Source organism: Gorilla gorilla, chromosome 10 (genome assembly GCF_029281585.2).
Source record: "Gorilla gorilla gorilla isolate KB3781 chromosome 10, NHGRI_mGorGor1-v2.1_pri, whole genome shotgun sequence".
NCBI lineage: Eukaryota > Metazoa > Chordata > Mammalia > Primates > Hominidae > Gorilla > Gorilla gorilla.
Window position 1 is genome coordinate 47,681,401 of NC_073234.2, and position 253,574 is coordinate 47,934,974.

At 44.8% G+C, this 253,574-nt stretch overlaps 6 protein-coding genes, 1 long non-coding RNA gene and 1 pseudogene across 82 annotated transcripts; 3 read left to right on the plus strand and 5 right to left on the minus strand.

The window, feature by feature from the left end:
• The first annotated feature begins 9,432 nt into the window (after nt 1-9,432).
• On the plus strand, nt 9,433-33,184 carry LOC101125399 (large ribosomal subunit protein eL31-like; annotated as a pseudogene).
• Nucleotides 33,185-39,395: 6,211 nt separating this feature from the next.
• Nucleotides 39,396-161,030, plus strand: LOC101153190 (cyclic AMP-dependent transcription factor ATF-7). 15 transcript variants are annotated; one of them, XM_055357084.2, is made up of 14 exons: nt 39,887-40,079; nt 41,090-41,177; nt 63,046-63,127; nt 63,838-63,906; nt 115,282-115,378; nt 124,438-124,556; nt 130,296-130,433; nt 133,201-133,358; nt 134,600-134,699; nt 135,233-135,346; nt 135,960-136,112; nt 142,882-143,079; nt 144,262-144,370; nt 150,325-155,637. In XM_055357084.2, exons 4-14 carry the CDS (start codon nt 63,859-63,861, stop codon nt 150,540-150,542), a joined length of 1,452 nt encoding a protein of 483 aa, XP_055213059.1. In that variant the 5' UTR covers nt 39,887-40,079; nt 41,090-41,177; nt 63,046-63,127; nt 63,838-63,858; the 3' UTR covers nt 150,543-155,637. The 15 variants fall into 15 exon arrangements, with proteins under 15 accessions (XP_055213063.1, XP_055213064.1, XP_055213065.1 ...); XM_063693953.1 differs by having other exon boundaries at nt 39,910-40,079; nt 62,856-63,127; XM_063693952.1 differs by having other exon boundaries at nt 39,916-40,079; nt 124,438-124,589.
• Nucleotides 124,655-130,728, minus strand: LOC129525693 (uncharacterized). The gene is made up of 3 exons (XR_008670122.2): nt 130,617-130,728; nt 129,509-129,643; nt 124,655-124,815 (listed from the first exon to the last, which is right to left on the minus strand). It is a non-coding gene; the product is annotated as an uncharacterized lncRNA (long non-coding RNA).
• Nucleotides 161,031-161,286: 256 nt separating the features above from the next.
• TARBP2 (TARBP2 subunit of RISC loading complex) lies at nt 161,287-167,681 on the minus strand. Of its 3 annotated transcripts, none has more exons than XM_004053236.4 (9): nt 166,231-167,681; nt 165,508-165,677; nt 164,590-164,692; nt 163,911-164,006; nt 163,249-163,321; nt 162,903-163,020; nt 162,456-162,583; nt 161,868-162,069; nt 161,287-161,727 (listed from the first exon to the last, which is right to left on the minus strand). In XM_004053236.4, exons 1-9 carry the CDS (start codon nt 166,281-166,283, stop codon nt 161,570-161,572), a joined length of 1,101 nt encoding a protein of 366 aa, XP_004053284.1. In that variant the 5' UTR covers nt 166,284-167,681; the 3' UTR covers nt 161,287-161,569. The 3 variants fall into 3 exon arrangements, with proteins under 3 accessions (XP_004053284.1, XP_063550034.1, XP_063550033.1); XM_063693964.1 differs by having other exon boundaries at nt 165,508-165,672; nt 166,231-166,322; XM_063693963.1 differs by lacking the exon at nt 166,231-167,681 and adding an exon at nt 165,984-166,096.
• A 324-nt stretch (nt 167,682-168,005) lies between these two features.
• Nucleotides 168,006-186,619, plus strand: MAP3K12 (mitogen-activated protein kinase kinase kinase 12). 5 transcript variants are annotated; one of them, XM_031000952.3, is made up of 15 exons: nt 168,006-168,266; nt 180,311-180,484; nt 180,584-180,792; nt 181,117-181,300; nt 181,492-181,683; nt 182,268-182,426; nt 182,529-182,687; nt 183,373-183,481; nt 183,718-183,827; nt 184,015-184,131; nt 184,252-184,446; nt 184,549-185,173; nt 185,368-185,438; nt 185,526-185,799; nt 186,463-186,619. In XM_031000952.3, exons 2-15 carry the CDS (start codon nt 180,348-180,350, stop codon nt 186,559-186,561), a joined length of 2,640 nt encoding a protein of 879 aa, XP_030856812.1. In that variant the 5' UTR covers nt 168,006-168,266; nt 180,311-180,347; the 3' UTR covers nt 186,562-186,619. The 5 variants fall into 5 exon arrangements, with proteins under 5 accessions (XP_030856812.1, XP_030856813.1, XP_030856810.1 ...); XM_031000953.3 differs by having other exon boundaries at nt 184,252-184,389; XM_031000950.3 differs by having other exon boundaries at nt 180,311-180,792.
• A 1,517-nt stretch (nt 186,620-188,136) lies between these two features.
• Nucleotides 188,137-215,859, minus strand: PCBP2 (poly(rC) binding protein 2). 48 transcript variants are annotated; one of them, XM_004053234.5, is made up of 15 exons: nt 215,437-215,798; nt 212,944-213,087; nt 212,438-212,461; nt 212,315-212,347; nt 211,806-211,922; nt 208,426-208,557; nt 206,683-206,811; nt 205,232-205,306; nt 202,931-203,023; nt 201,806-201,847; nt 200,491-200,563; nt 199,942-199,980; nt 198,953-199,008; nt 195,950-196,119; nt 188,137-188,355 (listed from the first exon to the last, which is right to left on the minus strand). In XM_004053234.5, exons 2-15 carry the CDS (start codon nt 213,010-213,012, stop codon nt 188,319-188,321), a joined length of 1,089 nt encoding a protein of 362 aa, XP_004053282.1. In that variant the 5' UTR covers nt 213,013-213,087; nt 215,437-215,798; the 3' UTR covers nt 188,137-188,318. The 48 variants fall into 48 exon arrangements, with proteins under 48 accessions (XP_004053282.1, XP_018894058.1, XP_018894057.1 ...); XM_019038513.4 differs by having other exon boundaries at nt 198,953-199,005; nt 215,437-215,768; XM_019038512.4 differs by having other exon boundaries at nt 198,953-199,005; nt 205,232-205,318; nt 215,437-215,768.
• A 5,601-nt stretch (nt 215,860-221,460) lies between these two features.
• On the minus strand, nt 221,461-226,220 carry PRR13 (proline rich 13). 2 transcript variants are annotated; one of them, XM_004053229.5, is made up of 4 exons: nt 226,003-226,220; nt 225,057-225,095; nt 224,025-224,407; nt 221,461-222,086 (listed from the first exon to the last, which is right to left on the minus strand). In XM_004053229.5, the coding sequence occupies exons 2-4, from the start codon at nt 225,073-225,075 to the stop codon at nt 222,042-222,044; spliced, it is 447 nt and encodes a 148-aa protein (XP_004053277.3). In that variant the 5' UTR covers nt 225,076-225,095; nt 226,003-226,220; the 3' UTR covers nt 221,461-222,041. The 2 variants fall into 2 exon arrangements, with proteins under 2 accessions (XP_004053277.3, XP_004053279.3); XM_004053231.5 differs by having other exon boundaries at nt 225,204-226,036.
• Nucleotides 226,221-237,000: 10,780 nt separating this feature from the next.
• On the minus strand, nt 237,001-244,771 carry AMHR2 (anti-Mullerian hormone receptor type 2). 8 transcript variants are annotated; one of them, XM_004053227.4, is made up of 11 exons: nt 244,559-244,771; nt 244,072-244,254; nt 243,642-243,833; nt 243,300-243,377; nt 242,969-243,087; nt 242,623-242,853; nt 239,529-239,643; nt 238,912-239,084; nt 238,559-238,706; nt 238,248-238,384; nt 237,001-237,353 (listed from the first exon to the last, which is right to left on the minus strand). In XM_004053227.4, the coding sequence occupies exons 1-11, from the start codon at nt 244,605-244,607 to the stop codon at nt 237,057-237,059; spliced, it is 1,722 nt and encodes a 573-aa protein (XP_004053275.1). In that variant the 5' UTR covers nt 244,608-244,771; the 3' UTR covers nt 237,001-237,056. The 8 variants fall into 8 exon arrangements, with proteins under 8 accessions (XP_004053275.1, XP_055213092.1, XP_055213093.1 ...); XM_055357117.1 differs by having other exon boundaries at nt 242,623-242,723; nt 242,854-243,087; nt 244,559-244,709; XM_055357118.1 differs by lacking the exon at nt 243,300-243,377 and having other exon boundaries at nt 244,559-244,751.
• Nucleotides 244,772-253,574: the final 8,803 nt, after the last annotated feature.

The window sequence follows — 253,574 nt, forward strand, 5'->3', positions numbered from 1 at the left end:
TGCACTCCAGCCTGGGCAACAGAGCAAGACTGTCTCAAAAAATTTTTTCCAAATCCTTCATTGGATTATTTATTTATTTATTTATTTATTTTTGAGATAGGCTCACTCTGCTGTGGTGCAATCTCAGATCACTGCAACCTCTGCCTCCCAGGTTCAAGCGATTCTCCTGCTGTAGCCTCCTAAGTAGCTGGGATTACAGGCGAGCACCACCATGCCCAGCTAGTTATTTTTTGTATTTTTAGTAAAGACGAGGTTTTGCCATGTTGGCCAGGCTGGTCTCGAACCCAGCCTCAAGTGATGCACCCGCCTCAGCCTCCCAAAGTGCTGGGATTGCAGGCGTGAGCTACCATGCCTGGCCTGGAATCAAAATTTTTAAAAGTCTGGGCCGGGGGCGGTGACTCAACCTGTAATCCCAACATTTTGGGAGCCTGAGGCAGGCAGATCACCTGAGGTCGGGAGTTCGAGACCAGCCTGACCAACATGGAGAAACCCCCATCTCTGCTAAAAATACAAAAGTAGCCAGATGTGGTGGCGCGTGCTTGTAATCCCAGCTACTTGGGAGGCTGAAGCAGGAGAATTGCTTGAACCCGGGAGGTGGAGGTTGTGGTGAGCCGAGATTGTGCCACTGGACTCCAGCCTGGGCAACAAGAGAGAAACTCCATCTCAAAAAAAAAAAAAAGTGGCCAGAAGGCATCTAGAGAGAAAACCCAAGGATGCTGAAGGCAGCAAGACCTGCTTCCCTCTTCTCAGTTTCTTACAAGAGTCAGTTGTGTTTCTTCAGCACCACAGGAGGAGCGTCAGTAGGTTTGTGCCATCCTAAAATTAGAAGCAAATGGTGCCCTTTGAAAATCACCTCAATGCTGAACAACGGTAATGAGGAACCATGCTCCAGCCTCCCTTTCAAGATGGATTTAATAGTTTGAGGCCTTCCAAGGGCATCAGGATGAGAAAGCTGACCAGGAACAATGGTAATTTGGCTTGAGTTTGTGTCCAGGAACCTGGGGCAGATCTGTCTCCACACAGATGAGATGAAGGAATATTCATGTATAATTCAGGAATAGAAAAAAAAGTAAGGGCAGTAGCATCACAGTAGTGAGTAGAGAATGTTGTCCTGGTCCCTCAAGTTCTAAGCAGTGAAACTTTGTCTTTTTTGGTTGTTGTTGTTGTTGTTTTGAGACAGAGTTACATTCTGTTGCCCAGGCTGGAGTGCAGTGGCACAATCTTGGCTCACTGCACCTCCTGGGTTCAAGTGATCCTCCTGCCTCAGCCTCCCGAATAGCTGGGATTACAGGCACGTGCCACCACACTCTGCTAATTTTTTGTATTTTTAGAGAGAGGGTTTCACCATGTTGGCCTGGCTAGTCTTGAACTCCTGGCCTCAGGTGATCTGCCCGCCTCAGCCTCCAAAGGTGCTGGGATTACAGGCATGAGCCACTGTGCCCAGCCAAAACTTTGTCTTTATTGGGCCGTATCTCAAAATAGCATTCATTTTCCAACATGTATTCTTAGGAGACATTCCTGGATATCTTGGCGTTCTCACCATTTGATGAGGAAAAAGTAAAACACAGGAAGATCTTTTTGTCCCCAGGCATCCTTAAAATTTATTTTTGGCTGGACGTGGTGGCTCATGCCTGTAATCTCAGCACTTTGGGAGGCCAAGGCAGGCGGATCACGAGGTCAGGAGATGGAGACCATCCTGGCCAACATGGTGAAACCCCATCTCTACTAAAATGCAAAAATTAACCAGGCATGGTGGCGCACGCCTGTAGTCCCAGCTACTCGGGAGGCTGAGGCAGGAGAATCACAAACCCCAGAGGCAGAGGTTGCAGTGGGCCGAGATCACACCACTGCACTCCATCCTGGGCAACAGAGCAAGACTGTCTCAAAAAATATATATTTTTAAGCATTTATCTCAAGGCACTGTGAATATTAGCATATTGTAATCAAAGTAGCCACTTTAGAAATGGCAGAAGACAGGGATAGAATACCAGGCATGAGGTTAGTCCTCTTCATCCCAAATGCTTGGCTTCTCTTATTAGTGTAAATGGTTAGTTAGAGATAATTTATTCCTGCTTCTTCCCCCAACCACCAAAGAGAAATTTCCTCTCATCTTTTGAATAAGTGCTAAGGTGGGCAGAATTTTTTAAGTGACCCCTTAAGAATGTCCTACCCTGGCCGGACGCGGTGGGTCACGCCTGTAATCCTAGCACTTTGGGAGGCCAAGTTGGGCGGATCACTTGACGTCAAGAGTTTGAGAGCAGCCTGGCTAACATGGCAAAAACCTGTCTCTACCAAAAGTACAAAAATGAGCTTGGTGTGGTGGTATGCACCTGTAATCCCAGCTACTTAGGAGGCTGAGGTGGGAGAATCGCCTGAACCCAGGAGGCAGAGGTTGCAGTGAGCCAAGACCATGCCACTGCACTCCAGCCTGGGCGACAGAGCGAAACTCTGTCTCAAAAAAAAAAAAAAGGCTTTTTTTTTTAAACGTATGCCATACTCTTAGTATATCTGTTTTGTTTATGTGAAATAGGTGTGTGGTTTTTTGGTTTTTGGTGTTTTGTTTTGTTGGTGTTTTAACAGATGAGAAAACTAAGACTCAGATTCAAGAATCATGATTTGGACCTGACAGGGTGACACATACCTATAATCTCAGCTACTTGGGAGGCTGAGGCGGAAGGTTCTCTCGAGCACAAGATTTCAAGACCAGCCTGGGCAACATCACAAGACCTTGTCTGTTTTTAAAAAAAAATGAATGAGGCCGGGCGTGGTAGCTCACACCTATAATCCCAGCACTTTGGGAGGCCAAGGCAGGCGGATCACGAGGTCAGGAGTTCAAGAGCAGCCTGACCAACATGGTGAAACCCCGTCTCTACTAAAAATACAAAAATTAGCTGGGCATGGTGACACACACCTGTAATCCCAGCTACTCAGGAGGCTGAGGCAGGAGAATCACTTGAACCCAGGAGGCAGAGGTTGCAGTGAGCCGAGATTGCACCACTGCATTCCAGCCTGGGCAACAGAGCAAGACTCTGCTCAGAAAAAAATAAAAGAATGAAAGAAGGCCGGGCGCGGTGTCTCGTGCCTGTAATCCCACCACTTCACGAGGCCGAGGCAGGTGGATCACCTGAGGTCAGGAGTTCAAGACCAGTCTGGCCAACACAGTGACACCCCATCTCTACTAAAAATACAAAAATTAGCTGGGTATAGTGGCATGCACCTGTAATCCCAGCTACTCAGGAGGCTGAGACAGGAGAATCGCTTGAACCTGGGAGGCAGAGGTTGCAGTGAGCCAAGATTGTGCCACACTGCACTTCATGCTGGGTAACAGAGTGGGACTCCATCTCAGAAAAAAAAAAAGAATGAAAGAGAAAAGAATCATGACTTAGTTTTCTAGGTTATCTAGGTAGGAAGTGACAGAACAGAATAAGAACCCTTGTCCAAAGCTCCTTCCATTATACTATACTGCTTCCTGGGGTCAGGATACCATTGGAGGAGAGGGAAAGACAAAATCTGGACGATTTCTGAAGTTTCTCAGTGAAGGTGATTGATCTGGTTTTTGTTTTTTGGGGTTTTTGTTGTTGTTGTTGTTGTTGTTTTTGAGATGGCGTCTCATTCTGTTACCCAGGCTAGAGTGCAGTGGTGCGAACTCGGCTCACTGCAACCTCCGCCTGCTGGGTTCAAGCGATTCTACTGTCTCAGCCTCCTGAGTACCTGGGATTATAGACACACGCCACCATGCCCAGCTAATTTTTGTATTTTTAGTAGAGACAGGGTTTCACCATATTGGTCAGGCTGGTCTCGAACTCCTGACCTCAGGTGATCCACCTGCCTCGGCCTCCCAAAGAGGTGGGATTACAGGTGTGAGCCACTGCGCCCAGCCTTAATCTGTGTTTCTTATTATTACTATCCCTGCTCTTATCTTACAGATAGGTAGCATTTTGCCTACCACTGGGTTCATTCTACCCCACTGCTTATTTTCTGAGTTTATGGGTAGGCTGTTTGGTTGGCTCGGCTCTGTCCCCAAGATAGATATTTTTAACCATAGTGGATTACAGCCTTCCAGGAACTGTGTGGCTGCTTTTACAGAAATGAACTCTGCATATCTTGCTGGGAGGTGGGTGGGGTGTGCGTGTGTGTGTGTGCACGTGCGTGTGTGTCAGGATGGTATCTGAGCCTAAACAGACTTGTAACCCCTCTGTATCCCCATGGCTTTTCCACTCCCATCTCCCAACATCTGGATTAGGGACTTCAAGTTTCCAAAACATAGCTGCAAAGGGTAACAAACAGCTAGCCCATAGCTCGCTTAGCAACAGGAGAATAGTCAGTAGGGATTTAAGATAGGGAGAAAATGTAGCTCAGGGAAAATGTGTGCAGTACAAAAGACCCATAAATTTTTCAGAAAGCAGCTTGGCCCTGTGAAGTTGACCAGATTGAAAGTCCCAGAATCCTGGGTTCCAGTCACTCATGAATGGCTTTTGGTTAATTCTTCCTGTGCTTCAATTCCTTCTCTTGTGTGAAATGGGTAACACCTTATCTGCCTCCCTGAGATGTCACGGAAATAAGCAAAATTAGGTCTTAAAACTACTTGGAAACCTAAATTGTGAAAATTATCTTTATCTCTGTTGTTTCTTAGTTACCAGTTTACCAGAAGTAACTTAACACTAGGATTCTCTGCCAGTACTAAAATTAGACTCTACCACTCTGGGCTTTCCTTTTCTCCCTCTTGCTTTTGTTTTCGGGGCGTGGAGGAGACATCTGTGCTGCTGGAGTTAATAATAAACTAAAGACTAAAGAACAACTTCTCCCACTAGAAAATACTATTTTCATCCTACCCACCTGATCAGGCTTTAAAAGAAGGAGCCCAAATCTGCCATGGATTTTGATTATTTGATTCACTTTTGGAAATGTGCCTGAGAAAGCCTAGGGAATGAGAGAGTGGAATAAATGGAATTGGAATGCAGAGAAACCAAGCTCCTGATATTTCCAGCCTCCCTTTCCTGGCCAGATAGGCTTTCTGCCACTAAAATCAAGGTTCTCTGTCACATCACAAAAGGGCCTGAAGTTACTGTTAAGTATGCTGACATCTCTGGAGGTGGGAGGTTTGGGTATTGGACACTTTTCCTGCCCAGGGACATGGGAAAAACGAATAGGCAAGGAGAGAATCAATCTTTTCCAGCTGCAACCTAGAGAAAAAAGGAACAAATTCTTCACCAGGGAAGATTGTGTAAACAGTGCCTTTGGCTGGAGCCATAGGGTTGGGGAAGCAAAGAAAGGGATCTTTGTTCTCTCCTACCCCAGCCAGAGCACAATCGTAGAGCTGGGATTGTTTGCTTTGGCAAAAGACTCCTTGCCTGAAAGAGCTAGGCGTTCCAGAGACTGGTGAGGCCTCTGTTGGGTTTCCCTTACAGAGCTGAAGAGAGGACAACTCTCAGCCTAAATCTTTTACCTAAGGAAGTGAGCTGGGGACTCAGGAGGCCTGAGGCATCTGGGTTATACTTCTCGACCCTGGTTTGCCTCCTTCTCTTCCTACATCCACCTCATTACAGTTGTTAGTTTAACTGGCCTCAGTCCTCCTGCCTTTAAGGGTGCTTTTGGTTCTTGTACCAGTGTTCTATCAAAAAAAAAAAAAAACATTTTCACAGACAGCAAGACAATGCCAGAGCTCCTGTCTAAGGAACATAACAGGAAAAGGGGATTCTGAGATCATCTTATCCAGCCTGTGACTTTAGGTGGTATTGCACACGACCCTGACAATTGCAGTCAATCTTTTCAAAAATCTCCAGAGATGTATTTCTTTTCTTGGATAACATTAGTGTCTCACAAATGCAAGATAATATTTATGTAGTGCCGCTTATGCCAGGTGCTTTACAAATGCCATTTTATTTAATCCTCAAAGCCACCCTATGAGGTAGATATAATGACCCCTGCTTTACAGATTAGGACACTAGGGATTAGCAAGATGAAATAATTTGGCCAAGGTCACATAGATGATATACTAGTTTGCAAGGACTGCTATAACAAAATACCACAAACGGAGTGCCTTTGACAACAGAAAGTTGCCAGGCGCAGTTGGTCACCCCTGTAATCCCAGCACTTTGGGTGGCCGAGACAGGCAGATCACCTGAGGTCAGGAGTTCGAGACCAGCCTGACCAACATGGTGAAATCTCGTCTCTACTAAAAATACAAAATTAGCCGGGTGTGGTGGCACATGCCTGTAATCCCAGCTGCTCAGGAGGCTGAAGCAGAATTGCTTGAACCCGGGGGATGGAGGTTGCGGTGAGCCAAGATCGCGCCATTGCACTCCATCCTGGACAAGAAAAGCAAAACTCCGTCTCAAAAAAAAATTTAAAAAAAAATAGAAAGTTACTAAAATTAGCTGGTATGCTTGTGTGCACCTGTAATCCCAGCTACTCGAGAGACTGAGACAGAAAGAGCTCCTGAGCCCAGTAGTTTTATGCTGCAGTAAGCGATGACTGTACCACTATACCCCAGCCTGGGTAGCAGAGTCAGATCTTGCCTCTGTAACTAACTAACTAACTAAATAACTAACTAAATAAATAAATAAAACAATAGAAAGTTACTATCTCACAGTTCTGGAGGCTAGAAGTTCAAGATAAAGGTGTTGGTAGGGTTGGTTTCTTCTGAGGGCTGTGAGGAAAAATATGTTCCACGTTTCTCCCATAGCTTTCTAGTGGTTTGCTGGCAATCTTTAGCATTTTTTGGCTTGTAAGTCTATGCTTTCATCTTCACATGGCATTGTCCCTGTGTGCGTATCTGTGTCCAAGTTTCCACTTTTTTTTTTTTTTTTTTTGAGAGTTTTGCTCTGTCGCCTAGGCTGGAGTGCAGTGGCGTGATCTCGGCTCACTGCAACTTCTGCCTCCTAGGTTCAAGCAATTCTCATGCCTCAGCCTCCCGAGTAGCTGGGACTACAGGCACGCACCACCACCACGCCAAGCTAATTTTTGTAATTTTTAGTAGAGATGAGGTTTCACCATGTTGGCTAGGCTGGTCTCAAATACCTGACCTCAAGTGATCCGCCCCCCTCGGCCTCCCAAAGTGCTAGGATTACAGGCATGAGCCACCGCACCAGACCTCTGTTTTTTTTTTTTCTTTCAGACCTCCGCTTTTTATAAAGACACCAGTCATATTGAATTAGGGGCCACCCCTACTGAGTATGACCTCATCTTAACTAATGACATCTGTAATGATCCTATTTCCAAATAAGGTCACATTCCAAAGTACAAGAGGTTAGGACTTCAACATATGTACTTGAGGGGGACACAATTCAACCCCTAACAGGTGGTTGAATCCATCTTGGATCCATCTGACTCCAAAGCCATTTAATGCTCTTTCCACTGCACTGTGCTGCCTCCTAAAAATCAGGAAGTTATTCAAAATGTCTTCTGGTTTCCACTATCTTCCTTCTTCAATCCAAACTCTATATTGCTGCTAGAGTTATCTTTCTAACATGTGAGTTTCATCAATCACCCTCCTTAATATCTTTTAGTGACTTCCAGTGGCTAAATAGACTTTGAATAAAATCCAGACATCTTGTGGTGGTAAACAAAGCCTTTCTTTCTTTTTTTTTTTTTTGAGACGGAGTCTCTCTCTGTCACCCAGGCTGGAGCACAATGGCACTATCTCAGCTCACCGCACCCTCCACCTCCCAGGTTCAAGCAATTTTCCTGCCTCAGCCTCCTGAGTAGCTGGGATTACAGGCATGCACCATCATGCCCAGCTAAATTTTTTTGTATTTTTAGTAGAGACAGGGTTTCACCATGTCAGCCAGGCTGGTCTTGAACTTCTGACCTCGAATGATCCACCTGCCTCAACCTCCCAAAGTGCTGGGATTACAGGCATGAGCCACCACATCCGGCCCGGGCATGGCTTTCTATAAGTACCTAGAGCATATTATCTAGCTAGAGGTATGTACTTCTTCAGAGGTTAGTCAAAAATGAAATAATACTTGGTCTTTGGTTGCTCTTGTAGACACAGCTATTCTGTTGTCTCCTAAATGTGTATAGCTAATAACCTCAAATATGGTTCCTTTTGGTGTAACTATGTAAGCTATTAGAAATACTATCATGGACGTAGATTAGCCTCACCTGGTCTAATAATGAAACCTGATTTCCTTTCTGCCACAAGTAAAGGAATAGCCAGCAATATTCCTATGAATGACAATCAGCAGTCAAAATGATTGGAGACTTTTTTTCTTAATTAAAAAATAATTTTGAGGCCAAGCATGTTGGCTCACGCCTGTAATCCCAACACTTCGGGAGGCCAAGGCAGGCAGATCAGCTGAGGTCAGGAGTTGAAGACTGGCCTAGCCAACATGGTGAAAACCCATCTCTACTAAAAATACAAAAATTAGCCAGGCATGGTGGTGGGCGCCTGTAATCCCAGCTACTCGAGAGGCTGAGGCAGGAGAATCGCTTGAACCCAGGAGGCAGAGGTTGCAGTGAACCGAGATAACGTCACCAGACTCCAGCCTGGGCGACAGAATGAGACTCCGTCTCAAAATAAAAAATAAAAATAATAATTATGAGCCTGTCTGCCAGTCCTCCTCTGTTTCTTCCTTCCTTTCTCCCTGAGAAATTCAGTCTAAAAATTATTAGGTGGGGAATACAGGAGTCCAATGAGATGAGGAGCAACAGTGGCCCATTTCAGGGTGTTAGAGCCTGAGGAGGATGAAGAAGGTTCTGATTCTATGTGGGGGCAGCTTCAGTGGGAGAGGCTCTGTGGGTAGAGCTCAAGTAGAGTAAGGAAAGGCGTCCATGACAGCGGGGAGGGGCAGGCATTTATAGCAATAGAGATTGTTTACCTGTTAGGGGGGATTGATTATGTCAATAAATATACTGAAGATAAAGGAACCCAGATTTCTTGCTGCCAGACAAGGGTCTCAACTGTAGAACAGGAAAAAATTAGAATTAACCCTGTAACATTAGGTTAGAATTGGAAATAACCAAAGTGAAATATATATGAATTATATATTATATATTTATATATGAATTATATATTATATATTTATATATAATTATATATTATATATATTATATATAATTATATATTATATATTATATATTATATATATTATATGTTTATATATTATATATTATATATTATATATATATTATATATATTATATATTATATATATATTTATATATAAATTATATATTACCCCCAGTTCTGTTCACTGAGAATCATGACACCACAATAACACTGATTTTATTTATATATATATATATATATATATATATATATACACACACACATATACATTTCCACAAATTCTGTTCACTGAAGGAATCACAGTACACCGGTAGCATTGATCACACCTGGTATTGGTTTCCAAATACCATTCTCCTTTTAAAAGAACCATTGCTCCTTGGAGAAAGGACTGATTCTAGGGCTGGGGAGGGAAAGTACAAGATGAACCTGAAATATCTGGTTGTGCCAGAAGGTATGGAAGTGCTCAAAGAATGATGGAGACATATCAAAGGCTTTAGGAGCCAGCTTGAAGGGCCTCCCATTGGCCAAATCTGGAACAATTTGAACATCAAACTAAATCATGACAGTAAAATATTAAAATCCATTGAATAAAATAGTAATCCATGAGTCACTCCAAAAGAAATAAACAATAAATGAGAAGAAAAAACTTTTCTGTCTAAAATGACAGTAAATATAGAAGGAATGATGCAATTAGAATACCTGCATATTATTTAGTAACCATCATAGTAATAACTAACCCAGCTGGGCGTGGTGGCCCATGCCTGTAATCCCAGCACTTTGGGAAGCCAAATCGGGCAGATCACCTGAGGTCGGGAGTTGGAGATCAGCCTGACCAACATGGGGAAACTCTGTCTCTACTAAAAATACAAAAAATTAGCTGGGCGTGGTGGCACATGCCTGTAATCCCAGCTACTTGGGAGGCTGAGGCAGGAGAATCGCTTGAACCTGGGAGGTGGAGGTTGTGGTGAGCCAAGATTGCACCACTGCACTCCAGCCTGGGCAACAAGAGTGAAACTCTGTCTCAAAAATAAATAAATAAATTAGTAAATAAGCCACACAACATCAACAAATCCTAAACCTAGTGGGTGATTTGATGAAGAATATGATATTTCCATAGTCTGAAGTACTTTCTCATAAAATACTCATTAATTACAAAGGGAAAAAGAATAATTTTATAGTGGAGACATGACAAGCATTGCCATAATCCAGAAATCAATGTTAACATTACCGGAAATGAGACAAATCAAAGTTATGTGTAGCCTTAGGGTATGCAACTAGAACACCATTTTTGTTGTAATTCTTGACAAAAATGCATAACCTGAAACTAAACATGAAGAAATACTGGACACACCCAATTGTGGAACATTCTACAAACGAACTGGCCTGTAATCTTTAAAAGTGTCAAGGTCATAAAAGTCAAGGAAAGATCAAGGATCTTTCAATTCAACGTGTGATTCTGGGCTGGGTCTTTTTGCTCTGAAGGATATTTTGGAGACAACTGGAAAAACTTAAATGAGGTCCAAGGATTATATGGTAGTAATGTATCAAATATTAATTTTCTGATTCTGGTGGCTCCATTGTGGCTTTCTAAGAGGATGACCTACTTGGTAAGAATCATGCATAAAAATAGGGATGATAAGGCATCATGTCATCACCTTACCAGCAAATGGTTCAGGGGAAAAGAGTTACTTGGTACTATCCTTGCATCTTTTCTTTAAGTTTGACATGAATTAAAAATAAAAGGAAATATGAATGATTTGAAACATTTAAAAAGCACTGAAACTAACGTAATAGATACCTAGGCATCTGCCCCAAGATTAAAAGATATTAACGTTTTGGCCATATTTGCCTCAGATCAACTGCCTGTGCACATTTGCCCTCTCTTTCTGTTTGCTTCAAGAAATAAAATGCGGACCAGGCTCGGTGGCTCATGCCTGTAATCCCAGCACTTTGGGAAGCCAAGGCGGGTGGATCACTTGAGCCCAAGAGTTCAAGACCAGCCTGGGCAACATGGTGAAATGCCGTCTCTGCAAAAAACACAAAAATTAACTGGGTGTGGTGGCATGAGCCTGTAGTCTCATCTACTCAGGAGGCTGAGGTGGAAGGATGGCTTGAGCCTCGGAGGCAGAGGTTGCAGTGAGTCAAGATAATGCCACTGTACTCTAGCCTGGACAATAGAGCAAGACTCTGTCTCAAATAAACAAATAAATAAAATGCTACAGAAATGTCTGCTCTTATCACTTATATTTAGCAGTATACTTGAGATTAGTTGGTGCAATAAGGAAAGAAAATGAAATAAAAAGTACAAGGCCAGGCATGGTAGCTCATGCCTATAATCCCAACATTTTGAGAGGCTGAGGTGGGAGGATCACTTGAGCACAGGAGTTTGAGACCAGCCTACACACCATAGCAAGACCCAATCTCTACCAAAAAAAAAAAAAATTTGTTTTAATTAGTCAGGTATGGTGGTGTGTGCCTGTAGTCCCAGCTACTTGGCAGCTGAGGTAGGAGGATTGCTTGAACCCAGGAGGTCAAGGCTGCACTGAGCTGTGATTATGCCACTGCACCCTAGCCTGGGTGACAGAACGAGACCCTGTCTCAAAAACAAACAAACGAAAAAACCCAGAAAAAGTATACATTTTAGGAAGAAATTAAAGTGTTTTTTCACAGATAACATGATCATTTATGTAGAAAATCCTATGGAGTCCACAAAAAAAAAAAAACCTACTAGAATTAATAAGTGAGTTTAGCAAGGTTGCAAGATACAAGATCAACATATAAAAATCAATTATAAGCTAGGCATGGTGGTGCATATCTGTGGTCTCAGCTACCCAAGAGGCTGAGGCAGGAAGAGCCCAGGAGGTCCAGGCCATGATTGCACCACTGCACTCCAGCCTGCGTGGCAGAATGAGATCCTGTCTCCAAACACAACAACAAAATCAATTATATTTTTATATACTAGCAAAAACAATCAGAAATTGAAGTTTTATAAAACAATATTTACAATAACATCAAAAGTATGAAGTACATAGGGGTGAATTTGACAAGAGATATGCAAAACCTGTACACAGAAAACTAAAGAGAGAGATTAAAGGCCTTAAATACATGGAGAGACATACCACGTTAATGGATCAGAAGACTCAATAATGTTAACAGTCGTGTCTCCCCAAATTGTTTTTGTTTTTTGTTTTGTTTTTCTTTTGAGACTCTGTTGCCCAGGCTGGAGTGCTGTGGCACAAACATGGCTTACTGCAGCCTTGACCTCCCAGGATCAAGCAATCTTCCCATCTCAACCCCCCCAAGTAGCTGGACCTACAGGCATGTGTCACCATGCCTGGCAATTTTTTCTATTTTTTTCTAGAGATGGGGTCTCACTACATTGCCTAGAATGGATTTCTTCCCAAATTGGTGTGTAGATTTAACACAATCCCAGTCAATGAGTCAAAATCCAGACAGGCTATTTTCTTTTTTTAGAATATGACAAGGCTGAAAAAAAAAAAGAAAAAGAATATGACAAGGCTGGGCACAGTGGCTCACACCTGTTATTCCAGCACTTTGGGAGGCTGAGGCTGAGGCAGGAGGATAGCTTAAGCCCTGGGGTTCAAGTCCAGCCTGGGCAACATAGCAAGACCTTATCTCTAAGAAAAAAAGAAAAGAAAAGTAAATGACAAGCTGATTATAAAATGTACATGGAAATGCAAAGAACCCAGGATAACCAGAACTTCAGCTTTGAAAAAGAACAAAATAGGCCGGGCGCAGTGGCTTATGCCTGTAATCCCAGCACTTTGGGAGGCCAAAGCGAGTGGATCACCTGAGGTCAGGAGTTCGAGACCAGCCTGGCCAATAGGGTGAAACCCCGTCTCTACTAAAAATACAAAAATTAGCCAGGCATGGTGACAGGTGCCTGTAATCCCAGCTACTCGGGAGGCTGAGGCAGGAGAATCACTTGAACCTGGGAGGCAATGGTTGCAGTGACCTGAGATTGTGCCACTACACTCTAGCTTGGGCAACAAGAGTGAAACTCCATCTTGAAAAAAAGAAAAAAGAAAAAGAACAAAGTTGGAGGACTGACTACCCGATTTGAAGACATATAAAGTTACATAAGTCGAGGCAGTGTGGTATTGAAGTAAACATAGGTAAATAGACCAATGGAAAAAAACAGAGCCAAAAAGAGATTTACATAAGGTATGGTGGCTCATGCTGATAATCCCAGCACTTTGGGAGGCTGAGACAGGAGGATCGCTTGAGGCCAGGAGTTTGAGACCAGCCTGGGCAACATAGAGCCCATTACTACAAAAATAATTTTTATTTTATTTATTTATTTATTTATTTTGAGACAGAGTTTTCACTCTGTCACTCAGGCTGGAGTGCAGTGGAGCCATCTCAGCTCACTGCAACCTCCACCTCCCAGATTCAAGTGATTCTCCTGCCTCAGCCTCCTGAGTATCTGGGATTACAGGGGCCTGCCACCACGCCCGGGTGATTGTTTTTATTTTTAGTACAGACAGGGTTTCTCCATGTTGGCCAGGCTGGTTTCAAACTCCTGATTTCAGGTGATCCACCTGCCTCAGCCTCTAAAAGTGCTGGATTTACAGGCATGAGCCACTGCGCCCGGCCAGGAAAAATTTCTTTTTAAATAAGCTGGGTGTGGTGGTATGTACCTGTAGTCCCAGCTCTTCTGGAGGCTGAGGCAGGAGGATCATCTATTGGGGATGCTGAGGCAGGAGGATCATTAAGCCCAGAGTGCAAAGCTGCAGTGAGCTATGGTGGTGCCACTACACTTCATCCTGGGTGACAGAATAAGTCTCTGCCTCAAAAAAAAAAAAACTTACGTATGTATGATCAATTGAATTTCAGCAAAGGTGCCATGGTAATTCAAATAGGGGAAAAGATAAACTTCAACAAATAGTTCTGGAGCAATATGCAAAATAAAGCCACCTTGCTGTTCATCTCTCAATATGTACAAAAATTGTCTCAAAACGTCAACATGAATTATACACATAAATGTAAGATCTGTAAAACTGCTGGAAGAAACTATAGAAAATTTTAGTAACCTTGGGTTTGGCAAAGATTTCTTAAATATTACCGTAAAAGCACAAACACAGTTTCTCTGTCTTTCTCTCTCTCTGTCTGTCTCTCTCTCTTTCTCTCTCTCTCTCTCTATAATATAATATTATATTATATTATATATTATATATAATATTATATATAATATAATATTATATTATATAATATAATATAATATTATATTATATTATATATTATATATAATATTATATATAATATAATATTATATTATATAATATCATATTATATATAATATATTATATAATATATAATATAATATTATATAATATATAATATTATATAAAATATAATATAATATATATAATATATTATATAATATATAATATAATATATATTATATATAATATTATATTATAATATTATATATAATATAATATTATATTATATATTATATATAATATAATATTATATATTATATATAATATAATATTATATTATATATAATATAATATTATATTATATATTATATATAATATTATATTATATATAATATATAATATAATATTATATTATATATAATATATAATATTATATAATATAATATAATATAATATAATATTATATTATATATAATATAATATTATATATTTAATATATTATATTAAATATATTATATTAAATATAATATATTATATATATTATATGTTATATTATATATAATATATAATATATATAAAATATAATATATATTATATATAAAATATATATAAATATATATATATTTTATATATATTTAATTATATATATAATTTATATATAAATAATATATATAATATATAATATATAATATATATTATATATTAAATTATATTAAATTATATTAAATTAAATTATATTAAATTATATTATATATTAAATTATATATATAATTTATATATATAAAAATATATATATTATATATATTATATATAATACATATTATATAATATATATAATATATATTATATATTATATTATATATAGTATATATTATATAATATATAGTATATATTATATATAATATATAATATATAGTATATATTATATATTATATATTATTATATTATATTATATTATATATATTATATAATATATTATATAATTATATTATATTATATATATTATATAATATATTATATAATTATATTATATTTTATATATTTATATTATATTATATAATTATATAATATATATTATATAATTATATAATATATATTATATAATTATATAATTATATTATATAATTATATAATTATATTATATAATTATATATATTATATAATTATATAATATAATTATATAATTATATAATATATATTATATAATTATATTATATATATTATATAATTATATTATATATATTATATAATTATATTATATATAATATAATTATATTATATATATTATATAATTATATTATATATAATATAATTATATTATATATAATATAATTATATTATATATTATATAATTATATTATATATTATATAATTATATATATTATATAATTATATATATTATATAATTATATTATATATATTATATAAAAATATATATTATATAATATATAATATAATATATATTATATATATTATATATAATATATAATATAATATATATTATATATTATATATATTATATAATATAATATATATTATATATTATATATATTATATAATATATATTATATATAATATATACTCCTTACCTCAAGCAATCCTCCCACCTTGGCCTCCAGAGTGCTGGGATTACAGGTGTGAGCCACCGTGTCTTATGTTACATAAGGGAATAAGAGGAAGACAAAGATATTTGCTTGATACATGTAATGTTTAATATTAGGTGTCAACTTGACTGGATTGAGGGATGTCTAGATGCCTGGTAAAGTGTTGTTCCTGGATGTGTATGTGTTGGCGTTGTCAAAGGAGACTGACATTTGAGTCAGTGGACTGGGAGAGAAAGACCCACCCTCAGTATGGGTGGACACCATCCAACCAGCTGCCAGTGCAGCTAGAACAAAGCAGGCAGAAGAAGGGGGAATAAGGTTGCTTGCTGAGTCTTTTTTTTTTTTTTTTTGAGAAAGAGTCTTGCCCTACTGCCCAGGCTGGAGTGCAGTGGTGCAGTCTCTGCTCACTGCAACCTCCGCCTCCTGGGTTCAACCGATTCTCCTGCCTCAGTCTCCGCAGTAGCTGAGACTACAGGTGCATGCCACCACACCCGGCTAATTTTTGTATGTTTTTAGTAGAGACAGGGTTTCACCATCTTGGCTTGGCTGGTCTCGGCCTCCTGACCTCAAATGATCCACCCACCTCAGCCTCCCAAAGTGCTGGGATTATAGGCATGAACCACCATGCCCAGCCTCTTGCTGAGTCTTCTGGCTGTCTCTCTCTTCCTATGTTGGACACTTGCTTCCTCTCCTCCTGCCCTTGGATGTCAGACTCCAGGTTATTTGGCCTTTGGACTCTGGGACTTGCACCAGCGGCCTCCCGGGGGCTCTCGGGCCTTTGGCCTCAGACTGAGGGCTGCACTGTTGGCTTCCCTAGTTTTGAGGCTTTCAGACTTGGACTGAGCCACACTACCGGCTTCTCTTTCCCCAGCTGGCAGATGGCCCATTGTGAGACTTTGCCTTGTGATCATGTGAGCCAATTCTCCCTAATAAACTTTTTTTTTTGTTTTTTTTTTTTGAGGCAGAGTCTAGCTCTGTTGCCCAGGCTGGAATGCAGAGGCACGATCTCGGCTCACTGTAACCTCCGCCTCCCAGATCTCGGCTCACTGCAACCTCCACCTCGCAGGTTCAAGCAACTCTCCTGCCTCAGCCTCCCAAGTAGCTGGGATTACAGGCGCCCGCCGCCACGCCTGTCTACTTTTTTGTATTTTTTTAGTAGAGACGGGGTTTCACCATGTTGTCCAGGCTGGTTTCAAACTCCTGACCTCAAGTGACCTGCCTGCTTTGGCCTCCCAAAGTGCTAGGATTACAGTTGTGAGCCACCGTGCCCAGCCAATAAACTTCTTTTATATATACATATGGCTTATTGGTTCTATCCCTCTGGAGAACCCTGACTAATATAATACATATACATATATATATAGAGAGAGAGAGGTGTGTGTGTGTGTGTATACATACACAAGCATATTTATAACAAAATAAAGAGGAATACACATAACATTATTACAGTCCTCATTTCTGTAACTGGTTACGTGGTTGTAGCTGTTATTGATAACTACCTTCTTCAACTACTCATTCCTTTTGACTTCAGAAAGCACTTCAGCTGGTCATGTTTCTTTACCTGATAGAGTGACCCAAACCTTCATACCTGAATGGTCTGGACCATTAGTAATCCTTCCTGGATTGGGTTGTTGTAGTTTGCCATTGACCTTAATTACAAGGCATGGTAATACTAAGAGACACTTTAAGAGATCTCCTGTATTCTAGATATACTATTCCTTAACTTCAACGTTCAGTAACAGTCCAATTTCGCCTTGGTAGTTGGGATCAATCACCCCAACCAGCACAATGATTCCCTTCTTTGGCTGTTGATTCAGAGGCATGAGGAGTCCATGTGGCAGGTGTCCTGTGAACAGCTAGCAGTCTTAACTTCTATTTCAGTAGAATCATTGTTGTGTCTCCTAGCAAAAGCATTCTTTCCTTTGGAAATAAGACCTCTAGGCCAGCAAACCATAAGGTTACAGGAATTGGAAGCAAAATTTTCTAGGGTGGCCGGGTTTGGTGGCTTACGCCTATAATCCCAGCACTTTGAGAGGCTGAGATGGGTAGATCACCTGAGGTCAGGAGTTCAAGATTAGCCTGGCCAACATGGTGAAACCCCGTCTCTACTGAAAATACAAAAATTAGTCAGACGTGGTGTTGTCCACCTGTAATCCCAGCTCCTCAGGAGACTGAGACAGGAGAATTACTTGAACCCAGGAGGCAGAGGTTTCAGTGAGCCGAGATCATGCCACTGCACTCCAGCCTGGGCGACAGAGCAAGACTCTGTCAAAAAAAAAAAAAAAATTTTTTTTTTTTTTGCCAGGGGGATACTAGGGGGTTACTAGGGGTAACAGTGAGTGGTGTCACTCCCATTTCTACCCCTTGACTCCTGGACCTGTGAATCTTGTCTATGGAGAAAATAACATCATACATTGGACACTGATTCAACTCATATCTCCTTCTGGAGAACCTTGCCCCAGCTCTTACTTATATATTACCACCTAGCTGGAGCTGTAACTGAGTTTCCAAAAGGTCATTCCACCATTCTATCAAACCAGCTGTTGCAGGATGGTGGGGAATATGTTAAAACTAGTGAATTCCATGAGCACAGATTCATTGGTGTGCTTATTTTGCTGTGAGGTGAGTTCCTTGATCAAAAGCAATGCTGTGTGAAATACCAGGATGGTGGATAAGGCATTCTATAAGTCTACTGATGGTAGTTTTGGCAGAAGCATTGCATTCAGGGAAGGCAAATCTGTATCTATAGTGTCTGTTCCAGTAAAAACAAACGCTACTCCTTCCATGATAGAAGCTGTCCAATGTAATCAATCTGCCTCTAGGGAGCTGGCTTATCACCCTAGGAAATTGGCCATAGCGGGGACTTAGTGTTGGTCTCTGCTGCTGGCAGATTGGGCACTCAGCGGCAGTGGTAGCCTGGTTGTCCCTGGTGAGTGGAAGTCTATGTTAAAGAGCCCATGCATAAGTTCCATTCCTGCCACCATGGCCATCTTGTTTATTAGCCCACTGGACAATGACAGGGGTGGCTGGGAAAGAGGGCTGACTGGCATCCATAAAATGGGTCACCATATCCACTTAACTTGTTTTTCTTTTTTTTTTTTATTATACTTTAAGTTCTAGGGTACATGTGCACAATGTTCATGTTTGGTACATAGGTATACATGTGCCATGTTGGTTTGCTGCACCAATCAACTCGTCATTTACATTAGGTATTTCTCCTAATGCTATCCCTCCCCCAGCCCCCCACCCCCCGACAGGCCCCAGTGCGTGATGTTCCCCACCCTGTGTCCAAGTGTTCTCATTGTTCAATTCCCACCTGTGAGTGAGAACATGCAGTGTTTGGTCCTCTGCCTTTGTGATAGCTTGCTGAGAATGATGGTTTCCAGCTTCTTCCATGTCCCTGCAAAGGACATGAACTCATCCTTTTATATGGCTGCATAGTATTCCATGGTGTATATGTGTCACATTTCTTAATCCAGTCTATCATTGCTGGACATTTGGTTCCAAGTCCTTGCTACTGTGAATAGTGCTGCAACAAACATACATGTGCATGTGTCTTTATAGTAGCATGATTTATAATCCTCTGGGTATATACCCAGGAATGGGACTGCTGAGTCAAATGGTATTTCTAGTTCTAGATCCTTGAGGAATCGCCACGCTGTCTTCCACAATGGTTGAACTAGTTTACATTCCCACCAACAGTGTAAAAGCATTCCTATTTCTCCACATCCTCTCCAGCATCTGTTGTTTCCTGACTTTTTAATGATCTCCATTCTAACTGGCGTGTGATGGTATCTCACTGTGGTTTCGATTTGCATTTCTCTGATGACCAGTGATGATGAGCATTTTTTCATGTGTCTGTTGGCTGCATAAATGTCTTCTTTTGAGAAGTGTCTGTTCATATCCTTTGCCCACTTTTTGATGGGGTTGTTTGTTTTTTTCTTGTAAATTTGCTTGAGTTCTTTGTAGATTCTGGATATTAGCCCTTTGTCAGATAGGTAGATTGCAAAAATTTTCTCCCATTCTGTAGGTTGCCTATTCACTCTGATGGTAGTTTCCTTCGCCGTGCAGAAGCTCCTTAGTTTAATTAGATCCCATTTGTCTATTTTGGCTTTTGTTGCCATTGCTTTTGGTGTTTCAGTCATGAAGTCCTTGCCCATGTCTATGTCCTGAATGGTATTGCCTAGGTTTTCTTCTAGGGTTTTTATGTCTCAGGTCCAACATTCAAGTCTTCAATCCATCTTGAATCAATCCTTGTATAAGGTGTAAGGAAGGGATCCAGTTTCAGCTTTCTACATTTGGCTAGCCAATCTTCCCAGCACCATTCATTAAATAGGGAATCCTTTCCCCATTTCTTGTTTTTCTCAGGTTTGTCAAAGATCAGATGATTGTAGATGTGTGGTGTTCTGAGGCCTCTGTTCTGCTCCATTGGTAGTTCTATTTTTAGTTCTTTGAGTAATCTCCATACTGTTTTCCATAAAGGTTGTACTGAAATTCCCACCAATAGTATGTAAGCATTCCCTTTTCCGCTGCATCTTTGCCAACATCTGTTGTTTTTAGACTTTTTTTTTTTTTTTTTAATGAGACAAGGTCTCTGTCATGCTGGAGCGCAGTGGAGTGATCTCAGCTCTCTGCAACCTCCACCTCCCGGGTTCAAGAAATTCTTGTGCCTCAGCCACCTAATAGCTGAGATTACAGTGTTTTTAGACTTTGTAATAGCCATTCTGACTGGTGTGAGATGGTATCTCATTGTGGGTTTGATTTGCATTTCTCTGATGGTTAGTGATGTTGAGCATTTTTTGTGTTTGTTGGCTGCTTGTATGACTTTTGGAAAATGTTTATTCCTTTGGTCACTTTTTAATGGGGTTATTTTTTTTTTCTTGTAGAGTTGTTTGAGTTCCTTGTAGATTCTGGATATTAGCCCTTTGTCAAATGCATAGTTTGCAAATATTTTTCCCATTCTATAGACTCTGTTTACTCTGTTGATTGTTCCACTTAACTATTAAAATCCTCCTCTTCTGAGGTCATGCTTTGGTGGCCATTCATAAGGGACACAAATATCTTTTCATTTTTTTGCCCAAAGAAGTCTATGCATATACCTCTTTTTCGATTTCTTTGTCACCAATTTTCTAATCGTGTTCATTCCAAGTCCATGACTATCCAGCCAAACTATTGGCTACAGCCCATGAATCAATATATAATTGCATGTTTGACCATTTCTCCTTCCAAGCAAAGTGAAAGACCTGGTGTAATGCTTGAAGTTCTGCCCCACTGGGAGGATTTCCCTTCACCACTGTCATTTGGGGTGTCCCAGAAAGGGACTTTTGTGTGCAGCTGTCCACTTTTGGGTCGTGCCTGTGTAATGTACACAACCATCTGTAAATCCGGCCTGGGTCTTCTTTTCCTCTGTCAACTGATCATAGGCAACATTCCATGAGGCCATAGGTGCCGGCTGGGAGAGTGAAGGCAGAGTAACAGGAATGGGGGCTACAGGTATTTGGATCACTTCTTCATGTAACTTACCTGTGCCTTCAGGGACTATTCAAGCCCAATCATGTACACACCACTTCCATTTGATGATGCAATGCTGCTTTGCATGCCCAATGTTGTGACTTGGTGGGGCAGATAACACTGAGTTCATGATGAGCAGCTCAGGTTTCATGGTAACTAGGTGACCCAAGGTTAAGTACTGAGTCTCTATTAAGGCCCAGTAGCAGGCCAAGAGCTACTTCTCAAAAGGAGACTACTTCTGGCTAGGTGCCGGGGCTCATGCCTATAATCCCAGCACTTTGGGAGGCCAAGGCGGGCGGATCACCTGAGGTCAGGAGTTCAAGACCACCCTGGCCAACGTGGCAAAACCCTGTCTCTACTAAAAATACAAAAATTAGCCGGGTATGGTGGCAGGCGCCTGTAATCCCAGTTACTTGGGAGGCTGAGGCAGGGAGAATCGCTTGAACCCAGGAGGCGGAGGTTGCAGTGGGCCAAGATCGTGCCATTGCACTCCAACCTGGGCGATAAGAGCAAGGCTCTGTCTCAAAAAAAAAAAAAGTACTTCTTTGCAGAGGATTGAAGACCTTTGAGAGTATCCATATCTGCCCCTGACACTTCAAGCACCACTGGATCTGCTGGATCACATGGCTCAAGCAGCAGAGCTGCTTGCACAGCACCCTGGACCTGTTACAGAGACTTCTGTTCTGGGCCCCACTCAAAACTGGAAACTTTTCAGGTCATTTGGTAAATGGGCTGGAGTAACATACCCAAATGGGGAATATATTGATCCTAGGAGTTTGAGTTTATAGTGAGCTACGATCACACCCCTGCACTCCAGCCTGGATAACAGAGTAAGATCCTGTCTCTAAAATAATAAAATAGTATCAATGTAATGGACCAGCATAATATCTCGTGGAAGAAAAAAGCAATCAAGGTCCTTGTGAACTCTCCAGTGGACTGGAAAGTTGACATAGCTCTGAGATAGCACAGTGAAAGTGTATTGCTGGCCTTGCCAGCTAAAAGCAAACTGCTTCTGGTGGTCTTTATTAGATACCCCTGTGATTTCATCTCCAGCCAATCAATTGTTTCAGTTCCCCAGGCCTCTGACTGTCAAAGTACCCTTAAAAACCCTAGCCTCTGAATTCTTGGAGAGGTGAATTTGAGAAATTTCTTCCATCCATCCTCTTGGCTGGACCTGCAATAATTAAACTCTTTATTTGCTGCAGTTCTCAGTGCATTGGTATTTTTTGCTTGTTTTTGTTTTTGTTTTCTTTTTTTAGACAGGGTCTCACTCTGTTGCCCAGGCTGGTGTACAGTGGTGCGATCATGGCAAACTGCAGCCTAGACCTCCTGGGCTCAGGTGATCCTTCCACCTTGGCCTCCTGGGTAACTGGGACTACAGGTGAGTGCCACCATACCCAGCCAATTTTTTGTATTTTTTGTAGACATGAGGTTTTGCGATGTCGCCCAGGCTGGTCTCGAACTCCTGGGCTCAAGCGATCTACACACCTTGGCCTCTCAACTGCTAGGATTACAGGTGTCAGCCACCACACCCAGCCTAGTGCATTGGTTTTTTTCAGGGCAGTGGGCAAAACGAACCAGTCGGGCTACAACTTGACCTACAGAGGAGAGGGATCACAGAGCTCTTTGAGGATGCTGGGGCCCTCTCACAAATTTATTTCTCATAGAACAGTAAGTCGTCTGGACCCTCCCAGTGTGGGTAAGTAAGTCTTAAATGACAAATGCACTCTAACATTCCAATTCCCTAAGCCTTTGAATCCCTTCCTCTGCGTTAAACCAAGACAGGTCCAGCAATTTCAATTCACGCTACTATGGGACATCTTTGGAATATGTTTTAGCCAACCACTCAAACTGTTAGAGCACTTTCTAACTCCTCAAGCTGCAACATTCAACGCAGTGAGCCCATATCAATAAACTGAGCCAGATCCAATTTTGTGTTGCTTACACTATTATCCCAACCCTTAGTATCTATTCCCATACATGTTCCCCAAATTTCAATTTGTATAAATTAGAAAACTCAAGTAGTCTTTTGGAGTGTAGCCCACCTCCTCCTGGGTCACACTTTATACCTCACCTTTAGACACCTGCTAGGATGCTTTTATTTATTTATTTTGAGGCAGAGTCTTACTCTGTTTCCCAGGCTGTAGTGCAGTGGCACCATCTCAGCTCATTGCAACCTCCACCTCCCAGGTTCAAGCAATTTTACTGCCTCAGCCTCCCAAGTAGCTGGGATTACAGGTGTGCACCCCCATGCCCGGCTAATTTTGGTATTTTTAGTAGAGATGGGGTTTCACCATGTTGGCCAGGATGGTCTCCAACTCCTGGCCTCAAGTAATCTACCCTCCTCGACCTCCTTAAGTGCTGGGATTACAGGTGTGAGCAACGACGCCCGGCCAATATATGATTTTAATTGTCCAGTTTTCAACAGAAAATTATGACACATGCAGAGAAAATCTGAATCACACAGAAAAAAAGCAGTCAATAGCGATTGTCCCTGAGAAAACCCAGATGTTGCACATACTAGAGAAAGACTTTATTTTTATTTATTTATTTTTGAAACAGGGTCGTGCTCTGTTGCTCAGGCTGAAGTGTGGTGGCACAATCATAGCTCCCAGCAGCCTCAGCCTCCGGGGCCCCTGCAATCCTCCTACCTCAGCCTCCCAAGTAGACAGGACCACAGGTGTGCACTACCATGCCTGATAATTTTTTAAATTTTTTGTAGAGCCAGCATCTCCCTATGTTGCCCAGGCTGGACTCGAACCCCTGAGCTGAAGTGATCCTCTCACCTCGGTCTCCCAAAGTGCTGGGATTACAGGCATGAGCACTGTGCCTGTTCAAACAACTAAATAAACCCTGTCTAAAGAATGAAAAAGAAGTGTTTTTGTTTTCTGTTTCTTATAACGGAATACCTGAAACTGGGTTATTTATTTATTTATTTATTTAGGAGATGGAGTCTCACTCTGTTGCCCAGGCTGGAGTGCAGTGGCGTGACCTTGGCTCACTGCAACCTCCGCCTCCCAGGTTCCAGGGATTCTCCTGCCTCAGCCTCCCCAGTAGCTGGGATTACAGGCGCATGCCAACACGCCCGGCTAATTTTTTGTATTTTAGTAGAGACAGGGTTTCACCGTGTTGCCCAGGCTGGTCTCAAACTGCTGAGCTCAGGCAATCCGCCCACCTCGGCCTCCCAAAGTGCTGGGATTACAGGCGTGAGCCACCACGCCCAGCCGGTTATTTATTTTTATTTTATTTTTATTTATTTTTAAAAAGAAATTTATTTCTTTTTATTCCTTTTTATTTAATTCAAACAGTCATTGAAGGAATTTGTTTCTTACAGTTATGGAGGCTGAAAAGTCCAAGGTCAGGGAGCTGCTTCTGGTGAGAGCCTTCTTGTTGGCAGGGACTACAGAATCCTGAGGTGATACAGCGCATCACATGGTGAGGGGGCTGAGCATGTTAACTCAGGTCTGTCTTCCTCTTGTTAACACCATGTCCACTTCCATGATAACCTATTAATCCTTTAACCCATTTATCCATGAATGGATTAATCCATCCATGAGGTCAGAACTCTCATGACCCACTCACCTCTTTAAGGCCCCACCTCTCAACACTGCCACATTAAGGGTTAAATTTCTACATGAGGCCGGGTGCAGTGGCTCACACCTCTAATCCTAGCATTTTGGGAGGCTAAGGCAGGTGGATCACTTGAGATCAGGAGTTCCAGACCAGCCTGGCCAACACTGTGAAATCCCACCTCTACTAAAATACAAAAATTAGCCAGGTGGGGTAGTGAATGCCTGTAATCCCAGCTACTGAGGAGGCTGAGGCAGGAGAATCCCTTGAACCCGGGAGGTGGAGGTTGCAGTGAGCAGAGTTCACACCACTGCATTTCAGCCTGGGCGACAGAGCAAGACTCCGTTTCCAAAAAAAAAAAATTCCACGTGAATTCTGAAGGGGATAAATATTCAAACCATAGCAGAAAGTATGAGAAATGTGTCACCAAATAGAGAATATCAATAAAGAGACAGAAATTATGGCTGGCTGTAGTGGCTCACATCTATAATCCCAACACTTTAGGAGGCCAAAGGGGGAGGATTGCTTGAGGCCAGGAATTTGAGACCAGCCTGGTCAACATACTGAGACCCCATCTCGATTAAAAGAAACAAAAAGAAAAAAGAAGAAAAGAAATTAGTTTAAAAGAACCAGGCCGGACGCGGTGGCTCACGCCTGTAATCCCAGCACTTTGGGAGGCCGAGGTGGGCGGATCACCTGAGATTAGGAGTTCGAGACCAGCCTGACCAACATGGAGAAACCCTGTCTCTACTGAAAATACAAAATTAGCTCTGCATGGTGGTGCATGCCTGTAATCCCAGCTAGTCGAGAGGCTGAGGCAGGAGAATTGCTTGAACCTGGGAGGTGGAGGTGGATGTGGAGGTGGAGGTGAGCTGAGATGGCGACATTGCACTCCAGCCTGGGCAACAAGAGCGAAACTCCATCTCAAAAAAAAAAAAAAAAGAACCAAATAGGCCGGGTGTGGTGGCTTATGCCTGTAATCCCAGCACTTTAGGAGGCCAAGGCAGGCAGATTGCTTGAGTCCAGAAGTTCAAGACTAGCCTGGGCAACATGGCGAAACCCTGTCTCTACGAAAAATACAAAAAATTAGCTGAGCGTCGTGGTGTGTGCCTGTAGTCCCAGCTACTTGGAGGGCTGAGGCAGGAGGATTGCATGAGCCCAGGAGGTCAGGGCTGCAGTGAGCCAAGATTGTGCCACTACACTATAGTTTGGGTAATACAGTGAGATCCTGTCTCAAAGGAAGGAAGGAAGGAAGGAAGGAAGGGGGGGAGGAAGGGGGGGAGGGAGGGAGGGAAGGAAGGAAAGAAGAGGAAGGAAGGAAGGAGAGAAAGAGAGAGAGAGAAAGAAATATTGGTGTGGAAGAGTACAATAACAGATGAAAAATTCACTACAAGGTCTCAACAACAGATTTGAGCAGACATAATGAGAAAGAGTGAACTGGAGTCAGGTCAACTGAGACTATCCAATCTGAGAAAAAACAATCAAAAGGAACGACAAAAAATGAACAGAGCCTCAGAGACTTGTCATATGTCATCAAATAAACCAAGGTGAGGAAAGAAGAGAAAGGGACAGAAAGAATATTTGAAGAAATGGCTGAAAACTTCCCAATTTGATGAAAAGCATTAATTTACAAATCCAAGAAGTCCAACCAACTCCAAGTAGGAAAAGTTCAAACAGATCCACAACTACACACATCATAACCACACCATCAAAAGACAAAGATTAAGAAAGAATGTTGAAAGTAGCAAGAGAAAAGTTACTCATGTGTACAAGGGATCCTCAATATGATTTATCAACAGAAACCTTGGAAGCCAGAGGCAGTGGAATGACATCAAAGAGCTAAAAGAAAAAGACTGTCAGTCAGGTGCTGTGGCTCACGCCTGTAATCCCAACACTTTGTGAGGCCGAGACAGGCAGATCACTTGAGGTCAGGAGTTCGAGACCAGCCTGGCCAACATGATGAAACCCTGTCTCTATTAAAAATAAAAAAATTAGCCTGGTGTGGTGGTGCATCCCTGTAATCCCAGCTACTCAGGTGGCTGAGGTAGGAGAATGGCTTGAACCATGGAGGCGGAGGTTACAGTGAGGCAAGATTGTGCCACTGCACTCCAGCCTCGGTGACAGAGCAAGATTCCTTCTCAAAAATAAATAAATAAATAAGAAAAAGAAAAAGACTGTCGACCAAGACGCTACATCCAGCAAAGGTATCCCTCAAAAACTAAGAAGGTGCAGTGGATCATGCCTGCAATCCCAACTAGTCAGGAGGCTGAGGCAGGACGATCGCTTGAGACCAGGAGCTTTGAGACCAGCTAGAACAACATAGCAAGACCCCATCTCTAAAACAAAAATGAAGAAGAAATTAAGAAATTAAGACATTCTCAGATGGACAAAAACTGAAAGAATTTGTCACTAACAAACCTGTCCTCTAAGAAATACTAAAGGGAGTCCTTCAGGCTTAAATGAAAGCATACTAGATAATAACTCTAATCCATACGAGGAAATAAACAGCTTTAGTAAAGATAACTATATAAGGTAAATATAAAGACAATACTGTCTTTATATTTATAATTTTATTTATATTTAAATATAATTTTATTTGTATTTAAATATAATTTATATTTAAATACAATTTTTGCTTGTAAATTTCCTTTTCTCTTGTCATATTTAAAATACAATTATATTTAAAAATTATAAATCTATATGGATGGGGCTGGGCATGGTGGCTCACACCTGTAATATCAGCCCTTTGGGAGGCAGAGGCGGGTGGATCAATTGAGGTCAGGAGTTCAAGACCAACCTGGCCAACATAGTGAAACCCTGTCTCTGCTAAAAATACAAAAATTACCCAGGTGTAGTGGCTCACACCTGTAATCTCAGCTACGCAGGAGGCTGAGGCACAAGAATCGTTTGAACCCCAGAAACAGAGGTTGTAGTGAGCCAAGATTGCCCCACTGCACTCCAGCCTGGGTGTCAGAGTGAGACTCTGTCTCAAAAAAAAAAAAAAAAAAAAAAACTATGTTGATGGGCATACAAAGTAGAAACATGTAATTTGTATGACAATAACTGCATAAAGGAGGAAGGTGAAAATAACAGCTATACAGAAGCAAAGCTTTTATTTATTTATTTATTTTGAGACAGAGTCTCGCTCTGTCGCCCAGGCTGGAGTGCAGTGGCGCAATCTCGGCTCACTGCAAGCTCCACCTCCTGGGTTCATGCCATTCTCCTGCCTCAGCCTCCCTAGTAGCTGAGACTACAGGCGCCCGCCACCACGCCCGGCTAATTTTTTTTTTTGTATTTTTAGTAGAGACGGGGTTTCACCGTGTTAGCCAGGATGGTCTCGATCTCCTGACCTCGTGATCCCCCCGCCTCGGCCTCCCAAAGTGCTGGGATTACAGGTATGAGCCACCGCGCCCTGCCTGCAAAGCTTTTATTTACTGTTAAAATTAAGTTGATATTAATTCAGATTAGATTATTATAAATAAAGATATTAATTGTAATCCCCAGGGCAACCATTAAGAAAATAACTCAAGACCGGGTGCTGTGGCTCACGCCTGTAATCCCAGCACTTTGGGAGGCCAAGGCGGGAGGATCACAAGGTCAGGGGTTCGAGACCAGCCTGACCAACATGGAGAAACTCTGTCTCTACTAAAAAATACGAAATTAGCCAGGCATAGTGGTGCATGCCTGTAATCCCAGCTACTCGGGAGGCTGAGGCAGGAGAATTGCTTGAACCCAGGAGGAGGAGGTTGCGGTGAGCAGAGGTCACGCCGTTGCACTCCAGCCTGGGCAACAAGAGCGAAATCCATCTCAAAAAAAAAAAAAAAAGAAAAGAAAATAACTCAAAAGATTATTAAAGGAAATGACAAAGGAATTAAAATGGAACACTATTTAATACAAAAGATAGTAGTAATGCTGGAATGGGAGGGGAAATACAAGACATATAGAAACAAATAGCAAAATGGCAGACATAAGTTCTATCTTATAGGAATTACATTAAATGTAAAAGGCAGAAATTTGCATAGTGAGCAAAAAAATATGATTTAACTATAAGCTATCTGCAAAAGACACATTATAGATTCAAGGACACTTATAGGCTGATACCTGATGTGGTCACTCATGCCTGAAATCCCAGCACTTTGGGAGGCTGAGGTAGGAGGATTGCTTGAGGCCAGAACGTTGAGATCAGCCTAGACAACATAGTAAGACCCTGTCTTGCTAATTAAATAATAACCTCACTTTTTTTAACAACAAAAAAAAAAGGAAAAAAAAGACATTTATAGGCTGAAAGTAAAAGGAAGAAAAAAGATACATGATGCAAACAATAACCAAGTAATCTCAATTGGCTTGTGCTAATACAAGACAAAAAAGCACTGAAAGTCAAAAATTGTTACTAGAAACAAAGAAGGACATTTAAAAATTATTAAATGGTCTCTTCTTTTGTCTTTTCTTCTTCTTCTTTTTTTTTATACAGAATCTTGCTCTGTCCCCAGGCTGAAGTGCAGTGGCACAATCTCAGCTCACGGCAACCTCCACCTCCCGGGTTCCAGCTATTCCCCTGTAGCTGGGACTACAGGCACGTGCCACCACGCCCAGCTAATTTTTTGTATTTTACTAGAGACAGGGTTTCACCATGTTGGCCAGGATCGTCTCAATCTCCTGACCTCGTGATCCACCTGCCTCAGCCTCCCAAAGTGCTGGGATTACAGGCGTGAGCCACCATGCCAGCTCTTTTTCTCTTTTTTTGAGACAGGGTCTCACTCTGTCACCCAGGCTGGAATGTAGTGATGTGATCATGGATCACTATAGCCTCAAACTCCCGGGCTCAAGCAATCCTCCCACCTCAGCCCCCCAAGTAGTTAGGACTATGGGCACACACTATCATGTCCAGCTAATTTTTAATTTTTTTTGTCAAGATAGGGTCTCACTATGTTGTCCAGGCTGGTCTCAAACTCCTGGGCTCAAGTGATCCTCCCACCTTGGCCTGCCAAAGTCCTAGGATAACAGGTGTGAGCCACTGCACCCAGGCAAAAGGTCCATTTTATCAATCAAGAAGATGGAAAATAAAAGAGAAAAGAAAAGAAAAAGATGTAGCAATTATAAACATAAATGCATCTAACAATGAAGCTTCCCAAAACATGAAGCAATAATTGACAGACTTGAAAGAAGAAATAGGCAATTCAGGCTGGGTATGGTGGCTCATGCCTGTAATCCCAGCACTTTTGGGAGGCCAAAGTGGGTGGATCACTTGAGGTCAGGAGTTCGAGACCAGCTTGGCCAACATGGTGAAACCCCATCTCTACTAAAAATATAAAAATTAGCCAGGCATGGTGGCGTGTGCCTGTAATCCCAGCTACTTGGGAGGTTAAGGCAGGAGAATTGCTTGAACCTGAGAGTCCTTGCTACTCCAGCCACTGCACTCCAGCCTGGGCAACAGAGTGAGACTCCACCTCAAAAAAAAAAAAAAAGGAATAAGCAATTCAATGATAATCACTGAGGACTTCAATACCTCCACTTTCAATAATGGATAGAACATCTAGACAAAAGATCAACAAGGAAAGGGAGGATTTGAACAATACTATTAACCAACTAGACTTAACAGATATCTATAAAACACTCCACCTAACAATAGCAGAATATATATCCTTCTAAAGTTCACATGAGGGCCAGGGGCAGTGGCTCACGCCTATAATCCCAGCACTTTGGGAAGCTGAGGTTGCTGGATCTTTTGAGGCCAGGAGTTCGAGACCAGCCTGGCCAACATGGCTAAGCCCCTTCTCTACTAAAACTATAAGAATTAGCCAGGTGTGGTGGCACATGCCTGTAATCCCAGCTACTTGGAAGGTTAAGGCAAGAGAATTGCTTGAACCTGAGAAGCAGAGGTTGCAGTGAGCTGAGATTGTGCCACTGCACTCCAGCCTGGGCAACAGAGTAAGACTCCACCTCAACGCCTGTAATCCCAGCTACTGGGGTGGCTGAGGCACGAGAATCACTTGAACCTGAGAGGCAGATGTTGCAGTGAGCTGAGATTGCACCACTGTACTCCAGCCTGAGCAACAGAGTGAGACTCTGTCTAAAAAAATAAATAAATAAAAATAAAGTGTACATGAAAAAATTTTTCAGTATAAAATATATTTTAGGCCAAAAAATAACTCATAAATTTTAAAGTATTGTAATAATGCAAAGTATGTTTTGTAACCATAATGGAATAAAATTAGAAATTAATCACAGAAGAAAATGAGAAATTCACAAATATGTGGAAAATAAAAAACATATTCCTAAATATACAATGAATCAAAGAAGAAATTACAGGGATGTTAGACAACACTTTGAAATAAATAAAAATAAAAACAAAACCTATTAAAATTTTATGCAATGCAGCTAAACCAGTGCTTAGAGAGAATTTTATAGCTATAAATGAATAAATTTAAAAAAGAAAAAAGACCTCAAATCAATAGCCTAAACCAAAGAAAAAAAGCATCTGGGAGCTGTGGCTTATGTCTATTATTACAACATTTTGGGAGGCTAAGGCGGGAAGATCACTCGAGGCCAGGAATTTGAGATCCACCTGGTCAACATAGTAAGACCCATCTCTACAAAAAAAAAAAAAAAAAATTAGCCAGGCATGGTGACACTTGCCTGTAGTCCTAGCTACTTGGAAGGCTGAGATGGGAAGATCACTTGAGGCCAGGAATTTGAGGCCAACCTGGTCAACATAAGACCCATCTCTACCCAAGAAACAAACCAAAAAAAAAAAAAAAATTAGCCAGGCATGGTGACAATTTCCTGTAGTCCCAGTTACTTGGAAGGCTGAGATGGGAGGATCACTTGAGCCCAGGAGCTTGAGGCTGCAGTGAGCTATGATCGGGGTACTGCACTCCAGCATGGGATTAGACTGGAAATAAATGAAATAAGGAATGAAAAAATAATAGATAAAATCAATGAAACCAAAAGTTTATTCTTTGAAAAGATGAACAAAATTGACAAAATTTTAGCTAGATTGACCAAGATAAAAAGAGAGAAGACTCAGCTGGGCCTGCTGGCTCATGCCTGTAATACCAACAGTTTGGGAGGCTGAGGCAGGAGGATCATTTGAAGCCAGGACTTTTTGGGGGGATTTTTTGGCTTTTCTTTGAGACAGTGTCTCACTCTGTTGCCCAGGCTGGAGTGCAGTGACACGCCATTCACTGCAACCTCGAACTGCTGGGCTTAAGCGATCCTCCCAACTCAGCCTCCCTAGTAGCTGGGACTATAGGTGTGAACCACCACGCCTGGCTAATTTTTGTATTTTTTGTAGACAGGGATTTCGCCCTGTTGCTCAGGCTGGTCTTGGACTCCTGGACTCAAGCAATCCACCTGCCTCAGCCTTCCAAAGTGCTAGGATTACAGGTGTGAGCTACCATTCCTGGTCAAAGCCAGAAGTTTGAGACCAGGCTGGGCAACAAAAGTGAGATGTGTCTACACAAAACAAAATTCAAAAAATTAGCTGAGCTGGCATGGTGGCATGTACCTGTAGTCCTAGTTACTCAGTAGGCTGAGGCAGAAGGATCGCTTGAGCCCAGGAGCTCAAGGCTGCAGTGAGCTATGCACATACTTCACTTCAGCCTGGGCAATAGAGCAAGACCCTGTCTCAAATAAATAAATAAATAATAAATAAATAAATAAATAAATAAATAAATAAATAAATAAATAAAGCTTTCCAACTTGGGCCCAGCAGAATGGCCCGCAAAGAAGGGTGGCGAGAAGAAAAAGGGCTGTTCTGTCATCAACAAGGTGGTGACCGAGAATACACCATCAACCTTCACAGGTGCATCTACGGAGTGGGCGTCAAGAAGCGTTCTCCTTGGGCACGCAAAGAGATCTGGAAATTTGCCATGAAGGAGATGGGAACTCCAGATGTGTGCATTGATACTAGACTCAACAAAGCTGTCTGGGCCAAAGGAATAAGGAATGTCCAAGACCTTATCCGTGTGCGGTTGTCCAGAAAACATAATGAGGATGAAGATTCACCAAATAAGCTCTATACTTTGGTTACCAATGTACCCGTTACCGCTTTCAAAAATCTACAGGCAATGTGGATGAGAACTAACTGCTGATAGTCAGATACATCAAATAAAGTTATAAAATTGCTTTCAAAAATAAAAATAAAATGAGAGAGAGAAGACTTAAATTGCTAAAATCAGGAATAAAACAAAGAATGTTATCATCAGACTCACAGAAATAAAAATGATTCTAAGGGAATATTATGAAAATTGCATGCCAATAATTAGATAATCTAGATGAAATGTAAGAATTCCTAAAACGACACGAGCTACTGAAACTGACTCAAGAGAAAATTTTAAAAAATTAAATAAACCCATAACAAGAAAAGAGACTGAATTACTCATTAAAAATAAAAAATTTCCACAAAGAAAATCCCAGGACCATGTTGTTTCACTGGTTAATTCAGTCAAATGTTTAAAGAACACTTAACACCCTTCCTTCCTTCCTTCCTTTCTTCCTTTCCCTCCCTCCCCCCTTCCCTTCCTCCCTTCCTCCCTCCCTCCCTCCCTCTCTCTCTCTTCCTTCCTTCTTTCTTTCTTTAGACAGGGTCTTGCCCGCCCTTCCTTCCTTCCTTCCTTCCTTCCTTCCTTCCTTCTTTCTTTCTTCAGACAGGGTCTTGCCTGCCCTTCCTTCCTTCCTTCCTTCCTTCCTTCCTTCCTTCCTTCCTTCCTTCCTTCCCTCCCTCTCTCCCTCCCTCCCTCTCTCCCTCTCTCCCTCCCTCTCTCCCTCTCTCTCTCTCTCTTTCTTTCTCTCTTTCTTTCTTTCTACACGGTCTTGCTCTGTTGCCCAGACTGGAGTGCATTAGCAAGATCATAGCTCACTGCAACTTCCAACTCTTGGGCCCAAGCAATCCTCCTGCCTCAGCCTCCTGAGGTAGCTAAGACTACAGGCATGTGCCACCATGATTCCTGGCGCTATATATATATATATATATATATATATATGTAGTATTTTCTGTTGAGATGGGATCTCACTATGTTGTCCAGGTTGAACTCCTAACCTCAAGCAATTCTCCTACCTCAGCCTCTCAAAGTGCTGGGATTACAGACATGAGCCACTGCACCTGGCCATACCACCAATTCTTCACAAACTCTTCCAAAAAAATAGAAGAGGAGGTTGGGTGCAGTGGCTCATGCTTGTAATCCCAGCACTTTGGGAGGCTGAGGTGTGGGGATCACTTGAGCCCAGGAGTTAGAGACCAGCCTGGGCAACATGGCAAGACCATGTCTCTACTAAAAATACATAACATTAGCCCGGCATGGTGGCACGCACCTGTAGTCCCAGCTATTTGGGAGGCTGAGGTGGAAGAATCGTCTGAGCCCAGGAAGTGAAGTCTGCTGCAGTAAGCTGAGATCGCACCACTGCACTCCAGCCTGAGTGATGGGAGTGAAACCCTGTCTCCAAAAAAAAAAAAAAAAAAGGAGGCAACATATCTCAATTCATTCTCAATTCATTCTATGAGATTGGTATTACCCTGATTGGTAATCAAACCAGATAAAGACATCACAAGAAGAAAATTACAGACTAACATCTCTTATAAATATAGACACAAAAATCTTCAACAAAGTACTAGAAAACTTAAATCCAGCAACATGTAAAAAGATTATGCCCTATGACCAACTGAGATTTATCCCAGAAATGCAAGATTGGTTTAACAAATGAAAATTAATCAATGTTATACACCATATTAACAGAATAGGAGACAAAAACCACATGATCATCTAAATAGACAAAACATTTGATAAAATCAAACACTCTTTCATGATAAAAACACTCAACAATCTAGGAATAGAAGGTAACTTCCTCACTTTGATTAAAGTACAGCTACCAAAAAAACAACAGCTAACAACACACTTAATAATGAAAGACTTGCCAGGTGTAATGGCTCATATGTGTAAACCCAGCACTTTGGGAGGCTGAGGTAGGAGGATCCCTTGAGGCCAGGAGTTTCAGACCAGCCTGGTCAACATAGCAAGACCCCAACTCTAACTGAAAAAAGAAAGAGGCCAGGCATGGTGGCTTATATCTGTAATCCTAGCACCTTGAGAGGCCAAGGCAGGAGAGCAAAAAAAAAAAAAAAAAAAAAAAAAAAAAAAAAAAATTAGCCAGGTATGGTGGCATGCACCTGTAGTCCTAGCTACTCAGGATGCTGAGGTGGGAGGATCATTTGAGCCTAGAAGTTGGAGGTTACAGTGAGCTATGATTGCACCACTCTAGCCTAAGTGACAAAGTGAGACCCGTCTCAAAAAAGAAAATAAAAAATATGAGTAGGTTTAACAAGAGAAACACAAGATTTGTACAATGAAAACCACAAAACACAGCTTGGCACAGTGGCTTATGCCTGTAATCCTACCACATTGGGAGGCCAAGGTGGGAGAACTGCTTGAGACCAAGAGTTTGACACAGCCTGGGCAACAAAGCGGGACCCTGTCTCTAACTTAAAAAACAAAATAAGGCCAGGCGAGGTGGCTCACACCTGTAATCCCAGCACTTTGGGAGGCCAAGGTGGGTGGATCTAACCCCATTAGAGATGGGGTTTCACCATGTTGCCCAGGAGTTTGAGACCAGCCTGAGCAACATGGTGAAATCCCATCTCTAAAAAAATTTAAAAATCAAAAAAATACAAAATAAAAAACAAAATAAACCTACAAAAAATACAGTTGAAAGACATTAAGAAGCTTTAAATAAATGTTAAGACATTCGATGTCCGTGGATTGGAATACGATATTGTTAAGATGGCAATACTCCTTGATCTACAGATTCAAGGGAATTCCTATTAAAATCCTAGATGGCTTTTTTTGCGGAAATTGACAAGCTGACCCTAAAATTCATGTGGCAATGCAAAGGACCCAGTATATCCAAAGCAATCTTGAAAAAAGAGAACGAAATTGGAGGATTCATACTTCCTAATTTCAAAACTTACTACAAAGCTAAAATTATCAAGCCGTTTGATACTGGCATAAGGACAGACATATAGAAGAATGAAATAACATTGAAAGTCCAGAAGTAAACCAATATATTTAAGGTCCAATGAGTTTTGGCAAGGGTGCCAAGAGGATTGAATGAGGGAAATAATATCTTTTCCAACAAATGGTGCTGGGACAATTGCGCATGGAAAAGAATGAAATTGGACCTCTGCCTCATGCCATATACAAAATTATCTCATAATGAATCAAAGATCTAAACGTAGGAGCTAAAAACAACAAAATTCTTAGAAGAAAGCACAGGTGTAAATCTTTATGATACTGTATTAGGCAATGGTTTATTAGATATGACACCAACAGCACAAACAAGATAAATTGGACTTTATCAAAATTTAAAACTTTTGAGCTTCAGGCCGGGCGTGGTGGCTCATGCCTGTAATCCCAGCACTTTGGGAGGCCGTGGTGGGCGGATCATGAGGTCAGGAGATCGAGACCATCCTGGTTAACACGGTGAAACCCCGTCTCTATTAAAAATACAAAAAATTAGCTGGGTGTGGTGGCGCATGCCTGTAGTCCCAGCTACTCCGGAGGCTGAGGCAGGAGAATGGCATGAACCCGGAAGGTGGAGCTTGCAGTGAGCGGAGATTGCGTTACTGCACTCCAGCCTGGGCGACTCAAAAAAAAAAAAACTTTTGAGCTTCAAAGGACACTGTCAGAAAGTGAAAAGACAACTAACCTGCAGAATGAGATAAAATATCTGCAAATCATATATCTGATAAGCATCTAGTATCTAGAATATATAAAGAATTCTTATAACTCAACAATAAAGAGGCCGGGCCTCTTTACATGCCTGTAATCCCAACACTTTGGGGGGCCAAGTTGGGAGGATCACTTGAGTCCAGGAGTTTAAGACCAGCCTGACCTAGTGTCTACAGACATTTTTTTTTTTTGAGTCACAGTCTCACTCTGTCACCCAGGCTGGAGTGCAATGGCATGATCTCAGCTCACTGCAACCTCCGCCTCCCGGGTTCAAGCAGTTCTCCTGCCTCAGCCTCCCAAGTAGCTGGGATTACAGGTGCCCACCACCATACCCAGCGAATTTTTGTATTTTTAGTAGAGACAGTTTTGCCATGTTGGCCAAGCTGGTCTTGAACTCCTGACCTCATGGTCCACCTGCCTCGGCCTCCCAAAGTGCTGGGATTACAGGTGTGAGCCACCGCACCTGGCCTGGAAAATTTTAAAAAATCATCTGGACATGGTAGCATGTACCTGTAGTCCTGGCTACTTGGGGTGCTGAGTTGGGAGGGTTGCTTGAGTCTGGGAGGTCGAGGATGCAGTGAGCAGTGATCATGCCACTGCACTCCAACCTGGGCAACAAAGGGAGACCCTGCCAAAAAAACAACAAAAGGCCGGGCGCAGTGGCTCATGCCTGTAATCCCAGCTCTTTGGGAGGCCAAGGCGGGCAGATCACAAGGTCAAGAGATTGAGACCATCCTGGCCAACATGGTGAAAACCTATCTTTACTAAAAATACAAAAATTTGCTGGGTGTGGTGGCGTCTGCCTGTAGTCCCAGCTACTCGGGAGGCTGAGGCAGGGGAATCGCTTGAACCCAGGAGGTGGAGGTTGCAGTGAGCTGAGATCGTGCCACTGCACTCCAGCCTGGTGACAGATCAAGACTCCGTCTCAAAAAACAAAAACAAACAAACAAAAAACATCAATTTAGAATAGTACCTGGAACATAGTAAAATCTATAAATATTAGCTATTGCATGTATACAGCAATAGCCAATTGTTCCAGCACGATTTGTAGAATCCTTTTCCCTCTGATTTTATTTTTATTTATTTATTTATTTATTTATTTTGACACGGAGTTTCGCCGTTGTTGCCCAGGCTGGAGTGCAATGGCGGGATCTTGGCTCACTGCAACCTCCGCTTTCCAGGTTCAAGTGATTCACTTGCCTCAGCCTCCTGAGTAGCTGGGATTTACAGGCGTGAGCCACTGCGCCCGGCCAACATACAAATTGTTCTTATACATTTAAGGTATGTTTCCATCATTGTATTCTTTTAAGTAGGAATTGTTTTAGGGGAGAGTAGTTTGGAAGCCAAGACTCCTCTCAGCTTTTCTCAATTCACTACATAAGAAAGAAAGATTTTACACCTGTTTCATTTTAGGTATCTAGGGAGAAATCACCTAGATTCTTCCTACCTCTCAGAGGGTGCTGTGAGGATAGATGAGATGCTAGACAGAAAGTTCAGAAAGCTGAGTAACATAAAGCTGCAAAAGGAGAGAACAGAGATTCCATAGATAATATTTTAAGTCAACTACAATTCGTTAAATTTTAAGAAACTTATTTATTTTATTTATTTATCGAGACAGGGTCTCACTCTGTTGTCCAGGCTGGAGTGCAGTGGCCTGATGTGGGCTCACTGCAACCTCAACCTCCTGGGCTCAAGCGATCTTCCCACTTAGCCCCCCGAATAGCTACTACAGGTGCAGGCCACCATGCCCGGCTAATTTTATATTTTTTGTAGAGCTGAGTTTTCGCCATGTTGCCCAGGCTGGTCTCAAATTCCTGGGCTCAGGCGATCCTCTTGCCTCGGCCTAGCAGTGTTGGGATTACAGGCGTGAGCCACTGCACCCAGCCTGTTTTTTGTTTTTCTTTTTTCTTTTCCTGGTTTGTCTTGAACAAGACATATAAATGTAAGACTATAGACTTTGCATTTGATATTTCCCCCGAAATCTTCCCAAGTCATAATTCAACTCCTGGTGTGTTACTTCCTCAAAGAGGTCTTCTCTCAAACACTAGGAGTAAAGCTTCTTCCCCACTCCTAGTCACTTTCTGTCTCACTATCCTGAAGCGCTTTTCACTATTTGAAATATTTGTGTTTATTGGCTTTTTAACTGTCTCCCCTTCCTCACTCAAATATAAATTCTACCTGGGTTGGTAACTCCTTAACCCCATGCTTAGAACAATGCTTTGCACGGGGGATATAGCTCAGGGATAGAGCATTTGACTGCAGAACACTGCTTTGCATGTAGTATGCCCTACGTTTTGTGAAAATATTTGCTGAATAATATAGTGATTTTAAAAAATCCCCAAGCAGTTTCATGTATCTCATTTGATCATTACAACTATTTGAATAAAATGAGATTGTTAGTCCCATTGTACAGAGACTCAGAGAAGGTTTCCACTCAAGGCAATAGGGCTAGTAAAATGGTAGTGTTAGAATTGCTGTGCAGGTGGATTGCTTTGTCCGTACATGGACTTCATTTCTAGGGCTAAGGGTATTTTAAATTACTTTGCCGTTACGGAAGCGATGCCTCTGAAAGATAGTAGTAACCACCACTACAGGCACCTGTAAAGATCCTCTCTCCTTTTTCCTTTCTTTCTCCCGCTAGATTCTGCAGCCGAACACGTATGACCTGTGTGGACAGTACTCGCTCAGTCTCCCTCCCCAGCCCTGCCCACAGTAAGCCCGGCCCCTTCTTTTCCCGGAGCCCCGCCTCTCGGCCGCTTTCCAACTCAGCCCCGACGGATCTCGCCCTTCCCCCGCGGCCCCACGACTTCTCGCGAGAGTTGAGCGCGCCTGGCCGGACGGGAGGAAAGTATCCGTTCCGCCGAGGGGGGAAAGGAGGAGCTGGAGACAGATTGTAGGACCGAGCGCGGGCAGGCGGGAGGCAACGGAGCTACCAGCCGGTAAGTCCTTTTAACATTAGCTAGTCCATGATCTGACGGGAGTCTCCCTTTCAACTCTGGCCAGTCCCAGCGTTCCGGGCTGGGGTCTCCCCTCCCAGTCTGTGTTGGACGGGGGCGCTGAGGCGGTGGCCGGGCCCTGTCTGAGGAAGAGGGTGGGGCATAGGCCAAAGCCGACCAATGGGAGAGAAGGAAGCCTCGATTGGCGGCGATGAGCGCTAATTGGAGATCGCTTTTACGTTGCCGAGCGCCGCCCTTCTCTCCCTACTCCCGCCTCCTTCCTTTGGGGGGAAGGCGGGGCCAGAGGCTTGAAGTGTGGGGAGAACTTGGGGTAAGTAGCCCCGGGGGGCACAGGGCGTGGCAAGGAGAGGGGAATTGAATCCTGAGGGAAGGGTAGTCTAGTGGAGCCTAATGGAAGGATCATGGGATGGGGTGGAATGGGAGAAAGAGGAGGGATACTAAACTAGGTTAGAAACCCAGGGCTTCCCAAAAAGTGGGATTAGGAGCTTGGAATTGGAAAAGGGTAATAGGAAGGAGGTAGGAATGAGTAGATGAGAACAAAGATCTTGATCTGGTGACACAACACCCCGTTGGGTTTGGCAGAAAAGATAGATGGGGTGGATTATTGGAAATGAGGGTCATGGCATTTTGATTGAATTAATTAAAAGAACATCAGGGACATGATATCAGAGAGAAAGTATGGATTTGGAGAAAATTAAGTGAATTAATTTAAGAGGACAGTATGGGTGAGCTGAGTCGCCATAAGGCATGGCTTCTGGAAGGATATGAGCCTTGAGAGCGATAAGAGGTGTTTGGGAAGGAGATGGCTGATATACACATGTCTTTAGCCTAGGTATCAGGTGGTTGGGATATTGATTTAGGGCTTCTGGTGGATATGGCACCCAGACTGGTGACCAGCCTCCAAGATGCTGGGATGGGGGTTGAGAAGGAGAAAAATAGAACGCTTTCATCGCTTCTCTTATTTTCCTTCTCCCTCTCTTCTATTACCCAAACTCTTCCCAGACACCGGGATGTGGTCTTGGGACTTAAGCAGTCCAAGTTGGAGCCCCATAGGGACTTATATGTTGCTCTGAATTGCTTGTTATGTTCTCTGACTGGGGTGTTTACAACCCAGGGCACCTCCTACCCAGATTCCCGCGTTGCTACTTTCCTAACTTTAAAAGTTTGTTTTCTGCTTAACAGAGGGTGTTTTAGTATCTCTGAGGGTCATGTCATATTAAGTACAGGTGTGTAGGGGGTGTGCAGAGTTTTCTCAGCAAGCTCACATGAGTCCTGTGTTTAAAAATTTTGCAGTAGTGTAATTCTTGTAGAGATATCAGTCTTTATGGGCATTCTAAGCAGAAATATACTAAAATGAAGTTTGTTTTGTTAAATGTGGCTTCCCCAGTCATTCTCGAAGAGTTGTCGAATGGGTGGTTGCAGTTTGTTTTAGTTAACTTACATAATGTGTTTTTAAATAGTGTAAATAAAATAGACATGTTATTTCAGGAAAGTGAAAAATGTTCAGTTTTTTCCTTTGTGTCCAGACGCAGAAACTAAAGCTATGTCATAATATCTTAGGCCAAGGGCTGGGGAAATCAAACACAATTTGTACTTACACATGGAAGTTGTAAGGTAAGTGGAGGCTCTTGCGAAATGTAACATGTCTGTAAGAAAAGAAGCTAAAGAAAAGTTTGGCAGCTCTACTAAGTAGTCTTACCAGCTCTTAATTCTGTACAGAAAAGGGACAGGGCTTTGCCCTTTGTTTGATAGTTGTGTATCATTTAATAACGAATTGGACTAATATAGCCAATTAATAACTTCTTTGCTCTTGCGTAGATTTTGCTTTTACATTCCTTCTCTTCTCCTTTTACTTTTGAGAAGTGAAATAATGTCTGAAATATCAGTAAAGCTATTATATGAAGAGAAATCAGAGTACGTAGTTGTATTAACCTTTGGTTTTCTGCAATCAGCTGAAGCCTTTCTCCCTGGCCAAGAAGTTGCCCCTATAGCACATTGAGACCAATTCATTGCTGACCCGTTAGCATTAACTACTGAGCTGGGTTCTAGTATTTCACAGTAAGAGCATTGCTATTGGACATTCAGAACATTTCCAGTTTGCCTGGCAGCAGTACAAAAAATTACCCAGTGAGAGAGCAGAGTCCCTTGTTTTGGTCTTCTGCCCTAGAATTGGTGATGGCTTTGACTAGGGCACTATTAAACCCAAGATTTTTTTTTTCTCACTAGTGCTACCATCTAGCAGAAAGCTAGAGTGATAACACTGCTCATCTTTCAACTTGTGGATCAAAGTTTACACCCTGTGGTAGTTTCAGTGTTGTAATTTTTAAACACGTTTGTTTACCACGGTTTTAAAATGTTAATAGCTCTACTTACAGTATCTTGTTCTCTTTCCTTTCCTCATTTCCAACCCAAAATGAAAATTGTTTTTTCAACCAACTCTTAAACTACTTCTTTGCCTGGAGTAAAGTCACTGGCTCTGTCTGAACACAGCTGCTCCGAAGTTCTCAGAAGTTATTGTTTTGTGCATGTCAAGACTGAGTTTTTCCTAGGCTACAGTGGGAGGGAGTTAGTGTTACAGCAGCCTCCTATCCACGTCTGATAAGGAGGAGCCTTCTCCTTGCAAGGAAGTTTTAGGTGGAACAGATAGAACTCCACGTAAATGTCTAATAAAGCTAGCTCTTTTCTTGAGACTAGTTAGCATACTGGTATATAATTGTCCCTTATCCCTTGATAAAAGTACTAAAGTTAAGGTACAGGTGTTTCTTTGAGAAAAACAAATGCAGCATTCATTTAAAAGGAAAAAGCATTCATTTCTTTTGTTGTTGGTTTCTCAGAAAATGGTCCTACGATTTTGGAGTTCATGAAAAAGTCTTCTGTCTCTTTAAAAATATGTCAAAGAAAATAATTTTTAAGCTTCTCTGACATTTACTCATTTTGACATGTTGCCTTCCCCTAAGGTTTTTTTAGGAGGGATCAAATAAATTCATGATGTGTGAAAACACATCAGAGTTGGTATGATGTGTTAAAAGACGGTTGGTCTTTTAACTTTTGAATACTCTAAGAAGAAAGTCTCCACTTCACAGATACCCTGTTCCATTATGGGAGCTTTACTTTTAGAACATTTTTTACATTGTGCTGAAGCTCTTTAGCTCTGTTATCTGAAGCCACAATAAATAAATCTAGTTCCTTGTTAACATAGTAGTCTTCAAGTATTTCATGACACTTATCGCTTTCATTCTTTTAGAGACAGGGTCTCGCTATGTTGCCCAGGCTGGAGTGCAAGTGACGTGATCACAGATCATTGTAACCTCGAACTCCTGGGCTAAAGTTATCTTCTAGTCCTAGCTTCCTGAGTAACTAGGACTCTTGGCCTCAAGCAGTCCTCCCAGCCTCCAAGTAGCTGGGACCACAGGTGCATGCCACCATGCCTGGCTAATTTTTAAATTTTTTGTAGAGATGGGGTCTCCCTGCATTGCCCAGGCTCTTCTTGAATTCCTAGGTTCAAGCCATCTCCCCACCTCGGCCTCCCAAAGTGCTGGAATTACAGGCATGAGCCACTGAGCCCAGCCCGTACGATTTCTTAAGTGACATTTTTAATAAAAGATCAGGCTCTTCATCAAGTTAGTTACCTGAGTGGTTTATGGTTCCTCATCTAGGTCTGAACATCTCAGATATAATCTAATAAATACAAACTACGGGGGGAATCACAACTTCTATTTTATTGCACTCTATGCCTCTGTTTTTAAAGCCTAAGATCACATTAGTTTGTGTAGTTGATTTTTTTTTTTTTTTTTTTTTGAGACAGAGTCTTGCTCTGTCACCCAGGCTGGAATACAGTGGCTCGATCTTGTTTCACTGCAACCTCCGCCTCCCGGGTTCAAGTGATTCTCCTGCCTCAGCCACCAGAGTAGTTGGGATTACAGGCCTGCACCACCACACCCAACTAATTTTTTTTTTTTTGTATTTTTAGAAGAGACAGGGTTTCACCATGTTGGCTAGGCTGGTCCCGAACTCCTGACTTTAAGTGATCCACCCACCTTGAACTCCCAAAGTGCTGGGATTACAGGCGTGAGCCACCGGGCCAGCCATGTAGTTGATTTTTTGATAACTTTACGTTTATCCCTGTAATTATCATCTTGTTAATTTGGTTTGTTGTTTTAGCTTGATAATGTCATTTCACCTCTTGACCATTTCTCATATGTTTGTATTATTGATAAATTTGATAAACATGATACCTGTGTTTTTGTTTTAGGTCACTGGTAAACATGTATAAGGGTAGAACAATGCTATACAACATGAGTAGACTATCATTATGTTAACATTAACCTGTTAGTCAACTTTTGGATGAAATTCAGTTGTGAATCCCATCTGCCATTTTATATAATCTAACCTTTATTTTCTATGAAATAGCAAGGGGTATCTTGTTGAAATCCAAATGCAGTATATTCTGCCTCTGACATCTCTGAACTCCTAGGCTAGTGACCCTGTCAAAAAAGAAAATGAAGTTGCATATTAGTTGCTGTTTGGGTATCTTATGCTACTGTTTATAGATCACTGCATAACTTGCCAGTGGTTCATAAGTGATCTGTTTAATAATTCATTTAGAATCTTTCTGAGAAATAATATTTCACTAGTCTACGATTTCTGTACTCGACCTCCCTTGCCCCACATTTTAAAAAATTATAATTTTCCCATTTCCAAGACTTCTAGTCCTGTTTTTTTTCATTTTCAAATAATTATAGAAAATTAACCATATTTCTTCATAGTTGCAGGGATTTTTTGTGGTTATTTTGTTATTGTCTTTTGGTTGTGGTTTTTTTCTTTTTTTTTTTTTTGAGATGAAGTCTCACTGTGTTCCCCAGGCTGGAGTGCAGTGGCACGCTCACTGCAACCTCTGCCGCCCAGGTTCAAGCAATTCTCAGGCCTTAGCTTCCCAAGTAGCTGGGATTACAGGCATGTGCCACCACACCTGGCTAATTTTTGTATTTTTTTAGTAGATATGGGTTTTCATCATGTTGGCCAGGCTGGTCTTGAACTCCTGACCTCAAGTGATCCGCCTACCTCGGCCTCCCAAAGTGCTAGGATTACAGGCGTGAGCCACCGTGCTCGGCCATGGTTTTTTTTTGAGACAGGGTCTCACTCTGTTGCCCAGACTGGAGCACAGTGGCACAATCATGGCTCATACTGCAGCCTCAGTATCCCAGGCTCAAGCAATCCTCCTACCTCAGCCTCCTGAGTAGCTGAGACTAAAGGCTCATGCCACCATGCCTGGCTAATTTTGTTTATTTTTTGTAGAGGTCTCATCATGTTTCCCACGCTGGTCTCGAACTGCTGGGCTCAAACAATCCTCCTGCTTTAGCCTCCCAAAGTGCTGAGATTACACGCATGAGCTACTGTGCCTGGCCAGATTTTTTGACATTAGATGAAATTCTGTTTCGGAAACTTTTTTTTTTTTCTGAGGCAGGGTCTCCCTCTGTCTCCCAGGCTGGAGTGCAATGGCGCCATCTTGGCTCACTGCAGTCTCTGCCTCCTGGGCTCAAGCGATTATCCTGCCTCTGCCTCCTGAGTAGCTAGGACTACAGGTGTGCGCCACCATGCCCATCTAATTTTTGTATTTTTTGTAGAGACGGAGTTTCCCATGTTGCCTAGGCTGGTCTTGAATTCCTAAGTTCAGGTGATCTGCCTGCTTTGGCCTCCCAAAGTGCTGGAATTACAGGCTGGGCCCCCATGCCCAGCTTGTTTTGGAAACTCTTTTTTTTTTTTTTTGACACGGAGTCTCGCTCTGTCTCCCAGGATGCAGTGCAGTGGTGTAATCTCAGCTCACTGCAACTTCTGCCTCCCAGGTTCAAGGAGTTCTCCCCCTCAGCCTCCCAAGTAGCTGGGACTGCAGGCACATGCCACCACGCCTGGCTAATTTTTGTATTTTTAGTAGAGACGTGGTTTCACCATGTTGCAGGCTGGTCTCAAACTCCTGGCCTCAGCTGATGCGCCCGCCTGGGCCTCCCAAAGTGCTGGGCTTACAGTGTGAGCCACTGCACCTGCCCTTGGAAACTCTTTTAGGAAAAAAAACTTTATTCCCTGGACATTTCAACTTAGAAATGAAAGAATTAAACTACTCTCTGAAAACAATTTTATGTAGTTTCCCTGTAATGTTGACATCTCCAGTTTAGACCTAACTTTTCATTTTCTTTTTTTTTTTTTTTCTTTTTTTTTTTGGAGACAGAGTCTTGCTGTGTCAGCCAGGCTGGAGTGCAGTGGTGCAGTCTTGGCTCACTGCAACCTCTGCCTCCCAGGTTCAAGCAATTCTCACGCCTCAGCCTCCCAAGTAGCTGGGACTACAGGTGCCCACCACTGTGCCCGGCTAACTTTTTGTGTTTTAGTAGAGATGGGGTTTCACCATGTTGCTCAGGGTGGTCTCGAACGCCTGAGCTCAGGCAATCCACCTACCTCAGCGTCCCAAAGTGCTGGGATTACAGGCGAGAACCATCGCGTCTGACCCTAATTTTTCATTTTCTGTTTGGAATAAAAACCTATACCAACTATAAACACACACACACACACACACACACACACATAATTGCCATTTATAATTGTAGTTTATTGGCAAGGATGGTCTAAGTTTGCCAGGTCTAAGTGTTATAGGTGAAGGGTGCTACATATGAGATACGACTTCAGAAGACATCTCTAGGGACTAAAGACTTTACATTGGCAGGCAGCAACTTTTCCTGCTTGTTAATTTTAGACCTGACAGTTGAATTTATGTTTGAGCAATTTTAGCTGATAAATGCATTTTTTAAGTACCTTCCTCTTTTGGCATTTTAATTTTTACTTTCGTTTTTAAAAAATTGCAAATCGTGAATGAATGTGCATATTAAATTAGCATGCTACTAGGCAGGGAAACAATGCATTTTCTTTTGATACCTTCTCATCCGATAGTATTAGTTATGAATTCTCCTGGAAAGCAGGATGGACTCGATAACCCCTCAAGGTCCTTTTCAGGCCAGAACTTTCATAAATAGAAGTTAAGATCAAGGAACTTACTCTTGAAGAATCAGGAAGAAAAATAGACTGTAAAGAAAATAAAATTGAAATGTTTCTGTCGACCCAGTGGGAATGGATAAACACAAGTAAGGAACATAAATGACGAGAAATAATAACTCCTTTGAGCTAAAAACAAAACAAAAATCAACAACAAATATTTTGCATTGGAGTCATTTTATATCTTAAAAATATTTTATCATGACATTTTCTCTTCGACATTTCCCTTGTGGACACTTTGTGTTGAAAGAATGTTGGGTTTTGTTCCTGTTAAATCATAGTATTTTGTTTCCTTCCTTTCTCTTGTTTGTCCTTTTGTTTAAAAACTTTTTTTTTTTTTTTGGTCTTCTGTATAATGTACTGACTGCTTGTATACAATGAGGCAAGATTCAATTCAATTTTGAAAGTATTTGCTATATCACTTCCTCGGAAATGAAGGATGAGTGTTACAATTCAGGAAAGGTTGTATGAAAAGATAAACTTGTATAAAAAGATAAGCTTTTAAAATTTTGTAGGCAAACATTTAACGAAGGTTCCCAACCAAAGCAAAGCTGAGTTAGTATAGTAGTCTTTTTTTTATTATTATTTAAAAAAATTTTTTTTGAGACATAGTCTTGCTCTGTCACCCAGGCTGGAGTGCAGTGGCACAATCTTGGCTCACTGCAGCCTCCGGCTTCTGATTACAAGCAATTCTTCTGCCTCAGCCTCCCGAGTAGCTGGGATTACAGTTGCCTGCCACTATGCTTGGCTAATTTTTGTATTTTTCGTAGAGACAGGGTTTCAACCATGTTGGCCAGGCTGCTCTCGCACCCCTGACCTCAAATGATCCACCCACCTTGACCTCCCAAAGTGCTGGGATTACAGGTGTGAGCCACTGTGCCTGGCCTAGTATAGTAGTTTTAAGAAGGACATAATACATAAGCATTGGTTGGGCACAGTAGTTCACACCTATAATCCTAGCACTTTGGGAGGCTTGGGCCCAGGAGTTCGAGACCAGCCTGGGCAACATGACAAAACCCTGTCTCTATAAAAAATACAAAAATTGGCCGAGTGTGGTGACACGCATTTGTAGCGCCAGCTACTTGGGAGGCTGAAGTGGGAGGATTGCTTCAGCTCAGGAAGCAGAGTTTGCAGCCAGCCCAGGTTGCAGCACTGCACTCCAGCCTGGGCAACAAAGTGATACCCTGTCTCAAAGAAAGAAATAATACATAAGTTTACAGTAAAACTCATTACAAACCCTTGACTTCAGGTTGTTAGCTTTTTCTCACCTTTTTTTTTTTTTTTTTTTTTTGGAGACAGAGTCTTTCTCTGTTGCCTAGGCTGGAGTACAGTGGCATGGTCTCGGCTCACTGCAATCTCCGCCTCCCAGGTTCAAGCAGTTCTCCTGCCTCAGCCTCCTGAGTAGCTGGGATTACAGGCACACGCTGCTACACCTGGCTAATTTTTTAGGTATTTTAGTAGAGATGGGGTTTCACTGTGTTACCCAGGCTGGTCTCGAACTCCTGAGCTCAGGCAATCCACCCGCCTCAGGCTTCCAAAGTGCTGGGATTACAGGAATGAGCCACCGCATCCGGCCACGCCTTTTCTCATCTTTTGGCAATTTTAATCCTCAGTGTTCCCATACATTTGAAACCAGAATGTGCATAAAGTTTCTTTTTTTCTCTTCAATACTGTATCTCTTCTTAATAAATATCACGAAAGTCTATGAAAGTGTAGGTTGGGTGAGTTGGCCCACACATGTAATCCCAACACTTTGGGAGGCTGAGGTGGGCAGGTTGCTTGAGCTTGGAGTTCGAGACCAGCCTGAGCAACACAGGGAGACCCCATCTCTACAAAAAATTTTAAAATTAGCTGGGCTTGGTGGTGCACGCCTTTAGTCCTAGCTACTTGGGAGGCCAAGGCGGGAGGATTACTTGAGCCTGGGAGGCGGAGGTTTCAGTAGCTGAGATCATGCCACTGCACTCTAGCCTGGGTAACAGAGTGAGACCCTGGCTCAAAAAAACCCAAAAGTAAACTAACAGGAGCCAAGATTTAGCTTAGAAAGTCATTTCATGAGCTTGTGGCATGGACATCTGTGGTCACATGTTTTGCCACAGCCCCACCTTCTCACAAAACCCAGCTTGCTTCCTTTGAGTGGAATTGCTTACTGTTTTCTCCTGATCTGATAGATTGCTTCTTTTTGCTGTAGTAGACAAGGAATGTTTGTGTGCTAAACCGGTCAATTTTTGGGGAGGGCTTAAAATTACCATGCAGTAAGAAAAAAACATTTTGTCAGATTGAAAAATAGGGCACAACCATTCTTTCTGAAATAGGAATATGCCTGACTCATTATTATTATCATTATTTTTAGAGATGGGTCTGGGTTTGTCACCCAGGCTGGAATGCAGTGGCATGATCATAGCTCACTGGCAGCCTTGAACTCCTGAGCTCCAGTGATCCTCCAGTCCTCCTGCCTCAGCCTCCCAAGTAGCTGGGACTACAGACGCACACCCCCTCGCTTCCGATCCAGCCAATCTTTAATTATTTTGCAGAGAAAGGATTTTGCTCTCTTGCCCAGGGATCTAAAACTCCTGAGCTCAAGGGATCCTTTTGCCTCAGCTTCCCAAAATGTTGGGATTACTGGTGTGAGCCATCGCATCCAGCCCCTAACTATATTATAAAATCAGGATGATTTGTTGAATGTGACATAATTACTGTAAATGATTCATGTTGGTACCAAGTTTCTTGCCAGTAATATTTAAGTTTTATCAAACTTGAATAACACCTTGTTGGTTTTGTTTAACATCATATTTCTGGTACCAACATGACTCCTGTAGCACCATTTTCTTTTTTATTTTTCTTTTCTTTTTTATTTTACTTTTCTTTTTTTTGAGACAGAGTCTCGCTCTGTCACCCAGGCTGGAGTGCAGTGGCACGAGCTCGGCTCACTGCAAGCTTCGCCTCCTGGGTTCATGCCATTCTTCTGCCTCAGCCTTCCGAGTAGCTGGGACTACAGGCGCCCGCCACCATGCCTGGCCAATTTTTTTGTATTTTTAGTAGAGACGGGGTTTCACCATATTAGCCAGGATGGTCTCAATCTCCTGACCTTGTGATCCGCCCGCCTCGGCCTTCCAAAGTGTTGAGATTACAGGCTTGAGCCACCGCACCCAGCTCTTTTTTCTTTTTCTTTTCTTTTGAGATGGCGTCTTGCCGTGTTGCCCAGGCTAGAGTGCAGTGGCATGATTTCTGCTTACCAAAACCTCTGCCTCCTGGGTTCAAGTGATTCTCCTGCCTCAGCTTCCTGAGTAGCTGAGATTATAGGCACCTGCCACCATGCCTGGCTAATTTTGTATTTTTAGTAGAGACAGGGTTTCACCATGCTGGCCAAGCTGGTCTTGAACTCCGGACCTCAGGCGATCTGCCTGCCTTGGCCTCCCAAAGTGCTGGGATTACAGGCATGGGCCACCACGCCCAGCCAACACCATTTTCTTTAACTTATTTTTTGAAGTTTTGGTCAATAGTAGTTTGCTAATACTTTACACTTACATGTTTGGGACTGGTGAGAGTGAATTGGTGAGCATTGGAATAACCCCAAATAGATCACTGTTGAAAATATGTGGACAGACTTAGGAAATAAATATTTTTTCCTGAGAACTTCTAAGTGTCTCAGTGATTGTCATTGTGGGATAGTGCAGCTATTTCCTATCCAGAACCAATCTTATGCTTTAATATTAAAGCCTGTCAGGTTTTTTGTTCTTTGCAGCCTGTTTAAGATTTTAAATTGGTCCTTTAAATTAAAAGGTAATTTTAAAAGATCAGTGTTTTGGGGTTGATTACTTTTGGCTTATTGTTTTGAGGATCATACTTTATCTGAAAATGGCAGAACAAACCAAAATTTTTTGTTTAGTTTTTGTTCAGCATCCTATCGGTTTCCAGGAGTTTTTCAACTTCTAAAATGCACACTGAGGCCAAACATAGATAAATACAATGTTCTCCAGTTATTTCTAACTTTGCTTCCTGCTGTCACTTTAGCAAGTTGTTGCTTCTTTGTTTTTGCTTTATTAACCTTTCTGGGGATAGCTCAAAATAGTCCTGGAATCCTCTGAAAGCCTAGAGAGCCTTAAAAAAAAACTTGAAGTAGTTGCCTGTATGCAGCTGCTTCCAGGTAGGTTCTAAGCTTTGGCTATGTGTTGCCTAACTTATGATTCAGCCTAATTCTCACTCTCATCTGTTTTCAGTCATTTGCTGCAAAACTATTTGGTCTATTTAAGCTGGCTCCTTTCTTTGAAGCCAGTTTCTGCATGTCTGAGCTTGAAATCCAGAAATTAATTTCAGCCTTCTGTTTGATCAATCTGGGGCCCTCTACTGCTTGTGTATTTCTTAAAGCAGTGGATCTCAAACTTTTTGGTCTCGGAATTCACCCCATAATACTTTTAAAAATTATTGAGGGCCAGGCCTAGTGGCTCACACCTGTAATTCCAGCACTTTGGGGGGTTGAGGTGGGGGTGGGGGGATTGCTTGAGTCCAGGAGTTTGAGACTAGCCTGGGTAATATAGTGAGACCTTGTCTTTACAAAAATTTTAAAAATTATCCGAGCTTGTTGGTGCACTCCTGTAGTCCCAGCTACTCAGGAGGCTTAGGTAGGAGGATCACTTGAGCCAGGGAGACAGAGGTTGCAATGAGCTGAGATTGTGCCACTGCACTCCAGCTTGGGCAACAGAGTGAGACCGTGTCTCACAAAAAAATAAAATAAAATAAAATAAAATAATTGAGGACTCCAAAGAGCATTTGTTTATCTGGGTTATATCTGTTGATATTTAGCATATTAGCAATTATGAGATAAGTTTTTAAAATATTTATTAATTTACTTTAAAATAACAAACCCATTACATGTTAACATAAATAACTATTTTGTTTAAAAAGAATTTGGGGGAAGAACTTCAGATCTCTTTAATGTCTGGCTAACTAGAAAACAGCTGGATTCTCATATCTGCTTCTGCATTCAATCTGTTAAGATATGTCATTTTGTTTTAAGTATTTGAAGAAAATGATGTAATGGGAAAAGAAAGGATTATTTTCAGGTAATTGTATATAGTCTTCTTTGATACTACAGCAAAATCTGAAAAGTGATAGTTTCATAAAGGTTAGCTGTGGTATAGAATTTGAAACCACATCTGTGAACTTTTTAGTACTGCTATGTTAAAATGCATTGGCTCAGGATAAATAGCTATCATTGGGAAATTTTTAAAAAATGCATTGGCCTCACTTGCCTTTTTTTTTCTTGAGACAGAGTCTCGCTCTGTCGTCCAGGCTGGAGTGCAGTGCTGTGAGGTTGGCTCACTGCAACCTCTGCCTCCCAGGTTCAAGCGATTTTTGTGCCTCAGCCTCCCGAGTAGCAGGGACTACAGGCGCGCGCTACCATGCTCAACTAATTTTTGTATTTTTAGTAGAGACAGGGTTTCACAGTGATGGCCAAGCTGGTCTCGAACTCCTGGCTGCAGGTGATCTGCCCACCTCAGCCTCCCAAAGTGCTGGGATTACAGGCGAGAGCTACTGCGCCCGGCCAGCCACCTTGCCCAGCCTAACTTACTGTTTAAATAGATCTTTTACTCACAAATGATTTTAACCTTCATGAACCCCCTGAAAGATCTGTAGGGATCCCTGGAGCGCACTGTGAGAACTGTAGTCTTAGAGCACCAACCTTGAAAAATGCAGCTGTTGGGCAAGGTGGCTCACTCCTGTAATCCCAGCACTTTGGGAGGCTGAGGCGGGTGGATCACGAGGTCAGGAGATTGAGACCATTCTGGCCAATGTGGTGAAACCCCATGTCTACCAAAAATACAAAAATTAGCTGGGCGTGATGGCACATGCCTGTAGTCCCAGCTACTCAGGAGAATCGCTTGAACCCGGGAGGTGGAAGTTGCAGTGAGACGAGATTGAGCCACTGCACTCCAGCCTGAGTGACAGAGAAAGACTCCATCTTAAAAAAGAAAAGAAAAAGAAAAATGCAGCTTCCAGGCATGGTGGCTCATGCCTGTAATTCCAGCACTTTAGGAGGTCAAGGCAGGAGGATCACTTGAAGGTCAGGAGTTCGAGACCAGCCTAGCCACTATGGTGAAACCCCGTCTCTACTAAAAATACAAAAATTAGCTGTGTGTGGTGGTGCGAGCCCGTAGCCCCAGGTGCTCGGGAGGCTGAGGTGGGAGAATCGCTGGAACCCAGGAGGTGGAGGTGGCAATGAGCTGAGATGGTGCCACTGCACTCCAGCCTGGGTGACAGAGCGAGACTCCTTCTCAAAAAAAAAGAAAAAAAATGCAGCTGTTTTCCTATACTTTTCACATGTCACAACATATTCTTTCCGATTTTTTTTCAACTGTTGAAAAATGTAAAAACTGGCTGAACGTGGTGGCTCATGTCTGTAATACCAGCAGTTTAGGAGGCTGAGGTGGGCAGATCACTTGAGGCCAGGAGTTTGAGACCAGCCTGGCCAACACAGTGAAAACCTTGTCTCTACTAAAAATTGAAAAAAATTAGCTGGTCATGGTGGCACATGCCTGTAATCCCAGCTACTCAGGAGGCTGAGGAATGAGAACTGCTTGAACCCGGGAGGCAGAGGTTGCAGTGAGCCAAGATCCCGTTACTGCACTCTAACCTGGGCAACAGAGTGAGACTCTGTCTCAAAAAGAAAAGAAAATAAAAATGTAAAAACTACTCTTAGCTTGTGGGCCACATAAAAATAGGTGATAGGCTGAATTTCGCCCATGAGTTGAAGTTTGCTAACTCATATATACTATTACTGGATTAAGAATTTTTGTTTGTTTGTTTGTTTTGCGATAGAGTCTCGCTCTGTCACCAGGCTGGAGTGCAGTGGCGTGATTTCGGCTCACTGCAACCTCCAACTCCCTGGTTTGAGCGATTCTCCTGCCTCAGCCTCCAGAGCACGTGCCACCATGCCCAGCTAATTTTTGTATTTTTGGTAGAGACGGGGTTTCACCATGTTGGCCAGGAGTGTCTCGATCTCCTGACCTCGTAATCTGCCCACCTTGGCCTCCCAAAGTGCCGGGATTACAGGTGTGAGCCACCACACCCAGCCTGGATAATGAATTTTAAAATAATTACAATAAAACATGCTTAATGTTAAAAATGTGAATATTAGCTGGGTACGGTGGCTCACCCTTGTAATCCCAGAACTTTGGGAGGCCAAGGCAGGAGGATCGCTTGAGCCCAGGAATTTTGAGACCAGCCTGGGCTACATGGCAAGACCCCCTGTCTCTACAAAAAAAAAAAAAAAAAATGAGCTGGGCATGGTGGTGTGCACCTATAGTCCCAGCTACTCAAGAGGCCGAGACAGGAGGATCACTTGAACTAGGAGGTCAAGGCTGTAGTGAACTGTGATCATGCCACTGTACTCCAGCCTGGGTGACAGTGAGACCTTGTCTCAAACAAACAAGAAAACCCACCAAAAAAAACAAACTATGAGCATCACTTAATTTTCCTAAATAAAATGATACCCCAGAACATGTAGCCCCTCAAATTCATGTTTCGGGACATTTATTTATATAATAAGCATATGTAACATGTTTATATATAATAAGCATATATAACAGTACCTGTTATGCTCTGAAGTGTTGGTAAAACATGATTCAGTTGTAAGTAGACAACTTTTTAGAGGTTGTAAATAGATATGGTGTCCATTCTTGTATCTTTTTTTTTTTTTTTTTGAGACAGAGTCTCACTCTATTGCCCAGGCTGGAGGGCAGTGGTGTGATCTCAGCTCACTGCAACCTCCGCCTTCTGGGTTCAAGTGATTCTCCCACCTCACCCTCCCAAGTAGCTGGGATTACACGTTCCCGCCATGACACCCAGCTAATTTTTGTATTTTTAGTAGAGATAGGGTTTCACCATGTTAGCCAGACTGGTCTTCAACGTCTGGCCTGAAGGGATCCACCTGCCTCATCATCCCAAAGTGCTGGGATTACAGGTGTGAGCCACTGCACCTGGCCCATTTTTGTATCTCGTTTGGAATGTATGAGAACAGGTAACTAGGATCAGACTGACCTTAACCCCTTGACCTTTTTTGTCTATATATATTTTGTAACTCTCTGCCTCAGTTTTCCAGTCTGTTAGCAAGTGCTTTACAAAACACTAATATAAAACAATAAGGCTAAAATCCAGGCATGGTGGCTCACGCCTGTAATCCCAGCACTTTGGGAGGCCGAGGCGGGTGGATCACTTGAGGTCAGGAGTTCGAAACCAGCCTGGCTAACATGGTGAAACCCTGTCTCTACTAAAAATACAAAAATTAGCCGGGCGTGGTGGTGTGTGCCTATAGTCCCAGCTACTCAAGAGGCTGAGGCATGAGAATCTGTTGAACCCAGGAGGCAAAGGTTGCAGTAAGCCAAGATCACACCACTGCACTCCAGCCTGGGCGACAGAGCAAGACCCTGTCTAAAAAAAAAAAAATAAAATAAAGCATAACATTTAAAACAATAAGGCTAATTAGTTTAAGATTATAGTGGTACATATATGCTTTCAGCATATCCTTTTGGGACATTCGATTTAGTATTGAGATAATATATGCTAAACTATTAATATGCTAAATAATTCAATGGAAAATTAATCCAGAATTTATGAACTTTTTTTTTTTTTTTTAAGAGTCCCAGTCTATCACCCAGGCTGGAGTGCCGTGGTGTGATCATAGCTCACTACCACCTTGAACTCTTGGGCTCAAGGGATCCTCTCATCTCGGTCTCCCGAGCTCCCGAGTAGCTGGAACTACAGGCACACACCACTGTGCATGGCTAATTTTTTTTTTTTTTTAAGAAACAGGGTCTCGTGGCCAGGCGAAGTGGCTCATGCCTATAATCCCAGCACTTTGGGAGGCTGAGGTGGGCAGATCACCTGAGGTCGGGAGTTGGAGACCAGCCTGACCAACATGGAGAAACCCCATCTCTACTAAAAATACAAAATTAGCCGCATGTGGTGGCACATGCCTGTAATCCCAGCTACTTGGGAGGCTGAGGCAGGAGAATCGCTTGAACCTGGAAGGCAGAGGTTGTGGTGAGCTGAGAACACACCATTGGACTCCAGCCTGGGCAACAAGAGCAGAACCCTGTCTCAAAAAAAAAAAGAAAAAAGAAAAAGAAAAGAAACAGGCTCTTGCTTTGTTGGCTAGACTGGTCTTGAACTCCCGACCTCAAGCTGTCCTCTGACCTCAGCCTCCTAAAGTGTTGGGATTACAGGTGTGAGCCATGGCACCTGGCCTATGAACAGAAATTTTAATACCTAAATAATCTACTGCCTAGTAAAACTTGAGTAGTCTACTTTGTTTTCTGGGGTTCCCATAACCTGCATTATAGTCTCACAGTTCATGTGTTAACTGGAATCTTAAGTCACTTTGCTAGATGTAATGGAAATCAGAGCAGCACTGAGTATCCTATGGAGAATATAAAATGTTGAGACTGCTGTGGCGAAGATCTCGTATTTGTACTCTTTGCTTAATGGCAGCTAAATTATCTTAGAGTCTGAAACGTGGTAACTGAAGTTATGTGTTTAAAAGAGAGCTGTTTGCATATAATTTTTTTATTATCATAAAGAAATAGAGCCCATAGAGCTCTGTTTGGGTACCTTTCTAAGTTTTTCAGCTAGTTTGTACTGAGCTGAAAGGTATTCAGTACCTGCTAAACTTGGTTTCAGCTCTATATTCCCTTTGTGATGCATGGTTGGGGCAATTTCTAATTGTCTGATATAAGCATAATTGTTGTTAGGAAGCATTCAAAATGGGTCCTGGAAGGTAACAAAAGGAGGAGCTACTTTGAATTGCCTGTTTTACCTTGTGTGTTTATAAACGAGTTTCCACCATGTTTGTTTCTATATGAAACGGTTTATAACTTTAGAATTTTTTATGGTCCTTTTTGAACTTAATTTGTCACTTGGTTCTGTTTCTTTGTAGTTAGAAAATGAGCAGTTTTGTATAATTTTAAAATATACTGTTTAGTGCTTTAGAATAGGCAGATATGGACCTCTTTTTTTAAACTCAGACTTCTTTCTTTTTTTTTTTGAGACAGAGTCTTGTTTTATCACCAGGCTGGAGCGCAGTGGCGCAATCTCAGCTCACTGCAACCTCTGCCTCCTGGGTTCAGGTGATTCTTCTGCCTCAGCCTCTTGGGTAGCTGGGACTACAGGCATGCACCACCACGCCCAGCTAATTTTTTTGTATTTTTAGTAGAGACGGAGTTTCACCGTGTTGGCCAGGATGGTCTCGATCTCTCGACCTCGTGATCTGCCCGCCTCAGCCTCCCAGAGTGCTGGGATTACAGGAGTGAGCCACTGCGCCTGGCCAACTCAGACTTTTTTCAGTCATGCATATCTGCATTCTTTTTTCTTATTAGATTACATTATAATTTTTTGATTTATTAAAAGCAATCTGTGATTATTGTAGAGACTTTGAAAAATACTAAAAGTACAAAGAAGAAAATAGAATCACCTAGGATACCATTATCCAGAGATAACCATTATTAACATTTTGATGTTAATTCCCTTATCTTTTCTATGCTTATTATTTTGTTTGCTTTTTTGTAGATTTACAATTATGGTGCGTGTACAATTTTATATTCTGTTTTTTTCCCATTTAACATACAGCATTTTCTCATATTTTTAGTTTTCAAAATGTTATTCTTTTATAACTTAAAGATAGTTTATTATAAGGCAATACCTTAATTTATATTTATCCATTCTTATTTAAATTTCTGTTCTTTTTTGGTCATAAAGATGACTGTGGTTAAACGCTCAATGCAAAAATGGTCCACATGTCTGGTTTTATCCTTAGAATAGAGAGACTGAAAGAAGAATGAAATGTTCAAAGGATATAAAACATTTTAAGACATTTAATATAAATATTGCCAAATTGACTTCCAGAAAGATCGTCTAAATATGTACTCCCAAAAGTACTATATAAAAGTGCCAGGCCATCAGAGAAATGCAAATCAAAACCACAATGAGATACCATCTCACACCAGTTAGAATGGCAATCATTAAAAAGTTAGGAAACAACAGGTGCTGGAGAGGATGTGGAGAAATAGGAACACTTTTACACTGTTGGTGGGACTGTAAACTAGTTCAACCATTGTGGAAGTCAGTGTGGCGATTCCTCAGGGATCTAGAACTAGAAATACCATTTGACCCAGCCATCCCATTACTGGGTATATATCCAAAGGATTATAAATCATGCTGCTATAAAGACACATGCACACGTATGTTTATAGCGGCACTATTCACAATAGCAAAGACTTGGAACCAACCTAAATGTCCATCAACGATAGACTGGATTAAGAAAATGTGGCACATATACACCATGGAATACTATGCAGCCATAAAAATGATGAGTTCATGTCCTTTGTAGGGACATGGATGAAACTGGAAACCATCATTCTCAGCAAACTATCGCAAAGACAAAAAACCAAACACTGCATGTTCTCACTCATAGGTGGGAATTGAACAATGAGAACACATGAACACAGGAAGGGGAACATCACACACCGGGGACTGTTGTGGGGTGGGGGTAGGGGGGAGGGATAGCATTAGGAGATATACCTAATGTAAATGACAAGTTAATGGGTGCAGCACACCAACATGGCACATGTATACATATGTAACAAACCTGCACATTGTGCACATGTACCCTAAAACTTAAAGTATAATAATATTAAAGTTTAAAAAAAAAGTGCCAGGCCAGGCACAGTGGCTCATGTCTGTAATCCCAGCACTTTGGGAGACCGAGGCGGGTGGATCACCTAAGGTCTGGAGTTGGAGACCAGCCTGACCAACACGGAGAAACCCCATCTCTACTAAAAATACAAAATTAGCCAGGCGTGGTGGCACATGCCTGTAATCTCAGCTACTTGGGAGGCTGAGGTAGGAGAATCGCTTGAATCCAGGAGGCGGAGGTTGCGGTGAGCCGAGATCATGCCATTGCACTCGCTCTAACCTGGGCAACAAAAGCGAAACTCCGTCTCAAAAAAAAAAAAAGTGCCCTTTCTGCTGCGTACTCTATTGGCATTCTCTTGTACTTGAATATATATATATATATCTTAATAGCTCAGGTGAGGTTTTGTTTTCAAGGTTTGATTAGGGGTTAACTTGACAAACTACTCCCTTCTTTCCATTTTTAGCACTGTAACCAAAAACTACAGAGCTTCATGTTATTTGGGTGACAAAAGCATAGACTTGGTTGGCTGTGGTCATATAAAGTGCCTTAGGCACAACATAGTCATAAATATGGATTTAAAATATGTGTAGCCTTAAATACATAAATACCTGCAGAGCAAATATTTTGTGGATCCAGCAGCTTTCTGCAGAAACCTGAAGTTAAGTGCAAACTTAATATAGACTTTAAATATTTATTAAATATTAAATCAGTGAATATTTATTGAATATCTACTGTGTTGTGAGAAGAAAGGCTTCCTGAAGTTTTAATGTAGATCTCTATATTCTACCCCATACCCCTTTTGATTACAGATAATGCAGCCATCCCCTTTCTAGTCAGAAAACTAAAATAACCCTCACCCAGTCACTAACACATCACCATTTCATTTTCCTTTAATAGCACTTATCTGCTGTTAATCTAAAATTATTTTGCTTACTTGCTTATTACTTGTTTCTTCCTTTTAGAATGTAAATAAGCTCTATGAGGGCAGAAATCATGTCTGTCTCATTTACTCTTGAATTACTTGGGCATATGGCACTGTGCTTAGGCACTGAGTAAAATATTTGGTGAATTAATGAATTTTAAAACTCACTAAATGTGTATAATCCAAAAAGCAAATTACGGTTATTAATTTCAAACTTCTTCCTTCTTAAATCTTTTTTTTTTTTTTTTTTTTTTTGAGGCAGAGTTTCACTCTTGTTGCCCAGGCTGGATTGCAATGGCGCAATCTCGGCTCACTGCAAACTCTGCCTCCTGGGTTCAAGCAATTCTCCTGCCTCAGCCTCCCAAGTAGCTGGGATTACAGGCATGCGCCACCATGCCTGGCTAATGTTTGTATTTTTAGTAGAGACAGGGTTTCACCATGTTGGTCAGGCTGGTCTCAAACTCCTGACCTCGGGTGATCTGCCCGCCTCCGCCTCCCAAAGTGCTGGGATTACGGGCATGAACCACCGTGCCTGGCTCCTTATTAAATCTTTTACTAAGACTGTTAACTCCTCTTTTTTATAATCTGGAGTTGCTAGCAAAATAATTTGATAAATGACCATATACATAGCGTCTAAATGATATGTATACTGATCAACCTCTGACTAATTGAACTTGTAAATTAAGCCATCATTCTTAATGATGATGATTTCTTTCATGACAGATGAGTAAAATATTATTTTTGTGTAAAGGCCTATTGTCTTTTTGTTTTTATATCCACTTTGCCTAGCACTTGGTAGTTCCTTATTAGTGGTTTCTGAATGAATGAATGAATGAATGATAGCTAATCTTAACATCTTCTAGATTTTTATGACTCTTTGATACTTACAGTGCAATATCCTTCTAATTTTTTTGTACCTAGCAGTATCTGCTTTTTGTCATTAGGAACCTGATAACAGGCCCCTGGATGTGTTTGTATGTGGCTTTTATTCCTTGCTTAGAGTTGGGCCATCTTATTAACATCAGTTGGTTACTAGAGAAAAGATCACATCACACCATATCTGCATTCTTTTTTCTTATTAAATTATATTGTAATGGTAATACCACACGAGGTTTAGAGAATTTACTTTGTAGTCCTCAGTGACAGACTCCATGCTTAGTCTATTAAAATATATAGATATAGACATATATCTAGATATACATAAATAATCTGTTTTCTTACACAGTGACCATTTTAGGATCTACTTCTGTCTCTAACAAAACTAACAGATTTTATGAAATTATCTCAGTTATTAAAAATCATTCTCTAAATCTTGGGTTTTCTTCAGTTCTCTCCCAGCATTTACGTAACTTTCTCTTTTGAATAAGTATTAAGTTTTTTTAATCATTTAAAAAATTCTGGTGACTGAGTACCTGAGCCTTTTCTGTAGATGTTGGCCTCTAGGACAGCTTTTTTATGCATCTTTGTCTTCCCTGTTCTAAGATCTTTGCTGAAAGCATCCCACTTCTCCTTGTCAGTGTTTCTTAATGTGTGTATCCCTCTTCTGTCATTTATTGTTTAGTTCTATAAAATGCTTATGTTTCATCCTGAAGAATAGGTTGGGAAGGAGATGACACACTGAGTGCCATGCCCAGACACATGATCTGCTTGTCAAGCAGTATAGTTATAAATGAGCTGTGAGTTAAATTCTAGTGAGTGGCAGCATTGTTTTTCAAGATTTCACTTTATGTCTCAGTCTGTTTACACTACAGAAATGTGTTGCTTTTTGTTTTTGAGATGGCATCAGTGAGACCTCACTGATAATTAAAGATTTGTTTTAAGTGTTAGATAGAAATCAGCAAAATGACATTCTTTATATGTAGCAATTGATGCAGCATACCAGGAGTGAAGGAGAAATTTTTTTTAAAAAGATGTTAGCTGGGTTTTTTTTTTAATGGGGAGACAGATCATTCTTATTTTTGTTAAATACTTAAATTTTAAAAATCACTTTAGAGTGAAAAAAATTTTAAACAAGAATAATGGAAATGACAAGAGGCAAGAGATTGAGGGAAAGATTTAAGAATAATTGTGGGTGTTTAAGAAGAGAGGCTTCTCCCTCTCATTGTGATCTCCCTTTGGTGAAAATGGTAAAACAAAGGCCAGCAAATTTAGAAGGAAGCAGGAAATCATAGTTAGTGGCTGTCAGTTGAATATTTAAGAGCAATGAAAACACTTCTGTTAGATTTTAATGCTTTTTTCCCCCCAAATTTTTTTGTTTTTGCTTTTTTTTCTTTCAGAAAGTCATGATTTTTCATCTCTATTTTCTAGTAAGTGTGCCACTAAATAAAATTTGGAAGCCATATAGTGTGATGTGATTGTGCAAAGGCAAGTTACATTTTGAATTTTGTGGTTTGAGGGAAGCCATTCCAGAATGTATTTCACCACTTCCTATGCCAATACTGTCCCACTTCTCAGCAAGAACTCTTTCCCTCCTCTAAATAGGTAGAAAAATGAGAAAATTTAGCATCAAATAACAGAATCAAGATAAAAGTAAGGAATCCTGCCTGATCCTTGTGTTGTGTCTACTCTAGCCCTTGTAGTTTACTTCCTGGTTGAAAATATATTAGAGGACCTTGTCGAAATAAAATTTTCATTTTGTGATTATATTAGGAAAGCAGATTCTAGGACATGTAGTGAAATTATCTCTAGCACAGGAGTTAGGAATTTTTCCAGAGATGAATTGCTTTCCAGACATGCTCTAAGTTTTCAGCCTTAATGGTCCTGGTCATTGCATTTATTTACTTTTGTTTACTCGTATTTATTTTTTGTACCATGTTGTAGTTCCCGAAAGTGCTAAAAAAAATTATGTATTTAAAACAAACCAACCAACCAGAAAACCCCCCTCATCCTGGGGCTGTGTGAAGAAGAATGAAGCTCTCATTTCCCAGTACCCAATCATCAGCTTGAGCTGGCCTCTCCTAGGAACAGAATTTATTGAAGCAATTTATCCTGGCTAAATGTGATATAAATCTATGTACATGTATGTACGTATAGGCTCTGTTCCATTACAGTAGTGCTGTAGCATCATTTTCCTTCCTAGTTAGACCATGTTTCTATCACACTGAAAGATGACCAAGAAACCCCTTCTATTTTATGGGGCACCCCACAATTTTAAACACCGAGTAGTTGTGGAATTACTGATTAGATAACCAGAAATACTGGTTTCTAACCCCAGAGTGAGTCCTAAGAGAGTAGGAGAGATGTTACCTAGCTACCCTCTGAGTTTTAAGCATGGTTTTCCGATTACCAGATTCAGTCTAGCACGTTAACATTTTATTTCAACGTGAGCCTGACAGATTGTCCTGACATTTCAGTTTATTTCCAAGATAAAAATTTGAAATTTGGTTACAGTTCTGAAGTCACTTGCAGGCATATTCAAATTGTAGTTCCTCTCTCATCTTCCCTCGTTCGTATTCTTTTGTATACCTTTCTCTTTCATGGAAGGATGTTTGAAAATATCCTTTAGGAGTTTATAAGACTATTTTTACCCCCCACTCCATTTTTCTCTTCCACCTTCCAAAATACGGTTTATCTTTTAGGAATTGTTTTTTTACTATGATTTGCATTTCTAATCTTTATCCATCTCCACTTCTATTTTAATTCCTAGTTGGAATATGAGAAGTTTCTGCCACACATTCAGATTGGAATTATTGTTCTTCAACAAAGAATTTCAATAAACACTTTGAGAGTTTAGCTTCAATAATTTATAAAACAGTATAAACCCTGTTAAAGTCTTCAGAGAAATAGAAAGGATAGATGGTGATGCCTTTTAGTGCCATTTCTTTCATCCCCTGCAGCAGCACACATCTGTTGGCTGCAACAGAGCAGCCCAAGAACACTGGCCGAAAGCAGCACAAACAGCCGGAACATATTCACCCAGTAAGCCCCCAAAGAGTCGACATTTGTTTTATTGCTGCTTTTAAAAACCTAGCCGTAAATAGAATCAGAAGGGGGAAGGGCATCGATACTTCTCCATTTGCCACAGACGATTGGTGGGGGGAGGAGGAGGCTCCCGGTTTTTATTTTTATTTTTTTATTAATGAAAGCCATTTCCCATGTAGCCCAATAGGATGGGTGCTTTGTTTTCTTTGGCAATAATATGGGATAAACAGCCCTTGCCAACAGTCTCGTAGTTTATACACCAGGGAGCCAGATTATGGCCCTGTAAAATGGAGCACCCCTCCTATAATCCCTTAATTAATTAAATGACAAATTTTGGTCTTCTCTAGTTCAGAAATATGGCTTCCGCATCGAGCGTTCAGTGAATTTATTGACATAAGGAACTGCACTAGTTGTAATTCAACAGATTGGAGAAGTGTGTTATATACTGTAGTAGAGGGAAAATCTAGCAAAGGTTTGAAATTCCTTGACTATTTAGATCTCAATCTTTCTAATTAAAAGTTTCAGTTGAGACACAGTAGATCATATGCCACCTGTCTAATGGGTCTCCCCAAAGTAGCCTGTGTTTACAACTTTGATAGATGGCATTCGTGGAACACCTGTTTCTAGGGTTGATATTTTTGAAGCACTTTTTTTTTTTTGCTCCAGCATATTTAACATAACTTTTTCCCTCACCTCCCCCTCCTCAGCTCCGCTCTGCTATATGAAATATGGGAGACGACAGACCGTTTGTGTGCAATGCCCCGGGCTGTGGACAGGTACGTTTACAATATACTTTATTGTGAATGTCTCGTTGTGAATCAAAGTGGCTGTTTTATCACTAAGGCAAAGAGTTTAAAGCCGGTATTTTACGTGATCACTGGAGGTAATCAGATCAGAGGATTTGCAGTGTGTAAATCCAAGTTATGAGGAAGTGTAGGCACTCTACCGTAATGAAATCTGCCTTGCTGTCTTCCATATTGTTATTCTACTGGTGTTTGTTTCCCACCATACAGTATGGAAAAATACATGTTGCTGTCTCCTCCTTTCTAAAGCTGTCCATCTAAATACAAAGCAAGTTTAGAAATGTTTTCTTTTCATGCCGGGTGCGGTGGCTCACACCTGTGATCCCAGCACTTTGGGAGGCCGAGATGGGCAGATCACCTGAGGTCAGGAGTTGGAGACCAGCCTGGCCAAAACCCCGTCTCTACTAAAAATACAAAATTAGCTGGGTGTGGTGGCACATAACCTGTAATCCCAGCTACTCAGGAGGCTGAGGCAGGAGAATGGCTTGAGCCCGAGAGGTGGAGGTTCCAGTGAGCCGAAATTGTGCGACTGCACTCCAGCCTGGGTGACAAGAGCGAAACTCCGTCTCAAAAAAAAAAAAAGAAAGAAAGAAATGTTTTCTCTTCAACCTGCATGGATATAAAAGTCTGCTTAACATATTTGGAGAGGCAGCTGATAATGTACCCACTCATTGTGAACCTCAATTTGCCAGAATCTATTTGGTTTTTTTAAATAAGGAAAAAAAAAATTTCTTTTGACTGTTGATCCAGAAAATCATTGTTAGCAGCTACAGCAGATACCTATCTAGGAAAGACGAATCCAATAGAGAACTTGAGATCTCACAGCATTATATAAACATTTTCTCTGTCTAATGCCATAAATGCATTGTTCTGTATGTCAGCTGTCACGTAATTATATTCATATGTGTATATTGTATGTCATTTTTCATCATATGCTTTTTTAATAAAGTAATTTTGTTGAAATCGCCTTTTTTTTCATTTTGCATCTTCTTAACTCTTCTTCCTAGACCTTCCTCTATTGCCATGTTCCACAAAGGATGAAGAAAGGAATACGAAGGAAGTTTTATTTGCCTTGATTAATTTGTTTTATAGAACTCAAAGGGTTGAGTTTCTGTTCACTTAGGAATATGTCATGTGACTGTCCACTGACACTTACTGGTGGTGTGTGAGATTACACACTAGTTATATTAAACATTGTAAATATCTGGACAAAAAGAAGAGTTAAATTTCAGAGATTCCTATGAATTTGAGAGGTAGATAAAATGGGGGTGGTGACAAGGAATGAACAGAAGGAAGATTCCAAATTCCAGTAAATGCTAAAATTTTGACAAAAGACCAACAAAGGCATCATATTCTGCAGTATTTGCCATCCTAGGGTGTATTTCCTTTCATGTCAAAGTTTTAAACTTTATTATTTACTACATGTTTCCCCGTGTGATTTCATATATATATATAGAATATATATATATATCTCCATTTATGTATGGATGTATATAAATATTTGCAGTAAAAGCCAGTTGGGAAAATAGAATACATTTGTTTCACTTTTCAGACAGCTTTATTGAAATACATTTCTAAAAATGATCTCTCCTAGCCTGGTATGGCTCACGCCTGTAATCCCAGCACTTTCGGAGTCCAAGGCAGGGTGATTGCTTGAGCTCAGGAGTTTGAGACCAGCCTGGACAATATAGCGAGACCCTGTCTTTACAAAAAAAAAAAAAAAAAATTAAAAATTAGCCAGGCATGGTGGCACATGCCTGTAGTCCCAGCTACTTGGGAGGCTGATGCAGGAGGATCACTTGAGAGTCCAGGAGTTCGAGGCTACAGTGGGCCATGATCATGCCACTGCACTCTAGCCTGGGCAACAGAGCGAGACACTGTCTCAAAATAAATAAATTTAAAAATGATCTCTCCAAATTTTTACATGGAATTAGATAATACTATTTACTATGATGCTTATGACTGATACCTTATACCTTTTTCACTTCTTGCTTTTAGTTGAAAAATAGGCATTTTTGGTGAAAAGATTTATTTTTCTAATACTTACCATTATTTTTCTTCACTTATTGTTTAAACTACTCCTGAACTCTTCATATATGTTATATGCTTAAAACAACCCAGACAAGGACTTCGCAAAGAAGTAAAAATAGATGATAAAAATAAGGAATATATCAGAAAAGCATCTCTTAAGCTCTCTGAGGAAGAAAGATATAAATAACACCTTTTCAGGCTGTCTCATCAGAAAAGAGTAGTATCCACTGAAATTTGTGAAATGTCACAGATTTGTGAAATTTGTTTTTGTTTTGCTGTGTTTTGGACTGGAGGTAGGAAAATAGTAGGGACTTTGACTTTGGTTCCTTCTCTTAAGGTTGTGTTCCATTTACCATAAGCCATTTCCTTCCCCTACTTCTCTCTCCTGTTTCTGAATTATTTGTTGGTATTTTGGTTATTAGGATTCATTATAACCTCCGGCTTAGGTTCTAAAAGCTTTTTTCCCCTCAGTAGGAAGGTGAGTGTGGAACATTGCTACCTCTTTCTTTTGGATTCAAGATACTTATTTCATAGAAAAAGGATACAAAGGTACAACTTAAGGTTTTGAAGGTAGCATGATTCATCCCTTTACCCCCTTTGCATGTCAAAACTTTATGGTCAGGTGAGATTATAGTTCTTTAGTTATATTTAGTTTCTTCCAAGTTTCTCCCACTATCTGGTAACAAATAACTCTAGATTGGGATCTCTACAAGATTTACTGTGATTGCTTTATGTTGTATGAAATAGTGAAAATCTGGCAGATAAGATAAATTTGGTAAAGTGAACTACCCTTGGCCTGTCATCCAACTTCCTTAATATCCCTTGAGAATGGTTTCATTCTGGAGCCACCTTGAGCCTTTCAAACTGTTTGTAATCCATTTGTCATTGATTCAAGTTCTTTCTTCCAGAAATGGTAGAATAATAAAAAGGCTATGTAAATCCCAGGATGGGTAATAAGGACCATGATAATTTTTGTAAGACGTGGTTTAGAACCTGCTACCATAGAAGTCTCAAAAAGCAGTGGCTTCTACTGGGTAGAGAAAGTAGGAATGAAAACAATTATAACTCAGGATACTTTTTTTTTTTTTTTTTTTTTTTGAGACAGAGTTCCACTCTGTCGCCCAGGCTGGAGTGCCGTGGCGCTATATCAGCTCACTGCAAGCTCCGCCTCCTGGGTTCACGCCATTCTCCTGTCTCAGCCTCCCGAGTAGCTGGGACTACAGGCACCCGCCACCACACCCAGCTAATTTTTTGTATTTTTAGTAGAGACAGGGTTTCACCGTGTTAGCCAGGATGGTCTCAGTCTCCTGACCTCGTGGTCCTCCCGTCTGAGCCTCCCAAAGTGCTAGGATTACAGGCGTGAGCCACCGTGCCTGGCCACTATTTCTTAAAAAACAAACAAAACTATAGGAACCTTGCATTATGTCAATATCTGCTCCTTGCCCAGACTTTACCCTATGCATTCCTAAACTCAGAAATTGTCCTGTGCCTTAATATTAAGGGAAGGTGAAAGGAAAATTCACCTAAAATAGACTAGTGGATTATGCTCTCCACTATATAATCAAAACCACTAGGCTTTCAATGGATACGTAAACATGTTTTGGTTGCTAGGTCTTTAATGGCTGTTATTTTTGGATTCTGTTCATGATCCACTTCCCACCAGTAAGTCTGATGTGACACAGCTGAGTTCTAAATATGCTGCATGTGCTTTAAAAAAAACGCTGCTGAAGGTTGTGCTGTCTGCATTCTTAGTGGAAAAGACAGGTGATAGGGTTTTTTAGCCGTGTTATTCCTATTCTCCTGTTGAGATTTTTTTGTTTCTCTTGAGGCCTCATCAACCTCATGAAGAGGAACTCAGGGAAAGCAATATCCCTGCTAATACCTCTCTGTGGAATGTGGTAGCAGGAGTAGTTAATAGAGCTGCCTCCTGAGAATGGGGTTAGTGTTGTTAAGGCAACAGTGCCCCAGATACCCTCTTGGCAGAGGACTGGTTGAATTTGAGTTGTATGGGTTTTTGAAATGTTTATAAGATAGCATCTATTTAAAGACATTGTGACTATAAAACAGCTTTGTGTTGTTAAAATAATAGAAATATAGTTTGGTACTGAATCTATTAATAGGAAGTCTTATAAGTTTTTTATACTTTTGGAGGACGCTTTTACTTGAATATGGATTATAAAATTGTTCCATTGTATGTGGAAGCGGGAATAAATACTATGTCTCTGTCAGTAATCTTGAATTTTAGATGTTATTTCATATAAACGCAGTTAGATAACTTACCTTTTGGATGCTTTTTGCCCAGTTTTTTATTACTGGGATCAACAAATTCCATATTCCTATGCCTCCCTCTCAGGCACATGACACAGGTTTCCAGTATAAATTATGCAGATTTAAGTAGTCTTTCTGGTTACCATAATCAAGTGTTTGAACAGAAGCTGGTCATATCAGCTTATCAGAATGTCAATTTCCTTAAAAACAGGAACGCATTTCCTCTGAGGAGATACTACTCATGGAGAGTTAGTATCATCTTGTTCTTAGCCAGTGAGAAAGGTTTCTGTCATAACTATTTTGTATCACCTCTGTCCTTTTTTTGTTTTGTTTTGTTTTGTTTTTGTGAGATGGAGTTTCGCTCTTATCGCCCAGGCTGGAGTGCAGTGGCGCGATCTCGGCTCACTGCAACCTCTACCTCCTGGGTTCAAGTGATTCTCCTGCCTCAGCCTCCCAAGTAGCTGGGATTACAGGCGCCCACTGCCACTCCCGGCTAATTTTTTTGTATTTTTAGTAGAGACAGGTTTCGCCATGTTGATCAGGCTGGTCTCGAACTCCTGACTGGAGGTGATCTGCCCCTCTTGGTCTTCCAAAGTGCTGGGATTTCAGGCGTGAGCCACCACACCCAGCCCACCTCTGTCCTTTTAAGGAAAAAATCCTTCGATTATTTCTCTGTCCAGTGTGACCCTGAGGGGCTATTACTCTTTTTTTGCCTGAAGAGATCTACTGTCAGATCTTCTTTTCTCCCAGAGGACATTTAGGTACAGGTTGAAATTCTCTTCATATCTTTCTAACTGAGATACGAAACATATAACTAACTCATAGACCTCTGGGGCCTGCTTTTCCTTTCTAAGGCCAAGAATAGTGATGGAGCCCTAGTTGTGATGGGATTGAGGGCAGCTTCTTGTACCTCCTTATCTTGTCATATAATAGGAATAATGTTTATGGTGTTGTAGTCCTGGCTTCACTTGGCATTTAACCAACCTCCAAAGCTGTTTATTGCTTCGTATCCTCTGCCTCCATGAACATTATCCCTTAAATCTCTATTGCTCTGTAATATATGAGGCAACAAATAGCTCCTATGATTGGCTAAATTCTGGCATGCTGCAAAGGTATATGTTTTATTGCCTATATAACACAAATCTATAGAGATTATTCCTGTTATCCCAGCCCTCCCATTAAATGGGCCATACTGGTACTGTGGGACTCTGGATCTTTAATTCTGTCCCTTTGGCAAGTTGCCCTATTATCTGGCATAAGCACAAAAGAAAAGCAGGAAAGAATGAGTTGGTGGTGATTACTAATTTTTATGTTAGGGAAGCATCTTGAATTGGAGAATTACAAGGGGAAGCAATGGCTCTGGTAGGTAAATGCCATTTGTGGTAGTATATGCTATGTTTACATGTTTCGACAGGTGAAGGCAATTTCAGGCAAACAAATAAGCCTTTTTTCCCCACCCTCTGCCAAGAGTTTTTTAAAATTCTAATTTTTATTAAATAATTCATATTTCATTCAATAATTCATCTAGTTCCCATCTGGTAAGAGTGCCTGCATGCTGTCAGGCAGCTGGAAATACACGGCATTATACACAAATTAAGCCAAATGCTAACCTTATTTTTTGTATTATGTTGACTTTGCAATAACTTTCAGTTCACTCTCTGGATGGCTGCAGTAACCTGTGGTGGAAGTAGACTGCTCTTACGTATCATATAGACAAAACTGGGACTGGGATTTTTTTTTCTTTTTTTTTTTTTTTTTTGAGATGGAGTCTCGCTCTGTCACCCAAGCTGGAGTGCAGTGGTGTGATCTCGGCTCACTGCAACCTCTGCCTCCCAGGTTCAAGCGATTCTTCTGCCTCAGTCTCCCCAGTAGCTGGGACTATAAGCGCCCACCACCATACCTGGCTAATTTTTGTATTTTTTAGTAGAAATGGGGTGTCGCCATGTTGGCCAGGCTGGTCTTGAACTGCTGACCTCAGGTGATCCGCCTGCCTCAGCCTCCCAAAGTGCTGAGATTACAGGCGTAAGACACCGCACTTGGCCTGGGACTGGAATTTTTTAAATGTAGACATGCTAAGAGCAGGAATTAAACTCAAGTTTCTTAATGTCAGATCTGATACTCTTGACACTTGCCCTTAGAAACATGTAGTTGGTTATTTTTGTTTTTCATGTTATATTTAAACAAATATATGTATGTTACTAGAGCACAGTAGATTAAAAGCATCCTTGCTCCGGTCTGCCCCTCCCAAAAAAGGCTGTATGAATCTAATTGGTACTACACCCAGGAAATTAAGGTGACATTTTTCAGTTATTCCCTCTTGTTTTCCTTAGATATAACTTAATATTTGAAACGGGAGCCCAGAAACTGTTCTCAGAGCATTCCTGTTAGAAAAAAAATAAAATCCTGTCTTTGCATCTCAGCTCTTCCTAAGTTAAAAGGCCTCTTTCCTACTCCCTTCTTTTGCAAACTGCTGAGTTTACAAAGTGCCTTCTGAATCTTAGAGCCTGTCTTTCATTTATCCTTCCTTTGCCACTCTGGCAAAACTACATATAGCATATAGCTAGGTTGTTGACTTACAAGATATTGTCATTATATAGAATTCTTCATTCTTTTATCAAATAGTCTTCCAGCGAATGCAGCAGATTAAAAAGCAGCCAGCGTACTCCCTCTCTCTGGTTAGCGTATTTCTTTAATGCAGATTGACTTGCTCAGCAGTCGCATTCTGTCTGAAGCCCTTGTTAGGGCCTCTCTGTATGTGGATTCATAACACATCTGTGTGTACATCTACAGTGCTGTATAAATAATAATAAGTAATCACCAGATGGCCTATAACTGCTCCTTTGGACCCGCTGGGTCTCTTGAAGCTGTTAGTAAAGTCTTCTGGCGTTTTACTGGGGAAAACTTGTCATAGATTTATTTCTAAAAAAATTCACACTCACAACTGGATGTTTAGGACTAGATATTGCTGTCTGTGTTGTAAATATTTAACAGGCTTTGTACAATGACAAGTAAAAGCGCCATTACTAACCACATACAGTGGCTGTGGAGCTCTTCCCTCCTGGCCATTTAGAAAGGAAAAGAAATGCCAATAAATTGTACATTATGAATAAGGTACAAGAGATACTCTCTGGAAGATTTTTCTGAAGAGAAAAAGAATTTCAACATTCTGCTCAAAGAGTTGTGACTGGGCAAACTTAAGCTTTTTAACTATGTGCCAGTGACTTAAACACAGTGCCACCTTTATTTTTTTTTTTTAGAGATAGGGTCTTGTTCTGTCACCCAGGCTGGAGTACAGTGGTGCAATCATAACTCACTGAAGCCTGCAACTCCTGGGCTCAGGCAGTCCTCCTGAGTAGCTGGGACTACAGGTGCACACCACCATGCTTGGCTAATTTTATGTTTTCATTTTTAGAGACAGGGTCTTGCTGTGCTGCCCAGGCTGGTCTTGAACTCCTAGCCTAAAGCAGTCCTCTCACCCGAGGCTCCCAAGGATTACAGTCATTAGCAACTGCACCGGCACAAAGTCTTTTAAAGTGGACTTTGTAATATTTTAAGAAAAGCCCCATGCTCTGGAGTTCAGTCATACTGAGATTTTAATCCTAATAGAGTCTTTATAACCAAATGATAAACCTTTCTGAAAGAGTTACAGTGCTAGTCGACATTTGGTTAAATGTCAGGCCTTTGGTTATGTCTAAAAACTTAACACATATAGTGTTTGCCAATATTATTTATAAAGCAAAATATCTTTATTTTTGTCCTCTTTCCATTAATTTTTGTGAAAAGGTTATGTATTTAGTTTGGGGAAAAATGTTATTCTGATTTTCTGCTTATAATTTTCTGTGCTGTTTTGCTATTACTAATCACTTTGCTTCAGTACCTATTGTACTAGTGTACTTAGTACAATAATACATGTTTTTTAAAATCACAATAGAACTCATCACCCCTAAATTTGAGGGGTTTTTTTCTTTGTTTGCTAATCCGAAGATAACAACACATGTTTTAAACAGAAATTGGGTATCTTAACTGTCAAGCCTAGTTTTCTTTTGTCTGTTGGGGGTTGAATCTGTTTAACCACAGAGAGCTTGTCCTTTAAATCATAGCACGTGGATGTTACTTTTGAGGTAGAATGTGTAGAATGGTTTTCTGTTTCAAAATCTCATCTCGAAGAATTGACATACAAATTGTGAAGAAGAAATAGTTTTAATAGTTTATTGTAGGGAGATGTTGCTTTTTAAAGTTTTGTCTCAAAATTATCATGTTAAGGATAGGATTTCAAGAAGGAAAGCATCATGGAGAAAAGATAGAAGCTTTGAGGTTTATCTCTTTGTAACAGTGCCTTTGTGTTTTTACTTCGAAATTTCTTTGTGCAGTGAAATATGCTACCTTTGTATTTGTGCTTTGGTAAGAATGTGGACTGTTTGCAATTGTCATGTGAAAGTACAAAGAGAATGAGAATGAATTTTGTGAAATTAGCTCATTCCCAGTCTGGCACACCATGTGCCCTGTGTGACTGCTGATTCTGCTGGCAGATTGAAGTGCCGAACCAACTTCTGCTCTAACTGCTAAAATTGCCAGCCATCATTCCAAGCTTTTAAATCTTGTTGTTCACATCAGTGATGTCAGATTTTGAGCAAACATAGCTCTGTCTTTAAATCCCAGTGGAATTTGCAATTCCCTGGATTGAAAGGAAAGAGTTGTTCCTTTTTGCCTTTGAAAAACTTGAGTGGCTGTGCGGGGAAAGTCAGCAGAATAAATCTGCAGCCTTGCTGTGTCCTTTGAGTCATTGTAGAAAGCTGAGTGCTCTGTTCGACATTCAGCAGATTGGCTGTCAGAGTTGCACCGCTGCTTATCAAAGACATGGTCTCTCAAAGAGCCATTTATGTTATTCCAGAGAGAATCATCCTGTGGCAAAAGGAACACCTCCTTTCTCCTCCCAAGGGTCAGATCTTCTTTTGATACTGGGCAATTATCCCTTGCTTTTCCTGAAAAATAGCTCAATCCACTATAAAGATTGGCACCAGCACAGGTTGCTGATTTGGTTACAATGACAAGCTCTGATTCCTTAGCCACAGGGAGAGGCATCAGGGTGATACTCGTAAGTATGCCAGAGGCTTAATGGTGGTGATTTTTCTGCTGAGAAACTCAGTGTCCCTTTTAAGTGTCTTGGCTTCTGTTCTCTTTCTGTGAGGGAAATAAATTTGTTTTAGTTGTTTGCACACTAGTCACTATAAAATGCCACTATGAGGTTGTCTTTCCTTCCTTCACTTCCTCAAGCTTCTTTCCTGTCTTTAGTTATTGTCCTTTAGTTACTGTTTGAGATCAAGCCCTACAGTCTAATTTTTTACATTTTTATGTCCTTTTTATACAGCTTATCTTGGCTCTTATTAGCCGTGGTACCGGTGGGGATTATTCACCAGTGTTTCCTCTATTTAAAAAAATTAATAGACTTTATTTTTTAGAGCAGCGGTAAGCGTATAGAAAAATTGAGTGCAGAGTAGAGTTCCCGTATACCTCCTCACTCCACCCCTACTCACAATTTCCTTTATTGTTAACATCTTGCATCAGTGTGCTATATTTGTTACAATTGTTGAACCAAACATTAATACATTATTATTAACTAAAGGCCATAATTTTCATTAGTGTTCACTGCCTATACATTCTGTGGGGTTTCACAAATGTATAATAATATGTATCTACTATAACAATACCATATGGAATAGTCTCACTGCCATAAAAATCTCCACCTATTCATCCCACCCTCCTGAACCCCCGGTAACCACTGGTCTTTGTACTGTCTCTGTAGTTTCACTTTTTCTAGAATGTCATGTAGTAGGAATCATATAGCCCTCTGATTTTTTAAAGTTGTGAGTAGATAAACATGTGATTGGAAATTGTTGGAAAAAACGGGGAGAGGAAATTAGACGTGGGAGGCTTCACAGCTCCAAGTTCTATCTAAAACTCCAAGCGTTTATCCAGGGATATTTAGGTGGCCCAGCCTTTCTTCTTCTCTGCTGGGAGTCTCTCTGATGTTATAGGAATTAGCTTGCCTAGTGACAGTTTTATTGGTTCTAGGTGTTAGGAGCAAGGACAAGATGAACACTGAATGGGCTGTATCTGAGGAATCAAGGTATTAGGGTTGAGCAAAAGCAAGAGGAAGTAGAGCATTTGATCTCTTTCCCTTTGATTAGGTTGAGGACAATAAAGTCTCATTCTCTCCCTTCTTCCCATGGGCAGCCTTATATATGATTGAAGAACATTAGTGCAAAGATTCCTCATCCAGAAATAAACTCTTGTACTTCTATACTAATTAAAGATTCATGTAAATTACTAAGTTCTTGGAAAACTATGGAGAACTCTGTGGGGGCTGTCATTCACACTTTAGTATGAATTGGTTTAATGACGACTGTGATATTGGCTACATAAAGAAATGGACGTTTTTATTTGGGGTTAGGGGATCACAGATGTGGACTGGCTTAGGTAGAATGGTCCCTGAGCAAAGCAGATATTGAAGTTTATGAGGATGTGCCAGATAAGCAGATTTACTTTTGCATTTTATTTTGGGCTATCTCAGCTTCTTTTACTAGAAGCTCATGCCTATAATCCCAGCACCTTGGGAGGCCAAGGCAGGAGGATTGCTTGAAGCCAGGGGTTCGAGATCAGCCTGGGCAATAAAGCGAGACCCTGACTCTACCAAAAAATAAAAATAAAAATAAAAAAAGAAACTACTTGAGAAGTGTAAGTGTTAAGAATAGCCCAGATAAACACTGGAACCAACTTAATTTAGAAAGAAAGAACCATTTCTTCCTTTCCCTACTCTGGAAAATTTAGATTGATAAAATATGGGGGAAGGAGAAACACTGATTTCTGTAGTTCTAGGACTCATGGTTCCTGTCTGCTTAGAATTCTAGCTCGTTGGTACGGAGTAGGATCTTCTTTCATAGAGATATTGTCTCTTTACCCTCTCGATTTGACTAAATATGAGAATCTCCCAGTCTTGGCTCAGTACTACTTTCCTAACTTGTCAGATTGAACTGACTCTGTGGTAAAGTGAACACTAGCCTAGGGAAAGTTCTTAGCATGGTGGTCAGGGTTAACATCAATTAGTGCATATTAACAGGTCATGTATGCGTACATGCATATACAATTTAGAGGAAATGTGTTTATATAAGGTATAGGAAAATGATCTTTCCATCCAGAAAGCATACAGGGAAGGGAGAGAATAAAATACAATGAAAATTGTTTGATTTCATTGATAACACAGCAGCAACAGCAGCAATAATTATAGCTCACTGAGCTTTTATCATGTACTCTGCCAAAGTACTTTACAGGGATATTTTATTTAATCCTAGCAACCTCTGAGGGAGAATTACCAGTGAGAAAACTAAGGCTCAGAGAACTGACTTGTACAGGGTTACTCAGTATTTTGTGATGGAGTTGTAACATAAACCCAGATGGTTAGACTCCATACCAGCTCTCTTAACCACTCTGCTAAATTGCTTCCTTATTATTTTCCATACGCACATCAGTATCCACATCTAGCCTAGAAAAAAATGAGTAAGTAGTGTTTTTTTGGTAAATGGTCCAAATCAGTCAGCTAAGTCTTTTGTATAGTTTATTACTGATCTATATATCTAGCTGCCATACCAGAGAGAGCTAAATCTGTAGCTGAGCTCTGCCTGAGCAATAAACAAAGCAAACAAAAAAAAAAAAGGTGTAAATGCTTGTGAAACTGAAGAAATCTTTCTGCAACTGCCTCAGCCCTAGTCTACAATGTTTTTTATCTGCCTGGTAATGATGCTGAAATGTGTCTACTCTCTGAGGTAAACCACCATCATTTTGCAGCAAGGACATGATTCTAAAGACGAAAGAAAATTAATTTTTGGCCAACCAGAAACGTAGACAGAACAAGAAAACTGGGACCTAAAATCAAGGCTTCAGCATCCTCTACTAATAGGCCCAGAGAAGCATTGTGGGTGTCATCTTTGTGCATTCTAGGCTAGGTTACTTCCTGATCCATATTTTCTTCTTTCTCGCCTTAGTTTTATGCCCATAAGCTCCCACATACAAAGGATGCGTATCTTGCTTTGACTAGTGCCATGTAGTAATTGGGGCTTTTGTTCTGGTGGCTGCCATACTTATTGGTAAGAGGAAATATGACTAAGGTGGAATTAGGGTATGATTAGAACAACACTATAATGAGATGTATAATCTGCTCAGTGATTGCTAACTTGCTTATTCTCTGACATTTTTGGCATATGGCTACATAGAGGATCTCGCCTGTTGAATAATACAATTCTCCACTCAGGTCTCACATCCTGTCCTTCTTTGACTTCATAGCACCTCTACACATCTGCTTTTTCCTTTTCTCTTAGAAACTGTGTTGTGTTAATGCAATGGAGATTTCATTTATCATCGCAAGTGAAAATATATGGCTATGTAGATTCATGGAAATATTTACATGAAATAATTTAAGTGATAAAAATATGTAGAAGTGGCCGGGCGCAGTGGCTCATGCCTGAAATCCCAGCACTTTGGGAGGCTGAGGCCAGCGGATCACCTGAGGTCAGGAGTTCGAGATCATCCTGGCCAACATGGTGAAACCCTGTCTCTACTAAAACTACAAAAATTAGCTGGGGGTGGTGGCAGGTGCCTATAATTCCAGCTACTAAGGAGGAGGCTTAGGCAGGAGAATCACTTGAACCTGGGAGGCAGAGGTTGCAGTGAGCTTAGATCATGCCATTGCACTCCAGCCTGGGTGACAGAGCAAGACTTCGTGTCAAAAAGAAAAAAAAAATACATATATATATATATATATATATATATATATATATATGCAGAAGTATACATAGAGGATCAAAAGAGACCAGAGAATCTAATAGTTGATATTTACAGTAAAGGGATTCTTTGTATATGTTGTCTGAATGTCTGTATCTTTCACTGGAAAGTTGCTTAAAACATACATTTTCCCATTTTCCTTTTTTTCTTTTTGATCGCTCTATCACTCAGGCTGGAGTGCAGTGGAGTGCAGTGGTGCGATCTCAGCTCACTCACTGCAACCTCTGCCTCCCACGTTCAGGCGATTGTCGTGCCTCAGCCTCCCAAATAGCTGAGACTACAGGTGTGAACCAGCTAGTTTTAGTATTTTTTTGGTAGAGATGGGGTTTCACCATATTGGCCAAGCTGGTCTCGAACACCTGACCTCAAGTGATCCAAGTGATCCGCCCATCTCAGCCTCTCAAAGGGCTGGGATTACAGGCGTGCGTCACGTTTTCCTTCTTTTTTTTTTTTTTTTTTTTTTTTTTGATGCGGAGTTTCGCTCTGTTGCCCAGGCTGGACTGTAGTGGCACAAACTCGGCTAACGGCAGCCTCCACTTCCCAGGTTCAAGTGATTCTCCTGCCTCAGCCTCCCAAGTAGCTGGGACTACAGATGTGCACCACCAAGCCCAGCTAATTTTTGTATTTTCAGTAGAGATGGGGTTTCACCATGTTGGCCAGGCTGGTCTCAAACTCTTGACCTCAAGTGATCCGCCCTCCTCAGCCTCCCAAAGTGTTGGGATTAGAGGCGTGAGCCACTGCGCCCAGCACATTTTCCTTCTTGATTCTGATGATTCATTGTAAAACTGTGAACCATGTGAAATTAACTGTGCATTCAGCTGCAGGAAATGCCTGACTAGAGTCTTGTCTTTTCCACCTCTTACCACGAAGTCAAGTTCTTGGCTTCAGAACTGAGACTGCCTCACTGGGTAAGGTTGTAACTGACCAAAATGATCACTCGTGGTATCCAAAGATCTCATTTGTTTATTTTGCTGGGTGCCTCTGATAGACCAGTTAGTTGTGTGTGAGCGTGCACGTGTGTGCGTGTGTGTGTGTATTTGTGTGTGTGTGAGAGTGATGACAGGAGTTCCTATAAAAAAGTAAATGCAAAGAAAAAGTGGTTCAGGGCAGCAGCCTGTAGAACTGAGCTAAAAGCTTGGCTCCTGAGAAGTTATCAGAGAGACGGTGACAGTTTAATAGGATGGATGAAGACTACATTTTAATGCTAAGCTTTGATTACCTCCATTTTATGTCTCTGTTCTCAAGCTCACTGACAATAACAAATCTTACATTGGCATAGTTATTTGAATCAAGTGAAAAGAGGTGTTCAGATAGTTTTAAAGATCTCAGTTGTACATACCTGGAGTTTGTATAATACTAGAATGGGTAAATAGTATTATAGACATCTGTCACTTCAGTGAACATTTTTTTTTAACATGGTGGCAATCTATGCTCATTAATTTTTTAAATTATGTTCATAACTTCAGACATTTGTCATTTTACTTCAGTTTCAGGTATTTTTTAGGACTAACAGGGAGACTGTAGTCTCCTTAGGTTGTATGTATTGTGAGGGAACAATAAAAGTAGTCTAAAAATTTCAGGGGTCTAGATGTCTGTGTATATTTTATAAAATATCATATTATATTCAACACTTTAGCTTTCCCTCTTCAGTCTTTCCTGTTCTTTCATTCTAGGCTTTACCTAGATAATTGCAGTAGTGGATAGGGGAGACTTTATTTCAGCCTTCTTTCACTTTCTGTGCATTTGAAACTATAACTAGACAGGACCTTATGGAGGTTTGTACCTTCAGTTATGCATATTTGACTGTCCAGATGAGGAGATTGTATTCACATACATAGCTGCTCTTGGCAGAGTCATGGTTAAAGGTTTGAACATGTTGTACCTTGTTGGCTATTCCCATAGTCCTAAGGGAGGCATTTTGCTTCTCCATAGACAGTAATCAGCTTGTCAGAGTGGAGTGGCTTTTTGTTTTTCCTTTATCTAGTAGAATGGAGTGGGCTAAGCCTTTCTGGGAAGCAATTTCTTCCTCCACCGCATGAACAGAAGGTCATGGATACTGTCTCTGAAACAAAGGGGAGGTAGTGATAGAAAAATCAGTGGCTAGGGCATAACTGGATTGAAGCTCTGTCAAGGAGACACCAGTTCCTGCTTGGAAGCTGGACTTTCTGCTATGCTTTGGTTTTCTGTCTTAACATTAGAATAATGAGCAATGGATACTCCAAGCTTAAAATTTTAGACTCTTTTCTGAGCACTGTGTGAGAATGAATATGCAAGAAGCTAGTCACATTTACTTAGTGGTTTTCAGTCTTTTCTTTTTTCCTTTATGCTCTTCCTTTGCTTTTTTTTAAATTAAGAAACTATTTTTTTTTAGAGCAGTTTTAGATTCACAGCAAAATTGAGTGAAAAGTGCAGAGGATTCTCATATACCTCCTGTCCTCACACACACTAGCCTCCCCCACTGTCAACATACTGAACCACAGTGCTACATTTGTTACATTCAATGAACCTGCATTGACATATTATCACCCAAGTCCATAGTTTATATTAGGATTCACTCTTGGTATTACAAATTCTGTAGGTTTTAACAAATATATAATGAGGCTGGGCACAGTGGTTCATGCCTGTAATCTCAACACTTTGGGAAGCCGAGGCAGGAGGATTGCTGGAGCCCAGGAGTTCAAGACCAGCCTAGGCAACATAGTGAGACCCCATCCCTACAAAAAAAAAAATTAAAAATTAGCCAGGTGTGGTAATGTGCACCTGTAGTCCCAGCTATTCAGGAGGCTGAGGTGGGAGGACTGCTTGAGCCCGGGAGGTCAAGGCTGCAGTGAGCCATGATTGTGCCACTGCACACCAGCCTGGGCAACGGAGTGAACTCCTGTCAAATCAATATATAAAATGACACGTATCCACCATTGTAATATCATACAGAATAGTTTCACTGCCCTAAATATCCTCTGTGCTCTGCCTGTTTATCCCTCACTTCCCACTGACCGCTGGCAAGCACTGATCTTGCCAAAACTACTGTCTCCGTAGTTTTGCTGTCTACAGAATGTCGTTTAGTTGGAATCATACAATATAAGGCCGTTTCATACTAGCTTCTTTCATTTAGTAATATGCATTTAAGTTTCCTCCTTATCTTTTCATGGCTTGATACCTTATTTCTTTTTAGTGCTGAGCAATATTCCATTGTCTGAATGTACCACAATTTATCCGTTCACCTGCTGAAGGACATCTTCATTGCTTCCAAGATTTGGCAATTATGAGTAAAGAAAGCTGCTATATAAATATCCATGTGCAGGCTTTTGTGTAGATGTAAGTTTTCTGTTCATTTGGGTAAATATCAATGAGTGTGATCACTGGATCATATGGTAATACTATGTTTATGGTAAGACTATGTTTAGTTTTGTAAGAAACTGTCAAACTGTCTTCCAAAGTGGCTATATTATTTAGCATTCCCACCAAAAATAAATGAGAGTTCTTGTTGCTCCACATCCTTACCAACATTTAGTGTTGTCAGTGTTTTGGATTTTGGCCACTCTAATAGGTGTGTAATGGATTTTGTTGTTTTAATTTGCATTAAACAACAATTTAATGCCTGCCTGGCGGCTCACACCTGTAATCCCTGCATTTTGGAAGGCCAAGGAGGGTGGATCACCTGAGGTCAGGAGTTCGAGACGAGCCTGGCTAATATGATGAAACCCCCGTCTCTACTAAAAATACAAAAATTAGCTGGGCGTGGTGGCGAGTGCCTGTAGTCCCAGCTACTCAGGAGGCTGAAGCCAGGAGAATCGCTTGAACTTGGGAGGCAGAGGTTGCAGTGAGCCAAGATCGTGCCACCGTACTCCAGCCTGGGTGACAGAGTGAGAGTCTGTCTCAAAAAATAATACTAATAACAATTATTTGTATTTGTATTTCCCTGATGGCATGATGTTGAGCATGCTTATTTGCCATCTGTATTTTTCTTTGGTGAAGTGTCTGACTAAAGTCTGTTGCCCATTTTTTAATCAGGTTGTTCATTTTCTTACTGTTCAGTTTTAAGAGTTCTTTGTGTATTTTGCATGACAGTCCTTTATCAGGTGTATCTTTTACATTCTCTCCCATTCTGTAGCTTGTCTTTACATTTTCTTGACATTGTCTTTCACAGAGCAGATATTTCTAATTTTAGCAAAGTCCAGCTTATCAATTACTTAGTTCATGGATCATGACTTTGGTGTTGTATTTAAAAAGTCATTGCCATACCAAAGTCCTCTAGGTCAGTGGTCCCCCACCTTTTTGACACCAGGGACTGGTTTCCTGGAAGAATTTTTTTCATGGACTGGGGGAGGGGGGGATTCAAGCACATTACATTTATTGTGTACTTTATTTATAGTATTATTAAATTGTAATATAATGTGAAATAATTATACAACTCACCATAATGTAGAATCAGTGGGAGCCCTGAGCTTGTTTTCCTGCAACTAGATGGTCCCATCTGGGGGTGATGGGAGACAGTGACAGATCATCAGGCATTCGATTCTCATAAGGGGCGTACAACCTAGATCCCTCACATACACAGTTCACAGTAGGGTTGGGACTCCTTTGAGAATCTAATGCTGCGACTGATCTGACAGGAGGCAGAGCTCTGGCTGTAATGCAAGTGATGGGGAGTGGCTGTAAATACAGATGAAGCTTCACTCACTTGCCTGCTGCTCACCCCCTGCTGTGTGGCCCCTGGTGTAGGTGTTCCCCTATATTATCTTCTAGAAATTTTATAGTTTTGTATTTTACATTTAGGTCTGTGATCCATTTTAAGTTTTGTGAAGGCTATAAAGCATGTGTCTAGATTCATTTTTTTGCATGTGGATATCCAGTTGTTCCAGCACCATTTGTTGAAAAGATTATCTTTGCTTCACTGTATTGCCTTTGCTTCTTTGTCAAAGATCAGTGACTATATTTATGTGGGTCTATTTCTGGACCCTCTGTTTATTCACATAAATATAGTAATTGATGGCCAGGTGCGGTGGCTCACGCCTGTAATCCCAGCACTTTGGGAGGCCGAGGTGGGTGGATCACGAGGTCAGGAGATGAGACCATCCTGGCCAACATGGTGAAATCCCGTCTCTACTAATCCCGGCTAATACAAAAAATTAGCCGGGCGTGGTGGCGGGGACTTGTAGTCCCAGCTACTCCGGAGGCTGAGGCAGGAGAATGGTGTGAACCCAGGAGGCGGAGCTTGCAGTGAACCGAGATCTCGCCACTGCACTCCAGCCTGGGCGACAGAACGAGACTCCGTCTCAAAAAAAATAAATAAATAAAATATATATAGTAATTTATGTGTCTATTCTTTTTCTAGTACCACACTATGTTTGCTACTGTAGCTTTATAGTAGGTTTTTTTTCTTTTTGGGGTGGGGGGTGTTGGTAGAAACAGGGTCACGTTATGTTCCCCAGGCTGGTCTCAAACTCCTAGTCTCAAGCAATCCTCCCACTTTGGCCTCCCATAGTGCTGGGATTACAGGCATGAAGCACTATGCCAGGCCTATAGTAGGTTTTTTTTTTTTTTTTTTAGACAGAGTCTTGCTATGTCGCCAGGCTGGAGTGTAGTGGCATGATCTCGGCTCACTGCAACCTACACCTCCCAGGTTCAAGAGATTCCCCTGCCTCAGCCTCCTGAGTAGCTGGGATTACAGGTGCGTGCCACCATGCTCAGCTAATTTTTTTATTTTTTTTTGTATTTAGTAGAGATGGGGTTTCACCATGTTGGCCACTCTTTTTTTGTTCATTCATTCATTTGACAGGGTGTCACTTTGTTGCCCAGGCTAGAGTGCAGTGAGTGATGTGATCTTAGCTCACTATAGCCTCCAACTCCTCAGTTCAAATGATCTTCCTGCCTCAGTCTCCTGAGCACCACCATACCCGGCTAATTTTTTTATTTTTTATAGAGACATGGTCTTGCAGTGTTGACCAGGCTGGTCTCAAACTCCTGGCTTCAAGCAATCCTCCTGCTTTAGCCTCCCAAAGTGCCGGGATTATAGGCATGAGGCACCACCCCTGACCTACACTAATTTTTATTATTTCTTTTCTTCTGCTTGCTTTGGATTTAATTTGCTCTTTTTTCCCCCTAGTTTTCTAAGGTGGAAGCTTAGATTATTGATTTTGGATCTTTTTCTTTTCTAGTATGTTTATTCACTGCTATCAATTTCCCACTAATCACTGTTTCTGCTGCATCCCACAAATTTTTATAAGTTGCATTTTCATGTAGTTCATAATACTTCTTAATTTCTCTGGAGATTTCTTTTTTGCTTCATGTATTATTTAGAAGTATGTTATTTAATCTAAGTCCTTTCATATTTTCCAGCTATCTTTCTGTCACTGATTTCTACTTTAATTCCATTGCAGTTTGAGGGCAGACATTGTGTGATTTCTTTTAAACTTGTTAAGGTGTGTTATATGGCCCAGAATGTGGTCAGTCTTGGTAAATGTTCCATGTGAGCTAAGAAGAATGTATAATCTGTTGTTGGATGAATTAATCTATAGATGTTAATTATGTCCAGTTGATTGATGGTGCTGTTGAGTTCAACTGTGTCCTTACTGATTTTCTGCCTGCTGGATACATCCATTTCTGATAGAGGGTGTTAAAGTCTCCAACTGTTAATATAAGAGCAGGTTCATCTATCTGTCTCTTTGCAGTTCTGTCAGTTTTTCCTTCACATATTTTGATGCTCTGTTATTAGCTACATACACATTAATTATTTTTATTTTTATTTTTATTTTTTTTATTTTTTTTGAGATGGAGTCTTGCTCTGTCACCCAGGCTGGAGTGCAGTGGCACAATCTTGGCTCACTGCAAGCTCCACCTCCCAGGTTCAAATGGTTCTCCTGCCTCAGCCTCCTGAGTAGCTGGGATTACAGGTGCATGCCACCATGCCTGGCTAATTTTTGTATTTTTAGTAGAGACAGGGTTTCACCATGTTGACCAGGCTGGTCTCGAACTCCTGACCTCAAGTGATCCACCCACCTTGGCCTCCCAAAGTGCTGGGGTTACAGGTGTGAGCCACCATGCCTGGCCTACATTAAGAATTTGTATGTCATCTTGGAGTATCGACCATTTTATCTTTATGCAATGCTCGTCTTTATTCCTGATATCTTTCTTTCTAAAATTAATATAGCTATTCTCACCTTTTTTGGATTAGGGTATATCTTTATCTTTTTACCTTTTTTTTTTTTTTTTTTTTGAGATGGAGTCTCGCTCTGTCACCCAGGCTAGAGTTCAGTGGCGTGATATCCACTCACTGCAAGCTCCACCTCCCGGGTTCACACCATTCTCCTGCCTCAGCCTCCTGAGTAGCTGGGACTACAGGCACCCGCCACCACGCCCAGCTAATTTTTTGTATTTTTAGTAGAGATGGGGTTTCACTGTGTTAGCCAGGATGGTCTCGATCTCCTGACCTTGTGATCTACACGCCTTGGCCTCCCAAAGTGCTGGGATTACAGGCGTGAGCCACCGCACCCGGCCTATCTTTTTACTTTTAATCTATATGTTTATTTGTATTGAAGGGGTTTTCTCATATACAACATACAGTTAGGTCTTGTTTTTTGATTGACTCTGACATTGTCTCTTTTTTTTTTTGGCAGTAATTTTGTTTTATTAGATAAAAGGTTTGTGAGGCCGGGTGTGGTAGCTCACGCCTGTAATTCCAGCACTTTGGGAGGCCAAGGCAGGTGGATCACCTGAGGTCAGGAGTTTGAGACCAGCCTGGACAACATGGTGAAACCTCGTCTCTACTAAAAATACAAAAATTAGCCAGGTGTGGCAGTGTGCGCTTGTAGTCTCAACTACTCAAGAGGCTGAGGCAGGAGGATCGCTTGAACCTAGGAGGTGGAGGTTGCAGTGAACTGAGATCGTGCCACTCCAGCCTGGCCGACAGAGTGAGACTCAGTCTCAAAAAAAAAGATAAAGGGTTTGTGAGAGTAGAAGGAAATATTTAACGTTTCCTCCTACTGTCCAAGGCTAGTCAAGTGTAAACAGAAAAAACCCCGTTGGGCTGTGCTGAGGCATTGCGCACAATTTGTCATGTGCATCCCAGTGCTGACCAAAACACACATGCTAGCAGGCTTCACAAGCAAGAGAAGTGCCTCTGAGTGTTTCCTCAGGACAGGACCTTTCTATTGAAGATCCTGCAGAGGGAGAAAGTTCAGAGTTCATGCCAAACATGCAGACTGCTTTGTCATAATTCCCCAGGATCCAGGCACAGATAGTTCCCTAAAGACACTACCATAGAGACAGTGACCATCTCTTCCTCAAACACAATTACGCACACTCCACGCCTTTTTTTTTTTTTTTTTTTGAGACGGAGTTTCGCACTGTCTCCCAGGGTGGAGTGCAGTGGCACGATCTCAGCTCACAGCAGCCTCTGCCTCCTGGGTTCAAGCAATTCTCCTGCCTCAGCCTCCCAAGTAGCTGGGATTACAGGTGTATACCACCATGCCCGGCTAATTTTTGTATTTTTAGTAGAGATGGCTTTTCACTATTTTGGCCAGGCTGGTCTTGAACTCCTGACCTTGTGAACTGCCCGCCTTGGCCTCCCAAAGTGCTGGGATTGCAGGCGTGAGCCACTGCACCCGGCCCTTTTTTTTTAAGATGGAGTCTTGCTCTGTCTCCCAGGCTGGAGTGCAGTGGCACCATCTCGGCTCACTGTAAACTCTGCCTCCCAGGTTCAAGTGATTCTTGTGCCTCAGCCGCCCAAGTAGCAGGGACTACAGGTACCACCATGCCTGACTAATTTTTTTTGTATTTTTTTAGTAGAGACAGGGTTTCTCTGTGTTGACCAGGCTGGTCTCGAATTCCTGACCTCAGGTGATCTGCCTGCCTCAGGCTCCCAAAGTGCTGTTGTGCGTGAGGCACCACATCCAGCATCCACACTGTTTTCCTACCTAGAAACCACCAGGTGCCTTCATGAGCTCCCATGCTTGGTTGCAGATCCCAATACACAGCATGGGCAGAAGCCAACAGCAACCTCCAACGGCAAGGATCCCAGTTGCTTGGAGCTGGAGAGGGCTGATTCGAATCCCAGATTTTTTTTTTTTTTTTTTTTTTTTTGAGACAGCATCTCACTGTGTCACGTAGGCTGGGGTGCAGTGGCAAGGTTGTAGCTCACTACAGCCTCAACATCCCTGGCTCCAGCAATCCTCCCACCTCAGCCACTGGAGTAGCTGGAACAGCAGATAAGCACCACCATGCCCAGCTAATTTATTTTTATTTTTGTTAGAAATAGGGTCTGCTGATATTGCCCAGGCTGATCTCAAACTCCCGGGCTCAAGCAGTCCTCCCGCCTCAGCCTCCCAGAGTGTTGGGATTACAGGCATGAGCCACCGTGCCTAGCTCATTTTCCTTCTCTCTAAAGAACTTCTTTTAAGATTTCTGGCAAGGCAAGTCTGTGGGCAACAATTTCTCTGTATTTTGGTTTGCTTGAGAAAGTCTTTATTTTTCCTTCACTTTTTTTTTTTTTTTTTTTTTGAGAGAAGATCTCACTGTGTTGCCCAGGCTAGAGTGCAGTGGTGTGATCTCAGCTCACCTCAACCTCCTGGGCTTAAGCGATCCTCCCACCTCAGCCTCCCAAATAGCTAGGACTATAGGTACACGCCAGGACACTTGGCTAATTTTGTTTATTTTTCATTGAGATGAGATCTCACTGTGTTGCCCAGGCTAGTCTCAAACTCCTGGACACAAGCAATCCATCTGCCGTGCTGGGATTATAGACGTGAGCCACACCACATGTGGCCTTTCTTCTGAAGAATTGTGCAGGATACAGAATTCTAGGCTGATAGGGTTTTCTCTCTTTGTACTCTCTGCTTGCATGGTTTCTGAGAGGTTAGATGTAATTCTTGTTTTTGCTCCTCTGTAGGTAAGGTGATTTTCCCTCTGCCTTCTTTCAAGATGTTTCTCTTTCTCTTTGATTTTCTGAAGTTTGGATATGATATATCTAGGTGTAGTTTTTTGTTTGTTTGTTTGTTTGTTTGTCATTTAGCCTGCTTATTGTTCTTATGGTGTGGTGTCTGACATTGATTTGGGGGGACATTTTTAGTTATCGCTTTAGTTATTGTTTAGCAATACCAAATATTGTGTGTGTTTCTTTCTTTCTTTCTTTCTTTCTTTTTTTTTTTTTTTCCAGTGACGGGGTCTCGCTCTTTCTCCCAGGCCGGACTGCAGTGGCGCTATCTCGGCTCACTGCAAGCTCCGCCTCCCGGGTTCACGCCATTCTCCTGCCTCAGCCTCCCGAGTAGCTGGGATTACAGGTGCCCGCCACCTCGCCCAGCTAATGTTTTGTATTTTTAGTAGAGACGGGGTTTCACCGTGTTAGCCAAGATGGTCTCGATCTCCTGACCTCGTGATCCGCCCGCCTCGGCCTCCCAAAGTGCTGGGATTACAGGAATGAGCCACCGCGCCCGGCTGTGTGTGTTTCTTTCTTTCTCCTATTATGCACATATTATACCTTTTGTATTTGTCCCACAGTTCTTGGATATTTTGTTGTTGTTATTTTTTTTTTAGTTCTTCTTTTCTTAGCTTTCCAGTTTTGGAAGTTTCTATTGTCATATCCTCAAGTTCAGAGATTCTTTGTTTTTAGAGACAGGGTCTTACTATGTCACTATGTTGCCTAGGCTGGTCTCAAACTCCTGGGCTCAAGTCATCCTCCAATTTCAGCCTCCCAAGTAGCCGGAACTACAGACACATGCAACCATGCCCAGCTCAAGTTCAAAGATTCTTTGCTCAGCTATGTCCAGTCTACTATTGAGCCCATCATAGGCATTCTTCATTTCTTTTTTGTTTTTTGAGACAGATTCTCTCTTGGTCACCCAGACTGGATTGCAGTGGCACGATCTCAGGTCCCTGCAACCTCCACCTCCTGGGTTTAAGCAATTCTAATGCCTCAGCCTCCCGAGTAGTTGGGACTACAGGCTTGCGCAACCATGCCCGACTAACTTTTGTATTTTTAGTAGAGACGGGGGTTTCACCATGTTGGCCAGGCTGGTCTTTAACTCCTGACCTCAAGTGATTCATCCACCTCAGCCTCCCAAAATGCCAGGGTTACAGTCATGAGCCACCGTGCCTGGTCGGGATTCTTCATTTCTGTTACAGTGTTTTTTATCTGTAGCGTTTCTTATTTATTTATTTATTTATTTATTTATTTATTTTATAAAGAACAGAAATTTATTTTCTCACAGTTGTGGAAGCTAGGAAGTTCAAGATCAAGGTGCCAGCAGATTTGGTTATCTCGCAAGGGCTGCTCTCTGCTTCCAACATGGTATCTTGACATAGCATCCTCCAGAGGAGAGGAGCTCTGTGTCCTCACATGGCAGTTGGAGGAAAGGGTAAAGTGATGCCAAATCTTTTGCCAAATCCTTTTATAAGGGTACCTAATGCCATTCATGAAGGCTCCATCCTCATGACTTAACCACATCCTAAACATTCTCTTAATAATGTTACATTGGTGATTAGGTTTCAACATGAATTTTGCAAGGGACAACATTGTTCAAACCATAGCACTAAGGAAGGTTGGGAGAGCTGCCAGAGGGAAGAACAGAGGGAGGGAAGGTTTGGTGGAGGGGTCCTAGACTGCTGTGCCATCTAAGGAGGTTGGTGAGGCTCTCAGTGCCAGGCCCACAGTCACTGGCTAAGAACAGTCCTTGAGAAGTATGGCATGGCACAAATACAACACTGGGAACATCAGCTCAGTAGGAAAGAGACCACATTTCCCCAAGAGTCCAGGTAATCCCCTCCCCTTACCTGGTATCTTTGTTTCCCAAATCTTGACCTCTTTTCTCAGAATCTCTGGGAATAACTTGGGCCAAGTTCAGGTTCTCTTAGCCCTCTGGATCCCTTCTGCCTTCATAATATATCCGTAAACAAGTTGCACAGTCTTGGCTACAGCTTTTTAAAGAAGCAGAGTTACTTCCCTGGGTGCGTCCTCTGGTGTCTGGTAAGAGATGTCTTCAAGCTGAAGTCTTGCCCATACTCCCTGCACAAAAACGCCTTCTCCCCTGAGTGTGCCTTCCTGTGTTTATCGTAGGATGATTTATACCTAATCCTTTGTCCACAACTCCTGGCATCTATAAGGCTTCTCTGCCAAGTGTGTTCTCTCATGTGCAGTTGACTTTTGGGTAAAGTCTTACCTACACTCCTTGCATACAAAAGACTTCTTCCCTGAGTGGGTTTTCTGATATGCAGTGAGAATTGCCTTCTATAAGAAGTCTTACCCACACTTCTTTCACAAGAAAGCCTTCTTCCCTGAGTGTGTCCTCTGGTATGTGAAGTGTGACTTATTTCTAAAGCCCCGCCCTCACTTATTGCACACATAGGACTTCCCTCCTGCATGTATATTCTGGTGCAAGAGTAATGCTGACTCATCACTCCCTGCGTATGAAAAACTAATGCTTGGAGTGTGCTTTTTTGTGTATGAGTAGATTTTTTTTTTTTTTTTTTTTTGGAGACTGCATCTCGCTGTTGCCCAGGCTGGAGTGCAGTGGTGCCATCTTGGCTCACTGCAACCTCCACCTCACAGGTTCAAGTGATTCTTCTGCCTTGGCCTCCTGAGTAGCTGGGATTACAGGCGTGCACCACCAAACCGGCTAATTTTTTTTTTTTTTTTTTTTTTTTTTTTTGAGACAGAGTTTTGCTCTTGTTTCCCAGGCTAGAGTGCAATGGCGCAATCTCGGCTCACCGCAGCCTCCGCCTCCTGGGTTCAAGCGATTCTCCTGCCTCAGCCTTCCCAGCAGCTGGGATTACAGGCATGCACCACCACACCCTACTAATTTTGTATTTTTAGTAGAGACAGGGTTTCTCCATGTTGGTCAGGCTGGTCTCGAACTCTCAACCTCAGGTGATCCGCCTGCCTCGGCCTCCCAAAGTGCTGGGATTACAGGCATGAGCCACCACGCCCAGCCTAGTTTTTGTATTTTTAGTAGAGACGGGGTTTCACCATGTTGGCCAGGCTGGTGTTGAACTCCTGACCTCAGGTTATCCACCCGCCTCGGCCTCCCAAAGTGCTGGGATTACAGGCATGAGCCACCATGCCCAGCCAAGTAGCTTTCTTTTCTTTAATTTTTTTTTTTTGGCTTAAGCTCAATGGCAAGAAAGAGTAACTTTATTTTCTGACTAAAGTCTTGCTCACCCTCTGCACACTTGAATGCTCCCCATCTTGAATTTACTATTTCTTTTAATATATGTCTATTTCTTTAGGATTTCCCATTTGGGCCTGGCTAGGCTCTTTTTTCACCACTCTGAAGCTTACTGGTTATAAGCTTCCCCTTGAGCTTACTTATTGTCTTAGGAGACAACCCTTGAAGTCTGCCTGTCTCTTATAAACCAGGGTTTAGTGCTTTTTTCTGTCTCTTGACCTTCTGCTGTATCACTCTGGCTGCTTTGATGAGAATATTGTTGCTACTGTGATACTGGGCCACAGGGCCTTTTCTGCATATAAGCCGGGAGACCTCTGAGCAGCACGGCTATGTGGCATGTATTTGCTGAGGAAGTGTTGACTGGAAAAGACCAGTGGGCAGTAGGGACAGAGTTGGATTTCTGGCTTTGATCTTGCTCTCTCCTGGCTCTCTGGGGTCCTAGGACATTGTCCTGCTCGCCATGGATAAAGAAAGCCTGTGGAAAGCTGATGTTTACCAGTTTATTATAAAGGATATTATGAAGGATACGGATGAAAACCAGATAAGGAGATGCATTGGTGGGAAGGGGTGCAATGCTTCCATGCCCTTCCTGGGCCTGTCACACTCCTGCACCTCCATGTGTTCAGGAGCCTAAAAGTTTCTCTTTTTTATTCTTTCTTAGAATTTTCATCTCTCTTCTTATATTATCCATCTGTTCTTACGTGTTGTTGTGTTAATCGTAGTGTTTTGGAAATCCTGGACTGTTAATTCTGACAGTTCTGTCATATCTCACTGGTTCTGGTGCTTATTCAGTTTCTTCAGAGTGTATTTTTGCCTTTTAATATGACTTACAATTTTCTGTTCAAAGGTGGACATGATATACTGGGTAAAAGGAATTGGTAAATATGTCCTTAGTAAAGTTGTGATGAGGTATGACAGGGAGGGGAACTGGAAGTGTTCTACTGTCCTATGATTAGGTCTCAATATTTTGGTGAGCCTATGCCCTGGACTATAAACTTCACCAGTGCTTCTCAGTTTTGTTTTCTTTTCCCCACTTGGATGGGACAGGATGGCTAGACGGGGGTAGAATTGGGTATTACCCTTCTACCAGGTTAGTTAGTCTATGATAAAACCGCAGCAGGTTAGGCTCTGGTAAAGTATTTTCTCCTGAGGGCAGGCCTTGTAAAGAAGAACAGAATGCTCTGGGGTATTTCAAAATGGTTCCAGTAGTTCCCCCTTATTCACAAGGATACATTCCAAGATTCCCAGTGGAGGCATGAAACCAGATAGTACCAAACCCTATATACAGTCAGCCCTCTGTATCCATGGGTTTCTCATCCATGGATTAAAACAATCATAGGTAAAAAATACTCAGAAAAAAAATTCCGCAGAATTCAAAAAGACAAAACTTAAATTTGCTGCCTGCCAAGCACTACATTGAATCCACACGAATGAAGTGATATGTAGGCATTGTATTAGGTATTATAATAATCTAGAGATGATTTAAAGTATATAGGAGGATATGCACATTTTATATGCAAATACTACACCATTTTATATCAGGGACTTGAGTATCTGTGGATTTTGGTATCCTCATGGGTCTTGAAACCAGTCCCCCATGGATATGGAGGGATGACTATACTATGTTTCCCTATATGTACATATCTATGAAAAAGTTTAATTTATAAATTCAGCACAGTAAGAGATTAACAACTAAAAATAGAACAGTTATAAAAATATACTGTAATAAAAGTTATATAAATGTGTTCTCTCTCTCAAAATATCTTATTGTACTGTACTCATCTTTTTTTTTTTTTTTTTTTTTGGCCGGGTGCAGTGGCTCACGCCTGTAATCTCAACACTTTGGGAGGCCGAGGTGGGCGGATCACTTGAGGCCAAGAGTTCGAGACCAGCCTGGCCAACATGGTGAAACCCCGTCTCTACTGAAAACACAAAATTAGCTGGGTGTGGTGGTGCACACCTTTAATCCCAGCTACTCAGGAGGCTGAGGCACAAGAATTGCTTGAACTCAGGAGGCGGAGGTTGCAGTGAGCTGAGATTGTGCCACTGCACTCCAGCCTGGGTGACAGAGTGAGATTCTCTCTCAAAAAAAAAAAAAATTTAAATAGAGGCAGGGTCTCACTCTATCACCCAGGCTAGTCTCGAACTCCTGGGCTCAAGCGGTCCTCCCACCTCAGCCTCCCAAAGTGCTGGAATTATAGGTGTGAGCCACCTTACTCGACCAGTACTCATCTATTTTTGAACTGCAGTTGACTATGGGTAACTGAAACCATGGAAAGTGAAACCACGGGTAAGGGGAGACTACTGTACTTTTCCCTTTCCCCCCACCAAAAGCACAAGAAATTTCCCCTGATATTCACCGTAAGAACCTAGTAGAGCTGGGAGAACCTGGAGGTAAAACTCACAACGGTGTGGGGGCTCCTCTGTGACTGGGTCTCCCTGGCATTTTTAACTCTCAGACTTGTCCACACTTAGCCTCTAGCTTCATTAATTATAGTTCAGGTTTTCCTCCCCTGGCACTTGATTGTCATGCAGGTTTCAGCTCATGGGTTTCTGCTCCTTTAGGTTGTGATTCTCTATATCTGCCAATTTGGGGAACAGCAGTTTGCCCTGTGAACTCACTTCTCTGATAGATCTATGAAGAGTTGTTAAGATTTTTCAGTTCAGCTTTTTATTTGTTGTTAGGATAGAGTGACAACTGTTATTCTAAGCTCTTTATATGCCAAGCCAAAAACCAGAAGTCTCAGTCCTTTTGGTTTATGAATCAGAGTAAGAAATACATTTTACATTGCAACTTAAAACACTTTTTCTTTTTTTTTTTTTTGAGATGGAGTCTGGCTCTGTATCCCAGGCTGGAGTGCAGTGGCACTGTCTCGGCTCACTGCAACCTCCGTCTCTCAGGTTCAAGCGATTCTCCTGCCTCGGCCTGCTGAGTGTCTGTGATTACAGGTGTGCGCCACCACACCCAGCTAATTTTTGTGTGTTTAGTAGAGACCGGGTTTTGCCATGTTGGCCAGGCTGGTTTTTAACTCCTGACTTCAGGTGATCTGGCTGCCTCAGCCTCCCAAAGTGCTGGGATTACAGGCGTGAGCCACCGTGCCCAACCAAAACACATTTTTTATATAATAGAAATTAGAGAGCCATGTAATAGTATTCACCCTTATCTAATGTGATGTACTCTGTAGTTTCTTTTGTTGTGGTGGTGATATTTCAGTGCGGATTTGTCTCCCTGCTCCCTTTTTTTTTTTTTTTTTAAAAAAAAAGAGATGGAGTCTCACTGTGTTGCCCAGGCTGGACTCAAACTTGTGGGCTCAAATGATCCTCCCTCCTCAGTCTTCTGAGTAGCTGGGACTACAGGAGCACACCACTGTGCCTGGCTTTCCCTTTTAAAAAAATGCTGGTTACAGGGGTTTGTGGTTATGGATATAATTGCTTGGAGTTTGTCACCTATTGTCTGTTATCTGCCTGCTCCTCTGCTGCTCTTAGAATGGAGATAATTATGTTTAAATTATGAAAAGATAATATGTATATTAGTTTCCTGTAGGCGTTATAACAAATTTCCACAAACTAGGTGGCTTGAAAGAAAAGAAATTTATTATCTCACAGTTTGGGAGACCAAAAGCCCACCAAGATATTAAAGAGGACCGTATCCTCCTGAGAAGGCTCTCCAGGAGAATCCTTTCCTTGCCTCTTCCAGCTTCTAGTTGCTGCCGGCATTTCTTGGCTTGTGGTTACATCACTTCAATCTCTATGTCTTTCTTCACATTGCCCTCTCCTCTCTGTGTGTATCTAATCTCCCTTTGCTGCTGTCTTATAAGGACACTTGTGATAGCATTGAGGGCCCATCTGGATAATCCCCTCATCTCAAAGCCCTTAATTTAATCACCATATAAGGTAACATTCACAGCTTCTAAGAATTAGAACATTGATATATCTTTGTGAGCTGTTATGGATTGAATTGAATTTTTATGGTGAAGTCTTAACCCCAGGTACCTTAAAATGTGACCTTATTTGGAAACAGGGTCATTGCAGATGGCATTAGTTAATATGAAGTAATACTGAAGTAAGGTGGGCCCCTACTCCAATATGACTGGTGTCCTATAAAAAGAGGAAATTGGACATACACACACACACACACACACACGCACGCACATGGGAGAACACTGTGTGAAGGTTGGATTTATGCTGCCACAAGTCAAGGAATGCCAAAGATTGCCAGCAAGCCAGAAGCTAGGAGAGACATGAAACACATTCTTGCTGACATCCTTCAGAAGAAATCAACCCTGGTAACACCTCTGGCCTCCAGAACTGAGAGATAATAAAGTTTTGTTTAAGCCACCTGGTATGTTGTATTTTGGCAGGACAGGTCTATACTGGAGGCATTATCGGCCTACCATACTATGGTTGAAATCTCCAATTGCTATACTGTAGTGAGTTGTTACCTAGAGGTGAGGACTGGAAGTTCCAACCTCTTAGCCCCTGCCTGACACCCATCAGTATTTTTAATGGCCTTTGTATTTTCCTTTCTCTCCTCTCTTCCCCTAGGCTGTTGTAATGTGATATGAAGGTTAATAGGATCCCATTAGCACTTCCTGGTTTGTCTACATTATGATATAATGGAGTGGCAGGTTCTATATAATTGGAACAATTTGTTATCATTTTAGACCGTAATCAAAAATTGAACATGGGTTTTCCCAAATGTCTCTGGTGAGAGACTTAGTGCACACAAATCCCTTGTAAAAATAAAATCAAGGCATTTGATTTTATTCTTTACGTATCTGCCTGGTATCTCTAACCTTGAGGAAGCCTGGGGTCAGGTTTCCAGAAATCAGTCCATGAATAATTTTCTCAATTCAGTCAGACCCTCATAAGCCTTTGTGGGTTCAGTTCAATAAAAAATATTTGAGTGGCCAGGCGCAGTGGCTCACACCTGTAATCCCTGCACTTTGGGAGGCCAAGGCAGGCAGATCACAAGGTCAGGAGTTCCAGACCAGCCTGGCCAATATGGTGAAACCCCGTCTCTACCAAAAATACAAAAGTTAGCCGGGCATGGTGGCACACGCTTGTGGTCCTAGCTACTGAGGAGGCTGAGGCAGGAGAATCCCTTGAACGAGGGAGGCGGAGGTAGATTGCAGTAAGCTGAGATCGCACCACTGCACTCCAGCCTGGGCGACAGAGTGAGACTCCATCTCAAAAAAAAAATTAAAAAAAAATTTGAACATCTACAATGTGCCAAACACCATGCTAGGTACTAGTGACAGAGAGATGTATAAGACATGAAAGTATTCACTGCCTTATAGGGGAGTCAGACACATGAAAATGTAATTACATTCTAATATGATAAATATAATAATGTAAATATTTGCAAGTACTGAGAATTCTGGTAAACATCAGAGAAGGCTTCCTGGAGGAAATGATGCTTTAACAGGTTTTGAAAGGTAAATAGAAGTTTCCCAGAGAAAGTAGAGAAGAACATTCCACATATAAGAGAATAGCAGATGCAAGAGAATGAAACAGCATATGTTTAGAAAAAATGCAAGTAGTTTAGTACTGTGATGGAGAGCAGCAGGAGATGAGACAGGAACAAGACAATTTCCCCAGCTGCTGCTTTTCTTCTGTGTTGGATCACTATGACTGTCTAGAAGTATGTGGATAAGTGTTACTGATAGGCAGTGTAGATTCCTTTTTTATTTTTTTTAAGAGACATGGAGCCCTGCTCTGTCGCCCAGGCCGGAGTGCAGTGGCACAATCATAGCTTACTGCAGCTTCAAACACCTGGGCTCAAGGGAACCTCCTTTCTCTCTCTCTCTCTTTCTCAGCCTCCCAGGTAGCTGGGACTACAGGCATGTGCCACCATGCCTGGCTACTCTTTAAATTTTTTAAGAGACAGGATTTCAATATATATTGCCCAGGCTTGTCTCAAATTCCTCAGGTGATCCTCCTGCCTCAGCCTCCCAAGTAGCTGGGATTACCAGCATGAGCCCCAGTGCTTAGCTGCAATTTCATTCTTTTCCCCTGCCTGCCTACCTGCCTGCCTTCTTTTAGTGTAGACCTCTAGTCTGTGGCCAGCATTCTAAAAAATATCACTTATGGTTAGAAAGTAAACATCCAAAATTGAAGTTTTCCATTTGCCTGACTTTGTAAAAATAAAGATAGCTTATCAGAGCTTTCCTGGTTAGACACAAAGATAATCAGATGAATATGTCAACAAATTATGGTAAGAATTTTTTGCTGCATTAAATTAAGATAGCAGGGCAGAATTAGAGCACTTGACCAGTTTATGGTTTATATAGAAGACCTGCCAAACTATTTGAGCCTTTATCGTTGCCTATTTATTTACCAGGCTGCAACCTCTTCTGTGGTTTCCGAGTCCCTGGGCCCGTAAGCTTTGATAGCTTGTTTAAAACAAAAGCTTAATACTGTATTTTGGTATTATTTTAAAGTGAGGGAAGGAGAGAGAGAGAGAGAGAGTGTGTGTGTGCGTAATCTCCTTGTAAACTTGAACCAAGTTTAGAGACGGTTTTAGAGACGAGTGCATGTGAGCACGTTCATTGGTTCTCTCCCCCTCCTCACCTTCCAGTTATATATTTTCTTTTGGCTTGACTGTTACAGTACTAAACTGCATAAGGCCTTAAAGATCAGGGCAGGGTTTTTGTTATTGTGGTCTCAGTACTGACTTGTATGTGCTCTACTCTGAATGCATTGTAAGCATTCAAAATTTTAAAACTCCTGTATTATCAGGAAGTATTTACAGTATTGTTTTTCCACAGTGAAATTTTCAGCAGCTCAAGCCAAACCACAATGTAGTAGGTTCATACTTTTCACTCTGGAACTTTGTCCTTCCCACCCATTTGTGAGATCCAGGAATTGTAACACTTAATGTGTAGCAAATTAGAAGATAAAAGTATTTGATATGTTTTTCAAGGATTTTGTACCTCATAACATCCTAATAAGAATTTGGGGAGAGAGATGAGATTGAAAAATAGAAATGTATAATGTCAACAAGAACTTAATATGGCTGTGTGATAATTATTTTGATTTAAAAAATAACCTTTTCTTGCTTTGTTAAGAACTACAGTTATCCCTTTGGGGACTTTAATGGTACCCCAGCTAAGTGGCTACATCTGGACAGGAGAATACTAAAAGGTCTACCATTAGGCAAGAGCTGTGGAGAAAGCAATTAGCCATGTAACTGACACAGGACCAGGCCTGGCTGAATTGCTGCTGGGATTTCTCTGCCTCCTAGGCACTGGTCCTTTAAAGTTTGTTGAGCATTTAACCCATCCAAGTAAGTAGCTGCCATCTAAGGAAAGATAATGGATTTATCCTTGTTAATTCTTAAGCGTAGTTCCCAAGAGTGCCCTGGAGTTTGATAAAAAGCCAAACACTGGGTATTGAGGAAGAGGGGCAGCGAGAAATAAGAAAACATGCTGCTCCAGTCTAAAACTCCATTCTTTAGTGAGGAGTGATCTTTAACTGCCCCAGTTTCCAAAGCAGCATTGTAAGGTGCCACTCTCTTACCATCTTGTTCTTCCCAAAAGTCCAGTGTATAGCCATTGTTTCTAAGGAAGCTTGAGGCAATAGGTGATGATGAGATGGAATTTATTTGGTATATTATGTGAAAAAGAAAACAGAATTCTGCATTAGGATACAACTGATAAATATTCATGAAGATGTAGAATAAAATAATTTATTGTATATTCCATTTCTAAGTTCCTTAGATAGAAAATGAAGTAGAATCTATACATATTGAAAATCGTATATTGGTTAGGAATGGTTTCAGATGCAAATACCTAACAGTAGCTTAAAACTATGTGAACACAGGCTGGGCGCAATGGCTCACGCCTGTAATCCCAGCACTTAGGGAGGCAGAGGCAGGCGGATCACAAGGTCAGGAGTTCGAGACTAGCCTGACCAAGATGGTGAAACCCCATCTGTACTAAAAATACAAAAATTAGCTGGGCATGGTGGCGTGTGTCTGTAATCCCAGCTACTCAGGAGGCTGAGGCAGGAGAATTGCTTGAACCCGGGAGGCAGAGGTTGCAGTGAGCCGAGATCATGCCATTGCACTCCAGCCTGGGCAAGAGAGCGAGACTGCATCTCAAAACAAAGCAAAAACAAAAACAAAAACAAACTGTGTCAACATTTATAACACAAGGTGTCCAGAATTAGGACTGTTTCAGCAGCTAAGCAAGTTTATCAAGGACCTAGGTTCTTTCTCTCTGCTGTACCATTTTTAGCTTTTACCTTTTAATCCTCATTCCTGTTGCCTCACTATCAGAGGATGGGAAAGAAATAAGGGGCAGGTAGCATCAGGAACTCTCTTGTTCTGGCTTTCCCTTTTATAAGGAGACAAAAGCCTTACATCAGAAGAGCCATCCTCCATCCCCACCACGGTGGATTTCATTGTCCTATTGGCCTGAACTGTGTGACAGGTTTAATACCAGCTGCATAGGAAAAAGGAATATCTTGCTTTTCAGCCTTTATAGTGAGGCAAGCAAGAGAAAATGGTTGAAAAATGGGGGTTGGGTTAAGAAACCAATAATGTCTTCCTCAAACCTATTGCCCCTTCCCTTTCACTGCCTTACTCTCCCTTCTCCTAAGCAATCCAGTTATACAAGGCATTAATTGACAACAGTCTTCTCAGGACTGATAGTTTATAGTTTATAGCTGATATACTTTGGCTGTATCCCCTCCTAAATCTCACCTTGAATTGTAATAATCCCCATGTATTGTGGGAGGGACCTAATGGGAAGTAATTGAATCATGAGGGGCAGGTTTTTCCCATGCTGCTCTCGTTGATAGTGAATAAATCTCACTAGATCTGATGGTTTTATAAAGGGGAGTTCCCCTGCACATGTTCTTCTTGCCTACTGCCATGTAAGATGTGACTCTGCTTCTCCTTTGCCTCCCGCCATGATTGTGAGGCGTCCCCAGCCATGTGGAACTGTGAGTCCATTAAACCTCTTTCCTTTATAAATTACCCAGTCTTGGGTATGTCGTTATTAGCAGCAAGAGAACAGGCTGATACAATAGCCTTATTGAAAAAAGTCATAAGAGAGTACTATTAAAAAGAGAAGGGGGCCAGGCACAGGGGCTCACACCTGTAATCCCAGCACTTTGGGAAGCTGAGGCAGGTGGATCACTTGAGGTTAGGAGTTCGAGACCAGCCTGGCCAATATGGTGAAACCCCATCTCTACTAAAACTATAAAAATTATCCGGGTGTGGTAGCACACACCTGTAATCCCAGCTACTCAGGAGGCTGAAGTATGAGAATCACTTGAACCTGGGAGGCAGAGGTTGCAGTTAGCCAAGATCATGCCACTATACTCCAGTCTGGGTGATGAAGTAAGACTCTGTCCCCTGCCCCCCACCCCCAAAAAAAGAGAGTGCGAGAGAAGAAAGAGCAAAGAATTATACTTTCTGCTTGACTATGGTGTTTAGGAATCACATAGCAGAAACTAAGATGACCAGGACTTTGGCTAAGTATATCTATACCTATGATGATGTTGTATTTCTCAATCCCATCAAATAATAAGTAACATTTGAAAAAAAAAAAAAACTAATCTTTTTTAACCCAAACTGGTAAGAAATTATATTTACCACCCTCTTTCCTACATTGCCCAATCCCTGATGGAGTTGGCCTAAATGACCTTTGGAGCTCAGTTTCCTTTTTGCTGTGATTTATTGGGCACCTGCAACTTACTTGGTAGAAGACGTGACCCATGGGGCTCATGAATTTTCACATTTGTCAGGAGGAAGGAACAAGGAACCAAAATAGAAGCAAGTATTGCAGTATGGCTGAGTGCTTAAAACTTAGGTACTTAGAGAAATAGTTATACCATTGGTCTGTATAATGTAAAACAGAGGTGTACAATCTTTTGGCTTCCCTGGGCCACATTGGAAGAAGAATTGTCTTGGGCCACACATAAAAATATACTAACGCTAACAATAGCTGATGAACTAAACAAAAAAAAAATCGCCAAAAAATCTGATAATGTTTTAAGAAAGCTTACGAATTTATGTTGGGCCATGTTGAAAGCCATTCCGGGCTGCATGTGGTCTGCAGGCCAAAGGTTGGACAAGTTTGATGTAGAATAATAATGCATTGCTATTAAACCCAGATCATAACGATGAAGACCCAACAACTCAGTGTTGACTATGGGTTTAGAATTCTTTTTCTGTTCCCCTTTAACTAGCTTGTTGATTTGATTGTAACATACTTTTCCTTTTGTCAGATACTGGAGTGTACGATTTTTTAAAGGAGGAATCCAGTTCTTGACACTGTTTGACACCTATGAGATGCTCATATTCTGCCTGTAAAATTCAAATAATTGAGATCTTAAAAGAAAATGCTCAAAAGGATGTGGTTAAAATTACCACTAGTGGTTTGGGGAGTGAAGAAGGAACTTAAAAGGGAATGGCTTGTAAATTCACATTTTTTTGCACAAGGTATTTTAGTTGAGTTTAGTTTATATTTTGAAACAGAGTCTTGCTCTGTCGCCCAGGCTGGAATGCAGTTGTGTGATCTCAGCTCACTGCAGCCTCCACTTCCTGGGTTCAAGCGATTCTTGTGCCTCAGCCACCCAAGTAACTGGGATTATCAGGCATGCACCACCATGTCCAGCTAATTTTTATATTTTTAGTAGAGACAGGGTTTTGCCATGTTGGCCAGACTGGTCTCAAACTCCTAGCCTCAAGTGATCTGCCCACCTCAGCCTCCCAAAGTGCTGGATTACAGGCATGAGCCACCGTATCTGGCCTCACAGGACATTTTAATTGGTAATAAAATTCAGTGCTGGAATCAGATACCCTAAGAAAGTGAATTGACCCACAAAGACCATGGCACCAGTGTCCTTTCATACAACAGCAGTATAACTCTAGCATACTGTAATTGTCTTAGGTGCCTTTCTGTAATAAAGGGAATCTGGTATCAAAAAAAGTAGGCAAGAGGATACACTACTTCTCACTGATTTGAAAAGTGAAATTTACTTTGCAAATGGAGTTGGAAAGCCATCAGATCTTTCTGAAAGTGTGCCATGTTAAGGTCTGAGAATCCAAGAGTGATAAAGCTTTTCAACAGTTACTCTTACGTCACTATATAAAACTTTACCCAATCACTGAAGCAATAATTTATTGAGTGCCAAACTGGGCAAGCCTAGAGGTGGGGCAGGTGAAAAGGATAAAAAATAAGTGTGAGACATGTTTTTAACCCTCTAGTTGTTCACAGTCTACTTTGTTTGAGACAGCCTTGTTCTGTTGCCCAGGCTGGAGTGCGATGGCGCAATCTTGGCTCACTGCAACCTCTGCCTCCAGTTCAAGTGATCCTCCCACCTCAGCCTTCCTAGTTGGGACTACAGGCACACACCACCACACCTGGCTAATTTTTTTTTTTTTTCTTTTTGGTAGAGGTGGGGTTTCACCTTGTCGCCCAGACTGGTCTCAAACTCTTGGGGTCAAGCAATTCTCCCGCCTCAGCCTCCCAGAGTGCTGGGATTACAGGTGTGAGCCACTGTGCCTGCCCATACAGTCTACTTTAAAAAGATAAAAATTGTGAGACCATATAGACTAAAATTCTATATGTATAATTATATAAATAAATTTCCATTTGAATACTATGCAAGTTCAAGAAAGATAGATCATTGAAGATTGGAGTCATTAGAGAAGCTTTCAAAAAGCTATTGGATTTCAGCTGGGCCTAGAAAAATGGTAGTATTCCAGTAAACAATGGAGAGAGGAACACATGTCAAGGAATATGGGAATGTGTGTGGAGGCACAAAATTGAAAATAAATAGACTTTGCAGATCAGTAAGAGACTGACCTGGGTAGAAGGTGTTAGTAGAAGAATAGCAGAAAATAAAATCATAAACAAGGACAAGAGGACAGAAAGGTAATGTATTTTACATTCCTTTAAAATCTCCTTTGGGAATGATTTCAAACCCACCCCACCCCCAAGAGTCAAATCCTTCCTAATGATTTAAATCCCCATCGCTGCCATTTTGTCTTTTTCCTGTGGTTATAATTTTTGAAATTCTATTTGTTTCTTACTCTGATCTTCTTACATCCTTGCATTAGGGTATTCTTGGTCCTGACTGGGCCCAGCCTCTGGTTCCATAGGAAAAAGCTGGTGTTTAAGATAGATACCAACTCTCCTTTTGGTTATGGATGATGAAAATTGTCCCACCATTGCACACATGGGCAAAAAAAAAAATTTTTTTTTTTTTTTTGAGATGAAGTTTCACTCTTGTCCCCCAGGCTGGAGTGCAGTGGCACAATCTCGGCTCACCGGCCTTCTGGGTTCAAGTGATTCTCCTGCCTCAGCCTCCCGAGTAGCTGGGATTACAGGTGCGTACCACCACACCCAGCTAATTTTTTGTATTTTTTAAGTAGAGACGGGGTTTCACCATGTTGGCCAGGCTGGTCTTGAATTCCTGACCTCAGGTGATCTGCCCGCCTCGGCCTCTCAAAGTGCTGGGATTACAGGCATGAGCCACCGTGCCCGGCCTACATGGGCAAAAGTTTTGTAGGTTGGGGTTGCTTTGTAGCACTTTAGTGAGACGTGCTAGTTGGCATTTATTCAACAAATATTAAGCACCTACTGTGTACAGATACTGTTCTAGGTGCTTGGGATTTGTCCATGAACAAGCAAATGGAGAGATCCTTGTTCTTGAGGAGCTTACATTCTAGCAGCAGCATGGCAGCTAGACCAGCTATCAAATAATATCTCTGCTTTCAAAATTCCTTTTCTTTATACAGTGGACTTATTTGTTAAGCTGCCAGAATCTTTAAGATATTCCAACAGCCTTCCCAAAACAGAAAATTCCTCAATCCATAGACAAATGAATTTACCTTAGGTACGGTTTGGTGGGTTGTCCCCGCTCCTCTGTTTAGTTTGTCCTCCTTCATTCCCCTGACAACATTTTATCTTTGAGTATTTTGGGGGAAAGTTTTCTGTTCTTGTTTTTCCTCTATAAATTATCTCGCTCACACGTGCAGCATATGAGCTACTGTTGCTGTGGTTGTATTTTATTTGTTGAACAATCCTGTTCTTTGAAATGATTCATTTAAGAGCCATGAAACATTCAAAGCAGGATGTGTGACTCACATAGCAAACAGTAGCATCTTTTTTTTCCTTTTATTTATTTATTTATTTATTTATTTATTTATTTATTTCCCATCATTGGCTAAACATCTTGAAGTAGAGAGCAGGAGCCTAGGATTGACCAAGGTAGAAGTGAAAGTTATGTTTGGTTTGAAGTATGTGTGTATTTAATCCCTTCCTTCTTCTCCCTTTCCCTGCTTTCCCAAACTTAAATGATGTCTGACATTGGGAACAGAAGCACTGCAGTGAGGGCAAGAAGCCTTGTCAAGACTTTTACAGATCTTCCAGTTTCTTCTTTCAGAATATGTGATCACTTGAAGTGATTCATTAAATAGTGTTCAAAAAAAAGATCAGTTATTTCTTCCTTCACCTGCTCAGCACCAGCATCACTGTATTCTAGAACTTACTCCTCATAGTTTTTCTCAAGTTTTCTATGACTTTTTTTTTTTTTTTTTTTCTTAAAGAGACAGTCTTACTCTGTTGACCAGGCTGGAGTGCAGTGGTGCTGTCTTCTGTGACTTTTTCATACTATTTCCTTTCATCAAAATACGCCCCCAAGTATATGGGCGCAGATAAACCCAGCTCTTTGGAAGGCTGAAGTGGGATGATCACTTGAGGCCAAGAGTTTACAATCAGCCTGGGCAACATAGCAACACCCCATCTCTAAAGTAAACAAAACAATAACCCATGGTGGTGCGAACCTGTAGTCCCAGCTACTTGGTAGGCTGAGGTGGGAAGATTGCTTGAGTCCAAGAGTTTGAGGTTACAGTGATCTATGATCACATCACTGCACTCCAGCCTGAGCTACAGAGTGAGACCCTGTCTAAAAAAAAAAAAAAAAAAAGTAAAGAAAAAACAAAGCCCAAGTATAGATACTGAATTAAAAGAAAGCAATTCTGTCCATGAAGTACTGCCAAACCCAGAAACTTTGGAGAAAAGGGGTAGTTAGGTTTCAGCATAAATTACTTTTCAGACTATCACAAATGTAAACTCAGTTCCTTGTATTATTTCTTGATAGTTTACGTACTCAGGGCTCATTTCCTAATAACTAAAGAGTTCTGATTGTCTTCTTACCCCAGTCTACTCTTCTAAAACAAGGAAAGGGACATGAATTCATCATAGGTCAGGATATTAAGAGTGTTTTTAAATGTGAGGCAAATCCTCATGAAAACGGGTGCTGTGGTGGCCAAAAGCAACATTTCAGGAATGTATCTGGCTAGGAGTTGAGTGCATATTGCAGAGAAATTTCATTGGTCACAATGCTTTACCAAGGAGTTAGCTTGAAACTGTTAGATTCCTAATCTCCGTATGCTTGTGCCTGGCTCAGAGTCAAAAGCCAAAAATTTAGTTTTAGTTTGGCCTTACGTCTCATTTGCCCTGAGCCTTCTTTTCGGGTCTGTTCAGTGCTGCTGTTTGAAAATACGTCTAGAGAATAGGTTAAATGAGGTTAGGAAAAGAACTGTAGTATCTCTAGGCATTTACCTGTTTAGAATTATCCTGCAAAAAAAAATGTCACTTTTTTACTATAATACCTGTCTCTCTTGAAATTTAAAAAAGTAAAGAGGAGGCCAGGTGCGGTGGCTCATGCCTGTAATCCCAGCACTTTAGGAGGCCAAGGCGGGTGGATCATGAGGTCAGGAGTTCAAGACCAACCTGGCCATCATGGTGAAACCCTGTCTCTACTAAAAACACAAAAAATTAGCTGGGTGTGGTAGCAGGTGCCTGTAATTCTAGCTACTTGGGAGGCTGAGGCAGAAGAATCACTTGAACCCAGGAGGCGGAGGTTGCGGTGAGCCGAGATCACACCATTGCACTCCAGCCTGGGCAACAAGAGTGAAACTCCATCTCAATAAATAAATAAGTAAAATTTTAAAAAAGTAAAGAGGAGGGAACTAGTTGAATATGTGCTGTGTCCAAGGTACTGTACTGTTTTAAATAATTATTTCACTTAAAAGCTTAAGAAAACAGGGATATATGGGAGGCTTCTGTGATGTCTGAAATGTTTCATGCCTTGAACTGGGTAGTGATTACACAGGTATACGCAAATTTAAAAATTAAAAATTCATTGAGATGTACACTAAGGATTTTTGCTTTTTTTTTTTTTTTTTTTTGAGATGGAGTCTCACTCTGTCGCCCAGGCTGGAGTGCAGTGGCATGATCTTGGCTCACTGCAACCTCTGCCTCCCAGGTTCAAGTGATTCTCGTGCCTCAGCCTCCCGAGTAGCTGGGACTACAGGCATGCGCCTCCACACGCAGCTAATTTTCGTATTTCTTGTAGAGACGGGGTTTCACCGTGTTGGCCAGGCTGGTCTCGACCTGCTGACCTCAAGTGATCTGCCCACCTCTGCCTCCCAAAGTGCTGGGATTAAGGATGTGAGCCACTGCACCCAGCCCATTTTCTGTATTTTATACCTCAGTCTTAAAGGGCCAGGCATGGTGGCTCATGCCTATAATCCCAGCACTTTGGAAGGCTGAGGCAGGAGGACTGCTTTTGAGCCCACGAGTTCGAGACCAGCCTGGGCAACGTAATGGGACCCCCATCTCTAAAAAAAAGAAAAAAGAAAGAAAAAGAAAAAAGTGAAAAAATCTTAAGACTTTATTCATTGAGATTTATTCCTTATTTACAGTTTCCACCATCTGTGTTCTTCAGGCCATTCCTTTTTTTTTTTTTTTAAATAGAGACAAGGTCTTACGGTGTTGCCTAGGCTGGTCTTGAACTCTCGGGCTCAAGCCATCCTCCAACCTCAGCCTCCCAGAGTGTTGGGGTTACAGGTGTGAGCCACTGCGCCCAGCCCATCCTAACTCTTTACTTAGCTCTGTTCATTTAGTAAGTTTGTGAGGAGGAGGGATTCTAGATTCTCCTATTACGGAAGGATAGGTGAGAGTAAAACTTACTAGAAATGAAAAGAGTTTTTACCAAAGAAGTCTCATGGAAAGTTAATTGTTAATAGGAAATGTACTTTCCCTGTCCATTCTGGAGGTAGTATCAGTTTTCAGATTGACTTCCTCATAGTCCTGACATTCTATTTTATGCTTCTTAGTATTTCTTAAATGAAAAGAATCTCCTTTCTTGCTACTTTTTTTCTTCATAAGGGAGTAAAAATCAAAAGTAGCCAAAATTGTTTTGATTAGCTTCTTCTATATTATCTTTTTGTTACTAACAAGGCAGTGCATGAGAATTCCATTCAGTCTGTTCTCCCAAATACAGTGCCTTCTGTCTCCATCTTCCTAATTTTCCTATCCTAAGTATTTGCAGATCTGGAGTCCATCAGCCATTTTATAAAATAAGGCTGGAAGTTTTTTGCCTGTGCTTTTTTTCTTCCAAGTTTCAGGTCTAAAAACATGTGTTGGCAGTTTGGAAAAGGAAACTAAAAAGCAGCTTTTTTTCTTTTTCTCTTCCCCTGTTACTCTGTATCAGGGTTTCTCAACAAACACAACTGATATTTTGAGTTATGCAATTCTTTGTTTTGGGAGGCTGTCCTGTGCACCATACAATATTTATCAGCATCTCAGGCCTCTACCTTCTAGAGGCCAGTAGCATCCTCCCAGTTGTGACAAACAAAAATGTCTCCAAACATTGTCAAATGTCCCATGGGGGACAGAGTTACCTCTGGTTGAGGACCACTGCCACATACTCTAAACTGCATTTAAAGAAAATGGATTTAGGGAGGAAGATTTAAGATTGGTACATGATTAAAATTCCCGTGGGATCTTGGAGCATATTATGTAGATTAGAGCTGTCCAAAAGAAATACAATGAAAACCACAAACGTGAGCCACATAGGTAAGTTTTAATTTTCTAGTAGTACGTTAAAAAGTGAAAGTAAACAAGTGGAACTAATTGTAATAATATATTTTATTTAACCTGGTATATCCAAAATAGTATCATTTTGACATGTAATCAACATAAAAATTATTAACAAGATATTTTACTAAGTCTTTGAAATCCAGTGTGTGTTTTGATTTTCAGTACATTTCAATTCAGACTAGCCACATTGCAAGTACTCAATAGCTATGTGTGGCTAGTTGCTACCATATCAGATAGTGCAGATCTAGATGATCTTAGTCTTCAGATGGGGGTGCAAATTAGTCTTGGCATAAAGGAGAGGAGAGAAACTGTCCTGATTTTGTATTAAGCCTTCTGCTGCCTTGGGGATGGTTATTATATTTACCCTACAGTGAGGGCGAGTGTGTTCCCTGAGTGAGTGGCTATTTGCTAAAACCTTAGACATAGGTAATGCCAAAGAACAAAGGAAGATCCTTTAAGGGTATTAACAAATGAGGGGCTGGGCAGGGTGGCTCACACCTGTAAATCCCCACACTTTGAAAAGCCAAGGCTGGCAGATCACTTGGGCTCAGGAGTTCAAGACCAGCCTGGGCAACATGGTGAAGCCCTGTCTCTACAAAAAATACAAAAATTGCCCGAACATGGTGGTGCATGCCTGTAGTCCCAGCTACTCGGGAGGCTGGGGTGGGGGGGCTTGCGTAAGTCTGGAGGGCAGAGGTTGCAATGAGCCAAGATCATGCCACTGCACTCCAGCCTGGGCAACAGAGCAAGACCCTGTCTCAAACAAACAAGAAAACAAACACATAAGGGAACTAGATTTTTTAATGGGGAATAATTTAAAAAGGAAATATTTTGGGGAGTCCCTTCACCCATTTTAATTAAATAGAATATATTTTTACTTAGGTCACGATTTTTATCACTTAGTAACACTTTAGCTATTTTTAGCCAGGCACAATGGTGTGCACCTGTAGTTCCAGCTACTCAGGAAGCTGAGGCAGGAGACTCATTTGAGCCCAGGAGTTCAAGAACAGCCTGGGCAACATAATGAGATCCCATCTTATTAAAAAAATACTATGATAATAATTTTAGCTATTTTAATTGAGAAATTGCTTTCAGAGGGATGGTTTCCTATGCATGAAGTTTATGACTAATCTAGAGAATTTATTTTTTTCTTATGGGGGTTCATCCCACCCTTCCCTTGCCATGAGTGAGGGCGCACCAAGCACCCACAGCCCCCTGGCTTAGGCCCACTCACCCCAGCTGTGGCCAAGGATAGGACAACTGGGACTGAGTATCCTAGAGAATTTCTGAAGTGTTAACTCTTAATAAATGAGAGAAAATATAAGGACTATATAAAACATAGCCAAATTAGCAATCACTTTGGTTTTTTTCGTTGTTTTTTTGAGACGGAGTCTTGCTCTTGTTGCCCAGATTGGAGTGCATTGGCACGATCTTGGCTCACTGCAACCTCCACCTCCTGGGTTCAAGCCATTCTGCACCTGGCCTGGCGATCACTTTGACAGAAAGCTTCAGTAAACTTTTATTCTCCCCCTAGGCATATAAGATAAGAATTGTATTAGAAATAGGTTTCGCCATGTTGCCCTGGCTGGTCTCAAACTCCTGCGCTCAAGCGATCCACCTGCCTCGGCATCCCAATGTGCTAGGGTTACAGGTATGCGCCACCATGCCCAGCCTAGAGTAATATTTTTAAATTCATGAAATACATAGGATTACAAAAGAAATTAATGATATTATAATACGGTTTTCAAAAATATATGATAAAAAGGCCGGGCCACTGCACCGGCCAACATTGTAAGTACATTTTGAAAACTTACAGCCCTGCATAATCTACTACTTGTCATATCTCCTTAAAATTATATTTTTTGGCTGGGTGCAGTGGCTCACACCTGTAATTCCAGCATTTTGGGAGGTCGAGGTGGGTGGATCACCTGAGGTCGGGAGTTCAAGACCAGCTTGGCCAACATGGTGAAATCCCGTCTGTACTAAAAATACAAAAATTAGCCAAGTGTGGTAGCAGGCACCTGTAATCCCAGCTATGCAGGAGGCTGAGACAGGAGAATCGCTTGAACCTGGGAGGTGGAGGTTGCAGTGAGCCAAGATTGCGCCATTGGACTCCAGCCTGGACAACAAGAGCAAAACTCTGTCTCAAAAACAAAACAAAACAAAAAAAGATGGGGCATGATGGCTCACTGCAACCTCTGCCTCCCAGGTTCAAGTGATTCTCGTGCCTCAGCCTCCCGAGTAGCTGGGACTACAGGCATGCGCCTCCACACGCAGCTAATTTTCGTATTTCTTGTAGAGACGGGGTTTCACCGTGTTGGCCAGGCTGGTCTCGACCTGCTGACCTCAAGTGATCTGCCCACCTCTGCCTCCCAAAGTGCTGGGATTAAGGATGTGAGCCACTGCACCCAGCCCATTTTCTGTATTTTATACCTCAGTCTTAAAGGGCCAGGCATGGTGGCTCATGCCTATAATCCCAGCACTTTGGAAGGCTGAGGCAGGAGGACTGCTTTTGAGCCCACGAGTTCGAGACCAGCCTGGGCAACGTAATGGGACCCCCATCTCTAAAAAAAAGAAAAAAGAAAGAAAAAGAAAAAAGTGAAAAAATCTTAAGACTTTATTCATTGAGATTTATTCCTTATTTACAGTTTCCACCATCTGTGTTCTTCAGGCCATTCCTTTTTTTTTTTTTTTAAATAGAGACAAGGTCTTACGGTGTTGCCTAGGCTGGTCTTGAACTCTCGGGCTCAAGCCATCCTCCAACCTCAGCCTCCCAGAGTGTTGGGGTTACAGGTGTGAGCCACTGCGCCCAGCCCATCCTAACTCTTTACTTAGCTCTGTTCATTTAGTAAGTTTGTGAGGAGGAGGGATTCTAGATTCTCCTATTACGGAAGGATAGGTGAGAGTAAAACTTACTAGAAATGAAAAGAGTTTTTACCAAAGAAGTCTCATGGAAAGTTAATTGTTAATAGGAAATGTACTTTCCCTGTCCATTCTGGAGGTAGTATCAGTTTTCAGATTGACTTCCTCATAGTCCTGACATTCTATTTTATGCTTCTTAGTATTTCTTAAATGAAAAGAATCTCCTTTCTTGCTACTTTTTTTCTTCATAAGGGAGTAAAAATCAAAAGTAGCCAAAATTGTTTTGATTAGCTTCTTCTATATTATCTTTTTGTTACTAACAAGGCAGTGCATGAGAATTCCATTCAGTCTGTTCTCCCAAATACAGTGCCTTCTGTCTCCATCTTCCTAATTTTCCTATCCTAAGTATTTGCAGATCTGGAGTCCATCAGCCATTTTATAAAATAAGGCTGGAAGTTTTTTGCCTGTGCTTTTTTTCTTCCAAGTTTCAGGTCTAAAAACATGTGTTGGCAGTTTGGAAAAGGAAACTAAAAAGCAGCTTTTTTTCTTTTTCTCTTCCCCTGTTACTCTGTATCAGGGTTTCTCAACAAACACAACTGATATTTTGAGTTATGCAATTCTTTGTTTTGGGAGGCTGTCCTGTGCACCATACAATATTTATCAGCATCTCAGGCCTCTACCTTCTAGAGGCCAGTAGCATCCTCCCAGTTGTGACAAACAAAAATGTCTCCAAACATTGTCAAATGTCCCATGGGGGACAGAGTTACCTCTGGTTGAGGACCACTGCCACATACTCTAAACTGCATTTAAAGAAAATGGATTTAGGGAGGAAGATTTAAGATTGGTACATGATTAAAATTCCCGTGGGATCTTGGAGCATATTATGTAGATTAGAGCTGTCCAAAAGAAATACAATGAAAACCACAAACGTGAGCCACATAGGTAAGTTTTAATTTTCTAGTAGTACGTTAAAAAGTGAAAGTAAACAAGTGGAACTAATTGTAATAATATATTTTATTTAACCTGGTATATCCAAAATAGTATCATTTTGACATGTAATCAACATAAAAATTATTAACAAGATATTTTACTAAGTCTTTGAAATCCAGTGTGTGTTTTGATTTTCAGTACATTTCAATTCAGACTAGCCACATTGCAAGTACTCAATAGCTATGTGTGGCTAGTTGCTACCATATCAGATAGTGCAGATCTAGATGATCTTAGTCTTCAGATGGGGGTGCAAATTAGTCTTGGCATAAAGGAGAGGAGAGAAACTGTCCTGATTTTGTATTAAGCCTTCTGCTGCCTTGGGGATGGTTATTATATTTACCCTACAGTGAGGGCGAGTGTGTTCCCTGAGTGAGTGGCTATTTGCTAAAACCTTAGACATAGGTAATGCCAAAGAACAAAGGAAGATCCTTTAAGGGTATTAACAAATGAGGGGCTGGGCAGGGTGGCTCACACCTGTAAATCCCCACACTTTGAAAAGCCAAGGCTGGCAGATCACTTGGGCTCAGGAGTTCAAGACCAGCCTGGGCAACATGGTGAAGCCCTGTCTCTACAAAAAATACAAAAATTGCCCGAACATGGTGGTGCATGCCTGTAGTCCCAGCTACTCGGGAGGCTGGGGTGGGGGGGCTTGCGTAAGTCTGGAGGGCAGAGGTTGCAATGAGCCAAGATCATGCCACTGCACTCCAGCCTGGGCAACAGAGCAAGACCCTGTCTCAAACAAACAAGAAAACAAACACATAAGGGAACTAGATTTTTTAATGGGGAATAATTTAAAAAGGAAATATTTTGGGGAGTCCCTTCACCCATTTTAATTAAATAGAATATATTTTTACTTAGGTCACGATTTTTATCACTTAGTAACACTTTAGCTATTTTTAGCCAGGCACAATGGTGTGCACCTGTAGTTCCAGCTACTCAGGAAGCTGAGGCAGGAGACTCATTTGAGCCCAGGAGTTCAAGAACAGCCTGGGCAACATAATGAGATCCCATCTTATTAAAAAAATACTATGATAATAATTTTAGCTATTTTAATTGAGAAATTGCTTTCAGAGGGATGGTTTCCTATGCATGAAGTTTATGACTAATCTAGAGAATTTATTTTTTTCTTATGGGGGTTCATCCCACCCTTCCCTTGCCATGAGTGAGGGCGCACCAAGCACCCACAGCCCCCTGGCTTAGGCCCACTCACCCCAGCTGTGGCCAAGGATAGGACAACTGGGACTGAGTATCCTAGAGAATTTCTGAAGTGTTAACTCTTAATAAATGAGAGAAAATATAAGGACTATATAAAACATAGCCAAATTAGCAATCACTTTGGTTTTTTTCGTTGTTTTTTTGAGACGGAGTCTTGCTCTTGTTGCCCAGATTGGAGTGCATTGGCACGATCTTGGCTCACTGCAACCTCCACCTCCTGGGTTCAAGCCATTCTGCACCTGGCCTGGCGATCACTTTGACAGAAAGCTTCAGTAAACTTTTATTCTCCCCCTAGGCATATAAGATAAGAATTGTATTAGAAATAGGTTTCGCCATGTTGCCCTGGCTGGTCTCAAACTCCTGCGCTCAAGCGATCCACCTGCCTCGGCATCCCAATGTGCTAGGGTTACAGGTATGCGCCACCATGCCCAGCCTAGAGTAATATTTTTAAATTCATGAAATACATAGGATTACAAAAGAAATTAATGATATTATAATACGGTTTTCAAAAATATATGATAAAAAGGCCGGGCCACTGCACCGGCCAACATTGTAAGTACATTTTGAAAACTTACAGCCCTGCATAATCTACTACTTGTCATATCTCCTTAAAATTATATTTTTTGGCTGGGTGCAGTGGCTCACACCTGTAATTCCAGCATTTTGGGAGGTCGAGGTGGGTGGATCACCTGAGGTCGGGAGTTCAAGACCAGCTTGGCCAACATGGTGAAATCCCGTCTGTACTAAAAATACAAAAATTAGCCAAGTGTGGTAGCAGGCACCTGTAATCCCAGCTATGCAGGAGGCTGAGACAGGAGAATCGCTTGAACCTGGGAGGTGGAGGTTGCAGTGAGCCAAGATTGCGCCATTGGACTCCAGCCTGGACAACAAGAGCAAAACTCTGTCTCAAAAACAAAACAAAACAAAAAAAGATGGGGCATGATGGCTCACTGCAACCTCTGCCTCCCAGGTTCAAGTGATTCTCGTGCCTCAGCCTCCCGAGTAGCTGGGACTACAGGCATGCGCCTCCACACGCAGCTAATTTTCGTATTTCTTGTAGAGACGGGGTTTCACCGTGTTGGCCAGGCTGGTCTCGACCTGCTGACCTCAAGTGATCTGCCCACCTCTGCCTCCCAAAGTGCTGGGATTAAGGATGTGAGCCACTGCACCCAGCCCATTTTCTGTATTTTATACCTCAGTCTTAAAGGGCCAGGCATGGTGGCTCATGCCTATAATCCCAGCACTTTGGAAGGCTGAGGCAGGAGGACTGCTTTTGAGCCCACGAGTTCGAGACCAGCCTGGGCAACGTAATGGGACCCCCATCTCTAAAAAAAAGAAAAAAGAAAGAAAAAGAAAAAAGTGAAAAAATCTTAAGACTTTATTCATTGAGATTTATTCCTTATTTACAGTTTCCACCATCTGTGTTCTTCAGGCCATTCCTTTTTTTTAAATAGAGACAAGGTCTTACGATGTTGCCCAGGCTGGTCTTGAACTCTCGGGCTCAAGCCATCCTCACACCTCGGCGGAGATTGCGCCACTGCACTCCAGCCTGGGCGACAGAGCAAGACTCCGTCTCAAAAATAAATAAATAAATAAAAATAAAACATTTTTTATAGAAATGGGGTTTTGCCAGATTACCCAGTCTGGTCTTGAACTCCTGGCCTCAAGCAATCTGTCCACCTCAGCCTCCCAAAATGCTGCAATTACAGGCATGAGCCATCGCGACCAGCCTGGGATTTTGGATCTTAAATTGGCTTTAGTTGTAAATTCAGGTAAAATAAAGTAGTAGAAACAGTTTGGTATTGCTTTCCTGACAGGTAGGAGCTGGATGGGGCCAACTCCCGTGTATTTTGTTTGCAGTCAAGAAGAGCTTTGGAAAAGAAGGCTAAACGTATAGTATTTGGTGAGAAGTATACACGTGATGAAAAAAGTAAAAAGAGACGACTAACCAATCACCATTTTTAGAAGCAAAAAGACAAACGGAACCATGTTTCAGAGCCTCAGTGTGAAGGAGCTGTGGAAAACTGCAGCATCCGGGCTGTTACTGTGTTGCAGGCATGTTTTAATGAAGGAATACGGCCAGGAGCCTCAAAGGGACTTTTGAGAATATTATTCTTTTGAATTACTGCTGTTCATCTGTTCCCTTCACTCTCCCCCTTTTAAGAAGGGGTAGGAGCATAAATTATTGTCCAGTAACCCTATTTTACTTAATCATAAACTGGATAGACTTAGCCCACTTTTCTTCATTGTCCTTTCACCCAAATCCCAAAAAAATAAAATCTCTATACCATCTCCCTTTCTCTTCCCTCATCCTGCCTACAGGCTCCTCCCTACCCCTAAAAAAATATTTTTTCCTGGCATTTTTATTCTACCATTATATAGTCATCAGCATTGTACTGGCCTTTTTATGGCTGATGGAGCCCAGGCGGGCTGCCCAATGAGGGGAGACAGCATTTGGCCGATGGGGCTGGTATGTGCCGTTATTGCTGGCCATTGGGCCTTGCTGCTCTACAGCTCCATCCTGGCTCATTAAAACTCTGAGCCAAATAGCCATGCAGGCGCCTGCTGCAGCACTGTAGGGGCCAAGAAGTTAAATGGTTCTCCTAATCCTGCATAATTTATCTCCCTGTTAGCGCCCTCATAAAAGAGTCCAATTCAGCCCTACCATGGAGGGCTTCATTCTCAATTTCCTATTTTTGTGATGGCCAACTAGTGCCCAGCCCTTCCCTTCTCTATTATTATTATTAAAAATTGCTTCCCCTTGTTCAATACGAGTTTGCCTTAATGTTTTTTTCATTTGGAGCCTCCTACTTGGACCCCACTTCACCAACAATCTGTCCACTTCTGTTGTTTGGACCTGATATTACAGAGCAGTTGGTGTTGTGGTCTTCCCCATCTCCTCTTCTCCCTGCGTTCTAGCACCCTTTTTTCTCCATCTCTTCTCCTCTTCCAGTTTTTTCTCCCTCTCCAGTTCTTCTTTCCAGGGACCAATCTCATTGCAAGATGTTTGGTAGGACATTTTAAAAGGGCACCGAATCGGGTTTTTGTTTTTTCACATCTCCATTTCTGTTTCGTTTCAGAGATTTACAAACGAGGACCACCTGGCAGTTCATAAACACAAGCATGAGATGACATTGAAATTTGGCCCAGCCCGAACTGACTCAGTCATCATTGCAGGTATTTGCTGCCCCAAAAGCCACGTGCCTTGATACCACCAGGCAGTTAAGATTAATACCAGAGACCAGATGTACTGGGAGCTGTACTCCCTTTCTCCCATTAAGAGCCCTTATGTGATCTGCATTTAATCAGGAAAAAGGAACACTAAAAGCTCCCAAGTTTCTCTTGTACCCTCCACTCTATTTTTAATAACAAGGTTGTGTTCTGTGGTTTTTGAAGGTAGGTGTGTTGAGGTTTCGTCTTAGTTTTTTTTCAGTCTATTACCGTCTTTCTTTCTATTTATTAAGACTTTGAAAGATTTACAGACAAAAGATGCCTTTGACATTTTTGCCTACCCACAGCAAAGGGGTGAACAAAAGAATGCAAAAAAAAGCCAATCTAGCCTGGTTGCTTCTCTTCCACTGGGTGTCAGCTTTCCTCCAGCAGGCAGATTGTCAGTTCATAAATTCAACTTCCCTTGTGAACCCAGACACCATTGAGGGCACATTTCCAAAGCTCAAACAAGACATTTGGTCAGTGGGACTTTTCTGAGCCAATTTGGGTGACCTGGAACCTCTCAGCAGTTGTTTTAGATACTGTCTTGCTTGTATATGCCATTCTCAAGGGAGCCCTCTTAGCAACTGCTCTCAAACCAGGCAGCAATTCTGCTGTACCATTTTCAGCTAGGCAGATATACAAACCAAAGTGAGCTTTTTCTTTGGATCCATGAGAGGTTCTGATTTACCTCAATCTAAGCAAGCTTAACTCAATATTTAATTCCTAGGGTGTTTAGTTGGTGGTTATTACATTAGTTAATAACTCATTTAAGACACAGTTTCTCTAAGTATTACTAGCCAAAATGCTACCACAGACATGGAGAAGGAGAGACAGAACTTCCTCATCATACTTCCATACATGATGAAAGGGACTTACCACTTGCCTTTACAGACCTCCTATTCCTCATTAATTCAGCAGATATTTATTTCATATCTACTGTATACACCAGGCACGTTTGCTAGGAGCTTGTAGATTTGTAATCCTTAGGAAAAAGACATAAATGGGAACATTGTCGTCAATGATCCCTAAGAAAACCTGGGGGAAGATCAGGTGTGGTGGCTCATGCCTGTAATCCCAATGCTTTGGGAGGCCAAGGCAGGAGGATTGCTTGAGGCTGGGAGTTCGAGACCAGCCTGAGCAGCATAGAGAGACCTTGTCTCTACAAAAAATGTTTAAAAATTAGCTAAATGTGATAATGCATGGCTATAGTCCTAGCTACTTGGGAGGCTGAGGTGGGAAGATAGCTTGAGCCCAGGAGTTTGAGGTTATAGTGTGCTATGACCGTGCTACTACACTCTAGCCTAGACTACAAAGCAAGACCCTGTCTCTAAAAACAAAAGGAAAACCTGGGGGAGATCTTAGGGAATAGTGGATAGGGTATACATATAGGTCAGACATAATTAATTCAGGGCATATATTCATAAAAAAATTGTAGTATTTGCAGACAAGTATAAGTGAATACTACAAACTATGAATACTAAATGAGTTAATATTAAGTAGAATTAATCAGAGGAAGTTTATCTGAGAGGTAAATTTGGGGCAAGGTTATAAAGTTGGAGAGGTTATTCCAAATGGGTAGAAGGGTCTATACCAAGTCTCCAGGGCTGGTAAGAGAACTTGCTCCAGGATGGTCTCAAGGAGAAAACATGTTCTCCTGTTACTATTTGCTTTCAGTTCTGGAATGCTCATCTTGTTGCACATGACTTCAGCTATCATATATCTTCGCTGGTAATTCTCACATCTCCAGTTAAGACCTGGTGTGTCATATGTATCCCAACCCCTTATGTGAACACTTTTACTTGGCTGCCTTTCAAGTCTTTATGTCAATGACTGAACTTAACCTCCTTGTCTCCTAAACCAGCTCCTTCTCCTTTGTTATTCATTAATATCAGTATTCTCAAAATCTTGAGTTGTTTTATTCTTCAAATTCTTTCTATTCTATTCCTTCCTATTCTCCCTGCCATCACCTTCTTTATGCTTGGATTCCTCCAAAGTCTCCTAGCTGGCCTCCTTGATTAGTCTCTCATTCTAATCCATGTTGCATACATACTATTGAAAAGCCAGTCTTCCTTAAATTCTACTCTTCTAGTCAAAATCTATCGTTATTTTCCTGTTTTCTCTTTATTTATTTATATTTATTATTTATTTATTTATTTATTTATTTATTTATTTTTTGAGACAGGGTCTCACTCTGTTGCCCAGACTGGAGTGCAGTGGCGTGATCTCGGCTCACCACAACCTCCCCCTCCCAGGCTCAAGCGATTCTCCTGCTTCAGTCTCCTGAGTAGCTGGGATTGTAGGCGCGCGCCACTACCGCTCAGCTAATTTTCGTATTTTTAGTAGAGACGGGATTTCACCATGTTGGCCAGGCTGGTCTTGAACTCCTGGCCTCGAATGATCCACCTGCCTCGGCCTTCCAAAGTGCTGGGATTACAGGCGTGAGCCGCCGCCCTGGGCCCTTTTCTCTTTAAAGCTATTTAAGGCTGGACGCGGTGGCTCATGCCTGTAATTTCAGCACTTTAGAAGGCTAAGGCAAATGGATCACCTGAGGTCAGGAGTTCGAGACCAGTCTCACTAACGAGGTGAAAGCCCGTCTCTACTAAAAATACAAAATTAGCCGGGCATGTTGGCTCACGCCCATAATTCCAGCACTTTGGGAGGCTGAGGCAGGCATATCACAAGATCAGGAGTTTGAGACAAGCCTGGCCAACATAGCGAAACCCCGTCTCTACTAAAAATACAAAAATTAGCCAGGCGTGGTGGCGAGCGCCTGTAGTCCCAGCTACTCGGCAGGCTGAGGCTGAGGCAGGAGAATCACTTGAACCTGGGAGGCAGAGGTTGCAGTAAGCTGAGATCACACCACTGCACTCCAACCTGGGCGACAGAGCAAGACTCCATCTCAAAAAAACAAACAAAAAAAATACAAAATTAGCCTGGCATGGTGGTGCATGCCTGTAATCCCAGATACTTGGGAGGCTGAAGCAGGAGAATCGCTTGAACTCAGGAGGCGGAGGTTGTGGTGAGCCAAGATTGTGCCATTGCACTCCAGCCTGGGCAATAAGAGCAAAACTCTGTCTCAAAAAAAAAAAAAAAAAAGAAAGGGCTATTTACACCTGGATTTTCAGGCTCTTTATAACCTAGCACCATGGCATTCACCCAAGTTTGAATTTGTTTTTTTTTGTTTTGGGGGGTATTTTTTTCTTTTTTTTTTTGAGGCGGAGTCTCGTTCTGTCGCCCAGGCTGGAGTGCAGTGGTGCGATCTCCACTCATTGCAAGCTGCGCTTCCCGGGTTCACGCCATTCTCCTGCCTCAGCCTCCCGAGTATCTGGGACTACAGGCGCCTGCCGCCACACCTGGCTAATTTTTTTGTATTTTTAGTAGAGACGGGGTTTCACCGCGTTAGCCAGGATGGTCTCAATCTCCTGACCTCGAGATCTGCCTGCCTTAGCCTCCCAAAGTGCTGGGATTACAGGCATAAGCCACTGTGCCTGGCCGTTTTGGGGGTATTTTTTGGAGACAGAGACTTGCTCTGTTGCTCAGGCTGGAGTGCAGTGGCACAATCACAGCTCACTGCAGCCTCAAACTCTTGGACTCAAGCCATCCTCCCACCTCACCCTCCCCAGTAGCTGGGACTACAGATGTGCACCACCACACACCCAGCTAATTATTTTATTTTTTGTAAAGATGGGTTCTAGCTTTGTTCCCCAAGTTGGTCTTGAACTCCTCGCCTCAGGCAACCCTCTTGCCTCAGCCTTCCAAAGTGCTGGGAAGCGTGAGCCACCATGCCCAGCGAAGTACTTATTTTTGTACACTATGATGCTTTCTACATATATTAGTTTTATTTTCTCAACTAGAAAGCATTCTCAGCTGAGCACTCTGGCTGACACCTATAATCTCAGCACTTTGAGAGGCCGAGGTAGGAGGATCACTTGAGCCCAGGAGTTAGAGGCCAGCCTGGGCAATGTAGCAAGACCCCATCTCTACAAAAAAATTTTAAAATTAGCCAGGTGTGGTGGCGCATGCATGTAGTCCCAGCTACTTGGGAGTCTGAGGCAGGAGAATCACTTGAAGCCAGGAGATTGAGGTTACAGTGAGCTATGATCATGCCACTGCATTCACTGGATGACAAATCAAGACCTTGTCTCTAAAAAAGAATAAAGAAAGAGGAAAAAAGAAAACGTTCTCTGGGGCCTAGCGACACAGTGGCTCACACCTGGAATCCCAGTGCTTTGGAAGGCACAGGTAGGAGGATTGCTTGAGGCCAGGAGTTCAAGGCCAGCCCTGGGCAACATGAGACCCATCTTAACAAAAAATTTTAAAAATTAGCCTCAGGCCGGGCACAGTGCCTCACGCCTACAATCCCAGCATTTGGGGAAGCAGAGGCAGAATGATTGCTTGAGGCCAGGAGTCCAAGACCAGCCTGGGCAACACAATGAAGGCCCCTCTCTACCAAAAAAAAATAGCTAGGCATGGTGGCACTCGCCTGTACTCCCAGCTACTCAGGAGGCTGAGGTAGGAGATCACTTGCATTCAGGAGTTCGAGGCTGCAGTGAGCTGTGATTATGCCACTGCCTCCAGCCTGGGTGACGACAGAGTGAGACCCTGTATTTAAAAATACATACATACATACATAGCTATAATCATACCACTGCATTCCAGCCTGGGTAACAGAGTGAGACCCTGTATCTAAAAATAAATACATCATACATATATACATACATACATACATACATAAAATTAGCCGAGCATGGTGGTGCACACCTGTAGTCCTAGCTACTTGGGAGGCTGAGACAGAAAGATTGCTTGAGCCCAGGAGTTCAAGGTTTCAGTGAACCATGATCATGCCATTGCACTCCAGCCTGGGTGACAGAGCAGGACTGTCTCTTAAAAGAAAATGACCAAGTGTGGTGGCTCACACAATCCCAGCACTTTGGGAGGCTGAGGTGGGCAGATCACTTGAGGTCAGGAGTTCAAGACCAGCCTGGTCAACATGATGAATCCCCGTCTCTACTAAAAATACAAAAATTAGCTGGGCATGGTGGTGCGCACCTGAAATCCCAGCTACTTGGGAGGCTGAGGCAGGAGAATCACTTGAACCCGGGAGGCAGAGGTTGCAGTGAGCCAAAATTGTACCACTGCATCCAAACTAGGTAACAGAGTGAGACTCTGTCTCAAAAAAAAAAACCTGGGCACGGTGGCTCACGCCTGTATTCCCAGCACTTTGGGACACTGAGGTGGGTGGATCACAAGGTCAGGAGATCGAGACCATCCTGGCTAACACAGTGAAACCCCGTCTCTACTAAAAATACAAAAAATTAGCCAGGCATGGTGGCGGGCACCTATAGTCCCAGCTACTCGGGAGGCTGAGGCAGGAGAATGGCATGAACCCGGGAGGCGGAGCTTGCAGTGAGCCAAGATCATGCCACTGCACTCCAGCCTGGGCTACAGAGAGAGACTCCATCTCAAGGAAAAAAAAAAAAAAAAAAAAAGCCAGCCTGGGCAGCATAAAGAAACCCCATCTCTACAAAAAAAGACAAAAATTAGTTAGACATGATGGCGCACACCTGTGGTCCCAGCTACTCGGGAGGCTGAGGTGGGAGGATCACTTGAGCCTAGGAGGCAGAGGCTGCAGCGAGCCGAGATCGTGTCACTGCTCTCCCGCCTGGGTGGCAAAGTGAGATCTTGTCTCAAAAAAAGAAAAAAAAAGAAAAGAGGCTGGGTGCAGTGGCTCATGCCTGTAATCCCAGCACTTTGGGAGGCTGAGGCAGGCGGATCACTTGAGGTCAGGAGTTTGAGACCAGCCTGGCCAACATTGTGAAACCCTGTCTCTACTAAAAATACAAAAAATTAGCCGGGCATGGTGGCATGCACCTGTAATCCCAGCTACTCGGGAGGCTGAGGCAGGAGAATCACGTGATCCTGGGAGGTGGAGGTTGCAGTGAGCCGAGATCACATTGCTGCACTCCAGCCTGGGTGACAAAGCAAGACTCTGTCTCAAAAAAAAAAAAAGAAAGAAAAGAAAACATCATCTTAATTTTCAACAGCCAAAAGCCATATTTTCTTTTTTCTCCTGTTTTTTTTTGTTTTTTGTTTTTTGTTTTTTTTGAGACAGGTTCTGGCTCTGTCACTAGGGTGAACTGCAGTGGCACAATCTTGGCTCACTGCAACCTCTGCCTCCCAGGCTTAAGCCAATCTCTGAAAAAACTAGGATCACAGGCATGTACCACCACACCGGTTAATTTTTGTTGGTTGTTTTTGTTTGTTTGTTTGTTTGTTTGTTTGAGATGGAGTTTCATTCTTGTTGCCCAGGCTAGAGTGCAATGGTGCAATCTCAGCTCACTGCAACCTCTGCCTCCCAGGTTCAAGCAATTCTCCTGCCTCAGCCTCCCAAGTAGCTGGGATTACAGGCATGCGCCACCATGCCTGGCTAATTTTGTATTTTTAGTAGAGACAGAGTTTCTCCATGTTGGTCAGGCTGGTCTCGAACTCCCGACCTCAGGTGATCCACTCGCCTCGGCCTCCCATAGTGTTGGGATTACAGGCGTGAGCCACTGCACCCAGCCAATTTTTGTATTTTTTGAAGAGATGGAGTTTCACCATGTTGCCCAGGCTGGTCTTGAACTCCTGAGCTCAAGGGGGGATCCGCCTGCCTTGGCCTTCCAAAGTGCTAGGATTACAGGCCTTAGCCACTGCCCCAGCCTAAGAGCCATGTCTTAAATCTGGGCAGTACTCCTATATTCCTATCCCTCCCCTCCCCCAAACATATGCATGCTACAAGTGTATGCATGTAGCACCAAAACATATAGAAAGTATTCAGTAAAAACTTACTGATTTTTTTGGCTAGGCGCGGTGGCTCACGCCTATAATCCCAGCACTTTGGGAGGCCGAGGAGAGCAGATCACCTGAGGTTGGGAGTTCGAGACCAGCCTGACCAACATGGAGAAACCCCGTCTCTACTAAAAATACAAAATTAGCCGGGCATAGTGGCACGTGCCTGCAATCCCAGCTACTTGGGAGGCTGAGGCAGGAGAATCCCTTGAACTTGGGAGGCAGAGGTTACGGTGAGGCGGAGGTTGCAGTGAGCTGAGATGGCGCCATTGCACTCCAGCCTGAGCAACAAGAGGGAAACTCTGTGTCAAAACAAAACAAAACAAACACTTACTGATTTTTTTAGGATTCATTAGAGCAGGTTCAGGGTTCTCTGATGTATTTGCAGTCTGTTTGTTCACAAACCAGAGCCATTTGAAAATTAGAGGCCACCTGCAAAGTGAGGAATTAGGTTTAACACAGGAGAGCCTTTAAAAAACCAGAAATGAGCCTGAACAACAGGGTGCAGGAGAAGTTTGTTTGAACCTCATATCAAAGGTCTGAAAGTCCCTCCTCTGCCATAGCCATGCCCTTAGCTGCCCCCTCCTGTTCCACTTGAGTTGTGATTTTGGGTATGCCCTTACTAAAGTACTCTCTAAGCATAAAGGATGATACTACTTCTACTCACCCAGGGATGGAGGGAAAGTGGCTTTATCGTTAGCCAACCAAAGCTGCCAGAGTACCTTTTAAAACTATTTTGAGAAGTAGTGGTAACTTTTCCAAACACTCTGATTCAGAAGAGGTTTTGTTTAAATTTTTTTATAAAAATTGTGCTGTTTCCATGGAAAATCCGATTGGACTATTTTCAATCGATCAGGCTAGAAGGGGTGTTTTTGGGTTTTTTTGTTTGTTTTTTTGAGACAGAGTCTCACTCTGTCACCCAGGCTGGAGTGCAGTGGCAGTGATCTCGGCTCACTGCAACCTCCACCTCCTGGGTTCTAGAGATTCTCCTGCCTCAGCCTCCTGAGTAGCTGGGACTACAGGCACCTGCCACTATGCCCACCTAATTTTTGTATTTTTTTGTAGAGATGGAGTTTCACCATGTTGGCCAGGCTGGTCTCAAACTTCTGACCTCAAGTGATACACCCATCTCAGCCTCCCAAAGTGCTGGGATTACAGGCATGAGCCACTGCGCCCAGCCAAGAAGGGGTGATCTTAACCCCAGGTCTCACTCCTTAAAATATCATTTAAACATTGTTCTGTATTTCTGTCATTCATTCTAGCGGTTTGGGGTATGAGATGAATCCCTGAAGTAGCATGCCAAGGAAACCCATCGTAATAGAGTTAGGATCTGTGAACAAGATTCAGGTCTAAAAAAGCAGGATTGGGAGGGAGAATGTAAAATTCAAGTTGCTTAAAAAGTTCCCATGGGTTACCAAGAGCCTTTCTCTTCAGAAGGGCAGAGGCACTGTGTTGAGGAGAGACTCGTGCAGCCCCTGTGGGCATATTTTGGCTGGCAAATCTAAATCCGAATACCCTGGTTTCAGGAACTTGCTCTGGGCCTAGGTCTCTGTGAAATTAGGTCTATTGTTTACAGTTTCCTTTTCCAGCTCATGATCTTGCTGTCTTACTCCTCAGCCCCTAGATTTGCCTGGAATCCTTCAGAAGGTAACAGACCATTATTACCTCAGTGACCACTGAAAGACAAGGCACTATTTCTTACTCGGTAGCTTTAGTCAGCAAACTCAACCATCTGATCCTCAGTTTCTTCTCATCAGATTTTAACATCCATCTGCTTTTTCTGCTCACTTCAGACCTAGCAGGGAGTAAGTTTACAAAAGAAAATATTGCTTAACTATACTTGGTTTTCAAATCTAGAGGTTTCACAAAACTGTGTCACCTGTGTGGGTGGTTTGGTTTGGTTGGAGGTAAACAAGGTAAAACTAGCACTGAGAGAAAAGTGGGTACGTGGATAGTCACACAACAAAATACTGTTCAGTCTTCCCCCTGCTGGCTTTGAGACAACACAACACAGACACCCTCTGGTGGCCTACCACCAGCCTTCGCCTACTAGAGCTCCATTAAAGCAAATTTGCCCTAACACAAAGACTCTCTCCAAATCAAAAAGTACAAATGCATTCTCTATATACTATTTAATATCAGGTTTTAATTTCAGATCAAAACTAAAACAGTTTCCTTTTCTTTCATGTCTACAGATCAAACTCCTACTCCAACTAGATTCCTGAAGAACTGTGAGGAGGTGGGACTCTTCAATGAACTAGCTAGCTCCTTTGAACATGAATTCAAGAAAGCTGCAGATGAGGATGAGAAAAAGGCAAGAAGCAGGACTGTTGCCAAAAAACTGGTGGTATTCAGACCTAGGCTATTTTTATTGTGCTTTGGGATAATTTTCTTAATTGGTTAAAACACAAAATCATGGGCTTAGTAGAATAAAACCAGTAAAACCAGATAGTAGTCACTAATCCCAGTCAGCCATTCAGGTCTTTAGGAGTTCCAGATGATGGATCAGCACAAGTCTGTCGTCACCGAAAATTAGTCCTCTTGTTCTTCCAGGGGAGTATTAGTTTAATAATCTGTTTTTTAAAAAATATTTTTATTATAAATATGTTGAAGATGTTAAAAGGTGATAAATTACTCAGATTTTGTTGGATAACATATTTGTTGCCAAATTCCACTCTTTTCTGAGCTGATCAGACTTCTCAGCTACACTGTTTTTTTGAATCAGCAAGTCAATAAACATTTATCAAATTTCCACTCTTCTTTGTTTCAATATATGTGGTTTTTGCCTTTAAGTAGCTTTCTACTATTATTCAAAGCATTAAAGATAAAGAAGGATGTTCCTACTGTCTTTCAAAGGAGATCAACCAGGACGGTGAAAGAACTATAAACTACGTCACTTCGGGAACTTTTAAAGAAATCAAGTGGCCAAGCACATTGGCTCATGCTTGTTATCCCAGCACTTTGGGAGGCCAAGGTGGGAGGATTACAGGAGTTCAAGACCAGCCTTGGCAATAGCAGGACCTCCATGTTTACAAAATCAGTTTTAAAGATTGATCAGGCATGGTGGTGCATGCCTGTAGTCCTAGCTACTCGGGAGGCTGAAGCAGGAAGATTGCTTGAACCCAGGAGTTCAAGGCTGCAGTGAGCTATGATTGCACCACTGTGCTCCAGCCTGGGTGACAGAGTGAGACCCTATCTCTCTCTTTTTTTTTTTTTTTTTGAGACAAGAGTCTTGCTCTGTTGCCCAGGCTGGAGTGCAGTGGCACGATCTCAGCTCACTGCAAGCTCCGCCTCCCAGGTTCACGCCATTTTCCTGCCTCAGCCTTCCGAGTAGCTGGGACTACAGGCACCCACCACCACACCTGGCTAATTTTTTTTTATGTTTAGTAGAGACGGGGTTTCACCGTGTTAGCCAGGATGGTCTCGATCTCCTGACCTTGTGATCTGCCCACCTCGGCCTCCCAAAGGGCTGGGATTACAGGCATGAGCCACCACGCCTGGCCCGGAGACCCTATCTCTTAAAAAAAAAAAAAAAAACAGGCCAGGCGCAGTGGCTCACACCCGTAATCCCAACACTTTGGGAGGCCAAGGCAAGCAGATCACAAGACCAGCCTGACCAACATGGTGAAACCCCATCTCTACTAAAAATACAAAACTTAGCCAGGCGTGGCGGCGCACACCTGTAATCCCAGCTACTCAGGAGGCTGAGACGGGAGAATCACTTGAACCCGGGAGGCAGAGGTTGCAGTGAGCCGAGATCATGCCACTGCATTCCAGCCTGGGCGACAGAGTGAGACTTTGTCTCAAAATCAAGAAAGAAATTGAGCAAATTTTGGTTGGAAAAGAGATCTAGTGTGAACAAATTGCGATCTTCAAGAGTATTCATTAAAAGAGGGATTACATTTATTCCATGTGGTCCAAAGGTAGAAGTAGGACCACTGGGTGGAAGCTGTCACAAAATATGTTCAATTATATGTAGACCACTTAGTAGAGATATTGTAGAGGGGATTAAAATGCTGGAATCCCTTCTAATCCTGAGGCGCTATGATTCTCTGATTTTAGCCTTTATATAGTTCAGATCCCTAGATAATCCCTTAGTTTGGAAGACGAGAGGAAATACTTGAAGAAGCAGAGTCAAAGGAAGATAGTTCCGATGGAATAAGGGGCTTGGGGGAAAAAGAAAAATGCAAAGATCAAATTTTACTTTAGAATTAGAATTCTAGGTTATTGGTCACTATTTTTAAAATCAAGTCTGTGTTCCTGATTTTCTGGAATCATAAAAGATTCCGACATCTCTATCCCAAAACGTATATATAAACACATTAACCTCACAATTGCATGGTATAGTGAGGCATGGGATCCTATCAGAATATGGAATAGCTGGAACCGCTTCTATTTTTCCCTATATTTAAGAAAAAATGTCCATGGGAGCTCTTTCTTTCTAAGAGGGCATAGCAGGTAAATCAAGATAGTTATACATGACTTTTCCATCCAGTTTAAGTGGTAAGAAAGCAAGATAGTGTCTTTATCACTGGAGTTATTTCCAAGTTCCATAGATTTCTATGAGTTTCTTTTTATGCTATCTCCCTTAAACTAACAGAAAGAGGGCTGCGTGAGGCATGGTGGTTCACACCTGTAATCCCAGTGCTTAGGGAGGCCACTCAGGAGGATTGCTGGAACTCAGGAGCTCGAGACCAGCCTGGGCAGCATGGTGAGACCTATCTCTACAAAAAACTTAAAAATCAGCTGAGTGTGGTAGCACACGCCTATGATCCTGGCTACTTAGGAGGCTGAGCCTAGGAGGTCAAGGCTGCAGTTAGCCATGATTGAACCACTGCACTCCAGCCTGGGCAGTGGAACAACACCCTGTCTTTATTTATTTTATTTTATTATTATTTATTTTTTTTTTTTCGAGACAGAGTCTCCCTCTGTCACCCTGGCTGGAGTGCAGTAGCGCAATCTTGGCTCACTGCAACCTCCACCTCCCAGGTTCAAGCGATTCTCCTGCCTCAGCCTCCCGGGTACCTGGGATTACAGGTGCATGCCACGACGCCTGGCTAATTTTTTTGTATTTTTAGTAGAGATAGGGTTTTGCCATGTTGCCCAGGCTGGTCTCAAACTCCTGAGCTCAAGCAATCTGTCCACCTCAGCCTCCCAAAGTGCTGGGATTATAGGCGTGAGCCACCGTGCCTGGCCCAGACCCTGTCTTTAAATAAATTAATGAAGCAGGGAAACTCAGTAGCACATATTTGTAGTTCTACTTTTTTTCTTTTTTTTTTTTTTTTTTGAGACGGAGTCTCACTCTGTCATCCAGGTGGAATGCAGTGGTGCGATCATGATGACTCACTGCAACCTCCGCCTCCTGAGTTCAAGTGATTATCCTGTCTCAGCCTCCCAAGTAGCTGGGACTACAGGTCCGTGCCACCATGCCTGGCTAATTTTTGTATTTTTAGTAGAGACAGGGTTTCACCATGTTGGCCTGGCTGGTCTCGAACTCTTGACGTCATGAACCACCCACCTCAGCCTCCCAAAGTGCTGGGATTACAAGCATGAGCCTCTTTTTTTTTTTTGAGACAGAGCCTCACTCTGCTGCCCAGGCTAGAGTGCAATGGTGCTTGCAACCTCAAACTCCCAGGCTCAAGTGATCCTCCCGCCTCAGTCCCTGGAGTAACTAGGACTACAGGCACTCACCACCACACCCAGCTAATTTTTGCATTTATTTTTAGAGATGGGGTTTTGCCATGTTGCCCACACTGGTCTTGAACTCCAGGGCTCAAGAGATCCACTAGCCTCAGCTTCCCAAAGTGCTGAGATAACAAGCGTGAGCCACCACACCTGGTCTTGTAGTTCTGCTTTCAAATGGCAGAACTAGCCACAGTCTTTTGTCATTTTTTTTCATTCATTCATTCATTCATTCATTGACAGGATCTTGCTCCGTCTCCCAGGCTAGAGTGCATTGGTAGAATCTTGGCTCACTGAAGCCTCCACCTCCTGAGCTTAACCAGTTCTCCCACCTCAGCCTCCCAAGTAGCTGGGACTACAGGCGCGTACCACCATGCCTGACTAATTTATTTTCATAGAGACAGGGTCTCACTATGTTGCGCAGGCTGGTCTCAAACTCCTGGGCTCAAGCAATCCTCCCACCTCGAACTCCCAAAGTGCCGAGATTACAGGCATGAGCCACCACACCTGTCCAAGAAAGGGTTTTGCTATTTGCACAGGCTGGTCTAGAATTTCGGGCCTCAGGTGATCCTCCCACCTTGGCCTCCCAAAGTGTTGAGATTACAGGCATGAGCCACCACACTTGGCCTATGAGGGATTTTATACCCAATTTATTATAGGCACATTCAAGAAAATTAGCTTCCCATAAAAAGCTTTAAGTCTTTTTCATTGCCATTTTAGCTCAGTTGACACTTCTGGAAGACTAGTTTATAGTCAGCCCTTTCCTCACTGGACATTCCTTGGTGTTTCCTCCTGCCTGTACAGGAGTGGTCTTTACTTCCCCTTAATGAGAAGTACAGGCTCAGTGGAAGAGTCTCCAGAAGTGTTTAATGAGCGTGGAACTTTGCTGAACCACAGCTTTGCTAGGAGATGCCCTAGAGGATTTCAAATCTATGGTTGTATTTACTTAGAGGCTTCTCCTTCCCACTAGTCTCTGACTTAAGAGATCTCAGAATTAGCTCAATTGGACCTGACATCTTAGCTATGTAGAAAAAATGAGGCAGAAATGAAGCTACCTTTGCTGTTGCTCACCCTCCTCAGATTGGGGAAAATGAACCACTACTACCTTCTCTAATGTAGTAGATATCACATTATCTTTAATTTACTCAGCTAGCTATCAAGAAGGTTTCTAAGGGTTAGGGTAGCAAGGGAAGATCTTGAAACAAGCAGTTGCTTCACCAAGAAACCTGGGATACAGGATAGATAGAACAAAGGATCCACTTTGTTATGAAACTGAACTGCAATGCCAACCCTCCTATCCTGGTGCAGTGTCAAGGCCATTATCTCAGATGGTTTATTGTTCCCTGCAAGGCCGTTTACAGCTCCACAGTTCTGTGAGGTGATTGCATCACTGCCAGGAAAGTGCTCTCTTTCCTTTCTGGTTTTCTCCAGTCTTGCTCCTAAGACCAAGTTGTCATTTATTTCACCAATCAGATGATCAGCCTTTCTTTTCTGTTACCCCAAACCCCTTGTCTACCTGATACATCCAGCACCATATTTTGGGGTGAGATCACCATCAAGCATGGTGACTTCCCCAGAAAATACCTTTCCTATCTGGTTTGCAGTACTTGAATAGCCAGTTTGTCTTTGTTTGCTTTTGGTAATTGGGTAATCCTTGTTGGCAGAGAAAGTGTTCACAGCTCTCCAGTGGCCAGCAGATTCAGGAATTATTTTGATTTCCTGAAAAATATTATCATAATATTTGCATGGATTTAAATGGCATTTTTTTTTCAGGTCTTTATAAATATTTGTTTACCATTGGTGAAGCAGGTATTATCTTCATCTTATAATTGGGGAAACAGAAGCCCTGAGAATTACCGACAAAATGATTTGGCCAGAATTGTACATAAAACATAAGGGGCCCATATTTCTTGGCCGGATGCAGTGGCTCACGCCTGTAATCCCAACACTTTGGGAGGCTGAGGCAGGTGGATCACCTGAGGTCAGGAGTTCGAGATCAGCCTGACCAACATGGAGAAACCCCATCTCTATTAAAAATAAAAAATTAGCTGGGCGTGTTGGCACATGCCTATAATCCCAGCTACTTGGGAGGCTGAGGCGGGAGAATCTCTTGAACTCGGGAGGTGGAAGTTGCAGTGAGACGAGATCACACCATTGCACTCTAGCCTGGGCAACAAGATCAAAACTACGCCTCAAAATACAAAACAAAACAAACATAAGGGGCCCACATTTATTTGACATGCAGTTCAGTGCATTGAATAAGAGCAGAACTTCTTAGAAGCATATTCCCTTATCTTGGAAATGGGAAAATATAGATTCAACCTGAAAGGAATCATAGGGTTAAACTCTGTTCATTTTTCTTTCACAACAGGCTGCTGCTGGGCCCCTTGACATGTCTCTGCCTTCCACACCAGACATCAAAATCAAAGAAGAAGAGCCAGTGGAGGTAGACTCATCCCCACCTGATAGCCCTGCCTCTAGTCCCTGTTCCCCACCACTGAAGGAGAAGGTAAATTCTCTACCAAGGATCATCTCAAATGTTAATTGATAAAGTTTTGATTCGTTAATTGTATAAATAGTGTGTCCTAACTACTCAGGAGGCCAAGATGGGAGAATCACTTGAGCCCAGAAATTTAAGACCAGCCTGGGCAACATGGAGAAACCCCATCTCCACTTAAAATACAAAAATTACCTGGGCGTGGTGGAGCATGCCTGTAGTTCCAGCTACTTGAGAGGATGAGGTGGAGGATCACTTAAGCCCTGGAGGTTGAGGCTGCAGTGAGCTGTGATTGCTCCACTGCACTCCAGCCTGGGCAACAGAGTGAGACTGTCTCAAGAAAAAAAAAAAAAGTATGTATTATAGGAGGACCGATTGTATTTAAAGGAATGTTATTTAGAAGATTTATATAAATTATACCTATTCTCCTTCCCAGCAATTCCACTTATAAGTCTATATGGAAGAGAAATTAGTGCATATGTCTACCAAAAGAAGTATGTTAGAATGTTCATAGCAATTGTATTCTTTTTTTGTTGTTGTTGTTGTTGTTGAGACAGTCTCACTCTGTCACCCAGGCTGGAGTGCAATGGCGTGATCTTGGCTCACTGCAACCTCTGCCTCCCAGGTTTGAGTGATTCTCCTGCCTCAGCCTCCCAAGTAGCTGGGACTACAGGTGCGTGCCACCACGCCCGGCTAATTTTTGTACTTTTAGTAGAGATGGGGTTTCACCACATTTGTCAGGCTGGTCTCGATCTCCTGACCTCAGGCGATCTGCCCGCCTCGGCCTCCCAAAGTGCTGGGGTTACAGGATTGAGCCACCGCGCCCGGCCAGCAATTGTATTCTTAATAGCCAAAAATCAGTCAGGCACGGTGGCTCATGCCTGTAATCCCAGCACTTTGGGAGGCCGAGGTGGTGGAATCACTTGAGGCCAGGAGTTCAAGACCAGCCTGGCCAACATAGTGAAACCCCATCTCTACCAAAAATACAAAAATTAGCTGGATGTGGTGGTGTGTGCCTATAATCCCAGCTACTCGGGAGGCTGAGATAGGAGAATTGCTTGAACCCAGGAGGCCAAGGTTTCAGTGAGCCAAGATTGCACCATTGCACTCCAGCCTGAGCGACAGAGCGAAACTCCGTCTCAAAAAAAAAAAAAAGTGAACTGATAATTACACAGCAATGTGAGTGAATCCCACAAACATATCCAACAACAACAAAAAAGTCATACACAAAAGTACATACTTATAAAATTCAAGAAGAGGCAAAACTGTTTGACAATGATAGAACTCAGGATAGCATTTACCTCCTGTGAAGGAATGGTGTGGATTGGAAAGGGACATAGAACTTTCTGGGGTGCTGGAAATGGTCTGTATCCTGATTTTACATCTGTAACAAGTCATCTTGTTTTTTTTTTCTTTTGAGAGAAAGTCTTGCTCTGATGCCCAGGCTGGAGTGCAGTGGTGCAATCTCAGCTCACTGCAACGTCTGCCTCCCAGGCTCAAGCAGTTCTCTTGCTTCAGCCTCCCAAAGTGCTGGGATTACAGACGTGAGCACCGCACCCAGCCTAAAAGTCATTTTGTTGTTATGACTTTAATGCACATCACTGTATGTTATACTTCAATTAATAAGTGAGAAAGAAAAATTCACATAATTCATAAATTGGACATCTAACAGTTTCGAAAAAATGTCATCCTAGAGAGAAGTGATTTAAAGGAAGTATCTACTAGGGGTCTGATGATTATTCTTTATAAAGGAAGTACTTTCATGAAGTACTATTTTTAATACATTTATTGAAATATAGTACATGTACAGAAAAGTATATAAATTGTAATTATATAACTACTGAATTTTCACGAAGTCAATAGTCTGTATAACCAGCACCTAGATCAAAAACATTTTCTTAGAACCTCAGAAGCCCCCTCATGCTTCCTCCTTCTTTCAATCTACTGCTCTGCCAGTGGTTGTTAATTTTAACATCCACTATGGATAGAGCATCTATATCTCATGTTACTTCCCTCCAAATTTGACTTGATAACTTCTCAAATCTGTCTTCTCATAAACATTACAACCATCCCATCTCCTCCCTTTTCTTTTTTTTTTTTTTTTTTTTTTTTTGAGGCAGAGTCTCGCTCTGTCGCCAGGCTGGAGTGCAGTGGTGCGATCTCAGCTCACTGCAACCTCCTCCGCCTCTCTCCTCCCTTTTCATCAGCAACAAAGTCCTAGAGACTGTCTGGGGATGCTGTCAAGGCCATTTGACCACTGGCAGTCTAAGATCTTAAGAAGTTAACAATGAGAGCAGTTTGTTTTATTACAGTGTGATCATTATCCAAACTTCCATAGCCCTTTTTTAAGAGGTGTGTTGGAGATGTTGGGTTGCCTCATTACCATCATTACCAGTATACCTGCCTTTTCCCATTGAAGTTCAGAGGACACTTGGCATCAAGTTTAGAATGAGAGTATCTAGATTGTGAAAAATTATAACAGTCTCTATTTATATGGTACTACAGTGCTGCTTCAAAGATTTCAAGTGATATTCCAACTGTCATCTTATTTATGTAGCCGTTGTCTCTGAAAGGGGAGATGACCAAGAGATCTTAATACACCATTCCTCCTGAATGGATGAGTGAGTTATGGGTCCCTGATCCTGATGGAATCAGGTCATGATTTAATGAGTGGCTCTAATGCTCTTTCCAATAAATTTGTACTAGATTTTACCATCTATATATTTCCCTATAAGCACACCTTAAAACATTTTGTGATCTGTTGGTTTCTTTTCTCCAGGAGGTTACCCCAAAGCCTGTTCTGATCTCTACCCCCACACCCACCATTGTACGTCCTGGCTCCCTGCCTCTCCACTTGGGCTATGATCCACTTCATCCAACCCTTCCCTCCCCAACCTCTGTCATCACACAGGCTCCACCATCCAACAGGCAAATGGGGTAAGTACAGAGAGCAGGGAGAAGTAGTGAAGGCTGCATTTCTTTCCATTACATGAAACTATTTGATAAAACTGGGACTGTTTTTCAATACCCAAGGAAAATAAGTCACTGAGATTATCTCTCAAAATAAATTTTTCCCCCATAAACAGAATCTTCTTTACCTTTTTAATAGACAAGCAAATATTTATTTGGAGGTAATACTTTTTGTTTTTTTTGTTTCTTTTTGAGATGGAGGCTCGCTCTGTCGCCCAGGCTGGAGTGCAGTGGCGCGATCTCGGCTCACTGCAAGCTCTGTCTCCCGGGTTCAGGCCATTCTCCTGCCTCAGCCTCCCGAGTAGCTGGGACCACAGGCACCTGCAACCACACCCGGCTAATTTTTTGTATTTTTAGTAGAGACGGGGTTTCACCGTGTTAGCCAGGACGATCTCGATCTCCTGACCTCGTGATCCGCCTGCCTCTGCCTCCCAAAGTGCTGGGATTACAGGCGTGAGCCACCGCGCCCGGCCGGGGGTAATACTTTCTTAATTTAAGGGTTTAATACTTCTTTAATCTAAAAAGAGCTCTTAAAACATTAGAAGTTCATTACAGTGTGGAAACCACACCCTATAGAAGTCTATTGGGGTACTACTGAATGAAACACTGAAACCCATTAAGTCTCCTCAGTCCCAGCTAGGGTTCTTGGTCTTTGCCACCTCTAATTTTATTTGTCTGTTGTCTTCACTCCTGGCACGGTACCCATGGGTTAAGAGGCTGTTGTCAGGATTGAGATTCTTAGAGCTTATTGTTCTCTGGACCCACTGGGAAAAATAAAAAGGGACAACTTCTTTTTGAGGCAGGGTAGAGCAAGCCATGGAAAGAAACAAGAGAAACATTCAGATTTGGCCATCATGTGACCTAACTCAGCTTTGCAAAATGACGACTTTGATCCAACTTCCCCTTTCCCAAGGCAAGCCAGTGATAGGGATGTTTAATTGTTCTAAACCCTTTAATAGGATTAGCTTCCTACTATTTGAGTTTGCTTAATTTGCAAAGTATAAAGATTTTGCCATTTTTCTCCATCTATAAGGTAAGTTGAATAGGATTCCCTGCCTTCTCACCTTCATGAGGGTGTCAAGATTTTTACCATGCTGCCCTATACCTTCCCTAACTAGAGAAGACTGGAAAATCTTCTGTAATTATAAGAGGAAGATCCATGGACAAAAGGTCTGTGTTATGAGCATTTCACTTCATGTCTCCTCTAGGTCTCCCACTGGCTCCCTCCCTCTTGTCATGCATCTTGCTAATGGACAGACCATGCCTGTGTTGCCAGGGCCTCCAGTACAGATGCCGTCTGTTATATCGGTGAGCTCTGTAGTTGGGGCAGCCAACCCTACCAACATGGTAATCCTTCCCTTCCACCTGAATGGTCATAAAATACACATGAGCCCCAGGGAAATGTGGGCTCTGATCTATATTAGTTGAGCATGGCAGCCTGCCTAAACTCTTCACTAACCTCTGCCAATCCAGCACTATGGAACACTAGATAAAGACTCATCTGGACAATTGGCTCCTGGTCTAGGAATTGATCTTGCCAGCCCACTGATTAGTTGCTTTCACTTGGCACGTAGCACCTCCCAAATTGCCCAACATTTTCCTCAAGATAACAGCCCCAACCCTTCCCACAGAAATTGCCCCAACACTGAAGGATTAAATTCCCTACTCTGGTGCTCCATGGAGAAAGGTATTTCCCAGGCTGTCCCTGCACGCCCTATGGGCACATTGCACACAACAGGCCCTGACGTGCCAATCTCAAAAGCGCTTCATTTTAGGGAAACTGTTGCCCCACCGATGGTATTATGTTCCCTTCTCTTTTTTTTTTCCTTCTCTTGATCCAGCTGGCTAGACCTGTGTCCATGGTGCCCAACATTCCTGGTATCCCTGGCCCACCAGTTAACAGTAGTGGCTCCATTTCTCCCTCTGGCCACCCTATACCATCAGAAGCCAAGATGGTGAGTACATCCCAGTCTGGGGCAATGTTGGCCTTTCTGAAAGAAGTGGGTGATATCAGCCTAGGTCTTTCAAGTGAGCCAAGCAAAGGAACCTTCTGGGGCTTGCAAAGCTAAGGACTCCCTGCTGTGGGGTCTGGAAAAGAAAAGACTCCGATTCATAGCTCCCATCTCCTCTCCCCACCTTTAGAGCCTGGTACATAGACCATGGCAGTGAAAAGAGGCAGCACAGATTGTTTGGAATGGAACACTTGCTGTTTTAGGGTGACAGATGGAGGGCAGGCGAGTGGGCAGGGGAGCTGGCCAAGAGGTGAATAGCTGCGTAACCAGCATTTGGCCAGGCTCCAGGAGACAGCTTTCATCTGGACACTATTGCTTTAACAACCCCCAGCCCCCAACTGTGCCCAGGATGATAGCCAGGGAACAGAGTAGGCATTTTAGGGATCCAGGTGCACATTTTCTCTGCCTGTCATTTTCTCTTAATTCCTCTGTTAAGGGAGAACTAGAGTGGAAATTTTAGCTATCTATAAGGTCAATAATAAAATCTAAGGCCACTCTTCTCATCCTAGATAGAATCTGATCCTTAACAAGCATTTTTTCTTATCTTTGCCCACAGAGACTGAAAGCCACCCTAACTCACCAAGTCTCCTCAATCAATGGTGGTTGTGGAATGGTAGTGGGTACTGCCAGCACCATGGTGACAGCCCGCCCAGAGCAGAGCCAGATTCTCATCCAGCACCCTGATGCCCCATCCCCTGCGCAGCCACAGGTCAGTGGCTCTTACTCTTTATGTCATATCTTTATGACGTATGTTTATGTCATATCTATTGTTCAAGGAGCAGAAAATTAGAGAAGAATGGACTTCAGCTTTCTGGCTTTCTTCCTGCCTACTTTGGTTCTTGATGGCAGTTTGACTATAGCAAAACATACCATTCTTTTTATTATTTATTCATTTTTATTTTAGCTGAGACCATCATGTAATAGCAAAAACACACCATTCTTTATTCACCCTTGTGTTAGACTTTCATGCAAACAGACTGAGTAATGCAGAACTGTTGCAGCAGCGGCCTCGCTTTTTTTTTTTTTTTTGAGATGGAGTTTCGCTCTTGTTGCCTAGGCTGGAGTGCAGTGGTGCAGTCTCAGCTCACTGCAACCTCTGCCCCCCGGGTTCAAGCGATTCTTCTGCCTCAGCCTCCCAAGTAGCTGGGATTACAGGCACCCACCACCATGTCCAGCTAATTTTTTGTATTTTTAGTAGAGGCGGGGTTTCACCATGTTGGCCAGGCTGGTCTCGAACTCCTGACCTGAAGTGATCCACCCATCTTGGCCTCCCAGAGTGCTGGGATTCCAGGCGCGAGCCACCATGCCTGGCCCCATTTTTTCCATATGTGAGTCATGGTTTAGTGTATCTGTAGAATCCTCTAAAATATGACAGAGCCTTACTTCAAGCCACACAGTAAACAAAAGAGGCTCCCCTAGTCTCTTTCCTATCTATTAAGTCTTAAATAAAAGTAATAACTTACCTGATAAGATTTTACAACAAAAACCATAACAATATATTAATGAAATGTGATGTTACAGTGTTAAGATACCTCAAAAAATAGGCTGGGTGCGGTGGCTCACGCCTGTAATCCCAGCACTTTGGGAGGCCGAGGCAGGCGGATCTTCTGAGGTCAGGAGATCAAGACCAGCCTGGCCAACATGGCAAAACCCTGTCTCTACTAAAAATACAAAAAATTAGCTGGGCATGGTGATGTGCGCCTGTAATCCCAGCTACTCAGGAGGCTGAGGCAGGAGAATCGCTTGAACCTAGGAGGTGGAGGTTGCAGTGAGCTGAGATCACACCACTGCACTCCAGCCTGGGTGATAGAGTGAGACTTTGTCTCAAAAGAAACAAACTAACAACAACAACAAAAATAAATAAATAAATAAAAATTAAAAATATTAAAAAAAAGACACCAAAAAACACCTCATTACCAATTAAATCCCTTTTTATCACAGAGAAACTAAAATCCTAAAAAAGGCAGAGGGGTCCCATTTAGTTACCCATTTCTCTTCTCAAGGAGATCTCAGTTTTAACAAGATTCTTTGGAAACTGAATAGTCCTCAGTTTTCATATCATCTGCACTGAAGAGGTGACAGCACCTGAGATTAGTTTCTAGAATTATACCCTTTGCCTGGCCCCTCTTTTCCTGGTGTCACCACCTGCTTCATCAGTTACTGCCACATGTCCAAACATTTCATGGCCATATGCTACAGTAAAGCTTGGCCAACAACAAAAGCTTTCATTTGAGTTTTCCTGTTGGAAGCTAAGGCTGCCTACCCTCCTGTAACCCCACTGAAGCCAGTCCTGAAGATGGCAAAGCAGTAGCCCCCTTGCCTGAGTTGTGCTGCCTTCTCTCTTGGGGAAATGACATAGCTTCCTTTTTAGTTTTATTTGTTTATTTTTAAAATTTGTATTATAAATAGGCCAGGTTCAGTGGCTCACACCTGTAATCCCAGCACTTTGGGAGGCCGAGGTGGGCGGATCACAAGGTCAGGAGTTCGAGACCAGACTGACCAACATGGTGAAACCCCATCTCTACTAAAAAAAATACAAAAATGAGCCAGGTGTGGTGGCGCACGCCTGTAATCCCAGCTACTCAAGAGGCTAAGGCAGAAGAATTGCTTGAGCCTGGGAGGTGGAGGCTGCAGTGAGCCGAGATTGTGCCACTGCACTCCAGCCTGGGTTACAGAGCGAGACTCCATCTCAAAAAAAAAAAAAAAAATATATATATATATATATATATATATATATTATAAATAATAGTAGAGGGCCGGGCGTGGTAGCTCACAGCTGTAGTCCCAGCACTTTGGGAGACCAAGGCAGGTCAGGAGTTCGAGACCAGCCTGACCAACATGGTGAAACCCGTCTCTACTAAAAATACAAAAAAAATTAGCCAGGCGTGGTGGCTCATGCCTGTAATCCCAGCTACTCAGGAGGCCGAGACATGAGAATCGCTTGAACCCGGGAGGCGGAGGTTGCGGTGAGCCGAGATCGCACCATTGCACTCCAGCCTGGGCAACAAGAGTGAAACTCCGTCTTAAATAAATAACTAAATAAATAATAGTAGAGACAGGGTCTCACTATGTTGCCCAGGCTGGTCATGAGTTACTGTACCTGAAGCCAGTCCTGAACATGGTAAAGCATGTCCAGCTTCCTCTTTTTTTATATATATAATTTTAAAAGAGATGGAGACTCGCCAGGTTGCCCAGGCTAGTCTCATACTCCTGGACTCAAGCAGTCCTCCCGCCTCAGCCTCCCAAAGTGCTGCGATTATAGGCCCTAGCCACCATGCCCAGCCCCAGCTTCCTTTTTAATCAACACTGATTCCTTTCCTTGTCGTTCTTCCCGTTTCTCTTGGCCTAGTCTTTCACCTCCATTCCCTGCATGACTTACTGAAATGCCTATGACAGAATAGGAACCTTTCCTTTCCCCTGTTCTCCTAAAGAACTAATTTTTTCTTTTCTTTTGTTTTCTTTTCTTTTTTTTTTTTTTTTTTAAGATGGAGCCTCGCTCTGTCACCCAGGCTGGAGCGCAGTGGCACGATCTCGGCTCACTGCAACCTCCGCCTCCCTGCTTCAAGCGATTTTCCTGCCTCAGCCTCCTGAGTAGCTGGGATTACAGGCAACCACTATCATGCCCGGCTAATTTTTGTATTTTCAGTAGAGACGGGGTTTCACCATGTTGGCCAGGCTGGTCTCGAACTCCTGACCTCAGGTGATCCACTCGCCTCGGCCTCCCAAAGTGCTGGGATTACAGGCGTGAGCCACCACACCCAGCCAATTTTTTGTATTTTAGTAGAGACGGGGTTTCACCGTGTTGCCTAGGCTGGTCTCAAACTCCTGAGGTCAGGCAATCCACCCGCCTTGGCCTCCCAAAGTGCTGGGATTACAGGCATGAACTACTGCACCTGGCCATAAAGGACTAATCTTTACATGTGCTCCAGTCAGCTAAAGATAAAGAGGAAGCCGAAATTCTCAGGAGAATTACTGTAAATTTCTTATACAATGAGAAACAGTGAACCAAGGCCTCTAATTCATTAAATTGAGTTGGAAATTTCTTCTCCATTTTTTTATTTTGGGAGAGATAATATTAGTCTGAATTTTAAAAAATTATTTCTTGGCCGGGCAGGGTGGCTCACATCTGTAATCCCAGCACTTTGGGAGGCTGAGGCGGGTAGATCCCAAGGTCAGGAGATCGAGACCATCCTGGCTAACATGGTGAAACCCTGTCTCTACTAAAAATACAAAAAATTAGCCAGGCATGGTGGCAGGCGCCTGTAGTCCCAGCTACTCAGGAGACTGAGGCAGGAGAATTGCTTGAACCTGGGAAGTGGAGGTTACAGTGAGCCAAGATTGCACCACTGCGCTCCAGCCTGGGTGACACAGCAAGACTCCATCTCAAAAAAAAAATCATTTCTTAGTTATCTGTATTAATGGAGAATATAATTCAGCAGGGCCTAGAGTAGAGTACAAGATTCTTTTTTTTTTTTTGTCAGAGTCTCACTCTGTCACTCTGGCTGGAGTGCAGTGGTGTGATCTTGGCTCACTGCAACTTCCATCCTGGTCTAAGCCATGCCTCAGCCTCCCTAGTAGCCAGGATTACAGGTGTGCACCACCACGCCCAGCTGATTTTTATATTTTTAGTAGAGGTGGGATTTCACCATGTTGGCCAGGCTAGTCTTGAACTCATGGCCTCAAGTGACCACCTGCCTCGGCCTCCCAAAGTGTTGGGATTACAGGCGTGAACCACCATGCCCAGCATCTTTTGTTTGTTTGTTTTTGAGTCAGGTTCTTGCTCTGTTGCCCAGGCTGGAGTGCAATGGGACAGTCATGGCTCACTTGCAGCCTCAACCTTCTGGGCTCAAATGATCCTCCCACTAGAGCCTCCTAAGAAGCTGGAATGACAGGAATGCATCACCATGCCCAGCTAATTTTATTTATTTGTAGAAACGGATCTCACTATGTTGCCCAGACTGGTCTCTAACTCCTGGGCTCCAGTGATCCTCCCAACCTCGGCCTCCCAAAGTGCTGGGATTACAGGCATAAGCCACTGCGCCTGGCCTCACATGTAACTTTTTTATTTTATTATTATTTTTTTTTTTTTGAGACAGGGTCTCGCTCTGTTGCCCAGGCTGGAGTGCAGTGGCGCAGTCTCGGCTCACTGCAACCTCCACCTCCCAAGTTCAACCGATTCTCCTGCCTCAGCCTCCCGAGTAGCTGGAATTACAGGCATGCGCCACCATGCCCAGCTAATTTTTGTATTTTTAGTAGAGACGGGGTTTCACCATGTTGGCCAGGCTGGTCTTGAACTTCTGACCTCAGGTGATCCACCCGCCTTGGCCTCCCAAAGTGCTGGGATTACAGGCGTGAGCCACGGCGCCTGGCCCTACTTTTTTATTTTTTACTTTTTTAGAGACCGAGTGTTGCTCTGTCGCCCAGGCTGGAGTACAGTGGTGCAATCTCAGCTCACTGCAACCTCCCCCTGCCAGGTTCAAGCAATTCTTCTATCTCAGCCTCCCAAGTAGCTGGGATTACAGGCGCCTGCCACCACACCTGGCTAATTTTTGTATTTTTAGTAGTGACGGGGTTTTGCCATGTTGGCCAGGCTGGTCTCGAACTCCTGACCTCAGGTGATCCACCTGCCTCGGCCTCCCAAAGTATTGGGATTACCAGAAGCCATCCTAATAACATAGAGTTGTTTTAACACACATTTTGTATGTTATATGTATTATCTACTGTATTCCTACAATAAAGGATGCTAGAGAAAAGAAAATATTAAGAAAATCATAAGGAAGAGACAATATATTTACTATTCATTAAAATAGAAGTGGAGTATCATAAAAGTCTTCATCCTCCTCCTCATCTTCGCATTGAGGAGGAGGAGGAGGAGGAGGGCTTGGTCTTGCTGTCTCAGGGGTAGCAGAAGCAGAAGAGGTGGAGAAGTTGGAAGGGGGGCCAGAGAAGCAGGTACACTTGGTATAACTTTTTTTTTTTTTTTTTTTTGAGACCGAGTTTCACTCTTGTTATCCAGGCTGGAGTGCAGTGGCTCAATCTCGGCTCACTGCAGCCTCTACCTCAGGTTCAAGCAATTCTCCTGCCTCAGCCTCCCAAGTAGCTGGGATTACAGGCATGCGCCACCACGCCTGGCTAATTTTGTATTTTTAGTAGAGATGGGGTTTCTCCATGTTGGTCAGGCTGATCTCAAACTCCCGATCTCAAGTGATCCATCCGCCTGCCTCGGCCTCCCAAAGTGCTGGGATTACAGGCATGAGCCACCATGCCCAGCTGGTCGGTATAACTTATTTTTTTAAATCTGCATGTAAGTGGACCTTTGCAGCTCAAGCCTGTGTTCAAGGCTGAACTTTTTTCTACAGATGGTTGACCTTTCTACATTTTAAGAAATTTTTGGCTTCTATTATAAAATTGGCCTTTCTTCTCCAAGTGCATCCCAACTAACAGAAAGGGATGATCCAAAAATGCTTTAGTGACAAGGAACTTCAGCTTGAACTTTAAAAACAAGACAGTCCTATATCACCAATTTGTAAAGGGATTAAACATTTTTTGTTTATAAACAAAAGGGGGTTGTTCTTCAGGATGATTAATAACTGATTATAAATAAAAATAATATGCTTATCTGTATCTCCCCATAATAACTCATATGTCACTGGTAGTGAAATGGATAAGAACATTTGTCTCCATTTCTGAAACCTGTAATAGTATGTAATTGTTTGTACATATCACTTGTCCAAATCAGTGATTCTCAAACTTTTTTATTTCACAGTCTCCCTAAAAGTTCCCTTAAAATCCTCTCCCAATTCTGATTTCCCTGCCTATAAGATTCCCTTTTTGTTTTTTGTTTTGTTTTTGTTTTGTTTTATTTTGTTTTGTTTTGTTTTGTTTTGTGAGACGGAGTTTCGCTCTTGTTGCCCAGGCTGGAGTGCAATGGCATGATCTCAGCTCACTGCAACCTCCGCCTCCTGGACTCAAGCAGTTCTCCTGCCTCAGCCTCCCAAGTAGCTGGGATTACAGGCATATGCCACCATACCCGGCTAATTTTGTATTTTTAGTAGAGATGAGGTTTCACCATGTTAGCCAGGCTGGTCTTGAACCTGACCTCAGGTGATCTGCCCACCTCAGCCTCCCAAAGTGCTGGGATTACAGGCGTGAGCCACTGTGCCGGTCAAGATTCTGTATTGTTAATAAACAAAAAGTAACCGTGGTTTCATTTGTCTGTCTGTCTTATAAATAATCAGAGTTTCCAAATGAACTGTAGTTTGTCTAAGTATGAGACTGAGAAGACTGGAAGGAAATAGGAGGCAAAATTGAGGACTCCTACAAAAGGGAAGCTTGGGGACATAGTAATGAGACTTGCTGTGGTTACCAGAGGCTGGTATATCCTTTTACCAGATCTTACTACTCTACCTAACATCAGGTGTGATTTGGAAAGGATTAATGTTCCCATCAAGTAACCTCTCTTCCTTCCTGGGCACCAGGTCTCACCAGCTCAGCCCACCCCTAGTACTGGGGGGCGACGGCGGCGCACAGTAGATGAAGATCCAGATGAGCGACGGCAGCGCTTTCTGGAGCGCAACCGGGCTGCAGCCTCCCGCTGCCGCCAAAAGCGAAAGCTATGGGTGTCCTCCCTAGAGAAGAAGGCCGAAGAACTCACTTCTCAGAACATTCAGCTGAGTGTGAGTGGGTCCTGGATGCTTATTGGAATTGTTGAAAATCCAGAAAGTGGGATGGAATAAGAAAAAAGTGGTACAATTTGATAGAAGATGGTAATTCTCTAATTAGGACAGATCTAGAAGTTGTCCCAGGAAGAATCTCTTAACGGTCAGAGTTGAAATCTCTTTCATAGGTATTGGTGAAGACACTCACCATCTACCCCCAAATCTCCTATTAGAGTCATCCTTAAACGCATTTGGATGAAGGAATTAGATTAAGCACCCCAGGGTGCTCTTTTAAATCATCTGTAGAATCTGACTGGGGTCATGAAAACCAAAAGGGAAATGTGTTTGCCCTAGATAATGCAGCTTAATAAAAGAGAGAAAGGAAAAAGTGCTACAAGCACAAATAGAATCATTATAATCTATAATCCATACCTTCTCTTGAATGTTATTTTTCCTTCTGATTATTAAAATATTAAATTTAAAAAGCAATATATAAATACATTTCTATTATAAAATATACACACAGATGTACAGAATAGAAACAAAGTCCCTCTTTAATCTGCCTTTTCTAGTCCCGTTCTCTTTCCTGTAGATACATTCAGTATGTACCTTCCAGACAGATTCATATTCCTAAATATTTTTTATTTATAGTTTTTGTGTAGGACTGGAGGGGTTGTGTGCTTGTTTTAACATAAACAGGTTAACAATGTTTCCTGGAGATCTAGCCATGGATATGGGAGATCTACCTCATTCTTTTTAATAGCTGTATAGTAGTATATTCTGTAGTGTAGTGATGTTATAAGGTATGGATATTGATACTGCTCTAATTTTTTGCTAGAACAATGTTGCAATGAACATTGCATGCACCTGAGTAAACAGTTCTGTTATGTAGATTCCTAGAAGTAGGCTTTCTTAGTCGAAGAGCATGTGTATTACTAATTTCAGTAGAATCATATTTATCTTAAACAGGAGTAATGTTTCTATTATAAATCCTGACTTTTCACTGTAATCAACTCCTGTCATTGAATTCATGATTATACTGGCCCTGGGCTCTGTGAAGCCTTGCTGGATCAGGAGTCTTGTCCCAATTCAGGGGAGAAAATCGAGGCAATATTCTGTCCTTCCTTTGGGAACAGCCACTGAGGGTGCAAGAGTAGAGGATGAATTTTCTTGATACTCTTTTCTTCCCTCCCTCCTCAGAATGAAGTCACATTACTACGCAATGAGGTGGCCCAGTTGAAACAGCTACTGTTAGCTCATAAAGACTGCCCAGTCACTGCACTACAGAAAAAGACTCAAGGCTATTTAGGTGAGTGGCACACAACCTAAGCTAAGTCAGTCAGTCAGTAAACTGCATGTACTGAGTGTCTCAACTGCTTATAATTTTATAACTCCATTCTGAATGTTCTGGGGACCCCACGCTGATGAGTGAGTGGCCCTTGTGGAGCAACCAGACCTAGAAAAAAAATGTTTTTGATGACAATATAGAGCTAATTATCTGTTATAGTTGGGGGTTGAAGGGTAGCAATATTTACCGGGTGCATATTTTGTGTTAGGCATGCTACAGTCTTCCCAAGTCTCTCATGAAATGGATATTATCTACATTTATATGTGAGAAAACTGCACTCAGATTAGGTCATTTAGCCGAAGTTACCAAGCTGGGAAAGTGGTGAAGCCAAGATTTACATCTGTGTTTTGTTTTGTTTTGTTTTGTTTTGTTTTGTTTTGTTTTGTTTTGTTTTGTTTGAGACGGAGTCTTGCTCTGTCGCCCAGGCTGGAGTGCAGTGGCACGATCTCGGCCCACTTCAAGCTCTGCCTCCCAGGTTCACGCCATTCTCCTGCCTCAGCCTCCCAAGTAGCTGGTACTACAGGCGCCCACCACCATGCCCAGCTAATGTTTTGTGTTTTCAGTAAAGATAGGGTTTCACCAAGTTAGCCAGGATGGTCTCAATCTCCTGACCTCGTGATCCACCCTCCTCAGCCTCCCAAAGTGCTGGGATTACAGGTGTGAGCCACCGCGCCCGGCACATCTATGTTTTTTTTTGTTTGTTTTTGAGACAGAGTCTTGCTGTGTCACCCAGACTGGAGTGCAATGGCACGATCTCGGCTCACTGCCACCTCTGCCTCCCAGGTTCAAACAATTCTCCTGTCTCAGCCTCCGGAGTAGCTGGGACTACAAGCACCAGCCACCATGCGTGGCTAATTTTTGTGTTTTTAGTGGAAACAGGGTTTCATCATATTGGTCAGGCTGGTCTCAAACTCTTGACCTCAGGTGATCCACCTGCCTCAGCCTCCCAAAGTGCTGGGATTACAGGCGTGAGCCACCGCGCCCAGCACATCTAGGTATTTCTTATTCCAAAGATACTGTCTTGGCCTAGAAAACACATAAACCACAGATGATACGTTGGGATATAGGGTACATTTTATCTAATGATAGGCTGACGTTGGTTTCAGTTTGTAATCTATGAGTGCACATAAAATACTGCTAGAAGGCAATGGCCACAGAGTTGTGCTCAGGACATGTGCAATTCTGAAGTTAAAATTACTGTGAATAATTTGCTTATGGTCAATAAAAGCTAATAAATGCTAGTTTTCTTTTTACAAATTAAATTCATAGAACTATTGCTCTCAAACTTTGATATATTGTATTATTTTTCCACTGTATTATTTCAGAGATGTGTTCCCATAGAAAAGGAGTAACTATATCACCAATTTTAAACATCTCTACTTAAATTTTAATTTTAATATGTACTTCAGGGTGCATTCATTCATTAAGCAGATATTGATGGAATGTCTGTTCTGTGCCAGTCACTGTTTTTCATGCTGGGGATATAATAGGGAACCAAATAAATTAGATTAAATCACTGCCCTTGAGGAGCTTATATTTTAGTGGGTGAGACAGACAATAAACAAGATAAATAGGTAAAATATATGACATGTTAGATAACAGTAAATGTTAGAAGAAAAATAAAACAGGGAAGGGTAGTATGAAATGTTAGCAGCAGGATAGAAATTTTAGATTAGGGGGCTTTTGAATAAAGACCTGAAGGAAGTGAGGGAGCTATATGCATTTATATGGAAGAAAAGTACTATAGGGAGGAGGATCAGCAACTGCAAAGATGCAAAGTCGCAAGGTACCTGGTACATCTAGGAACATCAAGGAGGCTCAGCTGGAGTTGAGGGTGGAGAGTAGTTGGAGACCAAGTAGGGGACGTAATAGCAGCATTTTATGTAGGGTCTCATCAGTCATGGTGAGGATCTCAGCTTTTACTCTACACTGGGGGCCATTAGAGGGTTTTCAGCAGAAAAGTGATATAATTGATCTGACTAGGCTGGGCGCATGCCTGTAATCCCAGCACTTTGGGAGGCCAAGGCAGGTGGATCACCTGAGGTCGAGAGTTGGAGACCAGCCTGGCTAACATGGTGAAACTGCTTCTACTAAAAATACAAAAAATTAGCTGGGCGTGGTGGCACGTGCCTGTAATCCCAGCTACTTGGGAGGCTGAGGCAGGAGAATCACTTGAACCTGGGAAGCGGAGGTTGCAGTGAGCTGAGATGGCGCCATTGCACTCCAGCCTGGGCAACAAGAGGGAAATTCCGTCTCAAAAAAAAAAAAAAATTGATCTGACTTACATTTGAACAGGATTCCTCTGTTAGGGACATCAGGGGTACAAGGGCAGAAGCAGGCAGTCCACTTAGGAGGCTATTACAGTAATACAAGCAAGGGATGATGGTAGTGAAAGTGATGAGAACAGGCTGAATCCAGGATATATTTTGAAGTTAAAGTGATGAGAGCAGATGGGGTGGTATATATGAGAAAAAGAATAAAAAATTACACCGAAGTTTCTGGCTTAAGCAACCACAAGAATAAAGTTGTCATTAATTGAGATAGGGTAAAGTGTAGGGGAAATTGTTTGGGAGGTATATCAGGAACTCAGTTTTGGACAAACTGAGTTTAAGGAGCCTATTAGGCTTACAGGTGGAGATGTCAAGCAGTCAGTTGGTTATATGGATTTGTAATTCAGAGGAAAGGCTGAAGATAAAACTCTGGGAGTCGGCAGCATATAGCTAGTTTTGGTTTTGTTTGGTTTGGGATTTTTTGGAAGCAGGGTCCACCTCTGTCTCCCAGGCTCTCAAGTGATCCTCCCCACTCAGCCTGAGTAACTGGGACCACAGGCGTGCACCACCATGCCCAGCTAATTTTTTTTGTTATTTTAGAGATGAGGTTTTGCCATGTTGGCCAGGCTGGTCTCAAACTCCAGGACTTAAGGGATCTGCCCGCCTTGGCCTCCCAAAGTGCTGGAATTACATGTGTGAGTCACCACACCTGGCCATAGTTAGTTTTTAAAGCATTGAAACCAGATGAAGTTCCCAAGGGAGACAGCAGAGCTAGAAAAAGAGAAGTCCCAGGAATGAACCATTGGGTACTCCAACATTTACAGTTCATAGAAATGAGAAAGAACCCACAAGAGACTGAGAAGAAACAACCAGGAAGTGAGGAGGAAAACCAGCTACAGAGCCAAATGTGGTATTCTGTAAATCAAAATAAAAAAGTGTTTCAAGAAGTTCAGTGATTTTAAATCCTGTTGCGCGGTGGCTCACGCCTGTAATCCCAGCACTTTGGGAGGCTGAGGCAGGCGGATCACGAGGTCAGGAGATCGAGACCATCCTGGCTAACACGGTGAAACCCCATCTCTACTAAAAATAAAAAAAATCAGCCGGGCGTGCATCTGTAGTCCCACCTAGTTGGGAAGCTGAGGCAGGAGAATTGCTTGAACCCAGGAGGCAGAGATTGCAGTGAGCCAAAATAGTGCCACTGCACTCCAGCCTGGGTGATAGAGCAAGACTCTGTCTAAAAAAAAAACAAAAAAACAAATCCTGTTGATGGGCTAAAGAGGATAAGGACTGTTCATCAGTATATAATCTATATACGGTCAGTTTTCCACTTAGTCCCTGCAAGAACTCTGATACTTAGTTAATCCATTAAACTACTTATTCTTTTTTTTTCTCCTGCCTCAGCCTCCCGAGTAGCTGGGACTACAGGCGGGCGCCACCACGCCCAGCTCATTTTTGTATTTTTAGTAGAGACGGGGTTTCACCATGTTCCCCAGGCTAGTCTCCAATTCTTGGCTTCATGTGATCTGCCCACCTCTGTCTCCCAAAGTGCTAGGATTACAGGTGTGAGCCACTGCACCCGGCCTTACATATTCATTATAGCAAAGATGTATTTAGTTCCTGCTGTGTGGTATAGATATTATGTAAGTACCTGACACATGATGAATAAGACATTGTCACTACCTCTGAGAGAATCATAGGGTCATATAAACCTGTGGATGAGGTAAGGATAGATATCCCAGTTAAGAAGCCCCTAAACTGGGAGCTTCCTAAGGATAGGGTTCCCGTTTTCTTCTCTGCGTACCCATGCCTGGTACATGGATGATGCTCAGTAAATGTTTGATGAATATATGCTGTGAAAACACAAAGAATAAAACAGTTAATGTACTGAGGGTAACAAAGATGGCTTCACAGAGGAGGCAATATTTGAATCTTTTTTTTTTTTTTTTGAGACGGAGTCTCGCTCTTTTGCCCAGGCTGGAGTGCAGTGGCACAATCTCGGCTCACTGCAAGCTCTGCCTCCCGGGTTCACACCATTCTCCTGCCTCAGTCTCCCAAGTAGCTGGGACTACAGGCGCCCGCCACCATGCCAAGCTAATTTTTTTTTTTTTTTTTTTTGAGTAGAGACGGGGTTTCACCATGTTAGCCAGGGTAGTCTCGATCTCCTGACCTCCTGATCCGCCCACCTTAGCCTCTGAAAGTGCTGGGATTACAGGCGTGAGCCACTGCGCCCGGCCATATTTGAATCTTAAAAGAAGACTCAGGCATTCATCAGGATGTCAGAAATACAACTGACTATGGAACGTTTGCCTTTTTTCCACATATTTCTGTTTAAGCAGCCATAGAGGCTATCCGATGTTTAATAAAACTCCTTGACTTGCTGAGTGTGATGACTCATACCTGTAATCCCGGCAATTTGGGAGTCTGAAGCAGGAGGATGGCTTGAGGCCAGCAGTTGAAGGCTGCTGTGAGCTGTGATTGTGCCATGGCACCTCCAGCCTGGGTGACAGAGTGAGACCCTCTAAAAAAATTTTAAAAACATTTGACTGATGAGCAACATGGAGTTACCATTGTATGTAGCTCAGGTAGTTGTGTTTAGTAGTAAAATGTTAGTGTCACTTTAGGTGGAGTGGCATAGCTTGTAATGTTTTATAATCATTAATGCCTAGCTAATTTTTAGTCAGGAAGGTCTTAAGATTTCTTTGTAGTTTTACATGTTAACTGAACCTGGGCCAGGGACTGACCATTCATAATATCATTTAATCATAGCTTGATATTTATCAGACTTACCTGTGGTACAACTACATGGTAAAGGAACATTAAAAATAATGGAATAGGCCTGCCACAGTGGCTCATGCCTATAATCCCAGCACTTTGGGAGGCCAAGACAGGCCGATCACTTGAGGTCAGGAGTTTGAGACCAGCCTAGCTAACGTGGCAAAACCCCATCTCTACTAAAAATTCAAAAATTAGCCAGGTGTGGCAGTGTGCACCTGTAGTCCCAGCTACTCGGAAGGCTGAGGCACGAGAATCGCTTGAACCTGGATGGCAGAGGTTGCAATGAGCTGAGATTGCACCACTGCACTTCAGCCTGGGCAACAGAGCAAGACTCAGTCTTAGGAAAAATAAATAAATAAATAAAATAATGGAATAATTCAGTTCCTGTGAGAATTAATCAAAGAGGATGGCTAAAAAGAGATCTATTTTAAATCATCTTTAAAGAAATGAAGGCCAGGCGCAGTGGCTCATGCCTATAATCCCAGCACTTTGAGAGGCTAAGGCAGGAGGATCACTTGAGACCCTATCTCTTAAAAACAAGAAAGAATAGAAGTAATGAAGAATAATAAGAGTTGGTAATGAACTATGCAAAGACCTAGAAACCAGACAGTGTAATTAACATGTTGGAGATTCATTTTATTGGAATAGATAGGTTAATTTGGGCCTAGTTCTTCCCTTCTTACAACTTCCCATTTCCTAGCCCATTTATGACTTAGAAGCCAGGATTCTGGGAAGTTTTCCCCCAAAAAAAAGATGGGTTTCATTTCCCTTTTGGGCTCCTTTAGAATTGTGGCAAAAGGTAGTCCTGCCTCTTTCCCCATTCTGTTTTCTAACCAATTGCTCTCTGCTCTTTGCCCTCCTTCCTGGCAGAAAGCCCCAAGGAAAGCTCAGAGCCAACGGGTTCTCCAGCCCCTGTGATTCAGCACAGCTCAGCAACAGCCCCTAGCAATGGCCTCAGTGTTCGCTCTGCAGCTGAAGCTGTGGCCACCTCGGTCCTCACTCAGATGGCCAGCCAAAGGACAGAACTGAGCATGCCGATACAATCGCATGTAATCATGACCCCACAGTCCCAGTCTGCGGGCAGATGATGCCTCCTCTGGTGGAGAGGTCCTCAGCCAGAGCTCGCCCGCCCAAGAGCCAAGAGAGATGTCATCTTATCCCCTCCCATCTGCCTTGGACATGGCAATATGGGTGGGGGGGAATTGTGTGTTGTGAGTAATGGACAGATATGGGGCTTTTTAGCCATGTGGTCATGTATGTTTGACACCTGTGCTGGGGGCCTCCCAGCCCCGGAGCCTCATAGATCATCCCCCAGGGTGGGGTTTCTGATGCATCCACAGCCAAAGGCCTTTCCAGATGGTCCGAACAATCACCCCTGCCCCATGCACGTGTATCTGTCTCTTTTAACACTAACCCTTGGCACTTCTAGGTTTGGGGTTTCTCAGTTCCCTCTCTTCCCACTAAGCCGTGGCTGTTACCTTTTTGTTCCTTACCAGCATGCCACTTCCTGCCAGATAGAGGGAGGCTAGATTTGATGACATATTACCCGCTGACCCAGCCCCAGCCACCCCATGGACTCAGGACTCAGGTCTCCCATAGCTGCTTATTTACCCGTTTCCTTTTTCCTCTTCCTTAATTCTAGTTAAAACATTCACTTACGGAGAATGTAAGGTTACCTTTGATGTATGAAGTAGCAGTATTTTCCAGTTTTTCCATAAGCTTTATTCCTTCTCCCTACCTGCCACCAAAAAAAAAAAAGCAAAAAGAAAGAAACCCTCAAGAGTTCTAATTCTTTTTCATCTATTTGCAGAGCTATTTGGGTACCTCATTTTGTCCCTTGACTTTATCTAGTGTAGTGGTGGGGTCTTTCCCACCACCCCACTAAGCCTTGGCAACCTCATTTTGTGGCCTTATTATTAAAGATTGCTTGGTAGTGAAAAGGGAAGGGCCCAGAATCTGACTGGCTGATTCTGTCTCCTCCCCTCCCTCCTTCTTCAGTTTTAATCATCAGGGCAGACAGGAACAAAGTATTTCAAAGCTTGTTCCATCAAGTTAGGGATTAATCGATTCCTTTATGTTTTATAAGAGTTTACCGGCCAAAGCATATTGTCATCTTTGGTCATTTTTCTGCTCCTGCTTCTCCCTCTTCATTCCCCTATCAACATTACCGCCCCTGTCTCTCTTCTGTAACTACTTCAGACTCAGCCCTCCTGGAGGCTGTCATGTAGGGGACTCTCGAGTTCCTTTGTTCTACCCCATCTCTCCCCCTCACACATCTGTCTGCTTTTCTGAGCTAGAGTCTTCTGTTCACAAGTGCCCATCACCATCTGGACTATCTTCTTTCTCTTTCACCAGGTTCCTAGCTTAGCCACTAGGTCTTCCAGGTCCTCCAGAGTTTCTTCAACCCATTTCTGCTCTCTTCTCCTTACATGCAGTGCTCCAGGATCTTGAAGCGTCATAGCCAAGATCCTGAGTGGGTTTACTTGAGTATAAGATTGAAAGGAGGGAGGAAGAGGAGAGGGAAAGTGCAGAACTGGTCCCAGCAAAGGACCCCAGGTTCTGGCCTGGGAAATTGGTAACTATTGCTCTCAACCATTCTTACTTTGAAGAGTTGGGTTGCAGAGGGAGCAGTTCATCTCTCTTGTCCCTCTTCCACGTTAAGGCTTCTCATCTCCCCTTGGCTCTGAACTATGCAGTTTCTACCAGGACCATAGGAAGCAATTCAGAGCCAGAGGCCTGTGGATAGATAGGTCAGCTTTAATTGCCTTTCCGTATGAAACCCTTCCAGTTGTCCCAGAGCCACTTTCTGCCATCTGTGCAAGCCAAGAATGTCCTTCTCTCCATCTTTCCTACCTCCATCTTAAACATACATACAAAATAACTGCCAGCTTCCTTTCTTATTTTGTCTCCAAAATTGACTGTCACAGGGGAATGAGAAAATGTTCTAAGCTACAAGATTCCCATTTCCTTAAAGTGATATCCTGTCCTAGTGAACCAGTCAGGTAACAGGTTCTGCTGCATTTGTTTTAAATTTCCCCTCCTGCTTTCCAGAGCTGGTGCTGAACAGGCCACACCCCTAAAGACAAAGGAGAGAAAACATGGTTTTCTCATCCTCTACCATCAGGTACCCAACAGGAATAGGCCCTGAAGTGATTCAGACTAGCAAATGTTATGGCAGATGGTCAGGACGCAGGTTACCACATCCAGGGACTTCACTTTTGCCTTTAAAAATTCACAGCCGTAACTCGTGCTCAGGACTTCCCCTTTAGCTGGCTGCTCCCTGGGATTTTCTCCTGCTTTAGAGTTTTGTTTCATTTTTTATTGTCTTGATTTCCCAGTAGCAGCCTTGCCCTAAAGCTTGACTGAGTTTATGGCTCCTAAGGAGCTTTCCTAAGACTCTTGACTATTTTTCTTCCCCCTTCAGTCAAGTGTTTTTACAGTTAAGAATTAATTTGTAACTGCATACATGCCCTGCCAGTCTGTCCCTGTGTTGGGTGGCTAATTTATGTAGCGGGTCTTTTTTATTTCTTAGCCCCCATGACTAATTATCTAGTCCTAACTTCATTTTTATCAGTGGGAAGATGTATACGGGACCTCAGTGAGGAGCACTGCCAGAACCACAGTAACAAAATGGCACTGAAATAAGGAAGCAGCAGGTCAGAACCCCCTAGATAGTTCTTGAGTTGGTTCTCAGTCTCACTAAGGAGGCAGAATAATTGCTGCCCTGAAACTTCTCTGATAGTCAAAGGTAACTTCACTTACCTTGTTATTGCTACCAGCCATGTGGTCACTCTCCCCCAATCTTTGTCTTCCAGATCCATCTGGACCAGAACCAAACATCATGGAAGGTGTCACTTGGCCCTTCCTAAGGTCCATGGCCTTTCTAGAGGCCTAAGGGAGGACACTTTCAGAAAGGAGCTGAGTGTATGGTGGGTGTCCTGAATTCGTTCACGTGAATACAGGACTCAGGCTTCCCACCCCACTCCAATGTGAGTGCTCGATACACAAGCACTCTAGCTAGCTGCCACGTACCCAAGGCCACAGAGGGAGGGGACAGAACCAGGTCTTCTGGTCTGCTCACTTTTTGCCCCATTCCCCTAACAGAAAGTTTGCTTAGAGTTGAAAAGTCTAAGAAAGCCTCCCACAATACTAGAGAGGCCAACAAAAAAAAAGTCATGCCCCCTTTACTTACTCTTTTGCTGCTGGTTATGCACCTCGAATCTGACTTCCTTAGCCTTCACCTCCCTCCTTGGCCCTAAGCATTAGACCATGTACTCTAAGTAGTGGTTAAAGAGGGACTGAGCAAACTGAACCTCCTCTCGCTCACTTCTCTGTCCCTGTTCTGTTGGTTTTGGCTCCTTTCTTGATTCACTGCCCTCTAGCACCACCCATCCTGGTAGATGGAGTGCTTAACCCCAACCGTGCCCTATGTACAGCCTGAACCACCAAACAGACACCAAAAAAATTCTTCCTGTGGTTTCTGGGGCTCCCCTGCTCCACACTGAGAGGCTCCTTAAAGGTGCTAGCCCCTGATACAGCTATCCCCGCCAGTTTTCTCCTTTTTTCATAACTTCCTTCCCATCCCCAAATCATTAATTTTTCATTAATATTGTACATTATATACACAGGAAGGAAATATGTTATATTTTTTTTAATTTCATAACCAGCCTGTTTAGATTCCAGTCTTCCTAGCTATATCACATATGCCTTGTTGATATGCTCTTTCTGCTTTCTTTAGACTTAATGTTTGATGGGGGTGGGGGTGTCTGGAAGAACAGGAAAGGTGGGGATCCTAAGGGAGATTAAAGGACTCCCTCCACCCCACTACAGCCTCCCATAACTCTAGTCATCCCTCTCATAGTGCAGGACTGATTTGTCTGTGTCTGTTTGTACACACAAATGTGCATACAGACATAAATTCCCCCACCCCATACCAAGGTGGTTACCTAGCAGGAATGAGCATAGGTGGCTGCTGGCCACCATTACCACCCTCTGCATCAGCTGTGTTGTCTCTCTTTGGGGTAAAGTCCTACCCCAGAATGAGAAAAGGCTGGGGAGAGTAGGGCAGGTTAAAGGAGCTTATGTCCTTTGTAGATGTAGGTTTGTATCATAGCTACTAGGGTTTATTTTTTTAATGGGGGGCTAATAGCACAGAGTTATCTCACCAGCAGTAGCTACTGGTGAGTGATGTTTTAGCTGTAAGAAGTGGCAATAGTTTCACTGACTTTACCTTAGGGCAGTGCCACAGTAATCTGGGAACTTGTTAGAAATACACATTCTCAGGCCCCATCCCAGACTTATTGAATCACAGACTCTGGGGGCAGGATTTAAAAGCACTCCAAGTGATTCTAATGCACACTAAAGGTTGAGAACCATTTCTTAGGGATAAGCTGGGAAATTCTTACAGGTGTGGAGGATATTTCAAATACATCTTTTGCCTTTGCACTAACATTCTTCCGTTTCTTTCAGTCTCTTCCTCCATTCCCTTTAAAGTCATCCCCATCATATCACTCATCTCAAAAGCTAGATTTGTCTTCTTTCTAGTCGTATCCCTAAAACCATGCATTGGTCTGGACAGGAGTTGTCCCATATTCCCTTGCAGACTGGTCACTCCATGTTCTCTGTTACAGTAAGGACCAGCCAGAGCTTCAGCTGTCCCATCCTCCCCCTACAACACACACACCTTTCAGGCAGGGGGGAGATGAGCTTCCAGCCCCAAGAGTGGAGGCTGCCACATCCTAACATAGTATCTATTGAAAAGGAAGCAGTGTGTATCTATGATTATATCTCTGTTCATCTATATATTTTTGACATGTAGCAACACCTCTCCATCTTATCAAGGAACTCAACTCGGTCTGGGTCTCCCCAGTGCCCAGTGGTGGCCTTTGACAGGTAGGAGGATGCAGTGCTGCAGGCTATTTTGTTTTTTGTTACAAAACTGTCTTTTCCCTTTTCCCCTCCACCTGATTCAGCATGATCCCTGTGAGCTGGTTCTCACAATCTCCTGGGACTGGGCTGAGGCAGGGGCTTCGCTCTATTCTCCCTAACCATACTGTCTTCCTTTCCCCCTTGCCACTTAGCAGTTATCCCCCCAGCTATGCCTTCTCCCTCCCTCCCTTGCCCTGGCATATATTGTGCCTTATTTATGCTGCAAATATAACATTAAACTATCAAGTGAACCACTGTTATGTCTGATGCTTCACTCCTCTATCCACAGCCCCCACTGTCCACTTTTCTGGGAGGTCACTGGCCTTTCACGTCTGTCATCTTCATCACTCCCCCATTTCTTAGGACAGAAGGAACAGGGATTTTTGTCTCTAGTTTTTATACATGGGAGATACAGCCTAGAGAAAGTGGATGATTTCTATAAATTACAAAGTATGACAGAAGGCCCAGGGCAGAGCTCCTGTGGACTGCCTTGGAGACAAGGGCCCTTGGCATCCTGGCAGCAAGTACTCACAGGAAACTTAGTATGTGCTTTATGTGGATGGCGGGTGGGAGAGTTGCTGATGGCACATGGCCTTTTACTTTTCAGTGTTTTGTTGCCAACCCCCACCCAACCATTAAAAAGTGGCCATTGTGACCAGGGAGCACACACACAGACAAAGACGGAAAGTATAGCTTTCTATGGTAAGGAGGAGGCTGGTCTGGAAATGAGGGGTAGAGTTTACTTAGAAGCAGGTAAGAAAACCGGGCATGGTGGCTCATGCCTGTAATCCCAGCACTTTGGGAGGCTGAGGTGGGTTGATCACCTGAGGTCAGGAGTTTGAGACCAGCCTGGCCAACATGGAGAAACCCCGTCTCTACTAAAAATACAAAAATTAGCCAGGTGTTGGTGGCGGGCGCCTGTAATCCCAGCTACTCAGGAGGCTGAGGCAGGAGAATCACTTGAACCTGGGAGGCAGAGGTTGCAGTAAGCTAAGATCGCGCCATTGCACTCCAGCCTGGGCAACAGAAGTGAAACTCCATCTCAAAAAAAACAAAAAAAGCAGGTAAGAGTTCACAAGAAAAACAGGTAATGCTCAGAGACTGTGGGAATCAGGAAGAGGTGTAGGGAAATCACAGATAATTTATTGCATCTGTATATTCCTTTATAAATAACATCACAAATGAGAACAATGAGCCAGGCTGAAGAATTTGACAAAAGAGATAGCAGGTGTCTCTGGAGTTTCCCAGTAGGAGAGAAATGATTTAAGAAGCTATCTGTGGCTTGTGTTTGGTAGACACTTGACACAAATAGCCTGTGCCTCCTGAGGAGAGCAGGAAAGGCAGTGGTGGTCTTCACTGTGTTGTGGCCAGGAGCACATGGGTGTCCAGAGAAGGACAGGAAAGGAAATTGCTGAAAGCCAAATACCAAAGCCCAGATTATGAGGTTTTGGAAGTTCCCACCACTGAAACTGCACTCTGAAAACTGGGCAGTTTACAAAATTAGAGGAATCAACCCATTCCAACTTCAAAGGAGACCAGTTACCTCCATCCTGGACACAGGAAGCCAGCTAAACCAGCCTCTTTCTGAATGCAGCTCAGCCCAGAGCCACTTGTAATTGATGTTTAGAGAAATACTAGAAGCAGCAGGATGGTAAACATGGAATGGCTGCCCTATGCTACATGGAATGGTAGATTGCTTTACTGTTCACCTAGTGATAACAGGAATAGTCACTTCATTTTATTGATGATAAATTGAGGTTTAGCCAAGTCACACAGTGAAGTGCAAGAGCTAGGATTACAACTGAGTTCTGTCTGGCCCAGAACCAGCTCTGCAGTGTCCCATCCACCCTCACACCGCTGCTCCTCTGGACCTCTGTCACACAGGAGCAGACAAGGATCATGCTGGGATGCAGCAGCTACTGCCCACAGAAAAGCCATCTCCCCGTGGCCGTGATACTCCCTTTTAAGAAGTGGTAAACTGGTCGGGTGCAATGGCTCACGCCTGTAATCCCAAAACGTTGGGAGTCCCAGGCGGGCGGATCACCTGAGGTCGGGAGTTCAAGACCAGCCTGACCAACATGGAGAAGCCCCATCTCTACTAAAAATACAAAAGTAGCCAGGCGCGGTGGTGCATGCCTGTAATCCCAGCTACTCGGGAGGTTGAGGCAGGAGAATCACTTGAACCTGGGAGGCAGATGTTGTGGTGAGCCGAGATCAAGCCATTGCACTCCAGCCTGGGCAACAAGAGCAAAACTCCGTCTCAAAAAAAAAAAAAGATAAAACTACAAGATACCATGATGATGAATGTCAGGTTTTATGGTTGGGACCAACCATGAGACAAAGCTTACGAAAAGGTTTACCCTGGCTTAGTCCGCATTAACAGAAATATGGTATCTGGAGCATCCAGATCCAAACCTGCTCTAATCTACGTATCTAAAGGATAAGTTGGTTCCTAGATGCCTTGCCTTAAAGAGTGGGGTGCTTCCCCTTGAGAAAAAAGACTATGGAGTGGGCCAGGTGCGGTGGCTCATGCCTGTAATCCCAACACTTTGGGAGGCCAAGGTGGGTGGATTGCTTGAGGTCAGGAGTTCAAGACCAGCCTGGCCAACATGGTGAAACCCCATCTCTACTAAAAATACAAAAATTAGCCGGGCATAGTGGTGTGTGCCTGTAATCCCAGCTACTTGGGAGGCTGAGGCAGGAGAATCACCTGAACCCGGGAGGCATAGAGGTTGCGGTGAGCCGAGATCGCACCACTGCACTCCAGCCTGGGTGACAGAGCCAGACTCCATCGTTAAAAAAAAAAAAAAAAAAAGCTGGAGTGTAAGACTGAACTCTCTCTTCAAAAATATGAAGAGCTTTTACACATGAAAGAGATGAGATGTTCTGTTGAGACTTAATGGAGCAAACTAAGACCCCGAGTAGAAGTCACAGGAAGCCCAAAGCCCCCTCAGCACAAGGATAAATATGTCCGAAGACTGTCTGAGGAGATGGTAAGTTCCCCGACTGGGGCACATGAGGCAATCACAGCTAACGTTTTGAGGATACCTGTTCTATGCCAGCTGTTTTATTGAATGGATTACAAAAAGTATGTTAAGTAATGCACACCCTAGGAAGGCATTCCTTGTAAAATGGGCCCATGTTTCAGGTGAGGAAACTGAAGCTCAGAGCGGGAGACAGCTTGCTCAAGCAGAGGCTAAGGCCTTTACGTCATGGCTCTTCCTCAGCACAAGCTAGAGACCCACACTGGTGGGGATGCTCCAAAAGGGACTCGAGGATTAGAAGGAACCTGCACCATATGGCTTTGAAGGCCTCTCCCTGAGGATTAGTGATTCTGATTTTTCTTAAGACAGGATTCTAGGCTACTCTATGTGAGAGCCAGGGCCAGGCAGAGGCTGTGGTGACCAGAGTCGGGGGCAGAATGATAGTCCAGCCCCATAGTAGCCTGCTCCTGTCCTTCTGGGACTCCCTGGAGACTGGACCCTAGCACCTCCACTCAGCCTCACCCTCCTCACTTCCTCTGCAGAGGTCTATTCTAGGAAAAGGAAATGGCCGGAGCTGGCAATGAGGAGCTGTGACCACAGGGTGGCAGCAGTGCTTCAGCTGTGGAGGGTGACTATAGGAAGGGCGATGAGGCAGGTCGGAAGCAGTGCTCTCTAGTGAAGATGGGGGTCTGTCTGCAAAGATTGGAAGCCACACTCATTCAGTGGGCTCCAAAATCCTGTAGCCTCCCTCTATATCTGAATAATTTTTTTTTTTTTTTTTTGAGACAGAGTTTCTCTTTTTGCCAAGGCTGGAGTGTAGTGGTGCCATCTCAGCTCACTGCAACCTCTGCCTCCCCGGTTCAAGCGATTCTCCTGCCTCAGCTTCCTGAGCAGCTGGGATTACAGGTGCCTACCACCACGCCCAGCTAATTTTTGTATTTTTAGTAGACAGGGTTTCACCATGTTGGCCAGGCTGGTCTCAAACTCCTGCCCTCAGGTGATCCACCCGCCTTGGTCTCGCAAAGTGCTGGGGTTACAGGTGTGAGGCACTGCACCCGGCCAAAAAAAAAAAATGGTTTTTAATTAAAAAAAAAAAAAAAAAAGATACAGGCTGGGCATGGTGGTTGACGCCTGCAGTCCCAGCTACTTGGGAGGCTGAGGCAGGAGAATCACTTGAACCCGGGAACCAGAGGTTGCAGTGAGCCGAGATCACGCCACTGCACTCCAGCCTGGGCAAAAAGAGTCAAACTCCATCTCAAAAAGAAAAAAAAAAGTTAAATTCTCTCCATCATCATGAAGTTGAATATATTTTTTCTATCCACAGGCAAATCTGAGTAGCCTCCAAGAGGCACACAAGCAGAGGATGGGCTGTGTTGCCCTGACTGCCAGCCCCAGGCATGGAGGACCAGGCCTGGTCATCCTCACAGACTCTGACCCTGGCTCTTCCCACTCCTCTTCCACCCCAGGACATCCTACTTAACCCCTCCTGACATGAGTTTCTTGTGCTTTAGTCTACAGGTTAGGAAAGAGGGGAAGTGATAAACAAGCTCTCCAACCTGTTGAGGGATTAGGGGTTCGTCTAAGGCTCCCCAGGGCCTGGCTCTGACAAAGCGTCTGCAACTAATGATGCTTCTTGAGCTCTGGAGACAGGATTTATGCATCTAATAAAGTCTGTAACTCCAGGCTTAGGGGCTGGGGGCAGGAGGCTGAGAGCATGAAGTCCTGGGGGCGCCATGGGAGGAGATCCCAGGCGGCTCCTAATGAGCCCTGCATTTCCATTTGCCTGCTCTAGATTCCCCTAAGGCTACTGTGAGGCTGGGGGTGGGGGAACAGCAGGTATAAAAGGTTGGGGTGGCTGTAGGAGGGTAGATGGCAGCATGGATTCTAGGCAGGCTGCTGCACTGCTGGTGCTGCTGCTGTTAATAGACCGGGGCTGTGCTGAAGGGCCAGGAGGCCAGCAGGAAGACCCGCTCTCCGCGGTGAGTGTGTGTCCCATCCCCATATCACCATTACCTCTACTTCGGTTGAGACTTGTGCTCTAGGTTCTGATACTTTCTCTGGCTGCCAAGGTTGTCATTAGGTCCTCACATCTGAGGAAATTGTTCCGCAGCCTCCTACCACTTGCCCCTGGAAGCCAGTCCCTTCCCCTTGTGACTTACGTGTCCAGGGTATTTGCCCATCTTCCTTCCCTGATACCCCCTTGGCACAGGAGGAAGACAGCGAACCCCTCCCACCACAGGATGCCCAGACCTCTGGGTCACTGTTGCACTACCTGCTCCAGGCAATGGAGAGACCTGGCCGGAGCCAAGGCTTCCTGTTTCAGCCCCACAGGTGAGTATGAAAGGGACACAAGCATGGCAGGGGCTGGGGGTGGAAAGGGCAGGAGGCAGAGGAAGAGGAGAAGGAAGGGGGCTAGAGAAGGGAGACTGCGGGGACCTGAGGACAAATCTTTCCTAAGGTTTGGCAGAAATACCCGGGGATCCTGGAGGAATGAACGGCTGAGTCCCCGGGCTGGAGAGGGGCTGAATTCCCAGTTCTGGAGCCTGGCTGCCCCTCAACGCTTTGGGAAGAAGTGACATGTCATCCCTTGATATGTCTGCATGCAAGGTCCACACCCAAAAGTGTCAATGTTTGCCCCCCAAATAAAATTGTCTGGCTTCTGAATCCATGTGTGTCTGTGTGAGACTTTACAGGGCTGGGTGGAAGCCCAAGGGCAAGAACCACCGCCCTTCCCCTCCACCAAACCCAGCCCTCCAGCAAGGCAGCCGACAACATTCCACGAGGCCACTGTGCCCAGCCTCCTCCCACCAGAAAGGAAAACAGGAGAATGGCTGGAACAGGAGCTCAGGGAAGGCACACAAAAGTAATGTGGTGACCTCCTCTGCTATCCACACTGCTCAGGGAAACAGAAGAGAAGGGCTTAAAAATCCACAAAGCAGCATATTTATTCCAGGCTCTAGTAGACAGCCCCCTGATTTCATTCCCATTCATCATCACCAATAAAATGAGGACGGATCCTGGGCTGGCTGAGGCTCTGTGGTCCTTGGCTCCTTGCCCTGTGCCTTCTCAGCTTCAAGGCAGGCAGTCTGTGGCAGAGGTAGAGATGGCACCCACAGAGGGTACCAGAGCTGCGCAGATACATGAGCCCAGAGGCAGAAACAGCAGGGAGCAAAGGGTGCACATCCATGAGTCCAGCTGGGGCTTCACTTGCTGCCTGCCATGATCTTGAGGTACTGCAGGGCACGGCGGGCAGCCTCACCACGGGCTGCCTCCCTGGTGGTTGCAGAGCCATGACACACAGTGGCTGGCTGGGTGGACAGTTCCACCAGGCACTGGCAGAGTCCACTCAGGCTCAGCTCCTCTGGAGAGCAAGAGAGAGGAGGGAGGCAATGTTGGGGGAGGTAGCCCTGGGGAGGGGTGCGTTCACGTTATCATCACCCCCTTCTACTTGCTCCGGTCCAGCCCCCACCATCCCCCGGCTTGCTCCCCAGCTAGCCATACCAATATCCAGGTAGCTGACGTGAAAGGCCTGCTCCTCAGAGAGCTCACTGAGGACACGGCAGCAGGCAGGGCCCAGGGCACCCAGGGAGCCCAGGGAGCAACTGCGGAGGGACAGGATCTTCTCTCCTACTGAATTTCGTAGAGAATCCCAGGTGCAACCTGGGCCCCGGTTTCGAAGACCATCCAGGCGGGAGCCCACACCCTGTCAAGATGGGAACAGTGAGAAAGATGAAGCGAGAGACTGTGGGACCCAGGCATTGAGACATTCAACGTTAAAGGAGAACAAAGCACAAAGAATGCTTCCTCCAGCTTGCCTCCCCCCAGTCAATCCCTGGGTGGCCCCTTCTAACTACCAGGCCCTGGGCCAGATGGCCAGGGATCCCTCCTCATCCCAGTAACAGAGCTACAGAGCGGGCCTACAGTCAAGGCTGAGTCGGCCCCGGGAACCCTGGGTCTGGTAGGAAAACTGTGGCAGAAGCAGACCTAGAGCCCAGAGAGGCTCACTGCTGAGTCACAGACCCAAGTCCCTGGAGCCCTGCCCTGGCATGGAGGATGGGCCACAGCGCCCGGCCCGCATGAGCCACTCACAATGGAGAAGTGGTCATCATCAGGCTCCACCTCATTGCCATCCCGGGCATCCAGAGGCACCGTGTGCACTCGAAGCAGCATTTTGGCCGCCGCATTCCGCTTTGCCAGTTTTTTGGAAGTGCCACTCCCTGCATGTGGAGAGAGGGCTGCTGGGTTATGATTCCCCACAGACCCAGTGCTTCCACCCAGGTCATACTTGGATTGAGGGTCCCCCCAGAATGTCAACTGGAAAGGGGAACTCAAGACCTGCCCATGCACGTGAGAACCTGGTCAGCCAGAGAGAAGGGGACAAATAGGGTGCCAAGAAGCTAAAAGGAAGGGGCTGAGCTAGGGACTGTGAAGCTAAGAGAGCAGGGGGTGTAGCAGAGTGAGGCCAGGAGCTGCTTTGTGGCTGGGGCCAGAGTGCTGCGGGAGAGGAGTTGTGAGAACCCCTTCCTGCCCAGTTACCAATCTCAATGAAACGCTCCACTCGACAGGTCATGGTGAATTCTTTGCGGTGGGCTGGCCCAGACTCCTGGGTCACTGTGTACTCCGGCAACCGCCAGCCTTTCTGCACCACCAGCTCCTTGGAAGGGAGACACAGGGTGCATGAGGCTGAGTGAAAAAAGGCTTCTCACACCCACGCTGGTCCCCACGCAGGAGCCTCAGACTCTAGGTGAGAGGAAGGAGAGAGGGGGGTGGAAAGGGCCTCAGTACAAGGAACCGCCCCCACCCCCAAACACACATAACCTTCCCTCATGGCCCCTGGCTCAAGGGAAGACAGGCATGCATGGGAAATGAGGATGGGACACACCTGCAGAGCACCAACGGGGTTGCACTCAGACTGCTGAGGGGAGACAGGGGGCTGCAGTTCCATGGGGGGGCTCCTGAAGGAAAAGGCACAGGGCCAAAGTTGAGGTGAAGGGTTCCATCTGAGCCTGCCCATGAGCTCCAAACCTAACCACTACTTTAGATTCCTGACTACCATCTCCCGATTCCACCGGGTAGGCAGCTGTCTGTTCACACATCTAGCCTGCTCCTTCCTGCTCTAGCCAGCTTCCTTCCCCCTCCCACTCAAGGGAGGCCTTCTCCAGGCCCCAGCCCATTTCCATTCTGGAACACTTGGGTATCATTTAAGCCAGGACAGTGGGAGAAGAGCTGTATTTCCAGTCCCAGAAGTGCCTGATGGGCCTCAAACACAGAACTGACATGTGGTCAACCCAGAAGAAAATGGGGCCTGCAAGACCCTTAAACATGGTCGGACATCATCCATAAGGCTGTCTGAAAATCACAAATGACCTCTTGTCCCAAGAGCTTACCAGCTGCTGTGATTTCTTCAAGTTCTGGTTCCCAACTATTCCATTCTGTTTATTCTCAGACTTCCTCATGCCTGACCAGCTTGGGTCCAAGGACTGAGGGACCAAAAACCAGAACCCCTTCCTCCACCCACCTCAGGCAGTCAGGGGACACAGATACCTGGTTAGGACTACAGATGGAACTGGGGTGGCAGCTGCTGCAGCAGTAAAAACCGGAATGTCCTCAGGCAGTGAAGAGTCTAGGGGAGAAAAAGAACTTCCCGAGGGGAAGGGGGCCTTTGATTCACACCCATGTATAGGGGGAAGAGAGGGGTGGGGGACCCACGTCCTCCTGACCTCCCAATCCCCTAAGAGAACTTCCAAATTGAGCCAAAGAATCAGGGAGGCTCAACCAACAGCTTCCTCCTCGGATCCTTTGCTGCCAAACACCGGCGAAAAGACTGAGAAAAGAGGGTCTCAGAGAAGAGGGTATCTTTGCACCCAAGAACCAGAGGAGCAACAAACTCCAACCTGCGCGTGAAGGAAGGACATCTTGCTAGAACAAGGAGGTATGTTGGGGAGTAACTCCCTTTAGCCTCAAGCCTCTACCCCTCTCCCTCCCTAACCCAGGCCCCAACCTACTGCCACAACCCCTCTATGGGGCTAACCAACCCCTCCACCCCAAGAATTCTTCATAGCAGCAGAAGCCCTGGAAAACCCTGTTCAGGTCCAGAGGGACTCTCAGGAAGAGGCCAGGTCAGGGTGGCTAAGTGTCACCTGGCCAGGCCTCGGGGCAGAGTGGGTGGTGCAGGGCCTGGGTTCCTTGAAGGGCTTCTGGGATGCCTCGGTTCCTCCCTCACCTGCTGTCCTCCAGGGCCGGCTCCAGCATGCTCCCCCCTTTGAGGTGTTTGAGGGCCACCTCAGCTGCCTTGTGCTTGGCTGCCTTCTTGCTGGGGCCCTGACCTGAGAGAGGGGGCATGGGCAATACTGGAGGTCACTGAAAGGATGGGAAAGAAACCAGCATCCCACAGCCTCTCTCCTCATAGCGAGAGGGAATCAATCAAGCCCCTTCTGACCAACCTCCCCCTGCTGAAGACTGGAAGTGTTTCACTAATGGCTGGAAGGAAGAGCCCTTATCTTTCCGTTAGCTTCCAGAATTAAGCCATGCCAAGCAGGACTTCTGAACTCAAATGCTTTAATTTCCTTTGCAAAGCACTTTCTTTTCCCTCAATAAATACAGAGAGCTGGAATAAGAGAGGGTAGGCTCTGGAGTAAAAGCCCCACTCTGGCACATACTAGGCATGTGACCATGCACCAGCCATTTACTATCTCAAACACTCAGTTTCCTCATATTCAACATGGGCGGGCGGGGGGAGGAGTCGGGGGGGCGGATACTACCACCTACAATCATTGGTTAGACTGAGGTTTAAAATTAAACGGGAATTTGGTTAAGCACCGGGAACAGAGCCCAGCACGCCAGGCACTCACTCCCCCAAATACTCCACTGGGATTTCAGTTATCTTCTCTTACTTTTCCTCTAGGGTGATGGGGATCTGCCAGATCACTGTGGGAGTCCTGCTCGCTCCTCTAACTCTCCCACGTCCTACCCACCTTCTTACAGCCCTGTTCTCCCAATCCAGTCAGTAGCTTTTCCCCTGAAATCTCTCCTTCCCTCACTGGCCTTGGAGAAAAGGACTGTGAAGAGAGAGACTCCAAGAAACAAAGCCATGGGGACCTGCAAATGCACACCCCAGCCAGGCTGCCCAAGCCTTCCTCACCAGTGCAGCTTGTGTCGCCAACGGTGACCCGGAAGGTGAAATTAGGCTGGTGGGCTTGGCCCTCGGCTTTGAGAAGGTCGTACACAGGCGTCTTCCCTATTCTGGTCCCATACTCCTGCAGAAGGCTGATCGGGGTCTTGCCTGGGTTGGCGGCCAGCATTTGCTCTATACTGGGGGAAGGGGCACAGACCCACATCACACCTCCCCTCTCTGCACCCACCTAGCCAAGCACTTCCATACCAGACCTAGGCACATTATGGGGGACATAGGGTCCAAGGAACCCCAGACAGTCTAGCATCCATTGGCTGGGTTCCAAGTGGAGGTGCAGGCTGGAAAAGTAGGGCCCACTACCCCAAAGCAAGGGGGGAAGAATGCATTGCTCCTGCCTCAGTTAAGGTGAGCACGATCCTGTGCCCCAATGCAGGTTGAAAGTGCATACCCCCTGACACAGTGCAAGCCAGGAACCCAGTACCCACCAAATGCACTGAATGTGGGGGCATAAAGCCCAGTGTTCCAGTGCAGTCTGGGAACCGGGCCAACCCCAAACTATTTAGAGCTGGAGGCAGCAGCCACTGCCCCGGTGCACGCCGGGAACCACTGCCCACTGCCCCAGTGCTTGCCGGGAACAACCCTCAGGACAGGTGCATGCTGGGGCCGCGCCGCTACTCCCTCTGCACGGCCCCACGCTTTTCGCCCTGAAGGAATCGGTACGAGACGGCTCACCTAGGCAGCCTGCAGCCCGTGGTAGTGCCGGAGCCTTGCTCCTCTTCACTCATTCCCTCCTCCGTCCCCGCGGGCGCCACCGCGACTGCAGCCTCCACGCGCCCCAATACACAGCCGACGAGCTAAGGCCGGGGCCAAGCCCGGAGTCGCGGCCGGTAGGGCCCGCCGCGGGGCACGCTGGGATATGGAGTCCCCCGCCCACCCTACTTCATGAGCCTCCATCTGGAGGGGAGCTATCCGCCCCACAACCCTCTGCGTGCGTGGCTCGCACGGGCAGGCTGCACCGCCTTCTGGGAGGAGCGGGCCCTCCGCCGTCGCTTCTCGAGAAGGCCGTATTTTTTTGTTTGTAATACCGTCCCGCCTCCTTCCTTCCGCGCCCCCTCTCTCCCGGTCCGTGAGGCTGTGGACATGCGTACTAGCGGAGGGGAAGCCGCTGGGTAGGGAGGCGGTAAGGACTCACTTGGGCACGGAGCCTTTTGGATCGCGAGAAAACTACAGAACCCAAGAGCCCGCGCGCCATCTTTGTCGCAGCTGGAGAGGCAGGGTCAAGCACGCACGAGAAGCTTCATGGCGTCATTGGTTACTCCCATTGCGTTTACTTCCCCTAGGTGCACTGAGATTGGTTACTTCGACTAAAGGGGCGGAGACAAGGAAAAGTCAGCCACCCCCGACCCTGCCTCCTTGATGAAGGAAGGTTGTGATTGGTCCGGAGAGGCTGCCGTCGGATCCTGGCTCTTTGCGGTCTGGGAGGGTGGGCCTTACCTAGACGCCGGAGGGGACCGATCTCTGTTTCCGCAGGGCTGTGGAGCTGGTGCAGGTTTAAGTCCGTCTCAGACAGTCCCCTCAACCCACAGCCTAAGCCCCTGGCCCTTGGGCCCCCGTGACACAGAACTTGCTTCCTTTTCCTAGGTCGTCCTTCACCTCCCTTCAGGTGTTGCTTCTTTTGTGAAACCTTTTTAGAACCGCTCTAGTGAACCTCTCTTTAACTGGCCAGGAAACCTCTGGGGCCTGATAATCAGGCTGTAGTGTGGGACGACAGGATTAGAAGGACTAGGCACCTGGTGGTCTTGTTCCCTCTTCCATGAGCCTTGGGTCTCTCAGCTGAAGAGAGCAAAAGTGAATTTTGGCCACCTAAGACTAATCAACTGATCTGGGTGTTGAGCAGACGCGCATTGTTTAGTCCTAGAGCCCCATTGCCTCCTCCCCCAAAGTTGCACAACCACTGGGCTGAGGGAAATCTTGTGACCTTGGAGAGAGAAAGGGAGAGACCACATTAAAAAAAAAAAAAAGGTTCTAATGAGTGTTCTGAGAAGGGGTCAAGAAAGATGTCTTACTCTGAGCCGGGGTTGGAGGTCCAGAGGAATCTTGAAATGATAATGAGGGGTCATCCAGGAACACTGGAGGAGGATGGGGCCTAGAGCCGAGTGAATTCCAAGTGGGTGAAATTGGAGTGAGTGGTGACAATCAAGGGAAGGAGAGCTAGCAAGATCGGTATGATAGGGGGAGCAATGCCAGAGCGCTAGGGATCCCAACTGAGGGGCTGCTCTCTCCGATGTAGAAAGGAGTCTATAAGACGGGTCATAGGGGGTTCCTGTGGAATCAGCCTGAGGCCTGAGGTGGGACCTCCATAGGACACCGCCAGCAGGGAGGCGCGGGGCCCAGGCGGGCCAGGTACGAGCCTGGAGCGCGCCGGATGGCAGCAGCGGGCTCCTTTAAGAGGCCGGCGGCTCCATCGCAGCATCCCCCGCTCAGGGCGTGTCCGTCCCGGGGGGCCAGGGGCGGGGGCCCTGGAAGGAGCGGGAGTTCAAGCCGAGCAGGGACGGGGCTAGGGGTCGGGGGGTGGGGGCAGAAAGCTGAAGCTGACACTCGTGCATCCGGACACCGCACGAGCATCGCCTGTGACAGCGCCCCGGGTCCGGTGGAGGGCAGCGGGGGGAGGAGGGAAGGAGGAGGAGAAGGAGGAGGAGGCGGGAGCAGCATCCGGAGCGGAGCTGCAGCAGCGCCGCCTTTTGTGCTGCGGCCGCGGAGCCCCCGAGGTGAGAGCCTGGCCGAGTTGTGGGGGGGTGGGGGGCAGGGATGGGTCTGGGTCCTGGGATCCGGGCGTGGAGGGAGGGTCGGGATGCAGATGTGGCCTGGTGCGGGGTGATGGCGTGGGGATGCTGAGGCTGTGGGGATGGAGGAACTGGGGACCTGGACCCGACGCCTGTGGGGCTGGGAAGGAAGGGAATGGAGCGGAGGGATGCCGCGGCCCAGCTTGGAGACGAAGGGCCTCCAGAGCTGGAAAGGACCGTATTGGGGTGGGGTAGAGGATGATTGGGGGACAGACTTAAAGGACAGAGGGCAAGAGAACATCTCCTCCCACTCATCCTCAGGAAGAGAGGGAAGGAGGAGGGAGAGTTTTGGCCCCCTCTAGGGAAGGAAAGGAAGGGCAAGGACTGATATACCCACCATCTACACACACACACACACACACACGCGCGCACACACACACACACACTCTTAGCAGGCTGGACCTGAAGATTAGTCAGAGAGCACCTGTTCCTGCCTGTCCAGGCGTTGGTCCCCCTCCCCTTCAAGCTGTGATCCTTCTAACTCCTCCAGCTGTGGCATTCACCTCCAGCTGTGGCATTCACCTCCATCCAGCTGTTGCATTCACCTCCATCCAGCTGTTGCATCCTCCCCTCCCCCATTCACGTGTGGGTTTCTCCCTCCTCTTTCTCTCCATCTCCTCTGGCTCCCCTAACCCATCTCCCCCAGTCAGGCCCTCCAAAAACCTCCTCCCTTTCCCACAAACACTCCTCAAACTCATTGGCTTAAAAATAAACAAGAGTTGAGACTTGCTGGTAACCAAGGCCTTGACTGAGAGGAGGGAAGAGTCAAGGCTCTGTAGACAGTGGGAGGAAACAGTGAGGTGTCCCTTAGAATTAAGGGAGGAGTCCTACCTTGTAGATGCTCATCTGCTGCCTTTTTCAGAGGAGCGTAGGTGAGTGGCCTCCAATCAGAAGGGAGTGCACATGAGGTCTCCTCACCCCACCCAGAGTCGTCTCAAGCCACAGTCAGTGCATCCCTCTAAACACATTTCCCTTGCAGTTCTCAAGGTGGACTCCATTGCTCTAGGAGCTCTGAGTTTCAGCCAGAGGGTCCTACCAAGCTAAGGCTAACAGAAAGGATTTAGGAAGGATAGGACTCAAGTGCCCCCTGAGCCTTCCTGTCCAGACACTGAAGTTTCTCTGAGCTTTAGGGCCCCACTCCCTCCTATCTCACACTTACAGGTGAAAAAAAGTGTGTCCCCTCAAGCATATCATTCATCCACTCACTCCCATTGTCAACTGGGGTAATGTTGGGAAAACCCCAGCTCTCAACATGGAGACACCAGCTAATCCATCCCAGTTATGGACAGAGGAGGCAAGAACTTAGACATGGCTCAGGATTTCCTAGGCTTCCTTATAGCTGAAGAGGGCAGAACCCTTCTAAAAACCAATTGCTTTTCCCCTCGTGGTGACACTGTGGTAGGATCGGGCTTTTCTAGGAAGAGGACTCTTGGTTCTACCACTCACAGCCCGGACTCTCGTAATGCACAGTCCTCCCTCTCCCCTGCCTGGATCTGGAGAGAAAGAAGGAATCAACCCTGTAAGAAGTCCTTGCTAGGGTGGACTGGAGATCACCCCTACATTCAGGTCCTCAGCCCTACACCAGTCAAGCCCTGGGACCCCCAGCTGCCATGCTTCTTCTAGTGAGGTGGAAATGTCTGCCCCTCACGCCAGCCACTCATGCATTCACTCACACTGTTGACTGAGGTGATGCTGGGAAGAAGGAGGATACTGTTGAGATGATGCCAGCAGGGGACATAGGGGCTTCATGAGGGCCTGGCCACAGAGACTGGTCTGTCTGGTTCATTGGCTCCCAGAAGGACTGGGGTCATATGTGTGCGTGGAGAAGGTGAGGAGACTGTGACAGTGACCAGATTCCAGAGGAGGCTAAAGATCATTCAGGATAGAGCCCTTGCCCTTTGGTTTCTTCATTCTTCGGTCTTTTTTTCCCTCTTGTTTCTCCACCTCCCTTTCCACCTGTACCCTCCCTACTGGCACTTGCTTTGAGAAAGAGAACAAGGGAAAGAAGGGAAGGGAATCACATTCATAAAAAACTTACAAGTGTGTGTTAGGCACTTTCCATATGGCTAATGCTTATACAGAGCTTCCTGTGTGCCAGGTCCTGGGCCAAGAACTTTATTTTGATTGTCTTAATCATGCCCGTAACAAGACCAAGTGAGATAGTGTTATCATCATCTCTGATGGAGGAGAAAACTGAAACTTAAGTAATTTGTTTAAAGTAAAAAAGTTAGTATGTGGCAAGAGGTAGGATTTAAACCCAGGTCTGTGTAACCCAGAACCTGTGTTCTTACCCACCACATTATGTACTGCATTGCCACTGTGGGACATAGGTACCACTGTCCCCGTTTAGCAATGAAGAAACTGAGGTTTGTTGAAAAGTCTCAGGCCAGGTCACCCAACTGGCCAGGAGCAAAGACAAGACCTCAGGAAGCCACTCTGATTTTGAGGCCTGTGTTCTCTCCTCTACCACCTACCCTCTCCCTATTGCACAACTGTCCTAATAAGCTAAGTGAAGGAATGCATGAGCAGTCCATCAATCTTATTTTCTCTTTTACAATTTAAATTTTATGTCTTACTTTAAAAGCAATTCAAAGTTGTTACTGAAATACTAGGAATATACGTAAACCCAAAGGAGAAAATTAAAACACTCACAATTCCACCTACCTAGAAACTGTTGTTATACTTTGGTATTTATTCTTCCAGATTTTTAAAAATGCCCATCCCGTTGAGGAACTATTTCTTAACATCCGCTGAACTTCTTCCTGGTCTATCTGAGGTCCTAGGTAGGAGGGACTCCTGAGGCCCATCCTACCCTGCTCTTGCCCTCCCTTTCCCCGAGGCCTCCATGGGTAAGGCTGAGGGGTGATCCAGGGCCACTTGATCAAAGGGAGGATCTTAGCAGTATAGCTGCTTAAGAGAGCAGATTCCAGAGACAACTGGCCAGGGAGTGAGGATGGGGTGCAGAAAATCAGGCCATCCCCCTTAGTCCAGAGGAGACAGAATGGCAGGATTTACAGAGGAGGGACTGGTGATCTGGTAGAGGAATGACTGGGGACTCCAGCACAATCACTAGCACTGTGACCTGGTTCTACTGGAACCTGAAATCACAGTTTATCCTGGGAAAGCAGAAGGTCAGAGACCAAGTCTTCAGCCTCTCCAGGATCCACAAAGACCTGGTGTCCAGCCAACCAGGAAGACAAAGCAAGGAGGAAGCATTCTGCTCCCTGCACCCCCTCTGTCACCCTACTTAACCTTCACTACCCCCAGCAGGGTGGGTTGGGCACCACAGAGAGATTACATTCCTTAAACTAACTGGTGGCAAAACTGGGATTCTAGCTCTGATCTCTCCAAATCTGAAGCTGATTCTTTTTTCCTAAATAGTACTGTCCCTCCCTTCCCTGAACCCCTTCACTGCCCACCCCACTGGAAGTGTGGCAGCTAGGGGTCTCAGGGCTTGATTTACCAATCAAGGACCCGAATTTAGGGGTGATCTCCAGTTTTCCCCCAAGTTCTCAGGGGAACTCATTTCCCCCTCATGAGGGCACTAAGAAAAGCGATAGTTCTTTTCATCTTGGGATCCTGGGGCCAGGACTGCGGATCCTGAAAAATGGAAAATAAAAACAAGCTGCAGGGCACAGTGGTTCACACCTGTAATGCCAACATTTTGGGAGACCTAGACTGGTGGATCATTTGAGCCCAGGAGTTTGGAACCAGCCTGGGCAACAGAATGAGACATGGTCTCTACAATTTTTTTTTGTTTTGTTTTTGTTTTCTTGAGATGGAGTCTCGCTCTGTTGCCCAGGCTAGAGTGCAGTGGCGGCGGACTACAGGTGCGCCCGCCACTACGCCTGGCAAATTTTTTGTATTTTTGGTAGAAACGGGGTTTCACCATGTTAGCCAGGATGGTCTCCATTGCTGGGATTACAGGCGTGAGCAACTGCGCCTGGCCTTTTTTTTTTTTTTTTTGAGACAGAGTATTGCTCTGTCGCCCAGGCTGGAGTGCAGTGGCTCCATCTCGGCTCACTGCAGGCTCCGCCCCCTGGGTTCACGCCATTCTCCTGCCTCAGCCTCCCGAGTAGCTGGGACTACAGGCGTCTGCCACCACGCTCAGCTAATTTTTTGTATTTTTAGTAGAGATGGGGTTTCACCGTGGTAGCCAGGATGGTCTCCATCTCCTGACCTCATGATCCGCCCGCCTGGGCCTCCCAAAGTGCTGGGATTACAGACGTGAGCCACTGTGCCCGGCCTTTTTTTAATTTAGTCTGGTGTGGTGGTGAGTGCCTGTAGTCCCAGCTACTCAGGAGGCTGAAGGGGGAGGATCACTTGAGCCCAGGAGGTTGAGGCTGCAGGCAGTGAGCCGTGATCGTCCCACTGCACTCCAGCCTGGGCAACAAAGCGAGACCCTGTTTCAAAAACAATACAAGCTGCAGCCAAGGGGACAGGAGGCATGGCCACGATTGATCAAAGACCTTTATCCTCTCAGGGTTTCAAAGCTTGCAGAGGTGGAATTAGGACTCCAAAGTCTTGGGTCTCCTTTCCCTTTGAAGACTCCCCTTCCTACCCCCACTCATGAGAGAAAGGGAATCATTCTCCTTTTCCTGAGTAAAAAAAATGAGGTCTCAGACAGTGGAGAGCACTCAGTGTGAGAGCCCAAGATTTAGGCAGATGACCTGGCCTCTGAACTGAGCCCCTAAGACCACCAAACAGCTTGGCATTGACATTCTGCTGTTATACAAGAAGGAGCTAGAGAGAATTCAGAGAGTTTACCTGCCACAGGCTTCCAAAATCTCAGGCCAGAGAACCTAGAAGGTGGGATAGATGGGGGGTGACTTCCTACCCCACTCTACCCTGTAGCCTCCTTATGGAGTCACTTTGGGGCCACCAGCAAAGCACTGAATTAGGGCCTGTTGGGTGTCCAAAGAGCCTCCTCCCCTGGCACATGTATGGTTTAGAGATCATTCTGTCCCCTCACCCAATGTGAGGCAGAAGCACCATCAACACTTGGTAGATATGGTTGACAGAGTGAGTGACAGAGACCCACCCTCCTGTCACATTGCTGCCCTTCCCCCATGCTCTGCATAATTGATAACGGAGAGACAGCTACCCTCCCCCAGGGTGACTGAACGTCTGGGCCAGGGGCTCCTAGCCATCCTAGACGCCCCTCCAAAGCCCTGGCGCCAAGGCCCAGCCAGGGGGCAGTGGGACACAGCTGGCAGGTCAGAAATAAAGGAAACAGAAAGGGGTATGTGTGTGTGTGTTGGGAGAGAGGAATCTCCACTTTACTGTAGCTCCCAGGGGCAGCAGCTTTCCCTCACTCCAGGTCAATGTGGAAGAGCTGTCACTAGCCTGAGATCTTTCCCTTGGTCCCATCTCCTGCTTCTTCAGCTATCCCCACTACCGTAAAAGACAAACAGGTGAAATGGCTTCTCTCCTTCTCTCCCCAGCTGCTGGCCCTGGATACCAGAAGGGCCTCTGGGGAAGCCTGGTGAACTGGAGGGAGGCTCGGCTGGCTGCAAGTGTCTCTGAGCATGTCACCCTTTCTATGCCTAAACCACCTAGTCGTCAAACAACCATATGATGGCTGAAAAATTCCTTTAAAAAGCCAGGTGTTGTGCCTACTCAAAGCTCGGCTTCTAGACAGAAAAGGAGATGGGTGTTCTCCGTGTTTCTCACTCCCCTTTCATCTCCATTTTCTCAGGGTCCTCTGCTTTTCCAAACAGCTTTTCAAGCCATCCTTCTCGGGGTTGACTCCGCTTGACGCTGCTCCGGTGTCTGTATATTTCTCAGCTCCTTCCTCCTTCTCTAGCTGTACCTTTCGCCTTTTCTGTGCCCTGTCTCCCTTTCTCTCATTTCCTGCTTTCCTTCCCTGTGGTACTGCACCCCCAATGCCAACCCCACAAGTCCCCTCCTGCCAACACCAGACGCCTCAGCCGAAGATCTCTCTGCATGCGGGGGCAGGGGAAGGAAGGGAACACAGATGGGGCAGACCGCTGGGTGGGGGTCCGCACCTAAGATCCTCGCAGCCATCCCGGCAACCAGCCACCTGGGCCGGCCCAGGTCAGGGGCGGGGCCCAGGTCAGGGGCGGGGCCCAGGCACAGCCCCGCCCCCACGTCGCGCTCACGTGATCCGGGGCTAATCTTGTCCTGGTGACTTCACGCGCCGCCTCGGGCCCAGTCGTCATGGTTACGCCGCAGCGCCCAGCGCTTCCCCCAGCCGGCCGTGTCCCTTCCCTTCCCTTTCCCCACCCGGATCACCCCCTTCCGCCGCCGCGGCCCCCGCCCCAGCCACGCGCCACGTGACGGCCGGGAAGGAGGTCGGGAAGGGGGAGGGGGCGCTGTGGCCGTAACCCCTTCCTCTCCACTTTCAGCGGCCCTGACTTGGGCTTCGTCCTTCCATTGCTGGTGACCAAGCTGTCCAGGGCACGGCCCCGGCTCCTCCCCGAGGGCTCCAATCTCGCCATCCCTCCCTCCTGGCCTGCCAGGCGAGAGCGTCCCAGAGTCTTGGGCCTTGTTTCTGGGTGGTCCAGAAGCTAAGCCCGGGGTTGCGGCGGAGGGGGAGGTGGTGGGGGCGGGGAGGGAGGTGGGGGGCCCCCACCACCCAAAATCCCTTGGGTCCTCCAGACGAAATTCTCCCATATGTTGGCACTTTATTTGGTCTGTGTTTGTCTGTAATTTGCATTGCAACCTACACCTTACCTCTTGAAGCCACAAATACCGCGTGGGATATGTTGGGGATTTGGAAGCTGAACTTTAGTGTGATTTGTGCTTTCTGGGACTCAGTTCTCTCAAGAATATAATGGGACCAGTAGTACCTCCTTCATCTGGCTCTTCTGAGGATTCAGGGAGCTAGTTTTGTGTGTGTGTGTGTGTGTGTGTGCGCGCGCGCGCGCGCGCGCAGAGAGAGTGTGCGGTGCTTAAGGCGATCCTCCGGAGTGAGTAGAGTAGTGGTTCCACCTTACCGAGCACCTTCTGCGTGCCAGGTGCCAGGTGCCAGGTGCTGTTGCAAGCCATGGTTCCCTTGTGATGCGAAGTCATCTCTCTAAAGGCTGTCCAGGCTCTCAAAGGAGCCAGACGCCCGACTACATTGTCCGTCCAGTATAATGGGAACCATGATAGAGGACGCATAGTGGGGCTGTGTCAGCCCAGAAGGCGCATTAACCTAGAGCGGATCAGGAAAGAAGGACGTCCAGGATAAAGTGACACCTGGATAGAGATGAGAAGCGCCTTCTAGGCTGGGGGTGAAGCTTGAGCTTCTTTTTCTTCTTCTTCTTTTTTTTTGAAACAGAGTCTTGCTCTGTCACCCAGGCTAGAGTGCAGTGGCACAATCTCGGCTCACTGCAACCTCCACCTCCTGGGCTCAAGCGATTCTCCCACCTTAGCCTCTCAAGTAGCTGGGACCACAGGCATGCGCCACCACGCCCAGCTAATTTTTTGTATTTTTAGCAGAGACAGGCTCTCCCCATGTTACCCAGGCCCATGTTGCCCAGGCTGGTCTCAAACTCCCGAGCTCAAGCGATCCGCCCACCTCGGCTTCCCAGAGTGCTGGGATTACAGGCGTGAGCCACTGCGCCCAGCAGAGCTTGAGCCTCTTAATAGCTATGGCCCTGTGGGCAGGTTATTTAATACCTCTATGCCTGCCGGGCGCGGTGGCTCACGCCTGTAATCCCAGCACTTTGGGAGGCCGAGATGGGCGGATCATGAGGTCAGGAGATCGAGACTATCCTGGCTAACACGGTGAAACCCGGTCTCTACTAAACACAGAAAAAATTAGCCGGGTGTGGTGACGGGCGCCTGTAGTCCCAGCTACTCGGGAGGCCGAGGCAGGAGAATGGTGTGAACCCGGAAGGCAGAGCTTGCAGTGAGAGGAGATCGTGCCACTGAGCTCCAGCCTGGGTGACAGTGCAAGACTCCATCTCAAAAAAAAAAAAAAAAACCTCTATGCCTTAGTCTGTAAAACGGGGCTAATAATGCCCAGCTTACAGTTTTGAGGATTAAATATGCAAAGTGCTAATGCACCTTTACCAGAAGCTAATATACTTAGTAAGCCTTTTTGTTTTTCTTTTCTTTTCTTTTTTTTTTTTTTTTTTTTGAGACAGAGTCTCACTCTATCGCCCAGGCTGGAGTGCAATGGCGTGATCTTGGCTCACTGCAACTTCCACCTCCCGGGTTCAAGTGATTCTCCTGCTTCAGCCTCCCGAGTAGCTGGGACTACAGGCGACCGCTGCCCCACCTGGCTAATTTTTTGTATTTTAGTAGAGACGGGGTTTCACCGTGTTGCCCAGGCTGGTCTCGAACTCCTGAGCTCAAGCAATCCTCCTGTCTCAGCCTCCGAAAGTGCTAGATTACAGGTGTGAGCCACTGCGCCCGGCCATAAGCCTTCCTTAAGTTAGCCATTATCATTGGGTGTCCTGGTTCAAAAACCCGACGTGGCCAAGTTCTGTGTTGGTGGGGGTGGTTGTTTTTTCTTTTGTGACAAGGTCTCGCTCTGTCGCTTAGGCTGCAGTTCAGTGGTGCAATCACTGCTCACTGCAGCTTCACCCTCCCAGGCTCAAGGTATCCTCCCACCTCAGACTCCCGAGTAGCTGGAACTAAAGGTGCACATCACCACACTCAGCTAATTTTTTTTTTTTTTTTTTTTTTGAGATGGAGTCTCACTCTGTTGCCCAGGCTGGAGTGCAGTGGTGCGATCTCGGCTCACTGCTCAACCTCCACCTCCCATGTTCATGCCATTCTTCTGCCTCAGCCTCCCGAGTAGCTGGAACTACAGGCGCCTGCCACCACACCCGGCTAATTTTTTGTATTTTTTAGTAGACAGGGTTTCACCGTGTTAGCCAGCATGGTCTCGGATCTCCTGACCTCGTGATCCGCCCACCTCGGCCTCACAGAGTGCTGGGATTACAGGCATGAGCCACCGTGTCTGGCCGGCTAATTTTTATATTTTTGTAGAGATGGGTTTTCACCATGTTGCCCAGACTGGTCTTGAACTTCCAGGCTTCAGTGATCCACCTGCCTTGGCCCCTCAAATTTCTGGGATTAAAGGTGTGAGCCACCATGCCTGGCCCAATCTGTTTTTTGTTGTTGTTGAGACACAGTCTTGTTCTGTCACCCAGGCTGGAGTACAGTGGCGCGATCTTGGCTCACTGCAACCTCCTCCTCCCAGATTCAAGCAATTCTCGTGCCTCAGCCTCCTGGGTAGCTGGGACTACAGGTGCCCACCACCACGCCCGGCTAATTTTGGGGATTTTTAGTAGAGACGGGGTTTCACCATGTTGGCCAGTCTGGTCTCAAACTCCTGACCTCAGGTGGTCTGCCTGCCTCGGCCTCCCAAAGTGTTGGTATTACAGGCATGAGCCACCACACCTGGCCCCCCAATCTGTTTTAGAAAGATCCTTCTGAAGGAGCTGGGTGGAGAATTGGGGTTAGGGAGGGCACTTGGAGACCAGCTGTTCTGGGCCAGGTGAGGACAGCTAATGAGGCTTGAACTAAGGCAGTAACAGTGGGACTGGAAAATAGCATGCATTGGGTTAGAGCTTTACAAATCTAGGGTGCTTGTTAAATATGCTGATTCCAGGCCTACCACCCTCACCCCCCAGGAAAAAATCTTCAAGGGAAAGGCCTGGTAATTATTACAAGAACTATCAGAGTTTCCCAAGCCTCCTTGTGTGCCTGTGTAATCATCACTGAACCCTTCTAGATGTAGAGATTCCTGCCACCCCTCCCCCACTGCAATTCAGAATGTATGGCAATCATTTCCAGACTAACCCAGGGGCTCATGGAAGGACCCTGCTAGCTATGAGGAACAATTAGAGGGATGCTTGTTCTTGGGAATCTTCAAATCTCAGGATCTGGTAACTGACAAGTGTGGAGTGAGTTGGGAGACCAGCATGGCGCCTGGGGCCAAGTTCTGGACAGGTCTGGTATAGGATTAAGGGTTTGCTGTGCCTTAGTGACAGCCAGTTTATTCCTTTGTATAGCTGAGGCTCAACTACAGCTCGCCTGAGGTCACATAGCCATTATGTGGCAGAAGCAAGTCAGGATTCAGGGTTTTTGTTTGTTTGTTTTTTGAGACGGGGTTTGGCTATGTCGCCCAGGCTGGGGTGCAGTGGCTTACTGCAACCTCCGCCACCTGGGCTCAAGCAATCATCTCACCTCAGCCTCCAGAGGAGCTGGGACCACAGTCACAGGATCACCATGCCCAGCTTTTTTTTGTTTTGTTTCTATTTTTGGTAGAGGCAGGGTTTTGCCATGTTGCCCAGGCTGGTCTCAAACTCTTTTTTTTTTTTTTTTTTTTTTTTTTGAGACAGAGTTTCACTGTCGCCCAAGGCTGGAGTGCAGTGGTGTGATCTTGGCTCACTGCAACCTCACCTCTGGGGTTCAAGCGATTCTCCTGCCTCAGCCTCCCGAGTAGCTGGGATTACAGGCATCCACCACTACGCCCAGCTAATTTTTTCTTTTTAAGTAGAGACAGGGTTTCGCCATGTTGGCCAGGCTGGTCTCAAACTCCTGACCTCAAGCGATCCACCCACCTCAGCCTCCCAAAGTGCTAGGATTACAGGTGTGAGCCACTGCGCCCAGCCAAGGTCTCAAACTCTTGAGTTCAAGTGATCCACCTGCCTCAGCCTCCCAAAGTGTTGAGATTACAGGCATGAGCCAACACACCGTGCCAGATTCGGGTTTTTTAATGGTTGCTTTTTATTTATTTATTTATTTATTTATTTATTTATTTATTTTTTTGAGACAGAGTTTCACTCTTGTTGCCCAGGCTGGAGTGCAGTGGCATGATCTCGGCTCACCAAAACCTCCGCCTCCAGGGTTTAAGCAATTCTTCTGCCTCAGCCTCCCACATAGCTGGGATTACAGGCATGTGCCACCACGCCTAGCTAATTTTGTATTTTTAGTAGAGACGGGGTTTCTCCATGTTGACCAGACTGGTCTCGAACTCCTGACCTCAGGTGATCCGCCCGCCTCGGCCTCTGAAAGTGCTGAGATTACAGGTGTGAGCCACTGCACCCGGCCTAATGGTTGCTTTTTAAATAGCACCCAGCTATGAACTGGGACACATCTCCATTGCCTGGAAAGTTTGGGGAGCAGAGGATGGGGCAATGGAGAAGAGGAAAGAGGAGACAAGACCTTGTTTGACCCCTGGGAGAGCCGCTGGACTGAAGGGAGGGCCACGGGGGATGAAGTAGTGGCCTTCTGTGACAGTATCTGCATCCCCATTGGCTGCTTCTGCCTTTTTCCCCACCTGTGCTGGGGGGACAGAACTCTGTGGTTACAACCTTCACTTACCTTGGAGAGGCCCAGGAGTGTGTTTTAGAATGAGGCTCTCACCTGAGTTGAGTGTTCCTGAGAGGGTCTCAGTAGTACCGTGTGTAAGTACCTGGGTGGGAGGCCCGGGTGCATCGCCTGTATGTAGGCAGCTCAAGAATGCTGTCTAAGGGTGTCTGAAAGGTTTACCAGCATCCTGTGTGTGCTTCAATGTGAGGGAGGTCTAGGTGTTACTATTGTGTGCCTGAGGTTGACCCCGAGGTAAAGGTGTGAAATGTGAGACCCTTCTGATACCTGTGTGTGCCTGTGAGTCTCGGGTGAAAAAAATGTGCTGCAGCAATGAATTAGTCATCTTACAGGGAGAAGGGAACTCATCTGTTACCATTATACTTGAATTTGAGACATATTTTACCAGTGTGTACCCACGTGGGGCTGTTACCTGAGAATGATACGCAGGTACGATACCTGTCTACCTATTACTTGCCTTACTAACATGCCTGAGAGGAAGCCCAAGTGTTATCAGATTTCCTAAGATGGGTCAAGGTGCAATTTGGAGGGCCATGGGAAACGGAGCCACAAGTGTTACCTCCAGCAGGGCTACTGTGAACCCAGCACCCCAATCTGTGCCTCTGGGATAAGCGTCCTGAGCAGGCAGGCCTGGGGCTTTAACAGCCCAGCCCCTCCTTCCTTCATTCCCACAGGGCCCAGTGTTCACCATCATACCAGGGGCCAGAGGCGATGGCTTGCCTCCATGAGACCCGAACACCCTCTCCTTCCTTTGGGGGCTTCGTGTCTACCCTAAGTGAGGCATCCATGCGCAAGCTGGACCCAGACACTTCTGACTGCACTCCCGAGAAGGACCTGACGCCTACCCAGTGTGTACTTCGAGATGTGGTACCCCTTGGTGGGCAGGGTGGGGGAGGGCCCAGCCCCTCCCCAGGTGGAGAGCCGCCCCCTGAGCCTTTTGCCAACAGTGTCCTGCAGCTACATGAGCAGGATGCAGGGGGCCCAGGGGGAGCAGCTGGGTCACCTGAGAGTCGGGCATCCAGAGTTCGAGCTGACGAGGTGCGACTGCAGTGCCAGAGTGGCAGTGGCTTCCTTGAGGGCCTCTTTGGCTGCCTGCGCCCTGTCTGGACCATGATCGGCAAAGCCTACTCCACTGAGCACAAGCAGCAGCAGGAAGGTAGGCCACGTCCTTGTGGGAGCCTCCTCTCTGTTTCCCTGAGCCCGAGATCTGTTGGTCAGCTCCGCTAAAGTCACGCAATGGTCCCTTCCCTCCCCATGGCCCAGCCCTAGTCCCTTAGCCATCCATCAGCCTCTAACTTCCCAGCTTCTTTTAAGGCCACCCATTCATTCCTTCCCTGTCCCCTCGAACCTTCTTCTTGGCCTATTTTTGGCTTTCTGCCTCACCCTCCTTAAGTCAATTCAGCCAACCCAATGCTATCCTTTCCCTGGCCTTGAATGTGGCTCTTTCTGAGGCTTGTGGCACTGTGCCTCCTGCCCACAGACCTTTGGGAGGTCCCCTTTGAGGAAATCCTGGACCTGCAGTGGGTGGGCTCAGGGGCCCAGGGTGCTGTCTTCCTGGGGCGCTTCCACGGGGAGGAGGTGGCTGTGAAGAAGGTGCGAGACCTCAAAGAAACCGACATCAAGCACTTGCGAAAGCTGAAGCACCCCAACATCATCACTTTCAAGTGAGGTCCAGGGCAGGGGCTGGGTGTTGGGGATACTATGCTAAGGCCTGGTACCCTCCTGGGCAGTGGGACCTACCCCATCCTTCCCCAGAGGAGACCCATAGGTGGAATGGGTGGGAATGGGGGTTCCAGGTATGAATCAGGTGAATGCTGAGCCAGCTGAGGCCTTCATACCATTGTTTGGCTCCCAGGGGTGTGTGCACCCAGGCTCCCTGCTACTGCATCCTCATGGAGTTCTGCGCCCAGGGCCAGCTGTATGAGGTACTGCGGGCTGGCCGCCCTGTCACCCCCTCCTTACTGGTTGACTGGTCCATGGGCATCGCCGGTGGCATGAACTACCTGCACCTGCACAAGATTATCCACAGGGATCTCAAGTCACCCAAGTGAGTAAGCAAGCAGGAAGCAACAGATGTGCATGCAGGTGACCCACTCAAGTCAGTGTGGCCTTCTCCCAGCTTCCAAACCATGCCCTAGGTCCATGTGGCCATCTCAGAAACCTCTTCCAAGTGACAGTCCCATCTCAGGAGGGCTGTAGTGAGCCCCTCACCTTTGAGTGTCCCAAATGATTTTAAACTGAAAGGCAGGCTGGATGCAATGGCTCACGCCTGTAATCCCAACACTTTGGGAAGTCGAGGCGGGTGGATCACAAGGTCAAGAGATCGAGACCATCCTGGCCAACATGGTGAAACCTCATCTCTAATAAAAATACAGAAAAATTAGTCAGGCGTGGTGGCTAGTGCCCGTAGTCTCAGCTACTCAGGAGGCTGAGGCAGGAGAATCACTTGAACCCAGGAGGTGGAGGTTGCAGTGAGCCGAGATTGAGCCACTGCACTCCAGCCTGAGTGACAGAGTGAGACTCCATCTCAAACAAACAAACAAACAAAAAAACCTGAAAGGCAGAGTTGCTGCAGAGTTAGATGAGGTGTGTGGAGGGGTGTGGACCCCAGCTGACTACACTCTTTACCAGCATGCTAATCACCTACGACGATGTGGTGAAGATCTCAGATTTTGGCACTTCCAAGGAGCTGAGTGACAAGAGCACCAAGATGTCCTTTGCAGGGACAGTAGCCTGGATGGCCCCTGAGGTGATCCGCAATGAGCCTGTGTCTGAGAAGGTCGACATCTGGTGAGGACTAGGCTGAAAACTGAGAAGAGTGGGTGGCCAGCCCTGGGGGGATTGTGGGCAACTTCTAGGACTTGAGCACAAGTGATGTCCCCTCATCCCTAGGTCCTTTGGCGTGGTGCTGTGGGAACTGCTGACTGGTGAGATCCCCTACAAAGACGTAGATTCCTCAGCCATTATCTGGGGTGTGGGAAGCAACAGTCTCCATCTGCCCGTGCCCTCCAGTTGCCCAGATGGCTTCAAGATCCTGCTTCGCCAGTGCTGGTAAGGATGGCCTGGGCTGGGATACTGGGCCTGGAGAAGTTGAGAAGCACGGTAGTACTGGGCTGGACTGACCAACAAATGGCAGGGGTACATTTAATTCAAAGAGACTGACTTTCATCTGAATCAGGCTCATGCTACCTTCTGAGCTGAGTCACCAGGGGTAATTGGTATCTACTCTGAACCTGTTTCCTCATCTATAAAATACACTTAATGATATCTGCATTCCTGATTTGTCATGAAGTGCCAGTGAGTGCATACAAGTACAAGGAAGGAGCAGCATAACCACCAAGCATGGTTGGTTGAGCCTCAAGTAAACAACCTTAGAACACAGAAGGAAAGGACCCCAGACCCTCATTTGGAACCTAGACCCAGGGAAGTTTGACGATTGCTAATCTGTCACTGAGCATTTCCCAAAATGTGGTTCCTTCAATGAAGTTATTCAGAAAAGGCTTTTGGGAGACAAGTTGGAAAATATGGGGTTCAATAGGTTTCCTTACTGCAGGATTTTGACACACTAATGAATAGTGTGTAATATTCTCTAGAGACAGTTGACCATAAATTCTTTTGTCACAGAGTACATTCTAGGATTGGATTCTCCAGGACACACTTTGGGAAAGGATGCTCCAGTTTCTATCTGATCCTCCCTCCAATTCTCCCCTCTCCTTCCTAACTCCATTCCTTTCAGGAATAGCAAACCGCGAAATCGCCCATCATTCCGACAGATCCTGCTGCATCTGGACATTGCCTCAGCTGATGTACTCTCCACACCCCAGGAGACTTACTTTAAGTCCCAGGTGTGCTGTGGGTAGGAAAATGAATACCTAACTCCCCTTCTTTGCAGAGATGATGCTATTTGAGGGGGAGGCTGGGAAATGGGTTGAGTGGGACTGAAGAGATTGGCTCTTAGAGGGCTGAGTCAATCCACTCCTTTTTGCTCCAGCACACACATTGGCAGTGGTGTGGGCAACCTGCAGAGCCTTTCACTGGGTGAAGGGATGGCTCTCACTCTTCATCTGCTCTCAACCCATAGGCAGAGTGGCGGGAAGAAGTAAAACTGCACTTTGAAAAGATTAAGTCAGAAGGGACCTGTCTGCACCGCCTAGAAGAGGAACTGGTGATGAGGAGGAGGGAGGAGCTCAGGTGAGTTCCTGTGCTTGGGGAGGTGATTTTACCAACAGCAAGGACTATGCACCCAGTTAGCTCCTACCCAGCCCCAGGGCGGGTGGAAGGACTACGAAAGGACTGTGGACAGGAATTCTGAGACTGCGATCTATTATGGCCCTAGGTGAACCCAGTTCACCTTGGGGAACCTTTCTGCCCGTTGCAGACACGCCCTGGACATCAGGGAGCACTATGAAAGGAAGCTGGAGAGAGCCAACAACCTGTATATGGAACTTAATGCCCTCATGTTGCAGCTGGAACTCAAGGAGAGGGAGCTGCTCAGGTAACCCTACCTGTCCTTATGCACCAAGCCCTGGAGCTGTGCCTGCCTTAGAGGTCCTACTGAGACTGGGGTGCCCCTTCCTGGTCATTTGCCCAGCTGAGAAGGTGCCTGGATCTTTAGGCGAGAGCAAGCTTTAGAGCGGAGGTGCCCAGGCCTGCTGAAGCCACACCCTTCCCGGGGCCTCCTGCATGGAAACACAATGGAGAAGCTTATCAAGAAGAGGAATGTGCCACAGAAGCTGTCACCCCATAGCAAAAGGTGGGACATGAATACTGTGGTTCCAATATGGCAAGAGGGATACCGAAGTGGCAACAGGTATATTAGCAGGGAGATGTGTACTTTAGTGTCCAAGGTTAGGGAGTGCTTTGAGTACCTAGATTTGGCAGTCTTAACCTTTTACTTTTCCTCTCCTTCCAGGCCAGATATCCTCAAGACGGAGTCTTTGCTCCCTAAACTAGATGCAGCCCTGAGTGGGGTTGGGCTTCCTGGGTGTCCTAAGGGCCCCCCCTCACCAGGAAGGAGTCGCCGTGGCAAGATCCGTCACCGCAAGGCCAGCGCCAAGGGGAGCTGTGGGGACCTGCCTGGGCTTCGTACAGCTGTGCCACCCCATGAACCTGGAGGACCAGGAAGCCCAGGGGGCCTAGGAGGGGGACCCTCAGCCTGGGAAGCCTGCCCTCCCGCCCTCCGTGGGCTTCATCATGACCTCCTGCTCCGCAAAATGTCTTCATCGTCCCCAGACCTGCTGTCAGCAGCACTAGGGTCCCGGGGCCGGGGGGCCACAGGCGGAGCTGGGGATCCTGGCTCACCACCTCCGGCCCGGGGTGACACCCCACCAAGTGAGGGCTCAGCCCCTGGCTCCACCAGCCCAGATTCACCTGGGGGAGCCAAAGGGGAACCACCTCCTCCAGTAGGGCCTGGTGAAGGTGTGGGGCTTCTGGGAACTGGAAGGGAAGGGACCTCAGGCCGGGGAGGAAGCCGGGCTGGGTCCCAGCACTTGACCCCAGCTGCACTGCTGTACAGGGCTGCCGTCACCCGAAGTCAGGTAAAGTATGGGAAGGCTCCCAAGCTCTTTCCCTTTTTCCTTATCCTCCCTGGGGTCCAAGTCTAATCCCCCACATTATGCTCAATTTTAAGCCATTCCCTACTTCACCCTTCGTAACTACGTTCCCTTCTCCTGGATTCTTAGTGACCTCTTTCCACTTCTGATCAGACCCCCCCACCCCATCTCTCCTGCAGAAACGTGGCATCTCATCGGAAGAGGAGGAAGGAGAGGTAGACAGTGAAGTAGAGCTGACATCAAGCCAGAGGTAAGTGATGGCATTACAGGAACTAATAGCATTCTTGTTTTCTGCTAGGGGCAGAACCAAGCTGTAATCCCCCTCTTCAACATGTAGGTGGCCTCAGAGCCTGAACATGCGCCAGTCATTATCTACCTTCAGCTCAGAGAATCCATCAGATGGGGAGGAAGGCACAGCTAGTGAACCTTCCCCCAGTGGCACACCTGAAGTTGGCAGCACCAACACTGATGAGCGGCCAGATGAGCGGTCTGATGACATGTGCTCCCAGGGCTCAGAAATCCCACTGGACCCACCTCCTTCAGAGGTCATCCCTGTTCCTGAACCCAGCTCCCTGCCCATTCCACACCAGGAACTTCTCAGAGGAGAGCAGGTGAGTGGCACAACAGCAAAAAGCAGATATTGAACAGGGAGAGCTGTAAGCAGATGCCTTGTCTTTTAACAGCTTTTGGGGAGACAGCTGCATAGGCCAGAAAGTACCATAAAGAGCAAATATCCACGTGGTGGAATTTCAGAAGCCTCTTGCACAGAGCATCTATTACGATGCCTGACCAGTAGCTTGTATGTAGCTATAAATTGCAGCCAAGGAATGATTCTGAAAGGAGTCTGACACCTTGGAGAATGGCCTGAGCAACTGAAATCTGGAAGGAATAAAACCAGTAAGCTGGCTGGGCATGGTGACTCATGCCTGGAATCCCAGAACTTTGGGAGGCCGAGGCGGGTGGATCACAAGGTCAGGAGTTCAAGACCAGCCTGACCAATATGGTAAAACCCCATCTCTATTAAAAGTACAAAAATTAGCTGGGCGTGGTGGTGCATGCCTGTAGTCCCAGCTACTCAGAAGGCTGAGGCAGAAGAATTGCTTGAACCTGGGAGGCAGAGGTTGCAGTGAGCTGAGATTGTGCTACTGCACTCCAGCCTGGGCGACAAGAGTGAGACTCTGTCTTAAAAAACAAATCAGCAAGCCACTGGCTATTAAAATGACCCCAGCAAAGAACCCCAAGGAATCTCACTCCATTTCTACTCTTTCTCACAGGGCCCTCCCAATTCTGAGGACTCAGACTGTGACAGCACTGAATTGGACAACTCCAACAGCGTTGATGCCTTGCGGCCCCCAGCTTCCCTCCCTCCATGAAAGCCACTCATATTCCTTGTACATAGAGAAATATTTATATAAATTATATATATATACATATATATATATATGCGCCACATAATCAACAGAAAGATGGGGCTGTCCCAGCCGTAAGTCAGGCTCGAGGGAGACTGATCCCCTGACCAATTCACCTGATAAACTCTAGGGACACTGGCAGCTGTGGAAATGAATGAGGCACAGCCGTAGAGCTGTGGCTAAGGGCAAGCCCCTTCCTGCCCCACCCCATTCCTTATATTCAGCAAGCAACGAGGCAATAGAAAAGCCAGGGTTGTCTTTATATTCTTTATCCCCAAATAATAGGGGGTGGGGGGAGGGGCGGTGGGAGGGGCAGGAGAGAAAACCACTTAGACTGCACTTTTCTGTTCCGTTTACTCTGTTTACACATTTTGCACTTGGGAGGAGGGAGGCTAAGGCTGGGTCCTCCCCTCTGAGGTTTCTCAGGTGGCAACGTAACTCATTTTTTTGTCCCACCATTTATCTTCTCTGCCCAAGCCCTGTCTTAAGGCCCAGGGGGAGGTTAGGAGACTGATAGCATGTGATGGCTCAGGCTGAAGAACTGGGGTGCTGTTATGTCCCTGCTTTTATCCTGGTGCCTGATTGGGGTGGGGACTGTCCTACTGTAACCCCTGTGAAAAACCTTGAAATATAACACTCCATGCAGGCCCAGCTGTTGAGGGTTTTCTTGATGAATGAATGGGGTACCATACATGGTTAAGATAAAGCCCCGGGCTCCGGACTTTATCTGAGGTGTCTGGAGAAGTTCTCCTGCCCCTCCACTTTTTTGCATCTACTCTCACTAAATGAGTATAATGTCAAGCCCCAACTTTCTAAAATTATAGGAATAAATGGTAGCAGATACATCCTTCTAACTTGTTATGGAGGACTATAAATGAAGTTACTAAAAACAATAGACTGAAATTTTTAGTTTAAAATATGCAAGCCTGAACAAGGGGACCAACATTCCCAAGAAACTGGAACCCAGTCAGACATATGATCAACTGCTTAATGTGTATGCCATGTATGTCATGTGTCATTCCTTTCCCCCACCCCCTAGTGGAAGTGCTTGCCTACTCCTAGGACAGGTAAGTCCTCGGAAAGTCTAATCCTCAATCTTTTGGGCACAAGTTTTATAAGAGCCAACCAAGCATGGAGTCAGGGAAAAATAGGATCAAGGGCCACAAAAAAAGATGGAAGTGGTAAAATAGAAGAAAACATCTTAACCGGAATAAAGGCTTCCATTCAAAACCCAAGAAGGGTCCTTTGAGGGATAAAAGGTACAAAAATAACAGCAAGACAAGAGGAATAAAACCCACATGAATCACTGTGGCATCCAGTTTCTATTCACAAAGAAAAAGCTCCAGTCCATCTTTTAATTTTTTTGAAAAATTCCTGACATTACAGAACTAAACTGAAATGTATTAATATTCCACTCTTACATTTCCATGACGAACAGAAAAATTCATGAGCCAAAAAAAAAAAAAAAACACCAAAAAAAAAAAAAAAAAAACCAGGGAGAAGCTTATAAAACTAAATATGGATCTCAGCATCAACAGCTGAACAGAGAAAGGAATTAAAACGCTTTAATTAAAAAATCACGAGTGGATGATAAAGTGTGTAGAAACTGAAAATTTACAAACTATTTAAAACCTGGAATCGCTGACTGTTCAGAAACTACACAGATGGATCATGGGTGGTGGTGAACAGCAGAAAGGGATTATGGATGAATCTGCATTGTTCTAGCTGCTCCCCATGCCACCCGTCTCCGAGGAAAGCCTGTAACACAGAAACAAGAACTCAGTTAGTTTCCCCAGCGCTCAGCTGCACCTCATCTCTACCTGGTTCATGAAATGTGAAGAGTAAATAACCAGTGCGGGAGTACCAAGGGAGACATTTTAAGATTTCTTAAATTTACCAGTACCATGATCCTTTAATCCTTGCAATCCAAGCATGTGGAGGTCTATTACCTCAGAACCAAGGGAAACAGCCCTTGTTATCAAATGTCCCTCAAACTATGTTCTCTTTTAGTTCCACGTCCATGGTGGGCTAACCAAGGAGCGTACTTTCTGGAAACAGGCCCCTCTAAAGAGTGCTCACAATACACAGAAGCAATGTTTCTTTATTGCTGAGCTCACTTTGGCTCCTCCCAAACTGCTGACAGAATACCAGTTTAGGAAAGAAAGAGTCATCTGAGAGTAGTCTCAAGGGTTTAATGCTGAGACAACTCAAGGCCTTTACTTTAAAGCCCTGTAGTTCTATCAATGTGTAGGGTATTATGAGGTAATACCATTTTAAAGGTAAAAAAAAAAAAAAATGTTAAAAAGATGTAAAAAGAGTAACTATGGGTCAAGAATTATACTCAAATTTATTTATTTATTGAGACAGAGTCTAGCTCTGTCACCCAGGCTAGAGTACAGTGACGTGATCTTGCCTCACTGCAACCTGCGCCTCCCTGGCTCAAGCAATTCTCTTGCCTCAGCCTCCACCTGACAGCTGGGATTACTGGCAGCCACCACCACTCCCAGCTACTTTTTGTATTATTAGTAGAGATGGGGCTTCAACAGGTTGCCCAGGCAGGTCTTAAACTCCTGACCTCAGGTGATCTGCCTGCCTCGGCCTCCCAATGGGCTGGGATTACAGGCATGAGCCACCGCGCCTGGCCTTATTGTTTTTGTTTTGTTTTGTTTTGTTTTTTTTGAGACTGAGTTTCACCCAGGCTGGAGTGCAATGGCGCAATCTCAACTCACTGCAACCCCCGCCTCCCGTGTTCTAGCGATTCTCCTGCCTCAGCCTCCTGAGTAGCTGCAATTCCAGGCAGCTGTCACCATGCCCAGCTAATTTTTGTATTTTCAGTAGAGACAGAGTTTCACCATGTTGGCCAGGCTGGTCTCAAACTTCTGACCTCAGGTGATCCACTTGTCTTGGCCTCCCAAAGTGCTAGGATTAGGCATGAGCCACCACACCCGGCCTTAAAAAGTTTTTTAAAAAGTTTTCAGACAAAAGTAGCAGACAAAATAACTTGTTTCAACTCTGTAGCTCACTCTACAAGCTCCTAGATCTTGTCAAGCCATATCCTCCATCTAAACATACCTGGCTACAATGCCTTTCTGTTTCAAAGAGATAGTCATTTGAGGTCCTGGAATCCAATTTAGGGCTTTCAGGGAAAAGTATTTAAGTACTCAGTATGCTTCACTGGTAGGTAGGTAGGCAGCAAGACTTTGCTCTCATTTTGAATAGAACCAAATGTATAAGACTTCATTTCAGTTCATAAGTTATTTCATAAGATTTTAAATTGATTGGCATACAATATTTGTGATATGTGGTCATGAGAACATGATTGGTAATTCACCATCTGTATCCCTTCCACAACAATGCAAAGCCAAAAGCTGGGTAGAAAAGCAAGGGCCAAAAAACTGGAAAGTCCTTCGACTACAAACTATTTACTTTTAGTCAGTAATGGTTTCTCCACCTCAGTATTAAGGGAATATTTAGGGTTTTTTTTTTTTTTTTTGAGACAGTCTTGCTTTGTCACCCAGGCTGGAGTGCAGTGGCGCGGTGTCGGCTCACTGCAAGCTCCGCCTCCCAGGTTCACGCCATTCTCCTGCCTCAGCCTCTCGAGTAGCTGGGACTACAGGCGCCCACCACCATGCCCAGCTAATTTTTTTATGTTTTTAGTAGAGTCGGGGTTTCACTGTGTTAGCCAGGACGGTCTTGATCTCCTGACCTCGTGATCCGCCCGCCTCGGCCTCCCAAAGTGCTGGGATTACAGGTGTGAGCCACCGTGCCCGGCGGGGAATATTTAGTTCTTAAAAGGGGGGTAGATTCGTGCCAATTTCAAAACACAATGATCTAAGGAAAGGTAAACAATAGCCCTGAATTAAAGGGTTCAGTAAGAACTGAAGGTCTAAGAAAGGAACTGCTAGATACCATTAGATCTAGGACCTGAAAATTTAAGTTCATAAAAATTGGTGGTAGCACTCTGGCCCCACCAGAGCTCTGAAAGAAATGTTCTGAATGTGTATCAAGCCCGAATGGGAATTTGCTGGGGTAGGGGAGGTGAGGCAGGGAAAAGGGGATGCTATGAAATACTGAGTCAGGTACTCTAGGATAAAAGACCACATGGGGGAGCTCTAGGGTTTAAAAAAATTTAAAACTGAGGCCCTTTGGAGGTAGTGACGGTAGCTAGCCCCTTAAACATGTGGAATCCTTCCTTGGGGAATAGCCATTAGGTTAAGAGGCCTTCCAATCAAGAACTAGATAAAACCACATCCCTGGGGGGAGATAGTATCAGCATGATTAAGTCCTAACTACAGGAGGAGCGAGCTTACCAAGGGGAGAGAGCTGGACCACATGATAAAGGAGCAACTAAATAAAACTCCTAACTGGACAGGTTTGGCCATCTAATCCTTTATGCATACTTGAGACGTGTAACACTTCTTCACAGGCCCAATCTGGGATGGAGGGGCCAAAATAACATCAAAGAATGAGATAATATATTGGAATACTAACAGCTTTTTTTTTTGTCAGCCAATGGTGATGCTGGGAAAAGGTCATCAGGGAAAGTATCTCTACACTGAGTTCTCTAATGCCCTGGGAAGAGCATTACACTTTCAGCACTGTGGCAACGTGTACTCTCGTTGAATGGAAGGCTATCAGAGGCCTTATACCACCATACTAAGAACATTTCTACTGTTTTATGAGAGGCCTGTGCCCATCTTAGTATAAGAAAATGAACAAGATTTCAGGGAGGTTAGTATGATTGAGTAAAAGTAAAGCTTAAGTTGTTAGTCCTGGCTAGTCACTCATAACCTATGAATTTAAATTATCTTAGGGCCTCTATTTTTTAATCTGTAAAATGAGGTGATCAATGTGTTACAGATTAGTAGATCCTTAAGGTTCCTTCCAAATCTAAGCATGTCACTTCCTACTCATGATAGTGCTGGTGGGGAGCAGAAAGGATACGGCAAGGAATAGAAAAAAGGGTAAAGAAACTTGGTTGACAGAGTTGGTTTAGGACGAGTGGATGGCATCATGTCAAGTTGTGGATAATGTCACGGGTTGGCTGAGATATACCTAATGTCACAGAAAGAGGCATAATGCTAATTCAGAGGAATGCAGACAGAAGCTGCCTAATTTTATTAGACTTATCCCACTTTGCCCCTCCCCTTCATTCTGGGTAAAGAAGTAAGTTCTTTGAATGTATGACTTGGAAGAGATCCTCACGGTAACCATTCACCAGAGGAATCCTGGGATGAACACCTTGTTAGCTGCTGCTGGCAAGGTAAGGCCATCTGAGAAGTCAGATAAACTTCCTCACTAGTGAAGCTTGTTGCCAATTACAGAGGACCCTCAGGATCTAAACTGCCACAGACTCGTATCTCTTTGTGGAAATATTGACAAACGACTATAAAATTCACTTGGGATTCAAAAAGCCCATGTCAGTTATACAGGCTTCCTAGCTGAATAGCCACAAGTCACAAGCCCCCAACCCTTTACCCTTCACAGCACACAGTGTACTATGGTTCTTACTGCGCCAACTTTATTACAGCTAGAAACACAAATATGGCCAAGAAGGCCTGCTGATAGCTTAACCATTAAATAATTCTTAAAAAAAAAAAAAAAAGTTAACGAAGCAGCTTTTATTCATTAACACAGAGCCTAACACATTGTTATATTGCAAGGCAGAATAAAGCTACAAAGAAAAGTAACAAACAAGAAAGAAGAGAAAACTGTGGCTCTAGATAAAGAATTCAAGTCAGACCCTGAAACAGGCACTCAGCTGAAATGGCCTAAACCTAAACAAGGGTTACCACTCCCCCACCCCCACCCAGTTATCCCCCAAAGTAGTAAAAAGGAAACGGTAACAAGCTCACAATAGTTTCATTCTCACCAATGTTAACAAAGGAAAACAAAATGAACAAAATAATACTGGAGGAGGTGCCTCAAGATATGCAATCAGTAGGGAGAGAATCTCTGTTTCTCGCCTTTCAGTTTGTTAGTTACACATGGCACGGCAGAGGTGGTGGTGGTGGTAGCTGAAGCCCCGGTACCCTTAGCAGCAGACACAACATTTAGAGCCAGGAGAGGGATGGGTTTCATGCCAAGCAGACTGGAGACACAAGGGGCGGTCGGAAGAGGGTTGGGGAGGCTGGAGGGTGCGTCGGAGGTCCCCGCTGTGGCGAGCGAGGGGGTGGTGGTGGAGGAGGAAGAAGAAGAAGGGGTGGAGGGTTGAGAGAGGTTGATGCTGAGGTGATCAGGGATCGTGACGGAGGCTGCCTGGGAGGAGGGTTTAGCGTTTTCTAAACTGTAACAGAGGAAAAAAGGAACAAAAAAAAAAGGGTGGGTGGAAGGGAAGACCACAAAAGGGAGTAAGTACAGGACAAAAACTGCTTCAGTTATATCAGTAAGTGCCTCTGGTTGACAATTAGGAAGACCTAGTGTCAACTTGTGACAAGCTTTCTTTTAGCCTGTGTCCCACCCTCTAAATATGTATATTTCCATTCCACAGAGCTACTTAAAAACTGTTATGGTGAAGAAAAAGCTGACAGAGAAAAGAAATCATAGGGCACATACTTCATGTATCTGACACACTGACCCAACCCAGATGTTGAAGGAATGATTTCAGGTAGAAAAAGATACTCATCAATCACCCAACAAGGAAGAAATGTTTCCTCTAATCAAATGTCAATTTCCTATTCTAACAGAAAATCAATTATCCCACAATTACTTGTGAAGCTCTGAATATTTATAAAGCAGAATTTTTAAAAATCCTTCCAGCTGTGTATTAAAGTCTGCTTACATCTCCACAGCAAACAAACCAATATCAGGGCGGAAAGAGACAAGAGTCCAAAGTAGGTCACTGACTAATTTCAAATTTCAAAGAATGTAGCGTTTTCAAAGAAAAATGCTGAGAACAGAAGTGTAGATAAGAACTAGGGAAGCTTTTCTGGTGGGAGGTGGTATAAAAAGTTGTTTTTGACTGATCATACTTCTAATGTGGACCTTTCAAAAGTGTGAAAGAGAAACTGAAGTATCACCTTAAAAATTCATACTTAAGCGAAAATGCTGCTGCTTCCACTCCCAAAATAAGCTCCACAGAACAGTAAGGGTACGTGTCTCCCAAATGCCTGTATGTGTCTAAGCCAGAACTACATATATTTGGGAAGTGTGCCTGGACAATTGAGCCCACAACGCTAAGTCTTCAAGAGCAGAAAGGCTCCCCTTAAAACCTCATTTTATTTACCTATGTCCAAGGACAGCTGCAATCCATAAAGGAGAGGGATACAGAAGTCAACTAACTATATAAAAGGACAGACTGCCACCATGAAAAATCAAGAGACAGGAGAAAATGCTCAGAATCCAGTAAAATCCTTCTTGACTTAAAAAAAATGAGAAAGGAAAATGAAAAAAAAAAAAACCCTTTGACTTCTGCATTTAAACTGCACCAAGTTGAGAAAGAATAAGCTTTGTGCATGCATAATCTTTGCTTTGGTGTTAGATGAAGCTTTGAAAAGTTTTGACCCTAATCCATGGCTACGATGATACTGAATTGCTATTCAGTAACAATGATCCTGAAAAGAGCCACTCTACCAAGAGAATTCTGCTTCCTTACAATGTAGCCACTGACCTATTGCAGGAGTTAGGCAAGCAGGTCACATTTAAACAGTCAATTTAAATTACATGAAGGGCAAGCCTACCGAAAGAACAAAACAAATTCCAGCTTTCAAAAACCTGATTCTTGCCACTGAAAACTGAAAAATTCTTGCCCTCCAAAATCCTAATTACAAATAAGAAAAACAAGCCGGGAACAGTGGCTCACGCCTGTAATCCCAGCACTTTGGGAGGCCGAGGCAGGTGGATGACAAGGTCAAAAGATCGAGGCCATCCTGGCCAACATGGTGAAACCTCGTCTATATTAAAAATACAAAAATTAGCTGGACGTGGTGGCGCGTGCCTGTAGTCCCAGCTACTTGGGAGGCTGAGGCAGGAGAATCACTTGAGCCCAGGAGGCAGAGGTTGCAGTGAGCCGAGATGGAGCCACTGCACTCCAGCCTGGTGACAGAGCAAGACTCCGTCTCCAAAAAAAAAAAAAAGAAAAACAATTCTTGTAATCCCAGCACTTTGGGAGGCATATCACTTGAGGTCAGGAGTTGGAGACGAGCCTGACCAACATGAAACCCTAACTCTAAAAAAGAAAAAGACCTCTTTGCAAACAACCTTGGTGCAAAAGTTTACTACTACCATTTCGTTCTCAACATTAAGGACCTAGTGTGCTTGGTGGGTGGACAAGAAAACAAATCTAGGAATGGGAAAGCTTTTCTACACAAAGAGTAGTAGCACCTCAAGATATGAAGTCTTAAGGCAAAAGTCAGACTGCTACTGGGGAAATGGTATGTTCTTAGCTAGCACTAAATAACCATGGCATATATACATGGTCAGTACAAGCACAATACAGACCACATACTTAGGAATTCCTTTCCCCTGTACTAGATTCAGGAACTCATGTAAAACTTTTATGACAAAGAGATCAAACACTTATAAGAAAGGTAAACGATAACTAGACAACACTCCCTATTAAAAGACACCTAAGGGCCTCAGGGCTAACAATGCTTTGAAATATTAGTAAGCAATTAAGGGTGTGACTTCAGCCCATGAGTTGAGAAAGCAAGTAATATAAATGACTGTAGGATCCCATTTGACTGTGAACAGTGTCCTAAAATTGAGAGTAGTAACACTACCTAGCTATGGATAAGGGAAATAAAACCCTCAGGAAGTCATTAAGGGATGAGATTGGGGGAGGAGTGAGATAGAAAACACACTTCACACTTCCAAAACATTCCAATACCTGTGCTTCCCACATTCCCACAAGCTCTGAATAAAACACACGTGCAGTGTGAGAAAAATGGGTGTTTCCAGAATAAATGGTAATTGCTGCCTCCCAGAAACTGCCTTGCTGTCCTATTACTCCAATGTCCTTATTACAGTTAAGGGTGCTTTGGACTCCAAATCAAATCAGTGAAAGAAATAGTAGTCTATATGCTATGTAGAACAAGAGAAACCCACATTTGATTTTGTGAGTGCTCTAGCCAGAGGACTCTTATTGAAGACAAGGACCACTCTTCCCTCTTACCAAACCATCAAGTTAAATGCGGGCAATCTGTGCTCCCCCCTCCCCAACCCCTTGCAAACTTACTGCAGTTTACTTTTTCTGCTACACTCAAAGAAAGTAGAGCTAGCAAAAAAAAAAAAGCCTTTTGGCCATCTTTACCCATCGCCCATGTAATCCCATATTTAATAATATACTGCAGCTCTCCCCAACACACACATTACTGTGTTGGCATAAATAAGACAAAAGGTAGGGCAATCTTACCTGACATTGATTAGATATTGAGCCAGGCTAATGCTGGCAGCAGATCCAGTGATGGTAACCTGCCTATCAGTAGATCCTTCCACTGGGTTCGCAATTTTGATCTGCGCCCCAGACATCTGACGGATCTCATTGATTTTGGCGCCTTGACGCCCGATTATGCAGCCAATCAACTTAAGGGAGAAAGAAAAACAAGGCACACCGAATTAGAGTTGCATGGCTAGGTCCAAGAATCCCACCCCCCGCCAGCTCCTACGACTGTGGCCAGGCTGGAGTGCAGTGGCCTGATCTTGGCTCACTGCACAACCTCAGCCTCCTGGATTTGAACAATTCACCTGCCTCAGCAGGACTACAGGCGCATGCCACCATGCCCAGCCAATTTTTGTATTTTTAGTAGAGACGGGGTTTCACCATGTTGGCCAGGATGGTCTCAATCTCTTGACCTTGTGATCCACCCACCTTGGCCTCCCAAAGTGCTGGGATTACAGGTGTAAGCCACCACGCCTGGCCCTTTAAAAAAAAAAAAAAAAAAAAAAAAACAGAGGGTCTCGCTATGTTGCTCAGGCTAGTCTCAAACTCCTTGGTTTAAGCCATTTTCGAATCTCAGCCTCTGTATCTCTGTGCTCCCTGTAACCTGGGATTACGGGTGTATACCGCCATGCCCAACTTCATCCTACACCCTTTACTCATACACTTTTGATCAAAAAACTCAACTCTTGACCCATTTTTCAGTCTGACCACCCATGGTGAGTGACAGCCAGTTCTGAGCCAACTCAGAACTGTCTTTTAGGTCCAAGAGACATAATACTCTTAGGTCCAAGTATTAGCTCTTCATTATTTCTGTCCTCAGAGTATTAATTCCAAAGACAAAGCAGAGCCAAAACAAAAATAAATTTAGACAGCTAGAAATAGATAAAGGTAGAAATACATTCTGTTTCTGGCAGCAAATATGCTTAAAGTCATCCTGCCATGATTACCACCCTCCTATACCGACAAGAATTCTGGCCAATTCCTAAGGTGTTTTTGCCTTGGGAAGAGGTGGAAAAAAAAAACAAAAACTGGTCAACATTTGCACTAATACTGTAAAAAATATGACCCTGGACAGCACAGATCTGATGTTCATGAACCACTACACTGTGGTGGGGGACCGTGGCTCATGCCTGTAGGCTGAGGCAGGCCAATCACTTGCGTTCAGGAGTTTCATGGCGAAACTCTGTCTTTACAAAAAAATACAAAAAAAGTTAGCCGGGGATAGTGGCATGCACCTGTGGTCCCAGCTACTCAGGAGGCTGAGATGGGAGGATCTCTTAAGCCTGGAAGTTCAAGGCTGCAGTGAGCCACAATCATGCCTCTCTGCTCCAGCCTGGGCAACAGAGGGAGACCCTTTGTCAAAAAAAAAAAAAAAGCCACTACACTTTTTTTTTTTTTTTTTTTTTGAGAGACGGAGTCTTGGTCTGTTGCCCAGGCTGGAGTGCAGTGGCACGATCTTGGCTCACTGCAACCTCCGCCTCCCAGGTTCAGGCGATTCTCCTGCCTCAGCCTTCTGAGTAATGGGATTACAGGTGCGCGCCAGCACACCTGGCTAATTTTTGTATTTTTAGTAGAGACAGGGTTTCACCACGTTGGTCACGCTGGTCTCCTGACCTCGTGACCCACTTGCCTCAGCCTCCCACAAGTGCTGGGATTATATGCATGAGCCACTGCACCCGGCTGAAAACCACTACATTTTCTAAGGATAAGGCTTTAGCTTCTACAAAAAAACAAAAGCAGGCTGGACGCAGTGGCTCACACCTGTAATCCCGACGCTTTGGGAGGCTAAAGGGGGCGATCACGTAAGGTCAGGAGTTTAAGACCAGCCTGACCAACATGGAGAAACCCCATCTCTAATAAAAAAAAAAAAAAAAATACAAAAATCAGCCGGACGTGGTGGCACATGCCTGTAGTCCCATCTACTCAGGAGGCTGGGGCAGGAAAACTGCTTGAACCCAGGAGACGGAGGTTGCAGTGAGCCAAGCCTGGGAAACAGAGCAAGATGCCGTCTCAAAAAAAAAAAAAAAAAAAAAAAAAAAAAAAAAGCAGCAAACGTACAGGAATTTCTTTCCTTTTTTGAGATGGAGTTTCGCTCTTGTTGCCCAGGCTGGAGTGCGATGGCGCGATCTCGGCTCACCACAACCTCCGCCTCCCAGGTTTCAAGCGATTCTCCTACCTTAGCCTCCCAAATAGCTGGGATTACAGAGATGCACCACCATGCCAGGCTTTTTGCTTTTTTTGTATTTTTAGTAGAGATGGGTTCCTCCATGGTAGTCAGGCTGGTCTCGAACTTCCGAGCTCAGGTGATCCACTCGCCTCGGCCTCCCAAAGTGCTGGGATTACAGGCGTGAGCCACTGCACCCAGCCAGGAATTTCTATTTTCACCAAAAAGTTACTGCTGTCTCGTCATACCTCACACAATAATAATCTATTTTCTCTTATCATATTTGTCATCACAATTCTGCATATTATAATCAACTTATTTTTGTGTCTAAAAATTCCCATTTTCCATTCCTGGGGTATGAAAAACAAAAACAAAAATAAAGATAAAATAATAAAATTCCCAGTTTCTTTCCCTAGGGCTTAAAAGTAGCAGGACATGTAGGCCAAGTGCGGTGGCTCAGACCTGTAATCCCAGCACTTTGGGAGGCCAAGGTGAGTGGATCACCTGAGCTCGGGAGTTCGAGACCAGCCTGACCAACATGGAGAAACTCCATCTCTACTAAAAATACAAAACTAGCCAGGCATAGTGGCACATGCCTGTAATCCCAGCTACTCAGGAGGCTGAGGCAGGAGAATTGGTTGAACCCGGGAGGCGGAGGTTGCGGTGAGCCAAGATCGCACCACTGCACTACAGCCTGGGCTATTAAAAAAATAAAAATAAAAAAATAAGGTAGCAGGATACTGCTGAAACGACATCTATTTCTTTAAAGTCTATTTTCTTATTTTCATCCCATGCAACCTAACTACACTTACATCGTTTGGAATGGTGAGTTCATGAGAAGTAGTCTGAGCAGATGCATCCAAACCTGCTAAAAGACAGAAGAGAGCAAGCAAATTCAATGCACAGCATTCAAAACCCCACTGACTTGCACATTAAACTAACAGAAGGAAATAAACTGGAAACCCAGCATCATTAGCTGTTGGGATTCATCACTAACTTGGAAGCCTCCAAAGAGGAAAGAGTGGGGGAGAAGGGTGTAGAAATAATGCTCGAAAGGTTCTTCTGTACACTCAGAAGAGCTGATTTCATGCCATTTCCTGCAAAGCCCAGCCTATTAGGGATGGGGGATGGAAGCAAGGGCAAGGGAGTGTGGTATCCTCAAAGAGGACCAATGTCTAAACAAGTCCTTCTGTACTTCTACCCCTTTCCTGTTGTGTTCCAAATTGTATCTCACCTGATGCTCACTAGTACCAGTGCCAATATTATGCCTGTTAATGGGTACCATGGACTTTTGGCACACGTGCAGAGTTGCTTTAAATATACCTGTATCAGATTAATGCCCTCCACCCCCTATCCTCCTAACCTAGACTGGAAGGTCAGATAGAATGAAATGGCAGTCAGGTGAGGGGACTTCATTTCTCCAGATTTAGTCCCTGTCTTTTGTTCAATAATTTTGTTCTGGCTTTCATTTTGTTTTCCAAAGAAAAAGAAAGAAAAAAAAATCCCATCAGCAAATACCCATACCCATCTTTAACAACACCTGGACTGAACCAGGCCAGCTGGCTAACACTCAAAGCTTAGTCCTGATCTCAGCTATGGCTGCTGTCTCATCATTTTTAGAAGGGGGTTGGCCAGATCCATCAAGGGACCCTCGGGGGCTCCAGGCCCACCCCTTTGCTCTCTCAGCTCCTCTCTGCCATGTGCATGTTGCTGGTATGGTTCATGGGCAGTGAAACAAGACTCCCACCAGTTTATTAATATAACAGTAGAATACTACAGATTTTTTTTTTTTAATCATTACCCCAATAGCCTTTCACCTCTGGAGAGCTGGATTCAATGCCTGTTAAGATACAAGTGAAAATGAGTTTGGTGGTCTCATCCTAACCCTATCGGACAAGTTATTCCTTATACAGAAAAGCCCCAAAAACGAAACAAAATAAAAACAAAAACAAAAACAAAAAAACACTACACAATTTGGCACAAATGGATGGTTTCTACCCAAGCCTGTGAATTGCTGGTGGAGAGAAAGGGGGTGCTGATCAGATCAAGGGGGCAGCAGTCAGGATGGGCTCAAAGAAATATCAGCCTACCCTTTGCCTGACAAGCATCCCCAAACCTCACCCCCAAACCTTCCAGGGCTTTTTTTTTCTTTTAGAATAACTGACCCCAAATGAAAACCACGTTAACAAACACATTACCTCCTTGGGCTTAGCCATAGTAGACAGGCAAGTTTAAACCAGCAGGATGCTGGATAACGAAGTTTGTTTTAAACAGATGTCAAGCTGAGACCTTGGGACTGGCCTCTCTCTTGCACTACACCTTACAGAAATAAACACTGAGGTATCCATACCACTGAATCCGGTGTTGCCATGCGTCATGGGAAAATGAGACTGTTGCATTGCCAACTGGTGCAGCTTGGTCAACTGCAAGGAGGAAACAGGAGGTTGGCATTAGAAGATTTAACAGAGCCAGGGCTCAAGCACATTCGAATTTGAAAATGTAGGTCCTGATTCCCAAAATTGACTCTACTACTCAAACTACAACAGAGGGTAGGGATGGGGCTTGCATCACAATCCTGGGGATTGGCAGAATATGAAGGGTAAGGGTTAGAAATAGAAAGGGTGCCTAGAAGAGAATGAATGCCTTTTGGGTGTGGGAATAGAAAAGCAACAGCACTTGCCCAACGACCATCCCCTTGGGGGCTACTTAATGAAGGTAGTTTGCAGCCATTGCAACAGTTGCCGCAGGGACAAGCACAGACAGGCTAGGTGAACAAACTGTGCAGTGGTGCTAGGGAAAACACACCATGCAGGGTTTCATCAGTATTGGGGAGAGGGAAGGAGATGAGGGGGCAGGGAGACTGCAAGGAGAGAGGTGAAGAAACCATACTGGGTTTAGTCCCATCACCGCCACCACTGACTACTACAGCTATTTTTATTCATCTATATAAACTGTCCTGACTGTCATAAAATAATCCTTCTTCACGTCTACTTCCCTCTCTCCTGGGGCCTACCACTAACCAAGACCAAAACTCAACTTCCCAAGCCTAATAATGCTCAGCACCTGAAAAGGTTAGTAAGGATAAAAGAAAAGTGCAGAAAAAAATGCCCTTGAAGTCTAAATACCAGCACTTTTAAATAGGAGGTTTTAGCAGCAAGAAAGGTTTGAGTTGAATTCTGAAATGTTCAGGTTCCTATCCCTCTCTGTGTAACATAAGCCCCTTCCCCATTCCTCCAAATACTTTTCAAATTGTCATCTCAGATTGAGGAGTTCCCAAGGGCAAACCCAACCTCCCATTACCCTCATGGAAAAGAGAACTGCATGCAAGGAAGCACAGTCCCAATGTCAATTTAAACTGTGCCCTGAGATAACAAATCACAGTATACCATGGAACATTTCCCTTTTAGAAACAGGGTAATCTGAAACACAGGGGGAAAGGAGAAGCTAATGTGCTGAATTAAATTTCAGGGGTTAAATGTTAAAAGGCAAACAAGGCATTACCCTGATTAAAGGGCTAAAATATGGGATTGACCTTGTGAAGAAAACAACTTAATACTGCAAATGCTGAAGACCCAACTCACTTCTGGCTACTTGGGAGAGAGGAGTGAGACAATTTTGGATGGGAGAGGGAGCTTTTCAAAACAAGAAGTGAAAACAAAACTTACATCTGGCTGTGGAATGGCATACTGTCCTTGAATGGTATAGGCCTACAAAAGGAGGAAAACAGTTCCTATTAAAAACCAATCACGGACAGCCACCCAGTGGGGGGAAAAAGACATTTCAACTAGCCAGGAAGCCAGAGTTGAACTAGAGAATGGGGGAGGCCAGAGATGGAGGCAGTAGATGGAATCTCACAAATACGGTCAGACCCAAATTGGCCTTCTTTGAACCCTAAATATGACTTTGTTCCGGGGAATCCTATAAAGGTAGCCAAGTTCCCTGCAATCAAAGGCAAAATATACATAACTGTTTCTTAATGAAAATGTGGGAAGTGAGATTAGCAATGCCTCGACTGACCAAGCCCCACTCTTCCTCCCTGTATACAAGATAGCCTAGGAGGAATAATGATCTCTTCCCTCACCACCCCAACCCTTCTACCAATTGTGGTGATGTGGAAGATCTCTATCTGCACAAACCTACATGGTATGTTTTAAAACACTTCCCTTTCTCCAACTTACTTTTCTATCTGCCTAAAGACCTTAAGAACACTGGATGCTAGCCAAGTCCCTAACACTAGGGAGCTGATCACAGGTAAACAAAAACCACTGGGTTCTAATTCCTGTCTTCTCCCACCTCCCCTCCATAGGCACTTGCAGCTCCCACTATGCCCTCCTCCCCCCACAACATAACCTCCCAAAAAGGGAGCTGGGTCTTCAGGGCAATGGGGTAGGGAAAAGGAGGAAAGGAAAAGGGAACAGGGAGGGAGGGGAAGGAAGGAGTGGCTGGTTAACAGGATGTGAAGTTTCTCACATCACAGTGGCCAGTACCCCCAAAAGTACACCCAGGTGGGGGTGGAAGGAAGGTGAAAATGGGGTGGGAGGAGTGGGAGAGGGGAAGAGGGGTTGAACAAAAAAAAATTAAAAAAAAAAAAAAAAAAGTTGGTGTTACCATCTGGTGGTGGGCTACGCGGCCTGGGTGAAATGAGGTTGGGGGGGTCAGTCCAGGTCCCCGTGGACAGGTGGTGTCCACAGCACCAAAAATCACCAGCGCCACTGGCCCCCCGTGTGTTGGCAGTCTCGGCTGAGGCGGAAGGATTGAGTGAGCCTTGGAGACTGAACATCCCCTCTCACCTCTAGAGGTGGTCCCTCCAGGTCAGGGTTGAGGCACATGGACGGGGTGGTGTGGGGAAAGCTCGCACTGTCGCTGCCTGTGCTGTACCTGTCCTGTGGATAAATAGAGGATTTCAGTCTCCAGGGCTGTCAATCCGGCACCTTGTCACCAGCATGAAATTCACACAAAAAAAGTTGTTTATTTTTTTCCTTTTTCCTTTAAAAAGGAGCTCAGACACAATTTGAAACGAGCTGTAATCAGTGAATTAAAAAAAAAAAGTTACCTAGTGGCAGATTTCACACTGCACAATTGGGCTATTTTCAGTAAGAATGAAGGGGTGGGGCAACAGAGCTGATGCCAGCTCCTGGACAGTGTGGGATTAAGTTGAACCCCTACAGAGCCCACTTTGCCACAAAGGAACAAAAGACACAGGTCCATCTGTGGACATTGTATATTTAAAAAGGCCTGTGGGAACGATCCATGACAGGGCCACTCATAGAAGAAGCTGCAAATTTTTAGACGGTGGTCATCAACTAAATAAAGGGGAGGGAGGGAGGGAGGGAAGGAGGGAGGGTGGGTAGGGAAGCAAAGAGGTATGAAGGGGGAGGTGTGATGGGGAGTGGAAAAAAAAGGAAGTGAAGGAAGAATTTTAAGTACAGAGGATTGCTGCTACCCAGTATGGGACTCTCTATATTCCAAAGGGGGAGTGGGAGAATCCAGAAGAGCAGGAACCTGGAGTTCCCGGGAAAGAAAAACTCCTAAGGCTAAATCCTTCTGGCTACACTGACTCTGGGCCTTTGCTTATCCGGCCCAACTCTGACTAACTAGACTGAGAGCCCTTTGACCAAACCAGTTTGTACTTTTCTAAAAGCAAGGTACTAAACTGACTCAAGGTTAACACTGTGACATAACCGACCTTCCTGTGAAACCTCTCATAACTACACGACAAACTAAACCTCTAAAAACTTGTTCATTTTTATGCCAATTCAACACAATGTGAAAGAGATGGACTCCCAAGTTTATGCTTGCCCTCTAAATGGCTCCCAGATCAAACGCAGGTAAGATGGAACTAGTTAACTAAATATGCTTGTAACAGACCAGCCCCAAGTGGGAAAAGGTGTTTTGAGCAACGCACTTGCTTAGGCAGCTACCAAAATCAGTCACTATTTCAACCTGAATCCCAATGCAGTTGTCCCTAGGTGTCCCTACGTTATTGGTGGGAGATTAGTCCTAGGATCCCCCCATAGAAACAAATATCCATGGATATTCAAGTCTTTTACATAAAATGGTATAGTACTTGCATATAACCTAAGCATATCCTCCCACATATTTTAATCATCTCTAGGTTACTTATAATACCTAATACAATGTAAATACTATGTAAATACTTGTTATACTCTATTGTTCAATGACAAGACAAAGCCTGTACATGTTCAGTACAGATATAACCACCCATTTTTTTCCCTGAATACTTTTGATCTGAGGTAGGTTGAAGGTGGAACCCACAAAGGGCCAACTGTATTTTAAAACCTGATCTACCTACTCCTCAAATACAATCAGAGCATAGGACTACCATGGTCCTTCAATGCTTCTGTCATAATAATCTAACTTCAGAATAGTCCATGTGCCAAAGATCAAGAGTTTAGGTTGATGAGGAAGGAGCAGAGAGGCCACGGTGGTGCTTTGGTGTTCTTGCTCTAACACCAAAGGTCACGGCACCACAGCCCAACATGCTCATCCCCCTTCTATTCTTGCACACTGAACTCTTACCCCAGCTGATTTCAGTTATGCCACGTGGGTTCAAACCAGTGTTTATGAGGTTAAGAGCCTAGGGGACAACACACTGGAGTTTGGGAGTGAAGGGGTAGGAGTAGGGGAGGTGAGGTGGAGGGAAGGGGAAGTTTGTAGGACACTCAAATTCAGGACCCCCAAATTTTGAGACCACCATCCAGAATCTCCTTCAGAGGTCCAATTCTTTGCTACCTTTTATTTAGACCTCTAAATATCACCCCACACACATAAAACATGGATGGGGTGGGGACAGGGAGAGAAGTAGAGACAGTAAGTCAATTCAACTCTTATATTCTAACCCAACCCGCAAGTAAGTTACCTCTTCTGAGTGCCTACAAAACTTCCATTGCCTGCTAAAAATTAAGGCATTCAGCTTTCTCCAGTACAAAAATAAAACTAAAAGCAGGTCAAACTATGGCCAGAGTATAGGTTTCAGCAAGCATGCAGAGTGGCTTGGTGTGATGCTGGCAAAGTTGACATTTCAAATACAATCTCTGTTCATTCTAGCCCACAAATGAGAATTTTCTTACCTGACCACCTGCAAAGATGACCGGAGAGCTGGACGGCTTGGGCCGGTACGGGATGGTCACGCCCTTCGGGGGGGACTGGGAGAGAGTCAGAGGGGAAAAAAACAAAAAGAGATAAGGTTTCAAAGCTGCTTCAGCTGTGTGGCTTTAGCTCACACAGGTCAGTTAAATTAAAAACTATTTCCACCCCCTTACCTACCAAATTGTCTCTGGCTAGATCTAATCTCAATTTATCTACTGAAAGTTATTTGCCTTTAATGCAGTTAAGTCCAAGGACTACACAATTCAAACTGATTCTCATCAAGGGAGATGTCCATGTAATAATCTTCAGCACTATTTCCAAAATTTTAGATAAATTTAATGGACATGAAAAACTGTTAAACGTATATTTTTGTTGATAATTTTTAGTATCTCACATTTTTTTGGCCTGAATAGGAAATAAAGTCAAAACTGGAAACAAACTACTCAAGTGTTACGTCTAGAATAATACAGACACTATCTATAAATAGTTCAAAAGCTCAATCAAGGTTTTTCTAATCTCTACTTGAAAATTCCAGTTTCCAGGTTAGGTGCATCGGCTCATGCTGGTAATACCAGTACTTTGGAAGGCTGAGGCGGGTGGATGGCTTGAGCTCAGGAGTTCAAGACCAGCCTGGGCAACATGGCAAAATCCCGTCTCTACAAAAAATAAAAAAAATTAGCCAGTTGTGGTGGCACATGCCTGTAGAACAAGCTACTGGGGAGACAGGTGAGAGGATCGCTTAAGCCTGATAAGCAGAGGTTGCAGTGAGCCGATACTGCACCACTGCACTCCAGTCTGGGTGACAGAGTGAACCCGTCACACACACACACACACACACACACACACACACACACACACACGAAAAAATTCGTTTCATTTCTCACCAATGAAACCAACTTCGTATCACAAATCTGAAAAGGCTTAATTTTCCTGAATTTTGCTATTCTTTTAATAGAATAATAGTATATAATCAGGACCTTGTAAGTCATTCGGAAACATCATCATACATACATTTTTCTACTCTACGTAACACTTTGAATACCCTCCTACAAAGTGACAAGTTGTTAAAGAACATGTCAAATTTCCATGTAACCAAAATACAGTAATTCAAAAAGTAATTTAACTCAGCTACTCAGGAACCCAAATAAATCTCTGGCCTCCTTAGTCCATGCAGTGCATCTTCTCCCCGACTCTGCTACAACTGCTGTGAACCAAAAGATCACTGTTGCTTAGCAGTTTCTATTTTTGCTCACAGACCATAAGAAAAGTCAAAGCTAGGGGAAGGAAAATATGAACTCAGGGAACCTTTTAGCCCCACCCCCACTGGAAGCCTTAACAGCCTCACTTAATTCTAGTCTTACTAAATATAGATCAGTTCCTCTGTCCCCAGAATGGCCCTCCCCCCATTTTCAGCATGAGCCTGAGGGCTTACCTCCAACATGACCACGCAGATCTGTTTGACACACTCAATGATGGATTGTGGAATGCCAGCAATAGTGATGGCCCGCTCAGTTGAGTTGGGTAGCATATCCCCTGCCACCTGGACCTGAGCCCCTGTACTCTTTGGAGTAAAAAGAAATTCAAAATCAGAGAAAAACAGCTCATGCTCTTCCAATTCCTCCAGCAGCAATTTCAGAGCCTAAAACTCTAGTAGATATTTATCCATTTCCAATCTTCCCTTTTTGTTCTTTGTCCCACTCTTCCCTTATTCCAGATAGGACTGTTTAGTGAATTAGAGTTAAAAATAAATTAGCCACTGAAAGACAAGAATAAGCGTGAATAACAGCCTAAATTTAACCTACTCTCAAGCAAAAGGTCCTTCTAAATAGTTGCCTTTCAACTAATGATAGTTCTCTGGGCAAAGCAAAAGCCCCACAAGTATCACCCACCTTTCATTATCTTACTGAAAAAATATTTACATCAAGGCCACATTCTATCTGCCAGGTACCATGAGAAGTGCTTCGAATATAGCAATTAACAAAATTAAGATCTCTGTCGTGCCATGTACGATACGCTCCCAAAAACTCAAGCAGCCATTCGAGTTTCATTTCAACACCAAATTCAGTAACATCTAGATACAACTAAAATCTTCCATAATTCAATGTAACTTCCATAGTTAAACAGGAAGTAGGGGCCAGGCACAGTGGCTCACATCTGTAATCCGAGCACTTTGGGAGACCAAGGCAGTCGAATCACCGGAAGCTCAGGAGTTGGAGACCAGCCTGAGCAAAACAGTGAGACTCGTCTCTACAACAACAGAAAGAAGAAAAATTAGCCGGGCATCGTGGAGCACGCCTATGGTACCAGGTACTCAGGAGGCTTGAGGTGGGAGGGTTACATGAGCCCAGAAGTCGAGGTTGCAGTAAGCCATGATCACGATTATGCCCTGCACTTCAGCCTGAGGGAGACCCTGTCTCAAAAAAAAAAAAAAAAAAGATGTAGAATTACATCTATTTCCCAATACATCTTCCTATTTTTCTCCTTGTTGTTTATAAGTCTGGTCAAGAAAAATGACATTGCAGGCAAGCAAGTGTGCTGGCTCAAGCCTGTAGTAATAACACTGGGAGCCTGAGGTGGGTGGATTGCTTGAGCTCAGGAGTTCGAAACCAGCCTGGGCCACATGGCAAAACACCATTTTTACAAAAAAATACAAAAAACTGGGTGCGGTGGTGGGAGCCTGCAGTCCCGGCTCCTTGGGAGGCTGAGATGAGAGGATCGCCTGAGGCTGGGAAGGTCGATGTTTTGCTGCAGTGAGCCATGACTGCGCCACTGCACTCCAGCCTGGGGAGACAGAGTGAGACCGTGTCAAAAAAAAAAAAAAAAAGTTAAAAATTAAAAAATAGAAAAACCGTTGCTACTATAGCAAACTCATCCCTTGAGACAAGAAAAAGAACTATGTAGCCTCATGGAAAAGTTGCCAAAAAATAGAAACTTGTCATATGTAATAGTTGAAAATTCTGATTAACATTCTCATGTTCTGATTTATTAAAATTTATGAATTATGCAAAATAATTCTATTGCATGAGTTTTATTTTCAGTACAATCACATTGTAATCCTCTAGAACTGTTACTTCAATAAAAATCTTCATCTCATTGCTAACTTTTCCTAGCCATACAAAGAGCCAATTTGGAACAAACAGTTAACATTTCTAAAAGGACGACAAAAGTCACTAACCTCTCGTATTTCCTTGATCTTGCATCCACCTTTTCCAATGAGAGAGCCACACTGACTAGCAGGGACCACCAGCCTCAGGGTGACCGGGGGTCTACTGGCAGCTGTGCTATTGGTCATAGAGCTGCTTATGTCCTACAGAAAGAAAGAACACCAGGATAAGCAGATCCCTGGAAACTAGTAACTGCCATTAAAGAACCACTTACCCTTGATCTTATTAGGACATGCAAGGTCATAATCCACCACAGACAGAAGGTTCAAATACCATGCCCCTCTCAAACTATTTTTGATGTAAAGATAAAAGCTCATGAAAAATTCCTCAAAATTAGCCATAAATATATTTTCCTTCGCCCTGAAGGAATGTACTTGCTAGGGATAAAAGTAATAATCTGTTTTGCAGTTACTTGGCCAGGCAATGGGGAAAAAAGGTGATGTCAAAATTAAATCAAATACTGCCAGGCATGGTAGCTCAAGCTTGTAATCCCAGCACTTTGGGAAGCTGAAGCAGGTGAATCATTTCAGGTCAGGGAGTTCAAGACCAGCCTGGCCAACATAGTGAGACCCCGTCTCCACTGAAAATACAAAAACTAGCCAAGCATGGTGGCTGGCACCTGTAATCCCAGCTACTCAGGATGCTGACGCAGGAGAATCGCTTGAACCCAGGAGGCAAAGTTGCAGTGAGCCAAGATCGTGCCACTGCACTCCAGCCTAGGCAACAGAGTGAGACTATCTCAAAAAAAAAAAAAAAAAAAAAAAATTAAGTCAAATCGAATATTAAGAAAAAATATAAAACAGAGCGGGCACGGCGGCTCATGCCTGTAATCCCAGTACTTTGGGAGGCCGAGGCAGGTGGATCACCTGAGGTCAGCAGTTCAAGACCAGCCTGGCCAACATAGTGAAACCCCACCTCTACAAAAACACAAAAACTAGCTGGGTGTGGTGGCATGCGCCTGTAGTCCAGGCTACTCTCGGGAGACTGAGGCAGGAGAATCGCTTGAATCCGGGAGGAAGAGGTTGCTGTGAGCTGAGATTGCACCACTGCACTCCAGCCTGGGGAACAGAATGAGACTCCATCTCAAAACAAAACAAAACAAAACAAAACCAAAAACGAAAGATATAAAACAACGCAACCCTATTTACATCAATTCTACCCTGTTAGAAAACTAAAAACAGGCGGGGCACGGTGGCTCAGGCCTGTATTCCCAGCACTTTGGGAGGCCAAAGCAGGTGGATCACCTGAGGTCAGGAGTCCGAGACCAGCCTGGCCAACATGGTGAAGCCCCGTCTCTACTAAAAATACAAAAATTATTCAGGCATGGTGGTGGGCGCCTATAATCCCATCTACTCGGGAGGCCGAGGCAGGAGACTTGCTTGAACCCGGGAGTCGGAGGTTGCGGTGAGCCGGGAACCCACCACTGCACTCCAGCCTGGGCGACAAGGAGGAAACTCCGTCTCAAAACAAACAAAAAAAACAAACCTATAGATTTGACTGTATTGATTCAAAGCCTATAGTCTTTCCCATAAACACGTGCCGTATCCAAAGTCATGGTTTTAATCTAGTTAAATTTAGCCTTCTGAAAATTAAGTGGTTTAAATATCACTTATTAGCCTAATCTCTAGGCTGATAACTAGAGACCTGGAAACCGCTTAAGCAGTTAAGACCCCTAAAGACAAGGACATATTTATTCCTTGGTTAAGGAATAAACAGTTTGTACTCTAGCTTTCTTTAAAAAAAAAAAAAAATTTTTTTAATAAAGGCCACGCATGGTGGCTTCTGCCTGTAATCCCAGCACTTTGGGAGGCTGAGACAGGAGGACTGCTTGAGCCCAAGAGTTCAAGACTAGCCTAGGCAACACAGGAAGACTCAGTCTCTACAAAACCCATGAAAACTAGCCAGACATGGTGGTTCATGCCTGTGGTCCCACCTACTGGGTAGGCTTAGGTGGGAAGATGAGGCTGCAGTGAGCCATGGTAACACAACTGTACTTCAGCCTCGGTAACAGAGCAAGACCCTGTCTCAAAAAATAAAGTTCAGGCTGGGCATGGTGGCTCACGCCTACAATCCCAACACTTTGGGAGGCGAAACAGGAGGACCACTTGAGGTCAGGAGTTTGAGACCAGCCTGGGAAACATAACAAACTCCCATCTCTACAAGAAAACGTTTTTAAAAAATTATCCAGGCAGGGTGGCATGCACCTGTAGCCCCAGCTACTCAGGAAGCTAAGGCAGAAGGATCACTTGAGCCTGGGAGGATGCAGAGAGCTACAGGTATACCACTGCACTCTAGCCTGGGTGACAGAGCACAACCCTGCCTCAAAAGAAAAAAAGTTAAATACTATGATGTATAAAAAAGAACTAGTTCAAGTTCATTCTAATTAAAAGAATAAAATGTGTTTTTTAAGACATGAGTTCTGGACTTCCAGAATCCTGGGGGTCAAAAGATAACATTTCTAATCTTGGCAAGGATAAGATTTCATGCACCATTAAGTACCAACCACCAAGGAAGCAGCACTCCTCTGCCTGTGGTATCAATTGCCCAACTGATGCATTAATGCAGAAGGGGGAGAGGGAGGGACTGAATACAAGATCCAGGACAACAGTTCAGCCTCTGAAGGTTGGTGGGGGAAAAACTTCCTCTTGATAAAACCTCCGGTGTATTTTCCTTCTGATAACCTAGATCTCTCCCCAACAAATGTAATTTTGACACAATGTTAGCAGATTGACTTTTTAACCTAAAATCATCAGGATTGGAAGATTATTTGTGTTTATAACGTCAGGTAAACTGTATTAGTTTGGTATCTACTCAAGCCTTTTACCAAAGCAATGGCATACTTTCAACAGATGCTTTTCACGCAAATTATTTATATTAAGTCCATGGCAAAACTCAAACTGTTTTGATGATTCAAGTGACTTTTTTTTTTTTTTTTGAGACGGAGTCTCGCTCTGTTGCCCAAGCTGGAGTGCAGTGGTGTGATCTCGGCTCACCACAACCTCCGCCTCCCGGGTTCAAGCGTTTCTCCTATCTCAGCCTCCTGAGTAGCTGGGATTACAGGTGCACACCACCATGCCCAGCTAATTCTTGTATTTTCAGTAGAGATGAGGTTTCACTATGTTGGTCTCGAACTCCTGACCTCGTTTATCTGCCCGCCTCAGCCTCCCAAAAGTGCTGGGATTACAGCCATGAGCCACCGCGCCCAGCCTCAAGTGACTCTTTTTTAAACTACAAATGCTCGAATTTTGTGGGAGGCTACAGGAAGCTAAGGACCCATTTACAGCGAGTCTCAAGGTCCAGTGTGTCCTTGAATTTAAAAAGCTCTTAGAAAATCAACAAGCTCTCTGGAAGCACTTAAAAATGAAGAATGAGGGAGTGGGAGACAACAAACCTCTTCCAGTTTGTCAATGATCATAGCAAAGGCTTTGAAGATGGCATTAGTGGGTCCAGCCAAAGTGATAATTCTCTCAGGACAATTCCCTTCTGAGATGTTGATACGTGCACCACTCTAGATAGGAAACAAGATCCAAAAGAAGTTAAACAAAGAAGATCTGAGTATGTACAGGATCTACAGTCCCTTGTAAGACTGCCAATGTACACGATCCTGATGCAAAGCAAAGTCAGCATCATTCCAAACACTACTGCTCTATGACTATCCTCAAAGATAGCCTACAGCAGCTGCCTTAAGTCTTGAAAGAATTCTGACTTGTCAAAACCACACTTCCCAAAAAGGGGGAAAAAAAAAATACACTCCCCAGATTATCATTACAAATAACCAAGCCAAAAAAAAAATACATATTTCCCTTATTGAGACCTTCCTAATTTCTGAAAAATAATTTTCACTTGTTTTAAAGGTTTTTTACTTCCCAAAGTTAACAATCTCAGTCTCTCACAACTTACCTCCTCGCGCATCTTCTTAACTGATTCTCCTTTCTGTAAAGGAAAAGTCAAGCATGAGCTCCAACTGCTACTTCAATCCAGAATTACTAAATGGTAATTGAAGTTGAAGTGAAATTGTCTTACCTTTCCGATGATACTGCCAACTTCCTGCAATGGAGAAAACTAACGTCAGTAAGAGGAAACTCAGAAGTATTCCTTTTTAAAAATATATTTTATTTTTCCTTTTTCTACATGTTCTAATGAAGTATTCATTATGAAAAGGAATTTTAACTGTCCAGCCAACAGACTGCTATCTATGCTAATTATTACCCCAAAAGATTGGAAAGATTTGAAGATTTATTGGGGGCAGTGGACTTGCTATAAGCAATCACCATGAGAAAAACCTTACCATCCAGGTATGGAGAGTTTTTGGCTCCAGCCTCTAATTACGCCTTTCCTGCTCAGTGGAGCTTCCTAGTCAAGTCTGTCCATTTTCCCACTACACTCACTTCTGCTCCATTAGGGAAATGTGCTAAAGCCAGATGCCCCACAGTGCTAATCTGATGAGCTCCAAGATGCATGTCTGCTCTTCCTGGCCTGGCCCCTCCCCTAGCAGTTACTATGACCCAATTTCCCAAGCTAGAGCATACCTTTCCATGCATAAGTAGCCGGATGGTGAGAGTGACATTTAATCCACCTTCAATCACACCGGTGTCCATGTCGAGCAGTGTTCTGGGGAGCTGGACTTTGAGTGGTCAAGTCTTTGGTCACTGGTGGGGGGTGAAAGCCAAAAACTAAAATGCAAACATGACCAAAATCAGAGGAGGAAAACAACAAGGTTATTATTTCCCAAGTTATTTTCACGTTATCAATATTTTCTACTTTACACTTTTCCTTAAATGACAGTATGTCAGACTTATATACACACCAAGCACAACTGCATGACAAAATATACAGTTCAGGTTCTGTTACACAGTATAGAAGGCAACTTTCCAGTTCCTCTCATTAATGACAGGGTTTCCGCTGACTCTCAGGATGAACAAGGTTCTTTCAATTGGCAATGGTTCTAAGGAAACTGCTGAACGTGCACCACTTGTCCTTCAGCAGAAAAAGCTTCAAAGAATTCAGAAACACCTGGAAATCATGAGAGCAAATCTCCAACTACAGTGAGGGCAAATGACCTTTTGTTTCCCTGCTGGGGAGCAGTTTAAGTTGAAAACTAGAGAGAACACATGTAAATTTTCTTTGTAGTAGCAATTTGTAGATAAGGAAATTGAGATGTATCCCACATTACAAATTTCAACCGTTGATGGCTAACACCAAATGATTTCTAAAAGATTTAGATCAACACCCTCACTGAAAAGGCATTATCTGAGATGCCTTCCACGCAGGCTGGGGTTCCATATTCCCCTTCAGAAAATGACTCGATACATTAAGTACACTTGAGTCCTTTTCTCCTATTCCTCCTTCCAACCCAACTTGTTACTCAGATTTGAGATGTTTTCCTTGCTTTTGTGTTTACCATCCAGTTTTTATTTCAAGTCTATTAAATCTTAAATTTCCTTCCAAAGAAAACAATCAAAATAAAACTGGCATTGCTAAAATTTTTTAAGAACAGCAGCAAATGCACCTTTCCTATACAAGATGGCCCTTTTCCCACCTATGAAACAATTCCTAACATTGTTCCTAACATTTCTGCTTTAGAGTAACTAGTTATGTGTAGAAAGAAAATTTGTTTTTTTGGATATGCCTTTGCCTTCAATACCTCCTTTAGCACCTAATCGTAACAGCTTTAGAAAGGACCTCTCCCAAGTTGTAGAATGTCCCCAATGACATTTTAAGTATCCATCCTTTTAAAACTCAACATGTCATCTCTCTCCTCCCACAGCTAGATTTCCTCCTTCACAAAACCAGCCACTGTGTTAACTTTCCTCTAACACAAAGCCCATACCCTAAATATCTTAGGTGCTTAAGTGTTTGTCACACCATTCTGTATATGGCAAACTGTCCTCTGGCTACTCCAAGAATGTAAGTGATTATATAAGTGCATCCCCAAAGCACATCATTTCCCCATTTTCAGAATACAATTAATTGCTGGCAAAATCCCAGAATTCAACACTTTTCACTCATGGAAAAATAGTGCTTGGTGGGGGAAGAAGCGTTAGGTCTGTAAGAATGACTTTCTTTTTTAAATAAGATGTGGTAAAGAGCTGGCAGTTTAATTCCTTACCCCCTTGCAGATGTAATAGGAAGCCCTTTACAAATATCACAATAACGCAACTTCGAAAAGGCAAAAAAAAAAAAAAAAACAAAACAGGAAACCTATTTGAAGCCATTTCTTGAGGTAAAGTACAAAGATGCATTTCTAACTCCAAACCAAGTAATCCAAGAAATTTGTCGAATTTCCCTCCTGACTAGGTCAAGATAAAGGTACCCCATTCCGGCAATCCAGCTGCTAACACTGCTGTCCAATACCCCTTCCATAAATAGCTCGGTCTGGGATTACATCGGCAGGCATTTTGTAATTTAAAAATTCGTTACCCCGAGAAACGTCCTGATTAACTCGGCAACTGGGAGCCCGTCTACCCTTTCTTTAACTCCGCAGCCCCCTCTCCCCTCGGTTATCCAAGCATTTTCCACTTAAGAAAAAAAGCCCCCCCTTCCCTCGACTAGAAAGAAGAGGGGGGAAAAAATAAACGGTTCGGTCGGGGGGGGGCGCTGCGATACAGGGGGAGGGGCCGGACTAGTAGCGCCTCCTCGTGTGGCTGCGCCAGCGCCTGACCCCCGCGGGGAGCCGCGCTCACCCGCCCGGCCAGCAAGCCGGCCATCGCCTCCCCCAACCCCCCACAACCAGCAAATCCACCGCCGCCCCCCCTACCGCGCGCGCGCCCTCCCTGACTCCTGCGCAGCCGCCACCGGGAAAAGGCGGGGGGAGGGGGGAATAGGCCTTGCGCGAGGCCTACTAGGCCGCGCCAGAGCCAGGGCCTCGCGTGAATGACCGGCCACGCACAGTGAGGTGGTAGGCGCTCACGCGGGACTACGCGAGACCGCGGCTCGCGACTAGGACCCGAGCCGGCTAAGAAGAAGACAAAAGTGGAAATTGTAGCCATAGCCGGGGGCGCAAGGGAAATTTTTAGGCTTACCTGCAGGCGCGAGGCGACTGAGGGGAAAAGGGGAGCGGGCGGGAAGGGGAAGGGCGGGAGGCCGGGGGCGGAACAATAGGGGCGGGCGGGAAGGCGAGGGGGGCCCCGCGGGCGGGCGGAGGAGGAAGGGGGGGGTGGAGGAGGAGGAGGAGGAAGGGGGAAAGAGACCCCGGGGCGGGTGGAGGGCGGCGGAGGGCGGGCGGGCGGGCGGAGGGCGGGCGGGCGGGAGAGGGCGCAGGCTGCGGCTGCTCCGGCTGCTGCCTCTGCTGGTCTGGGAGGGGGACGGGGCGGAGCGGCCTGCTTTCAACCCCGCGCACCCTTCGACCCCGGAAGCGCTAACCACCCCGGGGGCCGGCGAGGCGATTGCGTCGTCCAAGCCTTCCCCACGCAATGCAGACGGCCTCCCAAAAGCCTAGAGCGGCTCCTTTGACAGCGTAGGCACCAGCGAGACAACGGCTGCTAGCAAGCGACGAATTGCGATAGAGAGGGAGCGTGGGGGCGGAAAGGAAACCAGTGGCCCCTAGTGGACTGGCTGGAAAGTTCAGATGTTAGTGCGAAGAGGGAGCAGTCGCCATGCATCAAGAAGTGGAGAGGAGGAAAAAGGGATGGGTGGAAAGAGAAAGGATGAAGATAGTAATCTACAGGGATACTCAAAAAAGAAAAGGAAAAAAACTAACTTGCCACGTTAGACGTGACCATTGTATAAACTCCTTACTCTTAAAAGGAAAGAATTAAGCATTTAACTTTCCTTTTAGGAAGAACTGTATGTAGTTCATCTGTAATTGATAAGGGAAAGCTCTTTTTTAAAGAGTTCCATGTAATAAATCTAGAAGGAATGAAAGAAATAAAAGGAATGAGAGTTGAAAAGTCACCATTTTGCAACCCAGAATGAAATAATTGATTCAGGCAAGTGTATCAATCATTAAAATTTTGAGAAAGGTTGTTAGGGAACGGGATAGTATCATGACACCAAATATCAAATATCACCACACAGATTTGCAAATATATATATATATATATGTAATTTTTTTTTTTTAAGTAACTTCAAATGGGCCAGGGGTAGTGGCTCACGTCTATAATTCCAACACTTTGGGAGGCTGAGGCAGGCGGATCGCTTGAGCTCAGGAGTTTAAGATACCATCTCTACTAAAAATACAAATATTAGCTGGCATGGTGGCACACGCCTGTGGTCCTAGCTATTTAGGAGGCTGAGGTGGATGGATCACTTAAGCCCTGGTGGTCCAGGCTACAGTGAGCCATGATGACGGCCACTGCACTGCAGCCTGTCTCAAAAATAACAAATTTTTTTTTGAGACGGAGTTTCGCTCTTGTTGCCCAGGCTGGAGTCCAATGGCATAATCTCGGCCCACCACAACCTCTGCCTCCTGGCTTCAAGCGATTCTCCTGCCTCAGCCTCCCGAGTAGCAAAAATAACAATTTTTTTAAAAGCAACTTCAAATGGAGAGATCTAGCAGTTACCACCTTACCCAAGTACATAAATGATCAAACTGCATCACTCATAGTAGGACAACTTTGCACCGTGTGGTCCTTGGAAATACGCAACAAGAAGTACACCACATCATCTATTAAATATTCTTGCCAAAAGTGCTTAATCTTAATCTAATCAAGTCATTAGATCTGATTTGCAATTTATAGGAAATTTAATACAACACAAGGAGATATTTTGCAAACCCAGAACATTCCACAAGACAGCTAGCTGGTCTTGTCAAAAAAGCAATGGAAAAAAAAAAAGAAAAAAATTGGCCAGGTGCAGTGGCTCACGCCTGTAATCCCAGCAATATGGGAGGCCGAGGCAGACGGATTACTTGAGGTCAGGAGCTCAAGACCAGCCTGACCAACATGGAGAAACCCCACCTCTACCAAAAATGCAAAATTAGCCAGGCGTGGTGGCGCATGCCTGTAATCCCAGCTACTCGGGAGGCTGAGGCAGAAAAATCACTTGAGCCCAGGAGGCGGAGTTTACGGTAAGCCAAGATTGCACCATTGCACTCCAGCCTGGGCAAAAAGAACAAAACACCGCCTCAAAAAAAAAAAAAAAAAAAGAATTAGTTGAACATGGTAGTATGCATCTGTAGTCCCAGCTACTCAAGAGGCTAAGGCGAGAGGATCACTTGAGCCGAGGAATTCAAGGCTGCAGTGAGTTATGATGGCACCACTGCACTCCAGCCTGGGTGACAGAGCAAGACCCATCTCTTAATTAGTAAATAAAACAAAAGCAGGAATTTAAAAATGCTTAAGGCAATAACAACCAAATATAATGTGTGGCTTTTGCTTGGATCCTGGGTTTCTTTTTTTTTTTTTTTTTGAGACGGAGTCTCACTCTGTTGCCTAGGCTGGAGTACAGTGGCACAGTATCAGCTCACTGCCATCTCCGCCTCCCGAGTTCAAGTGATTCTCCTGCCTCAGCCTCCTGAGTAGCTGGGATTACAGTCACCTGCCACCACGCCCGGCTAATTTTTTGTATTTTTAGTAGAGACGGGGTTTCACCATGTTGGCCAGGCTGGTCTCAAATTCCTAACCTTGTGATCCGCCTGCCTCAGCCTCCCAAAGTGCTGGGATTACAGGCGTGAGCCACTGTGCCCGGCCTGGATCCTAGTTTAAAAAAAAAGTTGCTGCATAAGACATTTAAGGGACAAGTGAGAAAATTCGAACATTAGCTGGGCGCGGTGGCTCACGCCTATAATCCCAGCACTTTGGGAGGCCGAGGCACGTGGATCATGAGGTCAGGAGATCGAGACCATCCTGGCCAACATCATGAAACCCCATCTCTACTAAAAATACAAAAATTAGCCGGGCATGGTGGTGCACGCCGGTAGTTCCAGCTACTCGGGAGGCTGAAGCGGGAGAATCGCTTGAACCTGGGAGGCGGAGGTTGCAGTGAGCCGAGATCACGTCACTGCATTCCAGCCTGGTGACAGAGTAAGACTCCGTCTCAAAAAAAAAAAAAAAAAGAAAAGAAAATTCAAACATTATCTGAATGATAATATTAGGAAGTATTTGTAATTTTCTTAAGTGTAATAATGGAACCATGCTTATGTAAATAAATGGTTTTTAGGATGTACATGATGAAATATTTAAGGATGGCCAGGTGCGGTGGCTCTCCCCTGTAATCCCAGCACTTTGGAGGCCGAGGCAGGTGGATCACAAGGTCAAGATATTGAGATCATCCTGGCCAACATGGTGAAACTCCGTCTCTACTAAAAATATAAAACTTAGCTGGGTGTGGTGGTGTGTGCCTGTAGTCCCAGCTACTTGGGAGGCTGAGGCAGGAGAATTGATTGAACCTGGGAGGCAGAGGTTGCAGTGAGCTGAGATCATGCCATTGCACTCCAGCCTGGCAACAGAGAGAGACCCCATCTTAAAAAAAAAAAAAAATACAAAAGTTAGCCAGGTATGGTGGTGCACACCTGTTGTCTCAGCTACTAGGGATGCTGAGGTGGGGGGATCATTTGAACCTGAAAGGTCAAGGCTGCAGTGAGCTGTGAGTGTGCTACTACACTCCAGCCTGGGCAACAAAGCAAGACCTTGTCTCAAAGAGACAAACAATCAGAAAAAAAAAAAACAGAGGGATGGCTGGGCATGGTGGTGCATGCCTGTAATCCCGCACTTTTGGAGGCAGAGCAAGGTAGGAGGATCGCTTGAAGCCAGGAGTTTGAGAGCAGCCTAGGGAACACAGTGAGACCCTGTCCCTACAAAAAATTAAAAATTAGCCATGTGTGGTGGTGCACACCTATAGTACTAACTACTTGGGAGGCTGAGGTGGAAGGAGCACTTGAACCAGGGAGATCAAGGCTGCAGTGAGCCTTGAACATGCCACTGCACGCTAACCCCTTGACTCTCAGTCACGTTTTATTGGGCAGCCCCAAATTGACGGAGTCATCTAAAGAGAGGTAGCTTCCTCAAGTGGAAAATTAGGCTTGAGGACAAAAATGCCTTTCCTCCCACTCCCCAAGTTGTATTAGGAACAATGTGAAATAGAAAGAAAGAGCCAGGCACAGTGGTTCACTCCTGTAATCCCAACACTTTGGGAGACCGAGGCAGGCGGATTGAGGTCAGGAGTTCAAGACCAGCCTGGCCAACATGGCGAAACCCCATCTCTATTAAAAATACAAAAATTAGCTGGGTGTGGTGGCACGTGCCTGTAGTCCCAGCTACTTGGGAGGCTGAGGCAGAATCGCTTGAATCCAGGAGGCGGAGGTTGCGGTGAGCCGAGATCACGCCATTGCACTCCAGCCTGGACAACAAGAGCAAAACTCCGTCTCAAGAAAAAAAAAAAAAAAAAAAAAAATTAGAATGGCCCCCAAATCCAAGACACTGGAAAAGTGGACCTTGACTTTGGATTTTCTTTTTTTTTTTTTTTTTTTTTTTTAAGACGAGTCTTGCTCTGTCGCCCAGGCTGGAGTGCAGTGGCAAGATCTCGGCTCACTGCAACCTGTCTCCTAGGTTCAAGCGATTCTCCTGCCTCAGCCTCCCAAGTAGCTGGGATTATAGGCACCTGCCACCATGCCCGGCTAATTTATATAGTTTTAATAGAGACGGGTCTCGAACTCCTGACCTCAGGTGATCCACCCACCTCGGCTTCCTAAAGTGCTGGGATTACAGGTGTGAGCCACTGCACCCGGCCATGGATTTTCTAATTAAATTAGAAGCTAGCTGTAAAATATAAGACCTCAGGCATTTATTTCATAGAACTCTTTCCAGGGAAAGCTATAGATGCAGTATAGCCAACTCAAAACACTCTTTCTTCCCTGTTCCTCCTCAAGCCTTACACTCAGTGCCCAAACCCATGGGTTCCACCTCAGAAACATCTCTTAAGTCCACTCCTTCCTCTAGCCCCATGTCACCAACTGCAGCCTCATTTCCCGCTTTCAGGAACTCAGGTTCAGGAGCTCCTAACTTTCATCGTACACTTTTTACAACTTGGTGCCTTTGTAAAACTGCTGCTTCTGCCTGGAAGCCACTGGGTTAAGAGCACAGACTCAGAAGCCGGACTGTCTGAGCTCCAATTCTGACTGAACGTCTGCCTCACAGATTGAGATGGAGTGTAATGGTGCAATCATAACCTCCACCCGCCAGGTTCAAGCCATTCTCCTGCCTCAGCCTCCTGAGTAGCTGGGATTACAGGCATGTGCCACCACGCCTGGCTAATTCTGTATTTTTAGTAGAGACGAGGTTTCTCCATGTTGGCCAGGCTGGTCTCGAACTCCTGGCCTCATGTGATCTGCCTGCCTTGGCCTCCCAAAGTGCTGGGATTACAGGCGTGAGCCACCACGCCTGGCCCACAGTTTCTTAAATATACTGATTTGTAGGGACACATCTAAAAAGTCTTAGCCGAGTGCGGTTGCTCACGCCTGTAATCCCAGCGCTTTGGGAGGCTGAGGCAGGTGGATCACCTGAGGTCAGGAGTTTGAGACCAGCCTGACTGACCAACATGGTGAAACCCTGTCTCTACTACAAATACAAAATTAGCTGGGCATGGTGGCAGGTGCCTGTAGTCCCAGCTACTTGAGAGGCTGACGCAGGAGAATCGCTTGAACCTGGTGGGTGGAGGTTATGATTGCGCCATTGCACTCCAACCTGGGCAACAAGAGTGAAACTCCATCTCAAAATAAGTAAATACATAAATAAAAATAAAAAGTTTTAGGAAAAAATTTAAAAAAAATAAAAATAAGTATTATTCAATAGATTTCGGGCAAAGCCCCAAATTACTCTCTCACAGCTGATGGGCAGCCAGGGTTAAGAATCTCTGTAGCAGATATGAAAACATATAAGCTAAAGGCCTATATCCATTCACCCAAGGGAAGACAATAAAGATTCATGCCACTCTGCCTGAGCCAATTTTGAAGAGTCCTCTCACTTAAAAAACATGGGAATCATACAGTGTCTTTCTCACTGATGCTCCGGTTCCCTTCTATGAAACTGATACACTTTAAAGGGTCTGTGGAAAGTTAGCAAAAGTAGTAGAATGTGCCATGCCCAGCCAAGGTGATAGCACAGGTGAGCTGAGACCAGGAGAAATAACTTTATTTGAATAGGACCCGAGACAGCATATTGGGCTAAGGAGGAGAGGTAAGGTTCCAAAACCGCAGTCAAAGCTCATCAACCAAATGGACTCTACTTCCCAGCAACCTTGCAGTTAGTGCAACCAACAAAAGGCCTGCTGGGGAATGTATTTGCCACTAAATTCCCCAAGTATGCCAACATTACAAAAAAGATAGAGGTTTTTCATCATAATTGAATTTCCACAAACCTCCCCAATCACAAGTATTATAAGCAGAAGTAAAAAATCACATTTTACAGATCTCAAACTTGTCTTCAACATTTAGTTCATCATCTTCAAAAAATAGCTCCCCTGCCTAATTCATTAGCTATATGATCTATCCAAGCAGCAACAAGATGGCCAGGCCATGGCAATCCTCTTCCCATTTCCCCTAGCCACTCAGGGCTCAACAGCAGGGTGAGGCTCAGGTGGAGGTAGGGGGTGGGGAGCACAAGGGCTACATTCCCCCAGTACAACATGGCATCTGAAGCTTGATGGGAGAGCAGAACTGGTGAGACTTGAGGGAAGGGTCCAGGGCCTGTATTCAGTCAGAATCACTGCTGGAAGAGGAGGAGGAAGAGGAGGAATGCTGCAAGGGGAAAGGGGAAAGGGGAAAGAAGATAGCATCAGATCCAAATGACCTTTCATCACTCCGCGGGCCATTCTTTGGTGCCCCACCCCTCCACCCAAGTATCCCTTGCTTCCCTAAGAAGGTCAGGAGTCTTGAACAGACTGTACCTAAACAAAAGCAAGGGTTTCCTTCAGCAGTGAGCATACAGGAATGGATTAAACCATCCTAAATTATCACACAGAATTTAAAAAATTTAACATATTACCTTTGGAGGAAATTTCCAACTTTCTTTACCTGAATCGATGCCTAGGCAAGGAATAAATTACAGGCACAAGCATAGTATAGTGCTAGGAAACAGCTGTTACCTTATCAATGCTTATTCATTAGCTGCGTGTAAAGTCCTATGATTTTAAGAAATTGGATTCTACAAATCTAAGAAAAGACAGTAGAAACAGCAGTTGTATGTGCATGTATCTCTACTTTTTCCCAAGCACAATGGGAAAAAGTGGGGAAGGTGTAAGAAAAGGCTGGGAGTTCTATTCAAGGTTCCTTAAGCATATACTCCCAGCAATGCTACAGTTATTAAATAAAAACATTTTTCAGTCTCTCCAGGGTAATTTCTCCCCCTTTTCCCCACTAAATCTCAATTCTCTTCAGTTCTCTTCAGACCTTTTTTTTTTTTTTTTTTTTTAGACGGAGTCTCACCCAGTTGCCCAGGCTGGAGTGCAATGGCATGATCTTGGCTCACTGCAACCTCCACTTCCTGGGTTTAAGAGATTCTCTTGCCTCAGCCTCCGGAGTAGCTGGGATTACAGACACGCACCACCATGCCCAGCTAATTTTTTGTATCTTTAGTAGACATGTTTCACCATGTTGGCTAGGCTGGTCTTGAACTCCTGACCTCGTGATCCGCCCGCCCCGGAATCCCAAAGTGCTGGGATTACAGGTGTGGACCACGGCGCACAGCCTTCTCTTCAGATTTCTATCAAAGACCCAGAATCAGGAATTAGAATCCACAAGGCAAATAAATACTGGGCAGTTAAATGTAAATGGAGGCCTCATCAAGATGCAGATTGGTTTAATCCTTCCAGAGTTGTCCTCAGAGTTGCTTTTATCCTTGCTATTTTTTGTTTGTTTGTTTGAGATGGAGTCTTGTCTGTCACCGAGGCTGGGGTGCAGTGGTGAGATCTGGGCTCACTGCCATCTCTGCTTCCCGGGTTCAAGCAATTCTCCTGCCTCAGCCTCCTGAGTAGCTGGGATTACAGGCATGCGCCACCACACCCAGCTAATAATTCCCAAGTGCTAGGATTACAGGCATGAGCCACGGCACCTGGCCACCCTTACCAATTTTTAACACTCCTCTAAAACAAAGATACTTAGCCTTGGAGCTCAGTATAAAACCTCCTTAGTCCTAGGCTTTGTTAGAGGCCGAGTCACTGACTGCTCTTGTCCTCACTTTTTCTGCTGGATGATAGGGCAAAGGGCCCATGTAATTAACACAACGCCCTAAGAACACTGATGAAAGAGAGAAGGAACTTCTGGAACTAGGGACAGATTAATTCTGTTAATTATTATAAGACCTTGCTTTGTCAAAGGAATGACTTTAGTATTTTGACAATGTCAGTGGGCGTGTCCAACTTGCTAGAATATGCACCTGGCGGGAGGGGAGCAAAAGTTCTGGGAGAGTAGGGCAGAAAAGATTTGGCTTTTGATTCTAAAATCCATTCTAAGGCTCACCCTAACTCCCCCCAGATAGGAGAAGCCTGATGTTTATTTTCAAGATAATCAGATTCTTCCCAGTAGCAATCTTTTATAAAAAGGAAAAATCATCTACCAGAGCGACACAATTGTCATCCCTCACGTCCACAGAATGTGAATCCCCCTCACCCAACCCCTGCCTACCTAGTCCCTCTGAGGGGGGACTCCTTCCCTAGCCAGTCTCCAGAGGGTACTGACCTTGCCATGCTTGTGGTACTTGTGGTGCTTTTGGTGCTTGTGCATCTTTTTATGAGCTTTCTTCATTTTCTTCTGCATCTTCTTGTCCACTATCACTGCTGGTCCGACCATGCCAGGAGCCAAGGGATTCACAGGAGGGATTCCAGGGGCAGGCGGTGGGTATGGAGGAGGGTAGGGACCCAACGGTTGGCATCCTGGATACCCTGGCCGTGGCACGGGATGAGGGGGCCCACCTGGGGGGAAAGCTGGATTGCCATGGGGAGCTCCTGGGGGAGGAGGACAGGGGCCTGGGGGAAAGGGTGGATTAATAGGTGGTCGGTGGGCAGGATTGGAACCTCCAGGGCACCCAATATTGGGGGGATATGGATTTGGCCCTGGCTGCCCTGGTGGAAGAAGCAGAGAATAAACATTAGAATTCCCCAGAGTCTCCAACAACAAACAACACAAAGATTCTTTCTCACTCAATACTTAAAGGGAAATGGAAAGATGACAAAGGAGAACGGAGGGTAGGGGAGACAAACTTGAGTTGGGGAGAAAAGGGGGAATGTCCCTGGAAGGGCTAGGGAGAGGAGGGAGACAGTGAACTCTGAGGAAGACAAAAGCACTGGTCAGTCCGGGCGTGGTGGCTCACGCCTGTAATCCCAGCACTTTGGGAGGCCGAGGTGGACAGATCTCATGAGGCCATGAGCTTGAGACCAGCCTGGCCAAATGGTGAAACCCCCATCTCTACTAAAAATACAAAAAGTAGCCGGGCGTGATAGCATGCGCCTGTAATCTCAGCTACTCCGGAGGCTGAAACAGGAGAATCGCTTGAACCCAGGAGGCGGAGGTTGCAGTGAGCCTGGGCGACAGAGACTCCATCTCAAAAAATAAATTAAATTAAATTAAAAAGCACTGGTCACCTCTAGACTAAGGACTTTTGCTTTTGCGGGTACAGCAGGTCGGGGGTAGGGGAGCTGATATAGAAACTTCCTGTTATAGAGCCCATCAGAAAAAAGGGTTAGCGGTGGAACAGAACCCCCAAACACCTACCGGCATTGGGATTCCACATGTTTAGGTGTGTTCTCCAGCCTGAGGAGAAAGAAATGAGGCAAAAAAGATGACGGTCTAGAGGTAGGAAGTGGACTTAGCACCGGAGCCCAGCCCTAACGTCTTCCACCCCACAGTAGGCTCTCCTACCTGGAGAACTACCACGACTTCCACAAAAGAAATGTCTCTTTTCTGGCTGGGCGCGGTGGCTCACGCCTGTAATCCCAGCACTTTGGGAGGCCGAGGCGGATGGATCACGAGGTCAAGAGTTCGAGACCAGCCTGGCCAACATCGTGAAACCCCGTCTCTACTAAAAATCTAAAAATTAGCCGGGCGCGGTGGCGGGCACCTGTAGTCCCAGCTACTCGGGAGGCTGAGTCAGGAGAATCGCTTGAACCCGGGAGGCGGAGGTTGCAGTGAGCCGAGACCGCGCCACTGCACTCTAGCCTGGGCGACGGAGCAAGACACCGTCACAAAAAAAGAAAAGAAAAGAAAAGAAATGTCTCTTTCCACTTGTTTCTTCGCCCTCAATACCTACTTGGCTCCTAACACAGGAATCTAGTTCCCAGGGCCCCTCCTCCACCCAGGTGGAAGCGTCTAACTCTTCGGAAGTAGGCAGTACCCGCGAGTCTCGGCCCCCCCATCACTCATCTCCCTTTCCCTGGAACTGAGTCCAGAGGCCTTTAACCACGCACAGAGTAAGAAAGGAGCTCAAACAACTTTCTCTCTCCCTGGGGAGGACCCCACCTCAGGCTAAAAAAAGGATACGCCTCGAGGCGAAGTAAGAAGGAAGTTGCCCAAGAACCTCAAATACTTAAATATGTGGACACAACCCCCTTCCTCCAAAAAAGAAAAAAGGCAAATGAAGATCCTAGCCCCAAGCTGCGAAGAGACTCTTGACCTAGCAAGGGGAAAAGGAAAAACCTATGGAATCCAAACACCCCATCACCTTTCCACCGCCGCCTGGGCTTGATGCGTTCTCCTTCGCAGTCTCGGCTCTTCCTAGTCACCCAGACCCCGTGCTTCGGCACCCGCCTCTGCTACTGCCTAATTGGTAATTATGTGGCCGCTCGACTGATGATTAGACAACAAACTAATCAATCACTCTGGTCCGACTGAGGAGGAAACGGTTGCTCTAGGGGCGGAGCGGAGCCCTTTACGGCTAGGCCAGTACTGAGAAGCCGGAAATCTCCTGGGGGCGGGGCTAGGCGGAGAGCGCTGGAGGGGGCGGGGCCAGCTGCTGGGCAAAGTCCTAGAGACAACCGAGAAGAAACTCTGCCCTTGCTCTCTTACCTCATGGTTCACTGGGTGCAATACCTTGTAAAGTGAATACACTATGGTAAGTGTTGTAATACAGATATAGACAGAGTTCTCGGCAAGGGCAGAAGAGCTGCTGAGTCCCAGCCCCAAGCCTCAATGTTCCCGGCTCCGTCTTACACTCGCAAGGGAAGCGAACAAACATTCTTGCGGAAAATACAGAGATTTCATAATGTCTCCCAGGATTCCGTCTCTCAATTGCATAGCTCCCCCATCTGTCAAGTAGCCTAAACCAGAAACCAAGGAGGGCGTCCGTGATCCCTCTGTCTCCTTCACCTCCCTTACCCCAAATTATCAGTTTTGTCTCTCAAATATATCTGGAATCTCTCTACTTCTCTCTGTCTTCCCTGCTGCAAACCTCCCATCATCTGTCGCCTGGATCCTGGATTCATCTCTCCCCTGAATTGCTACAATGGCCTCCCTTTTTTTTTTTTTTTTTTGAGACGAAGTCTCGCTCTGTCACGAGGCTGGAGTGCAGCGGTGCGACCTCGGCTCACTGCAACCTCCGCTTCCCGAGTTCAAGCGATAATCCTGCCTCAGCCTCCGAAGTAGTTGGGACTACAGGCGCGGCTAGTTTTTCTATTTTTTAGTAGAGATGGGATTTCACCATGTTGGCCAGGATGGTCTCGCTCTCTTGACTTCGTGATCTGCCCGCCTCGGCCTCCCAAAGTGCTGGGATTATAGGCGTGAGCCACCGTGCCCAGCCTTTAAAAAAAAAAAAAAATACAAGTGGCCGGGCGCGGTGGCTCACGCCTGTAATCCCAGCACTTTGGGAGGCCGAGGCAGGCGGATCACAAGGTCAGGAGTTCGAGACCAGCCTGGCCAATATGGTAAAACCCCGTTTCTACTAAAAATACAAAAATTAGCCGGGCGTGGTGACATGTGCCTGTAATCCCAGCCACTTGAGAGGCTGAGGCAGGAGAATCACTGAACCCAGGGAGGCGGAGGTTGCAGTGAGCCGAAATCATGCCACTGCACTCCAACCTGGGTGACAGAGTGAGACTCTGTCTCAAAAAAAAAAAAAAAAAAAAAATACAATCAACAAACTTGACCTAATGAACATACGTTGAACCATGCTCTCAAAACTTAACGACTGCTAATTCTCCTTAAGCATGCTTAGAGCATTTATAAAAATCGGTCACATTCTAAGCTAAGCATGTCTCAACTGATGCAATTCGATTTTGAAAGAACTGTTCAATACATATTCTCTGACCACAATGTAAAATATAAGCAAACATATAGCTGGATTTTTTTTTTTAAGAAAAAAAATTGTTTAACTGTCATCCAGGCTGGGCACCGTGGCTTATGCCTGTAATCCCAGCACTTTGGGAGGCCATGGCTGGAGGATCAGTTCAGGCCAGGAGTTCAGGACCAGACTGGGCAACTTAGTGAGACCTCATCTCTACAAAAATGAAAAATTAGCCGAGGGTGGTGGTGCACGCCTGTAGTCCCAGCTACTCAGGAGGCTAAGGTGGAAGGATCGCTTGAGCCTGGGAAGCGGAGGTTGCAGTGAGCCCAAATCGCACCACTGCATTCCAGCCTGGGTGACAGAGCAAGATTCGATCTCTAAATAGATAAATAAATTACCTTAAAATAACCATGGAAATAATAAACCATGATGGAAATTAAATACTTAGAAATAAGTAGGGGGGCATGGTGACTCATGCCTGTAATCCCAGCACTGTGGGAGGCCAAGGCGGGTGGATCACAAGGTCAGGATTTCGAGACCATCCTGGCCAACATGGTGAAACCCCGTCTCTACTAAAAATACAAAAATTAGCTGGGTGTGATGGCACACGCCTGTAATCCCAGCTGCTCAGGAGGCTGAGACAGGAGAATCACCTGAACCCGGGAGGCAGAGATGGCAGTGAGCCGAGATGGTGCCATTGCACTCCAGCCTGGCAACAGAGCAAGACTCTGTCTCAAAAAAAAAAAAAAAGAAAGAAAGAAATAAGCAGGCCGGGTGTTGTGGCTCACACCAGTAATCCCAACACTTTGGGAGGCTGAGGCAGACAGATCACTTGAGCCCAGGAGTTCAAGACCAGCCTGGGCCACAGGGGAAACCCCATCTCTAATAAAAATACAAAAGTAGCTGGGGGTGGTGGCTCATCCCAGCTACTCAGGGCTGGGATGGGAGGATCACTTGAGCTGGAGAGCTGGAGGTTTTGATGAGCCAAGATCGTACCACTGCACTCCAGCCTGGACAAAAGAACACAAAAAGAAATAAGCCATAATGAGGCCAGGCGCGGTGGCTCACGCCTGTAATCCCAGCACGTTGAGAGGCCGAGGCGGGCGGATCTTGAGGTCAGGAGATCAAGACCATCCTGGCTAACATGGTGAAACCCCGTCTCTACTAAAAATACAAAAAAATTAGCCGAGCGTGGTGGCGGGCACCTGTAGTCCCAGCTACTCGGGAGGCTGAGGCAGGAGGATGGCGTGAACCCAGGAGGCAGAGCTTGCAGTGAGCCGAGATTGTGCCACTGCACTCCTGGCTGGGCAACAGAGCGAGACTCCGTCTCAAAAAAAAAAAAGAAAAAAGAAAGAAATAAGCCATAATGAAAATATTAGATCCAAAATTTGTGGGATATAGACAGGACATGGGGCTCATGCCTGTAATCCCAGCACTTTGGGAGGCCAAAGCAGGTGGATCACATGAGGCCAGGAGTTTGAGACCAGCCTGGCCAGCACAGCGAAAACCTGTCTCTGCTAAATATACAAAAAATGGGGCCAGGCAGGGTGGCACATGCCTGTAAGCCTAGCACTTTCAGAGGCTGAAGCAGGTGGATCACAAGGTCAGGAGTTCAAGACCAGCCTGGCCAACATGGTGAAATTCCATCTCTACTAAAAATACAAAAAATTAGCTGGGCATGGCTGGGTGCGGTGGCTCACGCCTATAATCCCAGCGCTTTGGGAGTCTGAGGCAGGTGGATCACAAGGTCAGGAGTTCGAGACCAGCCTGGCCAACATGGTGAAACCTGGCCTCTACTAAAAATACAAAAATTAGCCAGGCGCAGTGGTGGGCGCCTGTAATCCCAGCTACTCAGGAGGCTGAGGCAGGAGAATCGCTTGAACCCGGGAGGTTGCAGTAAACCGAGATCACGCCATAGCCCTCCAGCCTGGGCAACAGAGCGAGACTCCGTCTCAAAAAAAAAAAAAAAAAGAAAGAAAGAAAGAAAGTGAGCTAGGCATGGTGGCACATACCTGTAATCCCAGCTAGTGGGAAGGCTGAGGCGTGAGAATCGCTTGAACCTGGGAGGGAGAGGGTGCAGTGAGCCAAGATCATGCCACTGCACTCTAGACTAAGCAACAGAGCAGGACTCTGTTTCAAAAAAAAAAAAAAAAAAACAAAGTGGGATACAAAAAAATTTAAGACAATAAATTTTATGCCAAATATGTCATATTAAACTAAAGCATTTGAAATATTTTAAACTTTTTTTCTTTTAATTTTTATTTTTAGTGCTGGGGTACATGTGCATGATGTGCAGGTTTGTTACATAGTTAAATGTGTGCCATGCTGGTTTGCTGCACCAATTTTGCTGCACCAATCAACCCATCAGCTAGGTATTAAGCCCAGCATGCATTAGCTATTTTTCCTAATATTCTCACTCCCCTGACCCTACCCCCCAACAGGCCCCAGTGTGCGTTGTTCCCCTTCTTGTGTCCATGTGTTCTTACTGTGTAGCTCCCACTTGTGTGAGAACATGTTCCTGCATGAGTTTGCTGAGGTTAATGGCTTCCAGCTTCATCCATGTCCCTATAAAGGACATGATCTCATTCCTTTTTATGGCTACATAGTATTCCATGGTATATATGTACCACAGTTTTTCAGTCTATTTGTTGATGGGCATTTGGATTAATTCCATGTCTTTGCTATTGTGAATAGTGCTACAGTGAACATACACATGCATGTATGTTTGTAATAGAATGATTTATATTCCTTTGGGTATACACCCAGTAATGAGATTGCTGGGTCAAATAGTATTTCTGGTTCTAGATCTTTGAGGAATCGCCACATCGTCTTCCACAATGGTTGAACTAATTTACACTCCCACCAACAGTGTAAAAATGTTCCTATTTCTCCACAACCTTGCCAGCATCTGGATTTTGGTTTTGGGTTTTTTTTTTTTTTTTGAGACTGAGTCTTGCTCTGTCACCCAGGCTGAAGTGCAGGGGCAGGATCTCAGCTCACTGCAACCTCTGCCTCCCGGGTTCAAGCGAGTCTCCTGCCTCAGCCTCCCGAGTAGCTAGAATTACAGGTGCCTGCCGCCACACCTGCTATATATATATATATATTTGTATTTTTAGTAGAAACAGGGTTTCACCATGTTGGCCAGGGTGGTTTCAAACTCCTGACCTCAAGTGATTCACCCACCCTTGGCCTCCCAAAGTGCTAGGGTTACAGGCATGAGCCACCAGGCCTGGCCTGTTATTTCTTGACTTTTTAATAATCACCATTCTGACTGGCATGAGATAGTATCTCATTATGGTTTTGGTTTACATTTCTCTAATGTCCAGTGACGTTGAGCTTTTTTTCATGTTTGTTGGCTGCATATCTTCTTTTGAGAAATGTCTGTTAATGTCCTCTGCCCCCTTTTTTTTTTTTGAGACGAAGTCTTGCCCTGGCCCTGTTGCCCAGGCTGGAGTGCAGTGGCACAATCTTGGCTCACTGCAAGCTCCACCTCCCAGGTTTGCACCATTCTCCTGCCTCAGCCTCCCGAGTAGCTGGGACTACAGGCACCCGCCATCGCGCCTGGCTAATTTTTTATATTTTTAGTAGAGACGGGGTTTCACCCTCTTAGCCAGGATGATCTTGATCTCCTGACCTCGTGATCCGCCCGCCTCGGCCTCCCAAAGTGCTGGGATTATAGGCGTGAGCCACCGCGCCTGGCCTTTTGCCCACTTTTTTTTTTTCTATCTCTTTTTTTTTTTTTTAATTGATCATTCTTGAGTGTTTCTCGCAGAGGGGGATTTGGCAGGGTCATAGGACAATAGTGGAGGGAAGGTCAGCAGATAAACAAGTGAACAAAGGTCTCTGGTTTTCCTAGGCAGAGGACCCTGCGGCCTTCCCCAGTGTTTGTGTCCCTGGGTACTTGAGATTAGGGAGTGGTGATGACTCTTAAGGAGCATGCTGCCTTCAAGCATCTGTTTAACAAAGCACATCTTGCACCGCCCTTAATCCATTTAACCCTGAGTGGACACAGCACATGATTCAGAGAGCACCGGGTTGGGGGTAAGGTCATAGATCAACAGCATCCCAAGGCAGAAGAATTTTTCTTAGTACAGAACAAAATGGAGTCTCCTATGTCTACTTCTTTCTACACAGACACAGCAACAATCTGATTTCTGTATCTTTTCCCCACATTTCCCCCTTTTCTATTCGACAAAACCGCCATCGTCATCATGGCCCGTTCTCAATGAGCTGTTGGGTACACCTCCCAGATGGGGAGGCGGCCGGGCAGAGGGGCTCCTCACTTCCCAGAAGGGGCGGCCAGGCAGAGGCGCCCCCCCCACCTCCCGGACGGGGCAGCAGCTGGGCGGAGGCGCCCCCACCTCTCGGACGGGGCGGCTGGCCGGGCGGGGGCCGCCCCCCACCTCCCTCCCAGATGGGGCGGCTGGCCGGGCAGGGGCTGCCCCCCACCTCCCTCCCGGATGGGGCGGCTGGCCGTTGCCCACTTTTTTTTGTTTGTTTTTTGTTTTTTCTTTTTTATTTATTTTTTATTTTTTATTGATCATTCTTGGGTGTTTCTCGCAGAGGGGGATTTGGCAGGGTCATAGGACAATAGTGGAAGGAAGGTCAGCAGATAAACAAGTGAACAAAGGTCTCTGGTTTTCCTAGGCAGAGTGTTTGTGTCCCTGGGTACTTGAGATTAGGGAGTGGTGATGACTCTTAAGGAGCATGCTGCCTTCAAGCATCTGTTTAACAAAGCACATCTTGCACTGCCCTTAATCCATTTAACCCTGAGTGGACACAGCACATGATTCAGAGAGCACCGGGTTGGGGGTAAGGTCATAGATCAACAGCATCCCAAGGCAGAAGAATTTTTCTTAGTACAGAACAAAATGGAGTCTCCTATGTCTACTTCTCTCTACACAGACACAGCAACAATCTGATTTCTGTATCTTTTCCCCACATTTCCCCCTTTTCTATTCGACAAAACCGCCATCGTCATCATGGCCCGTTCTCAATGAGCTGTTGGGTACACCTCCCAGACGGGGTGGTGGCCGGGCAGAGGGGCTCCTCACTTCCCAGAAGGGGCAGCCAGGCAGAGGCGCCCCCCCACCTCCCGGACGGGGCGGCTGGCCGGGCGGGGGCCGCCCCCCACCTCCCTCCCGGACGGGGTGGCTGGCCGGGCGGGGGCTGCCCCCCACCTCCCTCCCGGATGGGGTGGCTGGCCGTTGCCCACTTTTTAATGGGGTTGTTTTTTTCTCGTAAATTTGTTTGAGTTTCTTCTAGATTCTGGATATTACACACTTCGGCAGATCACAAAAATTTTCTCCCATTCTGTAGGTTGCCTGTTTGTTCTGATGATAGTTTCTTTTGCTGTGCAGAAGCTCTTTCGTTTAATCAGATCACATTTGTCAATTTTTGCTTTTGTTGCGATTGCTTTTGGTGATCCCATCATGAAATCTTTGCCCGTGCCTATGTCCTGAGTGGTATTGCCTAGACAGTGTTCTTTTATTCTGAAATAATTTTAGACTCACAAGAAGTTGTAAAATTTACCCAGCTTCCCCCAGTGATAGTATCTTACATAACAAGACTATCTTTTGACTGAGTGGGGTGGCTCATGCCTGTAATCCCAGCACTTTGGGAGGCTGAGACTGGTGGATTCCTTTGAGCTCAGGAGTTCGAGACCATCCTGGCCAACATGGTGAAATCTTGTCTCTACAAAAAATAGAAAAACTAGCTGGGCATGGTTGTGTGCACCCATAATCCCAGCTACTTACGAGGCTGGGGTGGTAGGATCACTGGAGCCTGGGAGACAGAAGTTACAGTGAGTCAAGATCATGCCACTGAACTCCAGTCTCACTCACAGAATGAGACCCTGTCTCAAAACAAACAGGCCGGGCACAGTGGCTCACGCCTGTAATCCCAGCACTTTGGGAGGCCGAGGCGGGCGGATCACGAGGTCAGGAGATTGAGACCATCCTGGCTAACAGGGTAAAACTCTGTCTCTACTAAAAATACAAAAAATTAGAGGGGCGTGGTGGCTGATGCCTGTAGTCCTAGCTACTCAGGAGGCTGAGGCAGGAGAGTGGCATGAACTTGGGAGGCGGAGCTTGTAGTGAGCCAAGATCGTGCCACTGCACTCCAGCCGGGGTGACAGAGGGACACTCCATCTCAAAAAAACAAAACAAAAACAAACAAATACTACATTTTGATGTATTTTTATATTAGGTTTGTGCAAAATACTTGAAATAATTTGGAAGGTTTCCTAAACTCTAGGAAACTTAGATATACACATTGTTTCTTTCTTGGAAGATTATCAAGTTTCAAAAAAGTATTGGCCGGGTGCGGTGGCTCACACCTGTAATCCCAGGACTTTGGGAGGTCACCAGGCGGGTGGATCACGAGGTCGGGATTTTGAGACTATCCCAACCAATGTGGTGAAACTCCATCTGTACTAACAATACAAAAATTAGCCGGGCATGGTGGCATGCGCTGTAATCCCAGCTACTTGGGAGACTGAGGCAGGAGACTCCCTTGAACTAGGGAGGCAGAGGTTGTAGTGAGCCGAGATCGCACCACTGCACTCCAGTTTGGGGGCAACAGAACAAGACTACGTCTCAAAAAAAAAGAAAAGTTTGCCTGCTCTAGACATTTCTTTTTCTTTTCTTTTCTTTTCTTTTTTTTTTTTTTTTTTTTTTTTGAGATGGAGTTTCGCTCTTGTTGCCCAGGCTGGAATGCAATGGCGCGATCTCGGCTCACCACAACCCCAGTCTCCCAGGTTCAAGCAATTCTCCTGTCTCAGCCTCCAAAGTAGCTAGGATTACAGGCATATGCCACCACGCCTGGCTAATTTTGTATTTTTAGTGGATATGGGGTTTCTCCGTGTTAGTCAGGCTGGTCTCAAACTCCCGACTTCAGGTGATCTGTCTGCCTCTGCCTCCCAAAGTGCTGGGATTACAGGCGTGAGCCACTGCACCGGGCCCAGTTACCCCTACCAAGGGGTAACTGTAGTAGTTGGGCCCTGCCAGGCCTAGGAAGAAGGAAAGAGGGATGGTGCCCAGAAGCAGGCCCTGCCCATCAAAGTATGATGTAGGTTGATCAAGAAAGAAAAAGAGCCGGGCACGGTGGCTCACGCCTGTAATCCCAGCACTTTGGGAGGCCGAGGAGGGTGGATCACCTGAGGTCAGAAGTTCGAGACCATCCTGGCTAATATGGTGAAACCCCGTCTCTACTAAAAATACAAAAAATTAGCTGGGCGTGGTGGTGGGCGCCTGTAATCCCAGCTACTCCAGAGGCTGAGGCAGGAGAATGGCACGAACCCGGGAGGCGGAGCTTTCAGTGAGCCAAGATTGCGCCACTGCACTCCAGCCTGAGCAACAGAGTGAGACTCCGTCTCAAAAAAAAAAAAAAAAGAAAGAAAGAAAGAAAAGAAGGCCAGGTGCAGTGGCTCATGCCTGTAATCCCAGCACTTTGGGAGGCCAAGACGGGTGGATCTCGAGGTCAGGAGTTTGAGACCAGTCTGGCCAACATAGTGAAACCCCGTCTCTACTACAAAATACAAAAAATTAGCTGGGCTTGGTGGCGGGCGCCTGTAGTCCCAGCTACTTGGGAGGCTGAGGCAGGAGAATCAGTTGAACCCGGGAGGCAGAGGTTGCAGTGAGCTGAGATCCCGCCATTGTACTCCAGCGGGGGCAACAGAGCGAGACTCCGTCTCAAAAAAATAAAAGAAAAGAAAAAGGAGAAGTAGCCCCTGCCTAGGCTGCCTCAGTGGGACTTGAGAACTGACTGGATGTGGATGACAGCTGGGTCACAGAAAGGGACAAGAACATGCTCCTGGGAAACTCCTGCTCAGTTAAGACACAGCTCAAGCATCCTGTGCTCTGTGAAGCATTCCTGCTCAAGTCTCTCCTGTTACCCCCAGGACAGTGTACAGGAACCCAACAATGTGATGTGCAGGTCTTTAAGCACTGTTAGGGCAGTGATTTTGTTGTCTTTACCCTTCTTTCCCCAGTGCCCACCATGAGATCCCACCTTTAAAAATAAATGTTGAGGATGGGTGTGGTGTCTCATACTTGTAATCCCAGCACTTTGGGAGTCCTAGGCAGGTGGATCGCTTGAGCCCAGGAGTTCAAGACCAGCCTGGGCAACATGGAAAAACCTTGTCTCTATGAAAAAATACAAAAATTAGCCAGGTGTGGTGGCACACATCTGTAGTCCCAGCTACTTGGGAGGCTGAGCTGGGAGGATCGCTTGAGCCCAGGAGGTCAAGGATGCTGTGAGCTATGATCACAACCTGAGTAACAGAACAAGAGCTTATCTCAAAAATAAAAACAAAAATAATCAACAATTTACTTTGGGAGGCCGAGGCGGACAGATCACAAGGTCAGGAGATCAACACCATCCTGGCTAACATGGTGAAACCCCGTCTCTACTAAAAATACAAAAAAATTAGCTGGGCGTGGTGGCGGGCGCCTGTAGTCCCAGCTACTTGGGAGGCTGAGGCAGGAGAATGGCATGAACCCAGGAGGCGGAGCTTGCAGTGAGCCAAGATCGTGCCACTGCACTCTAGCCTGGGCGACAGAGCAAGACCCCTGTCTCAAAATAAATAAATAAATAAAATTTAAAAAATAATAAACAATTTAAAATGCTGGGTGCAGTGGTTCATGTCTGTAATCCCAGAATTTTGGGACACTGAGGAAGGAGGACTGCTTGAGCTCAGGAGTTCGAGACCAGCCTGGGCAACATACCAAGACTTCACCTGTACAAAAAATAAAAAATCAGGTGGGGCGCGGTGGCTCATGCCTGTAATCCCAGCACTTTGGGAGGCCGAGGTGGGCAGATCACGAGGTCAGGAGATGGAGACCATCCTGGCTAACAGGGTGAAACCCCGTCTCTACTAAAAATACAAAAAATTAGCTGGGTGTGGTGGTGGGCGCCTGTAGTCCCAGCTGCTCGGGAGGCTGAGGCAGGAGAATGGCGTGAACCCGGGAGGCGGAGCTTGCAGTGAGCCGAGACTGTGCCACTGCACTCCAGCCTGGGTGACAGAGCGAGACTCTGTCTCAAAAAAAAAAAAAATAGCTGGGTATCGTGGTCCATGCCTGTGGTCCCTCCTACTCAGGAGGCTGAGGCAGGAGGATCACAAGAGCCCAGGGAGGACAAGGCTGCAGTGAGCCGTGATCGTGTCATTGCACTCCAGACTGGACAGAGACTCTGTTTCCAAAAAAAGAAACCAGATAAATAAATAAAAATAAATGTTAGTGGAAAAGAAGAGAGACAAGAGGGTCCCTGGATTACAGGAATAGAGGAAGGACCAAGGATATGCGTCAGGAAAGCTGACTTTATTCTGTTTCCTGTGCACACCTACCCCAAGTCACTGGTCAGAACTGATGTGGACTGGATGCCCGCAGAAGAATCCAAGGATTCGGCAGGTGGGAAAGGCAGTGATGAGGCAGACAAGACAGCTATACAATCACCATATTTATGTTGGCATGTACATTGATGACACATAAACTGCATATTTACACAGGAGAAAGGGTACAGGCAGGTTGAGGATTCCTGGAACAAGGGCCTTGCTGAACGCTGAAGTGGCAGGCACTCCGCTGAGGCCTACAGGGGAGGATGGTAGGGGCAGGAATTGAAGTACAGTCTTCTGGGCAGAGAGGTGGGCAGCCATGTGGACAGCTCTCTGGAAAGGGGTGGCTCTCTTGAGGATGGGCCAAGGCAGCCAGGCGCTGCTGTACACACTCAGCTGTCAGCCGTGCTTCTGGGTCTGCATCCCAACAGTCTTCTAGGAGCTCCCTCAGCCCATCAGGGTCCTGGGGGGAATGACAGGGAGGAAGGGTTGACCCTAGGATCTTGAGTGGGCCCCAGGTTAAAAGCCATCTTCAGTGTCCATCACTCTCCTGCTTTCAACATCCACTTCTGATCTTTCCTGGAGCCTCCCTCTTCTCCCTCTTGCTGAATTCCAGCCCTCTGAGTCTTGCTCCCTATGAAACAGGCTCTCTGGGGGCCTTCTGTATAGCCCACTGTTTCCTCTGAGGAGCTAATGTAGGTTGACAGCTTAATATGCTAATGGGAAATTACTCTCTTTCCTCTCAGGGAGCCAGCGTCTTCTGCAAGTAATGCCCAGTTTCTGTTAGCTAACCTAAGACTTGTGCTGTGGAAATTTCAGATCAGGTAGCAGAAGGGACATTCTGTTAAAAAAGTATTTGTGCAAAGCCCTGAACTTTCACTGTGACACCACTGCTTTCACCTTTTATACCTAGAACTGCCTTTTATTGGGTCACAGCAGAAACATCATCAATGTATGACAGAATGGGGACTTATTGAATTGATTTTTGGGCTTTACTGTATTAGGAGAGCGGATGGGGCAGAGCTCAGGGCAAGAGCAAAGCCAAGGAGGGCTTCCTAGAGAAGGGGACTGAGGAACAGGGCTAACTGATGGCAGAGAGGAGAGACAGGCTGGGCAAGGCTGAGCAGGAGGAAGGTGTGTGTCTCAGGTAGATGGAATCGACTGTGTGAGACTTAGGGTGGAAGAGGATGAATTGAGGGGGAGAGGAGGCTTGCCCAGTTCCAGCTGAGCATGAACCAAGGAGTGATGGGAGATAAGAGGAGATAGGAGTAGACAGACACCCTGGCAGAGACGTCCTTGAAGCCCATGCCCAGCCCCCACTCTCCAGGTTCCCAGACCAACAGCCTAGGCCTCTTACTGTGGCAAAGCAGCGCCAGGTGGATGGGATGTAGGGACGCCTCCTCTCCTGCACTGCCAAGGCCCATAGCTCATCAGAGGTAGGGGTATTGCCCAGTTCTGCCTCATAGGCCAGTTGGAAGGGTGGTGGACTGCTGTCTGGAGGAAGGTAGAGGGGCTGGGTATCAGTTAGTCCTAGGGGTGCCTACCATGTAGAAAGCACAAGACAGGGAAGAGCAGAGCTTTCTCAGGCCAGGTCAGGTTGGGGTGAACCTAGAATGGGAGGGGGGAGGGGGGGAGCCCAGGAGAGGGGACTGTACCACCCATCCTTACCAGGCCTCAAATCTGGGCAGCGGCTCAGTATCTCCCACAGGAGCAGAGCCAAAGAGTAAATATCAGCTCGTCGGAGGGCCATGCCCCAATCCTGTAGGTCCAGAGTCTTGTCCAAGAGCTCTGGTGCCATGTACCTCTGGGTGCCAGCCTGGAGAGCAAGGCACGAAGGGCCAAGAATCATCTCTGTGGCAATCCTCATTGCAGCAATGGTCCATGCAATATCCCCCCAACTACAGACTCAGCAATGTCCCAAATGCTATAGGTATTGCTACAACTGTTGACACACAATGGCTGCATTGCCATCAGCAGCACCAACATCATCCTGGGCCTCACCAGTTATCCAGAGAACTCACTTCCATGATGGCAGCTGGGCCTTGTGGTTGAGTAGGGGTCCAGGCAGGGGGCTGAGTGAGGCCAGGGAGCACCAAGGCAAGGCCCAGGTCTCCAATGGCACACGATCCATCTTCCCGAATGAGCACATTCTGGCTGCTCAGATCTCGGTGGGCAATACCTGGTTTATATTGGCCTGTGGGGGAATCCAAGGTTGAAGGAACATGGATTTTCTTCCTCCCTCTTTTTTTTTTTTTTTGAGTTGGCGTCTCGCTCTGTCGCCCAGGCTGGAGTGCAGTGTCGCGATCTTGGCTCACTGCAACCTCCGCCTCCCGGGTTCAAGCGATTCTCCTGCCTCAGCCTCCCGAGTAGCTGGGACTACAGGCACATGCCACCACGCCTGGCTAATATTTTGTATTTTTAATAGAGACGGGGTTTCACCGTGTTAGCCAGGATGGCCTCGATCTCCTGACCTCGTGATCCGCCCACCCCGGCCTCCCAAAGTGCTAGGATTATAGGCGTGAGCCACCGTGCCCGGCTCTTCCTCCCTCTTTTGACCCAATCTTTCCCCTCCAAACTAAGGCAGAATCACAAACATAGCACTGTGGCTCCCTTGACTTCCTATGCCCAGCTCACCCACCATTCTGCCAGCGCTCCTCATGGAGAAATGCCAGGCCCTGGGCCAGGGACAGTGCCATCCGCAGGGAACTTCCCCAGTCACTGGTGTACTGGGTCAAGTAGTGGCACAGGGAGCCCTGGGGAAACGCAGAGAGAAAAGGATGGTACACAAAGCTGGAGACGGCTGATCCATCCCAGGGAGCAGAGATCAATTGACAGTCTTCTCCCTGCATCTCCTCAGCAGACAGACACACTGACGGATGCTGGCCAAGACAATAGGTAGAGGAGTAAGACTGTGCATCAATTGACATGAAAAATAGTAACTCTAGATCAAGGGTACTGGGCACTTACAGTGGTCCAGACCCAGTGGATGTGGCCTCCTGTAATCCTTATGAAAACCCTAGAAGGTAGGTGCTCCTGTCACACCCCCATTTAACAGGTGAAGAGCTTTTCCTTAGAGAACTAAGGAAACTCTCTTAAAGTCAGTCGGTGAGGCAGGAGTGGAGCTTGAATCCAAGCAGTCTGACTCAGGATCACTTACTAATAACCACCACCTTATACTGACTCAGAAGACATGGGGCAAAGACAGTAACAGAGGAGGCAGGGCACGCTAGTCAGGGGCATCCTTCATGAGTCACCTTGTCTGAGGTGTCAGGCATGTGTACACATAGACGGGCAGAGCCAGTAGATAACAGAGTAGCAGGTGGAGGGCAAGTGGGAATTGGAGGGAAGGGAGCAATAGAACCCCTCATTCAACAAGTGTCATCGAGCACCTTCGGTGGCCACGAACTGTGTTCAGGCACCAAGATGGCTCAGGGAAGGTAAGAGATAAAGAATGCAGTAAACCCCAAGATAAGAAAATTAACCGAGTGCCAAGGGGCATAAAGCAAGAATGACTAACCCTGCCTGGAGAAGTCAGAGAAATTAAACAAACAAAAAAACAGTGATTTTTGAGCTGGGCCAGGAGGTATATGGTCAAAGAAGGGACTTTCCATCATTCAAGATTTCGGAAGTGCAGAAGCTGTAGGTGCTGAAAAAGTTCAGGGAAGAGCCACTGCATTTGGGCACTGAAACAGGTGGTGGAGGTTGAACTACTTACAATAGGGCAAAGTGAGTTGTGGGGAGCTCTTCCACGTGGACAGAGACACACACAGTCCTGACGGAGGGTAAACAGGAGGCAATAGACACGATGATGAGGAGCCAGCTCTAGGGTCACATAGATTCTGGGCAAATGACTTTCCTTTTCTGAGCCCCATGTGGATAATCATTCCTACCTCATAATGTGTTTATGAAGGGTAAGTTTGGAAATGTGTTTAAAGCGTGTAGCATGGCCGGGCAGGGTGGCTCACGCCTGTAATCCCAGCACTTTGGGAGGCCGAGGCAGGCAGATCACTTGAGGTCAGGAGTTTGAGACCAGCCTGGCCAACATGGTGAAATCCCGTCTCTACTAAAAATACAAAAATTAGCCAGGAGTAGTGGCGGCACGCCTTAATCCCAGCTACTCAGGTGGCTGAGGCAGAATTGCTTGAAACCAGGAGGTAGAGGGTGCAGTGAGCCAAGATTGTGCCACTGCACTCTAGCCTAGTCAACAGAATGAGACTCTGTCTAAAAAATAAAATAAAATAAAATAAAAAGCGGGTAGCGTAATGCCTAGCAGGAAGCAGATGGGAAATGGTATGAAAACTTAAAAAGTCCCAAATATTTAACAGGCCCACAGGGCCTGGTGTGGCTGGCCTCTGCCTACCTTTTCCTCTTCTTGTTGCTCATTGCTCTCCCCCTCAAGTCACATCTTATTATTCTTATAGTTCATTGGCCCTCTCTTCTAGCACTTAGCACACTTGACATTTGACACTTGTGTTTACTTGATCCATTTCTATCTCCCCTGCTAGTCTACAAAATCTGTAAAAGAGGGACTGTGTGCTTTTTGTGGCCTCTAGCATAGTGCCTGACATATAGTTCATACTTACTTGTTGAATGAATACGAATGAGTTTGGAGGGCTGTGCCTGAAGATATTTCTTTAACAATTTTTTTTTTTTTTTTTTGGCTGGGCACGGTGTCTCACACCTGTAATCCCAGCACTTTGGGGGGCTAAGATGGGTGGATCACTTGAGGTCAGGATTTCGAAACCAGCCTGGCCAACATGGTGAAACCCCGTCTCTACTAAAAATGCAAAAATTAGCCAGGCGTGGTGGCAAGCGCCTGTAATCCCAGCTACTGGGGAGGCTGAGGGAGGAGAATCGCTTGAACCTGGGATGCTGAGGTTGCAGTGAGCCAAGCTTGTGCCACTGCACTCCAGCCTGGGCAACAGAGCAAGACTGCGTCCTCCTACCAAAATAAAATAAAATAAAATAAAAATATATAAACATGTATTGTTTATGTAATAAAAAAGATAAATAAAAATTATTATTTTGAGACAGGGTCTTACTCTGTCACCTACGCTGGAGTGCAGTGGCACAATCTTGGCTCACTGCCAGCCTTGACCTCCCCAGGCTCAGGTGCTCCTTCCACTTCAGCCTCCCAAGTAGCTGGGACCACAGGTATGTGCCATCACACCCAGCCAATTTTTTGTTTTTTGTAGAGGTGGGGTTTCACAGTGTTGCCCAGGCTGTTCTTGAATTCCTGGGTTCAAGCAATCCTCCCACCTTGGCCTCCCAAAGTGCTGGGATTACAGGTGTCTGCCACCGTGCCCAGCCTGTTACTATTTTTTCACGTGGTCTCGCTCTGTCTCCCAGGCTGGAGTGCAGTGGGATGCTCATGGCTCACTGCAGCCTCAACCTCCTAGGCTCAATCGATCTTTCCACCTCAGCCTCCTGAGTAGCTGGGACTACAGGTGTGCACTGCCATGCTGAGCTAATTTTTGTAATTTTGCAGTGATGGGGTTTCCTCATATTGCCTAGGCTGGTCTTGAGCTCCTGGGCTTAAGCGATCCACCCACCTTGGCCTCCCAAAGTCCTGGGATTACAGGTGTGGGCCACCTCGCCTGGCCATTTTTAATGTCTTAGAAAAGAGAAAATCGAAAGCAGAAGCAATCAACAGGGCCCAGCTGCCATGTAGCCTCCACCTCTACACATACACACAGGCACACACACACACATATACACTCCTTGGTGCTCACCTTGGGATGCAGTTCCAGTACCAGCAGGGGCCCAGAGAGCAGGGGGCCAGGGCCCCCCCGGCTGGCAGTGATAAATCGGACAATGTGGTCGTGCTGTAGGCCTGGAAGTTCGTACAATGCTCTCTCAGCTTGGAACTGAGCCACAGACCTCGGTGGGAAGGCCTTGATGGCAACCAGTTTTCCTTGCAGCTGCCCGGCCCAAACCACTGCATGACCTCCTTCCCGGATTACCTGGTAGGGACACTGTGCTGAGTGTAGGCCTCTGAGCTATAACATGGCCAGGATTCCTCCCCAGCACAACCTCCAGGAGTGCCCAGAGGAGCCCTTCTCTCCCTCCCTGGGGCACCTGGGAGAAACACAGCTCAGGCAGCTCCTGCAGCTCCACACTCCAGTCCCTGCCTGAGTCTGGCCTTGGCTCTGGCACTGGTTCACCTCGCACTCTGTAGTTCTTTCGCTGTAGCAGGGCTGGAACAGACAAGAGCCTTAGGGTCAGGGTGCAAATGCATAGGGACAGGAAAAGGGACTTTGTGGAAAGCGAGCTTTGTGAGAGGTCATGGGAGTCCGGGAATCAGGCTATAGAGATCCCAAGACCATGGGGTCAGGGGTGCCTGGAGAGGGGTCAGAGCTTTTGGGGCAATGTCTTGGGGTCACAAGGGAGGGATGGGGTGGATTAGTACCCAAGATGATGCTGCCCAGCAGCAGCAGGAGGAGGAGGAACAGCCCCAGCAGCACCAGTGCCATCCAGATGGACTCACCTGGACATCAAGGCAAGAATGCAGGCTGGCGAGCACTGACCCAAACCTGCTCTCTGCTCTTCCCCTCCTGAGAGCTTGCGTCTCAACCCACCCCCACCCTGGTCACAAGACCCCTTATCTCCCAGTCACCAGGGCAACCAACTTCCCAAGGCCAGGAGGAGGAAAGTGTGGGGCGGGAGTAGGGTGAGAACTGGCCCTGGTTCCACCTCTCATCCTAACCTGGGCCCCAGCCCCCATCAGGCTTCAGTACCCTTGGGTGGCTACCTTGGGCAGCCTGGGGACCCTGGGAGCCAGGAGTCCCAGGGCTCCCTGGAGGAGGCAGATGGCTGTAATTGGCATTGCAGAAGTCAGTGCCACAGGAGCAGGTGAAGAGAGTGGAGCCAGGGCTGGGGTGGGCTCGGGGACTTGGGTCACAGTGGAGGGACTCACAGCCTGGCTCATCACTGTCTCGGCATCCTGATGGGATGGGATTAGGGGAAGAGGAGAGAAAGCGGGGGCAAGGAAGAAAGCACAATGGGGTGTGGAAACAGAGGGTAAATCCCTTCTCTATCAGAGGCATCCCTTCCATCTCTCACGGGCTTTTCTTTCCCACCAGATGTTGTATTTCTCCCCTTCCCCCTTGGTTGCCACCCACACCCCAGGATGTGTCTGTCTCCCACCCTAGCTATCACCTGCCATATACTTTGCCATTCACCTTGCATTTCCACCTGTGCCCGGTCTTGGGTCAGGTTCCAGATCCCAAAGCAGCAGCGGCTGTAGAGGCAGCGGATAGCTCTGGGGAGCTCTGCGCCTATATCTAGCAGCTCTCCCAGTGTCTTTGTGCTTCCCCGCACTCCAGGGGCCTCAAAGAACACACAGGTTCGCCTGTTTGGGGGTGCTGAGGCCCAGGGTGGGGAAAGGAAAAGATTCAAGGTGGGAGTGAATGCAGAGGCAAAAAACTGGCCAAAAGAATAGACAAAACATGTTTCACATTCCAGCGTCAGTATGGTAAAGCCACAGGAGGAAGCAGGGTCAGCAGAGGCCTGGAACCTGAGCCCTGCCATGGGGACACATGGCTCTATCCTTCACCCTTACTCACCCAGCCCACTCACCACTCTTCCAAAGGGGTGGCTCTTGCTTCAAGCGCCCCTTTCCCTCGCTGGATGGATGGAGAGATCCTTCCCCTCCCTGTAGACACTTACCTTCCACAGCTGTGGGAAGTAATGCCCAAAGCCCCAAAGACCCTAGCATCTTGCTGGAGGATGGCAGCAGCAGAAGGAGGAGAGCATAAGCCAGCACAGCTGCCCCTGGCCAAATCTTTCTTCAGATACAGGGCATCCTAGGGCTTCTGATCCCTCAGTCCCCAACTCCTCCCCCCTCATCCTATCCCAGCCTCTGTGGGGGAGAAGGCTGCTGTGGGGGAGAGGGTGGGTGTGGGGAAAGCAGGGAAAGAAAGGGAGGAGCAGAGAACCAATCTCATATCCTCTTCTCTTCTGCAACCTCCTCTTTGCTCTGCATAGTGAGAGGAGGGGAACTTGGAGGCCCAGCTGAGAACCCAGTGATGCCTAATTTCAAATCTTTGCCCTTCCCTGACCTTGGAAGAAGATGCTGGACTCTGTTGACTCTTCTCAGGAGGAAACCAATGTGAGGTCAAATGCTTAGAGCCATTCAGCTCTGCCCAAGATCCTTTCTAGCCTAAGATCTCTTTATGTTCAGGGTTCATATCTGCAGCTGCTTGGGCAGAGGAAGGCCTCACAGCCCATATTAGAGGTTACCTTGTTTTCCAACTTAAGAATCAGAAAGTATACAAAACTTATCTGAATTTTTAAAAAACACATTGAAAACGGTAACAATGGTAAATTTTGCTATGTGGATTTTTTTTTTTTTTTTTTGAGACGGAGTCTCGCTCTTTTCCCCCAGGCTGGAGTGCAGTGGCACGATCGCAGCTCACTGCAACCTCCGCCTCCTGGGTTCAAGCAATTCTCCTGCCTCAGCCTCCTGAGTAGCTGGGATTACAGGCGCCTGCCACCACACCCGGCTAATTTTTGTATTTTTAGTAGAGACGGGGTTTCACCATGTCAGCCAGGCTAGTCTCGAACTCCTTACCTCAGGTGATTTGCCCGCCTCGGCCTCCCAAAGTGCTGGGATTATAGGCGTGAGCCACCCTGCCTAGCCGTGGATTTTATTTAAAAAAAAAAAAACACACATTGGTTCACAGGCTGAACAAATACCCATTATTAAGGAGGTAACAAATTTCTTATCAAGCACCTACTATGTGCTGGGGCACAGCTAGGGCTATGCATTTTACAATCATCTCATCTAATTCTCCCCTGAAATATTTATTATTATTATTTTATTTATTTATTTTTTGAGACCGAGTGTCTCTCTGTCACCAGGCTAGAGTGCAGTGGTGCCATCTTGGCTCACTGCAACCTCTGACTCCCTGGTTCAAGCGATTCTCCTGCCTCAGCCTCCCGAGTAGCTGGGATTACAGGCACGCACCACCATGCCCAGCTAATTTTTGTATTTTTAGTAGAGACAGGGTTTCACCATGTTGGCCAGGATAGTCTCAATCTCGTGACCTCGTGATCTGCCCGCCTTGGCCTCCCAAAGTGCTGGGATTACAAGTGTGAGCCACTGCGCCTGGCCTATTATTTTTATTATTTCCATTTTATAGGTAAGAAAACTGAACTTACGTAAGTCGCCCAAAGTCATTCAGCTAGGAAATAGCAGAGCTGGAATTTGAACTTAGGCAGCTGACTCCAAAGTCCAGGTTCTAGTCTTATTATTATTATTATTTTTGTACTTTTAGTAGAGACGGAGTTTCACCATGTTGGCCAGGATGGGGTCGATCTTTTTTTTTTTTTTTTTTTTGAGACGGAGTCTCGCCCTGTCGCCCAGGCTGGAGTGCAGTGGCGCGATCTCGGCTCACTGCAAGCTCTGCCTCCCGGGTTAATGCCATTCTCCTGCCTCAGCCTCCCGAGCAGCTGGGGACTACAGGCGGCCGCCACCACGCCCGGCTAATTTTTTGTATTTTTAGTAGAGACGGGTTTTCACCGTGTTAGCCAGGATGGTCTTGATCTCCTGACCTCGTGATCCGCCCGCCTCGGCCTCCCAAAGTGCTGAGATTACAGGCGTGAGCCACCACGCCCGGCCGAAGGGGTCGATCTCTTAACCTCATGATCCCTCCGCCTCGGCCTCCCAAAGTGCTTGGATTGCAGGCGTGAGCCACCGCACCCGGCCGGCTCTATTCTTCGTATTACACCATACTGCCTGAAAGACGTACAAAATTCAACAATGAAAAAAAATTACCACTTAATACTATACTTGGACATTTGAATTTAAATTGTTGAGAAAATATGCATCATTACCTGCCAACAGGCCACTAACTAAAAAGGGAGGGTACAGTTCAAACTATCACCACCAGAGGTCAGCAGAGGAGAAATTCCCTGCTGCGGTGAGAGGGCAGAAAGTACCCCCTCTGATGACTAATACATATAGTACACCTCCTACATTTACTAAGCTTCAGGGACTATAAAATGTGAAGGGCGGGCACAGGATGTGGAGAGTTTCAGCATGGAGGTGGGAGGAGAGGGCTATGGCTTGTTCTGCAGTAGAGACAGAGGAGTCCGACTCCACCAGACTCTTTCCCAGAGTAAGAAACAACAGAAATAGGTAATCACTTCCACACCTGTGAGCTACTGGCTCCTTGAGGATTAAGAGTCAGAGGGGACTTGTTCTCTGTTTCCCTAGCTTTCTGTCCCCCTAGTGGCTGCCTGGAAACCCTTTCTTGGAATGATCTATCTGGCTTAGACCAGGGAGGACAGTCTGAGTACCGACATTTTTTTTTTTTTTTGAGACGGGGTCTCGCTCTGTCACCCAGGCTGGAGTGCAGTGGTGCGATCTCGGCTCACTGCAACTTCTGCCTACCGGGTTCAAGCGATTCTCCGGCCTCAGCTTCCCGAGTAGCTGGGACTACAGGCGCATACCACCACGCCCGGCTAATTTTTGTATTTTTAGTAGAGACGGGGTTTCGCCATGTTGGCCAGGTTGGTCTCAAACTCCTGACCTCAGCTAATCCGCCCCCCTCGGCCTCCCAAAGTGCTGGGATTACAGACGGGAGCCACTGCGCCCAGCCTGAGTACTGACTTTTTGATTCTGGGGTCTTTCTTCTGGGAAACCTGCATGAAAGGAAGAGATAGTAAAAGTTCCAGTAGTTGTGAAACAGCAGCGGGAGGAATGACCAGGGCTAGAGATAGCCGCCCATCCTTCTTTGGACCCTTCCAGGAGTCTGCAGGGCCTTGCCAGTGAGGTGGAATGTTGTGCTTCCAGCTACTTTCCTTCACTAGCTCCAGATCAGATAAGTCTGGGGTGGTGTGTGTGGTGGGGTGTGAGGGGAGATTTGAAGGTGAAATAGCTTCTTGTGTCTGGAATGTCTCAGGAGACTATGTCCTCCAGAGTGGGAGCAGGGTAAGGATCAGGCAGAAAGGCAGTCTCCTCACCCAAAGCTTCGGATAACTAATTCTTTCCAAGATAGAAACATTCCAGTCAGGTTTATGGGAACTATACCTGTTCTGGGCTGTTAGGTTTTAGAGTTAAGATGGTGATAGAGGCTGGGCGCTGTGGTTCATGTCTGTAATCCCAGTACTTTGGGAGGCCAGGAGTTCCCCTGGGTAACATAGCGAGACCCCCACCTATATTATTTAAAAAAAAAAAAATTTCCTTTTTTTTTGAGACGAAGTCTCACTCTGTCATTCAGGCTGGAGTAAAGTGGTGGAATCTCCACTCACTGCAACCTCCGCCTCCTGGGTTCAAGCAATTCTCCTGCCTCGGCCTCCCAAGTAGCTAGGATTACAGATGCCTGTCACCATGCCTGGCTAATTTTTTTGTATTTTTAGTAGAGATGGGGTTTCACCATGTTGGCCAGGCTGGTTTCAAACTCCTGATCTCAGGTGATCCACCGCCTAGGCCTTCCAAAGTGCTGGGATTACAGGCGTGAGCCACTGCGCGGGGCCAAAAAAAATGTATTTCATTAGGTGCTGGGCCTACAAAGATAGAGATGTGATTACTGCCCTCTGGGAACTCATAGTGTAGAAATGCAGGCGGATATTGACAAGCAACCAGAAAACTGTGTTTCCTACTAGGGGCATGAGCAAAGAGCTATACAAATAGATCAAGTAAGCTAATTCTGCCTAGGGCATAGAAGAAAGGTGCCCAGAGAGTTTCACAGAGAAGGGGATATTTAAATAGTCCCAAAGGTAAACACAATGGTAAGAGGAGAACAGTCCTTCTAAGCAAAGGGAATGGCAAGAGTAAAGGCATGGAGATATAAACACAAAGTCTTGTGTGTTAAAGGTGGAAGGAGTGAGGAGGAAGCAGTATGAGATATGAGACAGAAAATCACCTTAGAGAGAGACGGACCAGATTGGACAGGTTTTCAATTCTGTATCAAGGAGCTTAGACTTTCCCTAAAAGCAAAGAATTTTAGGCAGGGGCCTGGTGGCAATCGGAAGATGGATGACTACTGGGGTTTGGAGAGATCAGTTGCAAGACCTAAGTAGTAAACAAAGTGAGTACTGAGACAGTGGAAATGAAAATAAAAGAGGAGGCCGGGCGTGGTGGCTCACGCCTGTAATCCCAGCACTTTGGGAGGCCGAGGCGGGCAGATCACGAGGTCAAGAGATGGAGACCACCCTGGCCAACGTGGTGAAACCCCGTCTCTGCTAAAAATACAAAAATTAACTGGGCGTGGTGGCGCGCGCCTGTAATCCCAGCCACTCAGGAGGCTGAGGCAGGAGAATTGCTTGAACCTGGGAGGCGGAGGTTGCAGTGAGCCGAGATCACGCCACTGCACTCCAGCCTGGCGACAGAGTGAGACTCCATCTCAAAAAAAAAAAAGAGGAAAAATTTGATATATATTGTATAGGTAATGTTGACAGGATTGGTAATCAAATTAATGTTAGTAGGTGAAAGGGAGAACTAAAAGATGATTCTGAGGTTTCAAGTATGAGTGAGCAAGGAGCAGTGGGTGATATTATTAAGGGAGATGTGAAACACAAAGAATTATTTCTCATTCTACTGTGTTGAATTTATCTGGAGGACATCCAGATGAAAATGTCTAGCAAGCAGACTTCCAGGTCAAGAGACAAGTTGGGGCTCAAGATTTGGGAGTCATCAACATGGACACAGTCTTATGTTAGAGTCTTATGTTAGAGTTTAAGAGGGAAAAGGGTAGAGAAAGGAAAGGACACAAGACAGGAACACAAATACTAAAGGGACACAGGAAGAAGTGGCTATGAAGGAAACTAAAAAATATAGAAATGTGCCACACACGGTGGCTCATGCCTGTAATCCCAGCACTTTGGGAGGCCGAGGCAGGCAGATCACCTGAGGTCACGAGTTGAAGACCAGCCTGGCCAACATGGTGAAACCCTGTCTCTACTAAAAATACAAAAATTAGCTGGGCGTGGCAGCCGGTGCCTGTAATCCCAGCTACTTAGGAGGCTGAGGCAGGAAAATTGCTTGAACCCGGGAGACAGAGGTTGCAGTGAGCCGAGATCACGCCACTGCACTCCAGCCTGGGTGACAGAACAAGACTCCAGCTCAAAAAAAAAAAAAAGAAAAGAAATTTGAAGGAGAACCAAGAGTGTATCAGTGTCACATTCTATGGGAAGAAAGCTCTAAGATACAGTAGTCAAAAGCAGCACATTGAAGCAGTGAGGTCTAAGAGGTTAATAATTGAAAGATCACCAGAGCTGGCAACCAGATGGCTGATGCTAACAGGAAAATTTCTGGTAAATGATGGATGCTGAACAAAGTAGCCTGGGCTAGGCACAGTGGCTCATGCCTTTAATCCTAGCACTTTGGGAGGCTGAGGCAGGTGAATTGCTTGAGCTCACGAGTTCCAGACCAGCCTGGGCAACATGGCGAAACCCTGTCTCTACAAAAAATACAGAAATTAGCCAGGTGTGATGGCGCGTGCCTGTAGTCCCAACTACTTGGGAGGCTGAGGTGGGAGGACAGCTTGAGCTTAGGGAATGGAGGTTGCAGTGAGGCAAGATGAGAGTGATGCCACTGCACTCCAGCTTGGGTGATAGAGCCAGACCTTGTCTCAAAAAAAAAAAAAGAAGAAAAAAAAAACAGTCCGGGCACGGTGGCTAACGCCTGTAATCCCTGCACTTTGGGAGGCCGAGGCGGGTGGATCAGCTGAGGTCAGTTCAAGATCAGCCTGGCCAACATTGTGAAACCCCGTCTCTATTAAAAATACAAAAATTAGCTGGGCATGGTGGCGCGTGCCTGTAATTCCAGCTACTTGGGAGGCGGAAACAAGAGAATTGCTTGAACCCAGGAGGTGGAGGTTGCAGTGAGCTGAGATTGTGCCACTGCACTCCAGCCTGAGGGACAGAGCAAGACTCCATCCCAAAAAACAAAAACAAAAAAACAAACAAAAGCAAACCCACAAAGTAGCCTGAGGATTCAATAAAGGAAGAGAAAAATGAGTGTAAACTACTTTCACTAACTTTGGAAATGGAAAAAACTAATCAGTAGCTTGAAGAGGAAGCTGAGGTTTTTTAAAATGGGGGAAGGGGGAATACTTGAACATTTTTTTTTTTTTTTTTTTTTGAGAGAGAGTCTCGCTTCGTTGCCCAAGCAATGTGTAATGGCGTGATCTTGGCTCACTGCAACCTCTGCCTCCCGGTTCAAGCAATTCTCTTCCCTCAGCCTCCCAAGTAGCTGGGATTACAGGTACCTGCCCCCACGCCCGGCTACGTTTTTGTATTTTTAGTAGAGAGTGTTTCGCCATGTTGGCCAGCCTGGTCTCAAACTCCTGACCTCAGGTGATCCACCCAGCTAAGCCTCCCAAAGTGCTGGGATTACAGGGGTGAGCCACCGCGCCCAGCCAGAACATGCTTATAGGCTGACAAAAGGTAACAATGACTGTAGCTGGGAAAATCTGAGCAACAAAATAGTAATGGATTATAATCCATGTATAAAATAAATACACATTAATACATACTAATATAAATTGACTAAACAAATGAGGGAGAAGAGACAAACCTTTTTTTTTTTTTTTTTTTGAGACGGAGTCTCGCTCTGTCGCCCAGGCTAGAGTGCAGTGGAGAAATCTCGGCTCACTGCAAGCTCCACCTCCTGGGTTCACGCCATTCTCCAGCCTCAGCTCCCAAGTAGCTGGGACTACAGATGCCCGCCACCACGCCCATCTAATTTTTTGTATTTTTAGTAGAGACAGTTTCACCGTGTTAGCCAGGATGGTCTCGATCTCCTGACCTCGTGATCCACCCACCTCAGCCTCCCAAAGTGCTGGGATTACAAGCGTGAGCCACCACGCCTGGCCATGATGTCAGTTTCTTAATTTTGACAATGTACCATGGTAATATGTTAACAATGAGGGAAATGGGGTAAGGATTATATGGAAACTCTGTTCTAGCTTTACAACTTTTCTGTAAATCTAAAATTATTCCAAAATAAAAAAGCATATGAGAAAAAAATAAAGTTAGTGTTGCCTGTTTGTCTTGGTCCTCCACATTTCCGTGTAGTTGTGGCACATTGATCTGGTCATGAAACCATTTACCCGGGAGTTAAATATAGGGCAATTGCACTAATTAACATGTATGGAGCACAACACAGTGTAGCTGGAAACCTTTGTTAGGTTCAGAGTATGAAGTTATAAACATACACTCTCACCATTCCCAACCCTCTTCAATACACCAGAGACATGGTTTTTTATTAAAAAACTTTTTAATTGGTTTACAAAGGAGGCTACAGACTACATTGAAACTAATCTTTGTACAAAAGGCCAAAAAAAAAAAAAAAAAAAGTCCCAAAACACCAAGAGACAGAAGGTAGGAGGAAAGACAAGAAAGGAAGATACAAAAGGAGCAGGAAGAAACTTACTTAGCTAGGACAAGATTAGCATCATACATACCTAAGAGTGGGGGGTGAGGGGGAAGAACAAGATGAGAGAGCATTTAAAAGCATTTACCCACACAGCCCTGGTGATAATTGGATTGGAATCAAAACAAACACAGCATGAGATTATTAAGAGGTTTTAAAAGGCAACAGTGGTGTGGACTGGTTATTGCCAGTGTTAAGAGAGAAATAAACTTGGGTTTTTAGGCACCAGAGATTGGAGCACCACCCATCCCTTCCAGAGGATGACAGACTTAGGAAGGGGAAGCAGGCCCTGGGGCAGCTGCCACTGGTGTGTGTAGATGTCTCCTCAGGTCAATCTCAGTGTATCTTCCCCGAAGTCTTTGGGCCCTAGACTCTAGGTAAGGGCTATGGGATTTCACTGGGAGAAAGGGATGATCAAAAATATGAAGACCTGCCCTTGTCCACAATGTTCAAGAGCAGTTACCGGGAAACTGGAGCACTGGGTAGACAGAGCCCATATCCCTGGGGAAAAGGCACAGTGTAATTCCTGAAGGCAAGATATGGGAAAGCACACATCCCAGGAGAGGTATCAACAAAATCCTCACTACTTGCAGCCCTAGTCTAATCCCATTTGTTAGGCTTTTTTTTTTTCTTTTCCCTGATACTTAGCTAGGACTTAGGGCAGTTGAGAGGCAGATCATCATGCCTCTACTTTCTTAGCAGAGACAAGGAAGACTGGGGCTGTTTGATAATGAGGAAGGGGAAAATGGGACAAAATACTCCTCTTTCAAATGAACACTGTGGAGAAAATCTTTCTGGGTTTGGGGAAGTCAGAGTAAAGACTTAGGGGAATAATAAAGCCAGAGACCCCCCTTCTTTTCCTTTCCCTGCCTTGGATCTAAGGCAAGTGAGCCAAATTTGGAAGAGGGAGTAGGAATTTAAGCTTAAGGCTGCTTAATGTCTTCCTGGGGGCTGGTGTTTTGGGAAGGCAGACAAAGAGAAACAGGTCAACCTCAAAGCTGGTCTGCTCATCCTCTTAGAAGAGGTCTGGTATCTGTGGAGTAGAGCCAAGAGAGGCACCACAGAGAGCACAGTCTCCCAACAGAAGTAATAACCGGCTCATATTTTATCAGCAGTTTTCAAAAGCAATGTTTTCCGGGGTTGGAGAAGTGCCATATCTTCCTCCCTTTCCCCAAAGCTACTGCTGCGACCTTTCTTTCATCCTTGTACATAAGTTACTGGCTCTCTTCTAAGGGAGATAAATTCTGAGATTTCACATTTTCCCCCTCAACCCCAATAGGCTACCCAGCTTCAGTGAGGGGG

Excerpts from the sequence above, each read along its gene's own strand:
- LOC101153190 (XM_019038940.4), top strand. The coding sequence starts at position 63,859 with ATGGGAGACGACAGACCGTTTGTGTGCAATGCCCCGGGCTGTGGACAG. Across the intron at positions 63,907-115,281 it reads ATGCCCCGGGCTGTGGACAG|AGATTTACAAACGAGGACCA; the intron begins GTACGTTTACAA and ends GTTTCGTTTCAG. Across the intron at positions 136,113-142,881 it reads CATCCCCTGCGCAGCCACAG|GTCTCACCAGCTCAGCCCAC; the intron begins GTCAGTGGCTCT and ends CCTGGGCACCAG.
- TARBP2 (XM_004053236.4), bottom strand. The coding sequence starts at position 166,283 with ATGAGTGAAGAGGAGCAAGGCTCCGGCACTACCACGGGCTGCAGGCTG. Across the intron at positions 164,007-164,589 it reads CCGGCCCTGGAGGACAGCAG|TTCTTTTTCTCCCCTAGACT; the intron begins GTGAGGGAGGAA and ends CCCCTCGGGAAG. Across the intron at positions 163,322-163,910 it reads CCATCTGTAGTCCTAACCAG|GAGCCCCCCCATGGAACTGC; the intron begins GTATCTGTGTCC and ends CTTTTCCTTCAG.
- PRR13 (XM_004053229.5), bottom strand. Across the intron at positions 222,087-224,024 it reads AGTACCACAAGCATGGCAAG|CATTCCTCCTCTTCCTCCTC; the intron begins GTCAGTACCCTC and ends TTCCCCTTGCAG.
- AMHR2 (XM_004053227.4), bottom strand. The coding sequence starts at position 244,607 with ATGCTAGGGTCTTTGGGGCTTTGGGCATTACTTCCCACAGCTGTGGAA. Across the intron at positions 243,378-243,641 it reads GGGTCCCCAGGCTGCCCAAG|GTGAGTCCATCTGGATGGCA; the intron begins GTAGCCACCCAA and ends CTTGATGTCCAG. Across the intron at positions 239,085-239,528 it reads TGAGGAGCGCTGGCAGAATG|GCCAATATAAACCAGGTATT; the intron begins GTGGGTGAGCTG and ends ATTCCCCCACAG.
- PCBP2 (XM_019038492.4), bottom strand. The coding sequence starts at position 213,012 with ATGGACACCGGTGTGATTGAAGGTGGATTAAATGTCACTCTCACCATC. Across the intron at positions 211,923-212,314 it reads TTAAGAAGATGCGCGAGGAG|AGTGGTGCACGTATCAACAT; the intron begins GTAAGTTGTGAG and ends TTTCCTATCTAG. Across the intron at positions 192,884-195,949 it reads CAATATCTAATCAATGTCAG|TTTAGAAAACGCTAAACCCT; the intron begins GTAAGATTGCCC and ends CCTCTGTTACAG.
- MAP3K12 (XM_031000950.3), top strand. The coding sequence starts at position 180,348 with ATGGCTTGCCTCCATGAGACCCGAACACCCTCTCCTTCCTTTGGGGGC. Across the intron at positions 184,132-184,251 it reads AAGGAGAGGGAGCTGCTCAG|GCGAGAGCAAGCTTTAGAGC; the intron begins GTAACCCTACCT and ends CTGGATCTTTAG. Across the intron at positions 184,447-184,548 it reads GGATACCGAAGTGGCAACAG|GCCAGATATCCTCAAGACGG; the intron begins GTATATTAGCAG and ends CTCTCCTTCCAG.